Source organism: Carcharodon carcharias, chromosome 1 (assembly GCF_017639515.1).
Source record: "Carcharodon carcharias isolate sCarCar2 chromosome 1, sCarCar2.pri, whole genome shotgun sequence".
Taxonomy (NCBI): domain Eukaryota; kingdom Metazoa; phylum Chordata; class Chondrichthyes; order Lamniformes; family Lamnidae; genus Carcharodon; species Carcharodon carcharias.
The window spans coordinates 61,609,975-61,898,332 of NC_054467.1; the positions used below are offsets into that span (position 1 = coordinate 61,609,975).

The 288,358-nt window shown below is 42.2% G+C and overlaps 1 protein-coding gene across 6 annotated transcripts; it reads left to right on the forward strand.

Annotated features, from left to right (window-relative positions):
* Nucleotides 1-23,798: 23,798 nt before the first annotated feature.
* Nucleotides 23,799-180,183, forward strand: znf827 (zinc finger protein 827). Of its 6 annotated transcripts, XR_005943980.1 has the most exons (15): nt 23,799-24,161; nt 56,637-57,641; nt 59,202-59,374; nt 61,727-62,219; nt 71,917-72,153; nt 98,168-98,401; nt 131,521-131,578; nt 143,079-143,173; nt 148,096-148,233; nt 148,385-148,556; nt 148,701-148,867; nt 152,815-153,051; nt 170,417-170,594; nt 176,881-176,970; nt 178,504-178,655. XR_005943980.1 is itself a non-coding variant. In XM_041195187.1 (14 exons), exons 1-14 carry the CDS (start codon nt 24,116-24,118, stop codon nt 179,333-179,335), a joined length of 4,065 nt encoding a protein of 1,354 aa, XP_041051121.1. In that variant the 5' UTR covers nt 23,801-24,115; the 3' UTR covers nt 179,336-180,183. The 6 variants fall into 6 exon arrangements, 5 of the variants coding, with proteins under 5 accessions (XP_041051160.1, XP_041051150.1, XP_041051121.1 ...); XM_041195187.1 differs by lacking the exon at nt 176,881-176,970 and having other exon boundaries at nt 23,801-24,161; nt 178,504-180,183; XM_041195196.1 differs by lacking the exon at nt 176,881-176,970 and having other exon boundaries at nt 23,801-24,161; nt 61,730-62,219; nt 178,504-180,183.
* The last annotated feature ends 108,175 nt before the right edge of the window (nt 180,184-288,358 follow it).

Here is a 288,358-nt window from a genome sequence, read left to right on the forward strand (position 1 = left end):
ACCAGCAGGTAATGCAATGAAATGGCAGCCACAGTAATGACTACCATGGTCTGCTTAAATTGGCCCTGATCCCTTGCAGTTCCACCTCTGATCCCACCTGGCAGCCAGTCATTGGTTGCCCAACTTGCCATCTAGCAAGTTCACCCCTGTGAAAATCGAGGGCTGGGTCTGCTTTTTGGAGATGGGATTGGGACTTGGAAACAGTCCCTATCTGCTCTATCCAGGCCTCTCATGATTTTAAATACCTCCATCAAATCTCCTCTCAGCCTTCTTTTCTCTAAGGAGGTCATGATGATATGACTTGTGCATAAGTGATAGCAATCTGTAATTTTACTGGCTGACTAAACATGTACTGAACTGTTTAAAAAGGACTTTTTTAAAACAAGAAAAGACTCTAACTAAACATGGCTGCCACAAGTCATCTGACATTTGGTATTGACAGTGACCGGTTTTTGGAAAGTTCCAATGTGGAATACAATTCAGACATGCCACAACATGTCCTTCTCTGGAGTTTCACTCCTGAGGATATCAAGAACTACTTCAAAAAGGACTGAATGAAATGTACTGGACATAACATATGCATTTGTATAAGACTGCCTTTCTAGCGGAGACAGAAAGTCTGATAGAACAATGGTTATGTGGAAATATGTCTTCCTATCTCATCAAGATGGATAATGATTCATTCAGGGGGTTAATGGCTGGGACATTACAGAGTCTACTCACTCCAGCAACCTCCTTCTAAAATCATTATGGGGAAAGAGAGGTCATGTGACTGAAGTAACCATTTTGAAATCTCTTTAATACAGCTGCTAAAGACAGAAGTGGTCAGTAGTCTGGAAAAGCTGCCAATGAAGCAGTAAAGAGTTCCGTTCTCTTCTCCCTCAAGTCAAGGCCCTATCTCTGTTAGTTTAAAAATCCAGTGCAAAGATAATAAATGACCATCCAAAGGAACCTAAAGTGCAAAAATCATCGAATTTTTGGAAAATAAATTGGCTCTGGTGATTGCAGTGTTACATGGGCTTTAAATTAATGCCTGAAACTTCAAGATCACTGTGAAAAATTTCTACTGCAGTCTCAGAGACCAGCAAAGGACTCATACACGGGTGAACTCTCAATTTTTTACCTTTCAGCATTGAACTTTAATATGGCTAAGAAAGTAACTACCCAAATTATAACTTTTAACTTTTGCATGCTTGTGCGTGTGTGTTAATGTGGGTTGTAAAAGTTTGAGATGCGTGGGATTACCTTTTTACCTTTTTAAATATTTTGCTTTCTTTAGCTGGGTGGGTTTTTAAACTCAATAAAAAACTAAACCCTTTTGTTTTAAACTCAAGAAAGCCTGCCAGACTTGTCTCTTTGCAATCAACACATAAATAGTTAAGCACAGTCAGTAACTACCTTCATCCTTCTAACTTCACAACAAACCCTGTTATAGGCAGACTTGGTGTGATAGGACAGGGGAGTCATATTTTACCCCTCCTCACATGGCTGTAACAAAGGTAAACAGTCCTAACATCTCAAATCTATCTTCATCCCTGGAACCATTCTTGTGAATTATTTCTGCAGTCTCTCCAATGCCTTCACATCCTTCCTAAAGTGCGGCACCCTGGACTGGACGTAATGCTCCAGCCAAGGCCTAGCTAGTGTCTTATATAAGATTAACATAACATCCTTGCTCTTGTAATCTATGCCCCTATTAATAAAGCCTAGGATACTGTATGCTTTATTAACCACTCTTTCAACCCGTCCTATAACCTTCAATGCCTTATGCACACACTCAGGTCCCTCTGCTGTTTCACCCCCTTTCGAGTTGTACCCTTTGTCACTGATGCTTTGGAAGATGTTTTCACAAAATAACCCGTGAACAATGTATTTGTATGAGTGTGTGTACTTTCTTGCCCATGGAGTGAGAAATTCAATTGAAAATAACTCAGTTGCAAAGCCTATTTACTTAAAAAAAAGGTTAGTTTATTTCACTTTATTGCTCTGGAAGTTACTTAAGGAAAGATAATGTTACTAACACATACACACACAAAGATTTATTACAGATGAAAATGTCATGACACTTATAAAATTAAATCAGTTTAGTCCATATTTAAAGCCGGCCTGATATTTTTGAAGTCAAAATGTTGAGTTGTCTGAAGTGAAGGTTTTGAAGTTGCAGGATTGTCCTGGCAGCTGCAATAGCTTCTACTGTTGAATAGCGGGAGGTTGCTTCAACAGGTAAGCTTAGTAGGTGAAATTAGGTTTACAGGGAGGAGAGAAGGTCCCTTTCTTCCGGTTCTGCAGGCATGGCATTTTCAAACTGCCTTGTTACTTGCAGCAGAAGGCATGGCTATTTCTAGATGCCTTTCTCTGTCTCTCCCTGGGTTCAAGCTCCTTCAAGATGGTTTCCTGTGGATCTGCCAGCTTCCTGCCCTTTTCAATGATTTTTGCAGGTTAGGCAAGATGGTCACCAATATCATGTGACCTGTAGAAGAATACCAAGTCGCTTTCCATATGAGGCAATTGGTAATTCCATTACAGTTATCCAAAGTCTTCTTACCCCATGTAGTGATCAAAAGGATCAAGGTTGTTCACACCATATAGTGGCTTATCAGTGTTTGGAGAAAAAACCATCAAGTCAATGAGTTTCTGTTTCCTCTTTTGGAACATACATTGAAGTTTACATGCATATGTCTGAGGATGTCTCCACTTTGACTGAAGGGGTCCAGCCCAAATCCACAAGGAGGAAGTCAAGTGACCCTATGAGTCCATTTTGGAAACAGTCTTTAAACTCAGTCCAAGGTTTATAAAATGTGATCTTCAAAACAATTTTCCTAAAGTTTGTTATATAACTGCACAGTAACACCTTTATTTTATATTGTCTCTCCACGTTTTTTCCCACCAAAATGAATCACTTCACATTTCTTCACATTGAACACCCTCTACTCCCTGCCCACTCATCCCACCAACTTGTCTATGTCCTTTTGAAGTTCTACACTATCGTCCTCAAAATTCACAATGCCTCCAAATTTCATATCGTCTGCAAATTTTGAAATTGTATCCTCTACACCAAGGTCTAGGTCAATAATATATATCAGGAAAAGCAAGGGTCCCAATACTGACCCCTAGGGATCTCCACCATAAATCTTCCTCCAGCTGGAAAAACATTCATTAACTACTGCTCTCTGTTTTCTGTCACTCAGCTAATTTCATACTCATGTTGCTACTGTCCCTTTTATTCAATGAGCTATAACTTTGTTCACAAGTCTGTTGTGTGGCACTGTATTAAATGCTTTTTGGAAGTCCATGTACACCATATCAACAGCATTGACCTCATCAACCGTCTCTGTTACCTCTTCAAAAAACTCCAGCAAGTTAGTTAAACATGATTTTCCTTACAAATGCATGCTAGCTTTCCTTATTGAACTCTCATTTGTCCATGTGATGATTAACTTTGTCCCAGATAATTGTTTTTAGAAGTTTCCCCACCACTGAAGTTAAACTCACTGGCCTATAGTTGCTGCATTCATCTTTACACAATTTGTTTGAACAAGGGTGTAACATTTGCAATTCTTCAGTCCTCTAGCACCACCGTGAGTCGACAGAAGACTAAAAAATTATGGCTAATGCCTCCTCAATTTCCACTCTTATTTCTCTCAGCATCCCTTGAATGCATCTCATTCAGCCCTGCTGCCTTATCAACAAAATGCAGACAGCCTATCCAATACCTCCTCTTCATTAATTTTGAACCCACCTGGTGTTTGAATTACCTTTTCTTTCACCATGGCCTGGTAATCATCCTTGGTAAAAACAGAGGCAAAGTATTCATTTAATACCTCGGCTATACCCCCTGCCTCCATGCAAAAATCCCCTTTTTTGGTCCCTGATCAGCGCCACTCCTCATTTTACCACTCTTACTATTTATGTGTTTTTTATGTTGGCTGTCACTCTCTTTTCATACTCCCTTTTGCTTCTCTCCCCTCTGAACCTTCTATATCCAGCCTGATTTTTAATTATACTTTCTAACTGGCATCTGTTAAAGGCACGCTTTTTCTTCTTTATCTCAATTTTTATAGTCATTGCCATAGAGTCATAGAGGTCTACAGCACAGAAAAAGGCCCTTCGGCCTATTGAGCCTGCGCCAGTCAAACAAGTACCTAACTATTCGAATCCCATTTTCCAGCACTAGGCCCATACACTTGTATGCCATGGCATCGCAAGTGCACATCCAAATATTTCTTAAACATTATGAGGGTTTCTACCTCTACTGCCCTTCCAGGCAGTGAGTTCCAGATTCCCACCACCCTCTGGGTGAAAAATTCTTCCTCACATCCCATCTAAACCTCCTGCCTTAAATCTACGCCCCCTAGTTATTGATCCCTCCACCAAGGGGAAAAGTTCCTTCATGCCTACCCTATCTATGCCTCTCATAATTTTATACACCTCAATCATGTCCCCCCTCAATCTCCTCTGTTCCAGGGAAAGTAACCCCAGTCTATCCAATCTCTCCTCATAACTAAAACTCTCCAGCCCAGGCAACATCCTGGTAAATCTCCTTTGCACTCTCTCTAGTGCAATCACATCCTTCCTATAATGCAGATTCCAGAACTGCACACAATACTCCAGCTGTGGCCTAACCAGCAGTTTTTACAGTTCCAGCTTAACCTCCCTGCTCTTATATTCTATGGCTCAGCTAATAAAGGCAAGTATCTTTCTTAACCACCTTATCTACCTGTCCTGCTACCTTAAGAACATAAGGTCTAGGAGCAGGAGTAGGCAATTCAGCCCCTCGAGCCTGCCCCGCCATTCAATATGATCATGGCTGATCTCATTTCGGCCTCAACTCCAATTTCCCGCCCCCCTCCCCATAACCTTTCAACCCATTACTAATTAAAAATCTGTCTATCTCCTTAAATTTATTCAGCATCCCGGCATCTACTGCACTCTGAGGTGGTGAATTCCACAGATTCACGACCCTTTGAGAAAAGTAATTCCTCCTCATCTCTAATTTAAATCTACCACCCCTTAGCCTAAAACTATGGCCTCTCATTCTAAAATGCCCCACAAGGGGAAACATCCGCTCTATGTCTACTTTGTCTATCCCCTTTAGCATTTTATATACCTCAATTAGATCTCCTCTCATCCTTCTAAACTCTAGCGAGTATAGGCCTAAACTGCTCAATCTCTCCTCATAAGACAAGCCCCGCATCTCTGGAATCAATCTAGTGAACCTCCTTTGAACTGCCTCCAATGCAACTACATTGTTCCTCAAGTAAAGGGACCAAAACTGTGCACTGTACTCCAGGTGCGGTCTCACCAATGTCTTCTACTGTTGCAACAACACTTCCCTATTTTTATACTTTATTCCTTTAGCAATAAATGCCAAAATTCCATTTGCCTTCCTTATTACCTGCTGTACCTGCATACTAGCTTTCAACGATTCATGCATGATGACACCCAGATCTCTCTGCACTGAGGCATTCTGAAGTTTCTCTCCATTTAAATAATAAGTCGCCTTTTTATTCTTCCAACCAAAATGAATAACCTCACACTTATCCATGTTAAACTCCATGTGCCATTTTGGCCCATTCACCTAAACTGTCCATATCCATTTGTAAATTTCTTATTTCTTCATTGCAACTTACTTTTCCACCAATTTTGGTGTCATCTGAAAATTTAGCTAAAAGGGACCGGTGGACATGTACACCAAGGTCCCTCTGATCCTCGGTACTTCCCAGGGTCCGACCATTCATCCTGTATTCCCGCGACTTGTTTGTCCTGCCCAAGCGCATTACCTCACACTTATCCGCATTAAATTCCATTTGCCACTGATCAGCCCATCTGACCAGCCCATCTATATCCTCCTGTAATCTAAGGCTAACCTCCTCACTACTTACCACCCCACTAATTTTCATGTCATCCGCGAACTTACTGATCAGCCCTCCTACATTCAAGTCTAAATTGTTTAAAAGTACCACAAACAGCAAGTGAACCAACACCAATCCCTGTGGAACCTCACTGGACACAGGCATCCAGTCACAAAAACACCCCTCGACCATCACCCTCTGCTTCCTGCCACTTAGCCAATTCTGGATCCAATTTGCCAAATTGCCTTGGATCCCATGGGCTCTTACCTTCAATATCAGTCTCCCATGTGGGACCTTATCAAAAGCCTTGCTGAAGTCCAAGTAGACTATGTCAAATGCATTGCCCTCATCTACACACCTCTTCGAAAAATTCAATCAAATTGGTCAGACATGATGTCCCCTTAAAAAATCCATGCTGGCTGTCCTTGATTAATCCCTGCCTCTCCAAGTGTAGATTAATTCTGTCACACAGAATTGCTTCCAATAGTTTCCCCACCACTGAGGTTAGACTGAATGCCCTGTAGTTCCCTGGTTAATCCCTTCCTCTCTTCTTGAATAACGGTACCACATTGGCTGTCCTCCAGTACTCTGGCACCTCTCCTGTGGCCAAAGAGATATTGAAAATTATTGCCAGCGCCCCTGCTATCTCCTCCCTTACCTCACTTAACAGCCTGGGATACATATCGTCCGAGCCTGGAGATTTATCTATTTTTAAGCCTGCCAGACCACTTAGAACCTCGTCCCTTTCTAATTTCTTTAATTATATCACAGTCCTTCTGCCTGATTTCCATACCTACGTTGTCCCTCTCACTTGTGAACACCAACACAAAGTATTCATTACCTACGTCTTCTGGCTCCACACACAAATTACCACTATTGCCCTTAATGGGCCCTACTCTTTCCCTAGTTAGCCTCTTACTCTTAATGTCCTTGTAAAATAACTTTGGATTTTCCTTTATTTTACTTGCCAATGTTTTTTCATGCCCCCTTTTTGCTCTCCTAATTTCCTTTTTAAGTTCCCTCCTACACATTCTATACTCCTCTCAGGCTTCCACTGTTTTGAGCCCTCGGTGTCTCCCGTAAGCCTCCCTTTTTCTCTTTATCCAATCCTGTATATCCCTCGACATCCAGGGTTCCCTGGATTTGATGGTCCCACCCTTTGTCTTTACTGGAATATGTTAGCCCTGTACTCTCCCTATTTCCTTCTTGAATGAATTTCCCACTGCTCTGACACAGATTTACCTAAAAGTAGCTGTCCCGGTCCACTCTGGCCATATCATATCTGATCTTATTAAAATCGGCCTTCCCCCAATTTAGAACTCTGATTTTTGGCCCATCCTTGTCCCTTTCCATAACAACCTTGAATCTGACGGAATTATGATTACTATCTGCAAAATGCTCCCCGACTGATACCTCTACTACTTGCCCGGCTTCATTCCCTAAAATTAAGTCCAGGACTTCCCCCTCTCTTGTAGGACCTTCTACATACTGGCTTAAAAAGCTCTCCTGGATGCATTTTAAGAATTCCCTCTAAACCTACCACACTATGACTAACCCAGTTAATGTTGGGGAAGTTGAAATCCCCCACTATTATTACCCTATTATTTTTACGCTTCTCTGAAATTTCTCTCTGACTGTTTGGGAGCCTGTAGTACACATCCAGCAATGTGATTGCTCCTTTTTTGTTTTTCAGTTCTACCCATTTGGCTTCATTTGAGGAGCCTTCAAAGATGTCATCCCTCCTTACTGCTGTAATTGATTCCTTGATCAACATTGCAATACCCCCTCCCTTTTACCTTTTTCCCTGTTTCGCCTGGAGACCCTATATCCTGGAATATTGAGCTGCCAATCCTGCCCCTCCCTCAACCATGTGTCTGTGACAGCAATGACATCATACTTCCATATGTTAATTTGTGCCCTCAACACATCTGCCTTATTTGTCAGGCTCCTTGCATTAAAATAAATACCATCCAACCTTGCCAAACTCCCTTGTGCCTTAACTGGCCTATAATTTCTATGCCTTCCAGACTCACTTGTTCTTTCTTCTAACTTTGGCTGTTCATCTCCCCCTGAACCTCCTCTCAGGATCCCATCCCCCTGCCAAGATCATTTAAACCCTCCCCAACTGCACTAGCAAACCTCCCTGCAAGGATGTTGGTCCCATTCTGGTTCAGGTGCAACTGTCCACCTTGTACAGGTCCCACCATCCCCAGAAATGGTCCCAATGTCCCAGAAATCTAAAGCCCTCCCTCCTGCACCATCTGTCCAGCCACACATTCATCTAGACTAACCTCCTATTTCTATGCTCACTAGAGCATGGCGCCAGAAGTAATCCAAAGATTACAACCTTTGAGGTCCTGTTTTTTAATCTGTTTCCTAGCTCCCTAAATTTTGCTTGCAGGACCTCATCCCTCTTTCTATCTATGTCGTTGGTTCCAATATGTACCACAACCTCTGTCTGTTTGCCCTTCCCCTTTAGAATGCCCTGCAGCCATTCAATGACATCCTTGACCCTGGCACCAAGGAGGCAACATACCATCCTGGAGCCATGTCTACGGCTGCAGAAACATCTGTCTGTTCCCCTTACTATTGAGTCTCCTACCACTATTGCTCTTCCCCTACCCCCCCTCCCCTCCGCCCACCACCACCCCCCCCCCCCCCCCCCCCCCCCCCCCCCCCCGCCCCCACCCCCCATGCAGCTGAGCCACTCACAGTGCCATGAGCATGGCTGCACTCCCCAGAGGAACCGTCACTCTCACCGTTTTCAAACACAGAAAAACGGTTCTCAAGCAATATGCGTCCTGGGGATTCCCTGACTACCTGCCTGACACCTTTCTTCTGACTGATGGTCACCCATTCCCTCTCTGTCTACACTTCTGTAAGCTATGGGCTGACCACATCTAAAAATGTGCTATTCATGGAACTCTCAGCCTGGTGGATGCACCTCAGTGCCTCCAGCCACCACTCATGCTCCAAAACACAGAGCTCAAGTAGATGCAGCTGGTGACACGTCCTGCACATGTGATTGGTCAGTGCACAAGGAGCATCTAGGATTTCCAAAATGTTGCAGGCGGGACTGAGCTGCCCTGTCATGACTATAGTTGAAAAAAAAACCCTTACTTTAAAGTTAAATACAGTAAAAAAAAGTTAAATTATTTATGTACTTTAAATAAAAACTAGAACGCTTACCTTTCTTAGCTTTATCTTTCTAAACAGAAGAAAAACACTTACCTACTACTCACCAATCAGTTCTTACCTTTGCGCTGACATCACTTTTTGAAGTGACTGCTTCACCGCGATGCTGACTGCAGGACGTTCTTCCCAGACTGCTTCACCGCAATGCTGACTGCAGGATACTCTTCCCAGACTGTTTCATCGTGATGCTGACTGCAGGACACTCTTCCCAGCACTGCTTCACCACGATGCTGACTGCAGGACACTCTTCCCAGACCAAAGTCTTTTGTCATCCAGGGACCTCTGGATTTGTTTGCCCTACCTTTCCCTTTTGAAGGAATATCCCTTGACTGTGCCAAACTATTTCTTATTTGAAGGTAGCCCATTGTTTTGCTACCATTTTTCCTCCCAACATTTGACTCCAATTCATTCAACCCAGATCCGTTCTTATCCCATTGAAGTTGGCTTTCCCCCAATTAACTATTCTTACGCTGATGGTATGATGGAAACTGTCAAAAATCATGTTTTTGTCAATTGTATTTATTGGTTCTTTATTGGGTTCTTTATTGAAAATGACAACATGCACATGATTAAAATTGGCAAATGCTGCCTGTTTCTGCAGGGCTATGAGAATATGCAAGACCAACTGGCACCTGGTCAAAATTCTTCAGTGCTACCTCTTACCATCAATGGGAACCTGTCTAAATTATCAATAAAAGTTAATGCAATAGACCATTGATTCAAGCCATTTAATTCAGACAAAAGAGGGGAATTTTAATCTTCTCCTCAAGGCAGTGAGGAAGAGGAGTGATGATCTCTTCCTAGAGGGTGACAGGAGGAGGCCACCTTCCCAGTCAATAGGCTTGGATCAAGATCACCTATACTGTGAGCAGACGCAGCGTGCACACAAAAATGTTCAATGGCCTTTATTTTCTCTGGCAAGATGAGTGCAATGCTAATGGCCAATGTGGGATGTTAATTTTTTTGAAAAATCTCAAACCCTAACCCAACCCCACCTTGAACCCACTCCTTTCCAGTTTTGATGGAGCCAAGTTGGGGTGGGCATCAACCAACTCCAAGGAGTTATATTTGAGTGAGACTGCATGCCTCAGATTTTATCTTTCTTTCATGTTTACAGCTTGCCAGCCCGGTTTCCCAGGCCTTCGGAAACCAGGCAGCTAAAAGGAGGCAAGGACTGCAGCATGGAAAAGGTAAGTGCATTTCCAACACTGCTTGTCTACCAGGAGGAGCGAAATACTTTCCCCACATCCCCTAGCTAACCTGTATCTCTCCATGAGTTTAGATACTCCTGCAGTTGGATCCCTCCTGTTCATTGACCATTCCAAAGCTATCACTGAGCCCCACGATCAGAAACCTCTGTGATCCACTGATCCCCAACCTCCTACCTCTTCCCCCAGTAAGTATCGGATACCCTCTAAGTTATGCTTATTCACCCTACTTCTAACCCCACTCCCCACCAACCACCTGATCCCTATCCCAGCAGCACTAACCATTTCTGGGCTATGGTCCCTTTGCAGCATTCTCCACTCCACTGGGGGCCAACTCTGTCAATCAGCATAGCTTCCAGGCGAGGATCTTTGATGAAAAAAAGTTAGCTCTCTGGGACCCAATCAAAAAACCTCTCCCCCCACACTTGGAAATCTCTCTACAGTAAAGGTCGGGCAAGCATTCTGTGGGGTTATTTACCACGTATATTTGTTTATTTTATAGGAGAACACAGGTTTGTGGCACAGTGGATCGTGCGCCCTTTATAAAACCTGCCTCATCTTCTTTCCATTGATTTCAATGGAACGAAAATCAGGTAGATTCTGTAAGGAGTATGTAATCCACTCTCCAGATTATGCCCAGGCAGTGAAGATGAAAATTTGCTCCACAGCTTTTAATATTTTGTTCTGTGATTTCTTCAAATGGATTTGGAGCTATGTCTATCGCTGGTATTGCCTGAAGTCAACAGTCGATCTGTAACTAGCAGTTATAAAGTTAGTTGGAAGTGTCCATGATAGTAGGTAGTCACATAAAAAGTAAGCAACTGTATTTACAGGATTGATTTAATGTTGATCGTTAGGAAAGTAAAAGTACCTTTGTTCCTACTTGCATTTTGAGGAAGATAGTAACATTTAGATAACAACAAAAAAATGCGGATGCTGGAAATCCAAAAGAAAAATAGAATTACCTGGAAAAACTCAGCAGGTCTGGCAGCATCGGCAGAGAAGAAAAGAGTTGACATTTCGAGTCCTCATGACCCTTCAACAGAACTGGGTGAATCCAAGGAGAGGGGTGAAATATAAGCTGGTTTAAGGTTGCGGGGGGGGCGGGGGGAGAGAGAGAGAGAAGTAGAGGGGGGTTGTGGTTGTAGGGACAAGCAAGCAGTGATAGGAGCAGATAATCAAAAGATGTCACAGACAAAAGAACAAAAGAACACAGAGGTGTTGAAGTTGGTAATATTATCTAAACGAATGTGCTAATTAAGAATGAGTGGTAGGGCACTCAAGGTACAGCTCTAGTTGGGGTGGGGGGGGCATAAAAGATTTAAAAATAATGGAAATAGGTGGGAAAAGAAAAATCTATATAAATTATTGGAAAAAAACAAAAGGAAGGGGGAAGAAACAGAAAGGGGGTGGGGATGGAGGAGGGAGTTCAAGATCTAAAGTTGTTGAATTCAATATTCAGTCCAGAAGACTGTAAAGTGCCTAGTCGGAAGATGAGGTGCTGTTCCTTCAGTTTGCGTTGGGCTTCACTGGAACAATGCAGCAAGCCAAGGACAGACATGTGGGCAAGAGAGCAGGGCGGAGTGTTAAAATGGTAAGCGACAGGGAAGTTTGAGTCATTCTTGCGGACAGACCGCAGGTGTTCTGCAAAGCATTCGCCCAGTTTACGTTTGGTCTCTCCAAAGTAGAGGAGACTGCATTGGGAGCTACGAATGCAGTAGACTAAGTTGGGGGAAATGCAAGTGAAATGCTGCTTCACTTGAAAGGAGTGTTTGGGCCCTTGGACGGTGAGGAGAGAGGAAGTGAAGGGGCAGGTGTTGCATCTTTTGCGTGGGCATGGAGATATGCCATAGGTGGGGGTTGAGGAGTAGGGGGTAATGGAGGAGTGGACCAAGGTGTCCTGGAGGGAACGATCCCTACGGAATGCCGCCGGGGGTGAAGGGAAGATGTGTTTGGTGGTGGCATCATGCTGGAGTTGGCGGAAATGGCGGAGGATGATCCTTTGAATGCGGACGCTGGTGGGTTGATAAGTGAGGACAAGGGGCACCCTATCATGTTTCTGGGAGGGAGGAGAAGGCGTGAGGGCGGATGCGCGGGAGATGGGCCAGACACGGTTGAGGGCCCTGTCAACGACCGTGGGTGGAAAACCTCGGTTAGGGAAGAAGGAGGACATGTCAGAGGAACTGTTTTTGAAGGTAGCATCATCAGAACAGATACGACAGAGGCGAAGGAACTGAGAGAATGGGATGGAGTCCTTACAGGAAGCGGGGTGTGAGGAGCTTGGTCGAGGGCCTCAACTACAGCTCCTCACACCCCGCTTCCTGTAAGGACTCCATCCCATTCTCTCAGTTCCTTCGCCTCCGTCGTATCTGTTCTGATGATGCTACCTTCAAAAACAGTTCCTCTGACATGTCCTCCTTCTTCCTTAACCAAGGTTTTCCACCCATGGTCATTGACAGGGCCCTCAACCGTGTCTGGCCCATCTCCCGCACATCCACCCTCACGCCTTCTCCTCCCTCCCAGAAACATGATAGGGTGCCCCTTGTCCTCACTTATCATCCCACCAGCCTCCGCATTCAAAGGATCATTCTCCGCCATTTCCGCCAACTCCAGCATGATGCCACCACCAAACACATCTTCCCTTCACCCCCGGCGGCATTCCGTAGGGATCGTTCTCTCCGGGACACCCTGGTCCACTCCTCCATCACCCCCTATTCCTCAACCCCCACCTATGGCACCTCCCCATGCCCACGCAAAAGATGCAACACCTGCCCCTTCACTTCCTCTCTCCTCACCGTCCAAGGGCCCAAACACTCCTTTCAAGTGAAGCAGCATTTCACTTGCATTTCCCCCAACTTAGTCTACTACATTCGTTGCTCCCAATGCAGTCTCCTCTACATTGGAGAGACCAAACGTAAACTGGGCGAATGCTTTGCAGAACACCTGCGGTCTGTCCGCAAGAATGACCCAAACCTCACTGTCGCTTGCCATTTTAACACTCCACCCTGCTCTCTTGCCCACATGTCTGTCCTTGGCTTGCTGCATTGTTCCAGTGAAGCCCAACGCAAACTGGAGGAAGAGCGCCTCATCTTCCGACTAGGCACTTTACAGTCTTCTGGACTGAATATTGAATTCAACAACTTTAGATCTTGAACTCCCTCCTCCATCCCCACCCCCTTTCTGTTTCTTCCCCCTTCCTTTTGTTTTTTCCAATTATTTACATAGATTTTTCTTTTCCCACCTATTTCCATTATTTTTAAATCTTTTATGCCCCCCCCACCCCAACTAGAGCTGTACCTTGAGTGCCCTACCATCCATTCTTAATTAGCACATTCGTTTAGATAATATTACCAACTTCAACACCTCTGTGTTCTTTTGTTCTTTTGTCTGTGACATCTTTTGATTATCTGCTCCTATCACTGCTTGCTTGTCCCTACAACCACACCACCCCCTCCACTTCTCTCCCCCCACCCACCTTAAACCAGCTTATATTTCACCTCTCTCCTTGGGTTCACCCAGTTCTGTTGAAGGGTCATGAGGACTCGAAATGTCAACTCTTTTCTTCTCTGCCGATGCTGCCAGACCTGCTGAGTTTTTCCAGGTAATTCTGTTTTTGTTTTAGTAACATTTAGCGTTTACTGGACACTGTTCATTTACCTATTTAATGTTTACAAAATATTATGAATTGCTTTAAAGGCTGAGCATGATTTAATGGAGCATATATGTTTCTACATTCCAAAGATATGGAGATCATGGCAACATAGTATGAGTTTTCTGTTCAACCCTTAGGTCTTGCTATATTTATCCAGGTTTGAGCAGGTGAAGTTGCACTCTGCTTCACTGGGAACATGCAGTCGGCTTATTCACTTATTAGGCTGCCACTGATGATGAGCCCAAGTAATGATATAGGGTAAGAAACCAAAATCTAACAGAAGCTGACCTTCATCTTGCTGCCTATTATTAAATTGTGGTATTATATGTGTTTTTATTTTGTAACTTTAATTATATTAGGATTATGTGAATGATTTTAAATTAACTCAGCTCCTTGCAGAAACTATCTTTCTCGATGGGACCACCTGCTGAGAATTGAGCTAGACTGTCTATGAGAAGTTATACTAGATTATTTGATCAGGCAATTAATTATTTAAGAGCATGTGATGCAACATTTATCAGTTCCTGGGTAAGCGAGCCCTAGATGAGGTACAAACATTTACTCATCAGATGTATCTAACACTCCAGACACTCATTGTGTGTTTGATCAGTTTCACGCGACAGTTCTATATCCAGAGGCCCTTCAGGCTGAAATCCAAATGAAAGCATTCACCATTTATTTCAATTCAGTGAGACAAACTGTATTGCCATATACCTTTGGTGAGACACAACATTGTGACTGTAAAGGTGTACGCTTATATAAAAAGTTTACCTAAAGGACTCTGTAAAATGTGACCTTGAAATTATTCGTTATTTCGGACTCAGACACTTGGCATTATGGAAGGTTAAGTGTTGTAGTAATATTTTCTTATTTGCTCATTTTATTTGCTTCTGCACATATTCCTTACTTGCAATAAATATTCCATACTTAGTCTGCAATTTTTGGTCTACCAGCCTGCTTTGTCCCACTTCTTGGAGAGATAAGGAGTATATGGCGGACAATGAATACAAAAATCGGTATAGCTCTGCAATGAAAGAGTAATTTGCTTGCCCCAAAGCATACTAAAACCCACTAATCACATGCAGGAGGTTTAAATGTTGGGTTGTAAGAGGAGTACTTTGGAAGTTGCCATTTGCAATGAACATAAGTAAGAATTGTTGGGAAATAGCTAGAATTGTAACAACCTCTCAGTTGTATCTAAACATGTGCACCGCTTCAGTCTTTGCCTTGTACAATTGGCGTGACCTTGTAGGTGAAGCACTACAATGGTAACACGTACTTGTAAAATTGCTGCTATTTATAAACATACCTACGGAAAGTGATTCTACTATGAGCTAATTTCTCTTCATAAGCATGACTGCAAAAGAAATATAAAACGTTCAACAGTGAAACAAAATTCTGTTTATGGACAGCAGATTATGGGAGGAATCTTGATGGGGCATCAGGGATCTTGCTTGCTGGCAAGAGACCCGTGTTGCCCCTTTTCGGGAAGGTCCACCAAAACACACACCAAAAAGGCAGTGGCGAGGCTGGCGGCAGGCTTTCTCCTAGAATCAAGTCCCCTAGGGTGGAAGTCTCACCTACTGAGATTTGCCAGCCAATCAGAGGCCAGCAGCTCTTACGCTCAGCAGTGCCACTGGAGAGGATATACCTGTTGTCGGAAGGACAGGCATCAAAGTCCCAGAGTCATGGAGCTAACCAGGCTACAGGTAAGTAATGTAGGAACTGGGGGTTTACAGACTGGGGGTCGCGGGGATAGGAGTTATGGGGGGGTGGCAGCAAGGACCTGAGGGTGGCAGACCCCTTCCCAATGTCCATTCCCTCGATCAGGCGCTCAGTACCTTTGATTGAGGGTCACTCCTGGAGGTGTCAAGCTGGCTGCACATTTTTACCTGTCATGGACGTTGCATGACAACAAGACTGCCTACAGCTGGGTTAATAGCAGTGTTGGTGGGATCAGGCCCTTAATTGGCCACTTAAGGGCCTCAGTTGGTGGCAGGATGGCAAGGTCGACCATGGGCCTTCCCGCCCAGAAGGGGTTCTGGTATTACATGAGCCTGCTGAAATAAATGTCCTTCCCACCTCCAAGATTGCCATCAGCAACAGTACAAGATTCCCATCCGATGTATGTTTCAGCTTCCTGTATTGTATCATAAGATGTTGCTCAGGTTGACAGCAATACTTTTCTCAAGTCAAACAATAATTTCAAATAATAATTGTTCAACTAATAAGCCAAGCATTTTGATTTGCATAAAAATGGTTTGTTAGTAGTTTCCTGATCAGACTCAAACAGTGCTTCCTACCTAAATGCACTTAAAAGTTGAATACATATCATAAATATACAGAAGAAAAATAGGTCCATATATTTCACATTCCCAGACAACCTGATTTGTTAGCTAAATGTAAGAAGATATTCATTATAAAGAGACAACAATTTGTTTTGTTTTTTTGGGAAAACACTTGCTATTTACAATATTGCAACCCTCTGCATTTGAAATTAGCAAACCAATCTGAAATAGCATCAAAGCAAAGTGCAAAAGCTGATCCTCAAGTTTGAAAAACAAGCAAATATTTTGAATTGTTACAAGGAACGTGGCATATAAATTCTTGAGCAAAACTGAATGGGATGAACATCTTGTTCTGTTTTGTATGCCTCTAAATAACATTACTACCACACATTATGGCAATAGCACCAATTGGCAGCGACACATTCATGGAAATAGCACCATTTATTGCTGATGCAATGGGAATGAAACTCCGTCACGAATGCTTAAGCTTATTCCATCCTGGGACATAAATGTTCAATGTATTAGTTTAGGCTGACATAATTAATTTATGCGTGCTTCTAATTGTTGCAAGCAGGAACTATCTATTCCTGTCATATAACTATCAATATATCCATAAACTAGGGCATATCTCTTGATTGTTTCTATTTAGTTGATTTATCCAGTTTTGTGACTGACTTTCTGTTCCACTGTTCTGTCTTTGGAGTGGCATTGAAATAATTTTGAAATTTTCTCCAAGGCTAGAACTATTAGTCCTATAGATTTATTTTCAGCATTACAGAAGTTGGGAGATAAAGCAAATGTTTTTTCACATTTCTTAATTGATGGGTCAACTTTTAGTGCTGATGAAAGGTCACCAACCTGTAAGAGTAACTCTGTTTCTCTTCCCACAGATGGAAGATTAGAGCAAAGGCATCACATAAGTTGGAAGTCTTTCACCAGCGGTGCCTACCTAAGACCCTGGGTATCACGTGGAGAGAGAGCATCACCAGTGAAGAAGTACTACAGAGGATTGGTCAGAGGTGTCTCCAGGATATCATGATGTAGAGACGACAGAGGATAACAGGACATGTATTTCGCCTCCCATACATACACCCTGCAAGAGTGGCAATAGAATGGACACCAGCTGATGGAAGAAGATGACAGGGCTGGCCAAGGAAGACTTGGCAAAGTACATTTAAGGAAGACCTCCAAGAGGGGCACACCATCTGGGCTGGATCAAAAGAGATTGAGATGGATCAGGGCTGGTCATGGAGTCTTACTGCCCATTGTCCTGCATGGGATAGGAGGAACTAAGTCTAAGCCTAAGTAAGTTGATAAAGGAATAGAGAGCCATATATCCAAGTTTTTTGAGTGCACAGTAAGCAGCGTGGATGGGAGTAGGAAGTTGCAAAATAACATTGATTGCTTAAGTGAATGGCAAAACTGTGGCAGATGGAGTTCAATGTGGGTAATTGCAAGGCCATCCCGTTTCGGCCTGAGAAAGGTAGATTAACATATTTTCTAAATGATGAGGAATTGGAATTGTGGAGAGTAGAGAGGTTTACAAGTGCATGTACAGAAATCACTAAGAACTAGTGGACAGGCTATTGGAGGTGCCTTCACCTATGGGACCTACAAAAGGATGGGCATTATACCACATAAAGTTATGGTCAGATCCTACATAGAGTACTGATTCAATTCTGGGGACTGGATCTCAAAAGGAATATATTGGCCTTGGAGGGGGTGCAGCATGGCTTCACCAGAATAATACTCAGACTAAAAGAGTTAAATTATGAGGATATGATTGCATAAACTAGATTTGCATTCCCTTGAGTATAGAAGGTTAAGGGTGAGATAACTGAGGTGTTCAAGATGTAGGGTTTGATAGGGTAGATAGCGAGAAACTATTTCTGCTAGGGTCTCCAGAACAAGTCAATGTAACCTTAAGATTAGAGCTCAGCCATACAGGGGTGATGACAGGAACAAAGGATAGTGGAAATCTGGAATTCACTCTCCCAAAAAGCTGTTGATACTAGGTCAATTGAAAATTTCAAAACTGTGGTTGATAGATTTTTGTTTGGCAAGGATATTAAGGAATAATGAACAAAGGCATGTAAGTGGAGTTAGACATGGAGTAGTTATGATCTAACTGGATGGCAGAACAGGTTCAGGAGGCTAAGTGGCCTATTCCTGTTCCTATAATTGTTACTAATTATCTTAGGAAAACAGTACAGAAGGAGACCATTTGGGGCATCGAGTCTGCACTGGCACCCACTCTCCTGCCTTATCCCCAAAACCTTGCACATTCTCTCTTTTCAGGTAGCAATCCAATTTCCTTTTGAATACCTCGATCGAACCTGCCTCCATCACTTCTTCAGGAAGTTTGTTCCAGACTCCAACCACCCCCTGGGTGAAAACATTTTCATCACATTATATTTACTCCTTTTGCCTATTGTTTTAGATCTGTGCCCTCTAGTTCTTGACGTACTCTTGAGTGGGAACAGTTTCTCACTATTTACCCTGTCCATACCTCTCAGGACCTTGAATACCTCTTTCAAGTCTCCTCTCAACCTTCTTTTCTCCAAGGAAAACTGTCCCAACCTTCCAATCTATCCTCACAGCTACAGTTCTTCATCCCAGGAATCATTCTTGTGAATCTTCTTTGTTCTTTCTCCAATGCCTTTACATCCTTCCTCAACTATGGTGCCCAGAACTGGACACAGTGCTCCAGATGAGGCCTAACTAGTGTCTTACACAAGTTCAACATGACCTCCATACTGTTATACTCAATGGCTCTATTAATAAAGCCTAAAATACTATATGCTTTATTAACTGCTCTCTCAACATGCCCTGCCATCTTCAATGACTTATGTACATATACACCAAGGTATCTCTGTTCCTGCACCTCCTTTAGAGGCTCTCCCTTTATTTTATACTGTCTCACCATATCTTTCCTGCCAAAATGAATCACCTCACACTTCTCTGCATTGAACTTCATCTGCCGCCTGTCTGCCCAATCCACCAACATGTCTATGTCCTTTTGAAGTTCAAGACTATCCCCATCACAGTTGACAACATTTCCAATCTTCAAACCATCTGCAAATTTTGAAATCATGTCCTGCACACCACCATCTAGGTCATTAATGTATATCAGGAAGAGCAAGGGTCCCAACACTGACCCCTGGGGACCTCCACTACAAACCTTTCTCCAATCTGAAAAACAACCATTTGTCACTACTCGCTGTTTCCTGTAACTCAGCCAATTTCTCATCCAAGTGCCTACTTTCCCTTTTATTCCATGACCTAGAATTTTGATCACAAGTCTGCTGTGTGGCACTATATCAAATTCTTTTTGAAAATTCATATACACCACATCAACAGCGTTTCCTTTATTAACCTTCTCTGTTACCTCCTCAAAAAACTCCAATAAGTTAGTTAAACATGATTTTCCCTTGATGAACCCATGCTGGCAGCCTCCCCACCACCCCCCCCCCCCCCCCCCCCCCCCCCCCCCACCCCCCCCCAACCCTTAAACAGCATAGATTTCATCACATTTCTACTTCTCTTTAGCTCTGAAAAAGGGTCATATGGACTCAAAATGTTAACTCTGTTTCTCTGCTAGATCTGCTGTGTTTTTCCAGCATTTCCTGTTTTTGTTTCAGATTTCCAGCATCCGGAGTAATTTGCTTTTATCTTTGTTTTATAAAGACAGGTGCAAGGTACTTGTTCAACACCGCTGCTATTTTTCCAGCTTCCACATACATGTCTCCTTTTCTGTCCCTAATCAGCCCTACTCTTTCTTTTACCACCCTGTTAATATTTACATGTTTATAGAAGACATTGGGATTCCTTTTTATGTTCCTGCCAGCCTCTTTTCATGCTCTCTCCTTGCTTTTCTTATTAGTTTCTTCACTTCCCCTCTGGTCCTTCTATATTCAGGCTGATTCTCTATTGTATTTTCTACCTGACATCTGTTGTATGCGCATTTCTTTCTTTTCATCGTTACATTTTTCTCTCTTGTTATCCAGGGCGCCCTGGATTTTTTTATACTACTGTTCCCCTTCAAGGGAATATACCTTGACATTACAATACTTTCTCTTTGAAGGTGGCCCATTGTTCAGCCACTGTCTTTTCTGCCAACATTTGATCCCAACTCAGTTGACTCAGATACATTCTCATCCCATTGAAGTTGACTTTCCCCCAATTAATTATCCCTGCTCTGGATTGTTTTCTGTCATTTTCCATGAGTAACTGCACGTGTTCGGCCTGTCTCACTATTCCTTCAAAATAGTTTCACTGCACTGTCAGTGTGGTACTTGCATGGTTTAGAAATAATATATGGGTAAACTTTTAACACCAATGCAATATGGGGGATAAATTGGATTGCCCTTGAATTCAGGTGCAGGGATCATGATAAGAGATTATTACACAGCAGACTGAAGTGGTGCAGGCAGCATGCAAACTTCGTAATGCCTGCTCATTTTCAAGATTGTAGCATGCAGCCCAGTGCTGAACATGTTGCTGAATGGCTGAATGCATCTGCAGAGGATCCAATGTTCCTTCTAAGCACAGGCTGAAAACATGTTGACCCCCTTAATTTAGCATGTATGCATGGATGTGCAAAGAAATTTAAAGGAGTCATGGACTTAAATTAGAGGGAATGTTGCAGCGGACATAAGTCCACATGAGGCTAGCACCAACTACAGCTAGAAATACTCAGTGGGTCAAAGGTCATTTCTTTCTCCACAGATTCTGCCAGAGCTGCTGACTGTTTCCAGCAATTTCTATTTTTATATCAGATTTCCAGCACCTGCAGAATTTTTTTTTTGTACCAATTAAAGCTAGCCTGCCTACTTAAAGCTAGACTGTATCTTTTAAAGGCAAAATGCATTCTGGCTGCATCAGGAGCTGAAACTGATTCAGCAACATTGGAAAGCCTTCAGGAAGGACCCGAAATGGCGACCACATTCCCTGGTTTTTGGATATTGCATTGGAGTCAATGATGCAGGAGATAGACATGTGGAAAAGGGTTCTCTTCACATCACGACTGCTCAGAAGGCAGTAGGAGCAGGTGCCTTACGGCTCAATGCCAACAGTCTGGCATCAAGAGTATGGATATAGTCTTGAGAAAGGTTTGATGACCTCACAAAAGTGGTCAAGAATCTTTACACAGAATGTATCCTTATAGGTCAATTCCCACAAACAGCCCCACCAGCCCTAAATACTGCTCCAATCACCACTCCGTCTTCCCTTGCCTACCAACAATCTATAACGCACTAGTTAGTGTTAAATATTAACAACATGCCTACTCTGCATACATCTAGCGCATGCACAGAATGCTTATGCTATTGCCCTCAAAAACATGGTGATCAGGACAGGCTATACTGACAGTGGTCAGGAGTGGCCTTTTTCGTGGCCACAGTCTGCTCCTAATAATTCAAAATTATGTTTTGTGCAAAACAAAACTAATTATCCAACAAATTTAGTTAATCTACACAAATAACATAGTAAGTAGAAATTGTAAATAATCAAATAATTTGAATTAAACAACTTTGAATTAAGCGTAGACAGTACTTCAATTTGGTGGTGGCTGCCCTGGTATCTCAAGTTATTACAGCAAGTTGTTCGATTACTCAATAATAAGTTTTAAAAGTGTTAAATTAGTTCTCTTTTTATTTTAATACAAGGACTTCAATTCACAATTATATTGAACCTTTAACAGTAAACCGCCAAGTGCAATCTTAAAAAACCTGAGCCTCTATTGGCTAATAAAATAATCGTTGAGGTTGGTTTTCAGAATGTTAGATCTGAGACTGAAGACACATGGGACATTTGTATTCCAATCCTTTTGAGATAAAGGGCAACATTCCTTTAGCATTTTTGATCACTTTTTGTACCTGTGTACCCAACTTTTAACAACTTGTGTACATGGACACCCAAATCCTTTTGCTCTTCTGCAGCTCCTAATCTCTCACAGAATCACAGTGCAGAAGAGGCCCTTTGGCCCATCGAGTCTGCACCGACACGTGAGAAACACCTGATCTACCTACCTAATCCCATTTACCAGCACTTGGCCCATAGCCTTGAATGTTATGACGTGCCAAGTGATCATCCAGGTACTTTTTAAAGGATGTGAGGCAACCCGCCTCCACCACCCTTCCAGGCAGTGCATATCAGACCGTCACCACCCTCTGGGTAAAAAAGTTTTTCCTCACATCCCCCCTAAACCTCCTGCCCCTCACCTTGAACTTATGACCCCTTGTGACTAACCCTTCAACTCAGAGGAACAGCTGCTCCCTATCCACCCTGTCTATGTCCCTCATAATCTTGTACACCATGAAGTCTCTCAACTGACACCATTAAAACAGTAAACTGGTCATTTGCTGTTTAAAGATACTACTGTGTGTAAATATGATGTTGAATTCGTTTACCAAACAGCAGCGACTTCAGTTCAAAGATGGAGTTTTGTAAAGTGGTTTGAGACACCCTTAGGATGTGAAAATATCCACCATACAATACAAATTTCTTCTTTGCTTCCTGCTCAAAATTCATATGTATATGTATAATATATATTTAACAAAAACAAAATACTCTGGATGCAGCAAATCTAAAATAAAAACAGAAAACATTCAGCAGATCAGGCAGTATCTGTGGAATGAGAAATAAACACCTTTCATTAGTTCTGGTGAAAGATATATATTAGTTTTAGACATTTCTCACATGTTGATGGATTCATATATATTTTGAAAGAAAACCAGCAATAACCTGGGAAAAGCAGTCATCCATTTAATTAGTTCAAGTTTTATTTAGTAAATAAATAAGTAGGTAGAAAGAACTGAATATGAAAATGATTGTGCTCAGAAAAACTTTTTTGTCATTTATTTACCTTGTACATCCATATGAAACGAACAGCTATTATATATAAACAAGAAAAGTAACATGGTACTTCTTAAAAGATTGTTCTCAACAGTTATTTTGCCAGAGAGCTGGGATTAGACTACTTATTCTATTGTAAAACGGCTCTTGACCGATGAAGTAATTAATCTTCATGTATCAACATGTTTTACAATTTAAAATGAAACACTTGAATCATGTTGCGTGAAACTTGATGTTGCCGAAGAAACTCCTTTAATTACGAATTGGCGTGACTAACTTTCGTACGTTAATTGTATAATACGAAGTCTTTATATTTTTAGAAGTTGTTTGCAAACCATTCCCAAACATAAAGGAGTAATGTTTATTTTCCAGTCACCTATTTCAAAAGAATTACAATTTTTAATTCAGAATGCACAAGCCTCACAGCAGATGAGTGAGACTTGACAAATTTAGCTTTTTGAATTATAATCACGTAATAAAAATGAATAATCCCCCCATCCCCAAAAAAAGCAAATGCAAGGTGAACGTTATGTGGTAAACGGGCCGCTTTAAAACATTTGATACATTTGATGTTAGATGCAATAAGCAAACAATTAAGCGTTTTTATTTTGCCCCGGTCTGTAATTGCAAGAAACGAGGGGATCGCGCTCGTCTCGAATGTATGCCTGCGAGCCGAGCGGCACCTTTACTTGCCGTCCCTGCACTTGCCCTTTGATCTCGAGATTAGTGTTAGGGTTGGAGCAGCAGAGCCTCATACTGCCTCCCTCCCATACACAGTCACAGACAGACAGACAGGCACTCACTCACTCACCGGGGCTACGGCCGGCAGGCCGGCCAGGTGCATCCTGTGTGCGGCTCGGAGCCCCTCCAGCGGCTGACACAGCACAGAGGCACACACAGTGCGGTACATACACACATTACATGTCACACACGCACAGTTTAAAATATATATTTATTGTTGTTGGCTCGTGTGCATTTACAACAACAAAACACAAAAGCATAAAAAGAGGAGAATGTGAAGAGAAAATGGTTTAAAAAAAAGAGAGGAGTTGGGGAGGAAGGAAAATGCCCAGGAGAAAGCAGGAGCAGCCGAAGCGCCTGCCTTATTCGCGTAAGTGCCGGGGCTGAGAGTGAGAGCGGCCGCCGCGGGTCTGGGCTAGGACCGGGGCCGGGGTTGGGGCTGGGGTGAGGGTGACAGAGGTGAAGCTGACAAAGACACTCAGGGCTTCTTATTTCAAATAGGAACCGAACGGGCGGCCATGTTGGTGATGATGAGAGGAATTTAAACTGTTTAACCTTTTCATTAATGTTCTCAATAAATTAAAAAGGGACAAGTAATTTATGATTTGAATAATAATTCTGGCGGGTAGAGGAGGATATGTCTCCGGTCGGCTGTTTACGTTTTATTATTAGTATTTTTTCAGATTGATGTGTCTCGTTTCTTTACTGTTCGTGCGGGGGTTTCCCACCCCCGCCCGCTTCAGGGTTGAAGGAGGTGGCGGAGGGTAAGCAAGGAATGGCCGGGGCCGGGGAGAGGCTGTTGGGGCCGGGCGGAGGGGAGACCGTGGCCCTGGCCCGGGCCCTGGTCGCACTGAGGGGTCAGACGGAACAGGCCAGGGCCACGGTCAGGGCGGGGAGCAGCTTCCTGCTCTCCTCCTCCTTCACCGCACTCGCAGCAAAATCCCCAGGCTGTCAGTCTTATTGAAACGTGTTAACTTTTGAGTGAAAGCCCGGGTGTTGGACAAGCTCTGATATCTCCGTGTTTAGGGGGAAGGTTTGCCAACTGTTCAGGGCTGCCCCAGGATGTGTGTCTCCTCCCGGGGGGGGGCACAGGTCAGGGCTGCCCCAGGATGTGTCTGTCCTCCGGGGGGGGGGGCTCGGGTCAGGCCTGCCCCAGGATGTGTGTCTCCTCCCGGGGGCGGGGGGCGTGGGCTTGGGTCAGGGCTGTCCCAGGATGTTTGTCTCCTCCCGGGGGGGGCCTCGGGTCAGGGCTGCCCCAGGATGTGTGTATCCTCCCGGAGGGCAGTAGAGGGGGGGGGGGGGGGGGGGGGGGGTGGTGGGGACTGGGCGGCTTCGGGTCAGGGCTGCCCCAGGATATGTGTCTCCTCCCGGGTGGGCTCACCTCTTCCACTTCAGTCGGGTTAACGACTAGCGAACTGCCTTGTCAAAGCTGCGCCCGGTCACCTGAAGTTCAGGGTTTACAGCCGTGTCTGCACCGACATCTTTGTTTTATTTTAAATGTTATTCTCGCACCGAGTCTCTCGCAGAATGTAAACTTTTCCCAATCTGCACACTTTTGCACCCCCTTCCTCTCAGTTCCGCAAATGTAATCCAGCAAAAGGTTTTTGATTTGACCCCTGGGTGTGATATGTCGGCTCTTTTTTAACTGTAGCTCCCGCGACTACATGGTTCCGCTATGGAATCCAGTGTTTCGGTAATCGAGGACGGTGATAACGACAAACATGTTTTAGTTGGCAGTAAATAGTCTCGTTTCTGTTACTTGGTTTGGTAAACTATTATTTTAATTGGTGTAATTGTGAATAAAGGCGCGGCGATAGGCGTGCGTTGTAAACGTGCCTTGTGGATGACATCTGCCCGAAGATTCCTTTTATTGCTCTGGTTCCTGACTATGTAGTAAAGGTCAACACCACCATTACACCGCAGAGACAGAACACACACACAATTGTAACAACCTAAAACCACTTTTGCTTATGCAAAATCTAATATGAAAAGATTTGTTAAATTGGTGCCAATTATTTTTTTATGGAGGGGCTGGCCATAATTACTGCCAAGGGTTATGTAGTATTGGGCCCACTTTGTGTCTACGTAATTTTAATCTGTAATGGTTGTAAGTAATTAGCTTGATTATTGCAATTTACAGGCTGTTATTTATAACTTACACCTGTGCTTATAAAAGGTTTGAATGGTATTGAAAATTTTGCATGTTTGGAGCAAAAGCTGGTTAATTCTCTCAAAGGTACCATTGAGAGTTTTAAGTGTGGCAGGGCTGTTGCACTTTTGGTTTCTTGAGTTAAAAGTTCGGCAAAGAACTCAATTAGTACATTTGCCCATTGTTGATATCTATGGAGAATTGCAACCACAGAGATCCACTGTGGTACTGGTGGTCTTCACTTTAAGTGGAGACATGTATCCAGACTGAACTCCATGAATTTCCACTTGGTGTTCTTCTGATCTGCAATTTACACTGTTCTTTGTGGGTCCTGCCAGTCAACCGCCATTATGATTTTTCACAGTTGATATATTTGTATAAACACCTTGCTAGAGAAGGAGATTGGGAGAGCCCTTACATATATTTAAAGTTGTCATGTGTGTTGATGTGTTCTGTAGATGGGGACGGTTCTAGGTCTAATGCCATGTCTGGGCTGAGTTAGACAGGCAGGGCTTTGGTGAAGATATTTCAAGTGCCTTTATGCCTTTAGTGCCCCTGCACTCTGGGTAATCTGTTCCTATTCAGATGAAGTTACATTGTTTCATAGTTTGCCATTGTGAGATTTGAACTCTTGATAACTCTTTCTTTCGAGTACAAACCCGTTTTCATCTGTTTCAGATGAAGTTACATTGTTTTATAGTTTGCCATTGTGAGATTTGAACTCTTGATCCCAGGTGAATCTCTTCTGCACCCACTCTAGTGCAATCACATCCTTCCTATAATGTGGCGACCAGAACTGCATGCAGTACTCCAGCTGTGGCCTCACCAAGGTTCTATACAACTCTAACATGATCTCCTACTTTTGTAATCTATGCCTCGATTGATAAAGGCAAGTGCCCCATATGTCCTTTTCACCACCCCACTAACATGCCCCTCCACCTTCAGAGATCTATGGACACACATGCCAAGGTCCCTTTGTTCCTCAGAACTTCCTAGTGCCATGCTGTTCATTAAATATTTCCTTGTCAAATTACTCCTTCCAAAGTGTATCACCTCTCACTTTTCAGGGTTAAATCCCATCTGCCACTTATCTGCCCATTTGACCATCCAGTATATATCTTACTGTAACTCTTTCGAGTACAAACCCGTTTCCATCTGTTTCAGATGAAGTTACGTTGTTTCATAGTTTGCCATTGTGAGATTTGAACTCTTGATAATCTTTTAAATGAAAACCAAATCAACAAAATTGGGATAAATCAGGCACAGCCCCTAATTCAGGTCAGCTGTAAAACCAAGAACAAAATTTAAAGGAAACTTACAAACTTTAAATCAAAATGTGATTAAAAGGGTCAACAAAACACCCCAGTCCCCGCGGTGCCCACCGGGCACGGAAGGCCTCGAGAGTGCCAGCAGACACCGCGTGTTCCCTCTCCAGGGACATCCGGCAGCGAACGTAGCCGCGGAAGAGGGACAAACAATCGGGTGGGACTCCCCCGTCGATCGCCCGCTGCCTGGACCTGTTAGTGGCCAACCTGGCCAGGCCCAGGAGCAGGTTCATGAGGAGGTCCTCCTCCTTCCCGACCCCCTTCCGCACCGGGTGCCCATAGATCAGGAGCGTGGGGCTGAAGTGCAAACAAAACATCAATAAAAGGTTTTTCAAATAACTAAAAAGGGAGTGCAGCCTATGTATAACACCCTATGTATACATGGTCCACGGACTCCACAAGACCGCAAAAAGGGCACGTGCCCTGAGAGTCCGTGAACCTATGCATCCTCTTATTACAGGGGACCGCTGCATGCAACACCCTCCAACCCAGGTCCCCGATAGAAAGGGGGAGGACACCTCCATAGAGGGCCTCCCATCGGGGGCCTCCGCCGCCGGACGGCAACAAGGCACGCCAGGACGTGTCCGGTCGACGGACAAGGGCGAGAAAATGGAAGGTGTGCAGCAGCAGTCCGTACAAAAAGCCCCTCTTTGCCGTGCCAAAAGGCACGGAGGGCGTGTCCCCCGAGGCGGCTCATATTGCGGGGCACCAGCACCCGAGGGAGGGTTCGGGGCTTGGGGCCAATGTGGAATTCTGTCCGAACAAGGGAACGTTCAGACGGAAGACCACCGCGCACCTGGGCCACCTCAAGACCCAAAATAACGTCGGGTCCGAGCACGACCGTTCTCAGGTCTTGGATGGCATCGGCTGCGACCTGGACACTCACAGACGCACGTCGCGCCAACTCCTGCAGGAAGGTGTAACTCTTTCGAGTACAAACACATTTCCATCTGTTCCTATTCAGATGAAGTTGCATTGTTTCATAGTTTGCCATTGTGAGATTTGAACTCTTGATAATCTTTTAAATGAAAACCAAATCAACAAAATTGGGATAAATCAGGCACAGCCCCTAATTCAGGTCAGCTGTAAAACCAAGAACAAAGTTTAAAGGAAACTTACAAACTTTAAATCAAAATGTGATTAAAGGGGTCAACAAAACGCCCCAGTCCCCGCGGTGCCCACCGAGCACGGAAGGCCTCGAGAGTGCCAGCAGACACCGCGTGGTCTCTCTCCAGGGACATCCGGCAGCGAACGTAGCCGCGGAAGAGGGACAAACAATCGGGCGGGACTCCCCCGTCGATCGCCCGCTGCCTGGACCTGTTAATGGCCAACTTGGCCAGGCCCAGGAGTAGGTTTACGAGGAGGTCCTCCTCCTTCCCGACCCCCTTCCGCACTGGATGCCCATAGATCAGGAGCGTGGGGCTGAAGTGCAAACAAAACATCAATAAAAGGTTTTTCAAATAACTAAAAAGGGAGTGCAGCCTACAACACCCTATGTATACATGGTCCACGGACTCCACAAGACCGCAAAAAGGGCACGTGTCGTGAGAGTCCGTGAACCTATGCATCCTCTTATTATAGGGGACTGCTGCATGCTACACCCTCCAACCCAGGTCCCCGATAGAAAGGGGGAGGACACCTCCGTAGAGGGCCTCCCATCGGGGGCCTCCACCGCCGGACGGCAACAAGGCACGCCAGGGCGTGTCCGGTCAACGGACAGGGGCGAGAAAATGGAAGGTGTGCAGCAGCAGTCCGTACAAAAAGCCCCTCTTTGCCGTGCCAAAAGGCACGGAGGGCGTGTCCCCTGAGGCGGCTCATATTGCGGGGCACCAGCACCCGAAAACACCCAGTCCCTGCAGTGCCCACCAAGCACAGAAGGGTTAAGAAATTGTAACTCTTTCGAGTACAAACCCATTTCCATCTGTTTCAAATGAAGTTACATTGTTTCATAGTTTTGCCATTGTGAGATTTGAACTCTTGATAGTTTTTGCCATTGTGAGATTTGAACTCTTGATCTTGGGTTTACAAACCCAATACCATAACCACTTGGCTATTCAGGCCAAGCACAAACACGTTTCCATCTGTTTTTCAGATGATGTTACATTGTTTCATAGTTTGCCATTGTGAGATTTGAACTCTTGATCTTTGGGTTACAAACCCAGTACCATAACCACTTGGTTATTTAGGCCAAGCTGCACTCTGGGTAATATCAATCAGGGTTGGTGCTCCTGATAATTGATGGCCGCCTTCCTGAAAAGACATGGTTATGAATGGAGAAGATCAAAGTCTGCTATTATGCCCTTATGGTCAAATCATTTCCTGACACTCACTGTTGGATGAACAATGGTTAGACGGTTGAGCTGCCAGTGTCTGAAGGATACTATGAGCATGAGTTCTTGTTTTGAACGTAGAGGAAAAATGAAGTTGGGTAAGAGTAATTGGGAATAAATTGTGGTGAGAACAAAGCAAACTACTGAAAGAGAAAGTTTCAACTATTGAGTTGTGGTGATTAACAATTGAGAATGTAGTTCAATAACATATAACTTAGTTGAGGGAGTACAAGGGCAAGTACTGCAAATGTAGAAATCTGAAATAAGAACAGAAAATACTGGAAGTAGCAGGTCTGGTGGCATATGTAGAGAGAATAAGGGGAATCGTCCTGACATTTTAACTCAGTTTCTCTCTCCACAGATGCTGGCAGACCTGCTGGCTCTTGGTAGTGTTCTGTTTTGTGTCTCGGCCAGCTGTTGGTCTCAGCCTGTTTCGTTATGTAAGTTAGTGATTGTGATGACATTGGCTCCAGGTTTACCAAGAAATGAAAAAGAACTATTTAAAATTATGTTTGGTGTAGTTTGTGTTTAGTAAAGTTAGCAATCACCTGCAAAAACACAGCTAACTATATAAGTTGCGTCCGACAGAGAGATTGTATTCACAATGTCATTAATTATTCTTTATTTACATTGACTTTTTGCAGTTGGTATATTTAACATACATAAGCACATACATTCTGGAGTAACAAGTGATTTCAACAAGGAGTTCTGATGGTGACATAAAATGTAAGATTATTTATAATTGTCAGAAGTTCCAAAATTTAGATTCAGAGCTTTGAAATCACTTCGCAATATGTTCCCTTATTTATTAATGAAGATTTTATGTCTTGATGTTGCCGGCTTCCTTTCAGGATCTCAACCAAGTGATTGTTTGCGTTTTTACTGGATAGTAAGCGTCTGCACACTATTCGTCCACAGAAGCTTCACAGTTGAGCCTGATCCTATCCTCAACTGCCAGAAGCTGCACAGACTTCCAGTAAGTGTAAATGGCTAGCTGTCAAGAGTGTGAGCCTGCTTGGTTTTCTTCTCAGTAACCCAAGGGTGCTGAGTCTAAGATTAGCTCCATCAGCTAATTCAGGACAGAGCAGAAATCAAACCTGAGAGCCTTTGTAGCTCACTTTACACTTGCACTACCAGTTGAGCCAGTTGGGGGAGGGCAAAGATCACATTGCGTGGACTTGATGGGCTGAATGGCCTCCTGTGCAATAATGACACTGACTCTATTTTCTTTTCGCAAGTACTGTGCTTGCTGTTATGGTAGATATAGATAACTGATGAACTACTTGTCATATATTTGCTTGGAAATGTCCACACTAAAAGATTAAGAAAAGGGATGAAATTGCTGCAAATTTTGAGTCACAATCAACAGTTGCTTACTGGAAATAAGTCAGCATTTATTACCTAATGCTAACCTGTGTTTGTAATTTGTATGATAAGTGGACAAATGATTGTACTACTTGGCAGAACCTCAGACTACAATTGAGTGCATGGTTAGTTATGAACACTCCAGCTACTGCTATTATTCAGTCCTAAAATACTACACTGTGATCATCACCCAAAAAAAGAATTAATTCATAAAAATAGTATGAGATATTTAACCCTTTAATGTGTTATTGTAAATCGTTAGGATGCCTTCTAGTTACAGCAATTGCAGGTTTTTGCCCCTGATTGGGAGACAGACTTATAATTTTTTTAAGTATGTTCCGGAATTGTTTTCTGGATATATTGGGACTCTATTGGCTGTATTTTATTTTAGGAATCCAAAATCATTTTCAACATGGTCGGCTTGATCTTATTTTTCATTATTGTGCATAGTTTTTTCAAAAGTGTTTTCAGAGCAGACTTGTATTTTGTTTGTAAAATTGTACCGGATGAAAGAATTCCAAATGCACAACTTATATAGATTTCCTTCTCGTGCTCTATTGCTTATGTGTCCTTCATTGACCTATTCATTTGGTAGTTGCCATGGAATTGGAGGGTTATCGATTGTCTAGGTTCAGGTTATTTGAGAGGGTAGACTGAGAGGTGCATACTAATGAGCAGGAATTATATGTATATGGTCTTTTCCATTTATTAGTCAGATTCTGTATACTGTAACTTTGAATGATGCTGGGGCTACGTATTCCTTGTTTCTCTAATTTTCTCCCTTCACCTGAAGCTGTTGAATCTCTACTGGGGTATGGTCTTCATCTCCCTCTATTACCTTGCCAGTTTTGTTGTTGATCTTTTATGAGCCTTGGCAGGATGTGTTGTCGAATTATCCAACAATGGAGGGCATTGCAATTGAGTTGAACCTGTCCTCCCATGACATCCAGACATGTTGGTTTACAGCAGAGCTCACTCAACAGAAGTAAGGGAGTCAGAACCTTGGTATTTTTTTCCCTGCCTTAACCTAGGGTACTGATACCAATTGTAACACCCTGGCATTGGTCATAAGATTGTAAGAATAAGATCATAAGGAATAGGAGTAGGCCATTTGGCCTATTGAATAAGGTCATGGCTGATCTAATTTGGCCACAACTCCACTTTCCTGCTTGCCCCTCAACCGTTGACTCCCTTGCCTTGAATATATTCAATGACCCAGACTCCACTGCTCCCTGTGGGAAAGAATTCCAAAAACGAGTGACCCTCTGAGAGAAGAAATTCCCCTTCATCTCAATCTTAAATGGGAGATCCCTTATCTTTAAACTGTCCCTCCTAGTTCTAGAATTCCCCACAAGAGGAAACATCCCCCAGCATTTACCCTGTCAAGCATTTACCCTGAGAATTGTTATATGTTTCAATGAGATCACCACTCATTCTTCTAAACTTCAATGATTATTGACCCAACCTGCTCAACCTTTCCTCATAAGACAACCCCTTCATCTCAGGAATCAGCCTAGTGAACCTTCACTGAACTGCTTTGAATGCAAGTAATAAAAACAAAACAAAAACGAAAACAGAATTACCTGGAAAAACTCAGCAGGTCTGGCAGCATCGGCGGAGAAGAAAAGAGTTGACGTTTCGAGTCCTCATGACCCTTCGACAGAACTTGAGTTCGAGTCCAAGAAAGAGCTGAAATATAAGCTGGTTTAAGGTGTGTGTGTGGGGGGCGGAGAGAGAGAGAGAGGTGGAGTGGGGGTGTGGTTGTAGGGACAAACAAGCAGTGATAGAAGCAGATCATCAAAAGATGTCAACAACAATAATACAAAAGAACACATAGGTGTTAAATTTGGTGATATTATCTAAACGAATGTGCTAATTAAGAATGGATGGTAGGGCACTCAAGGTATAGCTCTAGTGGGGGTGGGGAGAGCATAAAAGATGTAAAAAAAAAATTATATATTTTTTTTCTCTTTTTATAATGGAAATAGGTGGGAAAAGGAAAATCTATATAATTGGAAAAAAAGAAAAGGAAGGGGGAAACAGAAAGGGGGTGGGGATGGGGGAGGGAGCTCACGACCTAAAGTTGTTGAATTCAATATTCAGTCCGGATGGCTGTAAAGTGCCTAGTTGGAAGATGAGGTGTTGTTCCTCCAGTTTGCGTTGGGCTTCACTGGAACAATGCAGCAAGTCAAGGACAGACATGTGGGCAAGAGAGCAGGGTGGAGTGTTAAAATGGCAAGCGACAGGGAGGTTTGGGTCATTCTTGCGGACAGACCGCAGGTGTTCTGCAAAGCGGTCGCCCAGTTTACGTTTGGTCTCTCCAATGTAGAGGAGACCACATTGGGAGCAGCGAATGCAGTAGACTAAGTTGGGGGAAATGCAAGTGAAATGCAAGGAAGGAGACCAAAACTCTACGCATTACTTTAGCTGTGGTCTCATCAATGTCTTGTACATTGTGGCAATAGTTTTATACTCTATCCCCCTTGCAATAAAGGCCTTCCTATTACTTGCTGTACCTAACTGTACCAAGCTAACTTTGTGTTTCATATCCAAAGAGATCCAGATCCCTCTGTAGTCCAGCATTTTACAGTCTCTCTCCATTTAAATAATACTCTGCTTTTTTATGCTTGCTGCCAACGTGGACAACCTTGCATTTTCCTACATTATACTCCCATCTGCCAAATGTGTGCCCACTCACTTAACCTATATATACCTCTTTGCAGACTCTTTGTATCCTCCTCACAACTTGCTTTCCTAGCTACCTTTGTATCATTAGCAAATTTGGCTACAAAACAATTGGTCCCTTCATCCCTGTCATTAATATCGAATGTTAAATAGTTGATAGTTGAGGCCCTAGCAATGATTCCTGTGGCAGTCCATTAGTAAAGTTTGCAAACCTGAAAATGACCCACTCATTGTGACTGGCTAACTAACAGGACACAGTCCTCTATCCATGCTAATATATCACCCCAACACCATAAGCTCTTGTTTTGTGCAGTAGCCTTTTATGTGACACCGAGTCGAACACCTTTTAGAAATCCAAATACACTACATCTACTGGTTCCCCTTTATCCACCTGCTAGTTACATCTTCAAAGAATTTGCCAAACACATTGGTCCTTTCACAAAACCATGTTGACGCTGCCTGATTTGTATTATGAATTCCTAAATGTCATGCTACTACCTCCTGAGCAAATTTTGAGCAGCCTGGTGCCTTCTGTTGGTTTGCATCTTCTATAATGGCTGAGTGAGTTTCTGTTTTTTAAACTGGTGTGCAGTTTGAATTGTTCTTGTAGATGGTATACACTGGTCTGAATTAAATTCATATTGTAACACTGCTGGGACTTCAATTTTCTGAAAATCAAGATTAGATCAGTCCTTGTTTCTCAATTGGACTGGAGCAGTGCATGGTGATCTCAGATGTTTTCATGAACAGAACATTATTTGCTTTCAAACTGGTTAACTGCTGGTTGCAAAGTCACATGGGAACTACCTACAGTTGTTGCCTAGCATTCATGTAGCATAGAAGGACATTATACGGTGGTCTCATGTCTACTGTGAGCTAACTGTTGTACTCTGTTGCAGTTAGCTCCTTTGGAGCAAATATTCCTATTGTGGTGAGCTATTTTGCTTAACAGGATTGTGCTGTGAAATAATTGACATTTTATTAATACTTCCCTGCAGACCTCACTTAAAAGATGCAATTTCTTTACTGTTACTGCATGTCAAAGATTTGCACATAGCATTCTAAAGTAGAATATCAATATTGCAGCATCTTTTTTATTTATACTGCCCATATAGAACACTTTGAAATAGTTTTGCCCTTCAAGTCTGAAGGCATCAATTCATTCTAGATAGAATTGGTCACATATATCTGCATCTAGAAAGCAATTCAAAAGCCATCTTTAATGTCCATCTGGGATGCCAACTTTTTATCATGGCAGGGAGACATGGCTAAAATCTGACCTTGTGCCATAGTATAACATTTCTAGACCTAGATGAATTTTGACGCATACAACACTGCTTTTAAAACAGTATTGGACTAGTAATCCAGAGACCCAGGGTAATGCTCTGGGGACCCAGGTTCAGATCCCACCACGGCAGATGGTGGAATTTGAATTCAACAAAAATCTGGAATTAAAAGTCTGATGATGACCATGAAACCATTGTTGATTGTTGTAAAAACCCATCTGGTTCACTAATGTCCTTTAGGGAAGGAAATCTGTCGTCCTTATCTGGTCTGGCCTACATGTCTCTCCAGGCCCACAGTGATGTGATGCCCTCTGAAAATGGACGGGCAAGCCACTCAATTGTAACAAGCCACTACAGAGTCACAAAAAACGAATGAAACTGGACAGGCCACCAGACATCGAGCTAGGCACTGAAAACGACAGTAGCAATCTCAGCCCTGTCGACCCTGAAAAGTCCTCCTTACTAACATCTGGGGGCTAGTGCAAAAATTGGGATAGCTGTCTCACAGACTAGTTAAGCATCAGCCTGACATAGTCATCCTCACAGAATCATACCTTACAGATAATGTCCCAGACACCACCACCGTCCCTGGGTATATCCTGTCCCACCGGCAGGACAGGCCCAGCAGAGGTGGCGGCACAGTGGTATATGGTCAGGAGGGAGTTACCCTGGGAGTCCTCAACATCGATTCTGTCCCCATGAAATCTCATGGTATCAGGTTAAACATGGGCAAGGAAACCTCCTGCTGATTACCATGTACCACCCTCCTTCAGCTGATGAATCAGTATTCCTCCATGTTGAGCACTACTTGGAGGAAGCACTGAGGGTGGCAAGGGCACAGAATGATCTCTGGTTGGGGGACTTCAATGCCCAAGAGTGGCTCGGTAGCACCACCACAGACCGAGCTGGCCGAATCCTGAACGACATAGCTGCTAGACTGGGTCTGCGGCAGGTGATGAGGGAACCAACAAGAGGGAAAAACATACTTGTCCTCATCCTCACCAACCTGCCTGCTACAGATGCATCTGTCCGTGACAATATTGGTAGGAGCGGCCACCGCACAGCAGTTGTGGAGATGAAGTCCTGCCTTCACATTCAGGATACCTTCCATTGTGTTGTGTGGCACTATCATGGTGCTTATTGAGATAGATTTTGAACAGATCTAGCAACTCAAGACTGGGCATCCATGAGACGATGTGGGCCATCGACAGCAGCAGAATTGTACTCCAATGCAATCTGTAACCTCAAGGCCCGCCATATCCCCCACTCTACCACCATTACCGTCAAGCCAGGGGATCAACCCTGGTTCAATGAAGAGGACAGGAGGGCATGCCAAGAACGGCAGGCATACCTAAATTGAAGTATCAATCTGGTGAAGCTATAACACAGGTCTACTTGCATGCCAAAAGGCATAAGCAGCAAGTGATAGAGCTAAGCGACCCCACAACTAACGGATTAGATCTAAGCTCTGCAGTCCTGCCACATCCAGTCATGAATGGTGGTGGACAATTAAACAACTCACTGGAGGAGGAGGCTCCACAAATATCCCCATCTTCAATGATGGTAGAGCTCAGCACAGCAGTGCAAAAATAAGGCTGAAGCATTTGCTACAACTTTCAGCCAGAAATGCCGAGTGGATGATCCATCTTGGCCTACTCCAGAGGTCCCCAGCGTCACAGATGCCAGTTTTCAGCCAATTCGATTCACTCCATGTGATATCAAGAAATGGCTGAAAGCACTGACAATATTCCAGCAATAGTACTGAAGACTTGTGCTCCAGAACTTGCCACGCTTCTAGCCAAGCTGTTCCAGTACAGCTACAACACTGGCATCTACCCGGCTATGTGGAAAATTGCCCAGGTGTGTCCTGCACACAAAAAACAGGACAAATCCAACCCGGCCAATTACCACTCCATCAGTCTACTCTCCATCACCAGTAATGGAAGGGGTCATCAACAGAGCTATCAAGTGGCATTTCCTTAGCAATAATCTGCTCACTGACGCCCAGTTCGGGTTCTGCCAGGGATACTCAGCTCCTGACCACATTACAGCCTTGGTTCAAACATAGACAAAAGAGCTGACCTTGTGAGGTGAGAGTGACTGCTCTTGACATCAAGGCAGCATTTGGTCAATGTGGCATCAAGGAGCCCTAGCAAAACTGGTGTCACTGGGAGTCAGGGAGTAAACTCTCCGCTGGTTGGAATCATACCTAGTACAAAGGAAGATGGTTGTGGTTGCTGGAGGTCAGTCATCTCAGCCCCAAGACATCACTGCAGGAATTCCTCTGGGTAGTGTCCTCGACCCAACCATCTTTAGCTGCTTCATCAATGACCTTCCTTCCATCTTTAGGTCAGAAGTGGGGATGTTCATTGATGACTGCATGATGTTCAGCACCATTCACGACTCCTCAGATACTGAAGCAGTCCATGTCTAAATGCAGCAAGATCTGGACAATATCCAGGCTTGGGCTGATATGTGGCAAGTAACGCTTGCAGCACACAAGTGTCAGGGCAATGATCATCTCCAACAACAGAGAATCCAACCACCGCCTGTTGATATTCAATGGCATTACCATCATTACTATCAACATCCTGGGGGTTACCATTGACCTGAAACTGAACTGGGCTAGCCATATAAATACTGTGGCTACAAGAGCAGTTCAGAGGTTAGGAATGGTGGGACAAGTAACCCACCTCCTCACTCCCCAAAGCCTGTCCATCATCTACAAGGCACAAGTCAGGAGTGTGATGGAGTACTTCCCAATTACCTGGATGACTGCAGCTCCCACAACACTCAAGAAGCTGGACACCGTCCAGGACAAAGCAACCCGCTTGATTGGCACCACATCCACAAACATTCACTCCCTCCACCACCAACGCACAGTGGCAGCAGTGTGTACCACCTGCAAGATGTACTGCAGGGATTCACCAAGGCTCCTGAGACAGCACCTTCCAAACCCATGACCACTACCATCTAGAAGGATAAGGGCAGCAGATAGATGGGAACACCACCACCTGGAAATTCCCCTCCAAATCACTCACCATCCTCACTTGGAAATATATCACTGTTTCTTCACTGTCTCTGTGTCAAAATCCTGGAACTCCCTTCCTAACAGCACTGTGGGTGTACCTAAACCACATGGACTGCAACAGTTCAAGAAAGCAGCTCACCACCACCTTTTCATGGGCAATAAAATGCTGGCCCAGCCAGCGAAGCCCACATTTTATGAATGAATAAAAAAAAAAGACATGTCCCTGCCATTTTCTTTTGAACAATTATCACAAACCTGCACAACCAACTTGTTGTTTAACGCATGTTTGTGATTAGGTTTGTGCATGTTTTACATGACAATTAATGAGTGTTCAATCTCTTTTAGATAATATTTATACCACAACATGCTTTAAAGTTTTTAGAATATTGAGATTTTGGGGTAAACTCCACAGTGTTAAATTAATTGTATTTGGTTAAACATGAATGATGCCGCCTCAATGCAAAGTTTTAATAACACTATTAGCTCTGTAAAGAAGCCTAACCTTTGAGTACTGTGCCTGATTATAAGGACAATTAACAATATTTGAACTAATCTACAAACTGCTATTTTATTATTCAGACTTGAGTGTCACACTTTCAACTTACCCTTTGCATTTAGTTTGTTGAGTTCCCTATGTTGTGCACCATTGCTGGCAGAGAAAGTGTGTGCAGATGAATGTTAGAGATAGGAAACAAGAGAATGAATGGGGACCCAGTTCAGAGACATTGTAGCTCCTTCGTTCTGTTAGTGTGACTTTGAGGGCAACCACAAGAAAATGAGCGTGTGTGAGAGAGTCAGTCTCATCTATCTTACTTAGTAAGAGTATAGTAACTAAGAGTGCTTACCCTTGCTCTGCTATTAACACATTCCGCTTTCTTAACTTTATGCCACTGTCAGCAACTCCTTTAGCCCTTGCCACTACCATTAACACTCCCTTTGTCTTTCTGTCCATGACATCTTTGTCAATCTCTCCTTACCCCCCACCTCTTGCTGTTCTATCCAGCTTTACCTGCTCCACCCCCCGCAAACAGTATAAATTTCATCACATTTCTACTTCTCTTTACCTCTGAAGAAGGTTCGTACGACTCGAAATGTTAACTCTGTTTCTCTTTCCACAGATGCTGTTAGACCTGCTGAGTTTTTCCAGCATTTTCTGTTTTTATTTCAGATTTCCAGCATCCACGGTATTTTGCTTTCATCTCCTCTATGTCCATCCTTTATCTTTTGCCCCATTTCTATTTCTCTGCCCAGACTTGGTGTCTGTGTCCTCCATCTCTCTCCAATTTGCAGTACACAAGACACGAGTAGTAGATTCTGCAAACACCCTTCTGTGTAACACCACAAGAGGGAAACGTTATAAGTTTTCTATAGTAAACCTTAGGGATTTTAGATAAGAACCTGGAAGGCATGTGATGCCAAACCTCTGTTTTACATCATTTGCTACATAATCAAAAGTGCTGTTTTTTGGATCAGATAATGAACTTAAATTCTTTTGGCTATTCAGGTAGATGTTAAATTATCCATGACACTATTTTAAGAGGAGTGTCCAACATTTCTCCTTCAAATCTGATCATTCATTTTGCAGTTTGTGGGAACAGTGCACAAATTGGCTACTATGCTTACGTAACAATAGTGCAAAGGTAATCCACCAGATGTATAAAGTTTTTGGGGTATCCTAAGAATGGGATGAAACACTATATGTTTAAAAGAAAAAGCAAATTAGATCACTAATTAAAAAGGCTAATTGAATATTGACCTCAAGGGCTAGAATAGAAGGGTGAAGGAAAGGTTCCAGCTGTGCAGAATTTAGATCTCATCTGGAGTATTAAGTTCTGAGCACCGCTCCTCTGGAAGGATATATTGACGTCGGAGGAGTTGCAATGCAGGTTCACCAGAATGTTACAGGGGTTAAGTGCTAAACTGAGGACAGGTTGCATCAATTAGTTTTGTGTTCCCTTGAATGTGGAAGGTGGTGGCATAATTGTATTCTAGAGACCTGGGTTCAAATCCCACCACAGCAGATGGTGAAATTTAAATTTAATAAAAATCTGGAATTAAAAGTCTGATGATGGTCATGAAACCATTGCCGATTGTTGTAAAAACCCATCTGATTCACTAATGTCCTTTAGGGAGTGAAATCTGCTGCCTACATGTGACTCCAGACCCACAGCAATGTGGTTGACTCTTAAATTAGGGTTGGGCGATAAATGCTGGCCTAGCCAGCGACGTCCACATCCCATGAATGAATAAAAAATAAATTAATTAAAGGGTGATCTAATTCAACTGTTTAAGGTTATTAAAGACTGATAATGGTAATTTAGAGGGAAACTATTTCTTCTTTTGGGGGAGCCTAGAACAAGGGGCCATAACCATAAAATTAGAACAAAGCTGTTTAGGAGCGGGCAGAGAAAGCAATTCTTCAAACAACAGTGTTGAAAATCTGGAAAGATCTCCCCCCAAAAAACTGTTGAAGGTAGGTCAACTGAAAATGTCAAAACTGGGATTGCAAGATTTTTGTTATGTAAGAGCATTAAAGATTACAGAACCAAGGCAGGCTTAGGGGGCTAGGAACAGGCTCAGGAGGCCAAATGCCGACTCTTGTTCCTCCATTCCTATTTTAATAGTTAATATATATTTGTGTGCTAGAGTATGTGTATATAGTGTCTATCAGTCTTTTGAAACTTTGTGACTAGTGGGTGCTGTGATGTGTTGATTGTTACAGCTGGATTGAAAATTACACTACTTTCAATTGAGTTTGGCTCTCTGTTCATCCAGATATGCCACTTTATCTTCGCTTGACAGCCTCTAGCCTAAATGTTTGTGGTGGTCTTGCTAAAGAGTTAATGCTTTTTTTGCTCAATGCCAGAATGTTAGAAAATTATAAATATTGTCTATTTCACTGTTCAATGAATATATAACTTACTTGGAGAGGAAGTGAACTAAAGCTAGAAAACAGAAAATGCTGGAATACTCAGATCAGCCAGCATCAATGGACAGAGAAGCAGTTTTAACATTTAAGGTTGTTGACCTTTCATCAGAACTTGCAAAGTAATGCCAGTAGTAGTAAATCTGTAATTAAAGCAAGCACAGAGGCAGGGAGGAAAAAAAAGATGGGATGAATGAACAAAAGGGAAGGTCTGTGATGGGATGGAAGGCAGGAATGATTAAATGACCAAAAGGGATGATTGGCAATGGTAATGGGAAAAGTAAAACAAACAAAAAATGGATCTGGAGGAGCAGTAAATGGCAATAGCAGAACCATTACAGACACTTGTCTAAAAAAGATGGGACCTTCTGATCTGAAATTGTTGACCTCTGTTGAGCCAGTCAAGTTGTAAGTGCTGAATCAAAATCGGATGCTATTCCTTGAACTTTATTAGAATGTTGAATGAGATGGAGAATGAAAATGAGGGGCGACTGGAAGCTTTAGGTCATGCTTACAACAGCAAGGAGGCACTCAGCAAAGCAGTCACCAATTTGCATTTGCTCTCTCCAGTGTATGCAGCTTGAGCAGTAAATACAGTTAACTAAATTGAAAGGAGTACAAGTAAATCACTCTTTCACCTGGAAGGAGAGGTTAAGGTTCTAGACCGTATGAAGGGAAGAGGTAAAAAGGCATGTTGCAACTCCTGCACTTCCACGGAAAGGTGCCATGAGAAAGGATTGGATTTTGGTGGTGATGAAAGAATGGACCAGGGTGCTTTGGGTAGAATTTCGGAATGCTGAAAGGAAAGATGGGTTTTGTGTCGTTGGCCTGGAATTGGGGGAGGATGCTCTGTTGGATGTGGAGGTTGGTGGGTTGGAAGGTGGGGATAAAGGGAACCCTGTTATGGTTCTGGAAGAGAGTGAAAGATGGTGAGAGCAGTGTGTGATAAATGGGATAAACACAGTTGAGGTCCCAGCCAGCCATGGATGGGAATACTCAATTATGGAAAAAGGAGAACATTCTAAACAAAAGCTAGAAGAATTTGAATGTTCAGCATTTGAGCTTGAAGTTCCCATTTTTGCCCAACAACTTATGTCAAATTAAGATTTCTCCTTCGATGCCTGTAAGTTACCTGGGCTGTTTTTTTCCTTAGGATTGAGATATAACATGAGCCTTACTTTGTTTGTGGAGCAGTTAATTCCACTGAGTTATTAAATTGCACTAGTGACAGAAAATAGGAGAATAAAACCATTTGATGGCATTGTTTATCTTTTAACTTAAATGTTGAAGCCTGGAGGTAAATTTTCCTAGGCTCTCCAGTGGTGTGGAACCCTTTGGAAGCAGGTACACTTGTGGTGCACCTGATCCCCACAGGTATGGTTTATTCTGAAAATGAGGCTGCACAAACAAGTATTGGTTTCATTACGGTGGAGTGTTTAAGCACAGACCCTAACATAACTAGAGGTAATGAGTTACCTAAGTGCACTATTCCCAACGTTGGAATTGGTGTATTATGCATTTTGCACCTTGACCTGCTCAATCTGGTTGCTCTCAGTCCAGTTGGTTGTTAAAGTGTCAATTTGTTTTGTGTTTCTAGGGCAGCTTTGCTGCATTCTTTCCCATGCATTAGTTATTTTTGAGGAACCCTGCTCCTCTTGAAATTTAAAACTTCACAAAGCAGAATACTGAGGTGGCGACCCCAAGTAAAATAGGAAATGCTGAAGGAAAATGACTTCAGTATTCTACTTTGGTACTGATGTTTAAGTCGTTATTGGATGCCCCTTAATTTGAGGATGATATCTACTCAGGGTTGTGAGTTTCGATCATGGGTCTTCGTGTGACTGAACCGGCTGATTCTTGACCACAGATCCTTGGGCATGTGGGCCAGGATGTTCCATGATGTAGTGGGATCTGGAGTGCAGGATTTTTTTCTTCTACTCTGCCACTGCTATGCCCTTTCATTAGGATGTTGTGACTCAAAGCATGAGACAGCTTGATCGATAGGTTATCACCATTTCGAATGATTGTTAGCAAACTCTTCCCAGTCATTCATGTCAGTGCTGCTGTGCTTTGTGGAGAGCTTCAGAGCAACTAGGCTGTGGAAACTATCGAGGTACTTCTCTCTTGACAATCGCAGGGAAAACCCTGACATGCATTCTCCTGAATTGCCTACTTCCTATGCCTGAGGAAATCCACTCAGAGACATCATGTGGCTTTAGACCTGCCAGAGCAGCTTCTGACACGATCTTTGTTGCCAGACAAACCTAAGAAAAATGTGGAGAACAATCTACATTGCATTCATAGACCTGACCTGACTTGACTCAATAAATTGAGGTTCTGTGGTTATGCTCCAAAAATTTGGATGCCCAAGAAACTTTATCACAATCCTACAGCTGCTTCATGGTGATATGACTTGAGTGAGAAATCTGAAACGGATGCCTTCAAAATCCGGACTCATGTCAAGCAAAGCTCTATGATAGCCCCCATACTATTTACAATCTACCTGACAGTGGCTATTCATCTTAAAGATCAACTGCTCTCTGGCATCAGTATTAAATACCGCCTAGATGGAAAACTCTTTAACCTCAGTTGCCTCCATGCCAAAACTAAACTGACTACCATAGACATAAATGATCTACAGTTTGTGGATGACTGCAGTGTTGCTGCCTATTTTGCAAGCCACTCTCAATCTCTTCAGTTCTGTATACAAGCAACTTGGTCTGCCCTCGAACGCTGCCAAAATAAAACTCAGATCAACCCACAACTAGTGAAACAAATATTTCACCTCCCATTTATGTTGAAGGGATTCTGGAATACCTTCAACAATTTCCCTGTAGAAAAGAGGCATAACTGCTCAAAAGGCCACCATTGATGAAAACATCCAACACCAGATTAGCTGTGCCAGCTCAACCTACAAACTACGGCAGCAAGCGTTTGACAGCAAAGACCTCCATCAGTCCACAAAAGTGCTAGTGCACAGAGGAGTTATTGTCACCACATTTCTGTACTGCTGGGAGACCTGGACTATATCTGCAACACGAGCACCAGAGAAATTCCACCTGCAATGCCTCCGCCGCATCCTCTGGATTCAATGGGAGGACCGTCGAACAAACACTAGTTGCCCTTCTCGAAGACAGCTACACAACCATTTAGGCAATACTCTTGCAAAAACATCTGTGATGGGCTGGATGACTGACTGGATGGCCAAAGATTATCTGTCCCGCCAGGTCCTGTTTTCTCAAATGGCCAATGTTCCAGAGAAGGACAAAGAAAATGTTTCAGAGATGGACTTTAAATCATTCTATGTCAAGTGGGTGTTCCTTACCAGATTCTACACGCTCTCGATGAGATAGAGGAGTAATGCCCCCCAAATGTTGGTGCAGTAACGGTTTGGATGTTCCATCTACATCTATTACTACTCTGGAATCTGCATTTATTAGATCCCTCCACACGCACACTTTGGCACTTGCACCATTTTCAACTTGCAGGAGAGGCTGCTATAATGTAACGCCTACGGGATGACTTATAGACATAATTTGGAACATGAACCGTTCTTTCTGTAGAAGGTTACCACTTATTCTACTGAATACTTCCAAACTACCCCAGGGACATTTGCCACATCAGGTTGTATCAAACAAGTAACCAACATTGTCTAAAGACAGCACCTTCAACAATTTCCCTGTAGAAAAGAGGCATCAGTTGGTCAGGATCTTAACTGTTCACAACCTTTCCTTAACTCACACCAAGTTCCACTCCCCTATTATGCCTGTGCTCATTGACCTACATTGATTCCCAGTCATGCAGCAACGTGATTTCAAATTTTTCATTATTGTTTACAAATCCCTCCACAGCCTTTCTCCTCCCTACCTCTAATCTCTTGCAGCTCTTCAACCCTTTGAGATATCTGCGCTCCTCAGATTCCTGGCTTCTTGAGGTTCCCAGATTTGAATTGCTGCACTATCGGTGCCTGTGACTTTCATGGCTTAGGCCCTAATGTCTGGAATACTCTCCCTACACCTCTATGCCTCCCCACCTCCCTTTCCATCTTCAAGACACTCCTTTAAAACCTACCCCTTTGATCAAACTTTTGGTCATCTGACCTCATCTCTCCTTGTGTGACTGGGTATCATATTTTGTTTTATAATGCATCTGTGAAGTGAATGTTTCATTAGGTTAAATGCATTATACAAATATAAGTTGCTCAAATAATACTTCCCAGAGAGTGCCAGAGCTCCTACTTTAGGTTTCTGCCATGCTGGATAGGCCCCATTGGAAATGTGCGTAAGTGTGAGAAGCATGCAGACCTTCCTTCATCTTCTTCCTGGAGCCAACAAACCTTTTCCTTGGGCGTAGGTTCAAGGGGCCAACTTGACTTTATTGATTTGGTCGGCAACCTCTGCTCATGTAGTTTGCACCTATATTTTTACTGGAGCCTCAAAAAAGTAGTACCCCTTTGGGTGCAGCTTCAGCAGAACCTCCAACTCTTCATTAAAGGGAGCAATGTTGCCCAAACACCTCCATAATGTAATTCCGATTTCTTTAATGGTTGGCTGCAAGCCTTTAGGAGCTGTTCTCTAACTTATTTCTGATTCCAACCAAGTACTACAGACCATTCTTTCCATGCAATTTTTCCTGCTGCTGTTGCCTATTCAAATTACCAGGTGGGGGTCTCTATCTAAAATTGGGACACGAAAGCCTTCTGTGCGGGCACCAGCAAGCCTGTGCATTGGTTACCTCAAGCCTGTTATTGGAAAATGAATGCTGTTTTAAAAATCTTGCATATGTGACTTAATTATTTACTTATTGAATGCTATGTGTAACATTTTATAATTTGAAAATTTGTGATAAGATTCATAAAAAATTAAGCAATGTCTAGCTGGCATCAGTGAATTCAAGGAAATGTTCCTATCATATAATATACTAAGGTAATGAGGGCCATCATTTGCAGATCTTGGTGTACAGTATCAACATTAATCCATGCTTGCCTTTTCTCGCCTTGAGGAATCTGTTTGGCTTAGTTGGTAACACCCTCTCTTTCTGAGTCATTAAGTTGGGATTCAAACTCCTCTCCAGTTCTTGAACTGGCATTTTAGTGCTGCACATATCTTTGGGCATTCAGTGGATGGATTAAGGGAATGGTCACAAATACCAGCATTTAGATGTATCCCAATCTGTTAAAGGAAGCTAGGGAAGAAGTAGCAGATGGCCTGAGGATAATTTTCCAATCCTCATTAGATACAGGCGAGGTCCCAGAGGATTGGAGGTTGACGACGATGAAAGGGTGTGAGGGATAGGCCAGATGATTATAGGCTGGTCAGCCTGACTTCCATGGTGGGCAAATTATTAGAACCAATTCTGAGACATGGATAAACTGTCATTTAGGCTTGGATTGATCAGGGATAGTGGCCATGGTTTTGTTAGGAGAAGATTGTGTTTTGCTAACTTAATCAAATATTTTGAACGTAACAAGGAGGATTGATGGTGGTCGTGCAGTGGATGCTGTCTACATGGATTTTAGTAAGGCATTTGACAAGATTCCATGTGGCAGACCGGTCAAAAGACTGAAACCCCATGGGATACAGGGGATTGCCAATCCAGAATTGGCTCAGTGACAGGAAACAAAGGGTAATAGCCGATTGATGTTTTTGCGAATGGAAAGCAGTTTCCAGTGACGTTCCACATTGCTGTTTGTTGTATATATTAACGATTTAGACTTAAATATTTGAGGCTTGATTGGGAAATTTGCAGTTGACACAAAAATTGGCGTGTATTGATAGTGAAGAGGATAGCTGTTATCTCCAGAATGATATCAAAAGTTTGCTTGGGTGAGTGGAAAAGTGGCAAATGGAATTCAATCTAGAGAAGAGTGAGGTAATGCATTTGGGGAGAGCAAACAAAACAAGGGAATACTCAATATTTGGGAGGATATTGAGGGGGGTTGAGGACGTGAGAGACCTTGGAGTACATGTCCACAGGTTTCTGAAGGTGGCAGGACAGATGGATAAGGTGGTAAAGAAAGCCTATGGAATGCTTTCCTTTATTACACAAGGTATTGAATACAAAATCAAAAATATAATGCTGGAACTGCATAAAACGCTGGTTAGAAGTTTGTGTACAGTTCTGGTCACCACATTACAGGCAGGACATAATTGCTCTGGAGAGACTACAGAGGAGATTTACAAGAATGTTTCCAGGGCTTGATGTTGTCATCATGTTGTCAGCTGTGAGGAAAGATTGGATAGGCTAGGGTTGTTTTCCTTAGAACAGAGGAGGCTGAGGGATGACTTGATTGAGGCGTACAAAATTGAGGGGTCTAGATAGGGTAGACAGGAAATACCTGTTTCTCCTAGCTGAGAGGTCAATTACCAGGGGGCATAGGTTTAAGGTGAGATTGGTAGAAGGATTAAAGGGGATATAAGGAAAAGCTCTTTCACCCAGAGGGTGGTGGGTGTCTGGAATTCACTGCCTAAATTGGTGGTTGAGACCAAAATGCTTAACTCATTTAAGGTACCTCCACGTGCTGTAACCTGCAAAACTAATGACCAGGTGCTGGAAAGTGGAATTAAAATGAGCGGCTTAATTTTTTCTCTATTTTGGCTGGCACAGATGTTATGGGCTGAATGACCACTTCCTGTGCTATAACTTTTCTATGGTTCTATGATTCTATAGAATTCTATGAACTCCCCTTTTTGAGGGAATTAAAAACATTTGTCTTGTCTAAGTTTACCTTAGGGAGGGTATTGATACCAGTTTGATTTGAGTGAAGAACCTCCTGTTTCTGGAGCTATCCCTGAAGACTTATTTCAATACCCTAGAAACCTGAAATCTTTCAACCCCATCTGAGAAGCCATCGATTTCTGTGTCTAATCTGCATCTCTCTCCTTCGTATACCAGGTTGTGCATGGTCTAATTCTAATCTTACTACCTTTTTGAGGTGCTGCTTTTAATCTAATACTGAATTCCTTTAAAAATGTTTGCAAGACCACCTTATGTGAAACATAAGTCCCTAAACTTCCCTTTCCTGAATCTTCACCACTGGCTCCACTTCTATCCTTTAACCTGATGCCTGGGAGGCGAGGCATCTTGGAACTCTGTTTTAGTTGTAGAAAAAGCTAAAGTCCACTCTAATTAATTAAAGATTTTGTTTTAAAAAGAGGTAATTTAAATTATGCAACTTAAGAGGAGCAATTAATATTTATTCTTCTAATGATCGAATATTGGAATATAAATTTCTAAAACTCCCTTCCATGTAGCATAAAATGTCTCCAACTCTTTCTTCGGGTCAGTGATTTTAAGCTTGAGTAAGTCAACTGAGAGAGGATTCTTGCATTTATGGTTTTCTGGGATGTGTTTAGCTTCCCGTAACTCTTTGTCATGGCATATTCTACATAATATTGGCCTTGCATGTCTTGTCATTCTAATTACTTACTAGTCAACAATTATTTACTTGACCTTATGGATCAGCTGAACTTCTGCTCACTACTGAATTCCCATTCAGAACCAAATACCGTTTTTATTCATCTCACTGATCCTCTCCCTATCTCATTCATGTACCTATTTCTATGTTACTTAATGTTTTGAAAAAATGTTCGTGCTCTATTTGCCTCTTTCTCAGCTTAATTTAACAGGTAACTCTGTGAGTTTCAGTATCTAACAAGGTAAAACCAATTGGCTACTGCTAGTTTTTTTTCCTTTAGCTTTTAGTTCATAAATTTATAGGTTGATCTATAATCACTTGAATTCTAGTTTAAAAGCTAGGCTTCCTTTTTAAGCCAGACTTATTGTTGCACCAGACTCGGGTCTCAGCTAAGGGCAGGAAATGTTCTTATGGCTGATGCAAATCAATTTGAAGATGTCCTGAAGCAAAATTTCAAAGTGCTTTATGTTTACTATGGCCCTTTGGGAGGTCATGAATTCTGTTGTGTGGGGTGGTGGGGGTGGGGTGCAGTGGTGGGTGGCTAGAGAAATCCATAATTGCAGTTCAGAAATTCCAGCATCAAGATAAAGCAACAACTTGTATTCATACAGCACCTTTTAACATGGTAAAACTTCCCAAGCAACATAATACGGGAAAGCACACCACAGTTCGACCATTTTGACTTGTTACTGCTGTAGTGTTTATGGTCAGACCTTTGACACGGTTTCAACCACCCATCATATCACAGATTTAAAACTCTCTTGTTAATCGTTGTTGTGAATACAACACATAATGAATGGGCTCTGGCAGCCCACTGCTATTTCACTTAACTGACCATTCCTGTGTGAACCCAACAATAACAACTCTTATTAATATAAAGCCTTTGGTGTAATGAAACGTCCCAAGGCAGCAAAGTATGACACCGAGCCACATAAAGGAGATATTGGATCAGATGACCAAATGCTTGGTTAAAGAGGTATGTTTTAAGAATTGTCTTAAAAGGAGGAAAGTGAGATAGAGAAGTGGATAGGTGTAGGGAGGGAATTTCAGAATTTGGGGCCTAGGCAACTGAAGGCATAACCGCCAAAGGTGGAGCAATTATAATTGGGAATCCACAAGAGGCCAGAATTAAAAGGGTGCAGACATCTTTGAGGGTTGCGGGGTTGGAGAAAATTACAAAGTATGAAATTCTAAAATCAAGACATTGACCTTGTCTGGGAGCCGATGTAGGTCAGCAAGCACAGTGAGTGATAGGGGAATGAGACTGCTGCATTTAAGGATGTATGTAGCAGAGATTTGAATGACCTCCTGTTTACAAAGGGTGGAATATGAGAGAGCCAGGAGTGCATTGAAATAGTCGGGCCCAAATGTAACAAAGGCATTGAGGATTTGAGCAGCAGATGAGCTGAGATGGGGGCAGTCCCAGATGAAGTGTGTTGACTGAGGTCATCATAATTGAACCCAAACTTTGTCCTAACCTGGGACCATGTGGGAGAACTTTTGTGATAGCTATCAGTTGCGTTATTTTTATATTGTTCCATCAAGAATAGCTTTCCAAAGCTAACCTTTTACATCTCGTCATTCTGCCTAACATCAGCTAATTCGATATGGACCAAGCATCGAACTGTGGGATCTTCCTGGTTTATCTAACTTGGTGCAGTTACCTACTAAGCTATTTGCAGAGCTATAGAAGTTTTTTTATAGGCTCTATGTTTACGCAGATTTTGTCAGATTTATTGGCATACACAGCTTTGAAATAAAACCCACTTAAAATAAATGCCACAAAACACACACAATGCATTGTACAAATTTGCAATGCCCATCACAGTGCTCAAAGTTTAATGGCTCTGTACACACTACAGAGGAACCAAACTGCTCTGCGAAATAACCTGTGATTAATACAACCAATCTATAGCCTGTAAAACAATAAACACACACCAATACTTTTACTGTCCAGTCTAATGTAACACATTGGTCATCCTTTCTTCAGTAACGGCAAAAACTACAGAAAAGTATCTTTTTGTAAGTTTGCCCTTTTCATGTGGTCCCAAATAGAGCAGTTTCTTTTCCCAATGCTGAAGCACCTCTTGAAGGTTCTTTAATATGTACCCCTATCTCTCGTTGCTCAGGTGCTTTCACTTTCCAATGATTTGGCAGTTTACTCGTCTCACAATGACAATCCTACTCAGTAACAGATTGTTTAGAATCTGCAATAATAATAGACAGATTGAGTGGAAATGTGCTGCTTACACCCAATTTTGAGGTTAGCTCAATTCACATAACTTCAGTTGCAGATTTGTACAAATTGAGGGAGCACCCTTGTGGAGGGAGTGGAAAACTGTGTAAATGAAATTTTGAGGAAAGGGGATAACTCAAGGCAAGGGAAGTCAAGTGAATGTTAGAATAGGAAACAAAATTCTTGGCAAAGGTCAAAGTACCTCAACTCATCAATGGCCTTTACCTCAGTTGAAGGGAGAAGGGACTGACAGGCAGATGTGAAAGGAGAGGGAATCCAAAGTGCAGGCATAAGTTTGAAGGCAAGTAGGTCAACAGGTCAGCATCAGACTCCCTGTTTGGTTGCTGAAAGTGATGTTGCATGTGAGCAGGGTGGCATTTCTGGCACTTATTGCTATCTTCATAGGGTATCACTGCCTGGAAGAAGGATCTAAGCTTCATGCCATAGCTGACCATTGCTGTCACTGGATATGCAATCCTTTTGCTACTTGGTAGATGTAACTCTTTCAAGTACAAACACATTTCCATCTGTTCCTATTCAGATGAAGTTACATTGTTTCATAATTTGCCATTGTGAGATTTGAACTCTTGATCTTGGGGTTACAAACCCAGTACCATAACCACTTGGCTATTTAGGCCAAGCAAAATGACATTGTTCAGTCCAGTTGCAGTAATTGGAGTACGCCTATTGTAACTCTTTTGAATGCAAACACATTTCCATCTGTTTCAGATGAAGTGACATTGTTTCATAGTTTGCCATTGTGAGATTTGAACTCTTGATCTTAGGGTTACAAGCCCAGTACCATAACCACTTGGCTATTTAGGCCAAGGGCTACTTGGTAGATGTAGGTGTACTTGCAATAGATGTGGGAATGTGTGGAAGAACTTATTTACACAGCATATGGTAATGGCCTGAGTTACAATGATGTTTCTATGATAATCATGTTTTAGGATTGTATCTTCTGATTTGTAAAAGGGTGAGAGTTTGGGACTGTCCATAAAATCAGGGTAAATGAGAAGGGTCATGTGACCTGTGCTGGAATTGACTTGACTGTGAAAGTTGGGTGATAGTAAGGATCCAGGGGAAGACACAAATTATATCACAAAAAGAGGTGACCAATATTTGCATTTGAGGACAGCCACAGCTGTTGCTATGTCCACAATCAAAAGACTTCAAGTTCCCTGAAACCCATAAAATTGTTACTGGTTTCAAGATTGGAAATAGCTGTGCTGAAACCTGTCCCTTTGTTCCCAAGATGAAAGGCTGTTGTGCTCTGAGATAGCGCCATCTCCAAATTGAAATGTTAATGAGCTAAGGTGTTTCCCAGTGCCATGGAGAAGGGGATAGGGAAAGACACTTTAGGAATAAACCCAGGAATATTACAGGGACAGTTGCAGCTTTGGTCTTGTGTAGCCTGCAGTTGAGGGAGCAAAATAGAAGAATGTTAACCAGGTCTGCACCTTAAGCAGAGAATATACTAATCATATCGTTCACTGTGCAGAATGCAGGTGGGAGCTCGCGCTCAGTTTGGAGACAGAGTTCGTAAGGGGGAAAAATGGCTGGAAGATTTATCTAGCTTGAAGATAGAGGAAGAAATCTACAGTACCACTCAATGAAAAGCATTTCATCTTGGGAATAGACAGACAGAGAGAGTCTACCAGGAGCTTTAAAGTGGCTATGGGAACAGACTGGGAGAAAGCAGTCTGCCCAAAGCAGGGACAAGGAGTGCAGAGGCCATTAGGAACCAGGGTGTTCCTAATTTTTAGATCATTGAGCATGAATGCAGTGAAGCCCAAGCTTGAACTGACAAGCCCACAGTCACAAGGTTTTGAAGGAAAGTTGGGGGGTCACTTAGCTAAAAGCTAATGGAAGGATCCCCATGAAACCTCATACCTCAGAGAATAGCTGGAACGCAGACTTAAACTCAATGAATTCCGGAGATCCGTGGCATACTTGTTTTGATTCCGGAAGAAGTGAATGAACCCTCAAGATTATAATGCATAAAGAAACTCTTAGGAGAAATTAGGAAGTAAAAGGGAAACTGGATTAAAATCTAGACAAACTTTAGTGTTGTTACTATTAGTTGCTTTGTTTAATTTTTTAATATATGGTCAAGTTTGTTTTTGTTAGAAACGTGAAATCTTGTGACGTAATTCTTTCATTTGATCACTGGGGTATTCGAATTTCTCTTTTTAAACGTTAATAATCTCTATGGAGATCATAACTGGAGCTCACTGTTTGTGTGGGTCTTGGAAGTGAAGGCGATCAATGAGTTCAAAAGGAAATTGGATGGGCACTATAATAAATTTGCAGGGCTATGGGAATAAAGTAGGGGAATGGGATTGAATGGGTTGCTCTATGGAGAGCTGGCATGGACTTGATGGACTGATTGGTATCCAATGCCAAATTGTGTCCAGTTCTGGGCATCACATTTTAGGAGGGACATGAAGGCATTAGAGGAGGTGCAGAAAAAATCGATGGGAATGGTTCCACGGATGAAGAAATTCACTTACGTAGATAGGGAGATTATGTAAAGGCAAAGCTGGGACTGTTCTCCTTGGAGAAGAGAAGGTTGAGAGGAGATTTGATGGAGGTATTCAAAATCATGAGGGGTTTGGACAGAGTAGATAGGGGGAAATGGTTCCTATTGGTGGAAGGATGAAGGAAATGATTCCCATTGGTGGAAGGATGAAGAAAGATCAAGAGGGAAGATGATAGTATAGTAGTAATGTCACTGGACTAATGCAGAGGTCCAGGCTTAGTGCTCTGGGGACACTGATTCAAATCCTACCACAGTGGCTGGTAGAATTTAAATTCAGTTAATAAATCTGGAATATAACACTAGCCTTAGTAATGGTGATCATGAAACTGTCATCAATTGTTGTAAAAACCCATTTGGTTCACTATTGTCCTTTGGGAAAGGAAATCTGCCATCTTTGCCTGGTCTGGCCTACATGCGACTTCAGACCTACAGCAATGTGATTGACTCTTACCTACCATCTGAAATGGCCAAGCAAGCCACTCAGTTCAATGGCCAGCAAATGCTGGTCTTGCATGCAATGCCCACATTCCATAAAGGAACATAAAAAACAAGAGGGCACAGATTTAAAGTTATTGGCGAAAGCAGCAATGGTGATATGAGGAAAAGCATTTTTATGCAGCGAGTGGTTAGGATCTGGAGTACACTGCCTGAGAGTGTGGTGGAGGAAAGTTCAATCAAGGCGCTTAAATGGGAATTGTTATCTGAAAAGAAAAAAGTGTGCACTGCCATGGAGAAAAGGTGGGGCAGTGGCAATAGGTGAATTGCTTCTGCAGAGGGCCAGCCCTGGCACAATGGTCTGAATGGCCACCTCCTGTGATGTAATCATCCTGTGATTCTATGACTTTGAGCTGACAAGGCTCTCTCTTTGGCTGTCTACTGATATGTTAAGAGTTTCCTTTTGTCCTTGCCAGAATATTTAATGGGGCCTACAGTTAGAGTTAGTGACACTTTGCAGGGCAGCCAGTCAAGATTATGCTACTGCTGTGCTTTCTTTCAGGCAGTGTTAGTGAAAGTATGACTCCTTGTGATTGGAGTGTGAGTAAACATCTAATATTAGTCAGTCAGGAGTTCATATATTTGTGGTAAGCTCCTTGTCCCAGCTGCTTTTAGGGCAAGGAGTCACTGTATTTACTAATTTTTGAACCACAGCTAAGCTTTCACCTCCTTTAGTCTAGATTTTGTTTTAGTTTGGTGGATCTCTTGTCATTTCATATTTGCTAGTCATTAATGATACAAATATTGAGAGATAATAGAGGAGTTCACTTTTTGAAGTCTGATTTTTTGGAAAAATAATAAACTTTACAAAAGAAGCACTTTATCTAATAACTGCTCTGCCAAATTTGAGTCATGGATTTTGCTCATTCCCAACCAGAGGAAGTTATGATCATTGACCTTTTAAGGCAATAGTGTAAATGACCATGTGTTTTTGATACTTGAAATGACATCAAAAGGGAAATCACAACTATAGAAACCATCTCTGCATTTAGTAACAGTTAAAATTAGATAAATTAGATATAGAGAAGAAACCATTTATGATATTTGTATTTCATTGTGCCTTCAACTCTCATGATGACAGTAAGAAGCATTGCCATAAATTTGCTTCATAATTGTTGAATTTTATTCATAGCCTTTACAAAGTCTTTACCCTCTCCAAAGGAGAGCTTCCTTGGAAATGGCTAGTGTACTCTGTTATTTGTACTCTCCTTGGTGCATCAGCGTTACCACTCTGTTGTATCCTGCTTCATCCAACAAAGGTCAATATGATGGGGCTTTTGTTAGCATTGAATTGTAAAATCTTGCGATTTGGGGCATTGTGCCAGTTCTGTTGAAAGAGCTGTCTAATTAGTCGTCCTCATCTACTCCTTGCCCATAGCCCTGCAATTTTATTTCCTCTTCAAGTAAATATTCAATTCCCTTTTGAAAAAGTTACTATTGACTCGGTTTAAACCACCTTTTCAGGCAATACATTTCAAATGGCAAAAATTCACTGTATTACATAAATTATTCATCTTGTTGCAGTAGAATGATTCCCCCCTTTTTCTACCTCTTGACTAATTGCAACAAGATAGGTTTTAAAGAAGTGTTTTACCCCTTGAGTGCTATGACTCTCAAGAAGGCATAAAACAGGCTTTCTTGTAAGTTTTTTTTTAAAATTCATATCTCAGCACCTGAAATGTAGTTGCAACAACACCCTCTCACTGTTTCACACAAGATGCTGTAAAAAAAAAATGATTGCAAAAGAGGTAGAATGCACTTAAATTTTGTAAACAGCCCAAAAAAGTCACTTTTACTCTTATTTTTTGAAATGATAGCTGGGAATGTTACAGGTCTGATGATTCTCTTTTGGTTCACTGAAAACTGTGGAGGTTGGTAGTTTCTGGTGATAAATTTACAGTGGCTTACTTCTGGCAACAGTAGACTTCTGGTTTAGTTCTGCAAATCAGTAGGTACAAGAATAGCCCCACTTTCTCTGCCTGTTAGAGGATGCTAGGCAGGGTCCTTTTGTTGGATGGGATCTCTTCTGACTTGGTCAGAAGACTGTGGTCTCTCTGCCAACCTGACTGACATGGCTGCTCCTCAAGATGTGAGTTAATAAGGTGTTTCTTAACATAAACTGGTTTCCTTCATGTAACCATAGTACGGGTGTTCCCATCATGCACACAAATGGCCCCTGATGACGTCAGCATTGACACACAATGGAAGTTTGAATCTCAGCCATATGCACTTTGTGATCCTCACGCTTATTTTGTGATATTTCAGTCTGCGGCCATCGTACATCTGTTTCGATTGATGGTTAGACAATAATAGTTATCAAGTCCTCAGGAGAGATCAGTTGCATTTTTAATTTCTGGAATGTCCAGAAAGTTGTTTACATTTTAATGACCTGACCATGCAAGCAGGCTATGTAAAGTATGCATCTTTTTCATAAATTTGCAGGCATAACTATGTGGGAAAGGCAATCTCCCCGTGGTTCCAATTATCTTAAACATGTGCCCTTGTTACCAACCTCCTGCCAGTGGAAGCCATTTTTTTATATAATCTAACAAAACTCCTCTTAATTTTGAACATCTCAGTTGATTTTCCCCTTAACTTTCTCTGCTCTAAAGAGAACAATCCCAGCTCCTCTAGTCTCTCCATATAACTGAAGTTCCTCATCCCTGAAATCATTCTAGTATATCTCCCTGCATCCTCTGAAAGGCTTTGACGTTCTTCCTAAAATGTGGTGTCCAGAATTAGGCACAATACTTCAGGTGGCGGCCTAACCAATGAATATTAGTAAACGGCAGCAGAAAGTTTGTTTGCAGGTTGGAAAAAGCTGCAAATAATGCAATAATGCAATTATTTGATAGCTGTTTTGTGGATTTAAACAAATCAAGTGGGATGGTTCTTGAATTCTGGGAATATATTTAATCTTTAATTTTCTTCTAATGTATCAGACAATAAGGGCAGATAAATTACCCCATGGGGAATGAGAACATTTAAACAGGTCATATTTGTTTCAATAACAGTGTCATGGAATATGTGACTGGTAAATTTTCCATTTCATTTCAAGATGGAAATGAAGATGAAGCAGGAGGAGAACTGGGCGAAGAGGAGAATTGGTTCGAAAATGCCTCTGAAACTCCTTCTGAAATCTCCTATTTAGAAGACCTTAATATATCACTTGAGGACAAGCTGCAAGAACAAGAAACTTCTCCAGAAAGCTCCTTGGGGAGCACAACTCCCATAAGGAACTCCTTGGAATTGATAGGTTCTGAAAACGATCGGTTCAAAGACACCCTAGAAAAACAGGATGTGTTGTCACCTGTTCCGTCACCGCTATTGCATGAAATGGGAACCCAAGTATTACATAAACCTATGAGTAGCAATTTGAGACGTCTGTTGGAGGCTGGGTCAATCCATGCCGACCCTGGTCTGGGAGCTACAGAAAAAGATGATTCTGCAGTTGGCCTTGGTTCGGCTTTGCCTTTGTCACCAACTTCTCCTCATGCTCTACAACTAAGTGCTCTTGCTAGGAAGCTAGCTGCTAAACAGGAGCAAAGTAATCATTGTAGTCCAAGTAACAATTTTATGTGGAATCAGGATATTTGGCTGCAAAATTTGTCATCTTGTAGTTTATCACCTGTTTCAGCTACACAGAAGCTTAAGGCTGCTGCAAATGCTGTTCGTCTGGACAAAAGTCTTTCAAGGGAAGAAGAGCCAGTGAGATATAGTCCATACTCATCGCCTTATAGCCCTATACAAAAGCAGTCTGCTAGTTCTGCACTGGCTGCTCTCTCCAAGAAAGTTAGTGAAAGAAGCCTGTCTTCTGCTCAAGATCATAAGCGTCCAGGAAGTACTTTCCTTTCTCTGGCCTCAATGACCTCATCAGCTGCCCTACTAAAAGAAGTTGCAGCTAGGGCTGCTGGGAATATGTTAGTTGAGAGGAAAGATCAACTTATCCCAGGAGATACCTTACAATCTTTGGAAGTGAAACAAGAAAAACTGATTGCATCAGTTCCAGTCGAAATGCTATTGCCAACATCCAAACAGAAGACTATGAAATCTACCAATAAAGGTACGTGCTGTCAAAAGTATATTATTTGAAATTCAAATGTGAAAGTGGTTTCTTTCTTGATTTATGTGTATCTTTTATAAATTGACCTTTTTTGTCTTGTGTATATGTATTTTAGTTTTACCCTGAAGCAGATCTGCTGGACTGTATGCCCTAAAGTGAGATGTTAAAGGTAGACAGGTACCTATGTTAGAGCTATCCTGAGGAACCAGGAAGTGTAGTTTGAGAGGAACCCTTGGGTATTTTATATGTATATAATAGTTCTGCATGTGAACCTAGGCAATGAATGTCAGTAGACTATTTGATATTGGAGTGCAGCACAGCCCGAGTTTTCCCACCACAGGTGCTGGAACAATATCCAATAGCTACAGGGAGATGAGAGTTAAAATGGAGCTAGCATTACTTTAAAATTATAAATCTATTATTTTTGCTCCCACCACAGGTTGTCTGTTAACAGAGAAAGTTGTCAGATTATTTGTTCAACGTCTATCTTGGATGAGCCCCTATTTCCTCCTTTGGGAAAGCTGACGATATCATCTTTGACCCTCCACCACACTCCATACCTTTGCCACCAATTCCATTCCCCATCCCAGTCATTGACTCAGGCTGCAACCCCCAGGCTGTAACTCCAACACCCATTCCACCCTTAGCTGAGCTTCCAAGCTCTAAGAAAGATTGTCTATTTCCATCTCACTGACCACTTGCCTCTACCTCTGCTCATCTGCTGTTGAAAACTCATCCATCTCTTTATCATCTCCAAACTTGACTATTCCAGTGCTCCTCTGGTTGGCCTCCCATCCTGCACTCTGTAAACTTCAGCTTATCTTAAACTCTGCTGCCTGTATTTTGTGCTGCACCAAGGCTTGCTCACCCATCACCCGTGTCCTCACTGACTTATGTTGGTTTTTGATCCTCCAGTGCCTCAGATTTTAAGTTTTCCTCCTTGTATTTAAATCCCTTCATGGCCTTTCCACTCCCTATTTCTGTAACCTCCTCTCATCCTCTCAAACCCCCCATTCCTTTGACTCTGTCCTCTTGTGCACCCCTTCCTCTATGCTCCCACCATTGACACCCTCTAGACACCCAAGGCTGCACACTCTGGAATTCCCTCCCTAAAACCCACTGCCTTGTCACCTCCCTCTCTTCCTTTGAAGTCCTCTTTCTTGACCAAGCTTTTAGTACCCATCCCAATATCACCACCTTTGACTTGGGATACATCTTTTGCTTGCATCTCTGAAGCTTCTGGCGATGCTTTATCTACATTAAAGGTGCTGGATAAATGCAGGTTGTTGTAATTAAAATTCAAACCCCGTTATTCCAAACTATTGCTCACAAATCAGAACGGGGATCATTTCTTAGCGTTGGAAAGAGTACCTTAGTTGGTCTGTAGCACAGGAGAAATTATAGCAGATGTGTACATTATGCAGAAAATGCAATCAAGAAAAGGCTTCAATAATTTTGCGTGAGGTGAAGAGGAAACCTTTGATTTCTTGCTGATCTGTGGTCTAGATCGAAGTGTACTACTTCAGTGAAAATTATTTGAAGTTTTATTTTCCACTACAGTTTCTGAGGACGAGGGAGGAAAATCTTTCCAGTGTCCAATTTGTGGCCTGATTATAAAACGCAAAAGCTACTGGAAGCGCCACATGGTGATTCACACAGGGTTAAAAAGTCACCAGTGTCCGCTCTGTCCATTCCGCTGTGCACGCAAGGACAATCTCAAATCACACATGAAGGTACAATGAAGTGATGACGTAGTTTTGTAAATCTAAATTCATTCCTTTATTAACAACGAGTTTTGCTGGTGAAAGCTGATTGAATTTGCATTCCCACTGTTCTTTCCTGTTGAATTTTGGAATGCAATGTAAATGTTTTGAATAAAGAGATGGAACTTCAGTAACTGCTGACAATTATTAAGATTTAAACTTCATTTCAATCTTAGAATGTGAATAGTCAGAAGGCTATTCTAAAGTTTCTCCAAAGCAATTCCTACACATAAGAACTAAAGAAATAGGAGCAGGAACAGGCCATTTGGGCCCAGAAGAGGCGGCTGTTTAAATGTGGTCCTAAAACTAAGATTGCACAGAATTTAAAAGAATGACAAACTGTAGGTGTATTTTATCTTAATCTGTAAAATGGAAAATTACCACTTCCATCCAAGTTTCTCCCCTGCCACTCTCCTGAAAATATTTGAGAGGTACAGGTTATCTTATGCTTCTTGTAAAACTTAATGAGTGGTCAAAAGCTATTTGATTTGGGTGAGGATTTTATTTGAGCTGGATTCTGTCTTCAAATGTACATGCTCCACTTCACCCCACCACAGCCCAACAGGGGTTGCTGCACTGTGATCAATGGTGAAAGCTCTGCCTGTTTTCCAACCCCCACTGAGCCAGGGGCATATTGCTATCCTGGTGGTGAATATTTAACAGCACAGATTGGAGAATGCAGTGTATATTTAGCTGGGTAACAAACCCGAGCATGTAACTAAAATTTGACTCTGGGAACTTGGGAGGAAAAAAATAGGTTTTTGTCTTGAAATTTAATTGAAATTTGAACTGAAAATAGAGCGTTTCTTTCTGTAAGAAAACAACTGCAAAATAGCAGATTGAAAATATTCAAATATTATTGACCAGTATTTTTAACATGCTTATCATAGTTTTTTTTCAGTATTTATAATTAATTTATGGTAGAGTGCCATGATTTTGACTAATTAATATCTAGAGTATCAAAGCAAAAATCTATGCCAGGAATAAAATGGTTGTTGTTATGCTTCATTAAATGACTCAATTTAATTTCACAAAAAAGGCCAATCTACATTAGCCACATTGGTGGTGTTTTCTGATAACCTTTGTGTGCGTGAACACTGGAAGATCTGTAAAAGTGTGCACATGTACAATATGTAGATTCTTTAACAGCTGCAGTTGACTGCACAAAGCCAATAGCTACAGAGAGCTAAGAGAAAAGATCATAAAATAGTCGGATAACTGCTTCTTCTAATAAAATACCATAGGTGTGAAGTTGCTTAAAATGCAGCATGATTTAACTTCTATGAAAATGGACATACTGTGAAAGCTCAGGACCAACCAGCTGCGTCATAGAATGGCAGGACCTGGCTATACTCCCTGAATTCTTTTTCCACTTTTTTTTTCAATCTTGGAGCTATTGTTAAAGTGAGAACATGAACAGGGGATACCTGTAGTATTGTTGGCATGGAGAATAAAAGGAAGAATTGGCTTCTCACGTTCAGTTTCGGAGCAGCTTTGGCAGATCTGCGAGTAGGTCACAAGTCTACTTTTGAACAGGGGGGTGGTCTACAGTGCAGGGCAATACAGCAAAATGGGGGAAATGCCTTAAAACAAACTTTGGCTTCACCAACCAAAATATCTTTTTACTGGTTGCACTACGAGTAAACTTTGAAATTAATAAGATGCGCGTATTTATTTAGTATAACTTGTTTTCTGTAAACTGCAATTATAATCTTCAAAACAATGCTTTTGTCTTGGATGATGAGAATAAAACTTCTGTCCCATGACACAATGATGTGCAGCTAACCTCGGTGGATGTCGTGTTTTATTTTTTTTTAAATGCGGTAAATTAGCATGAGTTGCCAATAGGAAACATTGGTTAAAATTGAAACTTGGTTTTAAATGGGAATTTTGCTCGTACCATTTCAGGCAAACTGATTTACGTGGATTTTTGGTGTTTCCCGCCCTCCCCACCACCTTGTAACACCCCCCCCCCCAACATCTGTTTTCTGTATAACAGATTTGTCTTTTCCGTTGACATTAGAAAGCCTCTTGTTCAAATTGTTTTTCAAATAGATTTTTCTATTTTCACCACTGATGCTAGGTAAAGTCACAGCTAATCAATTATATAGGGATTTGAGACTGGATTTGTTGTAGCCTTTTTTTTTGTTGATTCACCCAGCACATTTGATTCTTTGGCTTGAGTAGATTGTTTCTTTCACTAAAATGGAACTCTAAAGGGAGTGTGTCTGTGTTTTATTAGGAAGGGGCTAGGGCAAAGGTTTATATTGGAAGCTTTTATCATGTTCTCGCGTTCCCTTTTCAAACAACTTTGTCAATCAGCAGGTTCATCAGCACCAGGACAGAGGGGAAACATTCCACTGTGAGCTTTGCCCTTTCACCTCGTCTCGTCATTTCAGTTTAAAACTCCACATGCGCTGTCATCAGCACTTTCCCAGAACAGAGGTGAAGGTCAAAGAAGAGATTACTGAATCTGAGGTCAGACGGACACTTTCTAATGATGCTGCTGATAAGAAGAAAAAGGGTACAGAATTACTTGAGAATACATTAAAAATTCAGGACCATCTTTTGTATGAAACAACAGCAGAAAATTATAAGGAAACTGCTATTCCACTGAAACCAGTTAAGGAAGAACCCAGTGATGTGAATGTCACCTGTGTGCCACTACCAGATAGTCATGTGTTTGGCAAAAGACCAGGAGCAATACAGCAGGGAGCAACAAATCCATCAGAACCATCTGACCTTACAGCCACCCAAAAAGTGTTTCCCTTTAGCCAAGACATTTCTGCGACAGATTTTCTTCTGAAGTTATCAGGTATTTCAATTTTCTGTACTTAAACATTGTTTTTTCTTCTTTTCTTTGGTAATTTTTAACCCTTTGAAGACAGTTGTCTCAATTTATGATTGAAATAAAAAATCAGAACTGTTATTTGGGTATTCTTGAAATGAAAAGGAGGTAATCATGGTTTGTGTATTTCTGCCATATCTAGTAAGTGAGCCCATTTGGGAGTGAAATCAGTGAGAATTTGGAATTCTCTGCCCCAAAAGGCTGTGAATGTTGCATCACTTGAAATGTTCATGCCTGAGTGATAACTTTTTGTTAGTTCAGAGATATAGATCAAAGACCGGTTGAAAGACAGATCAACCATTTATGTAATGGAATGGTGGAATAGGCTTGAGAGGCTGAATGGCCTACTCCTACATATGAATTAGGAACAGGAGTAGGCCACTCAGCCACTTGAGCCTGCTCCACCATTTAATAAGATCATGTCTGATCTGATTGTAATCTCAACTCCACATTCCCACTACCTCTAACCTTTCAATCCCTTGCTTATTGAGAATCTATCTACCTCTGCCTTAAAAATATTCAAAGGCTCTGCTTAGACCACCTTTTGAGGAAGAGTGTTCCAAAGATGCAAGGCCCTGTGAGAAAAGAATTTCTCCTCATCTGTCTTGAATGGGCGACCCCTTAATTTTTAAACACTGGCCCCGGTTCTAGATTCTCTCGCGAGGAAACATCCTCTTCACATCCACCTTGTCAAGCCCCTTCAGGATCTTGTATGTTTCAGTCAAGTCACATATTGCTGTTCTAAACTCCAATGAATGCAAGCCTAGCTTGTCTAACCTTTCCTCATAAGGCAACCCACCCATTCCAAGTAATAGTCCAGTAAACCTTCTCTGAACTGCTTCTAAAACATTTACATCCTTCCTTAAATAAGGAGACTAATACTGTATATACTACTTCAGATGTGGTCCCACCAATGCCCTGTGTAACTGAAGCTTAACCTCCCTACTTTTGCATACTTTCAATAATTCTCACAAAAAATTATAACATTCTATCAGCTTTCCTAATTTCTGTATCTGCATACTAACCTTTTGCGATTCATGCAGTAGGATGCCTAGATCCCTCTGCATCTCCAAGCGCTCAATCTCTCATCATTTGAATAATATCCTTCTTTGTCCATTTTGGCAGAGAAAAAAAAATCATATTTTCCCACGTTATACTCCATTTGCCAGATCTTTGCCCACTCACTTAATCTATCTATATCCCTTTGTAGCCTCCTTATGTCGTCTTCACATCTTTCTTTCTTTCTTGTCTTTGTGCTATCAACAAATTTAACAACGCTACCTTCATCCAAGTCATTTATTTAAATTGTAAAAAGTTGAGGCGCCCAGTACTGATCCCTGTGGCACATCACTATTACATCCTGCCTACCAGGAAATTACACTTTTATGCCTACCCTTCATTTCCTGTTAGCTAGTTTTATAACTGATGCAGTTGGTAAAGTGGAGTTATTTAAAAATCCTAGAGGGAAACTTTAAACAACTATCATAACCTATAATTTTAAGTGTTATGTTTGAGATGCGACTCTAAATTCAGGAATCAGACCACTAGTTCTCAAGGTTTTACATTAAACTAAGTGAAGCACTTTATTAATTTACACAGGCTAAAATATACATACATATGGCTACAAATTACTACTATCATACCTTTTAACAAATTCCCAAACTAACCTCCATTAAGGCAACAGCACCCATACACTTAACCAGACACCAGACAAAGCATTTTCACCTTACGAATTCAAAAATGAGGTCCTTTTCACTTTGGTTCCAATGGAGAGAGTTAGAGGCTTACAGCTGCTTTTGACCTCTCATTGCCTCTGCCCTGCACACCCGAAAACAATTGTTTTGTTATATCTACCACCACTGATTGAATACAAATTCTCATTGTCTCACCAGCCTCTTTGAACTCCACCTTTTAACAATGAAACCCCTTTCATTGTACCAATTTTATTAGTAATATAAACATATTGCTTGGTAGCTGCTAGATTGGTATCATTTTCACCCCACTTCTTGAATGCGCTATTCAAAAAATGCAAATGCACACTACCTCTTATATATCAAAACTCGTACACATCAAAGCATTCAGACTAGCTGGCTTTAATCCAATTAAGACGCATCCACACACTAAAGCTTTATTTTAAAAGAAAAATATTTTCCAAAATATTATATATATTTGCTAGCTGTCATGAGTTATTAATCTTCTGTCCATGCCAATATCTTATCCTCTACACCATGAGCTTTTATTTTTCACAATAACCTTTGATGTGGCACCTTATCAAATGCCTTCTGGAAATCTCAGTACATCCACTGGTTCCCCTTTATCCACAACACATGTGAGTCCTTCAAAGAACTCCAATAAATTGGTTAAACATGATTTCCCATTCATAAAACCATGCTGACTCTGCTTGATTACCTTGAGTTTTTCTAAGTGCCTTGCTATAACGTCCTTAATAATAGTTTCTAACATCTTCCCTATGACAGATGTTAAGCTAATTGGCCTGTGGTTTCCTGCTTTCCGTCTCCCTCCCTCTTTGAATAAAGGAGTTACATTTGCTATTTTCCAAACTTATCCAAATCTAGGGAATTTTGGAAAATTAAAGCCAACATGTCATCTATCTCCCTAGCCGCCACTTTTGAGACCCTAGAATGAAGCCAATCAGGACCTGAGGACTTATTGGTCCGCAGCTCCAATAATTTGCTTGGTACCACTTCCCTGGTGATTGTAATTTTCTTGATATCCTCCTCCCTTCCATTTGCTGATTTCCTACTCCTGTTCCTATTGAAGTATTCAATTTTTTCTCCAAATTCAAAGTGTTATTGATATAATGGTCCTTAAGGTCACTGACGAAGTGGTGGTGTGCAGGCGCTGACTATTATAAAGTTCTTGCCTACTTTTTTCATGGGCTGCAATGGGAACTTGCTCTCCCAGCTGCAGCATAAATCCATTGGAGAGATGAGTAGGGAGCTTGGTGGCGAGGTGCAATCCAGTGATGAGGGCAGAACCTATTCAGGCAAACTGCAAGTTCCAGATTCAAGCGTTAAGACCATAAGACATAGGAGCAGAAATTAGGCCATTTGGCCTATCAAATCTGCTCCGCCATTCAATCATGGCTGATAAGTTTTTCAACCCCATTCTCCCGCCTTCTCCCTGTAACCTTTGATCCCCTTACCAATCAAGAACCTATCTATCTCGGTCTTAAATACACTCAATGACCTGGCCTCCACAGCCTTCTGTGGCAATGAATTCCATAGATTCACCACTCTCTGGCTAAAGCAGTTTCTCCTCATCTCTGTTCTAAAAGGTCTTCCCTTTACTCTGAGGCTGTGCCCTCAGGTCCTAGTCTCTCCTACTAATGAAAACATCTTCCCCATGTCTGCTCTATCCAGGCCTTTGAGTATTCTGTAAGTTTCAATCAGATCCCCCCTCATCCTTCTAAACTCCATCGAGTATAGACCCAGAGTCCTCAAACGTTCCTCATATGTTAAGCCTTTCATTCCTGGGATCATTCTCGTGAACCTCCTCTGGACCCTCTCCAGGGCCAGCACGTCCTTCCTGAGATATGGGGCCCAAAATTGCTCACAATATTCTAAATGTGGTTTGACCAGAGCCTTAATGGGCTCTCCAGAATTTGTGGTGTGGTTGTGGGCTTCAGTAGCAGTGAACATCTCGTTGTTTGCTACAGTAAGTCCTCCCTTAAAGTTGTGGTTGTGTTCCTGAAAATCACGACTCTTTAAGTAAAATGAATCATTGCTTCCTATGGGAACCTATGTCAAAGCCAGAGTTAGGTACCTTCAGACTTCTCGCGCCCAGAAAAAGCAAATACGCGTTGAAATAAAAACAAAAAGCTGAAAAAACTCCAGGTCTGGCAGCATCTGTGGAGAGAGAAACAGAGTTAACATTGAGTCTGAATGACTCTTTCTCTCTCCACAGATGCTGCCAGACCTACTGAGTCTTTCAGCATTTTTCTGTTTCTTTTTCAGATTTTCAGCATCTGCGGTATTTTACTTTTTTATTATACAAGTTGAAATTTTGTACCAGACATGTGCAGCACTGCATTTCTTGCTGAAATATTTTGCAAAATAAAATGCATTACTACAACACAATTAAATTCTTCAACAAAAATCATGGTGCAGTACTTTTAGATTGATCAGGCTTCATCTAGTGGCAGAAGTTGGTAGCAGCTGAAGCCCTGACTACTTGCACCAACCAACTTCTACCACTAGATGGAAGCCAGGATTTCTGTGCGAGTTCAGAAGCAAAGCTAGGAGCAGAGCCAGAAGTGGGGAGCCACTGAAGAACAGACCCAGAGGGCTAAGGTAAGAACAAAGGCTGGGAGTCGGCAAGGGTGGGAGCGGAAAGAAGAGGGAATGATGGAGAGGGCGGAAGCACTGCTGGAAAAGTCATGTGAGGACCCAGGAGAGGAAGTCTATGGCAAACGGTGGTCATGTGAAACTGGCAACATTAATTGAGTGTATTGACACTATTTTATTAACAATGTTAAAGTGAAACAACATTGTGAGCTGATTTTGAGCAAGAACCTGCTGTTTTGCGACCTCAAAAAAGGCCCAATATATTTTACTATTGTGTAAAAAGGCAAATAGCTCATCTAATTCCTTCACTCTGTCAGGACAACTTCACGTCAGGAGTTATTTGATATCTACTGTTGATGAAATTTTAACAAAGCTTTCTCAGAAATCTTAAGATCTTTCAGTAAGAACTTGCCATTAACCCAGATTTGTGTTCCTGTTTTATGGCCTTAGGATATACAATATTTTACAGTGTTTAAAAACTATCAACAGGAGCTTGAATCTTATTTCTGTTATAGTGCTGCTGTACCTTGATTGCCAACTGTTTGGGGTTATGAAATGTTGTGGGATATTTAGTATAATTTTTACAATGCTTAAAAAAAAACTTCCAAAACACTGACCTATATTATGTCTGACAGTATAATTAATAATGGATGGGATTAGTGCAAGTGTTGCATTTGTGGTGGGGCCAATCTAGAGGTCCTAATTTCCATTCTGTCTTCCAATTTTACAATAAAATTTGCTATGCTTATAGATGGCACCACTGATACATTTGCAATTGCGTAAAACCAAATTAAGTATACATGAAATGGTAGTTACAGAGTTTTCAAAAGCTGCCTGCCGCTGTATAGAAGTTGAATTGATGTGAGGAGTGGGATGGGGAAATAATTAGATTGTTATCAACTTTAGATATTTTGAACTTAAATTTATTTTGAATAACTATAGCTCAATTTTGGCATGTAAATTTATGAAAAAACTAGGGGACTAGAGAGATGCAGTGAATCCAATGTAGTGGGGCCTTCATCATGAGATGTAAGGCTAGGGGATGAGGGCAAGGGAAGAGCACATTTCTGATAAATAAATAATGGTAATTGGCAGATAATGAGAATCTCCAAATTTTAGCCTTGTGTATATATATATTATAACTTTCTAAATATAGTACAGCAAACCCCTAGGCATAAGAGTAAACACGCATGTAACACAAGCAGCAAACTTAATTCTTTCTTAAAAACAAAAAACTGCGGATGCTGGAAATCCAAAACAAAAACAGAATTACCTGGAAAAACTCAGCAGGTCTGGCAGCATCGGCGGAGAAGAAAAGAACTGACGTTTCGAGTCCTCATGACCCTTCGATAGAACTAGGTGAATCCAAGGAAGGGGTGAAATATAAGCTGGTTTAAGGTGGGGTGGGAGGGGGGGACGTGGGTTGGGTGGAGGGGGGTGGTGTGGTTTTAGGGACAAACAAGCAGTGATAGAAGCAGATCATTAAAAGATGTCACAGACAACAGAACAAAAGAACACATAGGTGTCAAGGTTGGTGATATTATCTAAACGAATGTGCTAATTAAGAATGGATGGTAGGGCACTCAAGGTATAGCCCTAGTGACCTCCCTCCTCCATCCTCACCCCCTTTCTGTTTCTTCCCCCTTCCTTTTGTTTTTTTCCAATAAATTATATAGATTTTTCTTTTTCCCACCTATTTCCAATATTTTTAAATACTTTTGAATGTTTTATGCTCTCCCCACCCCCACTAGAGCTATACCTTGAGTGCCGTACCATCCATTCTTAATTAGTACGTTCATTTAGATAATATCACCAACTTCGACACCTATGTGTTCTTTTGTTCTGTTGTCTGTGACATCTTTTGATGATCTGCTTCTATCACTGCTTGTTTGTCCCTACAACCACACCACCCCCCCTCCACTTCTCTCCCTCCACCCAACCCCCCCCCCCCCCCCCCCCCCCCCCCCCCCCCCCCCCCCCCCCCCACCTTAAACCAGCTTATATTTCACCCCTTCCTTGGATTCACCTAGTTCTGTTGAAGGGTCATGAGGACTCGAAATGTCAACTCTTTTCTTCTCCGCTGAAGCTGCCAGACCTGCTGAGTTTTTCCAGGTAATTCTGTTTTTGTTTTTAATTCTTTCTTTATTAGGCTGAGAGGTTGATCAGAGAGGAGAAAATTGATGCAAGTCTTGCAATGAGCAGATGTCTCATGGAAGGCTTTGTCCTGTGAAAATTTGGATAGATTGGGTTGTAGATAATGGCCCAGAACTTCCATTCCCCAGTGGGGTTGTACCCAGGAGGTACCCCAGAAGATGCAGGGGACCCACCCCACCAATAGTCCCCATGCAAGGTCTGCACAGGATTTGGCTGGGAATTTCAAACTTCCAACAGGCAATTGCCCTGCACTGGGAACCATCCGATACTTCGATTTAAATTGTAGGCTTCGGATGGTTCCAACTCTCGTAGTAAAATAGGTACCCAGGAAAAGTTAGGTCAAAAACCGCTATGGTACTCTTCCACTGACCCCCATGACAACCCCCACCCCCCTCAACCAACCAGCACCCTCTGACCATACTCTTGACTATCCTCCCCCACCCCACCATCCTATCCATTTACCTTATACATTTACTTCCTCCCTGGCTTCTTAAAGTGCATTTAAACAGAGGGACCTTTAGCTAGCATAGAAACAGAAAATAGGAGCAGGAATAGGTCATTCGGCCCTTTGAGTCTGCTCCACCCTTTAGTATGATCATGGTTGATCCCCTATCTCCATGCCATACTACCGCTCTGCCCCCATACCTTTTGACGCCTTTAGAGTCTAGAAATCTAAGTATTTCCTCAAATATATTCAGTGACTTGGCCTCCACAGCCTTCTGTGGTAGAGAATTCCACAGGTTCACCACTGAGTGAAGAAGTTTCTCCTTATCTCAGCCCTAAATGGCCTACCCTGTATCTTGAGATTGTTCTAGACCCCCCAGCCAGAGGAAACATCATCCCTGCATCCAGTCTGACCATCCTGCCAGAATTTTATACATTTCAATGAGATCCCCTCTCATTCTTCTAAACTCCAGTGAGTACAGGCCTAATCAACCCAATCTCTCCTCTACGACAATCCTGCCATCCTAGAAATCAGTCTGATGAACCTTCGTTGCACTCGCTCTATGGCAAGTATATCCTTTCTGGGGTAAGGAATCAAAAACTGAGCACAATACTTCAGGTGTGGTCTCACCAAGGCCCTGTACAGCTGCAGTAAGATATCCTTGCTCCTGTACTCAAGTCCTTTCGCAATGAAGGGCAACGTACCATTTGTCTTCTAAACTGCTTGCTGCACCTGCATGCTTGCTTTCAGTGATTGGTGTACAAGGACACCCAGGTCCCTTTGTACATCAACATTTCCCAATCTATCACCATTTAAATAATACTCTACCATCCTGTTTTTCCTACCAAAATGGATAGCTTCATGCTTATCCACGTTATACTGCATTTGCCATGTATTATCCCACTCACTCAACCTGTCTAAATCGCCTTGAAGTCTCTTTTAACACCCTCCTCATCGTTCACATTCCCACCAAGTTTCATGTCATCAGCAAACTTGGAAATATTACATTTGGTTCCCTCATCCGAATCATTGATATATATTGTGAATAGCTGAGGCACAAGCACTGATCCCTGCAGTACCCAACTAGTCACTGCCTGCCACTCCAAAGTAGACCTGCTTTCCCTACTGTTTCCTGTCTGCTAACCAATTCTCAATCCATGCCAATGTATTGCCTCCAATCCCATGTGCTTTAATTTTACACACTAACCTCTTATGTGGCACTTTATCAAAAGCTTTCTGAAAATTCAAATACACCCTATCCACTGGTTTTCCCTTATTTATTCTGTCAGTTATCGCCAGTAGGTTTGTCAAACATGATTTCCCTTTCATAAATCCATGTTGACTTTGTATAATCCCACTGATATTTTCTAAGTGTCCTGTTATCACAACCTTTATAATAGACTCTTAACATTTTTCCCTCCTACTGATGTTAGGCTAACTGTTCTATAATTCCCTGTTTTCTCCCTCCCTTTTGTAAATAGTGGAGTTACATTTGTCACCCTCCAATCTGTTGGGTCTGTTCCAGAATCTACTGAATTTTGGAAGATGACAACCAACGCATCCACTATTTCCATGGTCGTCACCTTCAGCACCCTGGATGTAGATTATCAGGCTCTAGGGATCTACCAGCTTTCAGTCCCATTAATTTCTCCACTTTTTTTTAGAAATACTAATTTCCTTCAATCCCTCCTTCTCACTATATTCTTGGTTCCTAGCAATTCTGGGAAGTTATTCATGTCTTCCTCTGTGAAGACAGAACTAAAGTAGTTGTTTAATTGCTCTTCCATTTCCTTGTTCTCTCTTAAATTCTCCCATTTTGGATTGTAAGGGACCTACATTTGCCTTCACTAATTGTTTTATTTTTCCTTACTTATAGAAGCATTTACAATCTGCTTTTATGTTCCTTGCAAGTTTACCCTCATTCTCTCTTTTTCCTCCTCTTAATCAATCTATTGGTCCTTCTTTGCTGAATTCTTAAAAAAAATGCTCCAAATCCTCAGGCTTGCTACTTTTTCTAGCAATTTTATATGAATGCTCTTTGGGTCTAATAATATCCTTAATTTCTTTTGTTGGCCATGGTTGGGCTGCTTCTCCTGTTGTGTTTTTGTGCCAGAAAAGAATGTATAACTGTTGCAATGCATACATTAGTTCCTTAAATACTAGCCATTGCTACCTACCTTTTAATGAAGTTCCCCAATCTGCTTTAGCTGACTCACGTCTCATACCTTCATAGTTTCGTTTGTTTGGATTTAGGACCCTAGCAGCCGCAGAAATGCCTATCTGTACCCCTTACGATAGAATCCCCTATTACTGTTGCTCTCCCACTATTTTTTTTTGTCTCTTCCCCACCGCCACCCCCACCCCCCACACTGTGCAGCTGAGCCATTTGTGTTGCTGCATTCCCCTGAGAAACCACCTCACCCAGCAGTATCCAAATTATGGGAGGTGCACCCCAAAATGCATTCCCGGAGGCAAGCCTGTAAATCATCCTTTCTCTGTTTAAACATGGAAAGAGAAGGCACTTTGGTGAAATACTAAAGGGCTTCTATTGACCTTGGAACTGTGCACTAGTACAAGTCACCAGCTTGAGCGTGTGTTTTTTATTGGAATCAAAAATACCCTACACAACGAGGATAACATTTGCACTAGATTAAATATCGGTAGGATAGCCCATAACATAGTAAGTGCACTGTGCCTGTAAAGGGCAACCATAACCTGTGATGCTGTACTCATGTGTTTTGATCTTTTCAATTAACAGCTGGAAACCAAAGGGGGACTTTAACTCCAAAGTTTAAAGTTAAAGATGAGCCGAAAGAGAGATCACCGACTGACCCTATTCTGCTACCACAATCAGGTTACCTATTTGGTAACGAGTCCCCAGCGAAGCAGGAGCCTCCTGAGAAATCAAAGATGTCTGAAGTTACTGCTGCTTCAGAACTGTTCAGCCAGGACATGTCTTGTAAGGTGGCATCAGAGCTGCTGTTTAAACTGTCAGGTACTTCTCTCAAATCTTCTGTTGGTTTTAAATGTATCGCTTGATCTTTGCACTGATGAATGAATAACTTGTTTATTTTTGTTTTTGAACAGATTTGTTCTGGTATGTTGTAGAACAATACCTTGAGTGTTAGACCTATCATTTAGTATCATGTAGCAGGGATGGGTGCAACTTTGTGGGCTGATTCACTGCCCACCAAGCCATGTTGAGAAGTTGAATAGCTTTGCTATCTTTCTGGGAGAAAGGGCATGAGGAGGAGGAGAAAAAATGGAAAGTCATACTTGAATAGCACCTGGTGCCTTCAAGGAAATGGTTACCAAATGGTCATTGATGGTCTGGAGCATTACCTGTCTTATAATGTATCGAGCCAAGTAGGCAAAAAAGAAAACAATTACCAAGAGAAACAGGTTAATGGAGAAAAAGTTGTTTTTTAAAAAACCTTATTTTAATACATTACTCATGTTCCCATAGTTCATTTTCTTGTTTCTTCCCATGCTCTGCCCACCAATTGGGCTCTGTTTGCAAATTTACTCTGCCACTTGAATTAGGTTTTCGAAGGTTGAACGAAATGGGCACTTCCCAAAAGGTTTGTACTGTCCGCCTATGTTAGTGAGAAGCGACAGATCACGCTGGGGCTTTTATCAAATATGGCCAGCAATCTAGCTCTCTTATCTACCTTCTGGTTTACTCTATCAAAAGATTCAGCTTGGAACTACTATTTTTGTGCTTTTGTGTCAATGCTGTAACTCCACTGGTTAGAGTAATGTCCAGCACAAAGGAAAATAGTTGTGGATGTTGGAGGTCAATCATCTCAGCTCCAGGACATAACTGCAGGAGTTCATCAGGGTAGTATCCTCAGTCCAATTATCTTCAGCTGCTTCATCAATGTCCTTCTCTCCATCATAAGGTCAGAAGTGAGGATGTTAGCTGTTAGCTGATAATTGCACAATGTTCAGCACCATTTGCAACACATTCAGATACGGAAGTAGTCCATGTCCAGATGCAGCAAGACCTGGACAACATTCAGGCTTGGGCTGATAAGTGGCAAGTAACATTCACGCCACACAAGTACCAGGCAATGATCATCTCCAACAAGAGAATCCACCCATTTCCCCTCAGCATTCAGCGACATTACCATTGCTGAATTCCCCAATATCAACATCCTGGGGTTACCATTGACCAGCACCTGAACTGGACCAACCATATAAATACTGTGGCTACAGGAGCAGGTGAGAGCATCTCTCCTCCTAACTCCCCAAAGCTTGTATGCCCAAATACATGGCGTTGCCTTGGGATCACCTCCAGGTCCAGCTGTCACAAGCATCTTTGTTGGGTTCCATGGAAAACATGCCTTCGATGGAATGACACCTAACCTCCTACCCATTTCATATTGCCGGTATGTGGATGATATTTTCACTTTTTTAAATCTGCAGCTGAATGTAATAATTTCCTTGCATGTCTTAATGGGCTCCGTCCTGCTCTCAAATTCACCTTCGAATTGGAGCAGTCAAATAAACTGCCCTTCCTTGACATACTAGTTGAGAAATCTACCACGGTCTACCGCAAGCCTATCTTCACTGGTCCATACACGCGTTGGGATACTTGCAGTTCCACATGCCATACGATTGACCTTATCGGCAATGTTGTAAATAGGGCCCAAGCCATTTGCTCACTGTGCAAGCTTGATGCTGAAATAGGGTGCATCAAAGGCATCCTGCAGGATAATGGCTACCCTGATCAGATCATTTTGTGCCATATATCATGCAAATTCATGAATGGACACAAGGCCATCGCTTTTGGCCCTGAAGAGTGCCCATTCTACATCGCCTTACCCTTCCAGGGTAATCCATCTCAAAAATGTGAGCAACAGGTGAAGCTAACTGTTTCACGCAGCTACTATGCAGTTGCGCCACGAGTGGTATTCACCACTAACAGGATACTGCCTTCAAGCCAATAAGACATTTTGCCTATCACACAAATGAGTAATGTGGTACATGAATTTCAGCGCCAGTGTGACGCTAGTTTTGTAAACCATACATCCCAAAGACAGTCGGATCATATCAAACAGCATGCCCCTGCCGCTGTTTGCAACACACTAAGTACTATAGACCATACTCAACCAGCCTGTGCTTGCACAGCTCAAAACACTATCCAACATTAGATGATTCCACAATTGGACGACGTTTGCGAAATAATCTTCAATGTGCAATGTGCTTTATGGGGAGGCAGTGGCATAGTGGTATTGTCACTGGACCAGTGTTAAAGAGATCCAGAGTGATGCTCTGGGGACCTGGGTTCGAATTCCACCATGGCAGATGGTGAAATTTGATTCAATAAAAATCTGGAATTAAAAGTCTAATGATGACCATGAAACCATTGCCGATTGTCATAAAAACCCATCTGGTTCACTAATGAAGGAAACCTGCTGTCCTTACCTGGTCTGGCCTACATGTGGCTCCAGACCCACCAGCAATGTAGTTGACTGCTAAATGCTCTCCGAACAAGAGCAGTTAGGGATGGGCAATAAATGCTGGCCTAGCCAGCGACGCCCAAATCCCATGAATGAATGAATAAAAAAATGAATTACACTGACAACCAATATAAGATTCAGTTGGGCACTCAATGTGGCGCATTTGCGTGTACTGGAAGCTGCATATATTAATACACAAGGCCCTGTTCTTTGCAGGCAGACAAAATATGTTGTGCCTGGTTGCCCCTGTTTCAGCTAAACAAAATATTTGACCAACCATTTGCTGACTCAATATGTTGACCAATCGGGGTCAAGCTGCCTGGTTTAAATTTCAGACAATGCTTGTTTTTCTTTGTTGATTGAAAAAAAAAACTTGCCTGTGTTTGCTAAAGTAGAGGGCACATTTCCTGCACATACGTAGTGGTAGCGCCTGTGACATCGAAGCCAATAACATCCTAGGCAATGGTGGAGATCTTTGCAGAGTCCTCTCTGGCCAGCGCAAAGGCGCATCAAGGACTGAGGAGAGGACTCCTCTTGATGGATGCACCTTTGTTAGCAATGCTGCTGGTAAGAGGTGGGCATGCTACTTTTGCAGAAGCGATGGTCCATCAGTTCAGTTTTCTGCCAACTTGAGATGACCATAAAAGATGGCCGCTGATATCTGTCTGCGTGTGTACATTTGGCTGTGCATGCACAGAATCCTTTGCCATCATTTGCAGGCTACACGGTGCTGGTTGGAAGCCATTTACCCAGTTTCTGAGCCCCCTGGCAAATGAGGTGCATACTCCCTGCAGGGGAGGCTTCTGATTCCAGGGATCAGGATGGGGAGGGAAAGGAGCCTTCTGATCCACCTGGTGAGAGCTGCAATACCATTAGCAGCTCTGGGGCTTGTTTCTCCTAGGACAGCACATTTAAGCAGGCAAATGATGGAATGCAGACTTAATTACACACCTTCCCTTCCACACCACAGAAATATGCTACTATGACAAAATGATTTATTGGAAGAAAGATGCCTTCCCAAAAGCATGAGGTAAAAAGGCAAGAAAAATGTTAGGGAAATCAATTGGGATAAAGAAAACTGTGGGACCCCTGAGAGACTCTGCTGCTGGCACTGTAATATTTGCAATTCCAAGGCCAGTGATCACCATGCATGCACCCTGCTGCACGTTGTCCCCTATAAAGATGGCAGCCACACATACAACTGCGCAGGCATGACATTGGCAGCAAATGCAGCCAAAATTACTTTGCATGCACTGTGCAAAGTTTTCAGTGTTAGTTTTGGTTGAGAATTATTTTTCGATCGCTAGTGTCTAAGCATGCGGTTTTCCTGACCTCTCTTGGGGCCTGCTCTGAGCCTTAGAGGTAGCATAAAAAAGTTTTAAACCGAAGTTCCATTCATTTGCATTGATCCAACGTTGTTGACGCTATTTAGGGGTGTGTACCATCTACAAGATGCACTGCAGCAGCTTACCCAAGACCCCTTCAGCAGCACCTTACAAAGCCGTGACCTCTACTACCTAGAAGGACAAGGGCAACAGATGCATGGGAACACCACCACCTGTAAGTTCCCCTCCAAGCCACACACTGTTCTGATTTGGAAATATATTACCGTTCTTTCACTGTAGCTGAGTCAAAATCCTGGAATTCCCTCCCGAACAGCTCTGTGGATGTACCTACACAACATGGTCTGTAGCGGTTCAAGAAAGTGGCTCACCACCACCTTATCAAGAGCAGTTTGGGTTGGGCAATAAATGCTGGTCTAGCCAGTGACGCCCACATCCCATGAAAGAATTTTTAAAAATGTTCTGATTTAGGATGTGAGGCTACGCAATCGTAGAATTGGTACGGTGCAGAAGGAGGCCATTTTATCGTGCCTGAGGATCAGCTCTCTAACCTCTCAAAATTCAAACAGGACTAAGAAACAATAGAACGGTGATTTTAAGAGACAATACAAGGGCTTGGGCATTAATTTGGACACCTCTACCCTTCTAATGTCAAATGCCACTACCACTTTTCTGCATTCCTTGCAATATTGTGTCAGCATTTCAAATATTGAGGGTTAAACTTTCAGCAGGCGTTAGATGACGAGATGGAGAAGTGGGTTTCGGGTCATGGGGAAAGTTGGATCTGTACCTTTGGGATGGTCTGCAGCTGAACTGTGCTGCGGCTGATGTCCTCGTGAGCTGCATAACTAGGGAAGTAGAAGGGGTTTTAAACTGAATAGTGAGGCAAGGGATCAAATTCAAGATGGTGTGGTAAACCAAAGAGTAGAGACAAGGCAAGAGAGAAAGTTATTAATATGGGAAATGATAAACTGTGACAGGAAGGGACAGAGATCACAAATCTAAGAGTAAATCAGATAAGGCTAGATGCTACAAAAAAAAGGACTAAACTAAAGGCCCTGTATCTAAGCACACATTACATTCGAAACAAAACAGGTGAACTGATGGTGCAAATAGAAATAAATAAGTATGATCGATTAGCCATTATAGAGACATGGCTACAGGGTGACATAGGTTGGGACCTGAACACTAATCAGTACATGACAGTTAGGAAGGACAGGAGGTTAGGAAAAAGTGGAGGGGTGGCTCTTAATTAATTAACAGTATTAGCACATTGGAGAGGGATGACCTAAGTTCAGGAAACCAGAATGTAGAAGTGGTTTGGGCTGAGATGAGAAATGATAAAGGCAAGAAGTCACTTGTGGGAGTGGTGTACAGGCCCCTAATTGTAACTACATGGTAGGACAGAGTATAAAAGAAGAGATAATGGGAGCTTGTCAGAAAGATACAGCAGTAATCTGGGGGATTTTAATCTACATATTGACTGGAAAAATCAGATGGACAAAAGTAGTGTAGTTGAGTTCATAGAATGTTTTGGGAAAGCTGCTTAGAGCAACACGTTCTGGAGCAGGCAATTCTAGCCTGGTATTGAGTAACAAGATAAGATTAATTGATAACCTCATAGTGAAGGCACCCCTAGGTAGCAGCGTTCATAATATGGATGAATTTTACATTAATTTTGAGGGAGAAATGAGTGCGTCCAAGACTAGTGTTTTAAACTTAAATAATGGTAATTATGAGGACATGAAAGTGGAGCTAGCTAAAGTGAACTGGCAAATGAGATTAAGAGATAATCAATAGAGCTTCAGCGGCAGACATTTAAAGGGATATTTCAGAATACACAGACTCATTCTCTGTCCTACCATGTAGTTACAATTAGGGGCTTGTACTCCACTCCCACAAGTAACTTCTTGCCTTTATCATTTCTCATCTCAGCCCAAACCACTTCTACATTCTGGTTTCCTGAACTTAGGTCATCCCTCTCCAATGTGTTAACATACTCTAACATAATGAAATGCCCAAGGTGTTTTACAGGAGCATTAGAATATGAAGTATGACACTAAGCCACATAAGGAGATATAAAGTCAGATAACCAAAAGCTTGGTTACAGAGATATGTTTTAAGGAGTGTCCTAAAGGAGGAAAGATGCGGAGAGCTGTAGGGAGAGAATTCTACAGCTTGGTGTCTAGGCAACTTGAAGGCACAGCCACCAATAGTGGAGCAATTATAATTCGGAATGCCCAAGAGGCCAGAATTAGGGGAGCGCAGATATTGGAGGGCTGTGGGGCTGGAAGAGATTACAGATAGGAATGAGCAAAGGCCATGGAGGGATTTGAAAATAAGAATGAGAATTTTAAAATTCAGGTGTTGCTTAACTGGGAGCCAAAGTAGGTCAGTGGCCGCCATCTCTATAATCTCAGTTGTTTCGAACTCCTTCAAGAAGACAACCCACTACCACATTCTCTTAATAGGGATGAGCAATAAATGCTGGCCTTGTCAGTGATGCCCACATCCTGAAAATGAACATCTAACAAAAGTTGGGTTGTGATTATCTCAATATTATTCCATTTAGGAGTCACAAGTATTAGAGTGACCATGGGTGGAAAGTGAGGACAAGCAGAACTCTTGTTGTGGTTCTGGGAGGGGAAGGGTGAGGGCAGAGGTGTGGGAAATGGGATGGATAAGGTCAAGTATGCCTTCAATCCAAGAGAAGAATCCTTGGCTGAGAGAAAAGGAAGACCTATCAGTAGCACTGATGTGAGAAATGACATAGAACAAATGTGGTGACAAACTGAGAATGGGACTTTGGAAGAGTCACTGATCTAGTTGGAAAAGACAGGACAAGGGGAGAATATTGAGATGCGAAGAAATGATGGCATCAGTGACAGTATGGGAAACAATGGCTTGATGTTTGTTTGTGGGGTCATGACCCAGAGTGATGGAGGTGTCAGCCAATTGGGTTTCTGTCTGTGCAAGACAGAGTCCTGCTTCTGAAACAACACTGTTCATCCAGCCTTATGAGTACACTGGGTAGCTCACATGGATGGAGAGTTCAAGGGAAGATAAAAGGGTAGTGAAATCAGAGGAAGGGGAGCATGATGATTTAAGCTGGAGGTTGACATTACTGCAGATGAGAAATTATTTGGTGCAGAATTTGAGGGAGGAAAGTGGTGAAATTCAGTGACAATAAGTGTGGAAGGCCTTGATATTCAGCCCAACAACCTTTGGACACGAGAGTGGGGTTAAAAGTAAGGTACCTGAGTGACGCACATCATTCTCTATTCTACTCCTTGGGTCACAGTACGGTGGAATGGGGCTGCGTGTCATGGGAGAAAACTATCTATTGTTAGCAGAGTGAAAATCAGTGACACTTTTAGAATCAAAATGAAGTTATGTTTACTATCTTTCACACACAGCTAAATTCAAAAGCAACATTTCTTTCCAACAACAACAAAGCAGTTTATATTTATGTAGCTCTGGTATCAGGACATGGTTATGTGAAAGATGGTACAAAGTGACACACAGCCTGCTCTTGGTCATATTGAATTTCATTGCCATGATGGCGTCACAGTCCATGGCAAGGTACCTGGAAAATGAAGTGCAAGGTCAATGAACAATCCAAAAATTGAAATCATTAAAACTTGGGGTTCTGAATTTGAGTTTAGACCCAAATTCTTTGAACTCTCAGCAGAGCCTCATCCCTAGTTTTGCATATGCCAATGATTTTTATGTAGAGCAGGACAAGTTTCCCCCGCCCCAACTTGCTGCTTTCCCCGTGATTACAGATTCTTCCCTAGTTATGAGGAGACTAACCCTATTACTGGACAGGAAATATAACTTCAGAACCCCATGGGCATCTCACAGTGTCTACAGCTAAGACTCCAGCTCAATAGCTGGAGATGCAGACATTCAGTGCAGATGTGATTGTCTAGGATCACAATACTTTTCACAAATCCCTATGTGCTGCTGTTGTGGCACATCACCTTTGCTGTCATTCATACAAACTGCTGATTTATTTCATTATATGACAAAAATCAATTTAGTGTTTGGGGCTCTCTTTCAATTGCACTGTCTCCTGATCATTTATTCTGCTTTTTGTATATTAGCTCCTTTATTTCACTGTTTACTCAACCAATCAGGAGGCACCATGCCAAAAATGCCCAAGTTGGTGTGTGTTGTGAAATTGGGCAATTGGCAAGGTGGGGATGCTACAGGCTTAATCTCCCACTGCACCAAAATCCCAGCTCCAGCTTTTTTATATATGGATGGCAGATGTATACATAGTGGAAGGGAGAAAAAATTATATACAACCTTGTGACAAGCTAAGAGTGGCTCTGATGATGGGCTGGGAGTAAGTAATTTAGTTACCTGTTCTCTTCACTGGGGAAGTATATTGGAGCACCCAAGGACTGATGAAGCCTGCTTATTCTCCATGTTGGTTTCCTCCCCTTTGGCAATAGATTTCTATCAACATGCAAAATGGAACATCTAATGGCATTCAAATCTAAGAAACTTGAACCTTTTGTCAGTATAACAACTCCAATCTGGGATTTGAATGTTCACCAGCATTTCACAATTGTTCCATGCTTTTAGTACCATCTGAAGTTAGAATTAAGTAATAATTACTTCAGCATACAGGTTAAATGAGTTGACCCACTGTATGAGTAAAAGAGCAACAGCTCATTCTTTGACGCACCATGCTTTTTGCTACTCCAAGCCAAAACTTTCTAAATTTTGCTTTGTTTCATGAAATTGCACTGCTAAAGTTTTGTATGTGTGCATAACTACACTTAATTCAATGTGCCAGAAAGAAAAAATTGGGAAACCCAAGCAAGTTTTTGGCTGGTGTGCACAAGAAGCAGTGACAGCTCTGATAGTTTTATGTTTTTATCACCCTCATGTCCCCTCCTCTCTGAGAAGACTGCCAAGTGTCTGTTCAGTCTGCCTACAAAGCAGTGCGGTGTTCTTTAAATTCACTCTCTGTGGATGTTGCTTGCAAGGCTGGTATTTATTGCCTACCCCTGGTTGCCTTTGAAAAGATGGTTGTGGGCTTTCTTGTTGAATTGCTGCAATCCTTTGTCTCAATTTGTTACAACTGAGGGCAGTTAAGAGTTAACCATGTTAGTGTGGGCCTGGAGTCATACACACTTAAAACTGGTTGAGGACAGCAGGTTTCCTTCCATAGAAGGCATTAATAAACCATTTGTCTTTTGCATGGTCATTTTTGCTGACAGCTTATTTCCAAATATTTTGAAATTCGAAAACACACAAATCAAGGCTAACACTGCAGTGCAGTACTGAGGGAGCACAGCACCATCTTTCAGATGCTGTTAAACCAAGGCCCCATCTACCTGCCCAAGTAGATGTAGAAGGTCCCATGGCAATATTTTGAAGGTGAGCAGGGGAGCATAGTGTCCTGGCCAATGTTTATCCCTCAACATCGCAGAAAACAGATTATCTGAATGTTGTTACATTGCTGTTTGTGGGAGCTTGTTGTATGTAAATTGGCTGTCACCTTTCTTACATCACAACAGCAACTACAGTTCATTGGCTTAAAGCACTTTGAGATGTCCAGTGGCTATGGATTGCACCACAAAAATGCAGGCCTTGTTTTTTTCAAAGTTCCCAAACTGTGGCCGGAATTAAACATGGCTCTATGAATTATTATTCCAATAACATAAGCATTGTGCTATTATACTTGTGGCCATCAGAGTGGAGAATTTAACCTATTTTAACTCTATATACAAGTGGGTGGGTTTTAAATGAGTTAAAATCTCTCACTCATTCTGTGGCACCACATATTAAATCACTTAATGCTCTAATAAAATTCAATTTTACTCATATTTTCAAAGTTTCAGCTTTTCTCATTCACCTAAGAATGTTTGGTCGTAAATAAAGATTGGGAAATATGTAGATAAATGTGTTGTGGGACATTTTTTTCTGTTACTTTCAGTTGGCTAGGCAAGGTGAATACTCGTTTTACTTTGGCCTGTGAAGTGTCCATAGCACATGTGCCAAGGGTTTTTTAGGTTCTGACTGCAAGGTGTGCTTTCATAAACTTTAGTCTTTATATGACAATTTAAGAAGACAAGTGCTTTCATTTGACCACAAGTTGACCTTGAAATCAAGTTGCAGTTACTCTGATTTTGTTTTTATTCGGAGCATGAACAAAAATGGCAGGAAGGGGATTTCTGTAAAAGTGTTAGGTTGCCTACATTTAGTGTGGTTTTCGTCATTCGTGCTTCATGTTAAAAGTTGTATTAATCGACCTCATCATTTACCCACTTTGTTGGCATTTGCCTCAGTGGGTTAGCTTAATAGGCAGGTTTCCATAGTTATTGTATGTCTTAAATATTCACTTATGATCCTGCTGCGAATGCTGATTGGAAGAAATGTTTCCCCTTGATAATCCTGTAGTTTCCAACAAAAAAGGAAGAAGTTTTTTTATAACACTTCTTAGAAACATCTCAAAGTGCTGCATATACATTGAACTTTATTGTAATGCACCAGCTATTATTTAGGCAGACTTGGCTGCCATTTAAAGACAGCAAGATCCCACAAACGGTGAGGTTAAGGACCAGTTAATCTATTCTTCATAATGGTTGAGGGAAAATTTCCAGCTCTTCAACCTTTTCCTTGAATAGAGCCTTGGGATCTTTAACATCCATCTGAATTACCATTTGCAAGAAAGAATTCAAAGTGCTGCTAAGAATAATTTAAAAACTAGTGCTTGCAATACTTCTGTCTCTTCTGTGCTTAATTATTTTCATTCAGATTTACTCTCTCTTTACGCAGTGCCCAATTTCTTTTCAACGTTAAGTGTTATTTGAACTAGGAATCTGCTTTATCTGATCCAGGTATATTCTTGAAAAGCAAATACTTCAACATTAAATCAGTTGGATCAGCAAGATGAAATGTTTTTTCAAACAATGTTTAACAGCAGGATTTTATGGTCTGGGGGCTGGGTGATGGGGAAAGAGAGTGTTCCCTTGATGACAACCTTCTGAGTATAAGTTCTACATGGAGAAAGGAATCTTTTATTGTCCTACTGCATTTCTCACTTTCCCATTTCTGAAGGCTCTCATTGCTTTTATGCAATATTCTTGTTGTAAGGGTGGCAGAGTTGCTACTATTGTTGATAGAATTGATCTGCAGACACTTCTTGGCCAGAAACATTAAGTTTATTTACAAAGTACTCAGCAACAACTACACGTGTGCTTTCAATTCCAACTCTATCTCTACATTGACTGCTGAGGTAGTTCGCGCTACTCTCCTATTGGTTACTATAGATCATGTGATCTTCCTTAATGAGTATTATTCTTAAAGGTACATTACACACTAAATAAAACAATAATTACTACATTCTTCCCCCTTTAACTCGACTATATATATTTACAAGTACATATTTTTCAAGACAACATAATATTTACACTGGGTAAGGAATTTACAAGTTTCAGTCTTTCAGGCGGTTTCCTGGCATGTGTGGAATGTCGCAGCTCCACAACTTCAGATTCTTTGTCAGGATTCTCCTTTTTCCAGAGCTGTCTGAACATAAGGTGCTTCGGTGGGCACTTGCAGTTCTGTATCTCAACTCTTACAGGAATATCAATCCTGGGTTGAGTATCCTCAACAGGAAATGCAGACCTGGTCATGATCACTGGTGGAACCAAATCTTGGTGACTTATTTCTCTCTTCCTTAATTGGTCCACATGTTTATGGATGATCCGGCCTTCCGCCTCCACGTGGTAAGATAGAGGTCCTTACCGCACTTATTTCACTCAGTAACCACATGGGTCCTTCCCCGAAGTTCTTCACATATAACGTCTCTCCCATGATAAATTTCCTCTTGTGACTATGCCAGTTGTGTCTAGTTTTCTGGTTTCCCTGACTCCTTTCCACCTTCTCCTCTAAATTCAACATTATTAAGCTCAAACTCGTCCTGAGACGGCGTTTCAACAATAACTCTGCAGGTGTGACACCTGTTGTTGTGTGATGGGTAGTCCTTTAATGAAAAAGAAAGTGTGCTAGCTTGGTTGCCAAGGAATTGCCAGTTAGCTTTTTCATGCCCGCTTTGAACATTTGGACTGCCTTTTTAGCCGGTTCATTTGAGGAAGGGTGGTACGGTACAGTTTTGAATGAGTGATACAGTTGAGGCTGATAAAGCATTGAAACTTAGCACTCAAATGCTGTGCCGTTATCGGAAATGACTACTTGGTAGTCCGTGAATGGCAATACTTCGACCTAGTTTCTCAATTTTAGCGCCCGAAGGTGACTTCACCTCATATACGTCCAGCCGTTTTGAATGGGCATTGACAATGAGCAATATGTAACTGCGCACAAGGTCTACCCGGTCACTCCAATATGTGTAATGGAGCTGTTACTGGCAACCTTTGCAGTTGCTGACGTTGCACGCAGTGCTTCACTAAACTCTCTTCGCCATCCATTCCAGGCCACCATAGATAGCTGGGTGCAATGGTCTTCATTTGCGAAATTCCTGGATGCGCACTGTGTAGTTCAATTAAAAGTGACTTCCTTCCCTTTGGAGGAACAATCACTCGTGCTCCCCACAATAAGATGCCATCCTGGCTGGTTATGTCATGTCTTCTATTGAAGCACAGTTTCATTTAATCAGATACTGGTTCCTGTGACCAACCATGTAGCACTTGCTCTCGTACTTGAGATAGGAACGGGTCCCGACTTGTCCAGTCTCTGATCTATCGAGCACATAACGGCGAGGAATCTAAGAAATTTAACAAGTAAAACACGTTCCTGTGGAACTGGGACTTTCTCATCATTTTCTTGTAAAGGCAAATGACTAAGGCCATTGACGTTGTGATTGGATTGCCAGGCCTATGTATGAAAGTGTTTTCATATACTGCCAGAATTAAAGCTCATCGTTTTATTCTTGTGGAGGCTTTGGGTGGTATAGCCTTGTCCTCACCAAACAATCCTAGCAATGGTTTGTGGTCTGAAACGATTGTAAAATGGCAGCCGTATACATACTGGCACAATTTTTTGACACCCAAGATGATGGCCAGGCTGCTTTTTTCTATCTGCAAGTATCCTTTTTCCTCTGTGGTGAGCGCTCTTAAGAGATAACCTATTGGCCGTTCTGTGCTGTCATCAATCTGACGAGAGAGCACTGCTCCCACTCCGTAGGGAGATGCGTCACATGTCAGCACCAATTCTTTTGTCTGGTCATAATGCGTTAATAGATTGGACGAGTGCAACAATTGTTTGACCTTTATGAAAGCTTTCTGGGGCCCCTCCCAAGACTATCGTTGGTTCTTTCTAAGTAGAGAATGCAGTGGAACCAGCACTGTAAACAAATTGGGTAAGAACCACCCATAATGGTTGATCATTCCTAGGAATGGTTTGAGCTCTGAGGCGTTCTTTGGCGCAGGTGCCTCTCCTACGGCTCCCACTTTCTTCTCAACTGGGTGGAGGCTCTGTAAGCCTAGCCAGTGACCCAAATAGATTACTTCCCTCACTTGGAACATACACTTTTCCTTTTTTAGACACACTCCAGCTCGCAAGAAATTTTTTAAGATTTCTAAATTTGCCAGATGCTCTTTTTTAGTGAATCTTGTCACCAATATATCATCTACATAGACTATAAGCTGGGGCAATCCCTGCAGTAAGCTTTCCATTGTTCTCTGAAAGATGGTGCAAGTTGAGGAGACACCAAAAGGCAGTCGTGTATATTGGTACAACCCTTTGTGGGTATTAATTGTGGCATATTCCCGGGAGGCATTATCTACTCTAGTTATTGACAAGCATGACTTGTGTCAAGCTTTTTGTACGTTGTTCCTCCTGCCAGCTTGGCATACAGGTCTTCGATTTTTGGAATGGGGTTCCTGCCTAGCATAGCTACTTTATTAATCATCAGTTTGTAATCCTCTCAAATTCAGACACTTTGGTCAGATTTAAGGACAGGGACTATGGGGGGCTGCCCATTCTAAGAACTGCACAGGTTGTATAACGCCTAGTCTGTTCAGTTCGGTGTCAACTTTTTCTCGCAGAGCGTATGGCACCAGTCTCGCCTTCATGAAGCGAGGGGTTGCTTCTGGATCCACATGAATCTTTGCCCGCAGGCCCTGGATTTCCCAAGTTCGTCCTTGAAGACTGTGGTGTACTTTTGAAGTTGCTCTGTTAGCCCAATTGCTCTTAACTGGAAAATTTCAGCCCATTCTAACTTAATCTCCTTTAACCAATTTTGCTGCAGGAGGCTTGGCCCTTCACATAGAAACTAGGAGCAGGAGTAGGCCATTCGGCCCTTCAAGCCTGCTCTGCCATTCATTATGATCATGGCTGATCATCCAACTCAATAGCCTGCTCCCGCTTTCTCCCAATACCCTTTGATCCCCTTTCGTCCCAAGAGCTATATCTAACTCCTTCTTCTTGAAAATATACAATGTTTTGGTCTTAACTACTTTTTCTGTGGTAGCAAATTCCAAAGGCTCACCACTCTCTGGGTGAAGAAATTTCTCCTCATCTCTGTCCTAAATGGTCTACCCCATATCCTCAGACTGTGACCCCTGGTTCTGGACTCCCCCACCATCGGGAACATCCTTCCTACATCTACCCTGTCTAGTGCTGTTGGAATTTTATAGGTTTCTATGAGATCCCCCCTCATTCTTCTGAACTCCAGCGAATATAATCCTAACTGACTCAATCACTCCTCATATGTCAGTCCCACCATCCCAGGAATCAGTCGGGTAAACCTTCACTACACACCCTCTACAGCAAGTACATCCTTCCTCAGATAAGGAGACCAAAACTGCACACAATATTCCAGGTGTGGTCTCACCAAGGCCCTGTACAATTGCAGCAAGACATCTCTGTTCCTGTACTCGAATCTTCTGGCAATAAAGGCCAACATACAATTTGCCTTTTTTACCTCCTGCTGCACCTGCATGCTTACCTTCAGTGACTGGTGTACAAGGACACCCAGGTCTCATTGCACATTCCCTTCTCTCAATTTATAGACATTCAGATAATCTCCCTTCCTGTTTTTGCTACCAAAATGGATGACCTCACATTTATCCACATTATACTGTATCTGCCATGCATTTGCCCACTCAGCTTGTTCAAATCAACCTGAAGCATCTCTGCGTCCTCCTCACAGCTCACCCTCCCACCCAGCTTTGTGTCATCTGCAAATTTGGAGATATTACATTTAATTCCCTCATCTAAATCATTAATATATATTGTGAATAACTGGGGTCCCAGGATTAATCCCTGCTGTACCCCACTAGTCACTGCCTGCCATTCAGAAAAAGACCCATTTATTCCTACTCTTTGTTTCCTGTCTGCCAACCAGTTTTCTATCCATCTCAATACACTACTCCCAATCCCATGTGCTTTAATTTTACACGCCAATCTCTTAAGTGGGACTTTGTCGAAAGCTTTCTGAAAGTACAAATGAGACACATCCACTGGCTCCCCTCCTCAACTTGTACTAGTTACATCCTCGAAAAGTTCCAGTAGATTTGTCAAGCATGATTTCCCTTTCATAAATCCATGCTGACTCTGTCCAATTCTACGACTGTTTTCCACGTGCTCAGCTTTTTTAATGGACTCCAGAATTTTCCCCACTACTAACATCAGGCTGACTGGTCTATAGTTCCCTGTTTTCTCTCTGCCTCCCTTGTTAAATAGTGGGGTTACATTAGCTACCCTCCAATCTGTAGAAACTTCCAGAGTCTATAGAATCTCAGAAGATGACCACCAATGCATTCACTATTTCTAGGGCCACTTCCTTAAGTACTCTGGGATGTAGATTATCAGTCCCATCAATTTCCCTAACACCATTTTCCTACTGATTTCTTTCAGTTCCACCCTCTCACTAAACCCTGTGTTCCCTAACGTTTCTGGTATGTTATTTGTGTCCTTCTTTGTGAAGATGGAACCAAAGTATGTATTTAGTTGGTCAGCCATTTCTTTGTTCCCCATTATAAATTCCCCTGTTTCTGACTGTAAGGGGACCTACATTTGTCTTCACCAATCTTTTTCTCTTCACAAACCTATAGAAACTTTTACAGTCAGTTTTTATGTTCCCTGCAAGCTTACTCTCGTATTCTATTTTCCCCTTCTTAATCAATCCCTTGGTCCTCCTTTGGTGAATTCTAAACTGCCCCCAATCCTCAGATCTGTTGTTTTTCCTGGCCAATTTGTATGCTTCTTCCTTGCATCTAATACTATCTCTAGTTTCCCTTGTAAGCCATGGTTTGGCCACCTTTCCTGTTTTACTTTACGCCAGACAGGAATAAACAATTGTTGCAGTTCACCCATGCGCCCTTTGAATGTTTGCCATTGCCTATCCACCGTCATCCCTTTAAATAACATTTCCCAATCCATCATAGCCAACTCGCGCCTCATAGCATCATAGTTTCCTTTATTAAGATTCAGGACCCAAGTCTCAGAATCAACTACGTCATTCTCCATCTTGATGAAGAATTCTATCATATTATGGTCAGTCATCCCCAAGGGGCACAACTAGGTTGCCAATTATTCCTTTCTCATTACACAATACCCAGTCGAGAATGGCTTGTTCTCTCATTGGTTCCTCAATGTATTGGTCCAGAAAAACATCCCGTATACACTCCAGGAATTCCTTCTCTATGGTATAGTTACTAATTTGATTTGCCCAATCTATATGCATATTAAAGTCACCCATAATTACAGATGTTCCTTTATGACATGCGTCTCTAATTTCCTGTTTAATGCCATTCCCAACATCACCACTACAATTTAGGGGTCTATATACAACCCCCACTAACGTTTTTTGGCACTTAGTGTTTCTCAGCTCATCCCATACAGATTTCACGTCGTCGGAGCTAATATCTTTCCTCACTATTGCGTTAATTTCCTCTTTAACCAGCAATGCAACTCCACCATCTTTTCCTTTTTGTCTATCCTTCCTAAATACTGAATACCCCTGGATGTTCAGTTCCCATTCCTGGTTACCCTGCAGCCATGTCTCCATAATCCCAACTATATCACACCTGTTTACATCTATTTGCATGTTTAATTCATCCACTTTATTGCGAATGCTCCTCGCGTTAAGGCACAAAGCCTTAAGGCTTGTCTTTTTAACAAGACTTGTCCAGTTCCTACTATTTTTCACTGAGGCCCTATTTGATTCTTGCCCTTGATTTCTCTGCCCATCACTTTTCTTATTCCCCTTTCTGTCTTTTGTTCTTGTCTTTAATTCCCCTTCCTCTGACTCCTCGCATAGGTTCTCACCCCCCTGCCATTTTAATTTAAACCCTCCCCAACCATTCTAGCAAATATTCCCCCCAAGGACATCAGTCCCGGTCCTGCCCGGGTGTAACCCGTCCAGTTTGTACTGGTACCACCTCCCCCAGAACTGGTCCCAATGCCCCAGGAATCTGAAACCCCCCCATTCACACCATCTCTTCAGCCACAAATTCATCCAATATATCCTGCTATTTCTATCCTGACTGGCACTGGTAGTTATCCTGAGATCACTACCTTTGAGGTCCTACTTTTCAACTTACTTCCTAACTCCCTATATTCTGCTTCTAGGACCTCATCCCTTTTTTTTATCTATGTTGTTTGTACCAGTGTGTACCACGACCACTGGCTGTTCACCCTCCCCCTTCAGAATGCCCTGTAGTCGCTCTGAGACATCCTTGACCCTAGCACCAGGGAGGCAACATACCGTCCTGGAGTCTCATTTGCGGCCACAGAAACGCCTATCTATTCCCCTTACAATTGAATCCCCTATAACTATTGCATTCCCACACTTTTTACTCCTCTCCTGTGCAGCAGAGCCAACCGCAGTGCAACAAATTTGGCTGTTGCTGCTTTCGCCTGAGAGGCCATCCACCGCCCCCCCCAACAGTATCCAAAGCGGTTTTGCAGGAGAATAGCCATAGGAGATCTCTGCACTGCCTGCCTAGTCCTCTTGCTTTGCTTGGTGGTCACCCATTCTCTTCCTGCCTTTTGACTCTTAGCCTGTGGTGTGACCACCTCTCTATACGTGCTATCCACAATATTCTCTGTCTCGCGGATGCTTCATAGTGTCCCCAGCTGCCGCTCCAGCTCCAAAACCCGGGCTTCCAGGAGCTGTAGCTAGAGACACTTCCCGCACACATGCTGGCCCCAGGCAATGGAAATGTGCCCGGCTTCCCACATAGAGCAGGAGGAGCACACCACGGCTTTGAGCTCTCCTGCCATGACTTACCCTTTAAATTAAATTAAACCTTTTGGAAGATACTTAATATCAATTACTCTCGGGCCCTTCTTCCCTGCTCCTCATTGTTACAGAATATAGCCCCTTCAAACGATGTACCACAAAATAAGACCTTTAAAAACTATTAGCAAAAAAAGTAGTGAATTCTTACCTGGCCGTATTCACGGTACTCAAAGGATCACCTTGTTCCCTCCTCACTGAACTCCCTCGGTCACCCCTGCTCTCCCAGCTCCTCTTCAACTCCCGGCTCCTCTCGCACTCCCGTGTCCACTTCCATTCTAACAGGTTTGCCATTTACTTTCACCGTAACAAATATTGGTTCTGTCTGAATTTGTTGTTTCAGGCTCTTCTACATTGTAGATTTCATTGGGCTTCTTCCTTTGTTTACAAGCCTGCTTGAATCTTTCCTTGCACTGCCTCAGCATATGTCCATTTCTATGACAATAGTAACATTCAATTTTTTATTAACTGCCAGTCACTAAAAGACTGCTTGTTTTCACCTCTATTAAAATTACCCTTTAATCTCACTGCTAAGTTATTTTTCTTTATTCTTTAGCTACTGGGGACTGTTTTCCGCTTCTCAGCAGAGTCTTGCATTTTCGTGCCCTTTTCAGCTGGGGTTTTCCACTTGATGTGGAGGACGGTGCCATTTTGCACACCCTGCATTGCTTTTGAATCTCTTAATGTGCTTTCCGTGGCCAGTGCTATCCCTAGTGCTGTCTTGAAATCCAGATTTTACCTTGGACAATAATCTCTGAATAGTATCCTCATTCACACCACACACGAAACAATCTCTGAGCACATCATTTATTGTTGTACTGAACTCACAATGTGGCATTAGCTGCATTATTTGCCATGTAGCATGCAATTGTCTCACCCGGGGTTCTGTTTCGTGAATTAAACCTGAACCTCTATCGGAGGGTTTTGGTTGAAAAGGACCATTCGAGGTCCACCAATTCACTGAAATTTTTTGAATCTGAAGCACTGGGTGCTGTCAAACTTTGAATCTGACTGTAGGTTTTGCTCCCACAAGTACTCAAGAGGATCGCTCACCTCTTCTTTTCCCCTGTAATCTCGTTGCTTGAAAGAAAGAACGTGAGGTATTCTGTGTAAGGAGACCAATTGTCTGTGGCTGGTTCAAAAGGATCAATTCTCCCAAATTGTGGTATTTTGAGAGGGGATTACTTTTCAATTCTAATGGAGCTTGCTACTAGGCGAGGTACAGTGCCAGTTTCTTTCTAACTTGATTTCTTCTCTTCAATCTTTATCCTCGTCGCCAGTTTGTTATAAGGGTGGCCGAGTTGCTACTGTTGTTAACAGGGTTGATCTGCAGACAATTCTTGGGTGGAAACATTAAGTTTCTTTACAATGCACTCAGCAGCAACTACACATGTGCTTTCAACTCCAACCCTATCTCTACACTGACTGCTGAGGTAGCCCCCACTTGTCTCTTATTGGTTACTACAGATCATGTGATCTTCCTTGACCAGTATTATTCTTAAAGGTACATTACACACTAAATAAAACCATCATTCCTACAATTTTGAGCTGAATAAAATTAACTTAGGTTGCATTTTATTTTTGTATTTAAGTTAATTTAACTTGTACACGCCTTGTTTTTTAAAAACAGCATATTTTGGCACAGAAATAATTTAAAAACTGATACTTCAGAAGCTGTCTGCCGAAACAATTCCCAAATTGACCATAAAATATGATAGAATTCAAGAGTATAGAGCCTCAAAGGGACACTGTTTTGTTCTAGTTAGATTATAGCTTGTTGGAATGTGCTTTATCTTCCACATAAAAGGAATGGAAACACCAAACAGAAGTTTGCCATTTAGCTGTATAAATGTTCATGTGACCTCTAGTGGCTGAACCTGGCTATTGTAGCACTATGTGGATTTTCTGTAATTGTCATTTTGCTTCTGAAAAGTCTAGGCTGGAACAAATATGAAGCTTAAACCGAATGAGACAGCTGTACTGTTCTTCTCCTAAAGTTATATGATTCAATCATGGCGTTTTTCTCCTTATGGCAAGAATATAACTTTCCAACTTCTCAATTGCTTAGTTGCTAAAGGCATAATGTAGAGTAACACTGAGCCATCCTGAAATAGTTCCAGTATCCCTGATATCTGTAATCTTTGCAATGATTAGACAATAGATTACATAAAGAATATTCGGAAAAATTAATAAATAACCCCACCACAGAATGAAATGGCTGGCTACTTTCTCTGTGATACACGGAAGCCCCCAAAACGTTTCTCATTAGTGTCTACCCTCGACTTCAAAAATGTGAAACTTAGTTGCCACTGCCATAGTTATTAACCCAACAATATTTGTATAATGGATAGGTTTTCTGTCACACAACAACAATGCCATAAGTTTTATGTTGCTCCTGCAACCTACAGTGAAATAAGCCTGAAAAGTTCCCTTCTGAGATTACATAACCCATCACATAAACTGTTTCAGCCTCAACTGGAGAATTGCGTCCAGTTTTGACACCACACTTTAAGAAGGATGTGAAAGCATTCGGGAGAGTGCAGAAAAGACTTACAAGAATGGTTCCAGTGATGAACATGGAAAGATTAGAGAAGAGGTTTGAGAAAAGAGAAGAGATTTGATAGAGGCACTCACACAATCATTGGTGGAAGGATCGAGAACCAGAGGGCACAGATTTAAGATAATTGTTTCTTTTACCAATGATGCAATGAGGAAAACCTTTTTCACACAACGAGGGGTTAGGATCTGAAATGCACTGCCTGAGGGGTCGTGGAGGCGGGATCAATTGAGGCTTCAAAAGGGAATTGAACCATTCTGAAAAGGAAGAACGTGAAGAGCCACAAAGAGTGGCACCAGGTGAATTGATCCTTGAGGGCCAGCACAGCTATGACAGGCTGAATGGCATCCTTCTGTGCTGTAACCATTCTTATGATTCCATGATATGATGTAATTTTGGGACCTTAATCTTTCTGGTATTCCAAAAATTAGTTGAACTATCTGAAGACCTAGTTGCTAAATATAGCACCCATTGTAGTACCAAGCCATCCAGGATCCAGGTTTGGCCTGCAGTCTGTGCTATCTAAGGATAATGTTTTATTATTATTAATTTATAGGATATAGGTGCTGCTGGCAAGTCAACAAGTACATCCCTAATTGCTTTTGAGGAAATGGTGGCGAGCTGCCTTCTTAAATTACTCCAGTCCATGGGTGTAGGTACACCCACAGCATTGTTTGGGAGGTGGTTCCAGGATTTTGACCCAGAGACAGTGAAGGAACAGCAATATATTTCCAAATCAAGATAGTGTGAAACTTGAATCTGGTGGATTTCCATTGCACTTGCAGCCTTGTTCTGGGTGGTAGAGATCATGGGTTAGAGGATACTGTTGAAGAAGCCTTTGTAAATTACTGCAATTCATCTTAGATTTACATGCAACAGCCATGGCGCAGGGAGTGAATGTTGAAGGTGGCGCGTGTGGTGCCAATCAGAGCAGGCTGCTTTGTCCTGTATGGTGTCAAGGTTCCTTGAGTGTTGTTGGAACTGCACTCATCCAAACAGATGGAGAGCATTCACACATGTGACTTGTATGCAATGTAAATGCTTTCAGCTGTCAGGTGAGTTGCTTGCCTCAGAATTTCTAGTCTCTGACCTGATCTTGTTGCCACTGTATTTATGTGGCTAATCTTGCTAAGTTTCTGATCGATGGTAACCCTCCAGGATATTGATGATGTGGGATTCGGTAATGGTAACGCTGTTGAATGTCAAGGCTGGTGGTTAAACTCCCTCTCTGTTAGTGATGGTCATTGCCTGACACTTATGTGGCATAAATATTACTTGCCACTTAGCCCATTGCTGAATGTGATCCATGTCATGCTGCATGTGGCACAGACTGCTTCATTATCTGTGTAGTTGTGAATGGAACTGGACATGAAGCAATCATCAGTGTTACGACCAGTTCCTAGACGAGGTCCCCAGTTTGTTACGACTGGGGTGGGACCCCAATTTTGTTACGATCCTGAGTGAGGAGATCCTGGTTGGTCGCAACAAGGCAAATTTAAAAATTCTTTCCCTGTGGATACCTTATCCCAGTCAGAATGCATTGACTTTTATTAAGGAGCCAATTTAACCTGGCTTTCTTGAGTCAAAGAAAGAGTAAGTTTATTGGTTACGAAAACCCGTGAAGAACAATAAAATGCCGCACGTGCGCGCGCACACACATTTTAAAAATATATACAAATCAGCCCTCTGCTTGTCCGTGTAGATGGCGGTACGTTGCGGCTGTTAATTTGGGCGATTCCAGTAGAGCTGACCTTGGCAGATTTGCAGTGAGTTGGAGACACTTAGTTCTGCAGAGTAGTTGAAGAGGTGTCATGAAGCTATTATTGCATATAATATTATTGGAAAATATTTTTCTTTTAAAATAGAGGTTTAGTCTATGGATGTGTCTTAATTGGATTAAAGCCAGCTTGTCTGGGTGCTTTGATGTGTACTAGTTTTGAGATGTAAGAGAGGTAGCATGCATTTGCATTTTCTGAATGGAGCATTCAAGAAGTGAGACCCCAAGCCATATGTTTATATTACTAATAAAATTGGTACTATGAAAGGGGTTTTATTATTAGAAGAGGTGGAGTTCAAAGAAGCTAGTGATACAATGAGGACTTACATTCATTGAGATATGCTGGATATAACCGAGGGCAGTTGTGTGTGTGGCGGGCAGAGGCAATGGAAGATCCAAGTAGCTGTGAGCTTACAACCATCTCCACAGGAAGCAAAATGAAAGGAACCTCATTTTGAATTCGTTAGGTGAAAATGCTTTGCTTGGTGTTTGGTTAAGTCTATGGGATGCTGTTGCCTTAATGGAGATTAGTTTGTGAATTCGTTAAAAAGTTATGATAGTAATTTGTAGCCATGTGTATATATTTAACTTGTGTAAATTAATAAAAAGTTTAATTTAGTTAAATAGAAAACCTCAAGAACTGGTAGTCTGATTCCTGAATTGCATCTCAAACATACCACTTAAAAATATAGGTTATGACAGTTGTTTAAAGTTTCTCTCTGGGATTTTTAAATAACTCGGCTTTACCGAAAGGCTGTCTCATAACGAGGCTGTTCTATTTCCTATTTATTGCAAGGCTCAGCAAGGAAGAGGGAGAGAGCAAAGTCACCTGCAAAACTGCAGGGGTGACTGATTCTTGTTTCTGTCACTCACACAGCACCAGCACAATTTGCATTGCTCCGCAGCAAGCTTTTTAACCCATTTTTTTCCCTGTGTATTCTAGGAAAGGAAATAGTCATGGCTTGCATTCATCTCAGAACTATTTACATATTCTGACATAAAAATCAACAGGAGTTGGAATTTTGGGTGACTGCTGAGATGTGCAAATCACTGCACATCAGGAGATTAGAGTTCAGTCTTTTGTTTCTTTCCTAGCTCCTTTTCAAGTATCTGCTTGAAGAAGGCCATTTCAGGTGCGACATTCCATTTTCTCTTGGGACCAGCCGGTCAACTATAATTCAGAGGTATTTTCCACAAAGTAGACCTTTTACATTATCAGCTGTCTTTTGCTCAGTGTGTATACTTATATTTCTTTAAAAAAAACACATCTTCCTTAAAAAGCTCAGTACGCCCTAAGTAAGCCATGACTGTAATCTGCTTTTTATGACAGCAGCAAAAATCCCTACTTCTAACCTTTTGATGAAAGGAGGGCCATTGATGAAGCAGCCAAAGATGGTTAGCTTTTAGACACTGGAGGATCTCCTGCACTGATGTCCTCAGCTGAGATGATAGGTTTTCAAAAACCACAATGATTTTCCTTTTGTGCTAAGTATGACTCTAGCCAGATGGAATTTTACCCCCCTGATTTGTATTGGCTTCAATTTTAGTAGGACTCCCTAATGCCAAAGTCGGTCAAATGCTGCCTTTTGTTAAGGGCGGTCACTCGCTTCACCCCTGGAATTTAGCTGTTTTGACCATGTTTCGGTCAAGGTTGTAATGAGACCTAGAGCTGAGTGGCTGTGATGGAACCAGATTTAGCATCAGTGATCAGGTTATTGGTGCGCAAGTGCCATTTGTTAACACTTTCAAAGACACCTTCCATTACTTTGCTGATTGAGAGTAGACTCTCATGGGGTGATATTCAGCTAGATTGGGTTTGCTTTTTGAGGATAGGACAAAATGGGCAATATTCCACATTGTTGGCTAGATAACCATGTTGTAATTTTATTGTAACACCTCGGCTAGAGCTGCATTAAGTTCTGGAACACAAATCTTCAGCACTAAAGCTGGGATGTTGTCAGGGGCCATAATGTTTGCTATATCCAGTGCGCTCAACCATTTCTTGACATGTAGAGTAATTGAATTGACTGAAGACTGAATCTCAGCAGTAGGTTGACATTTATTATTTACTCAGAATTTTTGGCTGGAACTGCTTAGCATTGTCTCTTTTGTATTCATACACTTGACTCCACCATCCTGGAAGATGGTGACATTCATGGCACCTTGACCTCTGATTAGTTGTTTAATTGTTCAACACAATTCACGCCTGGAGGTGACAGGACTGCAGGGCTTTGATTTGATCCATTGATCATTGGATCTCTTAGTTCTGCCTATTGCATGCATGTTGCCGTTTCACAGGGTTGGTAGCTTATTTTTGGGTATCCCTGCTGCTATTCCTGGCCTACTCTCCTACACTCCTCGATGAGCCAGGGTTAATCCCCTGGTTTGATGGTCACGCTAGATTGAAGAGAAGTTAGTGTGGTGGAATACAATTTGCTGCTGCTGATGGCCCACACCTAAAGTTCACGCTAAGCTGTGCAGAAATTGGCAATGTGCCATGCAGGGGACAAACAGGCTGCAACCAGCAGTGTACCCTTTTAAGATGTGCACATACATGGACTGGGCAGTGCAAAAAAGGGCCCATGCACACTGAAGGGTAATAAGAGGGCATGCTGCACATAATGCCTTATCTGGCATCAAAACTGGCCATCCATCTGTTCAAAATCTTTCCCATATGGCATGGTGGTAGTGCCACACATCACAATGGAGCGTGTGCTCAGTGTGAAATGGGATTTGCCTCCACAAGTATTCACTGTATTGCTCATTCCTGCAAATACTATTACGAATAGATGAATCTGCAACAAGCAGATTGAGGTTGAGGTCAGTTAGGCTTTCCCCTCGTGTTGGTTCTCTCACCACCTGTCTTCAGAACTTGCCCATCTCAGTATTAGTGCTACTGAGTCATATTTGATGGTAGGCATTGAAGTCCTCCACCCAAAGTACAGCCTGTGCTCTTACCCCCACTCAGTGCTTCTTCCAAATGGTTTTAACATGGAGTGCAGGTTCCCTGTGGAATACTGGGTTAACTGCCATTTGTTGTTAAGTACTGTGTTCTGATATAGATACTATATTTAATTGAATATTCTACATCGTGTAGTTAAATGAAATAGTGGATTATATTGGTTTCAAAAAACATAGAATGCTGTGAGGGTTTCAGTTATGGGGGCAGACTATGGAAACTCTGACTTTTTTCCCCGAGATCAGAGAAGATAATGGAAGTTTAACTAGAGGCGGGTCTCCATCCAAGGAATTTTGCTAAATAAGGAGAAACTTTCCACTGGCAGGAAGGTAAATAACCAGACCAGTCAGCACCAAAATAAATGGCGAAAGGACCAGCGAGTTAAGATGCTCTGCCTAAAAGGTGGAAGCAGATTAATAGTTACTTTCATAAGGATATGTAATTGAAAATGGGGAAAAAAAAATACAGGGCTGTGGGCAAAGAGCTAGGGAATGTGACTAATTGGATAACTCTTTCAAAGAGCCGGCATAGGTACGATGAACTGAATGGTTTCTTTTGATTCTGTGATTTGACAATGTTCTTCAAACCTGTTGAAATTCAGGATGAAGTGTTGCTGAAAGTTATGTTGCTTGTACAGGATCCTCTTTATGCTCACAGCTATATTTTTCTTTCTCCATCTAACCACAGCTGAAAATAAAAAGCAATTAGGAACACGAATAGTTACAATTAAAGAGGAGCCAATGGAGCTGAAAATACCTGAACCTGCAGCCTCACCATTTCCTAGTCGGGTGTTCAATTGCAAGGCAGTGAAAAGCGAAAGTTCACGGAATTCCCCTGAAATTATACCTCTCACAGAAATTAAGCTTTTCACTCAAGATATATCTGTGAAAATGGCATCAGAACTTCTTTATCAACTCTCAGGTATTTGTGTTGCTGTTCCACAAATATGTATATTCTGTGTCAGAGTAACAATGCATTCACAGAGAGTAATTTCAAAGAGTAATCATAAGAAACATGCTTTTTCAGCATACTCTTCAGCGTGACATTGTATTGCGGTTTCATCAGCAACAGTACAATAATTTCTGATGCAGTTATGGCTGAAAAAGAAAACCTGTTACAAAAGAAATTGGAGCATTCACTAAACTTAGTACCAATTAAAACTGAGTGCCTACTTCTGAGGTTTTTTTCATGTCAATCAAACTGTGCTTAAATGCTTAACTGGGCTGAAGGTTTTCTCACGTTATATAAACCTAATAGCATCCACCTTTTAGGATACACATTTTAACACCTGTTCCCTACTTCATGTAGCTCTATAGACCCTGTTATTTATTCAGGCTCTCCTAGGATCTGCGGCTTGATGTAAAATACCTTCTCTAATAAGTAATATGTATTTTTCATTTTCCTTTTCTTTGCTGGTTGTTGTATCATGTGAATGATTCTGTGTACTGACCATACACCACCACCTTTCGTTTTTTAAGGGATACAGGTTGCAGGTTGAAACAAATATGAGCCACACCTGAGCAGGTTTTGGCACCTTTAGGAGAGGGAAGGAGAAAGTTTTTGGCAAATGAGAAGCTTGTGTTATTCTCAGAACCTCCTAAATGCTGAGTTTTTTTATGGTACAAAATTAATTCTAGTCCATTGATGGTCAAAATGGTTAATTATAGAATTAAAATATAATCAGTTTAAGATGGATAAACTGTTGGAAATTCCAACTATTCATTGAAAGTCATGTTACTAATGACTTGTAATGCTTGGGGATAATATTGCCAAAACTTTTATTTTAAGAAAGCAAGGTGTGTAAATGTCGTCTTCCAGAGAAACAGTTGGACCATGGTATGACATCTTTTTCTTGTGGCCTGCCTGCCACCAAATCATACTGTCGTTAGTCTTTACCCCTTCTGATTGTACTTTCACTGAGCAGTGACCAATACACTTACTACTGTCGCGCACACAATTTCTTTTCAGAAATAGTTGATAACTTAACTGCCAAAAAAATGAAAAACATGATCCTTAGTTCCTGCTCTATGTGCCTTCTTGGGCAGTCTGGCGTAAGTCGGGGTGGTGGGGAGAAGGCAGGACAGATGGCAACTTGTACCAGTCAGAGACTTTAGCAGTTGGAAGGGGAGCTGAATGGAAGAAATTATTTTCCTGTTGTCAGTAAGCTCTATGCTGTGGTAAGCATGGTGGCAGAGAGTGGGGAAACATACCCTCTAACATCCCCTTTCCCTTCCCTCTTCCTCTTCCATTGAAGTAGAATTGATTGGATGTTTATTTTTTAAAAGAATAGATTTGTTGGGTCCTTTTTAGTGATGTTTATGTTTTTCTGATCAAAGTTTTTGAATTTGTGTGTATATTATGAGCGCATTAAGGATTGGTTTGCTCCCAACGCCATGCATGCACAGTCTGACTGTTTTACTCAGTTACGTCATTGAGAGGGATGGTGTATGCAGCAGCCAGGACCAAAGATGGCACTGCTCAAATCATCACAGCTGGGCAGCTGAGTCCCACAGTAAGCAGTTAATTAGAATTTCTTCCCTGTTGACTTTGCTGGGCTTAAACTGTAATGTTAACACCTTCACATTTTCAAATTCAAAGTTTCAGGTCACCAATGAGCTGCAAAGATTAGTATAGAAAAAGAACAGTCTAAGTTTTTCAGTGTTCTGATAGTTTGCCCCTTTATCTCATTGGATGAGAGCACTGCTGGCGAATGACCATATATTGCCCACCCATAATTGACTTTGAAAAGGCGTTTGGATTTTAAAGAGAGAAAGCACCTAAAGCACTGAGGGGAAAGAATTGGTGCTTTATTTCAGTGAGTTCAAGTGAAGCTCACAGGAAAAAAATGCCAATAATGGAGTAAGATAGTCACAGTAAGGCAAGCTCAAGACCCATGATTCAGCTTTTTAGTCCTGGTCTACAGAAGAACAAGCCTTAGTTGTGCATGCGGAGAGGTATGTGCATGCATAGAGTGAATCTGGCAGGCTAGGCGCAGCAGAGTGACATCACTAGATTTCCACGAATGTGCGGGCCAATGTGCTTATGCAGCCTGCCATCTTGCATTGGCAGGACACAAAGTGTTAATTTAAAACATGAACCCACTTTGCTCATTTAGATGCTTCTCAAGGTTTTCCATCTTAATTACAGAACATCTCCAAGAAATCATTCCACCCCCGAAATGTTTCCTGACCCTGGCTACATTTCCAGCTCAGGGTTGTTAATGTATCTCTGCTATGTGTTTTCACCTGTCTGAGGGGAGAAATAGGGCCTACAACAGTCAGTGCAATGCTGTAGGATGCATTTTTTCTTACTAAGACCTGCACATGCCAGAGCTCAGGAGGTACTTGCTTAAGGTCCTCTTATCAGTTTGGCCTGAAGTCCCCTAAAATTTGAATGCCAGGCCTAATGGGTGGCCCAACATCCAACATTGGAACAGTGCAGATTGCAAGGAACACTGCAGATTTGCATGCTCTCACCCATACACACACTGGCAGATGTATTTGATATCAGGATTGCCTTCCTGAAACTGTGGGGATTGGGAGGGGAAGAGGTAGGAACATTGACAGAATGTATCAGCGAGCATGTTTCCATTTGCATCTGTCCCAGGAAAACCATAGGATGAGACTTGAACACTCAAGCTTTTGTTTACACAGCATTTTCTGTTTTATTTTTGTGGCTCCTCTTGCTCGTGTTTGAGAGATTTGCTAGCAGTCTTTATGGGAAGGAGGAGAGATGGGAGGAGGAGAATGTTGGGAGTGTATTATGCAGTGGGTCAATGTCAAAGAGTTAACAGTTACAAAGTCCTGGAAATTGAGTTGTTGACTATAACACTTAAGTGTCTGCTAAATGTGTCTATTATGGTTAAAGGTGGCTAGGATGTTGAGTAGTTTTATATTACTGTGGCACTGCATCTGATTGCTATCTGACTTGTAACTGACCTCAGTCCCCTATGTAACTTGGTTCTGAAAAAAATACATTTATCTTTTGCATAACCTCGGGCCATGTTTTATAAGTTGTGCACCATTCTTTCTCACTGTTGCTGCTGCTGCTCAATAATTTATGTTCCTGGAATACTGTCAAGGCAACAAATTGCCTCAGTCCTTGTAGAACTGGAAACATCATTATTTGAAATATGACAGGGCCAAATGCTCCAATGGGAAATTTATTGTAATAGCTCACCTATGTATGTGCATTAGGTTATTCGAGCTGTTAGTCATGGATTAGGCCTATCTTTGATGAACTCTGTTTAAACTGTAGGCTTGACAAACAAATCTTGTGACTACAGAACTGGATACTGCTCCACTTCTGTAATTAACATTAATTCTTAGCCTAAGACCTAATGTTTCTCTGCTTGCCCCTCCTACTTAAGGCTTCCTTTTTATTTCAGCTTGGACCTTTAGAGAGCAATGTAAGTACACCATTCTCCCAAATTTACATTTCAGTAATGCACCCAGTTTCTGGTGGAACTTGATATACTGTATATTTGCAAACTAGTTGCAACATTTAGAACCAACATGCATACATCAAGTCTCATTGCATTATTGCATGGATTTGCAGCACTGTTGGACAGTTGTTCATTGGACCCAGGAAGATGGAAGTGTGCACCACAGTTAGGATGCAGCCCTCCAAAAGTTTTTTCATTCAAAGCAGAAATGCTGTTGTTGCATCACTGTCAGCCATGGCTGCTGACCTAGATAAAAAACAACAGTTCCTCATCTTGATTGAACAAACGGTCTCCAGCATTCCCACGCAAGAGGACAGAAATGAAATAGAACATACTTCAAGACACTATTTACAATATTGCACTCTCAACTTAAGGGAAGTAAGAGTGGAAAAATGCAGACTAGTTTGAGCTAAATCACTGCAATGGAACCTGTCATTGAAGCCCAGTGGTTTGCTCTCGTTAATTACAAGTGAGAAGACTGAATGCATTGAGAGCTTTTGAAGTAAAACCCAACGGACTGCTGGGTAGTGTGGCAATGATTACTGGTTACAGCTTTGCCAAAATATTCAAATGTCCTTCGGATGTATGAAGGAATCAAAAGGGCAATAGGACCATCAGCAAAGAAAACAGATCTCTTGAAAACAAAGACAGCAGACGTCATCGCCGACTGCAATAAGCAGTTAGAGAAATGGGTGAAACACTACCTTGAGTTGTACTTTAAGGAGAAAACTGCCACCGGGAAGCTCCAGACACCATAGAAAGTCTGCTTGTCATGGAATAATCCACAGAATAATCCACAGTGAAGGATTTTAGCTAAGCTCGTGACTCACTTGCCCTGGGCAAAGCTTCAGGCGCTGATGCTATACCGCCTGAACTCATCAAGCATGGGAAATTGACATTCCTGCAGCCCCAGCACAAACTTTCTTGTCTGTGCTAGAAGGAGGGGGCAGTGGCCTATGGTAAGTTTGATGCACAGATATTTGATTTATTTTCCTTTCTCTGCAATAATGGGAATTTTAGAAAAAAGTGGACCAAAGGATTGTTGTTCAAGTCTACGGCAGCCTCCTGTCTCATAAAATGATGGTTTGCGCTGTGGTGGACAACTCTTTTGAACATTGCCTGCTGTGGCCCAGGAGCCCCACTCTAACATGGCAATTTCTGCTGCATTTGCTGTAGAGCAGGACAGTAGGCTGAGAAGGTTCGTGATTTGCTAACCTCTTCTCTGGGCCCTCTTGTGTTAATTTCAGCATCACGTGACAGCTTGTTGGTAATTATGTAGCCTATATATATGGAGCTATCAATAACCTCCAGTGTCACGTTGTAAATGCTGATAGAATGCATTTTGGCAATATCCTGGACCATGATATTTCTCTCCCTGATGCTGATGATCAAACCAAACTCTTTACAGGCTTCAGAGTGTCTGTCCATTTGCCACTGAAGGCGTCCCTAGATTAGGAATGCTCGCGTGGCATTGTAGGCATAGAGCAATTCTCTGAGAACTTGGCACACCTTTGTCTCGGAGGCATCACCCCGCTGAACATCATGGGGAAAGCATTTACTCGTGTTGCCCTTATCAGACTACAGATCCTGGCTAAAGACATCTACCCCGAATACCAGTGTAGTTTCAGAACTGGAAGATCTACAATTCACATAATCTTCTCAGTATAGCAGCTACAAGAGAAATGTTGTGAACAAAGGAGACCACTATATGTTGCTTTCATTGATTTCACCAAAGCATTCGACCATGTGAGTTGAGAAAATAGATTGACCACCAAAGCTGCTCATTGTGAACAACGCTTTCCATAAGAACACAATGGGTAAGATCAGCTATGATGGGCAACATCGGAATCCTTAGATCCTCAGTGGGGCCAAACAGGGTTGTGTTCTAGCACTGACATTCTTAGGCATATGACAGCAACAAAAATAATATGCCATTAGGTCATCTACAGAAGGTGTCTACTTACATACCAGAACTGATGTAAAGCTGTTCAAACTTGTTCGCCTGAATTCCAATTTAAAGGTGCAGCCAGTCCTCATGAAAGATTTGTTTTATGCATACGATACTTCGCTAGCATTCCATACTGAAGGACACCTTCAGCGGCAAATGTTCTGAGTAAGAGTATGTGGAACAACAGCAACCTGACTGAGAACACCAAGCCTGCATCCTCAGCACACTCCTCTGCAGTGGTGAGATCTGGACAAGATATGCTAAGCAGGAGAAAAGGCTGAACAGTTTCCACCTTCACTGTCTCAGACATATCCTCGGCATTTCTTGGAAGGACAAAGTCACCAACGTAGATGTCCTGGAGTATGCTAATTCCAACAGCATTCACTCTTTGCTAAGCCAATGATGTCTGCACTGGCTTGGCCATGTTCGTTGGATGGATGATGGCTGTATACCCAAAGACCTTCTATATGGTGAACTGGTCACTGAGCCATGATCTCTTGAGTCTCCTTTCCTCCACTACAAGTACACTTGCAAGGGAGGTATGAAGATGGTGCATGTTGACACAGACAACTGGGAGGTGGTCATAACCTTTGGAGGTTGACAGTTTGGAAGGGTATTGGAAAAGGCGAGCAGAAACTAAGAGGTCAACTGGTTGAGAAGAGGTTCCAAAGAAAACATATGCCAGCAAATTGCACAACTTAACTCAGGAAGCCAAAAATTGGTCCCTCCTTAACAGCAAATTGTACTAGCTGCAGGGAAGTTTAGCATTTTTCTTCCTCATTAACCCCCACTTCCACAACCAGACATTGCCACTAACAATTTCTTAAGGGTCATCATACCCCTCAAATACTGACTTCCTAGTTTAATTGGAGGGATTAATTTTTTTTGTGTATCTTTTATTTGTCTTTTGGAAGAAATAATGAACCAAGGCCTTGCTGCCCCCTCAGGTAAAAGATCCTGAGGTGCTAATTATTTTTTAATTAATTAGTAACAATTTAATTATTTCTAATTTATTTTGAATTAAATTAATAGTTAACTTAATTATTTTTTGCTAATGTTTCCAAATTCGCGGATGACCCAAAGCTAGGTAGAAATGAGTGTTGTGAGGAAGGTGCAAAATGGCTTCAAGAGGGTTTGACAGACTTAGTAAGTGGGCAAATGGAATATAACGTGGAAAAATGTAAGGTGGTCCACTTTGGTAGGGAGAACAGATGGACAGAATATTTCTTGAATGATAAGAGATTAGAAAGTGTAGATGTACAAAAGAGTGTCCTTGTCACTAAAGGCTAACATGCAGGTGCAGTAGGCAATTAGGAAGACTAATTGGATGTTGGCATTTATTGCAAGAGGGTATGAGTACAGGAGTAGTGAAGTCTTGCTTCAATTATATAGAAGCTTGGTTAGACTGCACCTGGAGTAGTGTGTGCAGCTTTGGTTCCCTTCTCTTAGGAAGGATATTATTACCAGAGAGGGAGTGCAACATAGATTCACCAGACTTGTTCCTGGTATGGCAGGACTGTCCTATGAAGAGAGATTGAAGAAACTGGGCCCGTTTGAAAGAATGAGAGGCGATCTCATTGAAACCTCCAAAATACTTAAAGGGATAGACAGAGTAGAGGCAAGTAAGATGTTTCCCCTGGATTGAGTCTAGAATCAGGAACACAATTTCAAAATAATGGAGAAGCCACTAAGACTGAGACGAGGAGAAATTTTTTTACTCAGAGGGTTGTGAATCTTTGGAATTCTCTACCCCAGAGGACTGTGGAAGTTCAGTCATTGAGTATGTTTAAAGTAGAGAATGACAGATTTCTAAATGCCAGCAACGTAAAGGGATATGGGAATAGTGTGTTTTGGGGGGGGAGGCATTAAAGTGGATGATCAGGCATGGTGATATTGAATGGTAGAGCAGGCTCGATGGGCTGAATGGCCTACTCCTGCTATATTCCCATCTAACTCAAAGAAGAGCAGGGAAATTCTTCCGGTGCCCTGCCCAATAGCATAAGAATATAAGAAATAGGAACAGGAGTAGACTATATGGTCCATCAAGCCTGCTTTGCCATTCTGTAAGATCATTGCTAATTTGCCTGAACTCCACTTCCACCTGATTACCATATCCTTTGATTCTCTGAGTTACCAAAATCTGGCAATGTCAGCCTTAAATATACTCAATGATGGAGAATGTGCATAGATCTTTGAAGGTAGCAGGTTATATTGAGAGAGTCATTCGTAAAGCATATGGGATCTGAGGCTTCATAAATAGAGGTATTGAGTAAAAAAGCACAGGAGTTTTGCTGAACCTTTATAAAGCTGGTAGGTGTTACAGAAGAAGGGAGATGGTGGGATAACTTATCCCCTTTCTCCTCGCCTTGCTGTTATCCACAACAAGAAATGTTTTATAAGGACTCTTTTAAACCTTTTTATGTTAAGATTTTCAGTAATAAGCATGAAGCAAGCTTTCAGGTAAGTTTAAATCAAAAGAAAGGATAATGTTTAGTCACGAAACACCCCAAAATGTAAATGCAATGAAGCACATTTACAAGGCATACATAGAAATGAAGGTGGACTCTAGAGACAAAGCTTGAGTTTAAGTTACTAACAGAGTACAAAAAAAGCAAATCATGTTTACAGGGAGGTGGCGGCATAGCGGTATTGTCACTGGACTCGTAATGCATACTCAACCCAGGGTAATTCTGGCCTGGCCAGCGACGCCCACATCTCATGAATTTTTAAAAACAGTCTTTTTAGGATGGGAGGCATCTTTGTTCTCCCAAGATAAATGGAGGTTGAAAGTCTCTGTGGCCAAACTTCTATAGAGACGAATCTTGCAGATGATGACATCCTGCCTAGGATGGCTGTTTTTGTGTTGGGCCGCGTTCCTTTCTTCTAGCTTAAGGATGGTCCCACTTGCCCTGATATTTTCCAGACTGACTTGTCCCCCCCGGTTCTAGGAGTAAAAGGGTTTGTGAACTGAGGTCAGTCATATGCATCCCCATCATCAATACCTCTATTGTCCACATAACTGCTTGAAGTTAGAAAGCAGTGCTACACAATGGGGTTTTAATGGTGGTTGTTCACGCCTGCATGTGATATACTGGCCTTGCTTCACCTTTGTCAAATTTGAGCTCACAGACACGGTGTCGGGAAGGGCTATTGATTTGGAGTTGATAAATAGCCAGTCAATAGGAGGTGTAACTTCACAAGTGGCTTCACATTGTGAATGTCTACTGAACGGAGGGCATTACACCCACGGTCATTTACATTTTAAGAACTTTCCAGAAGCATGTTCAGACGCGGGTTAATCTTTTGTCTGTGAGGAGATCATAGGTCACCTGATCCTTGTTGGCCATTTGCTGATGGTTCTCACGCCTCCTTGTATCCTCTCTCCCCCCCCCCCCCCCAAAAAAAAAGCAAGATGTGGCAGCTCTGACAGCCCAAATTGGTGTGCAGTTGCGGCCCTGCAGACATTTTAAATAGCCTCAAAGAAGATAAAATGCCCAGAGGCCAAGATATGAGTTAGGAAACTGCAGGGCGCAATCTTAGAAGAGGGGAACTTGTGACCCCAATTTGCTGTTTCTGCAATCCCAGTTTGGGAACAAGTGTCTTACATATGAAAGCAAGTGGCTTGGACTGATTGTGCCGAATAGCTTGTATCTATATGACATACCCTTTGTAATGCTTTTTTGTATGAGAACCAGTAACTCAACACAGTCTGTGGGAATCAAACTTGGAACCTTTCTAGACACTGATGTTTCAACTACGCAATGGCTGAACCAGCTGAATCATCAGAGAAGCTACTATCGCCTTGATCTTGAATCCCTTTCTAAGCGGTTCACTTGGATAAATAGTCACAATCTAGACCGTGGCTATCCCTCAGCTACTTTGTTGACTCAGGACAAGTGGGTGTACTTTATCTGTGGATAAATAAGTCGTCTTGAGGTTTGTTGTAGCAACTGAACTGCAGCCCTGCTGAAACAAGTGAACGTAACTCTGCCTAGAAATTGAACTGTAGCACTCCTTATCCTTATTGCAATGCTCTTTTTCAATTGGGCTACATGGCAAAGTCCTGCTGAATCTTTGACCTATATGATTGCTCTGCTATCATGGCATTTCCAAGGAAAAGGATAATGGAAATGTGTTATGGACAGAGATTGGTTATCTTTAAAGCAAAAGCTGCATTTATATTGCCGAATAACTTAAGCTGGGAACTCTGCAATACCAACTGAGGTTCTGCTTTCCATAATGTATTGCCCAGTGTTATGGTCAGGAGGGGGGTTAATTTAAGCAGCACTAATTTTTCCTCTTCCCACCTATCCATAAACAGGTGTTTTGATTTGTTTCCCTCTTTATAAGCGGTGGCATATTTCGCCAACCTCTGTTTTTGTGCAACCCAATTTTCAGTTACTAACCCCAGAGCAAACTCGCAATAGGATGAACTCAGTTTATTTGCGCACACTTAAAATGCGGGAAGGAGGGTTTGCAATGGCACTTTCACACTCTCAGTAAAGAGAGGGATAGAGAAAAGAAGGTTTCACAGTAGAGAGACAATAAATATTGGTTCACCTGAGTTCGAGTCCAGAAACAAAGTCCAAAAGCGGCATGCCTTCATGGAGGAGGGTGGGTAGAATTCACTTCCCAGTGGTGTTGACTTCACAAGATGAGATGAATCAGTCTTGTAGGGGTGATGGCACAGAACTCCCAACAGAAGCAGTGTAGATGGGGCCAGGTGTTCAAACTGGGCAGAGCTCCTTTGTGTGGCTCCTAGTCAGATGTTGAAGAGCAGACTGAGCTATTCAGCTCAGCAAGGCAATATTACTTGTTCAACAAGCCAGAGGCTTATGTCACATGACCCCCACCTCTCCTCCAAGTCTTCAATAAAGAATATGTATCCATCGCCTGGAATTCGGCTGGGTCTCAGAGACTGCTAAACATCCCAGCCATTGAGTTGAAAGGAATGCTTGAGGGGCATTTTATCTTAGCAGACCCTCTGCCTCCTGCTGGCAAGCCTGGGTTATCAAATGCAAATTGCCTCTGTATAGCCTCTTTGAATTTGGGCTGTGTAGTCCCCAGATGATCATCAGTGGCTCCTCAGAGGTAACAAGGTGTGAGTATTCCCGAAACTGCAGGGATAGTTTCTATGGCATCCAAGGAAGCTGGCAGTATTACAGACTGCAATTTCAAATTGAAAAGCTGGTAACAGCAGAATGGTTTATACCATAATGAGTATTCCTCTGAGAAGGGGCGATGAAAATATAAGCAGTAATAACTGCCCTTGTATGGGGATTTGAATTGACCACAAATGGGATTTTCTAAGCAGCAAAGCTATTTGTATGTAAGCAGTGTCATAGGGGTGATGGCTTTATGTTTATTGAGTTTATTAGGGGAAAACATAATAACAGGAAATAGAAGTAGGAGTAGACCATACCTTACCTTTTGAGTCTGTCCCTCCAATTCAGTACAGTCATGGCTGACCTCCAGCTTCAAAATCACTTTCTCACCCACTCCCCATATCTCTCGAGTTCCTGAGACACCAAAAATCTATCTTATCTCCACTTTAAACATATTCAATGATGGAGCATTCGCAACTCGCTGGGTAGAGAATTCCAAAGATTCACAATCCTTTGAGTGAGGAAATTTCTCCTTATCTCCTCATCTCAGTTCTAAATGATCAGCTATTATCCTGAGACTCAGCCCCTCTGTTCTAGATTCCCCAGCCAGAGGAAGCAACTTCTCGATGTCAGGCCCCTTCAGAATCTTGTATGTTGCAATGAGATGACCTCTCATTCTTCTAAACTGCAGAGACTATAGATGCAATTTACTCAGCCTCACATCATAGGACAGCCGTCTTATCCCAGGAACCAATCTAGTGAACCCTTGCTATACCACCTTCAATGCAAGTATACCCTTAAATATGGAGACCAAGACTGCACACAGTACTCGAGGTATGGTCTCACCAAAGCCCTGTACAACTGTAGCAAAATTTCTTTGTTCTTGTATTCCAATACAGTCAATAAAGACCAACGTGCCATTTGCCTTGCTAATAGTTTGCATTACTTGCGTTCTGACTTTGGGTTCATTGTACGAGTACAGCCAAGTCCCTCTGAACATCAACATTTACAAGTTTCATGCCTTTTAAAGAATATTCTGCTTTCCTATTCCTGCTACCAAACACTTCCCCACATCATCTCCATCAACATCCTGTGGGTTATCATTGACCAGAAACTGAACTGGACTAGCCATATAAATACTGTGACTATAAGAGCTGGCCAGAGGTTAGGAATCCTGCGGTGAGTAACTCGCCTTCTGACTCCACAAAGCCTGGCCACCATCTACAAGGCACAAGCCAGAAGTGTGATGAAATACTCTCTACTTGCCTGGATGAGTACAGCTTCAACAACAGTGAAGAAGCTTGACACCATCCAGAACAAAGCAGCCCGTTTGATTGGCACCCCTTCCACAAACATTCACCTCTTTCATCACCGACACACGGTGGCAGCAGGTGTGTACCATGTACAAGATGCACTGCAGGAATTCACCAAGGCTCCTTGGACAGCACCTTGCAAACCCACAAACACTACCATCTAGAAGGACAAAGGCAGCAGATAGATGGGAACACCACCACCTAGAAGTTCCCCTCCAAGCTATTTACCATTCTGACTTTGAAATATATCGCTGTTCCTTCACTGTTGCTGGTCAAAATCCTGGAGCTCCTTCCCTAGCAACACTGTGGGTGTACCTACACCACATGGACTGCAGCAGTTTAAGAAGGCAGCTCACCACCACCACCTCAAGGACAGTTAGGGATGGGCAATAAATGCTGGCCTAGCCAACAATGCCCACATCCCAGAAATTAATTTTTAAAAATCTACCACCTTGTTGCCTGCACACTTAACCTGTCTGTATCTCTTCACAATTTTATTGTGTCATCATCATAGCTTGCATTCCCACCTACTTTGTATCGTCAGCAAACATAGGTACATTACTCTCTAATAATGACTTGACGAAGAGATTTAGATTGTAAATAGGTAAGTTCTTGCGGCATTCCATTAATCACAGCCTGTCAACTTGAAAATTCCCCTTCTCTCTGCTTCCTGTTTGTTAACCAATCCTTTGCCATGCTGATATATCATCCCCACATCCATGAATCCTTATCTTGCATATTAATATTTTGTGTGGCATCTTAGTATTGCGCTTTGGAATTCCAAACATACTACTTCTACTGGTTCCCCTTTATCTGACCTACCAGTTACATCTTCCCCTTTGTAAAACTATGTTGACTTTGATCTCACTGATTTTGTGCACTGCATCACTAAGTGCATTGTTGACACTTTCTTGATAATAGAAGAGTGCACAGAGTACTGAACTTGGGTGTTTTGTGCTGAAGGATTTTAAAGTGGTTGGACTGCAAGATGGCTTTGGCAATTGCTAAGACTTTTCTGGGATTGGAAGATGTAACTGTGAAGCATTTGAAATCTTTGACTAAAACTCAGCTGAGAGAGTTAACAGATAAAGTGCAGGTAGAAATAAAAGCAGAATTTCATAAGGCTGATATGGTTAAAGTATTTACTCAGCATTTAAAGTTAGAGGAGGAGACGCCCGAGACTAGTGTGTCACAGCTGGAGGTAGTAAGACTTCAGTTGCAGATGAAGCAGCTTGATATAGAAAGAGATGGGGATAGGCAGAAACTTGAATTGGAAGGAAAAGAAAGAGAAATGAAAAAAAACTTGAAAGGGCAGATTAAAGGAAATAGAAATAAAAAAGCTTTAATGCTTTAATGGGGAAAGGAAAAATAAAAGTTTGTGAGAAATAGAAATGTGAAAGTTTGAACTCCAACTTCAGAGAGAGAAGTTAGCAAGTGAGGAAAGAGATAGGGACCTTCAGAGAGAAAAAAGTTAATCAGTATGAATTGTCTAAAGTGAAACTTAGAATAAAGGAGGGATAGTGTTTCAGGTGATAACTTTGATTCCTTTGTGGAATTTGATTCAACTAAAAATCTTCGGTTAGTGACAAATTTACGGAGGATGGAGTTGAGGTATTTCAGCTCATTTGAAAAGAAAACTTTAAAACTGAATTGGCCGAGAGATGCTTTGATCATAATGTTGGGGTTTTTTGTCAGGTAAAGCAATGAATGTGTATGCTAGTTTATCAGAGGCACAATCTGCAGACTATGAGGTAGTTAAAAGAGCAATACTAAATGCTGATGAGCTTGTCCCTGAAGCTTATCAAATGAAGTTTAGGACTATAAGAAAGAGACCCAATCAGACCTTTGTAGAGTTTGCAAGAGAATAAGAAAATCTCTAAGATCAATGGTTTAGGGCATTGAAGTTAGAAAAGACTTCTGAAAATGTAAGCGAAATTATGATTATGAAGAATTTAGAAATAGTATTCCAGTAACTATCAAGACATGTTTAGCTGAAAGGCAAAGTAAAACCTTGAGGGAAGCTGCTGCTTTAGCCATTACTTAGGATCATATAAGGATCATATGGGAGTCAGCAAGGGATTTGGAGGTGTAGGAAACTGAGTGATGGTAAAAGTGTTAGTAACAAGGAGCTAGTTGAAGGGTGCCAATCTATTAAAGATGGAAAGGTAGAAGGCAATGGTGAAGGAAGAAAAGTAGAATGTTACCATTGTAACAAAGCTGGGCATACGAGGTCAAATTGTTGGAGGTTAAACGGGAGACCGATCATAGTGACAGGAACTCAGAAAAGTTCTGTAAATAAAAGTGCTGTGGGTGCTGAGACCCAAGTGCAAGACAGAGCAGTAGCCTTTGTACAGGTGAAAAAGGAAGAGTCAGTATGAGCCAGAGAGGTGGGAATGTGTTCACAAGCTAGAGATGTTTAAAGATTTTATATGCGAATGGGAAGCACATCCGTATGTTCCAGGAAGAGCAAGAAAGACGGTTAAGATCCTTAGATACAGGGGCTAGCCAGTCATTAATGTTATGGGGTGGTGCCATCTGCTGTCCAGAAGCAAAATTGCAGGAGGAAATATTAGTTAGTGGAATCCATCCAGGGTTTAGGTCTATTTCGTTATATAAAGTAAACTTAGAGTGATTTGAAAACAGGAGGGGTGATTGTTGGAGTGCTGTAGAAATTGCCTGTTTCAGGGGTTCATTTTATTCTAGGGAATTATGTAGCTTGATCACAAATATTGGCTGCACCTACTGTAGTAGAAGAACCTGTTGAGAAGCAATCAACAGAGGATTTACAGAGTATTGTGGATTGTTTCCAGATTGTGTGGTGACGAGCTCACAGACACAAACTTAAACAGAAAGAGGAAGAATCTAAAAGACAGAGGTGCTGAACTTCAGTTGGCTGGTACAATGTTTGAAAAGGTTACTCAGGAACAGAAAATTAGAGAGGATGAGGTTGAGTTGTTTAGTTCATTGAAGTTAGTGGGGTTACAGCTGAAGGAGCCAGAATTAAAACAGTTATACTTTGACAGAGAGGATAAACAGGAGATGACATTCGTAGCTGTAGGTAAGGAGGAGGAAACAAATTAAAGATTCTGAAATTGACCTTCCTCACAATGAGGTAGCACTTAAGAATCTAAATGTGATATTGTTACCTTCTAGAAAACTGTCAAAGTGACTTACAAGAGCTGTTGCAGTCACAAAAAATAATGTGTGGAAATAGACCAGGGAAGACAGATTTTGCTTTGCATGATGTTGATGTAGTGGGATTCAGTTTCAATAAGGCAACACCCATACAGATTAAATCCAGTAAAATTGGCTGAAGTACGTAAAAAAATTTAATTTATGCTTGAAAATGACATCATAGAGTCCAGTCACGGTAATTGGAGTTCACACATTGTAATAGTGCCAAAACTGGGTGGATCACAAAGATGTATTGATTACCACAAAGTAAATGCAGTGATAAAGGCGGATTCATATTGTATTCCATGATTGGAGGATTGTATTGAGAGAGTGGGACAGTCAGCATTTATTACAAAAATTGACTTGAAAAAGATACTGACAAATATCTTTATCAGAAAGGTAAAAATGAATTGGGTTTTTGTGACGCTGGATCATTTTATATCAATGCGAAGTAATGCCCCTTAGTATGAAAAATGCGCCAGCAGCATTTCCGAGACTAACAAACAAAGTGATTGAAGGACTAAGCAATTGTGTTGTCTATATTGATGATTTAGTGGTTTTCAGCCAAACCTGGGAGGAACATTACAACATTTAAAGGAATTGTTTGACCAACTACAGGAAGACAGTTTGGTTGTAAATTTGTCTAAAAGTGAAATTGCGAAAGCAGAAGTTACATATTTAGGCTACACTGTTGGACATGACCAAGTGGCCCCAAAAGATGCAAAAGTAATAGTTATTGTAGAGTTCCCAGTTTTTTTTTTGTTCATGGGATGTGGGTGTTGCTGGTTAGGCCAACATTTATTGCCCATCCCTAATTGTGCTTGTTCAGAGGGCACTTAAAAGTCAACACATTGATGAGGGTCTGGAGTCACATATAGGCCAGACAGGGTAAGGACGGCAGATTTCCTTCCCTAAAGGACATAAGTGAACCAGATGGGTTTTTACAACAATCAACAATGATTTTGCGGTCATCATCAGACTCTTAATTCCAGATTTTTATTGAATTCAAATCTCACCGCCAGTCGTGGTGGGATTGGAACCCAGGTCCCCGGAGCATTAACCTGGGTCTCGGGAATACTGGTCCAGTGACAATAATACTGTGCCACAGCCTCCCCTACGAAATGGAGAATTTTGAGACCCCTGGGCGTGCCAAATTTCAACAGCGTAGCTGCTCCACTGACTGGATTATTGAAAAAGAGCAGGAGATTCCAATGGACACAGGAGTGTCAGGGACTGCATTCGACAGCTTAAAAGCTGCACTAACCACTACACCTGTTCTAACAGCACCTGATTATACAAAACAGTTTAAAATTGCTGTTGATGCCAGTGATGTGGGTGTTGTGTTGCTGCAGGAAGAATAATTGGGACTTGAAAAGCCAGTGTGGTATTTTTCACAGAAGTTGAATATGCATCAGAAGTATTCAAATATAGAAAGAGAGACGTTAAGTTTGGTTTTAGCTTTGCAGCATTTTGAAGTGTATGCTGCAAACAACTCTTCAGAGCCAGTTGTATATACGGACCACAATCCTTTGAAGTTTCTGGAAAACTTTCAAGATAAAAACGCCAGACTATTCTGGTAGAGTTTGTTATTGCAACTGTTCAATTTAAAAATTAGACATGTGGCTGGACTAGAGAATTTAATTGCAGATGCATTGTCAAGAGCTTAAATTCAAAATGACTTGGATGTTGCTAAATTGAGAATGGACTGGAATGAACTTTATTCTTACAAAAGAATTGTATATGTATTCATGGTTTCTGCATTGTGCCACAGTGTAATAGCTTTTTGTATATAGATAAGTATAGTAAGTAATACAAAGTGGGTTGAGAAAATGAAAACATCGTCTTGAAATACGACATTTCATTTTTTTCCATTGAGGAAGGTGGATTTTTTAAAAATATTTTTTGGGAATATGGTGGTATTCTGTAAAGAAGGCCCATGAGTGGGCCAATGGGTAATTAAACTGGGGGAATGGTCATAGAGACACATTGTCTATAGGAACTGAGAGATGAAAGGTAACGGTGATAGATGCATGCAGGCTATGGTGAAATTGAATGTACGAGTAAATAGGCTGGGTTTTGAAATTTGCATCAGGTGATAGGTAGGGATTTGACTTTTCAGCTGTTAAATTTCAAAGGGTAGTTTGGAAGCATCAAATGACTATTACAACTTACAAAGGTTTCATAAGTAAACAAGGGAAGGTTATTATATTTTATTTGACTTGAAAGTGGAGGCAATTGGAAGAAATGAAAGATTTTTATATTTTGGAAAAGTTCAGTTCAAAGAGATGCTTAGGACAATGGAGTCTAAAATGAAAGGGAAAAAAAGAAATTTAAGATATTTAGTTGAGTTGTGTTGGCTGTGTAGGGCAGATGTCCTGAGACCAGCTCTGTGCTGAGAAATGTTGTGAATTTGAAGCAGCCATCCAGTTTCAAGCGAGAAAAGTCCTGTCTTCAGAAAACAACCAGTTTCTGAACTTTTCTTGGATTTCCACAGCAGAGCGGAAGAAAAGTGAGAAATTGTGGTATATCTTTTCACTGTGACAGCCTCCTGTTCCTGACAGAGTTCTGCTTAACCTAAGGGGTCTGACTGCCCCCTAGAACAATATGTCCATGTAACTTCTCCCCTTCCTCTTGCAGATGTAGGGCAACTGGAACTCTAGCTCAGCAATTCTGAGCTGAAGTTGCTCAAGTTGCCGATGCTTACCGTAGATATGGTTGTCTGGGACTGCCATGCATTCCATAGATTCCTACATGTTGCAGTCTTGGCACATCTTCATCCATGCCTAGTCTGTCTAATCTTATTTATTTATTTGATCAGTTAATTAGTTACCTGGTTCGACAGGTTTTAATTATTTCATGGGATGTGGGTGTTGCTCGCAAGGTCAGCATATGTTGCCCAGCCCTAATTGTCCTTGAGGTGATGATGAGTCACTGCAGTCCATCTGGTGCAGGTACACCCAAAGTGTTATTAGGGAAGGCGTCCAGGATTTTGATCTGGTGCTATTGAGGTTACAGTGATGTATTCCCAAGTCAAGATAGTTTGTGGATTTGAGGGGAAATGAAGGTGGTGGTATTCCCATGGGTTTGCTGCTCTTGTTTTACTAGCTAACACAGTAGCAAGCTACAGTGTCCTAGGTTTGAGGCAAAAGAAGACCACTCACCAGCTATTGGGGTAAAACAAATGGAACATGTGAAGAGGACAATCAGTAGACCACATATCACTGCCATGCTGTGTTAAGTCAACATTATTACAATCACGCAACTTTTCCATGAGGCTTTTCCCTTCCTGGTTGATGCTCTCTAACTACAAAAAGAAAGCTGAACTTTTTTTTGTCTTTTATTAAGAGCCCCCACCTCAATCACTGCAGCGCTACATGATTCAAACTTCTAAAGAACAGTAGCTGCACTACTGCTGTGGCCGTGGAACTGTTGCGGCATTCAACTGGTTGGAGTTGAATAAAATATAGGTTATACTGTTAAATTGATTTGCTGGAGTTTTGTTGGATCACATTTAGGGTCAGGGAGAAACTTGGCAAAGCTTTTTGCAAGTTTTGTCTATGGTTATTCATCTCCCGCAAAGCTAATTCAGAAGGGGTAGTGCTTCTCAGCTGGCAGCTTGTACATAGTTTTCGGAAGGAATGGGCTTGATAGCTTGAACAGAATTTGAATAGCATATCTTTGGTATTTATTTGAGTATATGCAAATGAAAATCTACCTACAGCTGCAAACCTTTTACGTTTTATCATTGCTACAGCAAAACTCCAGTGTAACACATAGAATTACTTAAAATTTTAGAACACAGAAACAGACGAGTTGGCCCAACAAATTGTGTTGATGTTTGGACTCCATATAAGCCTCTTCCTGCTAATACAAGTTTTTGTTCCTCTCACTCCTGTATCTATATATCTTTACTGCCTCCACATCTTTCCTAAAGTGTGCCACCCAGAACTGGACACAATACTCCAGTTGAGGCTGAAGCAGTGTTCTAACAAGTTTGACATAACCTCCTTGCTTTTGTGCTCTATGCCCCTATTAATAAAACCAAGGATACTATATGCTTTATAAACTACTTCCAACCTGTTCTGCCACCTTCAATAACTTATGTACATATACACACAATATACAATGTAGAAGGTTCTTTCAGGAAGGCATCAAACATATCGAGAGACTTTGTTGAGAACACAAAAGTGAAGTTGAGGCTTCGGAGAGAGTGTACAAACCTCTTTTTTTTAAACAAAAAACTCATCTACCTGACCCTTCAAGCACCACCTGCCCCACATGTGCACAATCATACATATCAGCCACCTCAACCAATCGAACTGAAGTGGAAGCAAGACATCCGTGATCCCGAGGGACTGCTTAAGAAGATTTTTTCGTACCTTTTCTAGTGCTTGTATTTACTTTTTGTAAAATGGAAACCAGAACTTTGCATAGTACTAGAAATGTGGCCTAAACATAGTTCTACACAAATTTAACATGATTTCTGTGCCTTTGAATTCTATCCTCCAAAAATAAACCCCAGTGCCTTCTTTGCACTTTTTGTGGCTCTGTGTATCTGCATTGCAAGTAGGATTGCCAACTATGATTAAATATATTCCTGAAAGTTCCATCACATTTCTTGCCCCATGTTCCAGCCATGAGTCAACCAACTCATCCATCCTTGTGACACACTATGCCAATTCAAAAGAAAAAAGACTTGTGACCCAATTGGATGATACTTGACTATCAGCCAAACAGCCTCTCCTAACGTCCCCCTCAATTTCAATATGTTTATATCTGATAAAGAAAAATGTTCAAATAAATGTTTTTAAGAATGGTCATCTTTAATACCCCTATAATTTTTCTCCAGGTTTGCTGAGTGCAACCCTGGAGAAAACCCTGGGTGTATTGATCTGCAATTCCTAGAGATTCCAGGCCAATTCTAGGGGCTGGCAGCCCTAATTGCAAGTCACTTTTAATGATTTGTGAATCTGTATCCTGAGATCAATTTTTTTTAACCCATGTATCTCATTTTTTTCCTAGTGCAGGTATAGAACTTGTTTGAAAATGTAGTATTCTGACTGGCTATATATTACGATTTTAATTGAGATTGTGCTCACAGGATCAGTAACATGCTAAAATGTCATTCCCAATGGAAAGCTGCATGTTTGAATTCTGTAAAGCTTTTTAAAAATGAGGAGGACCACCAAAATAGTGACTCAAATAACAGCTTAAATTTTGATAGAATAGATCGACTGTAAATTATATAATTCCTTTTGTGACCTCTGGAGGTCTCAAAGTCCTGTACAGTGAAGTGGAATCACAGTTCTAATGTGAGAAATACCTGTACAGTACTGAGGATTGAATATTTGTCAAGCAGTTGAAAGACTGGATTTTTAAATAACTCTAACTCATCCATTGGCCAATTGTTAGATAAATAATATTACCCAACTTTACATTGAAGATGAGAAATTGTTTCAGTAATATTCATCACCAAAGAAGTGTAAGCTGTGGCTGCCTACAGTAAGCATACCTGCGAATGTAACGTGGCCTATGGTGAATGGAAAGCCTCATTACTGTAGGTATCTCACTGAATTGATATAAACTCTTACGTATTCTTCAGATAGTCGAAGAATAAATACTTATCAAATAATGCACCTAATGCCTGATTTACAGTTTATAACCCATTAAAAGTGGACAGGTGCAGAAAACCAATGCAGTGGATTTTACTTGAATATAACCCATTTAACTTGTACCTTGGGTACCAAAGAAGAATAGCAGGCAAAACATTAAATGAGTAATAAAAACAAAAAAACTGCGGATGCTGGAAATCCAAAACAAAAACAAAAACAGAATTACCTGGAAAAACTCAGCAGGTCTGGCAGCATCGGTGGAGAAGAAAAGAGTTGACGTTTCGAGTCCTCATGACCCTTTCGTAGAACTTGAGTTCGAGTCCAAGAAAGAGTTGAAATATAAGCTGGTTTAAGGTGTGTGTGTGGGGGCCGGAGAGAGAGAGAGAGAGAGGTGGAGGGGGGTGTGGTTGTAGGGACAAACAAGCAGTGATAGAAGCAGATCATCAAAAGATGTCAACAACAATAGTACAAAAGAACACATAGGTGTTAAAGTTAAAGTTGGTGATATTATCTAAAAGAATGTGCTAATTAAGAATGGATGGTAGGGCACTCAAGGTATAGCTCTAGTGGGGGTGTTTTTTTTTAAAAAAATAATGGAAATAGGTGGGAAAAGGAAAATCTTTATAATTTATTGGAAAAAAAGGAAGGGGGAAACAGAAAGGGGGTGGGGATGGGGGAGGGAGCTCACGACCTAAAGTTGTTGAATTCAGTATTCAGTCCGGAAGGCTGTAAAGTGCCTAGTCGGAAGATGAGGTGTTGTTCCTCCAGTTTGCGTTGGGCTTCACTGGAACAATGCAGCAAGCCAAGGACAGACATGTGGGCAAGAGAGCAGGGTGGAGTGTTAAAATGGCAAGCGACAGGGAGGTTTGGGTCATTCTTGCGGACAGACCGCAGGTGTTCTGCAAAGCGGTCGCCCAGTTTACGTTTGGTCTCTCCGATGTAGAGGAGACCACATTGGGAGCAACGAATGCAGTAGACTAAGTTGGGGAAATGCAAGTGAAATGCTGCTTCACTTGAAAGGAGTGTTTGGGTCCTTGGACGGTGAGGAGAGAGGAAGTGAAGGGGCAGATGTTGCATCTTTTGCGTGGGCATGGGGTGGTGCCATAGGAGGGGGTTGAGGAGTAGGGGTTGATGGAGGAGTGGACCAGGGTGTCCCGGAGGGAGCGATCCCTACGGAATGCCGATAAGGGGGGTGAAGGGAAGATGTGTTTGGTGGTGGCATCATGCTGGAGTTGGCGGAAATGGTGGAGGATGATCCTTTGAATGCGGAGGCTGGTGGGGTGATAAGTGAGGACAAGGGGGACCCTATCATGTTTCTGGGAGGGAGGAGAAGGCGTGAGGGTGGATGCGCGGGAGATGGGCCGGACACGGTTGAGGGCCCTGTCAACGACCGTGGGTGGAAAACCTCGGTTAAGGAAGAAGGAGGACATGTCGGAGGAACTGTTTTTGAAGGTATCATCATCGGAACAGATGCGACGGAGGCGAAGGAACTAAGAGAATGGGATGGAGTCCTTACAGGAAGCAGGGTGTGAGGAGCTGTAGTCGAGATAGCTGTGGGCGTCGGTGGGTTTGTAATGGATATTGGTGGACAGTCTATCACCAGAGATTGAGACAGAGAGGTCAAGGTAGGGAAGGGAAGTGTCAGAGATGGACCACGTGAAAATGATGGAGGGGTGGAGATTGGAAGCAAAATTAATAAATTTTTCCAAGTCCCAATGAGAGCATGAAGCGGCACCGAAGTAATCATCGATGTACCGGAGAAAGAGTTGTGGAAGGGGGCCGGAGTAGGACTGGAACAAGGAATGTTCCACATACCACATAAAGTGACAGGCATAGCTGGGGCCCATGCGGGTACCCATAGCCACACCTTTTATTTGGAGGAAGTGAGAGGAGTTGAAGGAGAAATTGTTCAGTGTGAGAACAAGTTCAGCCAGACGGAGGAGAGTAGTGGTGGATGGGGATTGTTCGGGCCTCTGTTCGAGGAAGAAGCTAAGGGCCCTCAGACCATCCTGGTGGGGGATGGAGGTATAGAGGGATTGGACGTCCATGGTGAAGAGGAAGCGGTTGGGGCCAGGGAACTGGAAATTGTTGATGTGACGTAAGATGTCAGAGGAATCACGGATGTAGTTGGGAAGGGACTGGACAAGGGGAGAGAGAAGGGAGTCAAGATAACGAGAAATGAGTTCTGTGGGGCAGGAGCAAGCTGAGACGATCGGTCTACCGGGGCAGTTCTGTTTGTGGATTTTGGGTAGGAGATAGAAGCGGGCCGTCCGAGGTTGGGCGACTATCAGGTTGGAAGCTGTGGGAGGGAGATCCCCAGAGGAGATGAGGTCAGTGACAGTCCTGGAAACAATGGCTTGATGTTCAGTGGTGGGGTCATGGTCCAGGGAGAGGTAGGAGGAAGTGTCTGCGAGTTGACACTCAGCCTCCGCGAGGTAGAGGTCAGTGCGCCAGACAACGACAGCATCCGCAGTTTTTTTGTTTTTATCTCTGTGTTTAATTGACTGCCACTGCTCTTCAAGAAATGCCTACCTCCTTGAAGAAGTTCTGTTCTTTTCTGCGACAAGATTTCCGTTCCTCTCTTTTGCCCTGCTCAACTTCCTTGCTTTCCATTTCCCTGCTGGTGTTTGACAAGGTGTTTACTGAAACCCGCTTTCACAGCCATATCTCCTTTCTCAGTGACTGTCTCCATCTCCGATTTACCCCGCGTGGATTTCAACTGAAATTCCACCCCTGATGTTTCGAACCCACCCAGGATTACAGGTATCTCCAGGACATAAAACATTTCTCGGACTGCTGTTCCCATCACATTCTGAAATCCACACTCAGTGCCATGCACCGCCATATGAACATACTCGACCTCGACCTCCAGCAGCACCGCCGTACCCTTTTTCAAAGCTGCGCGTGTCCCCAGTTTCATTTTATCCTTCGGCTCATCCGACGCCTCAACAAGAAACTTTTTCTCTTTCTCTCAAGTGCTAAGGAACACAAGCTCCAACAACTCATCGACACCAACACCCATCTAGGACCCTCCACCCCTGCCTGTCCCTCCGTCCCCACCCTTTCTTCCAATCCCAACCCCAGCCGTGTATTCACTATACCCCCTGACCTTCCCCTCTCCGACGCTGAACGTTCAGTGCTCAGCAAAGGACTTAGTTTCATACCCTTACGCCCTCACCTCAATGAATTTCGGGCTCGGCATGATGCTGAACTTTTCTTCCGCCGTCTTCGTCTCCGGGCTCACTTCTTTGGGCAGGAGTCCTCTCCCCGTTCAACGGATCCTTTTACCCATCTCCAATATTCTCCCTCCACCTGGACCCCTCCCTCTGGATTCTTACCTTCTCTTGATCTTTTCATTGAGAACTGTCGACGCGACATTAGTCGTCTCAATTTCTGTGCTCCTCTCACCCATTCTAACCTGTCTCTCTCTGAACTTACTGCACTCCATTCTCTCAGGTTCAACCCTGACATTGTCATCAAACCCGCTGACAAGGGTGTTGCTGTTGTTGTCTGGCGCACTGACCTCTACCTCGCGGAGGCTGAGCGTCAACTCGCAGACACTTCCTCCTACCTCTCCCTGGACCATGACCCCACCACTGAACATCAAGCCATTGTTTCCAGGACTGTCACTGACCTCATCTCCTCTGGGGATCTCCCTCCCACAGCTTCCAACCTGATAGTCGCCCAACCTCGGACGGCCCGCTTCTATCTCCTACCCAAAATCCACAAACAGAACTGCCCCGGTAGACCGATCGTCTCAGCTTGCTCCTGCCCCACAGAACTCATTTCTCGTTATCTTGACTCCCTTCTCTCTCCCCTTGTCCAGTCCCTTCCCACCTACATCTGTGATTCCTCTGACATCTTACGTCACATCAACAATTTCCTGTTCCCTGGCCCCTAGCGCTTCCTCTTCACCATGGACGTCCAATCCCTCTATACCTCCATCCCCCACCAGGATGGTCTGAGGGCCCTTAGCTTCTTCCTCGAACAGAGGCCCGAACAATCCCCATCCACCACTACTCTCCTCCGTCTGGCTGAACTTGTTCTCACGCTGAACAATTTCTCCTTCAACTCCTCTCACTTCCTCCAAATAAAAGGTGTGGCTATGGGTACCCGCATGGGCCCCAGCTATGCCTGTCTCTTTATGTGGTATGTGGAACATTCCTTGTTGCAGTCCTACTCCGGCCCCCTTCCACAACTCTTTCTCCGGCACTTCGATGATTACTTCGGTGCCGCTTCATGCTCTCGTCAGGACTTGGAAAAATTTATTAATTTTGCTTCCAATCTCCACCCCTCCATCGTTTTCACGTGGTCCATCTCTGACACTTCCCTTCCCTTCCTTGACCTCTCTGTCTCAATCTCTGGTGATAGACTGTCCACCAATATCCATTACAAACCCACCGACGCCCACAGCTATCTCGACTACAGCTCCTCACACCCCGCTTCCTGTAAGGACTCCATCCCATTCTCTCAGTTCCTTCGCCTCCGTCGCATCTGTTCTGATGATGCTACCTTCAAAAGCAGTTCTTCTGACATGTCCTCCTTCTTCCTTAACCGAGGTTTTCCACCCACGGTCATTGACAGGGCCCTCAACCGTGTCCGGCCCATCTCCCGCGCATCCGCCCTCACGCCTTCTCCTCCCTCCCAGAAACATGATAGGGTCCCCCTTGTCCTCACTTATCACCCCACCAGCCTCCGCATTCAAAGGATCATCCTCCGCCATTTCCACCAACTCCAACATGATGCCACCACCAAACACATCTTCCCTTCACCCCCCCTATGGGCATTCCGTAGGGATCGCTCCCTCCGGGACACCCTGGTCCACTCCTCCATCACCCCCTACTCCTCAACCCCCTCCTATGGCACCACCCCATGCCCACGCAAAAGATGCAACACCTGCCCCTTCACTTCCTCTCTCCTCACCGTCCAAGGACCCAAACACTCCTTTCAAGTGAAGCAGCATTTCACTTGCATTTCCCCCAACTTAGTCTACTGCATTCGTTGCTCCCAATGAGGTCTCCTCTACATTGGAGAGACCAAACGTAAACTGGGCGACCGCTTTGCAGAACACCTGCAGTCTGTCCGCAAGAATGACCCAAACCTCCCTGTCGCTTGCCATTTTAACACTCCACCCTGCTCTCTTGCCCACATGTCTGTCCTTGGCTTGCTGCATTGTTCCAGTGAAGCCCAACGCAAACTGGAGGAACAACACCTCATCTTCCGACTAGGCACTTTACAGCCTTCCGGACTGAATATTGAATTCAACAACTTTAGGTCGTGAGCTCCCTCCCCCATCCCCACCCCCTTTCTGTTTCCCCCTTCCTTTTTTTCCAATAACTTATAAAGATTTTCCTTTTCCCACCTATTTCCATTATTTTTAAAAAAAACACCCCCACTAGAGCTATACCTTGAGTGCCCTACCATCCATTCTTAATTAGCACATTCTTTTAGATAATATCACCAACTTTAACTTTAACACCTATGTGTTCTTTTGTACTATTGTTGTTGACATCTTTTGATGATCTGCTTCTATCACTGCTTGTTTGTCCCTACAACCACACAGCCCCCCCTCCACCTCTCTCTCTCTTTCTCTCTCTCTCTCTCTCTCCGGCCCCCACACACATACCTTAAACCAGCTTATATTTCAACTCTTTCTTGGACTCGAACTCAAGTTCTGTCAAAGGGTCATGAGGACTCGAAACGTCAACTCTTTTCTTCTCCACCGATGCTGCCAGACCTGCTGAGTTTTTCCAGGTAATTCTGTTATTAAATGAGTAATATTGATCTTGAGCCAGCATCCACAGTGTGAAAGTTTCCTCTTAGCGACCAAACGAATCCCCTGCCACACCTGTTGCAGTATAGTTGTGTGAGCATCTCTCCTTGAATAAGGAGACCACGCAAACTGTATATAGTACCCTAGGTGTGGTCTCACCAGTGCTCTGAACAATTGTAGCAAGACTTCCCTATCTTTGCTCCATTCCTTTTGCAATAAAGGGCAACATTCGATTTGCCTCCCTAATTACTTGCTACACTTGTGTGCCAACATTTTGTGATGATGGCCAGATCCCTCTGTATCACAGCATTCTGCAGTCACTCTCCATTTTAGATAACCTGATTTTCTTTTCATCCCACCAAGGCAGATGCCCTTGCATTTTCCCACATTATATTCCATCTGTAAAATCTTTGCCCACTCACAACTTATCTATCCTTTTGCAAACTCTTTGGGATGGGTTTCCATGAAGGAGATAGATATCAGAAGTTGGGAGAGTGTTCTCCTCCGCAAACTTGTGTCCGTTAAGGAGATCTGCACCCACTTTACTTGGTAGAGAAGTGGATTCGGGCCCACTGCCTCCAGAGGTAGGCCCAAGGAGACAACACAAGTGGGCAGATGGCGAGGCTGGCAGGCTAGAAGGCCCACCTCCATTTACTGGGACATCTGCCCAGATCTAATCATGACTTTTAGGCCCTCACGCTTTCTCCCCTATATATAGGGATTGAAAAAGCTCTTCAACTAAAGATCAGGTTATTACAAGGTAATAAAGATGTCAATCAAGCAAAGCTGTCAGTCCCTCCAAGCTGTGTCAATATTGCTTACAGGGCTGAGTGCATTAGCCATTCTTGGAGCTCAGCCAAGTATTCATAATGTGGCCATCTGGAAAAACAAATGTCTGACCATTTGTTCTAACTGCTACTGTTGATACAGTTGCCAGGTGTTTATTTACACAAGATTAAGAGGTGTGAAGTGGATGCAAGCCTTTCATGATTGGTACTATGAATGGCTGTGGTTGATTGACAGCTTTATGTGAAGGTAAGGGAAGAAACTAATTTCCAAGGAAATGTTGAATGGCTGTTTTTTATTTGGTTCCCAACTTTGGACTCAAGTTCCCTCATGGTTCACTGCTAGATGCTACGAACTGTGTCTGCTGACAGAAAGGGCCCGGCTCCATCAAAATTGCAGAGATCTTGAAATGCCCACCACTGCAATACAGCTGGCAAGGGGAAGAGTGCTGCATGTTGGCTACCTGTACCCTTATGAACCCTGTGAAAATCCAGAAACAGGAATGGGGGCAGGAATCCTGGAATCTGGTCCAGATCGCCATTTTTAAAGATCTCTCAACTTGGCCTGACTCCATGAAAAACTAGGCCTCTGTGTCCTCCACACGAGTTGCTTTCTTACCTTTCTTTGTATTGTCGGCAAATTTGGCTACAATACACTCAACCCCTCATCCAAGTCATTGATATAAATTGTAAATAGTTGACACCCCAGAACTGATTCCACTGGTTGTAGTTTGCCACCCTGAAAATGACTTATTTATCCTGACTCTGTTTCTTGTTAGTCAGCCAATCCTCTATCCGTGCTAATGTAGTACTCTGATACCTTGAGCTCTTATGTAGTAACCTTTTATGTGGCACCTTATTAACTGTCTTTTGAAATCCAGATGCAGTACACCTTCTGGTTCCTTTTATATACCATGCTTGTTACATTCTCAAGCAGCTCTAATAAATTTGTCAAACTCTATTTGCCTTTCACAAAAGAATGCTGACTTTGCTTTATTGTATTATGATTCTCTAAATGTCCTGCTACTACTTCATTTTCCCAATTACAGTTATTAGGCTAACTGGCCTGCTTTCTGCCTCCCTCCTTCCTTGAACAGAGGTGTTACCTCTGCGGTTTTCAAATCTGCTGGGACCTTCCAAGAATCTAGGGAATTTTGGAAGATTATCAACAATGCATCCCTTATCTCTGCAGCCACTTCTTTTAATACCCTAGGCTGCAGGCTGTTATGTCCAGGAGATTTGTCAGCTTTATTCCCATTAGTTTTCCTAATATTTTTTCTCCAGTGATAGTGGATGTTTTAAGGTACCCCCCTCCCTTTTAGCTCTTGATTTTCTAATATCATTGGAATTCTTTTGGTGTCTTCCACTGTGAAGGCTGATACAAAGTACTTGTTCAAAGCCTTTACTATTTCTTTGTTCCCCGTTATTAATTCCTCAGTCTCATCCTCTAAGGGGGCAATTGTTTAGTTTCTCTCTTTTTATGTGCTCATGGACGCTCTTACTGTCTGTTTTTATATTTCTTGCTAGTTTACCCTTGTACCACACACTCTGGCAATGCATTGCAGACCCTAACTATTCACTGTGTGAAAAAATTTTCCTCGCGTCGCCATTGCTTCTTTTGACAATTACCTTAAATCTGTGCCCTGTTCGGGAACATTTTTTCCCTATTTATTCTTTTGAGACCCCTTATGATTTTAAATACGTCTCAGCCTTCTCTTCTCCAAGGACTTCTCCACTCTATCTTCGCTAATACATTTCCTCATCCCTGGAACCATTTTTGTGGATCATTCCTGCACACTCTCTAATGCTTTCACATCTTTCCTAAAATGCAGCTCCCAGAACACGGTGCTCCAGTTGAGGCCGAGCTAGTATCCTATGCAAGCTCTTGTACTCTGTCCTCATTAAAACAGCCTAGAATACTGTATACTTTATTACCCATGTCGCAAACTGTCCTACCACTTTCGAAGTCTTATGGATATATACACCCAGGTCCCTCTTCCCTTGCACCTCTCATGAGTTCTGCCCTTCATTTTATATTGTCTGTCTGTGTTCTTCCTACCAAAATGAATTACTTCACACTACTCTGCATTGAACTTCATCTGCCACTTGTCTACCCATTCCACTGACTTGCCTATGTCCTTTTGCAGTTCTGTGCTATCCCCTTCACAGTTCACAATGTTTCCAAGTTCCATATCACCTGCAAGTTTTGAAATTGTTCCCTGCATACCAAGGTCCTAGGTCATTAATATATGGCAGGAGAAACAAAGGCCTCATCACTTGCCCATGGGGAACCCCCACTAAAAATTTTCCTCCTGTCCTGTCCTTTCACTCAGCTAATTCATATCCATGTTGCTACTGTCCCTTTTTATTCCATGAGTTTTAACTTTACTGGCAAGCCTGTTGTGCGACACGGCATCAAATGAGGCATTGAAAAGGGAATTTGATCGTTATCTGAAAATGAAAAATGTGTAGGGTTACGGGATGAATTCAGGGAAGGGCACTAAATGAATTGCTCATTTGGAGAGCCGGTGTAGACACAATGGGCCACAAGGCTTCCTGTGCTGTAACAGTTCGGTGATTTTGATTTCTCTTATGACGTGGCAGATGATGTGTGCCCGGCAGATCAAATCCACAAGGGAAACTTGATCATGCGGCCACAATGATTATGCAATTTGTATTTTATTTTGAGATACGTACCCTGAATTCAGCAGTAGAGTCCACCAAGATGCTAGAGATTTTTTTACAACACTAAATTAAACACTTGTTAACAAAGAAAAGATTTTAAGCATATAAGTCTACAAATTACTGTTAAAATAACTCCTAAAACCCCTAATTAATCTGGCTTCCAGTTACACCCCCGTTAATGCAACGGTAAAAAAATAGATTTGAACAGATCTAGGCAAATCAACATAACACATTAGACAGTAGAATTCAAAGTGGCTTTTCCCAACTTCAGTTTCTGTAGACAGTGGCTTAATGCACAAATACTGGAGGTATTAAATACTAATGGTAGATCTTACAATGCCTTCCAACATATAGCCTCCTTCCCCTTTTATACTTGTTTCTCCCTTTTGATGCAAATTCCATTGTTTCCACGTTTCTTTGGAACATTACTTTTTTCATAATGTAGATCATTGCATGGTACTAATATTGTCAATAACCTTTGGAAAAAATAAACACACTGCTTGACCTAACTTCTCTGGCTAGCTGTAACATCCTACCATCTCTTTGAAATTCAAACTACCCTGATTTATCTAAAAATGTAAATTTTCCTCACTTCGCATTCTAAAACTTCAGCCATGTTTACGTATTTAGCATTTCAAACCTAGCCTCTTTTGATGAGTCAAAGCCTCCGGACCAGCTGTCCGCAATTCAATTAAATCCCACACACATGCACACAAACTATCCAAACCCCACTATTAACCTACTTTAACAATAAATCACAAAATGATGAGCATTATTATACTTGTGTTACATTTCTCCCTTTTTTCATTATACTTTGATTTTTTTTCCCAATCTTCTGGCTTATCACAAACCTTTGCCGCATTGTATGCCCTTCTTTTCAATATGGTACTATTGTTAATTTTCTTACTTGGCCACGGATGCACATCCTTCTTGTAGAATCTTTCTTTCTCACTGGAATATATCATCTATTTTGCCAATAATGGCCATCTCACTTTTTAAGTGACGTATTCAACATGTAGAAATCAAGTAAGCAGAGAGGCATAGCCAACTGGGTGATTCTCTCAGCGTGTGGTAATCAAATTTAATGTGACCATTAAATCAAAATTGGGAGTTGTACAGTTAGAACAAGACGTTACAAAGGGATGTAAGCGGTCTAAGTGAGCAAAATGATAGCAGATGGTGTTCAGTCTGGAGAACCATGAGATCATTCATTTTGGATCTGAGAATGACAAATTGGAACGTTTTCATAATGGTGAGCAGCTCGGAACTGTTGAAGACCAAAGGAATTTAGGTGTCCAGTGCACAGAAACAAAAAGTAATCAAAAAGATTAATGAAATGTTGATCTTAACCTCAAGGAGCTTGAGTACAAAAGTGAGGCTGTGATGGTTCAGTTATTCAGAGTCTTGGTCAGACCCCATCTGGAGTTTTGCCTTCAGCTTTAGGTACCATCCCTAAAGAGATTTATATGCCCCTTGGAGGGGTTAAAGTGCAGTTCCACCAGAATTGTACCAAGGCTTAAAAAATTAAGTTATCAGGGAGCGAAACTTGCATAAACTTGGCTTGTAATTCCTTGAGTTTAGATGGTTGAAGGGCAATCTAATCAAAGCATTTAAAATTAGATTTTGGCATTTGATAGGTGAATAGCAGGAAAATATTCCCTTTAAGGAAATCCAGAACAAGAAGGATTAATCATAAAGTAAAATCTAGATCAGTTAGAATTGAAATTAGGAAGCACTTTTTCATGCAAAGGGTAATGGAAATGAAATCCCGAACTCTCACCCCAAACATTTTTTGAACGCTGTGTCAATTAAAATTTTCAAGTCTGAGATTGATAGATTTTTGTTGGGTAATGATCAGAGAGGAATGGACTGTCACGATCTTGAGGATCTGAATGATGTCCTTCTGTTCTTGTGTTCCTAAATAGATCGTAAAAATTGTGACAAATCCTATCTGTTGCTGCAGGTTAGCACAAATCAGTGATTTCCTCACATCTTTCATTTAAATAAAACTTATTTCAAATAAAGTTGAACAGCAGTAAGAAAGGCTTGGATTTACATAGTGCTTTTCACAACCACCAGACATCTCAAAGTCTTTTACAATCAATTAAGTACTTCTTGAAATGTAGTCACTATGGTCATGTAAGAAATGCAGAAGCTAATTTGTGCTCATAAACCCCCACAAAAGCAATGTGATGATGACCAGGTACAAAAATCCCTCACTTAATGCTGTAGTTGCATTTCGGAAAAGTATATCTTTAAACAAAACAACATTAAGCACATCAGATTTTCCCAAAAGAACTATTGAATAAATAAAAGTTAGGATTTTTTGGGCATTTGTCATCGGGGAAAAAGAAGGTTGAAATACTGTACATGTACAGTACATTCCTTGAAATAAATTTCTAAATATCAAATATATTTTAAACTACTCACAGAAGTTTCACCATCGTAAAAACTGACAGTGAGAGAGAGAGACCATGCGTTGAAGTTATGTTGTCATCAATTTGGTGAGGTTTATTATTGGATTCACTGCTTGTGTATTTATCCCTGTCAGGTCCTTGGTTTACTTCAGGGAAAGTTCCTTTGTTTTATTACAGACTGAATAAATAAACATAACAGAATCAATTATTCATTAATGGCAATTTATTTTTTAAATACTACACTTTAAAATCTCTGTGACCACTGAATTCAATAAAAAGTGAGGCTGAGTTCATCAATACGTTAAGTTCTCATTTTGGCCTGCTGGCAAATGACACAACATTCACTATTATATCAGTGAAGGTGTATACGTTCCTTACTTTATCACTGGCATCATAACAAAAAATGTTGTCCAAATCAACGTTAAGTGAGGAATCTCTGTAATTTTTTTTGTGATGTTGATTGAAGGATAATTATTGCCTAGGACATCGAGAATAAATCCCTTGCTCCTCTTCAAAATAGTGCCATGGGATTTTTTACATCCGCCCAAGCAAACAGATGGAGCTTCATCCAAATTATGCACCTCCCACAGTGCAATGCTCCCTTAGTACTGCATTGGAGCATCAGCCTCGATTTTTGTGCTCAAGTTCCTGGAGTGGGGCTTGAACCTGAAACCTTGTGATTCAGAGGTGGGAGTACTATCAACTGAGCCACAGCTGATAAACATGTTAAGTGAAATATTAAAGCTGTATTTTAATGTTTTGGCTCTGCTTTCTTCTCTTGTAGCAAAAGTAAGCAAGGCACAAGAAGAAGGAAAAGAAACGTCAAAGTTGGGTAGTAACAGGTGAGTATTTTGTTTTAGGTGTACATAATCTGGAAGGTAAAAGGGACCTTAGATTTGGATACATGCCTGTTTTGTACCTGTATCAGTAGTGTAGAAATAGTCTCACTAAAATGGTTGCAAATGAGTTTGAGTGTGATTTAAAGAAGTTGACTGTGGCTCACTGGTTTACTCTTGAGAAAAATAAAATACAGCAGGGGCATGGTTTTTGGAGATGGTTTGGATGGCTCAGGTTTACTGATATAAGTTATTGTACATGAGCTTGTTGCAATCTGTATTATCCTTAAGTGTAAAGACCAAGTGAAAGTGGGATGTATTTTCTGTATTTTTGCTTGGTGCTGACTCTTGGACAGAACTGTGACCATGAGGCAGGCAGTAGTATTTCCAAAGATAATGTGCAAAGAAAATCTGTTTTGTGGAAGGATGGCAATCAATTTATCATATGGTATTTTCTTAAGGATTCATTCGAACAAATTCAAAGAGCAGAGTCAAAAACATTAAGCCAGGAATGGTATTCTTCACTAGATGTTGAAAAGAATTGAATAAGCTGGGATGATATTATTCACTGAAGCTTGGAAGGTTTAGTATCAGGATCCTTCAGAATGATTCAGATGTTCTAATTCCAATGCAATCATAATTTTTGCCTTCATTCTTAGTTAGGGACAGAAGCTAGGGAGACAATTCTTTGTCACCTTTGATCTTTCTTGAACTTATGGAAACCTTTGTCAGTAGTTGTTGAAGTGGATCCCAGCATCCTGAGTTGTCTGGCAAAGCATAAGCTCAAACTAAACTTGTATGTCAATGATTCATAACTCATCTTTCAAAAACCTTAAACCTCTTTACCATAATTTGGAAAATGTCAGCACACATAGATACTCCTGGGCTTGTATTGGAATTAAACTCCAGTTCAATAGTTTATTAGGGTTAAGCAAAAATGGCTTAAGTTGCAAAACATTCCTCTGTAGCAAGCTGGATGCTATAAAGGTGACCTTGTTAATATTCAACTAGAATCTATGGGTTTGCTATGCTGCTACTGCACATCCAATGCAGCATTTCTTCAAAATTGACTAGAGAGAGAGAGAGAAGGGAGGAAAGCTGAGGACTTTAAACCTTGGGCTGCATAATTCAGCATTTAAATTGAGCTGCATGGCAAGAATTGTGCAATGTCCAATCCTCACCTAGGAGAGAGGTGATACTGAGTGTTTCACAATTAGAAAAGTGCTTCAGGATCACAATTGTAAAGCCCAATGATTCTAGTAAATGAACCTCTGTTGCAGAAATTTGAATAAGTAATGCCAAAAGATTAATTATTAGAATAATTTGGTGCAACGATTGGGATTGGAACCTTTGTGTCAGACAATTTTGTTGGGGGTCTTTGAGTTAGGTATGCCATCAGTCCAGGTACCTTTTTGTTGTGTTCCTGAGTTATTCACACAAATTTTACCAATCACACATGAGTAGTAACAAATATTTGGAATTCTTTTTATTGAAGACTTACAATACTATATACAAGTTACAGGAGAGCTCTACATGCACTTTCCAAAACAGCACTTCAGACATGTTTTCCTTTTTCCTTAACCAAGGGTTCCCTCCTCCCCCACCACTGTGGTTGACAGGACCCTCAACCACATCCAACCTCTCTCCCGCATCTCTGCCCTCACCCCTTCTCCTCCCTCCCAGAACTATGATAGGGTCCCCTTTGTTTTCACCCCACCAGCCTCCGCATTCAAAGGGTCATCCTGCACCATTTCTGCTAACTCCAGCATGACGCCACCATCAAGCATGTCTTTCCCTCAACCCCCAACCCTGTCAGCATTCCATAGGGATCGTTCAGGTGACATCCTGGTCAACTCCTCCATCACTCCAACTCCTCATGCCCTTCTCACGGCACCTTCCCATGCAACTTTAACAGAAGTTAAAGGAGCAGTTGTTGCACCACCATCTCCCTGCCAAGGCCCCAAACACTCCTTTCAGGTGAAGGAGTGCTTCACTTGCACCTCCTTCAAGTTGGTCTACTGTATTCGCTGCTCCCAATGCGGCCTCCTCTACACTGGGGAGACTGAACGCAGACTGGGTGTCTGCTTTGCGGAACACCTTCACTCAGTCCGCAAGCATGACCCAGACCTTCCTTTTGCTTGCCATTTCAACTCATCATCCTGCTGTCATGCCCACATGACCATCCTTGGCCTGCTGCAATGTACCAGTGAAGCTCAACGCAAACTGGAGGAACAGCACCTCTTCTTCCGATTAGGCACTTTACAGCCTTGTGGACTTCACCAACTTCAGATCATCAACTGTCTCCTCTATCTTGACCCCTTTTTTAATGCATTTTTTTTTCCTTCCTAACCGTGCCCCGCCCCCCCCAACCCCCACAAACAGGGTCATCTGTCACTTGTTCTCATGTTTTGCTTTCACAGAGCACTGACCCTTGTCCTGCTATTCACACATTCTACTAACTTACCTTTATGCCACTACCAGTACCTCCTTTAGTCTTTAACACTTCCGTTGATGCTCCCTTTGTTGAGTGTCCATGATTTTTTTTGTCAAATGTCTCCGGAGCTCCCACCTCTCCTTGACCTTCTATTTTGCTTAAACAGTATTAAGTCCATCACATTTCCACCTCTCTTTAGCTCTGAAGAAGAGTCATATAGACTGAAAATGTTAACTCTGTTTCGCTCTCCACAGATGCTGCCAGGCCTGAGTTTTTCCAGCATTTTCTATTTTTATTTAAGATTTCCATCAACTGCAATATTTTGCTTTTATTTTAGCGCTGCATTGGTTGTCTTTCGCTCTGAATTTCACTCTAATCTTACCGCAAACATGTTCTCGATGTCATTGGATTATTGGATAAAAAGCAGTTGGACAATTCCCTTAGTTGACATCAGTTCCCACTCAATGTCATTCCATTAGATGTTGTGACTTCGTATGATCGTAGCTTGCTGTGAACCTTGGATACCTCTTCAGGGAACCAGGTTCCTTCTTTTGGGTGAATAATTCAAACATTTTGCCCCTCGTATAAGGTAGGCAATTCCGCACCTGCATTCTGATCTTGTGTAGAATTCATCTTCGCTTGCTTCTCCAGTAGTCTTTCCTGCACTGATGCAAGCCTGGTCAGATGATGACTTGGAAGTGTCATTCCGATCTGCCCCTGAGCATGATTTCGGCTGATGATGGTAATCCCAGGTCTAATGTTGTTGTACGTAAATGCAACATAGCAACCTGGAAATCTTCCTCTGTTTCTCTGTACTTCACAATTACCGATATAACTGTGCGAACCATTCTCTTTGCCAGACTGTTGGATCTAGAATAATGTGGAGACTGTTACATGGTTTAGAGGTGCACATATCCTGAAATGATTTACCTGTGTATTGTGGACCAATATCTGATATAATCTCCTCTGGTGTACCAAAAATATAGCACTCATTGTATTTGCTACAGTTGCACTCAGTGTACCCCATTACAGCCTTGTGATTTGGAATTCTGAAAAATAACCTCATTAAGAGGAAATTAGGTGATTGGTGAACAGATCCATTACAGTCCTTGACCAGGAGTGTGATAGGACCTCATGAGGATGTGTTAGTTCCCTGTGCTGGTTTGGCTGATGTGCTTGGCACCTCTCCCTCATGCTTATGGCTGTCTTGATATCACAGTTAATCCCAGGCTAATACACAGTCTCCCTCACCAGGCATCTAGTTTACTCACTGCACATGTGGCCCTGGTGCCATTGTGCTTTTCTCTGATGAAGAGGTTCAGGAATCATTGCCTGTTTTCCTTTAAATATTACACCTCTTGAAATGTCTAACTCATCCCTGTATGGCCAAAAGGATCTTAGGTTGCCTTGAACCTCCTATATCGTATCAGGCCAACCTTCTACAATAACTTGCCACAGTGCCTTCAGAGGTGGATCTTTGGCTATTTCTTCTCTTAAGCTGGTTGCAATTGTGCTATTTAAAGCTCACCAAATCAACATTAAGTATGTCTTTGACCTCTATACCATATTGTGAACTTGTAGGTCTAATGAAATATCCGCTATTTTTGCAGGTTTAGCAGTTGGCTCAGTGCATCCTATGTAACCGTCCTGTTCTCTGGTTTATAACACACTTCACATTTTTGACTAGTAACCTTTGTAATCTAGGTGGCGTGCTTGTAAGAGGCTTACCCCATATCATTTCTAATGGCTTATGATCCATTTCCACAATGACCCACTTGCCAAAAAGGAATGTGTGTAACTTTGTCATGCCGAACACCAGAGCAGGCATCTCATGCTCTATGTTTGAGTAAATGGCTTGCGTCGGTTTTGCCTCCCACATAAGGCAAGCTCCTAGCCCTTTCTGTAACACAACAACTTCCGAGACTGTTTCCTTTCTTGGGTTGTAATGTTGAAAAAGACTTGTCTCCTGTGACAATGACTGCTTAAGTGATTCAAGTACGTGTTGTTGGCCATCTTGCCACACAAACAGAATCCCTTTTCCTAGAAACCCTCAATGACGATGATCTCTTGGCCAAGTTGGGAAAAAGGATACTAAGAAATTGAATGGGGTGTAGGCATAGATTGTACATATTCTACTTTGCCTGGATCAGGACATATCCTAAGACTTTCTCTTCTAGTTGCTTCCATTAACGCATGAAGATTTCTATCATGTTCTTAGTGGTACTCGTGACTGCAATGTCATCCACTGTGCATATGTAACCTGGAACATTTTCAGTGATCCTATCCATATGTTGCTGGAATAAATCTTGATTTGCAGATAATCCAAATGTTAATCTCTGAAAACAATACCTTCCAAAATGGTGTTCTAAACATGGTTAGTTCCCCTAATCTTTCTGATAAATACGCAGGCAAACAACCATGTTTTGTGTCTAACTTGGCGGAAAACTTTGCTCAGGTTTAATTCTTCCAGTGTTGGAATTTTCTGTAGATACCTCTTGAGTGCATTATTCAGATGTCTTGGATTCACCACACCTGAATTGTACCATCTTTCTTCCGTGCATAAGTAAGAGAACTACACCAGTCATTGTGATATTGCAGACGATCAATATTGCCATTTCATTCCATTTCCTCTAATTCACTCTTCAGCTTTTCCTGGATGTGTACACTCCACTTCCTAGGTGGGTATATTGAAGGAATTGCATCTTCTCTTAAATGCAAACAGCATCACATTTGAAATTCCCCACAGCGTCAAACCTGCCGGAGTACTTCAGCTGTAAATCATGGACTGACTCGATAGGGTCATTTTTAACATTTTTTTTTTCTACCATTGGTGCATCGTTTTGAGCTCCCTACATGCTACAGTGAACTGTTCATGCCTACCAAGTAGAAAATTTGAGATACTCCTGCAGACTTGCCATTGCTGCATTTTAAAGCCAGTATACTGAAGTATTGGATTAGTGATCTGTTGTAAGCTGTCAGCCTGGCTATTGCAGGCTGTACCGTTGAGTCCTATTGGTCAAGATAATTGTCTTTTAAGATTCTGAATGGCAGAATGTTGGCACTAGCTCCAGTACCTTTCTTGGCTTTGAGTTAGTGTTTGCCACTCTTATTCAGACACACAATGTTGATTGTAGCAAAAGCCTCTAGCTGTGCAATCGCATCCACACATCATGCCACATTTACAGTATGGAAAACCTGCCGACTTTAAAGTTGAAGAACTTTCTTCTCAGCATCCTCCACCTAGTCTGCCCTGTTGCCAGCTGCGAACGTGTCTGTATTGCATTGACTTCTGGCAAACTCCTTGGTGCTGCTGCCATTACACTGCACACTTTTTATTTGACAGTGTCACATTGTTGTCTCTGACCACACTGCTATAGCCAGATTTCCTGCACTGACGTGCCTAATCATCTTTCAAGTTGCACGCTTTTGAGTGGCCTGGAAATGTTGGGCAGTTCCGTGGCTGCTGTAGAAGACCACACTGCCCACAGGATTTATTCTGTTTTGGTGCCGAGGCCACTTCACCAATGATCATAGCCACACCCAACTCTTGCAAGCATGCCTTCACTGCCTCAATGGCTTCACACTGTCTTTCAACAAGGTGTCGATATCATGCCTTTTTTTTCCTAATAGGTCTCTCTGGAAGGCTTTGATTGATGTTGAGGAATTGATGAGTCCCATGATTCTGTTCAACAGCTGTGCTTCAGAGAAATCATAGTCTCTGCCCTTATCACGGCATTAGCTCAGAAACTGATCAATTGACTCCTTGGGCTGTTGTCTGAATGCCATTAATTCTGTGAAGATTGACCTGAAATTCACCTTTACACGGAGTTGATCTTTCATTGTATTTCAGAACTTCATTGGGTCTTTTTGATCTCCATTGAATAGATCTGATGTATTAATTCAATGCAATTCCTAGCTTCCAATGGTTATTTTAATCTTCACTGCCTGTCTGTCAGGTTCAGTGATGGATAAGCCCAAGCAACATGATTCCATTCTCTGGTGAAAAAATTTAAACTTTCATAGGACATATGTGGCCTTCTGGTTCGTGATGGGAAATTTAGTAGCTGTCTTTTCAATGCTTCTTGAAGATTTTTCTGGTTTACTGTGGGTTGGGTTTGCTTCGATGGAAATACTAAAGAGTAATGCAGAGTTGTTGTGCCTGCAGCTCGAGTCTTTGTGCCCAGCCCTGGGCTCTGTGGAGCTGTAGCCTATATATTGCACTATTTATTTGGCCTTGCCCACAATGCTGTTTTCGCTGGAACCACACCACAAAGCTAAATGGCTATACAAGCAAAAACACAATTACCTGGAAAAACTCAACAGGTCTGGCAGCATCGGCAGAGAAGAAAAGAGTTGACATTTCGAGTCCTCATGACCCTTCAACAGAACTGAGTGAATATTAGGAGAGGGGTGAAATATAAGCTGGTTTAAGGTGGGGGAGAGAAGTGGGGGTGGTGCGGTTATGGTTGTAGGGACAAGCAAGCAGTGAAAGGAGCAGATAATCAAAAGATGTCACAGACAGAAGGACAAAGAGGTGTTGAATGTGGTGATAAATGGCTATACACCCTGTTAGCCCACTTCCAAACCAACTTTCGCAACCTGATTCTGAACCAAAGACAAGTTACAGTGCAGAATGAGGCCATTCAGCCTATTGTGTCTTTGCTGGCCAAAAAAGAGAAAAAAATAAACTAGCTGCTCATTTTAATCCCACTTTCCAGCAACTGGTCTGTAGCCTTGCAGGTTACAGCATTTCGGGTGCAGATCCAGGTGGTACTTACATGCATTGAGCATTTCAGCCTTAACCACCAATTTAGGCAGTGAATTCCAGGTGCCCGGCACCTCTGGGTGAAAAGTTTTTCTTCATGTCCCCACTAATCCTTCTATCAATCACCTTAAATCTATGCCCCCTGTAATTCACCCCTCAGCCAGGGGAAACAAGCCTTTACTCTCTCCCCTATCTAGGCCCCTCATAATTTTGCACACCTCAATTAGGTCACCCCTCAGTCTTCTCTATTCTAAGGAAAACAACCCTAACCTATCCAATCTTTCTTCATTGCTGTAATTTTCAAGCTCTGGCAACATTCTTGTAAATCTCGTCTGTACATTCTCCAGGACAATTATGCCCTTCCTGTAATGTGGTGACCAGACTGCGTACACTATTCCAGCTGTGGCTTAACCAGTGTTTTATACAGTTCCATGATTAAATCCCTGCTTTTATATTCAGTATCTCATCTGATAAAGGAAAGCATTCCATATACCGCCTTTATCACCTTCTCCACCTGTCCTGCCATATTAAGGGACCTGTGGACATGCACTCCAAAGTGTCTCACTTCCTCACCCCTCTCAATACTGTTTATTGAGTAATCCCTTGTTTTGTTGGCCCTCCCCAAATGCATTACCACTCACTTTTCCAGATTGAATTTCATTTGCCACTCTTCCGCTCACTCTACTAAACTATTGATGTCATTTTGGAGACAACAGCTATCCTCTTTACTATCAACTACAGTGCCAATTTTTGTGTCATCTACAAATTTCTCAATCATGCCTCCCACATTTAAATCCAGATCATTAATATATACAACAAACAACAAGGGACCTAACACTGAGCCCTGTGAAACACCACTGGAAGCCACTTTCCATTCGCAAAAACATCCATCGACCATTGTCTTTTGTTTCCTGTCGCTGAGCCAATTTTGGATCCAACCCGCCACCTTCCTCTGTATGCTATGGGATCTCACTTTCCTGACCAGTCTGCCATGTGGGACCTTCTCAAATGCCTTACTAAAATCCATGTAGACAACATCCACTGCACTACCTTCTTCAATCCTGCTTGTTTTTTCCTCAAAAAATTCTATTAAGTTAGTAAGACATGATCTTCCCCTAGTAAAACCATGCTGAGTGTCCCTGATCAACCCATGACTTTCTAAGTGACAGTTTATCCTGTCTTTCAGAATTGATTCCAATAATTTGCCCGCCACTGAAGTCAGACTGACCGGCCTATAATTTTCTGGTCTATACCTCACACCCTTTTTAAATAATGGTACAACATTCGCAGAACTCCAGTTCTCTGGTGCTTCACCTGTATCTAGTGAAGATTGGAAAATGATCTTCCGAGCATCTGCTATTTCTTCCCTGAACCAACTTAATATTTTTACTAACCACCGATCCGGTTATCCTCCTGGTCAGTTACTTACTGGTATTTTTGGGCGTTGCTCTCCGAAGGCCCTTCCACCTCCTGGTGTTTCACTCTATCGCTTCTGGTTTTTCAGCAGACTACTTGAGTTGTCCCAATTTCTTTTTCCTGGCTTCTCCCAATCTTGGCACTGGCTCCACTCCATGATCTCTGCGCTGAAACAAATCATCACGATTCAAATCTTTACTGTATTTCAACTTTACTTCTTCAACATGGTCTTCAAAAATGCACCACTGCCACAATGTTGTGTTACTGGGTTCATACACAAACCTACCTACTACACACTGATGAATGATAGCACGTACTTTGGGTTCCTTTTATTGAAGACACTCAATACTGTATACAAGTTACAGGAGAGCTCTACATGCACATTTTCAGCACAACTCCTGCTGTATTACATGCTATAATGACATTTCCTATAGTAGTGATGCACACTAGTGATAATGTATACTTCATTAAAGCAATATCACATCAGTTATTATAAATCTTTACAAATTACAAAACTTGTAGAGAAATTGATGCTTATCCTTGAAATAAAGCAGACAATTGAGAACTGGAGCCCTTGTAAAGTAGATGAATGCAGTGCACCAAACTTCAAAGTACTATGCATTCCATATTTTATAAGTGGACATCTACATCATTCCAAGAATTTGAGAATTAAATAGCATGAGAGAGACTGCATTGACAGTGTTGTGCTTGAGGATAGTAGTATCCATCTGGTTTCTGTTTAGATTAATGTTATTAGGAGGATGTGACTGAGTGTATGAGGTAATCCTTTATGTCAGGGGAGTTAAAGGAGTTTTGGTCACTAGTAGCACACTATAGCAGTGGTGCAATATATTGGAGTTCAATGAAGTATGCCATGAGTTGATAGGTGGGCAATATTTAAAGCAGAGTTTCTTATCTCATTTGTTCTGGGCAGATATTTCCATAAAGGGGAGAAAACTTAAATAATCACCCAGTCACTCTTATGCACTTCCTCATACTATGTTTCAGAATGGTTGTTATGACACAGCAGTTGGTGAAGGCTGAATTATTCAAAATCCCAGAGGGAAACTTTAAACAACTGTCATAACCTATATTTTTAATTGGTATGTTTGAGATGCAGCTCTGAATTCAGAAATGAAACCCACCAAGCCTGCAGAGGTTTTTACATAAATTAAACTTTTATTAATTTAACAACAAATTTGAGCATATACACATGCCTACAAATTACTACCATAATAACTTTTAAATAAATCCCCAAATTAATCACTCCCAAGTAATCTTCCCCAAGGCAACAATAATCCATAGTCTCAAACAGACACCAGGCAAAGCACATTTTATCTTACAAATTCAAAATGAGGTTCCTTTCAATTTGTTCCTTTGCAGACACAGTGGTAGGGCTTACAGGTAGCTTAGATCTCACATGTCTCTAACTTCCACACAACTCTTTTCTGTGTATACCTAGTCTTCCGTTTGAATGCAAATTCTCATTGTATCACCAGGCCCTTTGAACTCCACCCCTTCTAACAATAAAACCCCTTTCATAGTACCAACTTTATAAGTAATATGAACGTATTGCTTGGTGTTTCCTAGCTTGGTGCAAGATTTCACCCCCAGTCTTTGAATGGTTTATTCAACAAAATGCAAATGTACCCTTTACCTTACTATTTAACATCTCAAAACTACTATACATCAAAACACCCAGATTAGCTGGCTTTAATCCAGTAAAGACGTGCACAATCACGACCGCAGACACAGACCAAACTATAAGTCCAATTTAAAATAATTTCCAATAACATTATATACATTATCTTCATGACAATGGTACTGGTAGAAGCCTCAAGAGTACATCAGCTATCAAAATTCTCAGCTAGAGTTGATGCATAACCCAGAGAATCAGGAAGAGAAACAAGTGATCAGATGTGACTTCACCTCAACCAAGCACTATTTGAATCCATTTATGTTCTTCAGAAAACATCCAAGTCTATAAACAAATCAAATTTGATAAATTGCTCTGTGGTATGCAACTTATCTGCATTTGATTGGCAATTTAGTAAAATAGTAAAGTAGATTGAGTATTTGATGGTTTGAAACACAACGAAGTTTATGTTGTGTTTCAATGGTTTCCCAGATGTGGCTTTCACTTTCACTTAAGTTTGATCAAGAAAATGCTTGACTATGGCCATAAAGGGTGGCTTGGGTTTTTTTGGGGGTGGTTCAATTAATAGGCAAAAGTGCTAGCTGAGCCACATGGACCAGACGTGCCAAGTTCAACCCTTGACAATTTCATGACCCTGTATGGGGAATGGAAAATTGTCTGTATGTTCTACTTTGATTGCTATCCAGGAGCTCCACTTATAAAGTGTGTGGAGATGACTGGTGGGGATAGGACAGCTGGTAAAGACAGGATAAGGCTCAGTTTCTATGCATCAAATAGCCAACTGACAGAGCTTATGCACGAAGGATGGTGACTTGACTAAGGTACAGAGGACTGAAGGGGGCTGTGAAATCTACCCCAGCAGGTGTCATTGCCATCAAAAGAAGAGGTCAAGAGTAAATCTATTTTTTTTTTTGAAGAGGTGGGATTAATGCAAAGATTAATGTGAGAATCTCTGTTGGACAGTCTTGTGGTAATTCATTAATTCATGGCATTGAGCTGCAGGTGAAATAAATTCATAATTGTGGTCACGGCTAGAGCCATACCCTGGTCCTAGAGATAAAAGAATAATCTTCTAAGTTGCTGGACAACCCAGTTTCCCTGAACTTGTTACTAATAATTTAATTGCTGTTTCATGAGTAACATTTTGTTTTTAGCATCAGTCTGAGCACACATTTGACGATGTTTGAAACTTCAGAAATACTTAGCGAGTTATTTTCCTTTTGCTTTGGTCCAGCTCTTCTCTTTGTGAAGATGCGTTTAGACAATCACCGTTCACTTCAAATATGAGAGATCCTTTATCAGATCTCCATGGGGGATCTCTATCACAAGGTATGTGATGTTTATATTCTGGCTGTAGCTTTAAAAATTTGGAAATTTTAAGTGTCTATTTACCTATTTGTAAATTAATTTTTGTGAAATATCTTCTTTTGGAAAAATACCTTTTCAAAATTGCATGTTTTGATTATAATCATTTTCAAAAAATGCAAATCATAACTAATCGCAGGACCAAGTGTAAGTGTGAATTCACCAATCCCGAGCTTGAAGGCAGTGTATTTGGTGAAATGGCTACAACACTTAACGCTTTTCTATGATCCAATCTCTCTTCAAATGCAGCTCTTGGCTCCTAACCCACAAAAACAATGTCCCACCCCCACTTAAACCAGCTTATATTTTACCTCTTTTCTATTTTTCTTTAGTTCTGATGAAGAGTCATTCAGACTCGAAACGTTAACTGTATTCCTCTCCGCAGATGCTGTCAGACCTGCTGAGTTTTTCCAGGTATTATTGTTTTTGTTTTGGATTTCCAGCATCCGCAGTTTTTTGCTTTTAACGTGTATTCTTTGTTTTTAAGCATTTAAGTGTCCATCTATAATATCCACAAGGATGGGTCTATCCTGTCACCTGTGAAGATGGTGGCAGTGCATCCTTTCAGTAGAATGCGGTGGGCATTAGAAAGGTGAACTTCAGTGGACTGAATGGACAATGGCCTTTTCTTGACTTTTAAAATAATTCTTGTTTAATGCTGATAATTTTAAAGAACTAACAGTAGTCTCATGTTAGATACTATGACATCCATTGAAATTGAACATCCAGTAAAAAGCTAAAATAATTTAAGCTTGAAGCATAAGGTAATGAGTGGAAAAAAGGCCATTGATCCTATAGGCTATCCTGCAGAGGTTCTTCATTATGCCTCCCACCTGCCCTGTGTTAATTCTGTAAATCCCCATGTCAATCAAGATACTGATCTTAGTGGTTACTTTATGTAAGTGAAGTTTTTTGGCATGAACGCAAGAAGCACCATGTTTCCTGAGAGTATTTTGTCATCTATGAATGCACTTTTCTTTTATTTGTTTCCATTTCTAACCAAAAACTTACATAGGTCTTTTTGAAACAATTAACCAACACAGCTTTCGGAATACCAGCTGCTGATCAAATTGCCAATATAGCCACTTTTTTTTTTTAAATTGCTTTATGATTAAGAGAACAGACATTTAAAAAATCTTGAGCTAAGACAGAAAGGCAGAAGCAATACTTTGCAGTAGTTGAGCCTGATCCCACATTGCAATCAGCATCTATAGAGCTGTATCCAGTAAGTGTCAGCACCTTCAGAAGCGGAGGGAGAAACCATCATGCTTGGTAAAACTTTTTAAATTTACAAGGACTTAACAGTTTTATGCCATCAGAATATTAAAATTACTGTTTTTGTTCCATCATATCATGCTGTGGTATTTAATTTTTTATGAAAGCTTTTTCACTTGTTATATGTTCTGTATGTTTTGCTTATTTCCTACCATATGACCTAATATGTGAAATACAATTTGCATTTATTACCTGTGGATGGTAGTGTCTGCAGGCTGCTGAGAACCACATTCCCATAAATCTGTAGCACAGGAAGCCTAATAGCGCTGTGAGTGTACCTACACCACAGGGACTGCAGTGGTTCAAGAAGGCAGTTCACCACCACATTCTCAAGGTCAATAAAAATGCTGGCCTAGCCAGCGATGCTGAAAGAATAAAAAAAATGGGCAAGCACAAAATATCCGAAGGGTTGTAAAACTGGAGGAGATTACAAGGGGGTGTGAAGTTGAGAGGGTGTTGGGGTGAGGCCATGGAAGGATTTAAAACAAAGGTGTGAATTTTAAAATTGAGACATTGGCTCCAGGTCTGGCAATGTAAATCAACAAGCACAGTGGTGATGGATAAATGGAACTCGGTGCTTCCATTCAGGCAATGGATTGAAGCTGAACCAAACTGTTGGTGATTTTGATGCCACATTTGACCCTGAGATGAGCTTCCAATGACAAATCCGCCCCATCATCATGACTGTTTACTTCTACCTCCAGGACATCATCCGACTTCACCCCTGCCTCAACTCATCTGCTGCTGAAACCCTCATTGATGCTTTTGTTACCTCTAGGTTGGACTATCCAGTACTCCCCTGGCTGGCCCCTCACCTCCCTCCCTCCATAAACTCGAGCTCATCCATAACTCTGCTGCTCGTACATTAACTCGCACTGAGTCCCATTTATCCATCACCACTGTGCTTGTCGATTTACATTGGCTCCGGGCCTAGCAATGTCTCAATTTTAAAATTCACAACTTTGTTTAAATCCTTCCATGGCCTCACCCCCTCCCCCGACTTCGCAGCCCCTTGTAATCTCCTTCAGTTTTACAACCCCTCGGGTATTTGTGCTCGTCCATTTTTTTTTATTCTTTCAGTATCACTGGCTAGGCCAACATTTTTATTGACCATGAGAAGGTGGTGGTGAGCTTCCTTCTTGAACCACTGCAGTCCCTGTGGTGTGGTTACACTCACAACGCTGTTACGGAGGGAGTTCAGGGATTTTGACCCATTGACAGTGAAGGAACCGTGATATATTTCCAAGTCATGACGGTGTGTGACTTGGAGGGGTACTTCCAGGTGGTGGTGTACACATGCATCTGCAGCCCTTATCCTCCTAGATGGTAGAGGTCTCAGGTTTGGAAGGTGCTGCCTAAGGAGCCTTAGTGAGTTTCTGCAGTGTATCTTGTAGATGGTACACAGTGCTGCCAGTGTTAGTCAGCGCTGGAGAGTGTATATGTTGGAAGTGGTGGATGGAGTGCCAATAAAGGGGCTGCTTTGTCCTGGATGATGTTAAGCTTCTCGAGTGTTTTTGGAGCTGCACTCATCCAGGCAAATGGAGGGTATTCAATCACACTCTTGACTTGTGCCTTGTAGATGGTGGACAGGTTTTGGGGAGTCAGGAGGTGAGTTACTCGCCGCAGAGTTCCAAACCTCTGACCTGCTCTTGTAGCCACGGTATTTATGTGGCTAGTCCAGTTCAGTTTCTGATGAATGGTAATCCTCAGGATGTTGATAGTGGGGAATTCATCGACGGTAATGCCATTGAATGTCAAGGATTGGGTTCTCTCTTGTTGGAGATGGTCATTGCCTGGCACTAAGTGTGTTGCGAATGTTACTTGCCACTTGTATGCCCAAGCCTGAATATTGCTCAGGTCTTGCTGCATTTGGACATGGACTGCTTCAGTATCTGAGGAGTTGTGAATGGTGCTGAATATTGTGCAATCATCAGCAGACATCCCACTTCTGACCTTGTGATTGAGGGAGGATCAAAGATGAAACAGCTGAAGATGGTTGGGCCTAGGACACTAGCCTGAGGAACTCATGCAGTGATGTCCTGAGACTGAGATGATTGACCTCTAACAACCACAACCATGCTAGGCATGGAGTCAACCAGTGAAAAGTTTTCCCCCGATTCCTATTGACTCCTGTTTTTCTAGGGCTCCTTGATGCCGCACTAATCAAATGCTGACTTGATGTCGAGGGCAGTCACTCTCACCTCACCCCTGGAGTTCATCTGTGTTGTCCATACTTGGACTAAGGCTATAGTGAGGTCAGAAACTGAGGCCCTGGCTGAACCCAAACTGATAATCAGTGAGCAGGTTATTGCTAAGTAAGTGTCACTTGTTGGCACTGTTGGTGACCCCTTCCACACTTTTGCTGATGATTGACAGTAGACTGATGGGGCAGTTATTGGCTGGGTTGGATTTGTCCTTTTTGTGGACAGGATATATGTGGACAATTTTCCACATTGCTGGCTGGATGCCAGTGTTGTAGCTCTACTGGAACAGCTTGGCTAGGGGCACAGCTGGTTCTGGAGCACAAGTCTATGCCAGAATGTTGTCAGGGCCCATAGCCTTTTCAATATCCAGTGCCTTCAGCCCTTTCTTGATATCACATAGAGTGAGTCGAAGTGGCAGAGGACTGGCATCTGTGATGCTGGGAACCTCAGGAGGAGGCCAAAATGGATCATCCATTCGGCACTTCTGGCTCAAGATTGTTGCAATTACTTCAGCTTTATCTTTTGTACTGATGTGTTGGGCTCCTCCATCATTGAGGATGGGCATATTTGTGGAGGCGCCAGTTGTTTAACTGTTCACCACAGTTTATGACTGAATGGGGAATTCCTATTTTAATCCTATTCCCATTTTATTAAAAATATTAAAATCCCTATTTCGTTTGCTGCACCGTTGGTGGCTGTGCCTTAATTTTTGTAAACTTCTCTGCCTCTCTACCTCACTCTCCTCCTTTAAGATGCTCCTTTAAAACCTAACTTTTTGACCTAACTTTTGGCCTCCATATTTCCTTATGTGGCTTGGTGCCAAATTTTGTCGATTAGTGCTTCTATTGAAATACCTCGAGATATTTTATTACATTAAAGGTGCTGTTTGCAAGTTGTTGTTGTTAATCTAGTAGAAATGTACATTAATACATCCTGAATCGACAATCCAAATCTACCCAACATCGCAAAAGCATTAAATATTAAATGTTAAGGTTTATTTGATTTTAAAATGTAACCCCGATGGAAAAGCAGAACATAGTATAATCTTTGAAAGAAAATGTATACATAAAATACATATAAGGTTTTGCCCATTTTGAAACTTATCGAGATGCAAAAGGCCTATTGTGAATAGAACTGTTGCTGGTTCTATCACATCATGCTTTCCAATTTGTGGAATAATACTGGCAGCCATCTTAGTAAAACTTCCAGTTTGCCCACTCAGTTTCCTAACTAAAAGTATAATGTGACTGTTCAGAGGAGAGGGTGTAAATAAAATTATTAGGGAATTAATTTGGCAATGATCTTTACACTAATTCTCTGATGAGCCAGGTATCACTCTAAACATAATTGAAAACACTGTTATGCCTATGAAGTAAAGACTACATAAGAACTATTGTCCATTTGCAGAAGCAGGAAAATTAACTGTCGAGTCAGGGACTATAACCACACCGTGGAAATTTTGTGAGCAGCTTTTTCCATGTAAGGTTTGTGGGAAAGTTTTTGGCCGGCAGCAGACACTGTCTCGACACCTTTCTTTGCACACAGGTAAGGAGATGATATGAATACAGTGCAGTGTTTGTAAGTTTTTAACTAAAAATTATAAGCTGTATTTGGAACATCATTCCTGTAGAGGAGTTGAAAGGTTATCTTCTAAGAGTGTTTGAAAGCTAACCATTGTAAACTGTTATTTTTGTAGAAGAAAGAAGATACAAGTGTCACTTGTGTCCATATGCTGCCAAATGTCGAGCGAACTTAAACCAGCATTTGACAATCCATTCAGTGAAGTTAGTGAGTGGCGATTCTGAGAACATAGCTACTGCCGTAACTGCAAAGAGTTGTGATCGTAAGAGCAGTCCATATTACTATAGGTAATTTCTGTTCCTTTTTTCCAGGATATTAATTCACCTCAGTTCAAGGTCATGCTGAACCAATGTTACTTTACTTAAAATACTGCACACATAAGAAACAAAATGAAAATAAATGATTTTAATATTGCCTAATTTTCTATCCAGCTGCCATGTTTGTGGATTTGAGACGGAGGTAAACCTGCAGTTTGTCAGCCACATGTCATTACATGTAGATAAGGAGCAGTGGATGTTTTCATTATGCTGCAGTACCTGTAACTTTTCCTGCATGGACGAAACAGAAATGAAAACACATGTGGATGCAGCACATGCAGGTAACCAAGGCTAACTTTAATATTGGGTAAGAGCTTGTTTTGGTTCTGAGCGTTTTTAATTTTCTCTTGTGACCACGTTTAAATGGCATTTAACTCCAGTAACACCATAGCCTGGTAAGTAAAATAAATTTTTAAAAAATCATTCCTTAAGGTTAGCTCACCGAAACATACCTTACAGTCAATGCCCCAGACTTCTCCATCACCATCCTTGGATATGTCCCGGGCCACCAGCAGGACAGATACAGCAGAGGTGCTGGCACTGTGGTATACGGTCCAGAGGGAGTGCTGCTGGAAGTCCTCAACATCAACTCCAGACCCCAGGAAGTCTTAGCATCAGGCCAAAAATGGTCAAGGAAATGTCCTCCTGATTACCACCTAGCCCCCTTCCTCAGCTGATGAATCCCTACTCTTTCGTGGTGAAGAGCATATGGAAGAAACATTAAGGAGGTGGCAAAGGAACACAATGTATTCTGGCTGGGGGACTAAAAAGCCCATCAACAACAGTAGTTTATTACTACCACGACTGACCTGAGCTGGCAGAGTCCTGAAGGACATATCTGCCAGACTGGGCCTGTAGCAGGTGGTGAGAGAACTGACGAGAGAAAAACCTAATTGAGCTTGCCCACCCAGTCTGCCTGCTGCTGATGCGTCTGTCCACAAAGGTAGTATTGGTAGGAGCAACCACCACACAGTTCTTGTGGAGACTAAGTCCTACCTCCACACTGAGGATACCATCCATCATGTGTGGAGCTATCACTGTGCTAAATGGAATACATGCAGAACATATCTGTCAGCTCAAAACTGGGCATCCATGAGATGCTGTGGGCCATCAGCAGCAGAATTGTAAACAACCACAATCTAACTTCATGGCCTGGCATATCTTTCACTCTATCATCACCATCAAGCCAGGCGATCAACCCTGGTTCGCTGAAGGGTTAGGTATGGGATCTAGGAGCAGCATCAGGCATACCTAAAAATGAGGTTAAAAACTTGGGTGAAACTGCAACAAAGGACTACGTCCATGTGCTACACGGAGCTATGCAAACGCATTTGATCAAAGCTTACAAACTTGCCACATCCAGTTATGAAAAACTTCCTCACCTCAATGGTGGGTGAGCCCAGCATGTTGGTGCAAAAGACCAGGCTGAATCATTTGCAGTCATCTTCAGCCGGAAGTGCCAAGTGGATGATTCAACTCAACCTCCTGCTGAGGTCCAGCATCACAGATGTCAGCCTTCGGCAAATTTGATTCACTCCATGTGTGGAGAGACAGTGATGTAGACGTAATGTCGCTGGATAGTAATCCAGAGGCCCAGGCCCCAGCTCTGGGTTCATATTCCATGGCAGTCAGTGGAGTTTAAATCCAATTAATAGAATCTGGAATTGAAAGCTAATCTCATTAATGGTGACTATGAAACTATCATCGATTGTTGTAAAAGCCCACCTGCTTCGCTAATGTCCTTTAGGGAAGGAAATCTGCCATCCTTACCTAGTCTGGCCTACATGTGATTCCAGATCCAGAATAATGTGGTTGACTCTTAACTGCCCCTTGAAATGGCCTAGCAAGCTACTCTGTTCAAGAACAATTGGGGTTGGCAATAAATGTTGGCTTTGCCAACAATGCCCACATCCCATGAAAGAATTTAAAAGAACAGTTGAACACACTGAATACAACATAAGTTATGGATCTGGATGAGTGCAGCTCCACTAACACACAAGAAGCTAAAAACCATTCAGGACAAAGAAGCCCGTTTGATCGGTACCCTCTCCATCACTGGCGCATGGTGGCAGCCATGTGCAGGACCTGGGAGATAAATCATGGGCCGTTGTGCTTCTCCTGTTTCCAGGCCCCCTTATCCTCCCTCGCTCCCCTCTCACACGCCACCCCCCCCTCCAACCTTTAACCCTTTCCCTCAAGCATGCATGTTATTTTTTCCCCCTAAGATTCATCAGTCAATTCACCAAACAATCAGAGATCCTAGTAAAATAATAACACCTGTTTTTGGCATCCGGTTACAAATATCACCTGATATATGCATCGTGGGTCGTTAATATTGATAGCAATGATATAAAGCAGCGTTAGTTTGTGCACACCTTAGAGGTGACCCCAGCGCAACTAATAAAGAAACCAGAGAGTACAAATTTTATCTTAACAGCATTGTGTATTATTAATTTGTTAGGAAAATATTCCATTAGCTATTCATAACACTGCAGATGATAACACTGAATTTGGTGACTGCCTCATTAACGTGTTCTGCACATTGCACCATATGTACATGGATGTAACAAATTCATATCTAGGGGAAAGATTCAATACTTGCAACCTAGATTGCAAGAAAACTTTTTGGGTTATGTTTTATATATTTGGATTAGCTGCTCTGTGCAGAAAAGAAGGACCATCTCCATGCTGCAACTTGCATTGTTTCATTGTTGGAGAAATGTAGAAGGGAGAGGGGACGGTCCCATTCATTTGCTGTGCTGAGTTCCCAGCTTCCTCCTTGGAGAGGTGCAGCCAACGAGGCAGGTTGCTGCTTCACCTATTCCTGCCATTTGTGGCTGATGGCATGGAGCTGCATTGCTCAAAGAAAGAGAGGGACCCAGCCAGCCAGAGCCGTAGCCTGCTTCTGGCTGGGTTTGGGGGGAGGGAAGGAAGAGTTGCTGAGGATATATAATATGTATTATACAGAAACACTCCTCAGCAAATTGGCTCTGGGTTCTTACTCTACAGCCATGCTGCCCTTCCCACTGGGACCAGAAGACGAAGGCATTGTGGGGGGGGGACACAGCCCTAGGAGCCGGCCATTGCTTCAGGTTCAAAGAGAGCCTCACCTGTGTGGCTTTGATCCCAATCCAGCTTTTCATCTCTTGAATCTTTCCTGCCTCACCCTCCAACCCTCCTCCTTCTCCCCCCCCCCCATCCCCTTCTCTCTCCCTATACTCTCCCCTCCTGTGTTTGCCTTTGTCTGATTCCTTCTTGCTTCTCTCGGGATCAGCCTCTCCCCTCTTCTCTCCCCCCACCCCACCAACTCCAGCTCTCTCTCCCCTTTAATAATATGTCAAGCTTGCTCTTCACTGACATGAAGCAGAACCCTGGCAGCAGCAGTAAAATAAGAACCCAGGAGGAGGAGAGATGTTGGATGAACAGAGAATGCTGGAGATAGACCTGGATCAGATTTCGCATTTGGTCTGGACAATAACAAGAACTCCATTTACGACAACAAGCCCGGAGCCCAGCCCCGCTGTTTTGCACCTTGTGCACACCCCCTTCTCCCAGGCTCTAGTTGTGTGTACCATCTACAAGATGCACTGCAGCAATTCAGGAAATCTCCTTTGACGGCACTTTCCAAACCTGTGACCTCTACCAAGTAGAAGAATAAGAGCAACAGGTGCATGGGAACACTGCAAGCTACAAGTTCCCTACAAGTTACACTCATCCTGACTTAGAACTATGTCACTGTTTCTTTGATGTAACTTGGTCAAAATCCTGAAACTACCTCTAATTGCACTGTGGGTGTACCTACACCACATGGGCTGCAGCAGTTCAAGGAGGCAACTCACCTTCTCAAGAGTAATTAGGATAGATTGGTCTTGCTGATGACACATTCCATTTTAACGTAATGAAAGGCAAGTTTTGTGTCTTTTTCTAACAATATTAAGTTAATAAAGAAAATTGCTGGGAAATTCGGCAGGAGTTCTTCCAAACTTCCGATGTAATTTAGGTGGGTGTCCAGTGAAACTATATAAACAGCTGTTTTCAGACATTTCTTTTATGGTTCACCTTCTCTCTTGCCAAAGTAACAAGTCAGAGATCAGGCAAATTCTCATATTGTTTTATTTTGTCAGCGAGGTTATTAATTTTGCTTAGAGTTACACTTATGATAAAATATATGGCTAGGCTAATGGCAGAGCTTTTTCCTGAGTCTTAACTGTATTTGACATTTCTATAGGTGAAAGAGTTCAAATGCCCTCTTGTCTTAGTCCCACCATTGATTCCAAGACAGCTCCAACATTCTCCACTTCATCATCATCATCCTCGTTATCTTCTTCTTCAGCACTTTGTGATTCTGTTACTGAATCTGAAATCCCCAATTCTGACTTCACCAAAGAGGAGCAAACCACTTCCTTCAATTCTCCAATGGCATTCAGTGGGTCATCTACATCTTCTGACGAAAAACCTGAGAAAGGTGAGGGTGTGTTTGTTGGCTCAAGAATCCAGTTGAAGATTTTTGTCTCAATTATAATTGTACCCGGGTGGTTATATTCTTTTTCCCTTTCTTGTGTCAAGCAACTTTAAACTGGAATCCAAGTTGATTGGGAAGTACTTCTTCATAGGCCTGAGACCCTCATGCCATGAAACCAAATATTAAAATGTGATATTGTGCCCATGTATGACAATTGTAGAAGTAGCTAGGATTTAATTTGATGCTGTCTTTCAGTAAGTTTCTGAAGAAAATACAGGAAACCATAATCTTCAAGAAAGCTGTGCAGTTACCTTTAGTTGAAAAATAAATAAGAAAATGTGCATACAGCATATTGTTCAGCATAGAACTGTAACTTCCATTTACTGCAGGTGTCAAAATAAGCAAGTTTTTCTGAGTGTCAGGAACCCACTAGTCTAAAGAATTATTTTATTTTTTTGATCTACTAAGATATTAAAACTTGGAATTTTAATTGCTGCAAAGAAATGGTTTCAAATTCTATGGAAAGAAACAGGGTTTGGGCTTTATATCAACATTCTTGTGTCCATAGTCCTGGACAGCATTTTCCATAAACAGACCGAATCTCCCATGACCCAAAATCTTCATTCATATACGTGCTGTGCATGGAATAAAGTACCCATGTTTGATAGTTATTTGAGTCATTTGTCCATTTTGTTTTCCTGTTATTCCCAAAGATGGATCAATCTGCTTTCAGACCAAACGTCGAGGTGAAAAGTACTTGGCTATATTTATTTACAGTTTAAATAACAAGTCAAAAGATACAGCAAGGTGTCCAGGTGCTTAGTAAAATAAATAAGCTACAACTTGTCCACAAGGGGTTGAGAAACCCTGTTCTGAAATTGTATTGCTTGCACAATGCAGCAAAACATTTTGATTAAACGATGAGGTTTGTTTCTTGATAAACCTTCATGATGAGATGAAATCTAGTTTGCCCACAGGATTTGGATCTCATTGACAAAAATAGCTTAACACTTTATCCTGAAATGTGTGCAATGGGACTTATTTCATGTTATATGTTTCAGGGCACAGAATGTGCTCTAGGTGGGGGACTTCAATGTCCATCACCAAGAGTGGCTCGGTAACAACACTACTGACAAAACTGGCCAAGTCCTAAAAGGCATAGCTGCTAGACTGGGTCGGCGGCAGGTGGTGAGAGAACTGACGAGGGGAAAACCTATTTGACCTTGTCTTCACCAGTCTACCTGTTGTAGATGCATCTGTCCATGACAGTATTGGTAGGAGTGATAACTGCACAGTCCTTGTAGAGTCCAAGTCCCATGTTCATATTGAGGATACCTTCCATCGTGCTGTGTGGCAATACCACTGTGCTAAATGGGATAGATTTCAAACAGATCGAGCAATTGAAAACTGGACATTCATGAGCCACTGTGGGCCATCAGCAGAATTTTATTCAACCACAGCCTGTAGCCTCACGGCCTGGCATATCCCTCACTCTACCATTACCATCAAGCCAGGAGATCAACCTGGTTCAATGAAGAGTTCAGGAGGGCATGCCAAGAGCAACACCAGTAATACCTAAAAATGCGATGTCAACCTGGTGAAGCTATAACACAGGACTGCCTGCAGTGAAAGCAGCTTGCGACAGACAGAGCTAGGTGATCCTACAACCAACCAATTAGATCTGAGCTCTGCAGTCCTGCCGCATTCAGTTGTGAATTGTGGTGGACAGTTAAACAACTAACAGGAGGAGGAAGCTCCACAAATATCCCCATCCTCAATGATGGGTGAGCCCAGCACATCAGTGCAAAAGATAAAGCTGAAGCATTTTCAACCATCAACCAGAAGTGCCAAGTGAATGATCCATCTCTGCCGCTTCCTTAGGTCCCCAGCATCTCAGATGCCAGCCTTCAGCCGATTTGATTCACTCCACATGATATCAAGAAACAGTTGAAGGCACTGGATACTGCAAAGGCTATGGGCCCTGACAACATTAAGACAATAGTACCTAAACATATGTGCTCCAGAGTTAGCCACGCTTCTAACCAAGCTGCTCCAGTACAGCGACAACACTGGCATCTACCCAACAATGTGGAAAATTGTCCAGATATGTTCTGTCCACAAAAAGCAGGACAAATCCAACCTGGCCAATTACTGCCCTACTCTTTGTCTACTCTTGACCATCAGCAAAGTGATAGAAGGGGTTGTCAGCAGTGCTATCAAACGGCGTTTAGCAATAAACAGCTCACTAACACTCAGTTTGGGTTCTACCAGGGCTACTTAGCTCCTGAGCTCACTACAGCTTTTGCATGGACAAGTTGAATGTTGGGAGTGTCCTTAAAATGCAGGTACTTTCCTGTATTGTTTGTTTGGTTTTCTATCTGATTCACATTTATTCATGATTGGGCAATTGGAATGAATTGAATAAATTCTAGTGTATGACTAAGACTAGTGTTAGTTGGTCATGCCTAAGTCCTTGAAAATGGTGTTGAGTGGCCTTCTTGAACCACTACAGTCCATCTGGTGTAGGTGCACTCCGTGCTGTAAGGAAGGGAGTTCCAGGGTATTGACCCAGTGATAGTGAGGGAATGACGATATCGTTCCAAGTCAGGATGGTGTGTGGCTTGGAGGGGAGCTTGCAGGTGGCGGTGCTCCCATGCATCTGTCTTTGTCCTTCTGGGTGGTAGAGATTGTGGCTTATGAGGTTGCCAGAAAAAGTTGTAAGCCTGAGGATTAGGAGCAATTTAGAATCCAGCGAAGGTAGACCAAGAAAATTATAAAGGTGGATTGTAAAAGCTTCTTTAAGTATGTCAAAAGGACAAATGTGGGTCTGAGGCAGAGACTGGAGCATTTATAATGGAGAATAGGGAAATGGTGGACAAACTAAACAATTACTTTGTGCCTGCCTTCACAGAGGAAGGTACAGAAAATCTCCCAGAAATACTAGGGGACCAAGCGACTTGGAGAAAATGAGGAACTGAAAGAAATTAGTATTAATACAGAGGTAGTATTTGGGAAATTAATTATCCAGAAGTTGATAAATCCCCGGAACCAGATGAGCTGTATCCCAGACTGTTGAAAGAGATGGCTGTAGAGGTAGTGGATGCATCGGTGGTTATCTTTCAAAACTCTATGGATTCTGGAAAGGTTCTTGCAGACTGGAAAGTAGCAAATGTAAACCCAATATTTATGAAGGCATTGAGAGCAAAAATGGAGAACTACAAATCTATTAGTTTGATGTCAGTAGTAGGGAAAATGTTAGAATCTATTATAAAGAATATGATAACTGGACGCTTAGAAAATAATGACATGATTGGGCAAAGTCAGTATGTATTTGTGAAAGGGAAATAATGTTTGACAAGCCTTTTGGATTTTTTTGAGGATATTACTTGAAGCATAGGTAAAGGAGAACCAGTGGATGTGGTGTATTTGGATTTTTAGAAGGCTTTTGATAAGGTCCCACACAGGAGGTTAGTAAACAACGTGGGATTTGGGGTAATTCACTGGTATGAATTGAGAATTGGTTAACAGACAGAAAACTGAGTAGGAATAAATGGGTCATTCTCAGAATGGCAGCTGTTACTATTCGGGTACCGCAATGATCAGTGCTGAGCCCGCAGCTGTTCAGAATCTATATAAAGGATTTGGATGTGGGGACCAATTGCAATATTTCCAAATTTGCTTATGACACTAAACTAGGTAGGAATGTAAGTTGTAAGGAGGCTTCAAGGGGATTTGGACAGTCTAAGTGAGTGGACAAGATCATGGCAGATGGAATATAATGTGAATAAGTGTGAAGTTATCCACTTTGGTAGAAAAAACAGAAAGGCAGAATATTTCTTAAATGATGAGAGTTTGGGAAGTATTGATGCCCAAAGGGACTTGGGTGTCCTTGTTCATGTGTCTGTTATGGACAGGAGGGGTTTAAATTAAACAGTACTAATTTCTCCTCCTGCGACCCATCCATAAACAAAGGTATTTTGATCTGTTACCCTCTTTATAGGCAGTGTTGTATTTCCCAACTTCTCGGTTTTGGTGTGATCCAATTTTCTATGAATAACCCTTCAGCAAACTCACGATAGATTTAACTCAAAAGGTTTATTCATTTGCACACACTCAAAACACGAAAAGAGGTTTCACAATATCCTCCTCTCATTCAGACAGTAAAGAGAGGGATAGAGAATAGAAAAGTATACAGTGCAGAGACCACAGAGAAAAGAAGTATTGTTTTTATGTGGGTTCCAGAATCCATAATCAACATCTATTGAGGTATTCGTTCATGGAGGTCAGTGGGCTAAAAATCGATGCAGGATAATTAATTTTTCCAGTGGTGTTAATATTGCACCATGAGAGAGGCATGCAGAGATCAATCAGTCCTGTAGGTGGTGGTACAGCATTTCCAGTAGAAGCAGTGTGGATGAGGGCCAGGCATTCCACCTGGGCAGAGCTTCTTGTCTGTGAGGCTGCTAGTTAGATGGTGAACAGCAGACCGAGCTGTGCGGTTCAACAAGGCAATATGATTTGTTCCACAAGTCAGAGGCCCATGTTATATGACTCCCACCTCTCCACCAGTCCTTTGACAAAGGATGTGTATCAATCGCCTGGATTCCAAAGATTGTTAAATGTCTCAGCCATTAGGAATTGAAAGGAAGGTTGCAGGGCCTTTGTCTTAGCAGATGATCCATCTCCTTCTGGCCAGCCTGGGTTATTAAACGCAGATGGCCTTTGTATAGCTGTCCTTGAAGTTGGGCTGTACAGTCCACAGGTGATCGTTTGTGGCTTCTCAGCGATAGAGAGATGTGAGTTTTCCTGAAACTGTCAAGTAGCTTCTTTTGTTCAGGGGTCACAGACAGACATATGTTCAGCCTTTTTAAAGGTCAGGTTCAGTTTTTAAATTTTAGAAACAGCAGTGAGCATATCTATATATAATTTATAAAAATATACAGTGTGAGGTCTTAGTCCTTCACAAGTCACGAAGCTAGCATGTAAGTGCAGTAAGCAATTAGGAAGGCAAATGGTATGTTGGCCTTCATCGCAAGGTGATTTGAGTGCAGGAATAAAGATGTCTTGTTGCAATTGTTGGTGAGACTGCACCTGCAGTATTATGTACAGTTTTGGTCTCCCTATCTAAGGAAGGATATCCTTGCCATAGAGGGAGTGCAATGTTGATGGGATTGTCTTATGAGAAGAGATTAAGAAAACTGGGCCTGTATTCTCCAGAATTTTGAGGAATGAGAGGTGATCTCATTGAAACGTACAAAATTCTCACAGGATATGACAGGTGTTAGGAAATAGAAATAGTTTAACTAAGTTATATTGGTATTTGTGGCTATTAGGAATGAGTTTTAGTTTTAAAGTTTAAGTTTGATTTGTATTTCTGTGTCCGTGTGTTAAGAAAACTCAAATGGAGTTTTAGTATCACTTTTTAAAAAAGGCGCTTGCATTTCTAATGAGAAGTTTTAAGATGCCGAAGAAGTTAAACAAACATAACAGTAGAAAACTAGCTGTTGCCTAGCAACAGTGGGCCAGAGAGGCAGGCCCCTCCAACAGAGAGAGACACAAGAAAAACAGTTATTTTGGAAGCTGTTTGAATGCAATTGGTACTGAAAGTAGCTGCCAGGAGAGACTGGAGCAAACGGGACAGATAGTCAGTCCCAAGCTAAAGGACAACCCCAAGAATCCAGGGGAGTGGAAGAAGAGAGAGTCCAAAGCAGACCTTCTAGCCAAAGGAAGGACAGGAACCTGGAAAAGGTCCTGTTAAGTGAAGTTAAGAGTGAGGGACAGATACAAAGGCTCCAAGCTTCAGATTTAAAGAGACAAAAGTGACAGAAAGCAGATTTAAAGCGAGAGCAGCTTGCAAGAGGCAAGAAGGTCCAAAGAGACAACTGAAGATTTGTAACCCTTTGCTGTGGACATGTGAAGCAGTGATACTGTTGACGGCTGAGTCGATGAGAGAGCCTGTGTGGAAGAAAGCTTGAATGCATGTGGTGACCCAGGGAAGAGGAACATCAGAAGGAGAGTTTGAGACCCTGGAGGTGAACCACAGGAAAGCATCTGTGAGAAAGTGTTGGTTTGGGAGAAGATTACAAGGCGAGGTCTTGGAGAGCGGAGATTGGAAACCTCCGTATGGGGGACGAAATTTGGTGAGACAGGTTGGTTCATGGTGTGACAAACATCTGCGGGGAGTTGAGAGATCCAGAGCATCTGTCACTTGGTTTCAGAGTGTGGTGTATCTGACCACAGGGTTTACATGGAATGTGTACTGATTGTGGACATTAGCGTATAAGAGCTTTTGTAACTTGTGTTATCCTTACAAATCTGTATACATCTGTTAAGATATAGTTGTGGGTGAAGGAGCATTGTAATATAGTTCATATTTTCTAGTTTAATAAATGTTTTGTTCTTTTAACAGTTCATCAGCTGACCACTGTGCCTCTGTTCAGTAGCCACTCTCCACATATTTAAACAAACAAATAAAAGTTAGGATCTATCAAGCTGGGTTCCACTCTGGGTTCAGGCTTGTCCAGGGGTGACCTCAGCTGAGGATTATAACACAGGGTAAATGTAGAAAGGATGTTTACCCTGGCTGGTGAGTCTAAAACCTGAGGATACAGTGTCAGAATAAGAGGCAGGCCGTTTAAGAGTGAGATGAGGAGGAATTTATTCACTTGGAGGGTGGTGAATCTTTGGAATTTTCTACCCCAGAGGGTTCTGGGTGCTAAAGACAGAAATCTATGGATTTCCGGATACTAATGATATCAAGGGATATGGAGATAGTGGGGGAAAATGGCGTAGAGGTAGATGATCAGCCATGGTCTGTTTGAATGGTGGAGCAGCCTCGATGGACCAAATGGCCTACTCCTATGCTGTTGAGCAAGTCTTGGTGAGATGCTGCAGTGCATCTTGTATATGGTCCACACTGCTGCCACTGTGCGTCATGATGGTTGAAGCACTGATCAGATAGGCTGTATGAAATTACACCAAGATTGTGGCAGGAGTGCACATCAAAGGCCGCAGATTTTTGTCCTTATGTCTATTGTTCTTGTATCTCCTCAGTATTTTCTTAGAAACATTTGATCTATGATGACATAAATGGAGGATACAGACCATCTAATAGTGGAAGGGAGATGAAGGGGGAAAGATGCAGATAAATAGGGAATTGATTTTAAATCACCAGAATTTCAACCACTGTGATAAAAGTTGGACAGAAGAGGCACGTAATGCAGATAAAGGAATGGAGTTTCTACAAATATGTACAGGACTCCTTTCTAACCCAATAAGCAAAAAGCACAACAAGATTTCCTAATAATCTAGCAATCAAGAATGACCCAAAGCAAATAAGAGAAGTAAAAGTAGGGGAACGTCTAGGCAATAATATACACTTAAAGATGATAATAGAGAAGGACATAAGTAAGACAGTGAAGTGAAAAGATTGGAGTAAAGCTGATTTTGAGAGGCCGAGAATAGGATTGAGAAAAACAAAATGGGCATCAATATTGGTAAACAACAATGTTCAACAGAATGCAGGAAAAATGTATTCTACTTAAAGGTAAAAACAAACCAAACACTCATGGTACCCCATAGATGAATAAAGGCATTAGGGAACAATTGAGGGTTAGGAAAGGGGCATACATTAAGTACATAGACAGCAAAGTAGTACAGGATAAGTGAGAATACCAAGAGATTAAGAGAGATGTCAAAAAAAACCCAATTAGGATGGCAAAGAAAAACCATGAAATTAAATTATCAAGGAACATAGAACAAAATAGTCACATCCATTAAAAACAGGAGGAAGGCTTGATGAGGATAAAACCATTAACGAACAGACAGAATAATACCACAGAAACGAGAGAGAGAGGGAGGTGGGAGAAATATTAAATAATTTTGGTTCAGTATTTACCAGGGAGGTGGAACAGGTAGACATCACATTGAATGATGAGATGAGATAAGAACATAAGAAATAGGAGCAGGAGTAGGCCATTCAGCCCTTCAAGCCTGCCCCACCATTCAATAATATCATGGCTGATCTGCCCCAGGCCTCAACTCTTCTTTCGTGGCAGCTCCTCATAGCCCTCAACTCCCTGATATTTCAAAAATGTATCTACCTCCTCTTTAAATACTTTGTGATCTAGCCTCCACAACTCTCTGGGGTAGAGAATTCCAGACATTCACTGCCCTCTGAGAGAAGAAATTCCTTCGCATTTCAGTTTTAAATGAGTGTCCCCTTATTCTGTGACTTTGTCCCCTAGTTCAAGATTCTACCAAAGTGGAAACATTTTTTCAACATCTCCCCTGTCACGCCCCCTCCGAATCTTGTATGTTTCAATAAGATCACCCTCATTCTTCTAAACTCCAATGAATAAAGGCCTAACCTGTTTAGCCGTTCTTGATAAATCAATCCCTTCATCCCAGGAATCTGCCTCGTGAATCTCTTTTGAACTGCCTCCAATACCAGGACCAAACCTGTACACCGTACTCCAGGTATGGCCTCACCAACACCCTGTACAGTTGTAACAAGACTTCCCTATTTTTAAACTCCAAACCCCCAACAATACAGGCCAAAATTCCCTTTGCCTTCTTAATTACTTGCTGCACCTGCATGCTAACTTTTTGTGTTTCATGCACAAGAACACCCAGATCCCTCTGTGCTGCACTTTTTTTGGAGCCACTCTCCATTTAAATAATAGTCTGCCTTTTGATTCTTCCTAACAAAGTGCATGACCTCACACTTTCCTATATTAAACTCCATCTGCCAAGTTTTTGCCCACTTACTCAACCTATCGATATCTCCTTGCAGATTCCTTATGTCCTCATCACAACATGCCCTCACATCTACTTTTGTATTGTCAGCAAATTTGGGTGCATTACACTCTGCCCCCTCCAAGTCGTTAATATCGATAATAAATAATGGAGGCCCTAGGACTGATCCTTGTGGCACTCCATTAGTTACATCTTTCCAACCTGAAAAAGACCTGACTCTCTGTGTTAACGAATGCTCATTCCATACTGATACATTACCCCATATTCCGTGAGCTCCTATCTTGTGTAATAACCTTTTATGTGGCACCTTATTGAATGCCTTCTGGAAATCCAAATACACTACATCTACCAGTTTCTCTTGCTTGTTATATCCTCAAAGAACTCTAGCAAATTTACCAAATATGATTTCCTTTTCACAAAACCATGTTGACTCTGTTTGATTGCATTAATATTTTCTAAATGTCCTGCTATTTCTTCCTTAATAATGGACTCTAGCATTTTCCCAATGATAGATGATCGGTTGACTGCCCATAGTTTTTCTGCTTTTTGCCCCTCTCTTCTTGAGCAGGGGTGTCACATTAGCAGTTTTCCAATCCACTGGGACCCTCCTGGAATCCAGTGAGTTCTGGAATATTTTGACTAATGCTTCCACTATCTCTGCAGCCACTTCCTTTAAAACCTTTGGATGCAGGCAATCAGGTCCTGGTGACTTGGTCTGTCTTTAGTTCCATTAGCTTGTCAAATACTTTGTTCCTCGTGATAGAGATTGTTACAAGATCTTTCTTCCCATTAGCTCCTTGCTTACCTGATATCTTTGGAATGTTTATAGTGTCCTCCACCATGAAGATTGATGCAAAATATTGGTTTAAATTGTCTGCCATTTCCCTTTTACCCGTTATCCATTCTCCAGTCGCATCCTCCAAGGGTTCCACACACACATTAGCTAATTTTTGTTTTTACATACCTACAGAAGCTCTTGCTATTTGTTTTTATATTTCTTGCCAATTTACTTTCATAAAAAATTTCTCCCTCTTTATTAGCTTTTTAGTCATCCATTGCTGGTTCCTAAAAAAAATTCCCAATCTTCCAGCCTACCACTAGTTTTTGCTTCCTTGAATGCCTTTTTTGTTAGATACTGATCTTGACCACCTTCGTTAACCACAGTTGGTTCATCCCTCTCATCGGGTCCTCCTTTTTGACTAGGATAAATTTTTGCTGAGCGTTGTGAAATATCTGCTTAAATGTTGCCACTGCTCATCTACTGACCTTCCTCTTAGTCTATTTTCCCAGCCTGCTTTAGACAACTCTCTCTTCATACCTCTGTAATTGCCCTTATTTAAGTTGAGGATACTGGTTTGAGACTCCGCGTTGCTCGCCCTCAAACTGATTTTGAAATTCTATCACGTTGTGATTGCTACCCCCTAGAGGATCCTTAACTATGAGATCTCTTATTAATACTTCCTCATTACACATTACTAGATCTAAAATAGCCTGTCCCCGTTCTGCAACGTATTGCTCTAAGAAACAATCCCTGATGCACTCTACAAACTCGTCTTCCATGTTACCCCTGCTGATCTGATTTGCCCAGTCAATATGCAGATTAGAATCACCCACGACAATTGTAGTGCCCTTCTTACACACCTCTGTTATTTCCCAATTTATACCTCCTCCTACAGTGAGGCAACTCTTCGAGGGCCGATAGACAACTCCCACCTGGGACTTCTTCCCCTTGCTATTCTTTATTTCCACCCAAACTGATTCCATGTCACGATTTATTGCACCTATACCACTACTCACTTCCGCACTGATACCTTCCTTTATTCACAAAGCTATCCCACCTCCTTTTCCTTTTTGCCTATTTTTCTGGAACATCAAATACCCTTGAATATTGAGTTCCCAGTCTTGGTCACCCTGCAACCACGTCTCTGTAATAGCTATCAAGTCATATTCATTTATTTCTATTTGTGCCACCAACTAATCTACCTTGTTACAAATGCTGCATGCATTCAGATAAAGAGCCTTAAGCTTTGACTTTTATCATTATTACTCATTCTGGTTCTAATTTCTGGTGCATTCTCCTGCTCGTATTTTCTGCCCTTTCCTGTCACACTTTGATTAGCTTTCGCCTCTTCACTACCCTGCACATCCTGTGTTCTTGCTTCTTTTTGATTTTTTAAACTTCCCTTCAATTGAACCCTCCCCCCACTAATTAAAGTCCTATCTACAACCCTAGTCATACAATTCGCCAGGACACTGGTCCCAGCATGGTTCAAATGAAGCCTGCCCCAATGGAATGGCTCTCTCCTTCCCCAGTACTGGGGCCAGTGCCCCATGAATCCGAACCATTTCTCCTACACCAATCTCTGATCCACATATATATACCCCTCTAATCTTAATTACTCTAAACCAATTTGCACATGGCTCAGGTAGTAATAATTTTTGGTTGTAGTTTTTAATTTAGCCCTGAGTTGCTCGTAGTCCCTCAGCAGAATCTCTTTCCTAGTCCTACCTATGTCATTGGTACCTACGTGGACCATGACAACTGGATCCTCCCCCTCCCACTCCAAGTTCCTCTCTAGCCCAGAAGAGATGTCCTTAACCTTGCCACCAGGTAGACGATACAGCCTTTGGGACTCTCTGCCTTTGCTGAGAGAATAGAACCTATTCCCCCTAACTATGCTATCCCCTATTACTACTACATTTCCCTTTTCTCGCCCCACTTGAATTGCGCTCTGTACCACAGTGCTGTGGTCAGTTCATTCACCCTTCCTGCAGTCTGCCCTCACCGCATTGGGAGCAAGAACCTTTTATCTATTGGACAAGGGCACCAGCTGAGGCTCCTCTGTAGCTAAATTCTGGATCTCCATACCTGCCTCACTCACAATCACACCCTCTTGTCCCTGATCATGGACCAAATTTGATGTAATTAATCTAAGGGGTGTGACTGCTTCCTGAAACAGTGTCCAGGTAATTCTCCCTCTCCTTGATGTGGTGCAGTGTCCGCAGTTCGGACACTAGCTCATCAACTCTGAGCCGAAGTTCCTCAAGCAGCCAACACTTGTTACATATGTGAGTACCGTGAATCGCACTGGCATCCACCAGCTCCCACATACTACAGCTGCAACACATCACAGGCCCAGCCATCTCTATTAATTAATTAATTACTTTGGATGTTAAGTATTTTAAAAATGAATTTCTAACTGTACTCTTTAGCTGTAATGTCGTATGATTTAAACCGCTTGGCCAATCAAAAGAGATACCCACCAATCACCTACCTGTTTTCCTGTGATATCACACTTCGGCTCTGACAAGTAGAAGCAGCTTGAAGAGGCTCTCTGCCGCCGGTTTTTATTTCCCGCCACCCTTCTAACACAGGTCCGCTCTCCGTGTGCTCCCAGCTCCCTCCTTGCTGTTTTAAACTATAAAAATCCCGGCTCCTCTCTCGCTGTTTTAAACTGTGAAACTCCAGGCTCCCTTCCCTCAGTTTTAAACTGTAAAAATCCCGGCTCCTCTCTCGCTGTTTTAAACTGTGAAACTCCAGGCTCCCTTCCCTCAGTTTTAAACTGTAAAAATCCCGGCTCTCCTCTCGTTGTTTTAAATTGATAAGTGTATTTAAAATAAAATAGAGATAGATGCATTGAATAAACTAAACAAACTCAGAGGATAAGGCCCTTGGGTGGGATGTATTGCTTTACATATTTTAAGGTCAGGATTTTTATCTCGTCAGGTGGCGTGGCGGGCAGGCCTGGGAGCGCCGCCCACAATCAGGCCCCGACCGCGATTTCACGCTGGCTGGCCAATTAGCGGCCAGCCAGTGTGAATCGCGCGCTGCAACGCTGAGCACTGCGGGGTAGGGGCGGGAGGAGGGCAAGTGCGGATGTTTGTGCATGCGTGGGGGAGCACGCAGTGAAATCTCCCTAAAGGCACAGAGCTGTCACAGGGAGCTGAAGAATTTAAAAAACATAAATAATTTTAAAATGTTAAAAATGCCCCCTCATGTGACAGAGTCACATGAGCAGGGACATGTTATAAATGAGATTTCATCATTCTTATTTCATTTTTAATTAACCTCATCCCACCCGTGGATGAGGTTTCATAAAAAATCCCAAAGACTGCCTAGCCGATTCACTTGCCAACCGTAAGGTTGGACAGGGCAGTGAAAAATTGCATTTAATTATTACTTTAATGGCCTTAAGCCTGTTGATTGTCAGCGGGCGTGCTGCTGACTCCCACACTGACCAAAATATCATGTGTGTACAATGATGTCGGGACCCTCACCCAACGCCATCACATGTCATTTTACACTCAGAATCTCAGTGCAGAAGAGGCCCTTCGGCCCATCGAGTCTGCACTGACACGTGAGAAACACCTGACCTACCTACCTAATCCCATTTACCAGCACTTGGCCCATAGCCTTGAATGCTATGACGTGCCAAGTGCTCATCCAGGTACTTTTTAAAGGATGTGAGGCAACCTGCCTCCACCACCCTCCAGACCATCACCACCCTCTGGGTAAAATTTTTGTTCACACTCCCCCCTAAACCTCCTGCCCTCACCTTGAACTTATGTCCCCTTGAGACTGACCCTTCAACCAAGGGGAACAGCTGCTCCCTTTCCACCCTGTCCATGCCCCTCATAATCTTGTACACCTTGATCAGGTCGCCCCTCAGTCTTCTCTGCGCCGACGAAAATAACCCAAGTCTATCCAACCTCTCTTCATAACTTAAATGTTTCATCCCAGGCAACATCCTGGTGAATCTCCTCTGCACCCCCTCCAATGCAATCACATCCTTCCTATAATGTGGTGACCAGAACTGCACACAGTACTCCAGCTGTGGCCTCACTAAAGTTCTATACAACTCCAATATGACCTCCCTACTTTCGTAATCTATGCCTCGATTGATAAAGGCAAGTGTCCCATATGCCTTTTTCACCACCCCACTAACATGTACACTCGAGTGTGTCAGGCACACGCCCGCATGCCGAGGAAAAAATTCTGGACTAAAAGAATCTAGGAAAGAGAGGCATTACTATTTATATTAATTTGTCAGAAAGAAGTGTAGCGCCAGAGGAAGATAGCTAATATAATTCCCTATTTTAGAAGGGGGACAAAATATGTCCAGGGAAATCAGGGAAAAATAATGGAATCCTTACTAAAGGAGAGAACAGAACCAGAAGTTAAAATTTTAATGATGAGTAGTCAGCATGGATTTTGAAAGATAAAATCTTGCTTGACCAACCTTTATTGAATTTTTTGAGGAGATAGCATGAAGAGTAGACAGTCGTAATGCAGTAGATGCAATTTATTTGGATTTTCAAAAACCTTAGAATAGGTGCTCCATTATAAACTAATGAGTAAGGTCGAGAATGTGAAGTCGGAGAATAAAGGGAAGAATGGATTGCTAGTTGACTTCAAAAAAGAAGGCAGAAAGTGGGAGTACAGTGTAGTTATTTCAGAGTGGAGAAGGTGGGAAGTGCTGGGACCACTGTTGTTCACAGTTTACATTAATGATTTGGACTTTGGAATCAAAAACACAATTACCAAATTTGAGGATGACATCAAATTTGCAGGCAGTGGGGTAACCAACAGTGAGGAGGACATTAATAAACTTGCAGAACAGGCAGCTAATTGGCAAATGAAGTTCAACACCACTAAATGAGATAATACATTTTGATAGGAAGAATAGGAATGCCACATATTGCTTGGCAGATGGTGTAGAGGAACAAGGGGATCTCTGAGTACAAATACATCAGTCACGAAATATTGCACCACGGGTTAGCAAGGCCATAAAAAGCAGACTAAGCACTAGGCTTTATTTCTGGAGGGATAGAATAGAAAAGTAGGGAAGTTTATGCAAAACTTATACCAAACCTTGGTTAGACCATACATTGTGCAATGCATGTGCATGCAGTTCTGGTTGCTATATTATCGAAAGGACATAGAGAATGTCTACCCTTGATGGGAAAATCATAACTAGAGACCATCAACATAAGATGGTGTCCAGAAGTCAGGAAGGTATATATATCTACGTCAACCTGGCTACTTTAAAATTATTTTATTTTTAACTTGGACAAAGGCTTTACCCTGATATGCCCGATTAGCAATGATTCATACCAGAGGAATTTCTAACCTTCAGAACCAGCAGACACCTTGTTACCTTTAAAGAGGTGCTAATGCCCCCTGGGACTGCAGAAAATCAAATTCCAAAGAAATGCACCCACTCCCATTACGTTTCTAAGGCAGAGCTGTGGCCAACGGAGATGATACGTCTGCAAGGACAAAAGGGACCCTGACTCCTCTGTTAAACATCTCAAGATTCCAGACTTGGAAAAATACATCCTTTGTCCAAAGCCCAGGAGAAGTTGGAGGTATGCTACATGACTTCCCCCAAGCTGCTAGCAGCTAGATATTACTATGTGGAACTAAACCCAGGCAGTCTACTATTTCGCCACCTAACAAGGTAGCAGCAGAAAGAGCTCTGCCCAGGTGAATTGCTTGGCCCTCATCTACACTCTGATCTACTGGAACATTGGAACTCTTGTATCTGGGCCTATAAAACTAATTAATCTCTACGTGTCCTCTTCCATCGGGTAAGTCGTTGCCTCTGGAAAGACACATCACTCTGCTAAACTCTGAAGGAATACACCACTGGACTTTTGATTCTGGACTCACATGAAACCATAACTCTTGTCCTTATGGTCTTGCCCTGTATCCCTTTCTTTCCTTTATCCCTCTTTTATTGTATTAGTGCAAAAAGGGGTGGACATTGCGAAATCCCTTCCCACCGTTTTTGTTTGTGTAAACTAAGCCAACCCTTTTATTTTACCTTTATCTTGAGTTTGTTGCAGAGCAAAGTGATTGGATCACTTCAAACTGAAGGGTTAGGGAAAATACGTCATCGCTTATAAAGATCAGATATCAAAAACACCTTTCTGTTTACAGACAGGTAGTGAGAGGAGATATGAGGGCTGTTTAAATTAATCCTCCTCCTGTCCGTAAAAATAGTCCCAAGAAATCCAATTGGGAATTCAGAAGAAACTTACCTAAAGCATGTTGAGAAAGTGGAACTCGCTACCTCAGGGAGTGGTTGAAGTGAATGGTATGGATGCATCTGAAGGACAAGGGAATTGATGGTTACGATGGTAGATTTAGGTGGGAGGAGGCTCAAGTGGAGCCTAAACACAGGCATGGACTGATTGGGCCAAATGACCTGTTTCTGTGCCGTATATCCAATGTAACCCCTGGCAGGAATCTGGTCGGAAGGGTCAAAAATTAGATAAGGACTTAAATACCCAATATCCTAGGCCCCCAATCTTTCCCTGGAGTTACAATGGAGCCCTGTAAGCTGCAGAGTAGCCACTTTTCTCCAAACAAGATCAGCATTGAGGTTCCCTAACAGAGGGCAAAGGCTCACAAACTAGGGGCTTCCACATGCCTGGCCTGGCATAAGATTGGTGGACAGGTACGTTGAATAAGACACAGTAACAGACCCATCCAATGACAGGTATGGGGCTCACATTGGCATCCAGGCCTGAATCCCCCAAAAAACAAGACTTTGTGATGATAAAGGGGAGAAATAAAAGTACTAATTATGTTTCATAAAGAGACCATGATGTAACGTAATGTTACCCTGCCCCTCCAACCCAGCAGTCTCTTGGGGAAGTCGAGCATTTGATCCACTAATGTCATGGACCCAAACTTGGGTATTTAAATTAAGGAATTGCCTTCTGCTCCAGTGAACTTTGGCAGGGTCAGTAACAGAGATCCCAGATGGATATATGACGGAACTTACCCTTGGATATGGTGACTGTGGATTTTCAGTCCCACTGCCTTTTTGAACAGCCTGGGTCCTGTGTGTTTGTTAACAGTGCTGTTTATTAACTCACCAATCTTTCTACTTGTGCACATTATTTGTAAATAAACAGGTACTTGTATATGCAGTGATTCAACAGTATGACATCCACTTTGGGAGGTGACAGGAGAAAGTGATGACCATCCCATTCTGAATGAAGCAATCACCACATTTCTGGGTTAATTACCAGACATGGATTGCACTAACAAATACACAGCAGAGTATATAGGTGTAGGTTTCAGCTTTCAGGAGATTCGGTCTGCTTACTGAAACTGTTCTTGAACGATAAAAGATGTTTGAGCAAGGGTGGAGTTGGGATGGCAGGAAAGAGCCCAAAATGTCACTCCATGGTTCCTTAAGTGGTGAATCCAGGCGTTGGTGTTTTTCTACTGTTGGGATTTGCATCAGTAACATAGACGTATGGTGTTAGCCTTGGCAAATCTGGCAAGTTTATTTTGGAATTGCTGCCTGCTGCATGAGATCTGCATGTCTGGGCCAACAACACTAAGTCTATATAAAACAGCTAAAGCTGTTGGAGGACATAGTGCTCATACCTTTCCCACCCTCTATCCTAGCATGGCTGATCATAACTCAACTAACTTAATTACTGTTTCTTATCAAAACTTGCCAGTAAAACCTAATACCATTTATTATGTACTATGCTATATGCCCAGCATTATATAGATATTTTCAAATCCACCCTGTCCTAATGTATTCACTTTTAGATTTATAATTATGGTGCTTGTGTTAATCCTTAGGTTTTGAGTGCATCTTCTGTAACTTTGTGTGTAAAACAAAGATGATGTATGAACGACATCTACAGATCCACCTCATCACCAGGATGTATGAGTGTGACATCTGTCACAAATTTTTGAAAACGCCAGAGCAACTTGTGGAGCACAAAAAATGCCATAACGTATCTACTGGAGGACTCAAGTAAGGAAAGCTGGGATGTAGTCTGCCATTTTCAGGGTCTGACATTAGGAAACTATCAGCAGAAATAATTTTTCTACTTTTGGGTTTGATGCAAGCTAAATTTATACTGGCTTTCAGAAACTTATTCTGGTATTTTTTTTTGAAATAGGAATGAGAAGATCGTCCAGGGTTCAATATCACAAAAAAGCAAAATGCAAGAAATCTGAAATAGACAAAATATTGAAAATGCTCATCATGTCAGACATCATTCTTAATGAAAGTCAAAATGTTAGGTTAGCGTTTCAGATCTAAGGCCTTTCATCAGCGTCGGGTGCTGACCAAAGTACCTTTAGACCTGAAAAAAATAACCTAATCTTTTTCCTTTATGCACAGATTTTGCCTGCTTTGCTGAAGCTTTCCAGAATTTTCTGTTTCACTTCGTTCCGTATCAAATTCTCCTGTTAGTGTTGAAAATTGCTTGTTTGCCACCAAATCTGTCAAAATACTAAAAACAATTAGTTTCCTTAAATTGGAGTTGAAACTGAAGATTAAAAGTAATTGCAATTTTGTACATGACGAATGGCCACTTGCATGAAGTCCTGCAGGACTAACAAAGGAATGAAGAGGTATTGCAGCTGAGTCCAATTCTGACCTCACCACAATGCAAATACATGCAAATTCCTGGACGATTCACTAGTTAAAGAAGAGTAAGAACGGGTTCTGATTTTCTTTTTCATTTTCCAAAGGGCAGTTGTAGCACCCCCATTGCTGTAGCAACTGAAGTTGTCTAAACTTAGACCAAGGTTTGAAGTGTAGAATTTCTATATGTGCAGTGAACTTTCAAGTGGAGGTATGGATGAATTTTAAATGGCATTTGTCATTGAGACATCCTTTGCTCTAGAGAAACTAAGCCCATTTTTATTTTAAAAAAATAATTGTGACCACTGCTAGGTGCTTTGAACCATACTTTGCTGTGTCATTGGTAACTAATACAGTCTAGGTTCTACTGCTATTGCTGAGAATTTATTGCAAAGGATAAGCAATAATAACAGCACTAACAATAACTGACATTTATATAGCCCCTCTAACTTAGAAAAAAGTATCTCAAGACACCTTCTGGATGCATAACCAGACAAAAATAGACATCAAGCAGCAAAGGCGATACTAAAAGGGGTTACTTAAAGCTTGGTCAAACAGGTGGGTTTTAAAGAGGGCTTTAAGGGAAGAGTGGTGGAGAAATTTAGGGAAGGAATTCCAAAGCAATTAGTGTAGGCAGCTGAAGGTGTGGCTGCCAAAGGCACCATAGGCCAGAGTAAGAGGAACAGAGTTTGGGGAGGACTGAGTAGTTGTAAAGCTGAGTTACAGAGGTTGAGAGGGATGAGGCCTGAAACAAGTTAAATACTAGGAGTTTAAAATGGAGGATTTGGAAACCAGGTAGGTCAGCAAGGAGAGCATGATGGATGAGCAGGAATTGGTGTGAAGTCAGGATTTTGCAACAGAGATTTGGAGGAGCTGAAGTTTCTGGAAGATGGGAGACCAGTCAGGGAGCATTGGAATAAGCAAGACTGAGGTGACAGAGGCATGAATGAGAATTTCAGCATCAGTTGGGCTGAGGCACGAGCAGTCCCATTGAAATGAACAGTGGAGGTGAGGCAAAAACAAAAATAGATGGAAAAACTCAGCAGGTCTGACAGCATCTGCGGACAGGAATACAATTAATGTTTCGAGTCCGTATGACTCTTCTTCAGAACAGTGGAGGTGAGGCATTAAGAGTAGAATGGAGTGGCTGACTGCATCAAATGCTGTTGAGGGATACTTCACAGTCACAGGATGTCATTTGTTGCTTTGTTTGGGACTGTTTCTGTGATGTGCAAGGCCACAGATACATGATTGGAGAGAGTCAAACCTGGAATTGTGGGTAAGGTAGGCAAGGATTTTGAAATCAACAGCAGTGTTAACAACTTTAGACCGGAAAGGATTGCTGGAAGGACGCAATACCTACATGAACAGAAGGGTCAAGGGTGGGTTTGTTGAGAAGTTTGGGAGATGATGGTCATTCTGAAAGGAAAGGGAACAATATTTGAGGAAGAGGAACCATTTACAATCTCAGCTAGCATAAAGACCAGGATGGGAAGTTGGGTGGTCAGAGAGGTGGGTCTCATGGAAACATAAGAAATAGGAGAAGGAATCCAGTGCATCCCAAATGTTTTCGCGATGACCCTTCATGTGACCACAGAGTGAAAATTTGGTGAGGGGGTGGGTGGTGGTACAAGAGTTGTTGAGCTGGGGAGGGATGCGGGGAGTGCTTCAGCTGTTGAGCAGGGTGGTGGGGGTGTGGTTAATGCATTTTTGATACACTAATAATCAGAGTCCAAATGTAATAGCATCCTGATCATTAATCTTACAGGATCATGATTATTGACACAATTGACAAATGACTCTAATGTAATCAGATCCTAATTATTGATGCAATAGGACTCTGATTATTAATTAAAAATATAGCGATCTGATTTTTAATGTAATAGGAACTGTAATTATTGTAATAGAATCCCGAGGAATGTAATAGGATGCTTATTATATTTGGAATAAGATTGTTGAGGCAATAGGCACCATACTATTAATGTAATGAAACCCTAATTATTAATGTAGCAGTAACCTTAATCTTAAATTAATAGGATTCTGATTATGCATTAATAACACTCTGATCATTGATATAATAGGATCCTCTTTGACGCAATATGATTCCAATTATTAATATTCTAGAATCATGATTTATTAATGCATTATGATCCTGATTATTGAGGACATAGACATTCTACTAAAAAAACCCAAAGGCCTACTTTTTCACAGGCTATTTTTTCAGCAGCAGTTGGCCATGTAAAACACAAGGATTATTAGGGGCCTCGTAGCTGTCAGAAATCAGTCTGAGCTGCACGACAGCCATTGCTACCTTGGAGCTCGCAACTTCAATTTCGTCTCGCTACCCCACTGGGGGTCATGACCCACAGTTTGGGAAGCCCTGGAATAGGCTATTCAGCCTGTTGCGCCTGCTCTGCCATTCAGTAAGATCATGGCCGATCTTCTACTCAGCTATACCTTCCTGCACCATCCCCATATACAGTGTTTTCCTTAGTCACCAAAATTCTGTCAATCTATAGCTTGAATATACTCAACAACTGATCATCTAGAGGTCTCTAGTGTAGAAAATTCCAAATGTTTGCAACCCTTTGAGTGACGAAATTTCTCCTCATCTCAACCTTAAATGGCCAACCTCTTATTCTGATACTATGATCCCTAATTTTAGACACTCCAGACTGGTAAAACATCCTCCCAGAATCTATGCTATCAAGGCCCTGAATAATTTTGTGTTTCAATGAGATCACCTCTCATTCTTCTAAACTCAAATGAGTATAGTCCAGATCCCTCAGTACCACAGCATTCTGCTGTCTCTCTCCATTTAAGTAATAGTATGTTTTTCTATTCTTCCTGCCAAAGTGGGTAACCTCATGTTTTCCCACATTATATTCCGTTTGCCAAATTTTTGCCCGCTCACTTAACCTATCTGTATCCCTTTCCAGACCCTTTGTGCCCTGCTTGTTCTGGGAACCATGATTCCATAGTGGCCAATAGGTCAAACCCATTAATTTCTAAATTTGCTATTAATTCATTGTTTTGTTGAGAATACTTCAAGCATTCAAATATAGTGCCTTTGGATGTTATTTTTTTCTCGTGTCATTAATGCCTCATTACTTTTGTTAAGCTCTCCATTCCTTCCAGTCCTACTCTGCTTTTTTATCAAATCACTGCTGTGAAAAGATAAGATTGTGAGAGGGGATATGGGGAAATGGGAGAGAAACTGGAAAAAGATGGCAGTTAAGAACAGAGGGCACCCTGGGGAGAGGTGTGGCTTGGTGGCATGGGAAAAAGAGAAAGCAGCAGAGGCAGCTGAATGTATAGTCTCAATTTTGAAGACAAAACTCCATGAGCTCCTTACAATTGTTGGAGGTGAGGAAGGAAGGCACAGAGAAAAAGGGTTTAAGGAAATAATTGGCAGTGGAAAAAATAAGCTGGGGTTTTGCTCTCCATGATCTGGAAATAAGCGAAATGAGTAGAGGAGAGCAATGCCTGTTCGCATTTGATGTGGTTCCCCCAAGATCAGTTGCTGGATGACTAATCTAGTTGTGCTCCAGAAATGCTCAAGTAGATGGCCCTATAATTTGAAGAAGCAAAGATGGCCATAGCAAGAAAAACTATTAGAAAGGGAGCTAAATAATGGTTTTCTTGAGAATAGGTGTATCAGAGGTCATGGTGTTGTAGTCTGGAGCTTTTGATTAGCCAGCCATCACATGCTTACTGGGAATCTCTCTTGCTCTTACCACCTTCAATTGGCCTATGTTGGAAGGATTCGCAAGTTGATGATCAACTTGTTCGGCCGCATTACGAATCCACCTTTCTTGACCATCATGTCGTAGTGTGGGATTCAAATCCAGAGCTTCTGGCTCAGAGGCAGGGACGCTACCCGCTGCACCACAAGACCTCCATGTATCAAAGGTACAGGATAACAAGTAGTTAAGCAGATTGACAGCTGCAGAAGCATTTTGGCAAACGTAGCACCAAAGATGAGGAATTTAATAACTTGAAAGCACATTTTTTAGTTACTTTGGCGATTAAGAATGGTCGCTTGGGACTGTACAAGGAGGGCATCTTCAGAATTTTACCGACTGAGGAGCCAGCAATTTCAGGAAAGGTGAAACAAAGAGAGAAAACTGATAAAGGGGTAAAAAGGAAAGCAAATAAAATATTAAATAATGGCTTAACTTTTCCCTTTCTTATCCCTTTCCCAATCTCAGTTGGAACATTACAGTCTGGGTTTATATGCACTTTACAGCAAGCAGTTGAAATCTTTAGAGAATTTATTTCCTGAAGTAATTTGATTTTAGTTAAGAGAGTGTGCATTGAAAAGTAACTTCTATGAAACTGAACAACACTCTTCTCTTTTGGTTCAGCCAGCCAGTGCATTGAGTGGCTGACTGATCTATATAAAAAAAAGTCCCAGCTTCTACCCCAGCCTCGATCTATTGAGTAAGCTGATCTCAGCCTACATACTTCAATTATCCTCCATACTTTTTGGTTTAGAGGGGGAAATTAGAATTCCCTCTCTTGGTCTTTATCCAGTGCCCCTTACTAAATATGGGTATATGTCGATTACTTTAAGAGCAGGATCAGACTACTGTGATGTACCGAATAATCACGAAAATGCACAGTCAATATTCACATCATTAATGGCCATGTCAGGCAGCATCTGCAGAGAGAGAAACAGAGTTAACATTTCAGGTTAATGACCTTTCATCAGATTTGATCTCTCCTCAGATGCTGCCAAACCTGAAGAGTGTTTCCAGCATTTTCTGTTTTGATTTCAGATTTCCAGCATTCATGGTATTTTGCTTTTGCATAATTAATGGCCAGTTGAATCATTATGGAGTTGACATCTTCAGGAAAGGAGGAATAAAGGAGAGAAAATAGTTTTTAAAAAATGAAAATATATGAAAGTATTATTGTAAATTGTGTATTTTAGAAACAATGGGGCAAGTCTGTTCAACGTTTTGATGGCAAGTTCTTAAACATAGTGTATTAGTTTCTATAGTCTGTTCAATTGAATTGAATCTGCCCCTCTTCTCTCCACTTCACTTGAGTAGTTGGTTATTCCTGACACGAGCTGATAAATGAATCACTTATGCTTATTAAGATGAGGAATATAATTGGAAATTGAAATGTTTTTCTATTTTTAGTATCCGGTGTCAACACCTATCTTGCCCACTACACTTTTAGTTTACCCCGATGAACGATCAGTTTCTCACTTTACTCCTGGACATTGAAGTGTTAACATTGAGAATGTCTGACAAACAATTTTATAAAATTTCTCATTTTTAAACTTCGTAACACAAAAGTACTTTCTGCTTTTCTAATCCTAAATCTCTCACCTTTGTCTTGCTGAGTGGGTCCAGATTTCACCACATCCCAACTCTAGTTGCATTCCCTGACAAGCCTGTCTGTTTTCTGTCCAGTTTGTCTCACCAACCTGCTGCCTCCTTACAGTTTTTCATCACTTGCTCTCCAGCCAGTCCCTTTGGTGTCTGCATCTTGAGCTTTGCTGCACATTTTCAATACCCGTCTGCACCAGCTATCTTTTGTGCTGGAATATCCTTGACAAGGCTAGTTTTATGCAACTGTCTTTCCCTCTTACCATCTCCAAAATTAATAAATCCTTGTTCTCCTTATTTATTTCTCTAAATATTTATTTGAACAGATTCATTGAACCATGAAGTTACAATTTCTGTAAAGTGATGTGGTATAAATCGGATGCACAACTTTGACTTGATGGTTTACTGTGGCATTGGTGAGTTGTAAAGACTTTTTTTGGTAAACCACTAAGCCTCGTTGTATATCCTTTATTTACATAAATTCCTATATGAAATGTAGAAACCACATGAAATCCCAGTTTGGGATTATACCAAATTAATCATTGATCATTACATGCTGAGTTATCAACAATTTATGCTTGAATAGAGCTTCTTACGTAGCAGAATTTCCAACAGCACTTTAAGGGATTAATCTCACACCAGGCAGGAGTGGAGGAGGTAACTAAAGATATGGATGTAGGATTAGCTTTTGAGAAGCTTTTGAAGGTGAAGAGAAATATGGCAACACACATAATGGGTTTTAGGGAAGGAATTACAGAATATTGGGCCATGATGCCTAAGCAGTTTGTCAGCTTTGGAGTGGAGGAAATGTTTCACAGTCTCAAATCAGAAGAGCAAAGGTAAAAGCTGAGAAATTGGGCAGGAAGAGGTTACAGAGGGTGGAGTAAGAACTTGGAGGTATTTGTAAATAAGGACAAACATTTTTTTGAAATCCTTGCATTGCAATTTGAAAGAAAGATAAGGGAATCCCTTCATAAAAAGATGAGATGGTAATACTTTTTGATATAAATACTTTTTGATATAAATAATTGTTATAGATATTAGAATACAGAATAGAACTTCAAAATTTGCCAATGATATGAAACTTGGAGGTGTGACAAACAGTGGTGGTGGTACCAATTGATTGCAAAAGGGCATAGATAGCCTATCAGAATCAGCAGACAAGTGGCAGATAGGATTTAATACAGAGAAGTGTGAAGTGATGCATTTTAGCAGAAGGGGGAAAGGCAAAATAGATTTAATGTCCATAGTTCTATAGAATGCTGGGCAGAGGGACCTGGGTTCATGTGCATAGATCTTTGAAGGTGCCGAACATATTGAGAGAGCAAGAGCTCTACAAAGAAATGGCATGGACCCATTGGGCTCAATGATTACCTGTGTCATAATAATTCTATAGCTATTTAGTGAAAATAGTTAGAGATTAGGTAGCATTTGAAATGCATCATTTTAAAACTTCCTAAATAAAATTGATTCCAGACCTGTTCTCTCCATTGGTGATTAAAAGCTTTTGATTAGAGGTGCAAGTACTTGAAGTAGCACCCTCTCTATGGATGTCTCTCATTTCTATAGGAACATAAGCATACTCTAATTCCCAATAAGTTGGCGGTTATCACTGCATGTTTCAGTCAGCTGGAGGAATGGATGTTACCAACCTTTGCTAATAAGAGTCTCTGCCTTTATTACTGAAACATGCTGTATTAGAGGATGCTTTTTTCTATCCTCTAGGTTAAAATCTATTTTGAAATTTTACTAATGATCTAATTTATGGATGTTGAAACTAATTCAGCAGTGTTTCATTGGATGTATTGTCTCGCCTCGTACTTTTGAAATGCTTGATGCATTGTTTCACAATAATCATACTGCATTATCGTATCTGGTAGAATAATGCAGTGGTTAGTAATTTTAACGCTTGGTTTTAAATTTCATCTTTGCTTTTAATTGTACCACAGGTGCCCATTCTGCATTTATGCCACAAACCGTCCTTCAGCCATGGAATGCCATTTAAGGACACACTACAAAATGGAATTCAAGTGTCGAATCTGTCAAGTGGTGAAAGTGAATCAACTGGAGCTAGAAATGCACATTCGTGAACATCGCCTTGGCAACCACTACAAGTGCGATCAGTGTGGCTATCTTTCCAAGACAGCCAATAAGCTGATAGAACATGTTCGTGTTCACACAGGGGAGCGTCCTTTCCATTGCGACCAGTGCAGTTACAGCTGCAAGCGCAAAGACAATCTAAACCTACACAAAAAGCTGAAGCACTCTCCTCGACAGACTCTGTGTTGTGACGAATGCTTCTTCACTACCACACACCCATTTGTCTTCAGCCGCCATGTGAAGAAACATCAGAATGGTGAATATCTGGAAGAGGAGAAGAAAGGGAGAATGCAGCCTGTGACTTTGAAAGAAAGTAACTCCATCTTAAACAGCAGAAATCCCAGAAACCTCCTTTCACCACTTTCAGTGATGTCAGCATCGCAGGCTTTGCAGACTGTTGCACTGTCAGTGACTGGCAACAATGGAATTTCAGCTGGATCAGCACTTGGCTTATTTGGCTTGAATGGTATTTCTGCACACCTCAGTAAATACAGGAACTGTGATCTCACACACCTTATTCCACTGACTACACTTTTTCCACAAAATAAATGTGAAGCTACATTCCATTCGTCTCAGCAGCAATCTGCACCTCCAGATTCTGTTTCCCCCAAACACTCATTCTTGGCCTATCTTGGCCTAACTGAACAGGCAAACACAGTTTATGTTTCGACCACGGATTGAATAGTGGTTATTGCTGCAATACGAGAATTTTTTTCAGAAATGTTTATTATTGTAGAAGAATAGAATGTGTAGAAGTGGCTGTAAATGCTTCTTGTATTCATATAAGTGCTGCTTGAATTATATATAAAGTACTTAAATGTCCATAATTGTATGGAAACCCAAGTATTGAAAAGAGGTAGTTGAACTCTGGGCTGAAAAAAATGCCCAGGCTAAAAAAAAAAATGTGATGAGGCAGAATTTTGCACAATGCTTAGTCTTGCACATTTTTGTGTTACTTAAAGTAGTATCATTTTCTATCTCGTGTTCCTAATTTCAAAGCAGCAGTATGTTGACTAAACCTGATCAATGCGATAGTGATCAGTCACATTTATTTTGGCACCAACCATTAGCACTTTGAAAGATGCATGACATTGCTGACTTTTGTTTTCAGCATTTCTCATCTCCAAGCTTTAGGCTGGCACATTGATGTTTTTGCATTCAATGCAGTATAAATGATCTCTGCACTATATTTGGAGTTCATCTTCAGCCACACAATTGTGTTCCAGTATTTTTTTTTAAAAATGCAGCATTGTTTTCAGTATTTTGGGCTTCTTGTAGATGCTGTGCGTGTGTGCGTGCACTAATATATATAATAATATATTTATATGTTAGTGTTTATATATATATTATCATATATATTTATATATTTTGCTTTATTATGCTTTGCTGCATTTAAAAGAAAAGCTGTTAAAAGGCTGTTTGTGACAGTGATTGGCACTTAGATTTTTTTTGCTCTCTTTCATGTTCAGTTGCATTACTGATGCCTAGTGTAACCTGCAGTATATTCAAAATAAATCTGCATTATTTTGGTTTCGTAGTTCTTTATCTATTCTTAGTTATATTTCTCCCAAGGGAGCACTTGTATGTTTATATTTTCAACATTTGTTTTTATTTCATTCCTTGCACTGTGTACTTGATGAATCAAAACTGAAGTTGGTGTACTAGCTGAGTCCAGCCCATTTCACAGCAAACATGATCCTGTAATGGTGAGACTGATTGGTTTCCAAATTCAACATGTACATGTGACATTCTTGCATCAAAATAATGTCCAAGATTTTTACAAAAATCAACTTTTAACAAGCATCACTTTATCATGTATTCATTTTTAGCTTCCATTCTTGTATCTTTTCAAAGTGAATGTTGTCATTTGCAAACTACTTATGCTCTCTAATAGTTTTGCTACATAATTCAGAGTCCTGCATTGTGTAATGATTGTGCTATATTGAATATAGTGGGAATCGGAAACCTTGGCTCATCCCAGAGAAACAATATCTAATGTAAAAATACTGTTGCATTCTGAGTAGAAATGCTTTGTGCAGTCCATGCTGTTAGAAGGCAAGAACAATTTTTAAATTGCTTTCTACTTCAATCAGTAGTATCACACAAAGCAGCCAGAACAGCTTTCTTAACTTAAAACTATTTTTGATTTTAAACTTCTGCACTTTGATCTATTATTTCAGATTTAGTTGCTCCCACCCCCATTTATAAACTATAATTCAGATGATTGCAGAGACTATGGCACCAAAATGTAATTGTGCATCAGAAGTTAAATAATGCAGTGACTATTTCAAATATTCCTTTGAAATAAATACCTATTCTGTAGATCTTAATTATGGGTTAATTGGCTTGTGACTTATTTGTATCTAAAATCCAGCTCAGGCAATCCTCTCTCACATTTCGGAGGCTGCAATGAAGCAGTTCAGCAGGGACGGTTGGGATATTTTCTGATCCTGTAATTGCCTATGCCAACCATACAAAAACTAACTAGGCACATCAAAGTATTTGTACTGTGAGCAATGGCTTTCTCTCACTCCTGTATCAAAGTTGCCTAGCATCCTTCCATAATATTGCATATTGTCAAATCAACACCCTGTGCTTTTCCTAACAGACTCCAGATTCTTGAATGTTTGTTTTGTTTCCTTTGATGGCTGCAACTTACTGTAGACCTGTAGAGGTTTCCCTGCAATGGCTTCCATCCTGCTATACAACAAACTAAGGCAGTAATTCTCTATACCTGCTGCCATTTTGACAGTATTAATATAACTAAAGTGGTGCCCTCACATAATTTATATAAACTGATGTTTTTTAATATATAGTATAAATGTTGGGAAGACTGAAGCCATTGTTTTCAGTCCCTGTTCCAAACTCCATTCCCTAGCTACGGAATCTATTCGCCTCTCTGGCAACTGTCTGAGATTAAGTCTGTTCATAACCTCGGTGTCACATTTGTTTGCTGATTTACGTTGGCTCCTGGTCAAACAATGTCTTGATTTTAAAATTCCCATCTTAGTTTTCAAATCCCTCAATGTCCTCGCTCCTCCCAAACTTCGTAATCTCCTCCAGTCCCAGAACTCTCAGATATCTGTGCTCCTCTAATCCTGGCCTCCTGTGCATCTTCGATTTTAATTAATCCACCATTGGTGGCTACGGTTTCAGTTGTCTAGGCCAAGCTCTGGAATACCCTTCTCTACATGTCCCTGCTTCTCTACCTTACTTTCCCCCTGTAAAACGCTCCTTAAAACCTATCTCTGACCAAGCTTTTGGATCTAATTCTTCTTAGGTGACGCTGTGTCAGACTTTGTTTTATAATGCTCCTGTGAAGTGCCTTGGGACATAAGTTATCGTTGCGGCACAATCCTGGTCTCCACTATAAAAAGGATATAGAGGCACTGGGGAGGGTACAAAAAAGGATTTGAGGATTATACCAAAACTGAGGGGGATATATTTGTCAGGAAAGGTTGAATAGGCTGAAGTTCATTAGAAATGAGAAGGCAGAGGGGTGACCTACATAGAAAGCATTGTATATTCTATTCCTTTCTCCCTCGTTTGTTTATCTAGCTTCCCCTGAACTGCATCTATTTTATTCATCTAGTGGTAGCAAGTTCCACATTCTCACCACCCACTGAATAAATAAGTTTTTTTTCTGAATTCCCTATTTGATTTTGTGGTGACTCTGGTTAATGGTGTTGGGTTTTGCTCTTCCCCACATGTGGGAAGCACTCTACTGTTATCAAAATCTTTCATAAATTTAAAGACTTCTATTACATTACCTCTCAGCCCCTCTCTTCAGGAGAAAAGTGACCCAGTCTGTTCCTGATATGCATCTATTCTGTCATTGTTCTGATGTCCTTGTAAATCTTTGCATCCTTTTCAGTGCCTCTATGTTCTTTTTATAAGGTGGTGGCAGAACCGTGCATAGCATTTCATGTGACCTAACCAAGGTTTGATGCAAGTTTAACATGATTCTGCTACTTCTCAATCATATTTCTCTGTGAATAAACCTTAGTGCTTGGCTTGCAATTTTTATGGCCTTGCTAACCTGTGTTGCTATTTAATAGAGGTCCTTAAAATTATGATCAGTGTCTTGGTGGGGGGACCGAAATTAAGGACCATATCTAAGATGATAATGAATAAATCCAATAGGGAATTCAGAAGAAACTTAATTTTCCAAAAAGTAATTAAAATGTTGAACACGATCACATGGTGTAGTTGAAGCATTTAAGAATAGCATTTAAGTGGAAGCTAGATAAACATGAGAAAGAAAAGGACATGCTGATAGGGTGAAATGTGTACAGGTGGCTGGTTGGAACATAAATGTCGGCTTGAACTAGTTGGGCTGAATGGCCTGCTCCTGTGCTCCACATTCAATTTTAATATATAATGAGGGTTGCCTCAGACCTGGTCAAACTGAATTGGTTGTATCTTTTTTGTTGAAGTAAATTGAAAATTCATTTTAGTTCTCTACAGCATATAAAAGTTCCAGACTATTGAGTCTCTGGGCCAAATTTTCACAAAGCCGGTAGAGCTCCACGCCTTAGCCAAAATGGTGCTGGAATCCGGAGGTCCTGCATCTGTATCCAACACCCACCGTTTTCATTAAAGTTAGGGGTGGGGGAGGGGGTGCAGTAAGAGGAAGAACCTATAGCTGCCTTCAAACACAAGCAAGTTTGGTCACCTCAGGTTTCTGAAACAAGATTTGGGGGGCTTTATTGAAAGGACTAAGCCTACCTGTACACTTTCAGAGAGATCCGGCACCCTTTGGAGTTATTAGTAGACATGAATTTGTACAAGAAGGCTTGTGAAACTGTCAAGCAGTCAATCACCTGCTCTTTAAAGTTTGGAGAAAAAACAGCCAAACCGCAGTTGAGAAAAATCAGTGCTTACAATTTCAATAGATGTTTGTTGACTGAAGTCTAAGGGCTACCAGTATAGGATTATTTCTGCTTGACTGCTTCCACAACCAATTATCACAGTGAGAGCCCAATAAATTCACAGCATGACAGCTCCAAGTGCTTATGAAGCGATTAGCTGTCTTTGATGTGGGGCTAAGAATACAAATATTTGTTTTATATTGGATTAAGTACTTGAAGGGATTTAAAAGTATTGAATGGTCATTTATCAATGACTTTAATATAGTAAAGTTTGTAAAAGATACTTAATACTTTGTTTTATTTCATCTCACCATGGCTCCTGAGGTCTGCCCATGCTAGATATGGAGTTGAGTTGGCATGGAGGGTATAAGAGCAAAGGATGGTGGGTGGGAGCTTGAGTTGGAACTAAGTTGGCATAGGGGCTATAACAGGTCCTTAGGGATGGGCAATAAATGCTCGGTCTAGCCAGCAATGTCCACATCCCATGAATGATTTTTTAAAAAGGCCATGGGGATGAGTAAACTGGTCTTGGGTTGGCATAGAGGGTATGAGGGTTTAGGGGGGTAAATAGACGGACATTGGTTAGCATGGAGGGTATGCGTGCAGCAGGGCATAGGTTGGCATGGAGGGTATAAGGGACCATGGGGTGAGTAGAGGGACATGGGTTAGCATGAAATGTATGAGGGGTTCATGGTGGTGAGTAGATAGGCATGAGTTGGCATGGATGGGATATGGGATTACGTGTGGTTGAAGGCTAGAGGGCTGCTTTTTGTTGTACTGTTATTATATCTGAGACAAAGTTCCTGAGCACCTATGCCACCCTTTTAAACAGCCCACTTCCTCACTTGGCAGCTCCTGTGCACTGTTTCGGGGGGTGGCGAGCCCAACTCCAGTTAGGGTCCTTCCCCACTCACCCATTCAACCCACCCCGCCAACTCCCATAAAGAGAATCCAGTGGGTTGGGGCAGTTTCACCCAAGACAGTTTTATTGAGTTGGGAAATTCCCCGACACAGCATACCCAACTCTCGAGCAGAATTTTGGGCCTTCCTCAATCTAATTTAACCTTGCTTATCCATTGCTATTTTGTAATATAGTATCAAACTGTTATTTTAATACTGTAATCTTAATGGCGCACCATTAGATTAACGGCAGCTCCAAGAAATTATAGGTTACTTGGCTCGGATTTTTAAAATTTAAACATTTCAGCTCACACTGATGCTGAAACAACCCAACAATGCAGTAAAAAAGCTGTGTAGATATTATAGGTAGTTTTATTCCTGCAATTTTAACCCTGTACATTAACAGTTGTGCAAGTAGGTGAACTATTGACCTGATTTACATACCAGAATGAAAGTATTGCTACTCAAGTCTATAGCTCCAAGAACTGGCTTGCACCTCAGATAATTCATTAGGACCAGACAAAAGGCTTTAAAGTTATAAATTTAGTCTTTGTGAGAAAGCCGCCATGCAGACATTTTTATCTGTTTGACATTGATTGACTGACAAAAGGGGTACCAACGAAATAAACCGGTCTTTATAAAACTTGAAAATATCTATTTCTAAAGTGGCTAATGGCTAACATTTATGCAGCAATGCAACATGTCTGAATGTACATCTAGGGTGCTAAGCAGAGATAAGATGAGAGTTTGTTGAGGTGCTGTGTCCTGCTATGAGGAGATATTAAGCTTCCCCCTGAGGAATGGAAAAAGCTAAAGGTGTGTCAGAGGCGCTCTGTTTGATTGCACAGCAGCAACACGAACCAAGCTGATGCAATGTAAAAGTTGCCTTTGAAAGAAAGACTATTGCGATAGTTCTCGTAGGGTGTTGGATACCACTCGGTAGGTCTTAATGAAGTTTTAGTAGTCTTTAAGTAAGTTAACCGTATGTATTTATTAACTACAAGAAATATGTACATATATACAGTAATGGGTTCAAGCTAGGAGCTGTCTCCATGCTTGCTTGTGCACATGTCTCTCAAACACTAACAGACCCTTCAGTATGGGTCATGTGTTCCCTTACATCATTGGCTGGTACTGTACTCAGTCCCACATAAATCTTATGTGCCAGACCCTTGTACAATAATGACCAGATGAACTGTTGTTGGTCAAGGGCTAAATATTGGTTGGTCACAGGAGAGAATACTTTCACAAAGTAGTGCCATGGGATTTTTTTGTGTCTGCCTAAGAGGGCAAACGCTGCATTGGTTTAAAGTCTCAACCAAAATGCATCACCTCCAACAGTGCAGCACTCTCTCAGTACTGTGCTGAACTGTTACCCTGCATTTTGTGTTCAAGGATAGAATCTTGTCGAGGTGACAGTTGTCTTGGCTGCCAGCTGGCGAGCTGGTGAAACCCCCACATTGCCTCTTTTCGAGAAGATTCAGCACATTTTGTGCCACTCAAGCACTTAACAAGCCAGTGGTGGGCCTTCCCTGGGTTCAAGAACACTGAGGGGTGGGGGGTGGTGAAAGCCCCACCCACCAAGAACTACAGGTCTATCAGGCCAGCAATTTTTTGTACTCAGCAGTAACACAAGGGAGCTGGTGGCTGCTGGCAGTACTGTACCCGCCTGAGTCCTGATTGAGGCAGAACCCAGGCAGAAGTGTGTGATGGTGGGAGGAGGGGGTTGTGGAGGAAGGGGAGGTGAGGGGTGTTGGCAGCAAGGCAGGGGGTGGCTTTCAGTGGGACCCCTCCTTCCTGTTGCCAGGTTCTTTCATCAGGCACTTACCCTGGGATCTTGCAAGCAAACATGCCGGGATGAGTCCCCCAACTCCACTGGGTTGATACCAGGGACAACAGGATGAAACCCTTAAGTGGGCATTAATTGGCCACTGAAAGGCTTCAATTAGCATTAGGGCAGGAAGGTTATCCAAGGCCTTCCCGTCCCAAACTTAATCAGGGTGGAGGCAGGAAGGTGGTGGGGCCCCCACCAGTCACTCTCCCAACCAATTAAATGCCCAATACCACCAAACTCAACACAGGGGTGCACAAGATTTTGTCCAAGTCTCTGAAATGGTGCCTGAACCCACAACTTCCGATTCATGAGACTTCGATCAGCTGAGCAAGAGCTGACACCTTATATATACTTCAGTTACCGTGGGCTCCATGTTCAAATTACAATAAAGTGCTTCACTTGTGCTATTTTATTACACTACCTGAAGCCCCCAATTACAATATTTAATTTGTAAATTCTTCGTCAACTTTAGTCCATTTTGTGTAATGTGTCTCTTTAGATCGCAGAGGATAAAACAAATTTTAGGATAAAAAATCAGGTTGAATCTCAAGAATTCAGGTGCAGTATGCTGAGAGGTCATTTAAATGATAGAGCACTTTTAATCAATAGGATGATTCCAGACCCTATAAATAATGGATCATTTATGTGGCCAGTGTGTTGAGATGTAACTGATCCTTAGATACTGAATATGGAACTGATTGCGCAAATTAGACATTTGTACTTTCTCCCAATCCTCTCTCTCAGTTTTGTATATCCTTCCCTTTGTGATGGTTGCAACAAATCCCAACTGTCAGATACCCTAAGTGGGATGTACATGTCTGCCTTCATAACATTTTTTTAATGTATGAAACAGCTTGTATTATACAGTTTATCTAATGTACTTGGGTTTAAAATCTCTTCCAATTATCAGTTTATGAAACATTTTAATTTTTAGTACAGAAATTTAAGCAGAAGGCGATTGAATCCTTTCAATGTCCTTTGTAATACTTTGCGCTATACATTTAGATTACATTAAATTATTAGCAATATCTCTGTGAACACTTAAAGACACTAAAACAATTATTTTAATCTTTATTCTAGCAAAATGACGGGCAGCTTTTCAAGAAATATATTGTTGATTTTAGTCAGTAGGAGTGACTATAACCAGCATCAGCACCCCTGAATTCGAAAGTGGAAAATGGCTCAAGGTCAAATTGGGGTCAATTATTTTCAATCAAGAGGCCTCTTAAGGTCTTGCTCCTGCACCAACTGGAATTTCCGACATCAGCCAGGATCACATCCAGGCCAATGTGGTGGGCTCGGTTGAGGGCGGGGATGTGGATCCCAACCCTTTTTAAAAATCCAGCCCCTTATGTGGAACTTGTACAAACATTCTTTTGACTCTGAGATGAAAGTGCTGCCAACTGAGCCATGGCTGACACCCCTAAGAAGCTGCTAGCACTCATTGGGCTGCAAAAGCATGATAATCATTTGGACAAGGTACAAAAGGGCAACCAGCTAAGGAACTGTAATCCCAACTCCAGTCTTCAAAAATGAAGTGGAGAAATAATTAATAATGTAATTGGCTTAGTATTGTGTGGGTTTTATAACTGTTCAAGTGCATTTGCCAAGCTGGGCTGTTCTTGCATGATGCTGAATGTTATGGAGGTCATCTTTTGGTCAGTTTGATACTTCACATGCACAGTGAACCCATCACCATGGTTAATAGTCACCAAACTAAGTTACTGAGAAATCTACATGAAGAATTTCTCGTTTGCCAATACTGAACTTGCACAGGTCCTGATTTTCATGCGGTGCTGTGCAAGAATACATGTAGACATACCTGAAAGTTTGGACATGATCAGTAGAGTAGGGGGAGCCTGGGACAAATCAGTTCCAAGGATTCCATATGCAGACAGGGGGGAGTATTTCTTGTCCTCCTGACATACAAGGAAACCTAAAAATAAATATTTTAAACTCACCTGTTTGGACTTGTGCATTCTGAAATATTCCCATAAATATTAGCCACAACAACTCTATTGACCTATCCCTTAACCTAATTTGCCAATTCACTTTAGCCAGTTCAGCTTTCATGCCCTCATAATCGCCCTTATTTAAGTTTAAAAACACAGTCTCGGACCCACTCCTCTCTCCCCCAAACTGAATGTAAAATCCAATCATATTGTTGTCACTGCTACCTAGGGGCGCCTTCACTATTAGATCATTTAATTATTTCCATCTCATTGCATTACCCAAGCTAGTGAATGAGGAAAATCTTTTTGACATCAGCTACCTGGACTTTCAAGAAGTCTTAGATAAGCTAGATTGCTTCACAAAATAGAATATTGTGGTGTTAGTGGGAAATTGATACATTGGATTACGAAATAGTCCCAATCCTGCAACTAAAAATTTATTGTCAATGGTTGTGGATCAATCTGGAAACATATTACTAGTGGTGCCCCCAGAGATCAGTCTTCAGCCCACTTATTTTCACCACTTTTTATAAATGACCCGACCATAGTCTTGGGGGCTATACAAGTTTGCAGATGACACCAAAATCTGTGCAAGGGTTAAGACCAAGCTTGTCTAAACTTTTGACGTGAGAGCGGGGTGGGGGGGCCACATTTAAAATTTTTTTCACTCAAGGTGAGCAAATTTTGGAAAGATAAAGTTTGGCACAACATTGTTAAACGTGAATTTCAAAAAAAGCGCTGAGGTGTGAAAAGAAACAACTTGCTGAGCAAAAAAAATTGAGTAATAAATAAAGATGAGCATTAGAGTATGATAGGGTGCATGTGTGTGTGCCCGGCACACACTCAGGCTCATGGTGCTCACTCACTCACCCTTTCACACTGAGGGGAGAAGTTTCTCCCCGTACAGGAGCGGGAGTGGGAAGGTGCCGAGCCGATCACCACCATTTTACATGGGCGGACCAATTAAAGCCGGCCCAGTGTGAAACATGGCTCCCAAGGGTAGCGGGAGTGAGCAGGCGGCGGCGAGACTGCAATGACCACCGGGTCCAATGGTAACCTGGCGGCCTGTTAAAATAGCGCGCATGCTGCCTTGCAAAGGCTATAAATCAGAAGGGCTACCAGTGAGCAAGCCAGGCAGGAGGGTAGGGCAGCGGCGCACTGTGCCCCTCGCTTTTCTGACGAGTGCCTAGCTGCCCTCCTAGAGGAGGTGGCAGCATAGTGGGAGGTCCTTGTTCCTAGGGACAGGAGGAGGAGCACCCCCTCCCCCCCACCTGACCAAACGTGCCTGGGAGGAGGTGGAAGACATAATTAGCTCCCATGACGTGGTGCGATGCACATGGATCCAGTGCCGCAAGCGTTTCAACGATCTCTTGCACTCGGGAAGGGTGAATACCATGTTGGTAGAGGTCACAACACACCAGGTAGGCTTTCCCCCCCAGCGCCTGGCCCCCCCCAACTCTGAGTGCAGTTACAGCTTTGAATCATTCAAGGCATATGTCCCTCATTGGGTGGGCCAGCAGATATTGCCCATGCCTAGTTCACCCTTGAGAGGGTAGTGCTGAGATGGGTTCTGCACCCGCAGCATGTAGTAGACTGACACCTAGAGTACTGTTTTGGGGCCTACCTCAAGGATCTGCACCTAGGCGTAGTGCTGGAACTGCAAAACATGTCAAAGCCAGGCTGCTGACATACTGGGAGGGGAGCCTCCAGGTGGTGGAGCACCCATCCATCAGCTGCCCTTGGCGTTCCACGTGCTTGTGTGTCCTTGCTTTGCAAGGTTAGACCATGTGGTGGCAAATGTGATGGAGGCAGCATGTGGGCAAGTGGGGTCAGCCCTGGCTTCTTGGAGTGAGTGTGCGACAGCTGCAGGATGACAATTCATTGGAGCCCTGCAATGTCCCAATCAGGTGGAGGTGGCAGGGATGCGATGGCAATCCAGGTACAGGGTGAACTAATCAATGCTCCTCTCCTTTTCAGGAGAAGACCACACACAATGCCGCTGAGCAGATGCAGACTGGCGGAGGCCAGGCCAAGTTGGCCATAATCACCAGATACGAGCAGGAGGCAATGGAGCTGGAGATGCGCCATGCACCCAGGTCTATCGGTGGTAGTGAGGCTGGGGTGCCATGGGCAGGTAAAATTACCATGCACTGAGATCGCCATGTGTGTCCCAGCAGCCAGCCCACTGTTGAATGTTCAGTGATTGAAGCTTCCAACATGGGTTGACCATTGATTATGGAAGGATGCGCGCATACTGATCCGGGGGCCAGGCACGTACATTGACATTGTCTCCACTTGAACTAATCAAATGTCCTTGTTCTTCCTTTCAGCATCACCGGGGCAGGGCTCGGAGGAGGAGGCAGAGGGGCCACCTCTCACACCTGAGGGCCCAGAACAAATGGAATCACCAGCGTCACACTATCTCTGCGGGCCAGGCACCAGCGCAGATACTAGCACCTCGGTAGGAATTAGATCTTCGGCTAGTGTCCCAGGGCACAGCAATGAGGGTACTTCACACTCGCTTGAGGTGTGGGTGGAGACAGAGAGTGCCCATGGCACCGACAGTCGGAGGACTGCAAGGGACCAGGCACATGCTCAGTCGATGGCTGATGATGTGCCTCTGGTGTCATCTGTGAGGCAGCAGGTGCTGGAAGTCCAGCAGGGTGTGCAGGAGGATCTGGCGGGGACACATGAGGCAATGCGTGGCATGCTGCTAGTGCTGGAGGAGTCCACGTGGAGCATCACTGAATCAATGAGCCTCATGGCCAAGCGCCATGCTTCCTCCAGGGAGACAGTGGTGACTATCGTTGAGAGGCTCCTCCAGGAGAACAACCAAGGCCTCCTGGGGTTGTGCTCGGACCTGCAAGCCCTCACAGCAGCGTTGACCTCAGCTGGTCAGTGCCATTGTGGGAGATGGATTGGGCATCAAGTATCCCAGCTAGGTGCCCATCCATCAATGGTGAGCAGGGAGGTCCGAAGCGACCTCACATTGGTGCAGGAACTGCCTGTCGTCTCTGCGGGCTCCTCACAGGATGCTCCAGGTGAGGGTAACAGCTTCTTCGCCCTTCTGCCAGTGACCAATCAGGATCCAATGAGGCTGCAGCGACCGGGGAGATGCCAGCCATGGCACAGGCCGCTCCCTCCCAGGCGGGGCCATCAAAGGCTCCACAGGCCAGAAGATGCCCACCAAGGTCATCAAGGTCAACAGGACAGCAGAGTCAGCAGGCTGTCTCCAATGCCAGTGCCAGCAATGGGGGAGCACCTAGACTTAGCACCCGGAAAGGTAAACTTTAGGCACCTTAGGGACACCACAGCTTCTCACTGGTGGTTTTATGTTGTCCCACTGTGAGTTGATGACAAGTTGGCGTGATGCTAAACACTTTTGCATTCTGTTTCTTTTCTGTTTTATTTTGTTAATTCATTAAATGTTTATATGTGAGCATGGCTCAGGGTGATTCCTTACTTCTGCAGGTGGACGGGAACCCCTGATGTTATGAGTGACTTGTTTGCCATTGAGCTTTATTGACAAGGCACATAATTAATGTTCCTAACCAGGCAGATGTTGCTGTCAGGTATCGAATATGGAGCCTGCAGTCCTGGCTTGCGTTGGAGGTCCATCTGTGGTGGGCTAGCTGAAGGTTCATTGGATTAAAGTCTCCCGGGTGTCCCTGCCTCTCTGGAGCTTGCCCGGGTCAGTGTCTACCGCCTCAGTGTTCTCCTGTGCGTGCTCAGCCTCGGACTCACTACTGGACTCATTGTGTGCAGCTGGAGCATCTGTATCTACATCTTCTTCCTCCATTGCATCCCCCCTTTCCAGCGCCAGATTGTGGAGAGCGCAGCATGCAACCACCGTCAGTGACACACGATCTGGGGGGTACTGGAGTGCACCCCCTGAACGGTCCAGGCATCGGAAGCACATCTTGAGAAGACCAATTGTATTGTACCGCTCCTATTGTACCGCTGCTCAGCTTCTGTTCTTGGATGGCGAAGAGGCGTCATGAGCCACCTTCTGAGGGGATAGCCCTTGTCACCCAGCAGCCAACCATCCAGCCGAGCTGGAGCACTGAAGAGCCCCGGCACCTAGGAGTATTTGAGGATGTGGGCATCATGGGAGCTGCCTGGGTACCTTGCACAGACTTGTAGAATCAGCATCCTGTGGTCACACACTATCTGCACGTTCATGGAGTGGAAACCCTTCCTGTTGACAAAGGCACCGGGCTCACCTGCTGGCACTTTGATGGCCACATGTGTGCAGTCTATTGCACTCTGGACATGGGGGAGCCCAGCAATCGCCATGAAGCCTCTGGCTCGCTTTGTCTGACTTGCCTGGTCCCAGTGGAAGTGGATGAAGGTCAATGCATGCCTGAGCAGAGTGTCTGTAACCTGCTTGACACAAGTGTGGACAGCTGATTGGGAGACACCACAAAGGTCACCCACCAGCCCCTGGAAGGAGCCAGAGGCATAGAAGTTGAGGGCAGCCGTGACCTTCAATGCCACTGGCATAGGGTGCCCACCCACACAGTTGACACAGATCACAGGGCCCATCATCTGCCAGATGGAGGTCACTGACTCCCTTGAGACAGAGCCTCCTTTGGCATTGCACCTCAGACATGTTGAGGTAGCTGCATCGCTGCCTTTATACACTGGCAGCAGGATAGTAGCATCTTCTGTGGCCTCTTCTGTCTTCGACTTCCTATTAGCCCTGCACCCCTTGTGCCAGCGCCTCTCCTCCCAAGGGCGGCACTCCCTGGAAGCTGAATGTGGACTCCTGGCCTCCTCCCCCTTCTGGTCCTCCCTTCCTCCTCAGAGGAGGTCCCTCCAGTGGAGAGCACAACTCCCAATCCCAGACTAAGGGAAGGCTTCCTGAAAGCTGCAAAGCCCCAAGAATGACGTTTACTCCAGAGTCCGTTACTCCTGTCCAAGCAGCTGTGTAGAGATTTGAAATTTTCCTGCTCACACAGGCAAGAAGCAGCAAGTTTAAACATTAAATGTCTACCAAAGACCACTCACGACCCCACTCACCCCTCTTATCCCGCTCGTGGATGAGGTTTGTAAAAATGTGGCCTACCAGCCTGCCCATTGCGCCCATGTGACGCACTGAAGATTGGACGGGCCTCAAAAAATCAGCGTCAATTATACTGGTTCAAGGGGCGTAAGTGACCCGTTAATTAATGGTGGGCCCACCCCCGCCCACCAATGTGAAAATTCTGCCCCGAGAGTTCATGTTTGAGGCTGAAATGCTCAACTTATTTAAAAGGTACCTGGATGACCAATGCAGTTGGTAAAGCTGAGTTATTTAAAAATCCCAAAGGGAAACTTTAACCAACTGTCATAACCTATAATTTTAAGTGTTATGTTTGAGATGTGGCTCTAAATTCAGGAATTAGACCATTGGTTCTTGAGGTATTACATTAACTAAATGAAAGGTTTCATTAATTTACACAGGCTAAAATATCGTACACGTGGCTACATATTACTACTAACTTTTAACAAACTCCCAAACTAATCTCCATTAAGGCAATAGCAACCCATAGACTTAATCAAACACCAGGCAAAGCATTTTCACCTAACAAATTCAAAATGAGGTTCCTTTCACCGTGGAACCAGTTGGAAGCTTGCAGCTGCCTTTTGATTTTACATTGCCTCTTCCTGCTCACCCGAAAACTACTGAAGTTATACCGACTACCGCTGATTGAATTCAAATTTTCATTATCTTACCAGCCTCTGAACTTTACCTTTTAATAATGAAACCCCTTTCATAGTACCAATTTTATTAATAATATAAACATATGGCTTAGTATCTGCTAGAAAGGTGTCAAGTTTTTACCCCACTTCTTGAATGCTCTGTTCAATAATGTAAATGCACACTATCACTCTCCCATATCAAAACTAGTACCTTTCAAAGCACCCAAACTAGCTGGCTTTAATCCAATTAAAACATGCCTATAGAATAACATCTATTTTAAAGGAAAAATATTTTCCAAAATATTATATACATTAATAGCTTCATGACACCCCCCTCCTTATCGAAAAATGAACTGTCATAATTCTAAAAGACGGCTTCATTTTAATAACCCATTTCACACTATGTCCTATGCTCATTACGCTGTTACATTATGAGATACATATATTAACATAAGTATATATACAAGTCCTTGGTATCAATAGAAATCACTCCAGTTCAGTGTCCAGGTTTTTTTTTTAAATGTCCCCTTTTCCTTTAAGCTTCAAACTCTTGATAATGCATCTGCGAACAGATTTTCTCTTCCAGCAGTATGTATAATACGTAAATTAAAAGGTTGTAACAATAGACTCCATCTGAAAAGCCTTGCACTTTTGTCTCGAAATTTGTCCAAAAACTTCAAAGGATTACGGTCTGTATAAACGATTGTTTATGATTAATTGTTTGCAACATAAATTTCAAAATGCTATAATGCGAACAACAAACTGAAAGTCTCTTTTCTGATCGTTGAATATCACGGAAACATTGTTTCCGTGAAAAATACCCTATGGTTTTTCAATTCCAATGTCATCATCTTGTAACAGTACAGCCCAATGCCTATATCACTTGCATCAATGGCCAACTTGAATTGCTTGGCATAATGGGTACTGCCAACACCGGTGTCATAGTTAATGCAGTTTTCAAACTATCAAATGATTTCTGACACTCCAGTGTCCATTGAAACCTTTTGTTCTTTTGTAATAGTTCAGTCAGTGGAGCAACCACTTGGTTAAAATTTGGTACAAATTTCCGGTAAAACTCACTCATGCCCAGAAATCTCAGTACTTCTCGTTTTGTTGTAGGCACTGGGAAATCCATGATAGCCTTGACTTTCGCATCTCTCGGAGCCACCTTACCATGTCCAATAGTATGGCCTAGATACGTAACTTGCGCTTTTGTAAATTCACTTTTAGCCAAATTAGCTTCTTGTAGTCGATTAAATAATTCTTCCAGATGCTGTAAATGCTCCTCCCATGTCTGACTGAAAACTATTAGATCATCAATATAAACAGCACAATTTCTCAGAGCCACAATTACTTTGCTTGTCAGTCTTGTGCATTCTTCATACCAAATGGCATGACTTTAACTTGGTATAGCCCACTTGGTGTTATGAAAGCTGATATCTCCTTTTCTTTCTCCAACAATGGTACCTGCCAATATCCTTTTAGCAAGTCAATCTTTGTGATAAGTTTCGATTGTCCCACTTTCTCAATGCAATCCTCCAACCGTGTTGTGGGATATGAATCCACTTTTGTCACCCCATTCACCTTTCGATACTCCATACACAGTCTTTGTGTTCCATCTGATTTCGGTACCAGTAAAACAGGTGAACTCCAGTTACTGCAACTAGGCTCAATTATATCATTTTGAAGCATGAAATCAATTTCTTTTTGTACTTGTGATAACTTTGCCAGATTTAATCTATAAGGTTGTTGCCTCACTGAAGATGATATTTCTATACATACATCATGTAAAGCTAAATGTATCTTTCCCAACTTATTTCCACAAATAGCTTTGTGTGACTGCAATGGTTTCTCCAAATCACTTTGACACTTCTTTGGAAGGTAACTCAATATTGCACTAAATTTTCAAGCACCCCCCTCATTATCCAATTTGATTAGAGGAAAATCAATTTCAGAGTCCTGCACTTCTACCTCTTTCTCATCACCCACCATCACCAACCCCTCTTTTTGTTCCTCTTCCCTGTCAAAGCACTTTTTAAGCATATTTACATGACACACCCTCTGCTTCTTTCTTCTATTTGGGGTACTTATTAAATAATTTGCTTCACTCAATTTCTTTTCAATCCTGTAAGGTCCACTAAATCTTGCATTTAATAAATCTCCTAGTACTGCTAACAAAACTAATACTTGCTCTCCAGAAACAAAGCTGCGACTTTTAGCTGCCTTATCTGCTTTCGCTTTTATCACTTGCTGTGAGATCTTTAAATGTTCCCTAGCCAACTCACATGCTCTGTTCAATCTTTCCCAACAATTTGATACATAATCCAGAAGTAGTTTCTGAATGAGCTTTCTGATATTGATTGCAAATCATTTTTCTGTAACTCTGCTAAACTCTTTGAGTTAAACACTTCAACTGAACTGACCTGCATTCCTTCCTCCTGAACAACGTTATCAACTACAGGACTTTTCCAGGACTGTCACTGACCTCATCTCCTCTGGAGATCTTCCTCCCACAGCTTCCAACCTGACAGTTGCCCAACCTCAGACTGTCCGCTTCTACCTCCTACCCAAAATCCACAAACAGGACTGTCCTGGCAGACTGATTTTGTCAGCCTGTTCCTACCCCACGGAATTCATTTCTCGTTAACCTGACTCCCTTCTCTCTCCCCTTGTCCAGTCCCTTCCCACCTACATCCGTGATTCCTCTGACACTTTACGTCACATCAACAATTTCCAGTTCCCTGGCTCCAACCACTTCCTCTTCACCATGGACGTCCAATCCCTCTACACCTCCATCCCCCACCAGGATGGTCTGAGGGCCCTTAGCTTCTTCCTCGAACAGAGGCTTGAACAATCCCCATCCACTACTACTCTCCTCCGTCTGGCTGAACTTGTTCTCACACTGAACAATTTCTCCTTCAACTCCTCTCACTTCCTCCAAATAAAAGGTGTGGCTATGGGTACCTGCATGGGCCCCAGCTATGCCTGTCTCTTTATGGGGTATGTGGAACATTCCTTGTTCCAGTCCTACTCAGGCCCCCTTCCACAACTCTTTCTCCGGTACATCGACAATTACTTCGGTGCTGCTTCGTGCTCTCGTCGGGACTTGGAAAAACTCATTAATTTTGCTTCCAATCTCCACCCCTCCATCATTTTCACGTGGTCCATCTCTGACACTTCCCTTCCCTTCCTTGACCTCGCTGTCTCAATCTCTGGTGATAGACTGTCCACCAATATCCATTACAAGCCTACTGACTCCCACAGCTACCTCAACTACAGCTCCTCACACCCTGCTTCCTGTATGGACTCCATCCCATTCTCTCAGTTCCTTCGCCTCCGTCACATCTGTTCTGATGATGCTACCTTCAAAAACAGTTCCTCTGACATGTCCTCCTTCTTCCTTAACCGAGGTTTTCCACCCACGGTCGTTGACAGGGCCTTCAACCATGTCCGACCCATCTCCCGCGCATCCGCCCTCACGCCTTCTCCTCCCTCCCAGAAACATGATAGGGTCCCCCTTGTCCTCATTTATCAACCCACCAGCCTCCACATTCAAAGGATCATCCTCCGCCATTTCCGCCAACTCCAGCATGATGCCACCACAAAACACATCTTCCCTTCGCCCACCGGCAGCATTCCGTAGGGATTGTTCCCTCCGGGACACCCTGGTCCACTCCTCCATCACCCCCTACTCCTCAACCCCCTCCTATGGCACCTCCCCATGTCCACACAAAAGATGCAACACCTGCCCCTTCACTTCCTCTCTCCTCATCATCCAAAGGCCCAAACACTCCTTTCAAGTGAAGCAGCATTTCACTTGCATTTCCCCCAACTTAGTCTACTGCATTCATTGCCCCCAATGTGGTCTCCTCTACATTGGAGAGACCAAACGTAAACTGGGTGACCGCTTTGCAGAACACCTGCGGTCTGTCCGCAAGAAAGACCTGAACCTCCCTGTCGCTTGCCATCTTAACACTCCACCCTGCTCTCTTGCCCATTTGTCTGTCCTTGGCTTGCTGCATTGTTCCAGTGAAGCCCAACGCAAACTGGAGGAACAGCATCTCATCTTCCGACTAGGCAATTTACAGCCTTCCGGACTGAATATTGAATTCAACAACTTTAGATCTTGAAATCCCTCCTCCATCCCCACCCCCTTTCTGTTTCATCCCCCTTCCTTTTGTTTTTTCCAATAATTTATATAGATTTTTCTTTTCCCACCTATTTCCATTATTTTTAAATCTATATCTTTTATGCCCTGTTAGCCTTTCCACCCCACCCCCACTAGAACTGTACCTTGAGTGTCCTGCCATCCATTCTTAATTAGCACATTCGTTTAGATAATATCACCACCTTCAACACCTCTTTGTTCTTCTGTCTGTGACATCTTTTGATGATCTGCTTCTATCACTGCTTGCTTGTCCCTACAATCACATCCCACCCCCACTTCTCTCCCCCTACCCCAACCCCACCCCCACCCCCCACCCCCCCACCTTAAACCAGCTTATATTTCACCCCCTCCTAATATTCACTCAGTTCTGTTGAAGGGTCATGAGGACTCGAAATGTCAACTCTTTTCTTCTCCGCCGATGCGGCCAGACCTGCTGAGTTTTTCCAGGTAATTCTGTTTTTGTTATCAACTACAGTGCCAGCTAATTGGATTTCGACACTTTCTTCTTGTTTTTGAACTACCTGCTTTTCTTGTTTATTTTGTTCTTCCAGATGGGTCTTTGATCTTGTTATAACACAATCAGGAAACAATCAAGACTGTTGAAAACACTTGTACAGGTTGCTCAACTACCACAGGCATCACCCATATTTGTGATCCAGCTATATCATTACCCAGAATAAATTGAACCCCTGCAATGGGCAATTTTTCCACCATTCCAACTGTAACTTCACCACAATTCCATTTGCTCTTTAAATTCACCTTCCACAACGGAAAAGATTTAGTATCACCATGAGCCCCACTTCTCCTGCAACACTCCCTCTGAACAACAAATATCACTATCCCACATCATTAAAGATTGACAAGCCCCTGTGTCTCTTAATATTTTAACATCTTTACCTACTCCACCCTGTACTCATGGAAAGACTTTCCCTTCACATACAAAGTCTTTAAATATTTCTGCAACCTGCTCCTCAGAATTCTCTTGAGTAAACTGTGAACACTTCTTCACCTTTCACTGATTCTCCCTGTTTCACCTTTACACAAACCATTCGTTTCTCCTGTGCCTGAACCTCAGAACCCACTTTAAGCTTTTCTATACCCCAATAAGTCCTACAGATTTTTCCTGAAACCTCCAACACACTGACTTTGTATGCCCCACTTTATTACAATGAAAACACCTCAATTTTTGAATATCAATTCTACCTTCAGCACCTTCCTTTTTATTCTGAGAAAAAAACTCCCTCGGAACTTCTACCTGCTCCTTCTATTTTCTGACAAAATGCCTACTTTTCACTTTCCCACTTTTTATCCTTTTCCAATTTGAAAGGTTGATGGAAAAAAGGTTCAGTTCTATTAAGTAACTCATAATCATGAGCTATCTCTGCTGCTTGTCTTATAGAATCAACCCTCTGTTCCTCCACATGAGTTCTCATTACTGGGGGAATTGAATCTTTAAATTCTTCCAAAAGAATGACTTCCCTAAGAGCTGCATATGTTATCTGTATTTTTAACGTCTGCATGCACTGGTCTAAATTACTTTGTTTTACTCTTTCAAACTCAATATAAGTTTGCCCAGACTATTTTCTCATATTCCTACATTTTTGCATGTATGATTCAGGAACGAACTCATACGCACCCAAAATAACTTTTTTCACCACATTATAATTCACCAACATTTCTTCTGAAAGTGAAGTATATACCTCAAGCCCCCTACTTAATAACTTAGACTGTAATAATAATGTCCAGTTTTCCTGTGGCCAATTCATCTCTTTAGCTAGCTTCTCAAATGAAATAAAGAATGCTTCAATATCTGTTTCCTCAAACTTTGGAAGAACTTGTACAAATTTAAACATATCCCCCACTGGATTCTACTCTAGAGATAAATCCTTTCTCACCTACTGTCAACTCTTTTTTAACTGCCAACATTTTCAGTTGGAATTTTCTTTCTCTCTCTCTTTCTCTTTCCTCCTTCTCCATCTTTGTAATTTCTAATTCCTTTTTAAAAGACATTTCTCTGTCCTTTCCTTCTAATTCAAGCTTTTTCATTTGCAACTGAAATCCAGCTGTGACTCACTAGTGTCAGGTTTCACTTACAACTGTTAATGCCATGCTATACTTTTAACTATATCAGATTTCCTAGCTCCTGCAGGTAACCTCAATTGTAACTTATCCACCAACTCTATTAACTTGCTTTTAGTTAATTTCTCCAACCCACTCAAAGTTATCTCTTCTACGCCCAGACAAGTCTTAGCAATTGTCAAAGCTATCTTGTAGTCTCACCACTTCTAAAATACCCCCCAACTCCTAAATTCAAAGCACCTCTCATACTTGTAAGCCTAACATTCACCAATTCCTAACCAATCAAGGAATTGGAAATATAATTTATCCCCACACAGCCCCCAATTGTTATGACAGATGCAGTTGGTAAAGCTGAATTATTTAAAAATCCCAGAGAGAAACGTTAAACAACTGTCATAACTTTTAATTTTAAGTTATAAAAACAAAAAACTGCAGATACTGGAAATCCAAAACAAAAACAGAATTACCTGGAAAAACTCAGCAGGTCTGGCAGCATCGGCGGAGAAGAAAAGAGTTGACGTTTTGTGTGCTCATGACCCTTCAGCAGAACTGAGTAATGTTAGGAGAGGGGTGAAATATAAGCTGGTTAAGCTGGTTTAAGGTGGGGGGAGAAAAGTGGCGGTGGGGGGTGGGGGCCGGTTGTAGGGACAACCAAGCATTGATAGGAGCAGATAATCAAAAGCTGTCACAGACAAAAGAACAAAGAAGTGTTGAAGGTGGTGATATTATCTAAACTAATGTGCTAATTAAGAATGGATGGCAGCACACCCAAGGTACACCTCTAGTGGGGGTGGGGTGGAAAGACTAACAGGGCATAAAAGGTATAGATTTAAAAATAATAGAAATAGGTGGGAAAAGAAAAAGGTGGGAAAAGAGGCCCAACGCAAACTGAAGGAATAGTACCTCATCTTCCGACTAGGCACTTTATATCCTTCCGGACTGAATATTGAATTCAACAACTTTAGATCTTGAACTCCCTGCTCCATCCCCATCCCCTTTCCGTTTCTTCCCCCTTCCTTTTGTTTTTTCCAACAATTTATATAGATTTTTCTTTTCCCACCTATTTCCATTATTTTTAAATCTATACCTTTTATGCCCTGTTAGTATTTCCACCCAACCCCCACTAGAGCTGTACCTTGAGTGTCCTGCCATCCATTCTTAATTAGCACATTCGTTTAGATAATATCACCACCTTCAACACCTCTTTGTTCTTCTGTCTGTGACATCTTTTGATTATCTGCTCCTATCACTGCTTGCTTGTCCCTACAACGCCCCCCCCCCCACTTCTCTCCCCCCCCCCAACCTTAAACCAGCTTATATTTCAGCCCTCTCCTAATATTACTCAGTTCTGCTGAAGGGTCATGATGGCTCGAAATGGCAACTCTTTTCTTCTCTGCCAATGCTGCCAGACCTGCTGAGTTTTTCCAGGTAATTCTGTTTTTGTTTATAATTTTAAGTGTTATATTTGAGGTACAACTCTAAATTCAGGAATCAGGCTGCTAGTTCCCAACATTTTACATTAACTAAATGAAACATTTTATTAATTTACACAGGTTAAAATATACGTACACATAGCTACAAATTACTACTAACTTTTAACAAGTTCCTAAACTAATCTCCATTAAGGCAACAGCAACCCATAGACTTAATCAAACACCAGGTAAAGTATTTTTACCTTACAAATTCAAAATGCGGTTCCTTTCACTGTGGAGCCAGCTGGATGTTTGTGGCTGTCTTTCGATCTTACATTGCCTCTGCCTGCACACCCGAAAACTATTGAAGTTATACCTACCACCACTGATAGAAGTCAAATTTTCATTGTCTCACCAGCCTCTTTGAACTTTAACTTTTCACAATTAAACCCCTTCCATAGTACCAATTTTATCAGTAATATAAACATATGGCTTGGTATCTGCTAGAAAGGTGTCAAGTTTTTACCCCACTTCTTGAATGCTCTATTCAAATAAAGCAAATACACACTATCTCTCTCCCATATCAAAACTAGTAGATATCAAAGCACCCAGACTAGCTGGCTTTAATCCAGTTAAGACATGCCTATAGAATAATCTCTATTTTAAAAGAAAAATATTTTCCAAAATATTATATACACGAATAGCTTAATGACACCCCCTTACACTCTGTCTCTGTTCCCCCGCACACACTCTGTCTCCCAAACCCCTGCCTCACACTCACTCACTGTCTCACATGCAGTCTCCAATCATTCACTCACTCAGTACCAGTGGGCCCTGCTCTGGCCGCCTCAAGTCCTCTCCAGTCCACCAGGGCCCCACTTCCTGAACCTCCCTGCTCCTGGGCAGCCAATCCCTCACTGTCCTGCTCCTTAGCTACCCAGACCTCCTTCCCATTCCACGGGACTCCTCCCGCCACACCTCAGACCCCGCTCGTTGGCCCTTGGCTGACCCCCACCCCTGCCCCTGCTACATGTCTGCCAAACCTCACCTTCCCGCTCCTCGACTGCCCAAACCCTACTCCTTGGCTACCCAGGCTCTGACCTCACTGCCACTGGTGTCCGCTGCTCCTCTAATCACATTGTTTCTCTCACACATTGGCTGCTGATAGATTTTTGAGTGATTTGAGGAGCAGCTCCATGCCGAATCTTCCATTCAAACTTACCTGTTTGACAGGATTTTGAAAACTGGCTCCGGGCGCCACATGGAGGTGCTTCGCAGGCTGCATCTGGCCCGTGGGCAGTACATTGAACAAGCCTGGTTAAGGCAGTAGCAGAGTACAATCCAATACAAAGAGATTTAGATGCACTAGAGTTTTTGCGCTAAATAGTGACAAACAGCATTTAATTTAGCTAAATGCAGTGTCACACATGTAGGTAAGACAACATAGAGTACATTTTTCATTTACAGGAACAGAGAGAGAAAAGGATCTTGAGTGATTTGTGCACATTAACACCAAGGTTCATGACTAATGCAGTAACTGAACAGGATATTGGGTTGTATTAAAGGAACCATTCAGTATAAATTAAAGGAGACCATTCTGTCATTATGTATGTCCACATCTGTGCCCAGTTTGGTTCCCTCAATAGTAACCTCAGAAAAGGTTCAGATGAGAGCTGAGAGTGATGCCAACTTAAAGAACCTAGTTACTCAGATGGATCTTGGTCTGTTAATATAAAGCAGAGTAGGCTTACAGGTGTCTTGATAGAAGTCTACAAAATAATTAAAGGGCTGGATTGTGTGTGTGTGTGTGTGTGTTGATTGGTTAATTCAATTGTGACAGACTGGGGAGGATTGGGGCACGCATTTAAACTATACAAAAGTAGCAATGAGTGAGCTGTTAGGTGATTCAATTTGAAACGTTAATTTTGTTTCAGTGAAGTTTTTCCAGCACTTGCTGTTTTTATTTCTGTGGGATGGGGTGGGGTGGGGAGAGGCGGGGGGTTCATCTTTTCCCAATGAGTAGAGAGCCTCTAGAATGCATTGTGGCTGGTGTGGGGGTTGCTGTTTTCCTACATGCCTTTAAGAAGGAGCTGGACCAGCTCTTGGCTGGGACAGAAATTGCATCTTAAAAAGGTAATTGGATTGACAGCTACTGTACACACGGTCATTGTGATCTCTTAGACTGGTTTGGATCTAATTTGGCTTCAGCTAGAGTACTATGTACAATTCTGGTCGCCACACTTTAGGAAGGATGTGAAGGCATTGAAGAGGGTGCAGAAAAGATTTATGAGAATGGCTTCATGGATGAGAGACTTCAGCTATGGGGATGGATTGCAAAGCTGAGGTTGTCCTTGGAGAAGAGCGGGTTGAGAGGAAATTTGATAGTGGTGTTCTAAATTACAAGGGATCTAGACAGAATAGGTAGAAATTGTTCCCATTGGCAGAAGGGTCAAGAACCAGAGGACACAGATTGAAGGTGATTGGTAAAAGAAGCAACGGCAACAAACATTTTTGTGCAGCAAGTGATTAGGATCTGGAATGCACTGTCTGAATGCGGCTGTCGAACCATTAAACTTTGAGTAGCCTCATGATGTGTTTACTTATAGCATTCGACTTTCTGGCCTTAAATGAACAGGCCACATGAACACAGCTCAGTCTCAGAAGCAAAATAGTACTTTTTGTTTTACACAATAAAATAGTCCTAACATTATAAAACTACACATTACCCGATAGGCTGTTTTATAATGTTATAGAGTCATTAACAGCATGGAAGAGGCCTTTTGGCCCATTGAGTCCATGCCAACTCTGTGTAGAGCAATCCAATCAGTCCCGTTCCCCCGCTCTATCCCTGTAGCCCTGAAACTTTATTTCCCTCAGGGACTCATCAATTTCCTTTTAAAATCATTCATCGTCTCCACTTTCACCACCCTTGTAGGTCAGTACTGCCCAGTGTAAACATGTTCTTCCTCACAAACCTCCTACATCTCTTGTCCAAAACCTTAAATCTGCGTCCCTAGACCTTATACCATCAGCTCATGTGAACAACTTTGTCTATTTTTCCTAAACTTGGCATAATCTTGTAGACCTCTGTCAAATCTCCCCGCAATCTCCTCTGCTCCGAGGAGAACCCAGATTCTCCAAACTAACCCTGCAGCTAAAATCCATCATTCCTAGAACCATTCTAGTAAATCTTCTCTACACCCTTTCAAGGATCCTCACATCCATCCTAAAGTGTGGTGATGATGCCAGACCTGTGGAGTATTTTTAGCACTTACTGTTTTTATTTCTTTTGGGCTTTAAACTATCACAGCAAGAGTGGTCCTCACTAAACAGGTTCAGGACAGGCCATAGTCCCTGGGCAACCACTGCTGGGTCCTTATGTACTTATGAAAAGACACAAATAATGCTGCACATTACTGAGGAGTGTGCTTTTACAGACTAAGTGGCAGACTAATCACCTTAAACTCTGCAAATAAGGTGGCTATCACATGGCTTTAGGGATTTGCATTCACTAAGTAAAATAAAATATCCAAGTCTACCATAAATGTCTACTGTACTCCAGTCTGAAAAACCACCATTTACCATGACTCGCTGTTTTCTGTCCTTAAGCTATTTTTAAAAATCTTTTGCTGACACTGACCTTCCTATTCCATGAGCCTCAATTTTCTTAACCAGCCTTTTGTGTCAAATGCTTTCTTAAAATCAATGTAAACAAAATCTATTGCATTCCTTTCATCAAACTTCTCTGTTCCTTCATCAAAAGATTAAATTAGTCAAGCATTTTTAGAAATCAGTGCTGGCCCTCTTTGATTAACTAAAACCTCTAACCACCTCCGATCCCCCCTTTTTTCCAATAATTTATATAGATTTTTCTTTTCCCACCTATTTCCATTTTTTAAAATGTATTTCCATCCATTATTTTATCTCTGCCTTTTAGCCTTTTTCGATCCCTTCCCCCCACCCCATCCCCACTAGGGCTATCTGTACCTTGCTCATCCTGCTTTATACCCTTAATGTCACCTATTTTCACATTCCTTAGAAAATATCACCACCTTTAACACCTCTTTGTCCTTTTGTCTGTGACATCGTTTGGTTATCTCCATCTATCACTGGCCCTCTATCCAGTTCTACCTCTCCCACCCCCCTTTAACCAGTTTATATTTCACCTCTTTTCTCTTTTTCCTTAGTTCTGTTGAAGAGTCATACGGACTCGAAACGTTAATTGTGTCCCTCTCCACAGATGCTGTCAGACCTGCTGAGTTCTTCATGCTATTTCTGCCTTTGTTTTGGATTTCCAGCATCCGCAGTTTTTTTGCTTTTATCAATGAAAGATTGGAAGGTTATGGCAAGCCCTACCGCCCATCTCCACTCCCACTTCCTTTAGCAACCTGCAATGCAAGTCATCCAGACAAGGTGACTTATCTACTTTAAGCATAGCCAGCCTTTCAATAACATACTTCCTACCACTTTTCACCCCATCCATTACCTCTATCATCCACAATATTTTATTAGTATCCTCTTCGTTAGTAAACATCAATACACAGCGCCCAGTGAGTATTCTAGCCTTGTCCTGTGGTCTAAGCAAATAACACTCTCTTTGACCCTACTATCTACATTGGGAGACATGAAGGATGGCAAAAATTAAGATTTTCTATGAACAATATAAATATTAGAAATAAAATGAAAGAACTGCAGGCTGTTGGGGCAGAAGGAAGTGAGGTGACGGGGATATCAGAAACATGGTTTTGAATGAATTTAATATTCAGAAGTAAGATTACCCACAAAGGCAGGAGGTGCAGGCCATGCATGTCGGGGCAGCTGGGAGGTAAATGAAATTGATTCAGAGGAAAGATGGAAGCTACTGCTTTAGCTACAAATCTCTAAAGTGGAAAAGATCAAAACTAACACCAGGTCAGTACAAAGAGGGCAGTTGGCTCAATGAACCAACAAGAAGCATATATGCGAACAGGAATATGATTTCATTCAATCAAATATAAATGGGAAAACCCAAATAGTTTAAGGTCAGAGTTCATCAATGTAATGTGTGACTGTTTGATGGCTCATTGCATCAGGGAAACTATGAGGCAGTTCTTTCCACAACCTGCTTTTCGTAAATGACCCGGACAGTGTAAAGGAAGTGGAAGTCATAGCAGCTGTGGGGATAGAGTGATCAAGTTCAACATGAATTAGGACTTAATCCTTGCTCATGGTCTTAGGTTTTAACCTCAAAAGGGAAAATTCAAAGGAATGTGGGACAAATTGATACAAATCAATTGGAGGACAATATTTAACAACACTTCAGTAGAAGACAGACTGAACATTTTTAAAGAATAATGCTGACCTAACAAGACAGGCACATATGCAAGATCAGCGAGCTCAGATTGAATAACATGACCTAACACATTAAAAGTCAAACTAGGATGTCATCTACAAAATCATGCAGAGAGAAAGAGAAAGAACTCACTTGGATGAATGTAGAATCATACGAAAACATATTACTAAGGTGATTAAGGGGCTAAGAGACAGCAGAGCTGCAGAAAGAGAACATGACAAAAAAGGTTTATTTCAGTGCAACAATAGCAGAGGACTGTCAAAAAAGAGGTTTTCACGACGTTATGAAACCAGTTTGCAATTGTCTGCTCAGCCTGCTGATGGCGGACTGCCATCGGACATCAGGAACCTCATTGTAATACATCAGCATACCATTATAAGTCCTGACTGCCTGACTCACCCCCCCGCCCTCCACCACCACCACCACAACCCCCTCCCCCTGCACTGGATCGTCTGCCCATGTCAGCAGGAAAACAGGCTGACATATTTCAATACAGCATATATAAAGAACAAAAACAAAAATACCTGGAAAAACTCAGCAGGTCTGACAGCATCTGTGGAGAGGGATACAGTTGACGTTTTGAGTCCGCATGACCCTTCACCAGAACTAAAAACTATAGAAATGAGATGAAATATAAGCTGGTAGAGGCGGTTGGAACAGGAGGTGCTCGATAGAGGGCCAGTGATAGGCGGAGGCCAAGAAGACACTGCTAAAGATGTCATAGACAAAAGGACAAAGGGGTGTTGATATTATCTAAAGGATGTGCTAATGGGGACATTAAGGGTAACAAGCAGGACAAGCTAGTGGCAGATGGCCCTAATGGGGGTGGGGTGGAGGGAAGGGATCGAAATGGGCTAAAAGGTGGAGATAAAACAATAGATCGAAATAAATTTAAAAATAGGTGGGAAAAGAAAAATATATTTGTAAAAAAATTATAAATTATTAGAAAAAAGGGGATCGGAAAGGGGGCGGGGATGGAGGACAGAGCTCATGATCTAAAATTGTTAAACTCAATATTCAGTCTGGAAGGCTGTAAAGTGCCTAGTCAGAAGATGAGGTGCTGTTCCTCCTGTTTGCATTGAGCTTCACTGGAACATTGCAGCAGGCCAAGGATGGACATGTGGGCATGAGAGACGGGTGGTGTGCTGAAATGGCAAGTGACAGGGAGGTTTGGGTCATGCTTGTGGACAGACCGCAGGTGTTCCGCAAAGTGGTCACCCAGTCTGCGTTTGGTCTCTCCAATGTAGAGGAGACCACATTGGGAGCAGCGAATGCAGTTGACTAAATTGAGGGAAGTGCAAGTTAAGCAGCATTTGGGCTGTGTTTGGGTCCTTGGATGTGAGGAGGAGGGGAGTAAAGGAGCAGGTGTTGCACCTTCTGCGGTTGCATGGGAAGGTGCCATGGGAGGAGGTTGAGGTGTAGGGGGTGATGGAGGAGTGGACCAGGGTGTCCCGGAGGGAACGATCCCTGCGGAAAGTCGCCGGGGGGGTTGAAGGGAAGATATGTTTGGTGGTGACATCATGCTGGAGTTGGCGGAAATGGCGGAGGATGATCCTTTGAACGCAGAGGCTGGTGGGGTGATAAGTGAGGACAAGGGGGACCCTTGTTCAAAGGATCATCCTCCGCCATTTCTGCCAACTGCAGCATGATGCCACAACCAAACACATCTTCCCTTCAGTGGCAGGCTTCACAGACAGCACCACATCACTTTTAGCGGGGCTCATTTGTAGGTCTCAACCTATCAGATCAGCCATATGTGGGGGGCTTTTCAATGGCTGCAGGGCTAGAGCTTGCTTGATGAAGGGGGAGAAGTGGCTTCAGGCAAGGGAAGAGGCTGCAGGACCAGACCTGTATTGGGGAAGGAGGGTATCCCAAGGTGTGTGTAGGGGCACTTGTTGATCTTTGCAAGTGGCCTCAAGATGGTGAGGGCTGAGGAAGCAGACTCCAGGAGAGATGAGACCAAATGGAGATGTGAGAATGTGTGTGTGAGAGAATGGTTGGTGATGTCTCTTGAGCTGGCAGTGAGTGAGATGTCAGTGAATGTGTGACGGGGTGGAGTATGTACGTTTAGAGTGATGAGATAGTTGCTGTACCCTGGCTGCATGAATGGGATCATTCATCCTTTACCTGCATTGGATGGCCAACCTCATCTGTGCAGCATTGGCACTGATCCATACTGCCATCGCCTACCAAGCTGGTGTGGTAATGTAGCTGCCCATCCTGCAGGCAGAGCGGGGGCAGAGGACATCACAGCGGGCCTCCACGGCTTCAAGAAGACGCTTGAGGGCTGCAATCTTCTCGCCTTTCAGGGCTATGCCTTCTTTGCTGCAGTCCTGGGCTGGAAGCACTGAGCACGGCTGTACTTTAAATGTGGTGCCTGGCATGAGGTGACAGCATGGCAGGTGAATCGAAGCCCACCCACCATGGAAACAACGAATGCATAATTAATGCAGTGGGTTTGGCATGATACGGCATGAAAAGCCACCATTGCCCACTACTGCACTTAGTGCAAATCTGGAACAATTCCACCCTTTAAGCCTTTCAGCATGGAGAGGAAGCAGTGCACAAGGTGAGTTTATAGATATATAAAAGAGTAAAAGGGAATCTGAACTGCTTTAAAATAATCAATAGAAATAGGACAAGAGGACACTGGCCCAAACTAATAAAATGTAACTTTCAGGCAGCTATCAGGAGGATCTTCACACTGAGAGTGATCAGCACTTGGATTAGATTTCTGGGTAGAGCAGTGGAGGCAAAAACCCTGAAATAATCTAAGAAATAACTAGATGTAACAATGAGTCGCATATAGGATTACTCTAAATGGATGCATTCATCCATAAGTACTTGTGATCCTATTAGCTTTGTTGATAATAGCTTCACACTGATTGTAAGTGCTCAATAAAGGAGCAATAATGGCATGCAAATTTTTTTACGACTGCATTGTGATTCTTTCTGTAGTACAGACTATAAATCTTGTCCCATTATAATGTGCTTATGGTATAGCTATGAAAAACTGCACCATCCTGCTTGTGACTGGGCTGTTCGGTCATGTGGCCGATATGTTTTTATTCTACAGAATATTAATTAATCATATCTGGTATTTTAATCCCTTTTCAATTTGCTTTAGCTCTTAATTTACGAAGGGAGTCTCATTAACAGGTCTTTTGAAAAATCGCTTTTGAAGAACCATGATTAACACTAACAGACTTTTGTTCTCAGTTTCAGTTGATTTCTATTTAAAAAGTGTTCATTGATAATGACACTGGGCATTGTCTTAGAAGGCTAATTGAAACCACAGGAGCTAAATTCAGCCAATGCTGAAGGAAAGCAAAATAAATAACTGTGTGTCTACTAATGTTTATTCAATTTACTCACACATTCTGATTCAGTAATCCAACTCAATGATATTATTGTCACACAGCAGTTAATTATAAATTAAGTGGCCTGGACAGGAGATGATAACTGTTTCCTTAAAACTGATTCTGATGGCAAGACACCCTCTTTAGAATTCACAGAACAAAAATAAATAAATGAGCATTTGGAGTAACTGTTACTGTTTGTAACTTCTTTGTAACAGACTGATGCTAAGAATTTCCATTCTAAATCCTTCAAGCAAGAGCTGGACATGTTTCTAGCAAAGTAAGAGATCACTTTGTATTAGAGGTAAGTACTGAATTCAACTATCAGTGGCAGAGTGATCTCCTAGACTAGTATTCATTTGAAAGGTTTTTTTTCCCCCCTCTGGTTTCTCATTTCCCAGGAGATCTCATGGTTTTGGTGGGGTAGGCTGTCTATATTGTGATGCATAAGGTATCACAATTGTGTAGGACAAGATGGGTGTACCAGAGGATATTTCACTGTCTGTAATTGTTCATAGGCTTGTATGTCAAACAGGCAGCTACACTTGTGGAAAGTGGCTAGTAAACACTTGTTCATCGATTGTAAGCATGCACATAATGATATAACTTCCATCATGATAACTTCAATCACGTCAGAAAAAATGATGTTGCTTCATCTTCATCTATGATTGTTCCAGGCTTTTTGTTTCCCCAAACACAGTGACAATTACCTTTAACATATCTTTTAATACATCTTTTTAATCCCAATGGTTTTAAATAGTCATTTGGTGGTACAGAACTTGAGGATTGCTGAAAAAAGAGACATACTATCAAAGCTTTTTGTCTTGCACTCATCAGGACAGCTACGTAAGATAAACCAACAGTAAAGAGAACAACAATATATACTAAGATATATTGCAGATGCTGGAAATCTGAAACAAAAACAGAAAATGCTGGAAAAACTCAGCAGACCTAACAGCATCTGTAGAGACAAATAAAAAAGAGTTAATGTTTTGAGTCCTTATGGGCTCTGGAGAAGTCATACGGACTCGAAACGTTAACTCTTTTTTTTCTCTCCACGGATGCTGTTAGACCTGCTGAGTTTTTCCAGCATTTTCTGTTTTTGTTAACAATTTATACCGCATGAGAAGAGAGTGCTGATAGGTTACCAAGTGGACTAATGATTTTATATTATTGTTTTTAACCCTCTGAACACTCCCTGACATTAAGGGAAAGAATGACCTGAATTACTGAAATGCACTGGCTTGATGGTTATATCTGTAATCATAGGAACATAGGTACAGAGGTAATCCATTAAGCCCATCTAACCTGTTCTGCCATTCAACAAGATCTTGACTGATCTGCAACCTAACTCCATATACCCACCTTTGCCCCATATCCCTTAATACCTATGGATAGCAAATATCTATCAATATGTTTTAAAATTAACAACTGATCTAGTATCAATTGCCATTTTTTAGACAATTCCCCCTCGTCCTAGACTCCAGCTTTTGTGGAAATAGTTTCTCCCAATCCTTCCCCTATTTTGAAAATTTCAATCAAATCACTCCTTAGCCTTCTAAATTCCAGGAAATACAACCCTAATTTGTGCAATGTCTCCTTGTAGCTTAACCCTTGGAGTCCAGGTATCATTCTTGTAAATCAATATTCAACTCTCTCCAGGGCTAATATATCCTTCCTAAGGTGTAGTGCCCAGAACTGGTCCCAGTACACTAGGTGTGGTTTAACATAGGCTTTGTATAGCTGAAGCATACTTCCACTCTCTTGCATTCTAGTCCTCCAGATATAAACACCTGCATTTCATTACCTTTTTTGATTATTGTCAGTACCTGTTCATGAAATTTTAATTTAGACGAAGCTGTTTTCCCTATTTAGTATGTATCCTGTTCTATCATTTCAAGTCCAAAGTTGATGATCTCACATTTTCCTACATTGCAATACATTTACTACAGTTTTGCCCATTCACTTAATCTATTTATATCTCTTCGTAATTTTACACATTCATCTACACTACTTTCAATTCTGCCTATCTATGTGTCATTGGCAAGTTTGCATTTGTGGCTTTTTATCCCATTATCTAAGTTGTTAATGAATACAGTAGATACTTGAGGCACCACACAGAACCTGAGGAACACCACTAGTCACATCCTGCTAATTAGAGTAACTGCCATTTATCCCTACTCTCTGCCTCCTCCAGTTATGGTCTATAAACTAATGTTAACTCATCTTCCTTCATACTGCTTAGCTCTGTAATAATCTCAAACTAGTATATTGTGTGCCATCACTGTGAAACAAAAAGGTTTGTAAAAAATCATTAAAATAGTAAACATAAGATTTTTAAATCTAATTTATTATCGGTAATTTTTTCCCCCAAAATATTTTGACCATAACCTCAGTTCCCTACTGCGTCAAATTTTATACTAAGGTGCAAGGTTCATGTTTTACTTTGTCTGTATTGTGTATGCCAGGGCTGGGTCACCCACTCTGGGTGAATTTGATAATCATAGGTATATGGTTTTGGGGTCACTCCTCTCACACAGGCACTTTTAATAAACTGGAAACCAGAACTTTTAATTTGCACATATCCCAGATTATTAGAGAGTGTTCTCAGTAGTCGTTCCACTGCCATGGATTCTGAAAATGAAAAAAAAAAGTTTTTGATAAGATATCCACTACATTAACCTAAGATTCATTTAGTAAAACACAAAACTCAAAAGGGTAACACTTAAAATATCAATTTTTGAGTCTGGTAAAGTTATTGCACCATTTTGAACAAGTTGGTCCTAGTACATAGTGGTACCTGACATTAAACTGATGATATTATAATATGTATTCTTATTTTCTAAGCCACCATAAAAATATCTGTCTCCTATATTACTTCAAACTCTTGGGTGTCTTTACTTTCTAAAAGCGCAACTACAACACATTGACTGGATTAAGAAATATAAAAACACTTTGGTTGGTAATGCAAAATGGATGATAGCCAATCAACAATTCATTTTGCGCCGCCCAATTTTCTTTTAAATGGAAAACAATATCAAGCTGAGTGAACAGGTTGTATTTATGTAGTGTTATAGAATGCCTTTAATATAGTAAAATGTCCCATGGCTGATCTAAATGTAACTCAACCCCACATTCCTGCCTACCCTCGATGACCTTTTACACCCCGCCCCCCTTGTAAATCAAGAATTTATCTAGATAAAAACAAAAAACTGCGGATGCTGGAAATCCAAAACAAAAACAGAATTACCTGGAAAAACTCAGCAGATCTGGCAGCATCGGCGGAGAAGAAAAGAGTTGACGTTTCGAGTCCTCATGACCCTTCGACAAAACTAGAATTTATCTAGCCCTGCCTTAAAAATATTCAAAAACTCTGCTTCCACTGCCTTTTGAGGAAGAGAGTTCCAAAGACTCACAACACTCAGAAAAAAATTTCTCCTCATCTCTGTCTTAAATGAGCGACCCCTTATTTTTAAACAGAGACCCTTAGTTCTGGATTCTCCCACAGAAGATCCTCTCCACCTTGGCAAGACCCCTCAGGATCTTAAAGGTTTGAATTAAGTCGCCTCTTACTCTAAATTCCAGTGGATACATGCCTATCCTGTCCAGTCTTTCCTCGTAAGACAAAACACCCTTTCTTGGTACTAGTCTAATAAACCTTGTCCGAACTATTTCTAATGTATTTACATCTTTCCTTAAATAAGGAGACCAGGACTGTACCTAGTACTCCAGATGCAGTCTCGCCAATACCCCGTACAACTGAAGCATAACCTCCCTACTTGTATAATCAATGCCCTTCACAATAAATGATAACATTCTATTACCTTTCCTAATTACTTGCTGCACATACATACTACATTCCTTTTGTGATTCATGCACTAGGATACCCATTTAGATAAGTTTCTTTTTTATTCTTCCTGCCAAAATGAACAATTTCACATTTGCCTACATTATACTCCATTTGCTAGATCTTTGCTCACTCAGTTAGCCTATCTATGTCACTTTGTAGCCTCCTTATGTCCTCCTCACAATTTACTTCCCTACCCATCTTTATGTGTGAGGTGATGCATTTTGGTAGGAAGAATATGGACGGACAATATAAATAAGGGGTGAAATTTTTAAGGGGGTGCAGGAACAGAAAGATCTGAGAATATATGTGCATAGATCATTGAAGGTGGCAGGACAGGTGGAGACAGCAGTTAATAAAGCACATAGCTTTATAAAGCACTATGCTTTATTAATTGGGCCATTGAGTACAAGAGCAGGGAAGTTATGCTGAATTTATATGATACTCGTTAGACCTCAGCTGGAGTATTGTATACAGTTCTGGGTGCCACACTATAGGAGGATGTGAACACATTAGAAAGAGTGCAGGAGAAGTTTTCAAGAATGGTTCCAGTGATGAGAAATTTCAGCTATGAGGATAAATTGGAGAGGCTGGGACTATTCTCCTTGGAGAGAATTAGGCTAAGAGGAGATTTGATAGAGTTGTTCAAAATCATGAGGGGGCTCTACAGAGTAGATAGGGAGAAGCTGTTCTCACTCATAAAAGGGTCAAGAGTGAGAAGGCACAGATTTAAAGTGATTTGCAAAAGAAGCAAATATGACATGAGAAAAAGCTTTTTCGCACAAGTGAGTCGAGTCCAGAATGTGCTGCCTGGAAGTGTGGCGGAGGCAAGTTTGATCCAGTCATTCAAGAGGGCATTAGACGATTATTTGAAAAGAAACAATGTGCAGAGGTACGGGAAAAAGGCAGGGTAATGGCACTAGGTCATAATGCTCATTTGGAGAACCGATGCCCCGCCCCTGCTCGCCGACCAAAAAATGCTGCCCCATGAGCTTTTATTTTCCACAATAACCTTTGATGTGGCATTTTAACAATGCCTTCTGGAAATTTAAGTACAGTACATTCACCAGTTTCCCTTTATCCACAGCACATGTGACTCCTTCAAAGAACTCCAATAAATTGGGTAAACATGATTCCCCTTTCACAAAACCATGTTGATTCAGCCTGATTGCCTTGAATTTTTCTAAGTGCCTTGCTATAACATCTTTAATAATAGCTTCTACCATTTTCCCTGTAACAGATGTTAGGCTAACTGGCCTGTAGATTCCTGCTTTCTGTCTCTCTCCATTTCTGAATAAAGGAGTTACATTTGCTATTTTCCAATCTTTTGGAATTTTTCCCAAATATAGGGAATTTTGGAAAATTGAAACCAATGCATCAACTATCTCACTAGCCATTTCATTCAAGAGCTTAGGGTGAAGTCCATCCAAACCTGGGGATTTGTCAGCCCACAGCCCCAACAATTTGCTCAATACCACTTCCCTGGTGATTGCAATTTTCCTGAGTTCCTCCCTCCCTTCCATTTCCTGATTTACAGCTATTTCCGGGATGTTACTTGTGTCCTCTATAGTGAAGATCGAAGCAAAATACCTGTTGAATTCATCCGCCATCTCCTTACCTTCCATTATCATTATTCATTAGCTTTTTCTTGTACTCTAATTTTTCCCTCCTAATTAATCTTTTTGTCATTCTTTGCTGCTCTTTATATTCTTTCCAATCTTTTGATCTGCCACCTGTCTTTGTGTAGTTATATGCTTTATCTTTAAGTTTGATACAGTCTTTAACTTTTTTAATTAACCACAGATGGTGGACCCTCCCCTTGGAATTTGTTTTTCTTTTTGGAATGTATATATTCTGTGCATTCTGAAATATCCCTTTAAATGTCCGCCACTGAACTTCTATTGACATCCCTTAACCTCATTTGCCAGTTCACTTTAGCTAGCTCCGCTTTCCTGTCCTCATAATTGCCTTTATTTAAGTTTAAAATACTAGCCTTGGACGCACTTGTTTCTCCCTCAAAATGAATGTAAAATTCAATCATATTATGATCACTGTTATCTAGGGGTGCCTTCACTATGATGTTATCAATTAATCCTATCCCTTCACTCAATGCCAGTTCTAGTGTAGCCTGCTCTCTGAATGTGCTGTTCTAAGAAACTACCCCCAAAACATCCAAAAACTTCTCATCTGCGCTACCTTTGTCCATCTGATTTTTCCAGTCTACATGTAGATTAATGCCCATGATTACTGCTGTATCTTTCTGACAAGCTCCCATTACCTATGCTTTTATATTCTGTCCTACCGTGTAGTTACATTTAGGGGGCCTGTACACCACTCCCAGAAGCGATTTCTTGCCTTTATCATTTCTTATCTCAACCCAAATTGCTTCTACAGTTCTGTGGAAGGGTCATGAAGACTCGGAACGTCAACTCTTTTCTTCTCCGCCGATGCTGCCAGACCTGCTGAGTTTTTCCAGGTAATTCTGTTTTTGCTTTTACGTCCTGGTTTCCTGAACTTAGGTCATCTCTTTATAATGTGCTAATACCATCATTGGTTAATAGAGCCACTCCTCCACCTAATTTCCCGTCCTTCCCAAATGTCACATACCTTTCAATATTCAGGTCCCAATCTATGTCATCCTATCCACATCCGATATGTCTCTGCAATAGCTTTCAGCTTATATTTATTTATTTGCATTTGCGCCCTCAGTTTGTCCGTTTTGTTTCATGTTACATGTTTTAGATGCAGAGTCGTTAGTTTTGTCCTTTTATTATTTTGGTAGCGTCTAGCCTTATCAGCTGGTTTACTATTAGATTTGTACTCTTTGTCCCTTCCTGTCATGGTCTGTTTATCATTTTTCAGGTTAAGACCTTTCTCTCTATCTTGTCTTTACTCTTTGGCTTGCCACATCTTCCCAAATTTGATCCCTTGCCCCTGCTATTTAGTTTAAAACCCTCTCTACTTCCTTAGTTATTCGGCTCACGAGGACATAGCCCCAGCAGTTCAGGTGTAGACCGTCCCAACAATACAGATGCCACTTTCCCCAATACTGGTGCCAGTGCCCCACAAACCAGAACCCACTTCTCCCACACCAGTCTTTGAGCCACGCATTCATTTCTAATCTTTTTTTTCCTATGCTAATTTGCACTTGGCTCAAGTAATAATCCAGAAATTAATAGCTTTGAGGTTCTGCTTCTTAATTTGCTGCCTAGCTCCTCATACTGACTATGTAGAGCCTCCTTCCTCATCCTGCCCATGTTGTTGGTACCTACATGGGCCACGACCACTGGATCCTCCCCCTCCCACTGCAAGCTCCTCCCCAGCCTTGAGAAGATGTCCCAAACTCTAGCACCGGGCAGGCAACACAGCTGTCTGGACTCTTGCTCTTTGCTAAGAGAACAGTGTCAATCCTCCTCACTATACTGTCCTTACTACCACAATATTCCTTTTTACTCCTCCCATTTCAATGGCTTCCTGTATCACTGTGCCATGGTCAGCTTGCTCATCCACCCTGCAGCTCCTGCTCTCATCCAGATAAGCTGAGAGAACCTCAAACCTATTGGACAATTGTAGAGGCTCACACTCCTGCACTCCAGGTCGCTTTACCTGCCTCACTCGCAGTCACACCCTCCTATCTCTGACCACTGACCAAATCAGAAGACCCTATCCTAAGACATGTGACTGCCTCCTGGTATGAAACATCCAGGTAACTTTCCCCCTCCCTGATGTATCACAGTATCTGCAGCTCAGCCTCCAACTCAATGACTCTGAGCTGAAGTTCCTCAAGACGCAAACACATACTGTAGACGTGTTTACCCTGCATCACAATGTTATCCAGGAGCTCCCATATGCTGCAGCCTTGACACATCACCTGTCCTGCCTTCCTTAATGTGTTTTAAATAATTACTTAATTATATTAATCACTTATTTATGTTGCTTTCTCATATATTTTATTAACTTTACCACTAATTTAATTGCTATTTTAAACCTTAGTGATAGAATAGAACTTACCCACTTACCAGATACTCACCAAACAGCTAGCTCCTTTCCCTGTAAGCAATTCCTATGGGGTGATAAAAATAGAAAATGAATCAAACACCTCCTTTTTCCCCTTCACCAAATTCCCCTCACCAAACTCCAAGTCTTCATTCAGTTAACTCAACAGCACTCCATTTATCAAGCCTACATTAATGAACCCTGAATTTATACTAAACTGAGCTGCCGCTAGAGTAACCAGATCCAATCAGTTAGCTAATTAACTAATTATCGAGTGTCCTAAAGGAGGAAAGAGAGGTACAAAAGTGGAGAGGTTTAGGGAGAGAGTGCCACAGCTTCAGACTTCAGCAGCTGAAGGCACAGCCGTCAACAATGTAGCAATTAAAATCAGATGCCAGAATTAGAGGAGTGCAGGGATCTCAGAGGGTTGGAGGTTGGAGAAAATTAGAGATAAGGGAAGGACAAGGCCGTGGAGAGAATTGAAAACATAGGCAGAGATGAGAAATTTTTCTCTCAGAGGGTTGTGCGACTTTGGAATTGTCTGCCTACAAAGGCAGTGGAGGTGGGAGTCATTGAATATTTTTAAGGCAGAGGTAGATAGATTATTGTTAGGCAAGGGTATCAAAGGTTATCGGGGTAGACGGGAATATGGAATTCAAAACAAAATAGATCAGCAGAGCAGGCTCGAGGGGCTGAATGGTCTACTTCTGCTCCTATTTCATATGTTCATATGGATGAGAATTTTAAAATTGAGGAGTTGCCTACAGACTGAGAGCCAGTGGGTGAAAGTGACTTGGTGCAAGTTAGGATGTGGGTGGCAGAGTTTGGGTGAGTTCAAGGTTATGGAGGGTGTGAGCTGGGAGGCTGGTCAGGAGAGTATTAGAATAGTCTAATCCAGAGGTAACAAAGGCATTGATGAGGGTTGCTGCAGCAGATCAGCTGAGCTTGGGACAGAGATGGGTAATATTATGCAGCAGCAGAATTGAATCCTACCACTGATCCTTGTGGCAAACCACTGGTTACGGCCTGGCAACTTGAAAATGCTCCATTTTTCTCCACTCTGTTTTCTTTCTGTTAACCGATCCTCTATCCATGTTAATATATTACACCCAACTGCAAGAGCTCTTATCTTGCCTAATAACCTTTATATGGTACCTTGTCAAATTGCCTTTTGGAAATCCATATACACTACATCTGTTAGTTATATCCTCAAGAAGTTCTAATAAATTTGTCAGTCATGATTTCCCTTTCATAAAACTGTGTTGACTCTGCGTAATCATATATTATGATTTTCTAATTGCTTTGTTAATACCTACTTAATAATAAATTTCAACATTTTCCTAATGACTATTGTCAGGCTAACAGGTGTGTAGTTCCCTGTTTTGTCTCACCCTTCCTTCTTGAATAGCGGTGTTACTTTGACTACATTCCTGTCCTCTAAGGCTGTTATAGGATCCAGGGAATTTTGGAAGATCGAAACCAATGCATCCACTATCTCTGCAGCCACCTCTTTTAGAACCCTAGGATTTAGGCTTTCAGGTCAGGGGGATTTGTTGGCTTTTATCCCCATTGGTTTACTTTAATTGGCTTTGGCTTGTGTGTCAACTATGGCTCAGTTGGTAGCATTCTTGCCTCTGAGTTAGAAGGTTGCAGGTTCAAGTCCTGAATTATCTGATTATCACATTGGTTTTTGTTGAAAAGACAGGCATGCAAAGCTGATAACTAGTTGGTGCATCCCAAGCTGATGCAGCACCTAGTTGAACAAGCCAATAAGTTATTTTACTCATCTAAAAATAAGTAAAATTCATGCATGGTAGCATAAAAAAATGACTGGTTTACAGATATCTCCAGTTTTTGGATAGCCAAATTTGACATTAGTTAACCCATTTCCCTGTCTTAGAGAGTAAAACAACTATAATACTTACCAAATAATCACTTATCTGTTGTGTGATATCACTTCTTGATAGTTGTTTGATTCTGAAATTACTGTTGCTGTGATCTGACTCCCACTGCTTTATCCCAGACCTCACTCCCATTGTTTTATTCCAGGTCTGATCTCGCTGCTTCATCCAGCTCCCACTCTTACTGCTTTAGCCCAGCTCCCACTCCCACAGCTTCAGCCCAGCTCCCATTCCCACTGCATAATTATCCCAGCTCCCACTCTCCCTGCTTTGTCCCAATTCTCACAGTGAATTTTATCCCAGCTCCCACTCCCACAGCTTCACCGCAGCCCCTACTCTGTTTCATCAAGGTCCCATCTCGCTGCTTTATCCCAGGTCCTGTCTCGCTGCTTTATACCTCTCGTTCCTTTATCTCAGGTCTGCTTTCTGTTGCTTTACTATTACCATCAAGCCGGGCGTTTACCTGGTTCAATGAGGAGTGTAGGAGAACATGTCAGGAGCAGCGATAGACATTCCTAAATACGAGATGCCAACATGTTGAAGCCACAACACTGGAATACATGCATGCTAAACACTGGAAGCAACATGTTATACACAGGGTGCTAAGCAATCCCACAACCAACAGGTTACATCAAACCTCTGTAGTCCTACCACATCCAGCCCTGAATGGTAGTGGACAATTAAACAACTAATGGGAGGGGGAGGGCCCATGTGGATCCCTATCCTCAATGATGGCAGAGACCAGCATGTGAGTGCAAAAGGAAATGCAGAGGCATTTGCAACCATCTTCAGCCAGAAGTGACAAGCGGATGATCTGCGTTGGCCTCCTCTTCAGATCCTCAATATCTTAGAAGCTGGATACAGCAAAGGCAATGGACCCTGACAACATCCCGGTTGCATTGCAAAAGACGTGCATTCCGTAACTAACTGTGCCTTGAACCAAGTTGTTCAAGTACAGCGACAACACTGCCATCTACATGATAGAGTGAAAAATTGCCCAGATATGCCCTGTCCTCAAAAAGCAGGGCAGATTCAAATTGGCCAATTACTGCCCCATCAGTTTCCAATCAGTCATCAGCAAAATGATGAGAGAAGTCACCAACAGTGTTCTCAAACAGCACCTAATTACCAATAACTTACTCACTGATATACAATTTTGGTTCCACGAGGACACATAAGCTCTCAACCTCCTTATAAAAGAGCTGAATTCCAGAGGTGAGGTGAGGTGAGAATAACTGCCCTTGACATCAAGGCAGCAATTGATCAAGTGTGGCATAAAGAAGCCCTAGAAAAATTGAAGTCAAGTGGAATCAGGGGGACAAACTCTGTACTGGTTGGAGTCATACATAGCACAAAGGAAGATGGTGATGATTGTTGGAAATCAATCATCTCAGCCCTAGGACATCACTGCAGAAATTTCTCAGGGTAGTGTCATAGGCCCCAACCACCTTCAGCTGCTTCGTCAATGACCTTGCCTCCATCATAAGGTCAGAAGTGAGGATGTTCGCTGATGACTGCATATTGTTCAGTTCCATTCGCAATTCCTCAGATAATAGCAATCCTTGCCTACATGCAGTAAGACTTGGACCGTACCATGCAATGACCATCTCCAAGAAGAGAGGATCTAACCATTTCCCCTTGACATTAAACGGCATTACCATTTTGGAATCCCCCTTCATAACATCCTAGGGATTACCATTAACCAGAAACTTAACTGGACAAGTCAAATAAATAGTCTGGCTCCAAGAACAGGTAAGAAACTGGTTCTGCAGTGACTTATCTCACCTCCTAACTCATCAAAGCCTGTCCACCGTCTACAAGGCATAAATCAGGAATATGATTGAATATTGTTCACCTGCCTGGATGAGTCCAGCTCCATCTACAGTATGAACTGCAGAAACTCACCAAGGCTCCTTCAACTGTACCTTCCAAACCCACAACCTCTATCACCTAGAAGGACAAGTGCAATAGGTGCCTGGAAACACAATTACCTGCAAGTTTCCCTCCAAGCCATTCATCTTCCTGATTTGGAAACATATTGCTGTTCCTTCATTTTACCTGCGTCAAAATCCTGGAGCTCCCAACCTAACAGCATTGTGAGTGCATCGACTAGCAGTTCAAGTAGAGGTTGCTCACATCGCCTTTTCAAGGGCAATTAGGGATGGCTAATAAATGCTGACATTGCCAACAATGCCCACACTCCATCAATGAATTTTTTTTAAATGTGCGGGTGGGCAGTTTTGAAGATGGAACAGATATGGGTCGGAGGCTCATCTCAAGGTCAAATGGGATGCCAAGATTGAGAATGTTCTGGTTTGGCCTCAGTCAGTGGCCAGGGAGAGGGATGAAGTTGCTCGCTTGGGAATGGAGTTTCTAGCTCAGACCAAAGACGATGGCTTTGGAGTCTTCACTCTGGATTTTGACCAAGCAACATGGCAAATTAGGGACAGTGCTGTGTTCAACAGAGAACAAAGAACATAAGAGGTAGGAGCAGGAGTAGGCCATTCAGCCCTTTGAGCCTGCTCCACCATTCAATGAGATCATGGCTGATCTTCTACCTCAACACCATTTTCCTGCACTATTCCCGTATCCCTTGATGTTTTTAATATGTAGCAATCCATAGATCTCAGTCTTGAACATACTCAATGACTGAGTCTTCACTGCCCTCTGGCGCAGAGAATTAAAAAGATTCACCATCCTCTGAGTGAAGAAATTCTTCCTCATCTCAGTACTAAATGGCCTATCCCTTATTCTGAGACTGTGACCCCTGGTTCTAGATGCCGCCCCCAGCCAAGGAAAACATCCTTCCTGCATCTACACTGTCGAACCCTGTAAGAATATTCTATGATTGCATGATATCACCTCTCATTCTTCTAAACTCCAGAGAATAAAGGCCCAGTCTATTTAATCTTTCTGCAAAGAACAATCCCTCCATGCCAGGAATTAATTAGTGAACTTTTGTTTTACGCCCTCTATGACAAGTATATCTTTCCTTAGACAAGGAGACTAAAACTGCACACAATACTCCAGGTGCAGCCTCAGCAAGACTATATGAAATTGCAATAAGACATGTCTACTCAAGTCTTCTTGTGATAAAGGCCAACATACCATTTGCCTTCTTAATTACTTGCTGTACTTGCATGTTAACTTTCAGAGGTGGTAATGAGGTAGAGCTAGGTGTCAATAGTGTACATGTGGAACCTGTTCTGGCTTCAGATGGTGCCAATGAGGGGCAGCATGCAGATGAGAAATGGGGGGAAGTCAAGGATAGATCATTAAGGGACTCCAGAGCTAACAGTACAGGAGCGAGTAAAGAAACCATTGGAGGTGATTCTCTGGCTTTGACTGGATAGATAAGAATTGAACCAGGCAATAGCAGTCCCACCCAGCTAGTTGATGGAAGAGAGGCATTGGAGGAGGATGGAATGGTCAACCATGTCAAAGTCTGCAGACTGAAGGTTGAGAAGGAATTATTACCAAAGACAAGGTCGCATAGAATTTTATTTGTGACTTAGATAGAGGTAGCTTCGGTGCTGTGGCTGGGGTTAAAAGGAGTTGCAGGAAAGTTGAGCACAGATTTGGGAGGTGACAGCAGGTTCAAGGATTTTGGAGAGGAAAGGGAAGTTAGAGATCGGGTGGTAGTTTGCAAGGGCAGAGGGGTAAAGGGTGTGTAATTTTGAGGAAGAGAGGGAAGATGGATGATTTGAAGGAAAGGGGGTCAGCACCTGAGGAAATATAACTTTTAACAATACCAACTAACATGGGAACCTGGAAAAAGTTGAATGGTCAGCAGTTTGATAGTAATAGGTTTTAGGGAAATGCAAGTGGGTCTCATGGACAAGATGGACTTGGGGACCGTATTAGGGGAGGTAGGAATGAAACTAAAGAAATATACAAATTCAGGGCTAGGGCAGAGGGGAACTTTAGAAGAGCTTTGACTTGGTGGAAAGAAGGGAAGCAGCAGCGGCAGCTGAATGGATGATTTTAATCTTCGTGACAAAAAAGTCCATGAGGTACTTGCATTCGTTATTGGAGCCAAGGATGAAGGGAACAGAAGAACAGGGTTTTAGAAGATAGTTTGTAGTGAAGGAGAGAAGCCTAAGGTTACCTTTGCATCCTGATCTGGAATAGTCAGCAATTTCACTGTTGCCCGTTTTAAAGTAGCACACAAGAAAAATGCCACAAAGTAAGACAAGCCCACTGACTCATCTTGTTCCTTTAGCAACAGAGACCCACTTTTTTGATGCATGAACTGCCACCAGGTTCCCTGGCTCTGTTTCTGATAATAAATGATTCTGGGTGGAAATTTAAATGGAGAGGTTAGTGGCAAGACAGCAGATCTGTCCCATAATTGTTTTTTACTCAGTTAGTGTCTGTCAATGTGAAATGAATCAGGCCGTTCCACAGAGGGATTCAATAATGCTCTTCAAAAGTACAGATTTTTCTTGTCATTATTATTGTCATCTTGTAAGCACAAAAATACTTAAATAGTTAAAATTCCAAACTTTATTGGTTCTTTGGTGAAAAATTGCTTCAATCCAAATATTATATATGTGCAGGATTGAAAAATGACAGTTCTTGCATGTGCCTGGAGTAAAACATGGACAGCTGCTTTTCTATTGTTCTTGCTGCTGTGGAATCCATCCCACAAAGTGAACAGGATAATTTCCATGGCATCAGGAATTTGAAGATTCTTGAAGTGGTTATGCATCATAAGCCTCATGAAATTAATGGACTGAAAACTGGATTGACAATTGGAAGCAGAAAGTGATAGAGATAAGTAGAAAAGCCTGTCTCGTGGCATTATCTGGTGGGAGAATCCACAGGAATGGTTCCAGGTTTTTTGTTGTTCACACTATTCACAAAGAATATGAGAGTACTTACTGTAATAATAATATTATAATATTTGCTAATGACAACAAGTTATGTGATCAGGTAATGAATATAAAGGATGCTGACAGTATTGAAAGATCTGCGGCCAATTACTGCAAACACATTAGTTTAAACAACAGGAGATAAAATCAAACACAATATTGTAAATGCAATTGGAACAAGAAAATGAAGTGTTCCCACAATGAACGAGTGTCCATTAGCAAAGGATTGTAAAGAATCCTGGGGTGATTATTGACCATTCATTGAAATGGTTCTTTTTAAAAATACAGGAAGTGTGCTGCTAAGTGCTACTAAGTGGTTTATGCCATGAGCACAAATGAGTTATTGCCACCAATGGCAAACCACCTAATGCATTGCCAGTGATGATGTAATATTTTAATATTCCATGGTTAATTGTGTTCCCTGTTAAATGTGTTCAGAAACACATATGAGAGAGTTAAGCACTAATTTGCTACAGTGAATTAGCGTTTCAGTTCTCCTGTGCTGAATTATCACCTCTCTGAGCACTAAAGTTAGCACAAATCCCCATGAAATCAATTTGAGTTATGTTAAGCATTTAGTTTACTGTATTAATGACTCATCCATTGCTTCACATTACTGTCAGAGGTGGTTTAACAAATAGCACAAGGAATTTTCTATCAACAGGAATTGTTTTATTGGAACTTTGCTTATCCCTTGTTTTGGTGGCATTGCATTTTGGTGGGAAGAATGAGGAAGGATAATATAAACATGTTTTTTATTCCTTCTTGGGGTATGAATATTGCTGGCAAGGCCAGCATTTATTGCCCATCCCTAAATGCCCTTGAGAAGGTGGTGATGAGCTGCCTTCTTGAACTACTACAATCCATGTGGTGTAGGTACATCCACAGTGCTGTTAAAAAGGGAGTTCCAGGATTTTGACCCAGTGACAGTGAAGGAACGGTGATATATTTCCAAGTCAGGATGGTGTGTCACTTAAGAACATAAGAAATAAGAGCAGGAGGAGACCATATAGCCCCTCAAGCCTATATCGCCATTCAATGAGATCATAGCTGATCATCAGCCTCAATCCACTTTTCTGCCCACTCCCCATATCTATTGTAAAGTATCAGTGATCTATTTCCACGTCAGGATGGTAAGTGACTGGAGGGAAACTTGCAAGCGGCGGTGGTCCCATGTGCCTGTTTCTCATGTTCTTCCAGCTTTGGAATGAGCCTTGGCAAGCTATTATGACCATGGCAGATGTTATTGCTGCACAAACCAAATCCCAGACGGAAACTTGGCTTACAGGCCATGCTCGTTTTTTTTTTTTGTATTCTGAAAATGAGAAGAAAAAGTACTGATCTCAGCAGCAAGAAGTCCGGTAACACTTCTTGGATTTTAAAATTTAAAAGTAAAAGTTTTATTAACAAGAATAAAAGAAAACTTAACCACACAAGCTTACAGTTGCACAGTTAAAATTAGTCTTACAACACATTCCCCCAAAAGGCTCTCTACTCGGTCAGACCCAGCAGTAAACACTTTCCAGGCAACACTCCCTTATAGATGTTTAACTATAAAAATCCAATAATATTGCCCAAGGAAAACTACTATAGCTTTAACAAACAGCGCATGACCTCTGAACCTCCCTCCCATTCTGCTGTGGAAATCCAAAACTTCAGAACATGACTAATTTTTGCAGCTCAAGACTTTCCTGGCTTTACTGGGGATGGCTGATTCAAACTGCATCTTCTCCCAGCCCAGAGCTGTTTCCAGGAGATCTTCCTCACACAGCCAATAGTCTACAGCTACAGCTAACAGCTCAACAGCTAACCTTAAGTTTTCCACAGTAACTCTAAAATACATTTTTCCCCTCTTTCATCCCAGGTTCCATTGTTCTCACACCTCTTTGAACCTCAAATCCTTCCAAACATAAAATCTTTCATGTTTCTATTTTGTCTCTGTGTTCGGGTCAATAAAATATAATAGACCCTCTTCTATTTACCTATGGAACTCCTGCAAGATGCAAACATGTTTCTTGTTTCCTCTGATTTCCCTTTGATATTCAATCAAACTCTCAACTTATCTAAAAATACAAATGTTAGATCCAACCGATTCACTTGCACCTCAAACCTAATCCCTCTATCCTTTCATGTTTTAAAGCACCCAATTTGTCTCCTAGTAACCTTACCCAGTTTAATTAAAGCATTTACACACACACACATGCACACACACACACACACACACACACACACACACTCAAACACAATTTGTAACCTCATGGCCCAGCATATCCCCCACTCTACCATTACCATCAAGCCAGGGGATCAACCCTGGTTCAATGAAAAATGCAGGGGGGGCATGCCAGGAGCAGCACTAGGCATACCTAAAAATGAGGTGTCAACCTGGTGAAGCTATAACACAGCGTGCCAAACAGTGTACGCAGCAAGTGATAGAGTTAAGCGATCCCACAATTAACGGATCAAATCTAAGCTCTGCAGTCCTGCCACATCTGGTTATGAATGGTAGTGGACAACTAAACAACTCACTGAAGGAGGAGGCTCCACAAATATCCTTATCCTCAATGATGGAGAAGCCCAGCATATCAGTGCAAAAGATTAGACTGAAACATTTGGTACAATCTTCAGTCAGAAGTGCCAAATGGATTATCCACCTTGGCTTCCTCCAGAGGTCCCCAGCATCGCAGATGCCAGTCTTGAGCCAATTCCATTCACTCCGTGTGATATCAAGAAACGGCTGAAGGCAATGGATACTGCAAAGGCTATAGGCCCTGACAATATTCTGACAATAGTACTGAAGGCTTGCTGCACCCATAGTCAAGCTGTTCCAGTAAGCTGCAACACTGGCATCTTCTCAGCTATGTGGAAAATTACCCAGGTATGTCCTGTACACAAAAAAGCAGGGCAAATCCAACCCTGCCAATTAGCGCCCCATCTACTCTTGGTCATCAGTAAAGTAATGGAAGGGGTCATCAACAGTGCTATCAAGTGGCACTTGCTTAGCAATAACCTGCTCACTGATGTCCAGTTTGAGTTCCGCCAGAGCCACTCAGCTCCTGACTTCATTACAGCCTTGGTTCAAACATGGACAAAAGAGCTGAACTCCCGAGGTAAGGTGAGAGTGACAGCCCTTGACATCAAGGCAGCATTTGACAGAGTGTGGCATCAAGGAGCCCTAGCAAAACTGGAATCAATGGAAATTAGGGGGAAAACTCTCCGCTGGTTGGAATCATACCTAACACAAAGGATTGTGGTTGTTGGAGGTCAGTCATATCAGGTCCAGGACATCACCACAGGAGTTCCTCAGGGTGGTGTCCTTGACCTAACCATCTTCAGCTGCTTCATCAATGACTTTCCTTGCATCATAAGGTCAGGAGTGGGGATGTTCACTGATGATTGCACAATGTTCAGCACCATTCGCAACTCCTCAGAAATTGAAGCAGTCCATGTCTAAATGCAGCAAGACCTAGACTATATTCAGGCTTGGGCTGACAAATGGCAAGTAACATTTGCACCACACAAGTGTCAGGCAATGACCATCTCCAACAAGAGAGAATCCACCCATTGCCCCTAGATATTCAATGGCATTACCATCACTGAATCCCCCACTATCAGCTTCCGGTGGGGTGGTGGGGGGGGCGGTGTGGAGTTACCATTGACCAGAGACTGAACTGGGCTAGCCATATAAATGCTGTGACTACAAGGGCAGGTCAGAGGCTGGGAATCATGCAACAAGTAACTCACCTCCTGACGCCTCAAAGCCTGTCCATCAACTACAAGGCACAAGTCAGGATTGTGATGGAATACACCGCACTTGCCTGGATGACTGCAGCTCCCACAACACTCAAGAAGTTTGACACCATCCAGAACAAAGCAGCCCGCTTGATTGGCACCACATCCACAAACATTCACTCTCTCCACCACTGATGCACAGTAGCAGCTGTGTGTATCATCTACAAAATGCACTGCTGGAATTCACCAAGGCTCCTTAAACAGCACCTTCCAAACCCACAACCACTACCATCTAGATGGGCAAGGGCAGCAGACAGATGGGAACACCACCACCTGAAAGTTCACCTTCAAGTCACTCACCATCCTGGCTTGGAAATATATCGCCGTTCCTTCACTGTCATTGGGTCAAAATCTTGGAACTCCCTTCCTAAAAGCTCTGTGGGTGTACCTACACCACATGGACTGCAGAGCTTCAAGAAGGCAGCTCACCACCACCTTCTCAAGGACAACTAGGGATGGGCAATAAATACTGACCCAGTCAGCGAAGCCCACATCCTGTGAACGAATAACATATAAAACAAAAACAGTGCTGCCATGGTGTGCCGATGCTGATGCTGGAGGGAGTGAATGTTTAAGGTGGTGGGTGGGGTGCCAATCAAGTGAACGGCTTTGCCCTGGATGGTGCTGAGCAGTTTGAGTGTTTTTGGAGCTATGCATCCAAGCAAGTCAAGTGTATTCCATGACATTCTTGACTTGTGCCTTGTAGATAGTGACAGGCAATGGAGAGTGAGGAGATAAGACACTGCTGAATTTCCAACTTCTAATGAGCTCATGCCAGCACAGTGTTTATGTCGCTGGTCCAGTTAAGTTTCTAGTCAACGGTGGCTCCCAGGCTATTTTCTGTCAATGGTAACCTCCAGGATATTGATGGTGGGCGATTCAGCAATGGTTCCCAATTGAACGTTACTGGCAGAACTTACAAACATACAAAATAGGAGCAGAAATAAGCCATTTGGCCCCTAGAGCCTGTTCTGCCATTTAACAAGATTATGATTGATCTGTTTGTGTTTAAAATTCCACTTTCCTATCTACCCATGATAACCTACTTCTAAGAAGAATCTATCTACCTCTGCCTTAAAAATATTCAGTGACCCCGCCTCCACAACCTTCTGAGGTAGAGAGTTCCAAAGTTTCACAATTCTCTGAGAGAAAAAAATTCTTCCATCTCTGTCCTAAAGGGTGACCCCTAATTTTAGTTAGTGCCCCCTAGTTCTGGACTCACCCAAAAGAGCAAGCATCCTTTCCATGTCCACCTGTCGAGACTTCGATCAAATCACCCCTCACTCTTCTAAACTCCAGTGGAAGCAAGCCCAGTCCGTCCAACCTTTCCTCATAAGACAACCCATTCATTTCAGGTATTAATCTAGTGAACCTCCTCTGGAACGCCTCCAACATATTTACATCCTTCCTTAAATAATGAGACCAAATCTGCACATAATATTCAAGGTGTGGTCTCACCAATGCCCTTGATAACTGAAGCATAACATCCTTACTTTTATGTTCAATTCCTCTTGTAATAAAGGATAGCATTCCATTAGCCTTCTTAATTACTTGCTGTACCTGCATCCTAACTTTTTGTGACTCATCCACTAGAACACCTAGATCCCTCTGCAGCTCGGAATTTTGCAGTCACTCTCTGTTTAAGTAATACTCTGCTTTTTTAATCTTCCTACTAAAGTGAACAACTTCACATTTTCCCACATTATATTTCATCTGCCAGATTTTTTCCCACTCACTCAACTTATCTATGTCCATCTACAACCTCCTTATGTCCTCTTCACAACATTTTTTTACTATCTATCTTTGTGTCATCTGCAAATTTAGCTACCATGCATTTGTTCCCCTCATCTAAGTCATTAATATAAATTGTAAAAAGCTCAGAACCCAGCACAGACCCCTGCGGACTCCACTCATCACATCCTGCCAGTCAGAAAAAGACCGATTTATGCATACACTCTGTTCTCTGCCAGCCAGCCATTCTTCTGTCCATGCAATTATGTTACCCCCTACACTTTTACTTTTAGCTTTTATTTTTTGCAATAACTATTGGTGTGGCTCCTTATCAAATGCCTTCTGGAAATTCAAATACAGTACGTCTACAGGTTCCCCTTTATCCATAGCGCATGTTGCTCCTTCAAAGAACTCCAGTAAATTGGTTAAACATGATTTCCCTTTCACAAAACTGTGCTGACTCTTCCTAATTATCTTGGGGAGAATTTTGTCCCTGTCAGACGGGCCGGCTGGGAGTGGGCCAGTTACACGCTGGGCAGGAGTGGGGGGTGGGGGCAGGGTGGGGGGGGGGGGGGGGGGGGGCGGGGCAAGAGGGATGGGGGGCAAGAGGGAGAGCTGGAGCCTGCACTCTTTCGCGTGCACAAGCTGCCTCAGGGAGATTAAGCACGTATTGAGATTTTTCAATAAAGAGACATAAAAATGATTTACACGTCCCGTCATGTGATAGTGTCACATGAGCTGGGACATGTTTATGAAATGTGAAAAAAATATTTATTTATTTATTTAATAAAATCTTCAGGAAACCTCAACCTGCCTGTGAATGAGGTTTCCCGAGAAACGTGAAGGTTGCTCAGGCTCTTTGCTTGCCCGGCAACCTTAAGATTGGACAGGCAGCATTGATAATTGCTGTAATTGGTTTCTTAATGGCCTCCCCAGGCCTTTGACAGTTCAGCGGGCAAGCAGCTGCCTCTGGCATGTGCCCGCCGAATGAAAGGTCTGAATGACGCCAGGACGCACGCCCGCCCCCACCCCCACACGCCGATGTGAAAATTCTCCCCCTTGAGTTTTTCTAAGTGCTCAGCTATAACCTCCTTAATGATTGATTCCAACATCTTCCCCACAATGGACTTCAAGCTAACTGGCCTATAGTTTCTGTTTTCTATCCCCTCCCTTCTTGAATAGAGGATATTTGCTACTTTCCAATCTGATGGAACCTTTCCAGAATCTAGCAAATTACCTACTACCTCATCTACTACCTCATTTTCCACCTCTTTTAAGACCCTAGGATGAAATCTATCAGCACCCATAGTATTGTCAGCCCGCAGCTCCATCAACTTGCTCAGTACTAGTTCTCTAGTGATTGTAATTTCACTAAGTTCCTCTCTCCCTTCCACCTCCTGATTTACAGCTATTACTGGAATGTTTTTGTATCTTCTATAGTGAAGACAGAAGCAAAATATTTGTTCATCCACCATTTCCTTATTATCTACTATTAACTCCAACTCTCTAGAGGACCAACACTCCCTTTACTTACTCTTTTCCTTTTTAAATACCTGTAGAAACTCTTGCTATCCATTTTTACATTTCTAGCTGACTTCCTCTCATACTCTAATTTCTTTCTCCTGCTTAATCTTTCAGTCATTCTCAGCCATTATTTATATTCTGACCAGTCATCTGACCTGCCACTCACCTTAGGGCAGTTATTTGCTTTTTCCTTAAGTTTGATGCTTTCCTTAACTTCTTTAGTTAACCACGCTTAGTGGGTCCTCGCCTTAGAATTTTTTTATAGTAGGAATATATTTATTCTGTGTATTCTGAAATATCCCCTTAAATGTCTGCCATTGCTTTCCTATTGATCTATCATCTAGCCCAGTATGCCAGTTCACTTCAGCTATCTCAGCTTTCATGCCCACATAGTTGCCCTTATTTAAGTTTAAAATACTAATCTTTGACCCACTCTTTCTTCCTTTCAAACTGAATGTGAAATTCAATCACATTGTTGTCTTTGCTTCCTGGGGGGTGCCTTTACTCTGAGGCCATTAATTAATCCTGTCACATTACACAATTCCAAGTCTAATATAACCTGCTCTCTGGTTGGTTCCAGAACATGCTGCTCTAAGAAACTATCTTGAAAGAATTCTATGAACTCCTCATACAGGATATTACTGCCAGTCTGATTTTTCCAGTTTATATGTAAACTAAAGTCACCCATGATTATTGCTGTCCCTTTATCACATGCATACAATATTTCTTCTTATATACTTTGTCCTACATTGTGGTTACTGTTAGGGGCCCGTAGACCATTCTCACTCGTGACTTCTTTCCTCTACTATTCCTCATCCCTACCCAAACTGATTCAACATCCTGATTTTCTAACTCAAGGCCATCTCTAATTATTGCACCAATGTCATCCTTGATTAACAGTGCTACCCCTTTACCTTTACCTAGCTTCCTATTCTTCTTAAATGTCATATACCCCTCAATATTCAGGATCCAATCCTTGTCATCCTGCAACTACATCTCTGTAATGGCTATCAATCATATTTATTTACTTCAGTGTGTGCTATCAATTCATTTACTTTGTTATGAATGTTACACGTATTCAGATTTAGAGCCTTTAGTTTTGTCTTTTTGTTATCTTTGTAATATCTAATCTTGACTTTTGGTGTATTCTTAGACTTTTTCTCTCCGTCTCTTCCTACCAATCTCTGACCTTCATTTCCCATATTGCTATTTTGTTCTCCTACCTTGACTATGGCCCTTGATTTGCTACATCTACCCAAGCTTGATTCCTCACTCCCATTTTTAGTTCAAAGCCCTATTTACTTCCCTGGTTATGCGGCTTGCTAGAGCACTGGTCCCAGCACAGTTCAGGTGTGGACCGTCCCAATGGTACAGTCCCCACTTTACCCAGTACTGATGCTAGTGCCCCACAAACCAGAACCCACTTCTCCCACGCAAGTCTTTGAGCCATCCATTCATTTCAGCAATCTTATTTGCTCTATGCCAATTTGCACATGGCTCAGAGATTATTACCTTTGAGGTTCTGCTTCTTAATTTGGTGCTTAGCTCTTCATACTGACTATATAGAACTTCTTTCTTTGTCCTGCTTATGTCATTGGTATCTACAAGTACCACGACAACTGGATCCTCCCCCTCCCACTGTAAGTTCCTCTCCAGCCCTGAGCAAATGTCCTGAACCCTAGCATTGGGCAGGCAACACAGCCGTCTAGATTCTCATTCTTTGCTGCAGAGAACAGTGTCAATCCCCCTCACTTTACTGTCCTCTATGACCACTATATAGCTTTTTGCTCCTCCTACTTGAATGGCTTCCTGTATCATGGTGCCATGATCTGTCTGCTCATCCAACCTGCAGACCTCGCTTTAGTCCACACAGGTAGCAAGGACCTCGTACCTGTTTGAAAATTGCAACATCTTAGGCTCCTCCACAACTGTCTGCTTAGTCCCTTTAACTGTCTCACTCACAGTCACATCCTCCTGTTCCTCACCACTGTCCAAAACAGATGACCCTATTCTAAGATGTGTGACCATATTCTGGAACAAAGTGTCCAGGTATTTTCCCCCTCCCTTAAGTTGCGCAGTGTCAGCAGTTCAGCTTCCATATCAATAATCCTGATCTGGAATTCCTCTAGCTGCTTACACTTTCTGCAGACGTGTTTGTCCTGAATCGCCTTGGCGTCCAGAAGCTCCAACATTCCACAGCTGCAACATAACACCTGGCCTGCCATTGATTTTTATGTCATATAGTTAATTTAATTACTTTCTTAATTAACTTAGAATAGTTCCTAAGTGTACTACAATTTACTGTGTTGATTAAAAGCTAGTACCACCGACAACCACAAATTATATGTTGCTTAATTACACAGGTTTGTGTTTTGGGTATTTATTTTAATTATTTTATTTTAAAGTTTTAGTTATTTTTATTTATGTTTTTACTTTTTATTTTTATTTATTTTAATTAATAACCCTACTACTCCCAATAAACTTTACTACTGTTAATATAAAAGCCTTATTATGAAGAAAATCCTACAGTTACCAATAAATTGTACCAGTATTTAAAAGGTAAATGAGCAAAACAAATAAAGTACTCACCAACCAATCACTTACCTAGTTCCCTATGACATCACATTTGATTTTCTCCAAATCTGGTCTTTGGGATGTACCTCCCAAAGACTGGTGGATCGTATCAAACAGCATGTCCCTTCCCTGTTCACAGTGGGCAAGATACAGACCACACCCAAACAGCCCATGCTTGCAAAACTCAAAACACAGTGTCCAATATTAGATGTGATTCTGCAATTGGACAACATTTGCTAAGTAATCCTTAGTGTGCTAAGAATTATGCTGACAACCTATTTAAGATTATCAATCCAGCTCGCAGTGGGCACATTTACATGTACTGGAAGCTATATATATTAATTTACAGGGCCCTGTTCTTTGCAGACAGAAAGAACATGTACACACATTGTGCCTGTTTCAGTGAAACAAAATATGTGACAATCATTCTCTGGTTCATTCCTCAGGGCAATGCCTTGACCAATCTGAGTCAAGCTGCCTGGTTTAAATTTCAAACAATGCTCGGCAGTCAACTGTCAGTCATTATCAACTGGTGCATTCTTCATGGCACCACCTCTACCAATCGGAGTCCACTTGCCAACCAATCAGCATTCTCTTTTCATACAGTATAAGTTGTTGTTCCCTTTAAATTTTGTATTCTTGCAAATTGTCCTGATGAGTGCAAGACAAAAAGCTCGACAAAAAAGGTCTCTTTTTTCAGCAATGCTCAAGTTCTGCACTAACAAACAGCTAACCCATAGATTAGAACTCTTGAGATTCAGTCCTTTAATTTAGCTCCAAGATCCAATACTCGCCAAACAGGATCTCTTGCCTACTTTTTCTATGTTCTTCCTTCCAATATAGACCACAACAATTGGATCTTTCACCTCTATCTCCAATGTCCTTTCAATCTAGTTATAGATGTCTGTCATTTTGCACTGGGTAAGCAACACACCATGTGGGATTCTTGATCGTTGTTTATAAATAATGCTATCTGTCCCTCTAATTATTGAATGTCCTAGAACTACCAAATTATGCTTCCTCTCCTCTCTATGGCCACTCCCACATTCCAATGTGACATGGTCAGTATTACGGCTCTCCTATCTTCATAGGTAGCAAGTATATTGTACCTGTGGGATAGGATCAATTTCTGTGGATCCATGTTCTCTGTCTCATCTGGGTTCTGTTGAATCTGTGTACAATAGGTCACACCAACCCCATTCTGAAATCTACTATAAGCCCATCACACTTCCACAGCTACCTTGATTATACTTCCTTCCACCCTCACTTCCTGTAAAGACTCTATTCCAGTCTCCCAATTTGTCCATCTCTCGCACCGTTCTGGTGATGTAATCATCTACATCAGCACTTCAGTCTATTTTCATTTTTCCTCAATCAAGGATTCCCCTTCACTGTGCTTGACAGGCTCCTTCATCTTGTCCATCCCATTCCCCACATTTCTGTCCTTACCTCTTCCCCTCCCATCCAGAAACACAATAGGATTCCATTTGTCCTCACCTTCCACCCCACCAGCCTCCGTACTCAATGGATCATCCTCTACCATTTCTGCCACCTCCAGCATCATTCCACCAAGCATATTTTCCCTTTTCATTTCAGTATTCCAGAAGGACTGTTCCCTCCATGACACCCTGATTCACTCTTCACTCACACCTAGTACCCAGTCTCCTTCCCATACAAATGCAGAAAATGCAATACCTGCCTTTTCACCTCCTCCCTACCCACTGTCCAGGAACCCAAACACTACTTCTAGATTAACCAGTGATTTGCTTGCACTTTTTTCAATTTAGTGTACCATATCTGCTGTTCATGATGCAGTCTCCTCTACATTTGGGAGACCAAAGGTAAATTGAGTGGCTGCTATTTTGAACACCTCCATTCAGTCCACAAACATGACCCTCAGTTTCCAGTCATTCCCATTTTAGTTTTCCATCCCACTCCTACTCTGATCTCTCTGTTCTGAGCTGTCTACACTGTTCCAATGTAATCACGAGGAATAGTACCTCATCTTCCGATTGGGCACTTCTGGACTCAACACTGAGTTCAACAATTTCAGATCAGAACCACTACTCCCTTTCTTTTGGACAGCAATTGCTGGTAATGATTTTGCTGTCACCATCTACACTTCCTGGAGACCCATCTTACTTTTCTTTACTTATCCCGTTACCACCCCCTATTGCCTTGCATTATCATCCCTTTTGCCATTTAATCTCCTCTGCCTTCTATCCCAGCACAAATCTTTCCTTTGTTTTTTCCCCTTTCCTCCCTTTCCCAGGCTTCATACTTGGTTAAAAACTGTTACATCTCTAACATTTTCCACTTCTGATGAAAGGTCATCAACCTGAACCATTAACTCTGGTTTCTTTCTCCAGAGATGTTGCCTGGCCTGCTGAGTGTTTCCATCATTTTCTGTCTTTAGTTATGTTCTATCAATTGGGCTCGGAATTGCTGGGTGGGAGAGATCGATTAATCAGTATCCCAGATCCCTATCACACTGTTGTCATCCTTGCTAAATTTTGGATGAGGGCAATGGTAGACTTGCTATAATGACTCACTACTTAAAGCCAAGCAAAACTAACTGCCTAGGCTCATACACAAGGTTGGTCACTTGACTGGGGCGCATGAAGACTGTTTCCCTTTTTATCGTAGCCATCTTGTAGATTTTCTGAGTGAGGGTGCAATGTTAGTGCTAATACATAACATGTTAATGGCAGTTTTATGCTGTATTCCCAACCCAGCTAGGAAATGGAGTTGGGAATCCCCAAACTGACTTTGTACATGTACCTTACAATCAAAGGAAGTCCTCATCCCTCAGGGTGGGCTTCATTTGAAGCTGGACCCAGCTTAATAACGGTATCACCAATCTCTCACTTTTTTGCAATATTATTGAGATTATGAAAATGTAAACAAGACTGTACTTTAGTCTTTAGAGATGTATATACGGGCCTATTGTGTTTTCAATTTTTTATATGAATAGCCACAAAATATAACTAATCCAATGATGATACTTTCAAATTGATTATGGATTTACCTTCCCTTCCAGCCTTCTGCAACCAGTGATTCATTGATGTAATGTTTTGAGGTTTGACATATCTGGACAGTGCCTAGTAATAAAAACAGACATGGACTGAGCCTAATGACAAACAATATTCATTAAAGCTGAATTTTAACTATGAGGTAAATACATTTGCATATTGTTCCACATCACACTGAAATGTCTCAAAGCACTTTACACCATGTTTTTAAGTATAATTGCTGCTGTTATATAGAGAAATATGTCAGTTATTCTTCAGCAGCCATATTCCACAAACAGCCATGAGGGATCAGTAAATCTGTTTTGTCAATGGGATTCATTAAAGGAGGAATATATATACCATCGATGCTGAATTCCTTGCCCTTCTTCACAATTCTTTGGGATCTTTAACTTGAATCATCAGAACAGGCAGACTCAGCTTAACATCTCATCTAAAGGATTGCACTTACAACAATGTGCTACTCCCCCAGTATTGCGCTGCAATGTCATCTGAGATTATAAATTCAAGGCATGGTGTGGGACTCAGACCATTTTCTTTTACTCCAGAGACAAAAGCATTACCAATTGAGAAAGGCTGACACAAGGTAGGAACTTCTAACAATAATTACAAAAGGCAATATTTTCCAAGGCTCGATCTGGGGACTTAAACAGGAAATCCATTCAGTAGAAATCCCATGGACCTGTGGTTTCCAACAAACCACCCGCTGCAGTTGAGGCTCCACTTGGAGGCATGTGCGTCTGAACATTCCACCATCCGTTTCTCAGAATGTGGCTGCCTAATACTGTAAAACTGAAGGACTGATCAAGTCTTCTGGGGACTTATGATAAACACTCTTTGAACTGCCACAAATATCACAGTTTCTGAAGTTTTCAAAATATTTTCTCTGATGAGGAGTGAAGCCAAAAACAAAAATACCTGGAAAAACTCAGCAGGTCTGGCAGCATCTGCGGAGAGGAGCACAGTTAACGTTTCGAGTCTGAATGACCCTTCAACAGAACTAAGTAAAAATAGAAGAGAAGTGAGCTGTGTTGGGGCACAGGCAGAATGAAGAAAGCTGGATGTGGAGGCAGAGGAGGTGAGCAGTGCTAGAGGTGCAGCAGAAAATGAAGAGAGTTGGGGTGGTGCAGGCAGGGGGATAAGCAGTGCTGCGGGTAGAGAGAGCTGGGTTTGTGGGAAGGGTGTGCGAACAGTGTCAGGGCAACCCCACAACGGGCAGGGGGGGTAAATGCAGTGCTGGGGGTGTGGGTGGGGCAGGTGAGCAGGCCAGGGTTGCGGGGTTGATGGGGTGTGGGACCTAATATTAAAAATAGATGAAAGATACTGCAAGTCACTACACTGAAAGCAAACCTCAAGAGGCGCGTCTTCAGTTTGTGACATGAAGGGGGCGTGGCACTAGTGCAATTGCGTCTCTCATTATGCTGAACTATTCCCCTCACTGGAGAGGAAATTCCTAAAACTCCAGCGCAAAAAGGGAAGGCCACAGTTTTGAACGCTGTTTTCGACGTGCACTTCCGCTCCATCGCTGACCGGGAGATCCGGACCTACATGTATAAACACAATATAGTATTTCAGATAAATGTAATGATAATTAGTGCGCTAGAGGGCGCTCCAAGACAAGAATTTCTTTTGTGTTCACTTGTTTCTTTACAATGATGAGTTGTGTGGACTGTTCTTTATAGCAATCACACTTTAACCGGTGATTATGACAGTTTCTGCCAATTACATTGTGACAAACTTTTCCATTCTGGTTAAAGAGTTTGATTCTTGCTTGTTCATCTGTGCAATATGTTGGTGTATTGGCACACTGAGCAGTGGATTACCACGACACAGGTTCTCACTCCTGCTGCCCATATATATTGAACCCATGATTTTAACCTGTCCTGTTCAGAGACCAAATAAAAATAAAGGATTCGTACAGAAAAGGGGAGGGAGTCTGAGGGTGAGAGCCAGACGGAGGAAGTCAGAAAGAAAGGTTAATTTAGGTTATCTTGCACACCATCTCAACTGTCTAACAAATCTTCTTCCCTTCAAAATCAATATAACAAACCTCAAGAGACAAGAATGAACTATTTTAAATGAAGTGGGTGCTCAAATTCATCAGCCACTTTTATACTGAATCTGGTAATTTCTCATCCAGGTCATTAGAGGAAGGGAAGCTTCTGTGGAAAGAAAGCTGACTACTTGTCAATTTAACCTTATGGCAAATAACTGAGCTGTTGAACTGCATTAGCATCACTGGTCACTAAATAAGCTATTGTCTTCCCCAACCCTTCCCTTTTTGTTTGACTCTAAACACTAAGAAAGTACACAGCTTTAAATGTCCCTTGACATTCAATGGCATTACCATTGCTGAATCCCCCACTATCAACATCCTGGGGGTTACCATTGACCAGAAACTGAACTGGACTAGCCATATAAATACTGTGGCTACAAGAGCAGGTCAGAAGCTAGGAATTCTGCAGTGATTAACTCCTCCTGACTCTCCAAAGCCTATCCGCCATCTACATGGCAAAGTCAGGAGTGTGATATAATGCTCTTCACTTGGAACCGCAAATGACACTGGAAATATTGACCCTACACAGTTCTCCTTACTAACATCTGGGGGCTGTCTCACAGACAAGTCAAGCAATAGTCTACCAAAATACTCTTGGAATCATAGTTTACAGATAATGTCCCAGACACCACCATCTCCATTTTTGGGTATGTCGTGTTCCAACAGCAGGAGAGAGGTGCTGGTACAATGGTACAGGGTGTTGCCCTGGGAGTCCTCAACATCGACTGCGGATCCCATGAAGTCTCATGGCACCAGGTCAAACATGGGCTGATTACCACATACTGCCCCCGTCAGTTGTTGAATCAGTATTCTTCAATGTTGAACACCTCCATGTTAAGCACTGAAGGTGGCAAGGGTGCAGAATGTACTCTGGGTGGGCTGATTTCAATGTTTACCACCAAGAGTGGCTCGGAAGTACCACTACTGACCAAGCTGGCCAAGTCCTAAAGGACATTGCTGCTAGATTGGATCTGCAGCAAATGGTGAGGGAACCATCAAGAGGGGAAAACATTCTTGACCCCATGCTCACCAACCTGCCCGCCGCAGATGCACCTGTCCATGACAGTATCAGTAGGAGTGACCACCGCACAGTCCTTGTGGAGACGAAGTGCTGTCTTCACATTGAGGATACCCTCCATCATGTCGTGTGGCACTATCACTGTGCTAAATGGGATAGATTTTGAATAGATCTAGCAACTCAAAACTGGGCATCCATGAGGCACTGTGGGCCATCAGTAGCAGCAGAATTGTACTTCTCCACAATCTGTAACCTCATGGCTGGCATGTCCCTCACTCTACCATTACCACCAAGCTAGGGGATCAACCCTGGTTCAATGAAGAGTGCAGGAAGGCATGTCAGGAGCAGCACCAGGAGTACCTAAAAATGAGGTGCCAACCTGGTGAAGCTCTAACACAGGACTGGTTTTGTGCAAAACAGCATAAGCAGCAAGAAGTAGACAGAGCTAAGTGATCCCACAGAGGTGAGGATGTTCACTGATGATTACACAATGTTCAGCACCATTCATGACTCCTCAGATACTGAAGCAGTCCATGTCTAAATGCAGCAAGACCTGGACAATATCCAGGCTTGGGCTGACAAGTGGTAAGTAGCATTCATGCCACACAAGTGCCAGGCAATGACCATCTCCAATAAGAGAGAATCTAATCATCGGCCCTTGATGGCATTACCATCACTGAATTCCCCACTATCAACATCCTGGGGTTACCATTGACCAGAAACTGAACTGGACTAGTCATATAAATGCTACAAGAGCAGATCAGAGGCTAGGAATCCTGTGGTGACTAAGTCACCTTGTGACCACATCAAAGCCTGTGCACCATCTACAAGGCACAAGCCAGGAGTGTGATGGAATACCCTCCACTTGCCTGGATGAGTGCAGCTCCCACAACACTCAAGAAGCTTGGCACCATCCAGGACCAAGCAGCCAGCTTGATTGGCAACCCTTCCACAAACATTCACTCACTCCAGCATCAACACACAGTAGCAGCAGTGTGTACATTCTACAAGATGCACTTCAGGAATTCATCAAGCCTCCTTAGATAGCACCTTCCAAACCTATAACAAAAGCAAAAATACCTGGAAAAACTCTGGCAGGTCTGGCAGCATCTGTGGAGAGGAACACAGTTAACATTTTGAGTCCGAATGACCCTTCAACAGAACTAAGTAAAAATGGAAAGGTGAAATATAAGCTGGTTTAAGGGGGGGGGGGACAAGTAGAGCTGGATAGAGGGCCAGTGATAGGTGGAAATAACTAAAAGATGTCACAGACAAAAGGACAAAGAGGTGTTGAAGGTTATTATCTAAGGAATGTGCTAATTAAGGGTAGAATGCAGGATAAGCAAGGTACAGATAGCCCTAGTGGGGGTGGGGTGGGGTGAAGAAATCGAAAAAGGCTAAAAGGTAGAGATAAAACAATAGATGGAAATACATTTAAAAATAATGGAAATAGGTGGGAAAAGAAAAATCTATATAAATTATTGGAAAAAAACTGGGGGGAGCGGGGTGGGAATTAGAAAGGGGGTGGGGATGGAGGAGAGAGTTCATGATCTAAAATTGTTGAACTCAATATTCAGTCCGGAAGGCTGTAAAATGCCTAGTCAGAAGATGAGGTGCTGTTCCTTCAGTTTGCGTTGAGCTTCACTGGAACAATGAGGCAGGCCAAGGATGGATATGTGGGCATGAGAGCAGGGTGGAGTGTTGAAATGGCAAGCGACAGGGAGGTCTGGGTAATGCTTGCGGACAGACCGAAGGTGTTCTGCAAAGCGGTCACCCAGTCTGCATTTGGTCTCTCTAATGTAGAGGAAACCGCATTGGGAACAACAAATGCAGTAGACTAAATTGAGGGAAGTGCAAGTGAAATGCTGCTTCACTTGAAAGGAGTGTTTGGGCCCTTGGACAGTGAGGAGAGGGGAAGTGAAGGGACAGGTGTTACACCTTCAGTGGGTGCATGGGAAGGTGCCGTGGGAGGGGGTTGAGGAGCAGGGGGTAATGGAGGAGTGGACCAGGGTGTCCCGGAGGGAACGATCCCTGCAGAATGCCGCCGAGGAGGGGTGAAGGGAAGATGCGTTTGGTGGTGGCATCATGCTGGAGTTGGCAGAAATGGTGGAGGATGATCCATTGAATGCGGAGGCTGGTGGGGTGATAAGTGAGGACAAGGGGGACCCTATCATGTTTCTGGGAGGAAGAGGAAGGTGTGAGGGCGGATGCCAAACCTATGACCACTACCACCTAGAAGGACAAGGGCAGCAGATACATGGGAGCATAGCCATCTCAAAGTTCCCCTCCAAGCCACTTGCCATCCTGACTTGGAACCATATTGTCGTTCCTTCACTGTTGCTGGGTCAAAATCCTGGAACTCCCTTCCCAACAGCACTGTGGGTGTACCTACACCACATGGACTGCAGCCATTCAAGAAGGCAGCTCACCACCACCTTCTCAGGGGCAATTAGGGGATGGGCAATAAATGCTGGCCTAGCCAGCGATGCCTACATCACATGAACAAATAAAAAAAAACAGAAATGAGTGGGTTTCTGGAAGGTTGGGTTTGGGTTTGAGATTTTTAACATTTTTTAATTAAATGGGGGATTTAAATTCCCCTGTATCTCCTTTGTGTCTCGATGGCAAAAACTAGGCACAGTTCTCCAGGAATGATATGAGCAGAGCTTTTCATGGGAATACATTTGACAAATCCTTTTCACTTGTATGAACAAACACCTAATAAATTAAGTTGGACATTGCAACATCTGAGCATATCCATAGAATAGCAAACTCTCCTGAATCATCCCAAAATTAAAACAATAGCTTGCCAAATATACTTTTAAGAAAAACAGACTCCCTTTAACTTGGTGATTAATTATCTATTTTCCTTCAATAGTATCACACTGTTTAATTGCTAGGTAACAGTAACATTGATTTGCTATATCACATGGTGAATCAGCCTGGCTACTCCAGCTCATTGTCCACAGCCAGTTACAAAGCATCAATGGGAGAGCACAAGGTCAGCTGCCTGTTCCCTAGGTCAGATGTGTGATTTAGAGGAAATTAAAGAAGTCTAGAAAATATAAACAAAGGTTGAATTTTGAGGTCAAACATGAAAATTTTAAGAAGAAGTAAGTTACAGGTGCGCTAGATGTTTCTTGACTGAGCGCAGATTAATAATTTCACCTTCAGGATAAGCAAACCAGAAACAATGATTACAATGGCTAGTCAGGCACAAATCACCCTTCTGCTTTTAGAATAATAAAATTACAGCATCCACTTGATCTATTAATAAAGCAACCAGGTTTGTGCTTTTAACAAAATGAACTGCAGCACTCTGACAGCACTGAATGTCCAGGGTAGAGAATTAGACACCACAAGATAGATATCGCTGTAAAAAGGAATCAGCTAATGATCAAACACATTCAACTAAACAGAGTATTGCTGCAGTCGGCAACCTGATAAGTCTTTAGAAGAAAAAACACTTCCCATTCTTCTCTATCTTGTCAACATCATTAAGAAGATACGATCCTGTGTGAGAGAGAGAGAGATGTATGAAGTCTGGCCAATGTTTGGTAATGAAACAGAAAATGTTGGAAGCATTCATCAAGACTAAAGATAAAAATGTCCAATGAAAGGTCATTGGCCTGAAATGCTCACTCTATTTCTCTGCATAGCTGCTATCTGACCTGCTGAGTATTTCCAGCATTTTCTGTCTTTATTTCAGATTTCCAGCATCTGCAATATTTTGCTTTTGTATCAATGCTTGGTAATATTGTTTTTGGCCCCTGGGCTTGACTGCACATAACACATGGTTTGTTGCTTAAAAGGCTAAACATTTATGTTTCAGTCTTAATGTTGTGAAATTCTAGAATTAGATTTAGAATTAACACTTGGTGCAAAGTCTGATGATGTTTTGAAGTTAATTGTTTAAACTGCTTATACATTTAAAAGGATAGTTTAATTTGTGGCTGGAGACCACATCCAATTCTAGTTAACATATACTCAACATCACTGCCTTCATATAAATAGGCACAATGAGAAAATAAGCCTAGAAACATTAGTATGACTGTCTAGCATAACTGGGATATAATTTTGAGAAGCATTGAGAGGAACTTAAACATGAGTGAGCAGATTTATACAACAATAAACCTGTTCACTGATGCTCAGTTTGGGTTCTGCCAGGACCACTCAGCTCCTGATCTCATTACAGCTTTGGTCCAAACATGGACAAAGGAGCTGAACTCAAGAGGTGAGGTGAGAGTGACTGTTTTTGACATCAAGGCTGTGTTTCACTGTGTGGCATAAAGGAGCCCTAGCAAAACTGGAGTCAATGGGAATCGGGGGGAAAACTCTCCACTGGTTGGAGTCATACCTAGCACAAAGGAAGATGGCTGTGGTTGTTGGAGGTCAATTATCTTGGCCTCAGGGCATCACTGCAGGAGGTCCTCAGGGTAGTGTCCACGGCCCAACCATCTTCAGCTGCTTCATCCATCACCTTTCTTCTATCATAAGGTTAGAATCAGGATGTTCGCTGATGATTGCACAATTTTCTGTACCATTTGCAACTCCTCAGATACTGAAGCAGTCCGTGTCCTTATGCAGCAAGATCTGGACAACATACAGGCTTGGGCTGCTAAGTGGCAAGTAACATTCATGCCACACAAGTGCTAGGCAATGGCCATCTCCAGCAAGAGAGAATCTAACCATCTCCCCTTGATATTCATTGGCATCATCACTACTGAGTTCCCCACTATCAACATCCTGGGCCGTTACCATTGACCAGAAACTGAACTGGACTAGCCAAATAAATATTGTGGCTATAAGAGCAGGTCAGAGGCTGGGAAATCTGCAGCGAGTAATTCATCTCCTGACTGCCAAAGCCAACTACAAGCCACAAGTCAGAAGTGTGATGGAACACTCTCCATGTGCCTGGATGTGTGTAGCTCCAGCAATACTCAAGAAGCTCAATACCAAAGCAGCCCATGAGACCGGCATCCCATCCACCAACCTAAATATTCAATCCCTCCACCACTGATGCACAGAGGCATCAGTGTGTACTATATCCAAGAGGCACTGCAGCAACTCACCAAGTCTCCTTCGACAGTACCTTCCAAGTCTGCACAACATCTACCACCTGAAAGGACAAGGGCAGCAGATGCAAGGGAACACCACCACCTGCAAGTTCCCCTCCAAGTCACACACAACATCTTAATGTAAAACTATATTGCTGTTCCTTCACAATCATTGGGTCAAAACCCTGGAACACCCTCCCCAGTAGCACAGTGTGTGTACCTACACCACATGGACTGCAGCAGTTCAAGAAGGTGGCTCACCACCACCTTCTCAAGGGCAATTATGCCATGAAAGAATAAAGAAAATATCCAATCCTCTTCCTAGTAGTTCTGGAGTTACCCTGTGGTGTCAGCAGAGGTAGAGGTAGGCTGCACAGATCACTGTTCTGACAGCTCAGACACTCTTGGCTGATGTTCCCTCTGTTTTGGGGTCATAAAAACCATGAAAAGTTACGGCACAGAAAGAGGCCATTCAACCCCTTGTGTCTACGCTAACTGTACAAACAAGCCGTTCATTTTAATCCCACTTTCCAGCACCTGGTCTGTAGCCTTGCAGGTTACAGCGCTTCAGGTGGAGATTCAGGTACCTTTTAAATGAGTTGAGAGTTTCTACCTCAACCACCAATCCAGACAGTGAATTCTAGATGTTCAGCACCCTCTGGGTAAAAAAGTTTTCCTAATATCCCCTCAAATCCTTCTACCTTAAATCTGTGTCCCATGGTAATTGACCTCTCCGCTATAGGAAACAGATCTTTCCTGTCTACTCTATCTAAGCCCCTCATAATCTTATACATCTCAATAAAGTCATCCCTCAGCCTCCTCTGTTCTAAGGAAAACAACCCTAGCCTATCCAATCTTTCCTCATAGCTGCAATTTTCAAGCCTTGACAACATTCTCATAAATCTCTTCTGTACTCTCTCAGAGTAATTATGTCCTTCCTGTAATGTGGTGACCAGAACTGTACGTAAAGATCCAGCTGTGGCCTAATCAGCATTTTATACAGCTCCATGATTACATCCCTGTTTTTGTATTCTATACCTCATCCAATAAAGGAAAGCATTCCATATGCTTTCTTTACCGCCTTATCAACCAATCCTGCCACCTTCAGGGACTTGTGGACATAAGAACATAAGGTCTAGGAGCAAGAGTAGGCAATTCAGCCCCTCAAGCCTGCCCCGCCTTTCATTACGATCATGGCTGATCTCATTTCAGCCTCAACTCCAATTTCCTGCCCTCTCCCCATAACCTTTCAACCCATTACTAATTAAAAATCTGTCTATTTCCTCCTTAAATTTATTCAGTGTCCTGGCATCCACCACTGTGAGGTAGTGAATTCCACAGATTTACGACCCTTTGAGAAAAGTAATTCCTCTTCATCTCTGATTTAAATCTACTACCCCTTAGCCTAAAACTATAGCCTCTCGTTCTAGTATGCCCCAGATGGGGAAACATCCGCTCCACGTCTACTTTGTCTATCTCCTTTAACATCTTATATACCTCAATTAGATCTTCTCTCATCCTTCTAAACTCTAGCGAGTATAGGCCTAAACGGCTCAATCTCTCTTCATAAGACAAGCCCCGCATCTCTGGAATCAATCTAGTGAACCTCCTCCAGTGCAACTACATTGTTCCTCAAGTAAGGGGACCAAAACTGTGCACAGCACTCCAGGTGCGGTCTCACCAATGCCTTGTACAGTTGCAACAACACTTTCCTATTTTTATACTCTATTCCTTTAGCAAAAAATGTCAAAATTCCATTTGCCTTCCTTATTACCTGCTGTATCTGCATACTAGCTTTCAGCGATTCATGCACAAGGACACCCAGATCCCTCTGCACTGAAGCATTCTGAAGTTAATCTCCATTTAAATATTAAGTTGCCTTTTTAATCTTCTGACCAAAATGGATAACCTCACACTTATCCATGTTAAACTCCATCTGCCAAATTTTGGTCCATTCACCTAAACTGTCCATATCTATTTGTAAATTTCTTATTTCTTCATTGCAACTTACTTTCCCACCTATTTTGGTGTCATCTGCAAATTTAGCTTTAGTACCTTCTATCCCTGAATACAAGTCATTAATATAGATTGTAAGTGTTTGGGGCCCAAGGACCGAACACTGTGGCACCCCACTTGTTACAGCTTGCCATCCAGAAAAAGACCCATTTATCCCAACTCTCTGCTTTCTGTTGGTTAGCCAATCCTCTATGCAAGCTAATATATTACCCCTAACTTTGTGTGATCCTATCTTGTGTATTAACCTTTTGTGCGGCACCTTATCAAAGGCCTTCTGGAAGTCCAGATATACTACATCTACAGGATCCCCATTATCCACTTTGCTTGTCACATCTTCAAAGAACTTTAGCAAATTATCAAACATGATTTACTCTTCATAAAACCATGTTGACTCTGATGGATTGCATTCTGACTTTCCAAATGCCCCATTACTACTTCCTTACTAATAGATTCCAACAATTTCCCAATGACAGACGTTAAGCTAACTGGTCTATAGTTTCCTACTTTCTGCCTCCCCCCTTTTTGAATAAGAACGTTATATTAGCATTTTTCCAATCCACTGGAACCTTTCCAGAATCCAGGGAATTTTGGAATATTATAGCCAATGCATCCACTATCTCCGCTGCCACTTCCTTTAAGACCCTGGGACGTAGGCCAACAGGTCCTGGGGACTTGTCACCCTTTAATCCCAATAGTTTGCTCAGTGATTTTTTCTCTAGTGATGGTGATTGTTCTAAGTTCCTCCTCCTCTATATCGTCTGCACTACCTGTTACTATTGGGGTGGTACTAGTGTCCTCCACTGTGAAAAGTGAGGCAAAATATTGATTAAGCATCACTGCCATTTCTGTGTTTCCCACTATTAACTCCCCAGTCTCGTCCTCCAAGGGACCAACATTTACTTTAGCCACTCTCTTTCCTTTTATATACTTGCAGAAGCTTTTGCTATCAGTTTTTACATTTTGCGCTAATTTTCTTTCATAATTTACCTTTGCTCTTTTTATTATTTTTTTAGTAACCCTTTGTTGATCTTTAAAAGTTTCCCAATCTTCCAGCCTGCCACTGACTTTTGCAATTTGGTATGCCTTAGTTTTTGACTTTAAGTTATCTTTAACTTCCTTGCCTAGCCATGGATGCTTTTTCTCCCTCTTACCATCTTTCTTCCTCATTGGGATATATTTTACTTGGGAGGTATTGAATATCTCCTTAAATATCTCCCACTGTTCATCAACTGTCCTACTTTGTAGTCTACCTGCCCAGTCCACTAGGGCCCTCATACTTATGTAGTTTCCTTTGTTTAACTCCAGAACACTAGTATGGGACTCAAGTTTCTTGGTCTCAAACTGAGCTTGAAATTTTATTATGCTATGATCACTCTTCCCTAGAGGATCCTTCACATGCACTCTGAGGTCTCTCACTTCCTCTACTCCTCTCAATATCCTCCTGTTTACTGAGTATTTCTTTGCTTTGTTTGCCCTCCCAAAATGCATAACCTCATATTTCTCCAGATTGAATTCCATTTGCCACTTTTCTGCCCACTCAACCAAACCATTGATACAATTCTGGAGACATCAGCTATCCTCTTTACCATCAATTGCACAGCTAATTTTTTTGTCATCTGCAAATATCCCAATCATGCCTCCCACATTTATGTCCAAATCATTAATAAATACCACAAATAGCAAGGGCCCCAATACTGAGCCCTGTGGAATGCCACTGGAAATCACCTTCCATTCACAACAACATCAATCAATCATTAACTTTTGTTTCCTGTCGCTGAGCCAATTTTGGATCCAATTTGCCAGACTCCCCTGTATCCCATGGGCTTTTACTTTTCTGACCAGTCAGCCATGTGGGACCTTGTCAAATGCCTTACTAAAATCCATGTAGGCTACATCCACTACACTACCCTCATCAATCCTCCTTGTTACTTCCTCAAAAAATTCTATTAAGTTAATAAGACACGACTTTCCCTTCACAAAACCATGCTGACCATCCCTGATTAATCTGTGCCTTTCTATGTGACAGTTTATCCTGGCTCTCAGAATTGATTCTAATAATTTGCCCACTGCTATAGTCAGGCTGAAGCAAATTGCCCTATCCCTCGCACCCTTTTTAAACAATGGTACAACATTCACAGCCCTCCAATAACCCGGCACTTCGCTTGTGTCTAGTGAGGATTGAAAAATGATCCTCGGGCCATCAGCTATTTCCTCCCTGGCTTCCTTTAACAGCCTGGGATATAATCCATCTGGCCCTGGTAATTAATCCACCTTCAAGAATGCCAGTCCCTCCTGTACTTCCACTCTCATTCTGCTTATTGTATCTAATGTTTCACAATCCTCCTCATCCCTTTCCTTTGTGAAGACAGAGACAAAATACTCATCAAAAACCCTGCCCACATCTTCAGAATCAATGCATAAGTTACCTTGTATATCTTTGATAGGCCGTACCCTTTCCTTAGTTATCCTCTTTCTCTTAGTGAACCGATAAAACATCTTTGAGCTTTCCTTAATTTTACCTGCCAATATTTTTTCATATCCTCTCACTGCTTTCCTGATTTCATTTTTTACTTCACCCCTATATTTCCTAAAGTCCTCTAAGGTTTCTAACGTATTAACTTTCTTGCAACATAAGCTGTCTTTTTCTGCTTCTGCTACCCTGTATGCTTCTAGATAACCAGGGGGCTCAAGATTTTTCTTTTTCTTTGTGGGGACATGTCTACACCGTGCCTGTAGAATCTCGCCTTTGAATGCCCCCCATTGGTTTGTCACTGATTTCCCTTCAAGTAGCTGTAAACAGTCCACTTTCGCCAGATCACCTTTCAGCTTCGGAAAATTTGCCTGTCCCCAATTTAGAACTTTTACTCCTTTTCTATCTTTATCCTTTTCTATAATTCCTGGCTCAAACTCCTGGAACTCCCTCTCTAACAGCACTTTGGGTGTACATACACCACAGGGACTGCAGCAGTTCAAGAAGGCAGCTCACCACCTCCTTTTCAAGGGCAACTTGGGCAGTAAGTGCTGGCACAGCCAGCGAAACCCACGTCCTGTGAATGAATACCAAAACAATGATGCTAAGTCTAACTATATTATGGTCACTATCTTCAAAATGGTCTCTCACTGCTACTTCATCCACTTGTCCAGCTTCATTTCCTAAGACTAAATCTAGAATTGCACTCCCTCGCATTGGGCTTGTTACGTGCTGGCTAAAAAAGTGCTCTTGAATGCAGTTTAAGCATTCTGTGCCCTTCACACTGTTCGCATCCAAATTGATATTAGGGTAGTTGAAATCCCCAACTATTATAGCCCTATTGTTTTTGCACTCAGAAATTTGCCTACACATTTGCACTTCTACTTCCCTCATTCTATTTGGGGGTCCATAGTCTAGGAGTGTGGCTGCCCCTTTTTTATTTCAGAGCTCAACTAATATGGTCTAATTTAATGATTCATTTATTATATCATCCCTCCTCACACCTCTAATTCATACTTTAACTTATAATGTGATAACCCCAACTTCTTAGCCCCCTCTTTATCCTGTTTCTTTTTATTCATTCATGCAATGAACATGGGCTTCACTAGCTTGCCCATTCCTAATTGTCCTTGCTCAGAGGTCAATCACATTACTGTGGGTCTGGAGTCATATGTAGACCAGACCAGGTAAGGACAGCAAATTTCATTCATGAACCAGATGGATTTTTGTAACAATTGGCTTACACTCATAGATTTTTTATTGAATTCAAATTTTACCATCTGCTGGGGTGGGATTTGAATCCAGGTCCCCAGAGCATTACCATAGTGGTATTGTCACTAGTACAGTGACAATGCCACTATGCCACTGCCTCTCCTTACACATCAGCTGTATTCTCCTATTTCTATATACACTAGCACGTAGCCTTGGGAGTAATCTAGAGATTACTACCTTTGAGGTCCTGCTCAAAATTTCTTTCCTATTTTCCTGTGCTCAGCCTGCATTTCCCTATCTGCAGCTGTCAAGGTCACCGTGATGCTGAATTTTTATACATCTGGATTGTTCCAAGATCAGCTGTGAATCAGGGTGGCATCTTGCAGTTGACAGCTCATCACCCCCATCAAGCAGGTCAGGGATGCACAATTCCAGAGGGAGGACTAATCCATTTTGAGTCAGATGGGTACAGAGGACATTGGGATTTGCTGCCATTGATGGATTCCCACAGGTGCGGAGGGGGCTTCATCGATTGCATCCATGTAGTAATCAAGGCACAGAGGATCCAGCCAGCCAAATTCCTAGTGCATCTTGCAGCTCTGCTCTCAGTTCTGGGGCAGCTGTCACGATTCCTTCATTCTGAAAGACTTTCAGGTGTCACACCTCTTCAGGCCAACATCCAGAATCCGTGGCTGCTGGGGGAAAAAGATAATCCCCTGTGGATTTGGCTCCTGATGCCTGTCCAGTACCCAGACATGGAAGTGGAGGCTCGTTACAACCAGAGCCATCTACTAACACAAACCTGCAGTGAACAAATCATTGGCATCTTGAAGATGTGCTTCCATTGCTTTAGCCGGTCGGGTGGTGCCCTCCAATTCAAGCCTGGCAGGGTGTCTTGTATTGTGGTCATTTGTGGTGCACTGCACAACATACAGAGGGGCCTGGAGCTGGATGAAGAGGAGAATCTAAAATACTACTCTTCCTCAGAGAAGGACAGGGAGGAGGAAGAAGAGGAGGTTGAAAGGGGAGCTGCCAAGAAGCTCCATGCTTATTCATTGAAGGAAGATCGCCGAGGGCGTCCCAGGCCTCATGGAGAGTGGCAGGCTGACATGACTGCAAAGACCATGCTAATTCAGAAACGCTTCCCTTGAACTTTATGACAGATGATTCTAACTTACTTTTGAACAGAGAGAAAGATAAAACGGCAAGCACATATATCTGAATAATCCCACTGCCAGCCAAAAACATTGAGAATGGGACCTCCATCACTACCATCACTCCACATCACAGACCATGGAACCGAATAAAGCCACACCCTGCCCCCTGTCCCCCCACCCCTTAACTTTCATTTCTTCATTTCACTTCTGACACCTGGTTTTTTAATAACAGACAAATCTGATCAAAATCATAATCAATTGTTATTACTATAGGAGAAATCAATGACCAAACAAATAGAGAAAACCTCACCCAGGCAACCCATAAAGTGCACCTAACAGCATGGCACTTTGTGTTCTTGTCCACTCTTACTGTATGCTCCCCCTATGGCTGAGGATGAGGTGAAGACAGCCTACTCCATTGTACCTGCATCCAGCTGAGGTGCCAATGGGGGCTCGTGCACTGTGCTGCATCCATGTCATTGCAGGGGCAACCTCTGTCACAGGGTTTTGCGGCATGAATAAATCCTAAGTCAAGGGCCTGAGGAGGCAAGAGATGAAGCTGATCCCTCCTGAGGGGCGGCCCCCTCATCGGCCTTTACAACTGCCTCAGCCTTTTCGTGGTGCTGGTAATAAATGAGACCACTGGCATGTAGGCAGCTGGCATGCACTTTTGCATCTCTGTGCCATCAACCACACAGAGCAGTCAATATCACAAAGAATCTAATTTTTCTGGTGCACAGCTCCTGTATCCACTCAGAATAGTGCTGCATATGGCTCTCCAAGAGGTTGGCCACTCTCTCAAAGGGGGAGCTGATGCTCTCAAAATCCATGCACTGCATGGTTTCCTCCATTATTGGATCCACAATGCCTCAGGGATCTTCATCAATTGGGAACTCAGCTGCCTCTGATGCTGCAGAAAAATCCTCCACCCAAGGCCCAGCATCTTCACCCTATGGAGCAAAGCTCTGTCTGTCCCCTCTCCTCTGAGGGTGACTGCCCTCAGCTGACTGCCTCACTCTTCCCCTCCTGCTCCCTTGTGAGGTGCTGCTTACCCAGTACTCGCTATTCTAACCTTGATTTGGTCCCAGCCCAAAGTGTGGCTACATTAGTGAATGGTGAAGAGGTATGACGTGATGTTGAAGGCTGTGTGGAGCCTCACGCACCGGGGAGGCCGTGATGACTGTGCAGGACCACTCTGCTCACCTTCCGCTGCAGGACCTGTGGGAAACACAAGGTGGTAGTGATGAGAACTCGGGCAACACAGCAGGAGTTTCCTCCAATACCCTTCACCTAAGGATAGAGCAACCTCTACTCTTCAAGGCCTCCAAGCCTCACCATCGCCAATGGCCTGCTGCAATTGCACCAGTGGTGCCGCCTCCTCCATTGGTGTAAAGTTGTGCTGGTCCATCACACCACCGCCCATTTGAGAATCTCACAAGTTTTGTGAGCTCTCTTTTCCTGCAGGATGAAGAGACAATGATGTATGAGTATCCTTGCCTCCCTCACCTAATCCAGCATGACATTGACATCCTTAGTGATGTCCCTTGCTCAATTTTGCCCCACATGTGAGGGTGGCTGACGCCTCAATGATAGAACTGGGCACTCGCTCTGACAATATTAGGGAGCACTATGGGCATTCGTTCTGCTCCGCTTGTGTGCATGCTGCTATGTACAGAGTTAGAGGCCTGTCATCCAGATGTCATTGCCATCCGGTCATTGAATCTTTTATGCCACTGAACCTCCTGGTTATTCCTCTACCACCAACCTCACAATGTTAGAAATGCCAGTCCCTTTAGGAGTAAACCAGGATAAGCTTCAGAGTGAATTGAGAGCAAGTGATGCTCATTGAAGCCTGTACTTAGGAGCTGGGACTTTCCTCAGTAAGGGGGATTTTGTTTCTGGACAGGGAAAGGATCCAGAAGGAAAGAGTAGAAACTGGTATTTATACTGAACTATAGTTTAACAATAAAACAGTTGTGATTCATGAAATGTCTTCTGCTACCTGATTAGGTTAATGGACATCCACCTATTAAACATGACCATTGTATCCACCTCCATCCAGGCCCTCTGGTGTCTTTTGGGCAAGTTTCTTTTTTGGATGCTGAGAACAATATCTCTTGCCTCTTGGTACCTGCCTATGCTAATGCTTCAAGAGAGGCACCAGAGAACCCTGGGGCCACCTTTGGACACCTGCCCGTGCCAACACTGGTGCTTTGTGAACCCTGCTGCTCCACCTCTTCAGTGAATACTAAACCCATCAGTCATGGCTGCTGCTAGACTCTTCAAAGGGCCATCCATTTCTATTCCCTGCTCCTATTGGATACTACTGTTAATTTCTGAATATATAGCAACAGGGGAAGAATGTATTAAAACTCTGAAACTGTGATTATTGAATTGATTGTGAAGGGCTGTCAGTTCTCAAACAGACTCACTTCCTGTTTCTTGTAGCATTTTCTAATTTGGAACAAATGACCATGTTCTAAATCTTCGGACATTTTTTGTTACTGAAGCATTGGCTATAAACTGTTTACATATTTTTTTATAAAGCGTTGTTTTACACATGAAAATGCTTGACAAATAAATGGTACATTAGCTTTGTAGTGCGTTTGTTACTGGGTAACTGAACCTCTTCCTTGGTTTGTTTAATGGTGGCAACATATGCATGTTTTTGTACAAAACTTTGGGTGTACATTTCCAGGCTGCTTCTGGAGCCTCTAATTTGGCACCAAACTTGCCCCGAGCCAACTAAGCCCAGCCTATTTCAAAATTGTGTTGTGAAATGCTGACACGACATGGAGTTGGGGCCCAGAAATGTTCTGGGCGCTAGGTTCCTGACCCTGGATTGATAATCCATCTCCTCGTGTCCCCAGCCTGCTTCTTCTTCCCATTGCTAGGGAACAGTATCTTCCTCTGGGTCCTCACATACCCCCAACAGTACATTTAGGGAGGCATCACTGAAACAAGGCACAGCCTTTGATATCTGGATTTCATTCTGGAACCTCCTTTACTTTGGCTCCCAAATCCAAATTCTTTCAAATTGCATGTATGGAGTGTCCCTTTTAATAGGCAGCTGAAACTGTCATGTGGATCATCGTCACACCCGTTGATGCTAATTGGTCAGGAAATCTGGAAACTATATGGTAATGCAAAGGCTGGTTTAAAAAGCCACTCCCAGATGCACTTCATATACTTCTGGGTTTTCTGCGTGCCACCAGACCCCCTCTCACCCCAGCCCCAACATTCCCAGCATGTTGTGATTTTAAAATCCAGCCCAATTCTCTTTAAATACCTCGCGGAGGCTGAGCGTCAACTCGCAGACACTTCCTCCTACCTCTCCCTGGACCATGACCCCACCACTGAACATCAAGCCATTGTTTCCAGGACTGTCACTGACCTCATCTCCTCTGGGGATCTTCCTCCCACAGCTTCCAACCTGATAGTCACCCAACCTCGGATGGCCCGCTTCTATCTCCTACCCAAAATCCACAAACAGAACTGCCCCGGTAGACCGATCGTCTCAGCTTGCTCCTGCCCCACAGAACTCATTTCTCGTTATCTTGACTCCCTTCTCTCTCACCTTGTCCAGTCCCTTCCCACCTACATCCATGATTCCTCTGACACCTTACGTCACATCAACAATTTTCAGTTCCCTGGCCCCAACCGCTTCCTTTTCACCATGGACATCCAATGCCTCTACACCTCCATCCCCCACTAGGATGGTCTGAGGGCCCTTAGCTTCTTCCTCGAACAGAGGCCCGAACAATCCCCATCCACCACTACTCTCCTTCGTCTGGCTGAACTTGTTCTCACACTGCACAATTTCTCCTTCGGCTCCTCTCACTTCCTCCAAATAAAAGGTGTGGCTATGGGTACCCGCATGGGCCCCAGCTATGCCTGTCTCTTTATGGGGTATGTGGAACATTCCTTGTTCCAGTCCTACTCAGGCCCCCTTCCACAACTCTTTCTCCGGTACATTGATGATTACTTCGGTGCTGCTTCATGCTCTCGTCGGGACTTGGAAAAATTTATTAATTTTGCTTCCAATCTCCAACCCTCCATCATTTTCATGAGGTCCATCTCTGACACTTCCCTTCCCTTCCTTGACCTCTCTATCTCAATTTCTGGTGAGACACTGTCCACCAATATCCATTACAAACCTACCGACTCCCACAGCTACCTCGACTACAGCTCCTCACACCCTGCTTCCTGTAAGAACTCCATCCCATTCTCTCAGTTCCTTCGCCTCCGTCGCATCTGTTCCAATGATGCTACCTTCAAAAACAGTTCCTCTGACATGTCCTCCTTCTTCCTTAACTGAGGTTTTCCACCCACGGTCGTTGACAGGACCCTCAACCGTGTCCGGCCCATCTCGCGTGCATCCGCCCTCATGCCTTCTCCTCCCTCCCAGAAACATGATAGGGTCTCCCTTGTCCTCAATTATCAACCCACCAGCCTCCACATTCAAAGGATCATCCTCCGCCATTTCCGCCAACTCCAGCATGATGCCACCACCAAACACATCCTCCCTTCACCCCCCCTATCGGCATTCCGTAGGGATTGTTCTCTCCGGGACACCCTGGTCCACTCCTCCATCACCCCCTACTCCTCAACCCCCTCCTATTTCACCACCCCATGCCCATGCAAAAGATGCAACACCTGCCCCTTCACTTCCTCTCTCCTCACCATCCAAGGGCCCAAACACTCCTTTCAAGTGAAGCAGCATTTCACTTGCATTTCCCCCAACTTAGTCTACTGCATTCGTTGCTCCCAATGTGGTCTCTACATTGGAGAGACCAAACGTAAACTGGGCGACCGCTTTGCAGAACACCTGCGGTCTGTCCGCAAGAATGACACAAACCTCCCTGTAGCTTGCCATTTTAACACTCCACCCTGCTCTCTTGCCCATATGTCTGTCCTTGGCTTGCTGCATTGTTCCAGTGAAGCCCAATGCAAACTGGAGGAACAACACCTCATCTTGCGACTAGGCACTTTACAGCCTTCCGGACTGAATATTGAATTCAACAACTTTAGGTCTTGACCTCCCTCTTCCATCCCCACCCACTTTCTGTTTCCCCCTTCCTTTTGTTTTTTCCAATAAATTATATCGATTTTTCTTTTCCCACCTTTTTCCATTATTTTTAAATATTTTTAAATCTTTTATGCTCTCCCCACCCCCACTAGAGCTATACCTGAGTGCCCTACCATCCATTCTTAATTAGCACATTCGTTTAGATAATATCACCAACTTCGACACCTATGTGTTCTTTTGTTCTGTTGTTTGTGACATCTTTTGATGATCTGCTTCTATTACTGCTTGTTTGTCCCTACAACCACACCAACCCCCTCCACTTCTCTCTCTCCCCCACCCAAAACCGCTCCCCCCCCCGCCCCCCACACACACACACCTTATACCAGCTTATATTTCACCCCTTTCTTGGACTCACTCAAGTTCTGTCGAAGGGTCATGAGGACTCGAAACGTCAACTCTTTTCTTCTCCGCTGATGCTGCCAGACCTGCTGAGTTTTTCCAGATAATTCTGTTTTTGTTTTGGATTTCCAGCATCCACAGTTTTTTTGTTTTTATATATTTTTTTTTGTTTTTATCTCTTTAAATATATTCATGTTCTGAATATATTCAGATCTGAATATACTCATTTCCAATGGTCTCAATGTACTTACAATTTAATGGTTCACAATGTCTTCTAAGAAATTAATTTGTAGGCTACTTCTTCCCTGTATTTTTGTATCAGCAATCCATTTTGCATTGATATACCTTAATATTTTGGCTTAAATAGATTGTTATGAACAGGTGAGAAGAAGTGAATAGGTTCTCCTCTACTCAGCCTCCTCACTTGGGGGGGGTTTAAGTTTTTTTTCACGAGGATATGCCTTTTCTGAATCTAAATGTATTTAACTATTTAAGCTGTGTGCAATAAGGAGCCAATTAAACAAGGTTTACTTGATTCAAAGAAAGAGCAAATTTATTAACCACTAAACCCAAAGAAGAGAAAAAATAAAAAAGTGACATCTCAAACAGGAATCAGAAATAAGTGAAGTTAGAGTCCAATAGAAAGAAATTAAAAGGATATGCAACTCAGTGTCCTTTGATTGTCCTTGAGGCATAGATTTTTAAACATTGCGGCTGATTTGGATTAGCTGGTTTAAAGAACGCAGTCAGATGTAGAATTATTGCGTTGCAATTATTGCGAGATCTCAGTTCACTGATAGATTTCTGTTGGCTTCTGACCTGGGTAATACACTTCTTCCAAAAGAGAGAGAGACAGCTGTCAGCCTGTCTCTTTTGCTGTAAACTTTCTTGCAATCTCCCTGCAGTGACTGCAACATGGCCAGTTATACTTCACCCATTGCATATTTCCAAGGGGTTTTGGGTGGGTCTGTCAGTGGCAGCCATTTTTTTAATATCCAGCATTTTGCATTTTAATGTCTTTTCCTTAGACCGTTATGAATTTCAATGGGTCTTTGAATTATAGGAAATGTCTCTCTCTTCACATTCCCCTGGAGGTGATTTGTTTGTTTTTCACCTTCACCTTGGAAGGTAGCCTTGTATTTTTAAGTAGTTTGTTCTGTCTTATTTCAAATTGCAAAATTTCCAATTAGTTGAATGTTGAAAAATCATTCTTTCAAAACTGAAGGGGCTTGGCCTCAAGACAGGATATTAATTCACATTGCTGAATATCTTATTGTATTTTAAAGAAATATTATTTATAAATGATAACATAAATAATGCTTAGCCAAATATGTTTTCCAAAATGCTCAGAATTTTTTTCCCAATTACTTTAGATCTCCGCAGACCATTATGATATCTAGTGATAAATGTTACGCTGTAAGTCAGAATGAGAGAATTTAGCAGAACATTTCTTAATTCAATGCTTTTAGAATCAACTGCAACTTTTATGCGCACAGAATTCATTGTGCAATAATGGCTTTACCATTTTTAATCCTTGTGTGTACATCATTACCTGGAGAGTATCAAAGAAGTCATCTTCCCTCTGAGACTTCCCTTCACAGTCACAACTACCCTCCATCCTGACAGTTGCTTTCTGCACCAAAACTCCCCTCCTCTTTGACAATCACAATCTTGACCAACAGCTGCATTCATGGTCACTGTATTGTTGACAAAAACTAACCATACATACAAAATAACTCAGCTTTCTTTTTTAATCTGTGGCTTTTGTTCATGCAATTGGATCAAACCATAGTAAAAACGTTTGACAAAAATGATAAAGGCACATTCAAGAAATAATTGAAAGGTATTAAATAGTGCAAGATAGGGCAGCATCATGTCAGGCAGTGTGAAGAGCAAAGAATTGTACTGATCTGTGCTGAATTCCATGGTGACTTTTGCTTTGAAACTCATCTCTTTGAAAAACAGCAGACAAAGGAATTTCAGACACACACGTAAAACATGAAAATACATAACAGGTTGTTATCAAATTCCTTTGTTATATTATCAGAAATGTTGAATTGTAAAATCCCTCCATTTAAATAGTAGGCAAACAGTGCACTCATTAAGCATCAACATGCTAATATTTTGAAAGCCAAATTTCAAAGCACTAATAGTGAAATTCCGGATGTAATTTTGTTACAATTTTCTGCTATTTTTCACATCTTATTACAACAATAACATGATTTATCACAATCTAACAATGCCAACAAAAGTTGGAGAAATTGCCAATTGTAGTCTGTACATGGCTTTCTAGCAAATTTACTGGCAATTACAAATTACTTTCAACCTGCTGTGCCAGTTACTTACTTGATTGATGTAGCTTTGTCTTGCAGCATCTTTCTTTGTTATATCCAGTGATGTACTGATGATGCAGTCTTATCATCCTTTTCACAGTTTGGCGATCTAAGGAACCAAAATAATTCACGCTGTCACAATTTCTGTCAAACTTTCGATCTGAAAATGTCAGAAAGCATTTTTCAAAACAGTAGATAACAGTGGTTATTAGTTAGCTAGTGTCAGCATTACAATTGTTTACTTATTTCACTGGTAAGCTTCATCCAAGCCTCTGCTGCCCTGGTTACATTTGAGTCATGGAGCACTGCCTGAAGTAACTAGAGCAGAATGGGATTATAGCAGTCACTTTTAGTTATTTCTTATGGGAATAAGAAAGTGCTGAACTAAGATGTAACCATGTTTAGTAGAACAATTCCAATCTGCGTTAATAGCGTGCTGATTATTATCTCGGTACATACACATATGTCCCAATGCATTATGCGCAATATATGAAACTTTACCCACATGTCCTGAATAATTACACAAATCTAACTAGTAACACACTCTTCATCATGCTGTTACATGAGAGAAGAGCAACCGGATCCTACAACATGCCATTGTTTGATAGTGATGAGTGCACAAACACACTTAATTATTGGGAAATGGGACCATTCCCACAACTCCCCATATGGTATCTTCTTGACCTCAACTTCTGTGAATGTCAGAAGATGCTAATTTTTGTTTGGTCAACTGCATGTTTGACACAGAAAGAAATCTATCAAACAGAAAGAAATCTATCATCAGGCTTAACAGCAATCAAAACAGATTACCGAGAAAGTCACAGTTGTGCTCATGTTGGCCCAATACAAAGTGGTCACTTTCCCCTCTGCAGTAGGCACCCCACTTACTTAAGTCCAGGGAGCTTAGGTACAGGTTAATAAAGTTTACTAAGCCCCAAGTGAGCACAAGAGTACTGTGGCAATTTAGCCAGCTAAAACCACCTTAACATATTGGTAAGCTCCTGGCTTCTTCCAGCTAGCCTATCCATCCTTGTTCACAGGGTTATCTGGAGCCTACTAGAATGGCAGCTAGCTCCCCTTGATGGGTGTATTCCTTCAAGTCCGATCAGTGACTCCATTACCAACAAGGCCCTGGAACAGGCCAAACCTGCCTGTCTCAGGCATCAGAGTCGCCACAGAGGGTTTACTCATTTCTAATCTTTAATTTTCAGGCATGCCATCTTGAAAACAGCTCAGTATAATAGGCTACACTATAGAAGATAGTGATCAAGAATCTGCTGGCTCATGTCATGGGTAATGAGCCAGAACAGATGGGGGAGGTAAGATAGGAGAGCATCTGAGTTGTAGTGGTCAAAACATAGTAAGATTCAAGATTAGGATTGAGAGTGACATAAGTAGGACAAAGGCTAAGGTAAGAGACTGAATATGAGCAAATTCTGAGAAAACGAAGAAGGAACTAAAGGTAAATTGGGAGAAAATCTTGAAGAACAAAGTCATGGGCAACAATGCTGGCCTTGGCAGTGCTCACATTCCATAAAATCATTTTAAAAAGGCAGAAAAGGGAAATCTTTAAAGGGGTAATGCATAGAGTTCAAGAGAAATGTAAAGCAGTAAAAGCCAATGCAAACAAGCTAATTTTGGGCACCATGGATGACAAAAGAACTAAAGTGAAAATTGAATCTAAAGAAAAAATGTAAGTACTTAGATGCTAACAGGAAGTAGGACAAAGGGGAATACACAAAATTTAAGAGAGAAGTTTAAAAAAGATTATCAGGAAGGCAAAGAGAAATTGTTAAATCAAATTATCAAGGAATATTAAAATGTGTTCTGCTAACACATAAATAACAAAAGGAAAATTAAAGTAGGCATATGGCCACTAAAAGATTAACAAGAAAAACTCACTGGTAATGAGAAAGAAATGGCAGAAAATAGAAGCTTCTTTTTACTAAAGATGATGATCTTAAAAAGAATATTAATATAGTTGGGATAGAAAGGGAGAAAATAGTTGGCAAACTAGTAAAACTAAACAAGGATAAAACCCCATGCGCATGTGGTATGTACCCACACATATTCAAGTAAAGGGGAGGAGATCGCAGAGGCACCAGTTTAAACACACAAAGTTCTATAAAAGGCAGCAGTGTCAGAGGCCTGAGAACTATAAACCAATCAGTATAAAATCATTGATAGTAAAGTTACTGGAATCAATACTCAAAGTAATAATAGAAGAGCATCTAGAGACAGAAATTATAATAAAAAGTAGTCAACATAGGTTTAGAATGTATGAGACATGGGCCAGGATTTTCCAGTCATTGGGCGGGCTTGGCAGGGGTGAGCAGGAGCGGCCTTCAAATGGATCGGCGCTGCGATCGGGCCTCGCCCGGCTGCGATTGGCTGGCTGGCTAATTAATGGCCAGCTAGCGTGAACCGTGCGCTGCAGCGCTCACTGCTGCCGGAACGGTGGGGGGAGGGGGGGATGCAGGAGGAGCACGAGCGCTGAAGTTCACGCATGCACGTGGGTTCGTGCAAGCGTGCAGATGTGTGCAGTAAAAGCTACCTGAGTCAGGGAGCTGAAGGTTTTTAAAATAAAAAAAGAATTTAAAAACATTAAAAACATTACTCTGTCACATGAGCAGGGACATGTTAGAAATTAATTTGAAAATTTTTTATTTTTTCTAGTCACTGATCGAAACCTCATCATGCCCATGGATGAGGTTTTGTAAAAAATCCAAAGACCGCCTAACCGATTCGCCTGCTGGCCAACCTTACGTCATCGTGCATCATTTTACACATGTTCGGGTTGGGCACATGCCTGCCCGACAAGCAAAGTATTCTCCCCACAGTTAACTAACATAATAGATGGAGCAGGAACAGAAACAGGCTCAAGCCTGGTTCATCATTCACTATGATCATGGCTACCTCAACTTTCCTGCCCTATTCTCATATTCATTGATTCCGTGAGTGTCCAAAATCTTTGGACCTGAGTCTTGAATATAATTAACAACTGAGCATCAACAACCCTGTAGGTAGCAGATTAGCCAAAAACATAGAAAGCAGAGCGTATGGGTAAATGATAGTTCATCAAATTGGAGGAAGGTAGATTTGATGCTCTACAAAGGTCAGTGCTTGGATCACTGTTATTGATCATTTATATTAATGATTTGGACTTAGGAATAAGTAACACAAAACCAAAATTTTCAGATGAAAGCAAATTTAGATTGTAGCTAATACTGAGGAAGAATGCCATATCGTACGAGAAGACATTAGCAAATTTTCAAACTCAAAATTTCAGTGGCAAATGAACTTCACTGTAGATAAATGTGAAATGATACACTTTAGTAGGAAAATCATAAATATCACCTACACCTTAGAAAACAAGGAACTAAATGGGGTAGACCTGTAATGGACCCGTAAGGCTGTACTTTTGTAAGAACTTGCACTGTCTGGTACTAAGAATAGAAACACTGGAGAAAGTGCAAAAAAGATTTCTAAGAATAGTATCAGAACTGAGATATTATAGTTATTGGAGAAGATTGAACAGATTGGGGCTTTTTCTTTAGGAAAGAGAACTTGGAAATGACCAAATGGAAGTCTTTAAAATTATTAAAATTGGAAGGGTAAATGGAAAGAAAATATTCCCACTTGTAAGAGAATCCAAAAGCGGGGGCCATAAATACAATGTGCTCAAATTCACCTTTGAAATGAAGCAGTCTAACAAGCTCCCTTTCCTTGACTTGCTAGTTGAGAAATCTACTAATGGGTTCTCTACTACTGTCTACCACAAGTCTGCCTTCACTGGTTAATATATGCATTGGGACTCTTACAGCCCCATGTGCTACAAAATTGGCTTTATTGGCAATCTTGTAAATAGGGCCGAGCCATTTGCTCACTGTGCAAACTTGATGCCGATCAGATTATTACTCGCTGTTTATTGTGCATAGTCACAAATTAGATGAAAGATGCCACTTTCAGACCTGAAAAGTGCTCAATCTACCTTAAAATACACCATAAGGGTAAAGTATCTCAAAAATTTGAGCAACAGATGAAGCCCGCCATTTCATGCTGCTACTATACAGTAGCAACACAAGTGGTGTTTTCCACTAACAGGATGCTGCTGTCAAGCCAAAAAGATGTTCTGCCTATCACACAAATGAGTAATGCGGTATATGAATTTCAGTGCCAGTGCAATTATAGGTTTGTAAGCCATACACCTCAATGGCTGGCGGAGTGTATCAAACACCATACTCCTTCACAACAAAAACAGAATTACCTTGAAAAACTCAGCAGGTCTCGCAGCATCAGCGGAGAAGAAAAGAGTTGACGTTTCGAGTCCTCATGACCCTTCAACAGAACTGAGTGAATATTAGGAGAGGGGTGAAATATAAACTGGTTTAAGGTGGGGGGGGAGAGAAGTCGGGGGGGGGGGTTGGTTGTGGTTGTTGGGACAAGCAAGCAGTGATAGGAGCAGATAATCAAAAGATGTCACAGACAGAAGAACAAAGAGGTGTTGAAGGTGGTGATATTATCTAAACGAATGTGCTAATTAAGAATAGATGACAGGACACTCAAGGTACATCTCTAGTGGGGGTGGGGTGGAAAGGCTAACAGGGCATAAAAGATATAGATTTAAAAATAATGGAAATAGGTGGGGAAAGAAAAATCTATATAAATTATTGGAAAAAACAAAAGGAAGGGGGAAGAAACGGAAATGGGGTGGTGATGGAGGAGGGAGTTCAAGATCTAAAGTTGTTGAATTCAATATTTAGTCCGGAAGGCTGTAAATTGCCTAGTCGGAAGATGAGGTGCTGTTCCTCCAGTTTGCATTGGGCTTCACTAGAACAATGCAGCAAGCCAAGGACAGACATGTGGGCAAGAGAGCAGTGTGGAGTGTTAAAATGGCAAATGACGGGGAGGTTTGGGTCTTTCTTGCAGACAGACCACAGGTCCATTTTCCTTCAGCTGTTTGCAATAGGCAGGGTACTGACCATACTCAACCAACCCATGCTTACAAAACTCAAAACATAATGTCTAACATTAGATGTGACTCTGTGATTGGGCAGCACTTGCTGAACAATCCTAAGTGCTCTAAGAATTACACTAACAACCAATTTACGATAATCAGTCAGATTTGCTATGTAGCTCACTTAAGCTTGCTAGAAACTACCTATATTCATATGTATGGACCGGTTCTCTGCAGGCAAAAGGAATATGTCCAGACGTAGAAGCTTCTTTAATTAAACAAGAGCATGGGGGACAATAGCTCCCTTGTGCATTCGCCATGGCAATGTCTTGTCCAATCAGAGCATACTTGCCAACCAATCAGCATCCCTTTTCTCATGTAGTATAAATTGTTGTTCCCCTTGAAATTTGGCAATCTTGCATCTGTTCTGATGAGCGATAATGAAAAGCTTCAGCAGCATGTCTCATTTTTCAGCAATGTAATATAGTTATCAATAAATCTAATAGGAAAATAAGGAGAAACTTCTCTATCAGAGAGTGGTTAGAATGTAGAGTACGCTGACACAGAAAGTGGTTAAGGTAAGTAGCCTAGATGTTTTCACAGGAAACTAGATGAGCATATGAGAGAACAGGAAATAGAAAGATAAGCTGAAAGGCTGAGATGAGACAAATGGAATTAGAGGAGACACGTGGAGAATAAAAATTAACACAGACGAATTGGGTCAAGTGTCCTGTTTCCATGCTGTATATTCTATATAGTTCTATGCACTTGTCCACATCGAGAGAGGAATATCAAAAATCTGGTTACCTATGTGCTGCTCTTGTGTACTTCCTATTTTTCAGCAATATATATCAACATTGGTGAACTCCTTGGAGTAAGTGTCAAGCCTTTCCTCTCAGCTGAGAAAATTGTGTGACATGGGAAGATTTTAGAAGGCAAAAAATGGGAAAGAAGACCATTTTTTCTGTCATTAATTTTCTTCCATTCCATCCTGTCCTGAAGATTGATTTCTTGTTAGGGTACAATTCCACAAGGTGCAGGCATACTCCTGTACATGGCCATTATTTATCTGTGAAACTTGATAAGTGTTGATGTCATCATAGTCCAGCCCAATTCTATCCACATTCACCACTGAACACTGAAAGGGTGTAATTTTCCGCCCCGAGACTAAATGTGGTGGCGGGCAAGGCAGGTTGCCGCACCAGATCATCCGCTTATCAGCTCATTATGCATGCATAAATGAACAGCTCATCGATTCTTGTGGCAGGGCGGGCTAGGAGATGTGAACCCCGCCGTTATCTCATAGGGTCAAAGTTCCAGGCACCATATTTAAACGGCACCCACACACACATTCATTCTCTGCAGCCCAGAACTTGTGAGTGATGGCCCTCAAAAGAGACAACCGCTCTGCACTGAAGTTTAGAAACAAGCACCTGGGGGGCCTCCTCTAGGCAATCGAAGACTAGCAAGAGGTCTTCTACCCCGTGATGGGAACTGGAAGTCCACCAACCTCACCACCCAGGCTTGGCAGGGAGTTGCCACTGAGGTCAGTGCCTGCTGACCTCAGAAGTGGATCTCCCTCCAGTGCTGGAAAAGGATGAGTGATCTCATCCATTCCGCCAGAGTAGGTTAACCTTCTCCTCACTCAACGCACTCACTCATAAGGCCATTAGGCATTCACAGGGCTACAGTCCACAGGGATCTCACACGCTACCAGCACAGGGGGCATTATCATTGATTCTCTCACACACACTTTAACATCTTCATCTCTTATCACATCCTGCACAAGTCACGTCTTCAGCCCTTGCATAGGTCCACTCAGCACTGACAGCAGGAAGGCAAGCTTATCATCTGCTTTTGCATCTGTCCTGCTCACAATCTGTCCATCTGTTTTTATACAGGAGAAGATCGCCCACAACAATAGGGAAAGATCCCTGATAGGAGCTCAGGCCACTTACCACCTTTGAAAAGCAAGCGACAGAGCTGGCCAGCGAGAACAGAGATCACTCATGCACTAAAGGCGAGATCGGTGTCTCCCAACAAGACAGGGAGGGCCCATTTAGTAGTCTGTGCCCACCCGCTAAAACTGAGTTCTATTTAATGTAGGTGACTCTCCAGCCAATCACTAATTATCTCTTCTTTCTATTACAGCCACCAGTAAGAAAAGGCAGAGGGATACAAGCAGCCAGCCCATCAGCCTCAGCCCCCAGAGTACCTTGGATTATTATGCTGAGGACCCATGAGATGTAGAGCCATCACTGTGTTCACCTGCACCCTCCACCAGCTTGGAGACACACATCTCTGGTGGGACCTAGTTTTAGAGCAGGCTCAGGGTCACCATCTGGTTAGCACAGCACAGACTGTGGTCCACAGCAAGGGGGAGGCAGTGACAGGCAAGGTCACCAACACTCGGAGGATGGCTGGAGGCCAGGCTCCTGCTGAGTCCAAGTCCGATGATGAGCCTCTGGAATTGGCTGTTAGAGAGAATTTGGAGGTGCAAAGACAGGCAGGGGTACAGTAGGCAAGGTTGTCAGAGGCCATCAGCAGATTAGAACAGAGGATGGAGGAGTCCATCCACATTCTGTCAGGTGTAGTGGCATCAACATGTGCCGCATCAAGGTCACCACTGGAAAGGAAGCATCCACCATGGAGACCCTGGTCCAGCAATTTTTAGAGTCATAGTCATAATCATAGAGGTCTACAGCATAGAAAAAGGCCCTTCAGCCCAGCGATTCTGTGATGGTCAAACAAATACCTAACTATTCTAATCCCATTTTCCAGCACTAGCCTTATATACCATGGCATCGCAAGTGCACATCCAAACACTTTTTAAATGTTATGAGGGTTTCTGCCTCTACCACCCTTTCAGGCAGTGAGTTCCAAATTCCCACCAACCTCTGGGTGAAAAAATTCTTCCTCACATCCCCTCTAAACCTCCAGCCCTTTGCCGTAAATCAAGTGGTATTGATCCCTCCACTAAGGGGAAAAGTACCTTCCTGTCTACCATATCCATGCCCCTCCACAATTTTATACACCTCAATCATGTCCCCCCACAATCTCCTCTGCTCCAGGGAAAATAACCCCAGTCTACCCAATCTCCCCTCATAACTAAAACTCTCCAGCCCAGGCAACATCCTGGTAAATCTCCCCTGCATTCTCTCTGGTACAATCACATTCTTCCTATAATGCAGATTCCAGAACTGCACGCAATACTCTAGGTGTGGCCTAACCAGCATTTTATACAGTTCCAGCATAACCTCCTTGCTCTTATATTCTATGCCTCGGCTAATAAAGGCAAGTATCCCATATGCCATCTTGACCACCTTATCTACCTGTCCCGCTACCTTAAGGGACCGGTGGACATGCACACCAAGGTCCTCTGATCTTCGGTACTTCCCACTCATCATGTATTCCTGTGCCTTGTTTGTCCTGCCCAAGTGCATCACCTCACACTTATCCAGATTAAATTCCATTTGCCACTGATCAGCCCATCTGACCAGCCCGTCTATATCCTTCTGTAATCTAAGGCTGTCCTCCTCACTATGTACCCACCCCACCAATTTTCATGTCATCCTCGAACTTACTGATCAGCCCTCCTACTTTCAAGTCTAAATTGTTTATATATACTACAAACAACAAAGGACCCAACGTCGATCCCTGTGGAACCCCACTGGACACAGGCATCCAATCACAAAAACAGTTTCTACCAGATGTGCGCTCAGACCTGCATACCATTATGGGGAGGTGGTGGCATAGCGGTATTGTCACTGGACTCATAATACAACGACCCAGGGTAATGCAGATGTTGAAATTTGAATTCAATAATAAATCTGGAATTAAAAGTCTAATGATGACCATGAAACCATTGTCGATTGTCATAAAAACCCATCTGGTGCAAAAATGTCCTTAAGGGAAGGAAATCTGCCATCCTTACCTGGTCTGGCCTACTTGTGACTCCAGACCCACAGCAGTGTGGCTAACTCTTAAATGCCCTCTGAACAAGGGCAATTCGGAATGGGCAATAAATGCTGGCCCAGCCAGTGACATCCATATCCCATGAATGAAAAAAAACATTGCTATAGCCATGAGTGGGATCTATCAGTGGCTAGGTGAGAGGAGGACGGGGCAGCTCGATTTCCTCCAGGAGCCCCATCTCCTCAAGGTATCAGGGAGGGACCCTCAGGCACCCACAGGGAGGGGGAATGTCAGCCGGACACCCTGGGGCCATCCACCCAGGACTCTCTTAGGCTGTCCAGCTGTTCCAAATCCCCGCTGCCTGTGACCCCAGCAACTCCAGCTGCTCAGGCTGAGGAGGGTGCACCTGCCCCACAGCAAGAAACTCAAAGCAAGCCAGGCAGCCCTCAAAGTCATCACAGGTAACGGCATAGCAGTCAGCAGGCTGCTGCGGATGTCGGGGATGCACCCAGACGTAGTGGTAGGGTAAGAAAAATTCAGAAGTACTGAGGTCACAAAAGTGGTATGGGTGTTCTCTCACTGTGTATACTTTGCACATCTGTAAATATATTTTGCTTTTCTGAAAGTGAATCTGGTGAATGGCTCTTCTGTCCATACAAGTTTAACAGATGCTCCCCCTCCTCACTTATATCCCATTGTATCCTTCAGGTCTATGGTGTTCACCCAATCTCAGTTCAGTAAGTTGTCTTTATGTCCACATAAACGACATGAATAAAGCCAGTTGCTCTATCAACATGGTGGTTGGGCGATTGCTAAGTTAGACTATCATATCATGTGGCCTCATGAGTAAAGATTTTGCAGTTTTGTTTGTTATTCTGATGTTGATGCACTGAAGTCTGTTCTCTGTGGATGTTATAGGTTTTAATGGCAACTCTCATCGGAGGATTTCTAACCTACTGCATTTTTCATTGGCCTCCATGTAATGTCTGTTAGGTTTGGGTGTGGTTGACATTTCGATTAATAGTTGGGGAGCTCAGCCATTCATGATGGCCTGCAGCATAACCTCGTAACCATGTTAACGGCTAAAGATTACCCGTATAATAGTTCCTACTCTCCATCTGTATGAAGCAGAGCTATGGACAGTTAGTGACAGCCATAACTATGTGAGGTTATAGGTATGTGTCTAGCTTTATGATGCCAGCCGAGAGAGGATGCTGGCATAAAGGCAAAATACTGCGGATGCTGGAAATCTGAAACAAAAACAAAAAACGCTGGAAAAACTCAGCAGGTCTGACAGCATCTGTGGAGAGAAAGACAGAGTTAACGTTTCGAGTCCATATGACTCTTCTTCAGAGCTCTGTGTCTGCTGTGTTTGGCCTGCTATGGCATCTGTGGGATGTCAAGAACCTCACCTTCTTCGAAGTCATGCCTTTCAACATCCTTCTCATTGGCGGAGACGTGCAGTTCCTCCATCTCTCCATCTGGCAACTGATTCCCACCTGTAGCACCAGGTTGTATGCAGTGCAGCAGACCACAATGATGCGGGATACCCTCTGGGGAAAGTGCTGGAGAGCCCTGCCTGACGGATTCAGACATCTGAAACGTATCTTCAATATGCCACTGGTCTGTTTAATCAAGGAGTGTGTCGCAGAATGAGCCACATTGTGCCTCTCCTCTGAAGCACTTTATGGACACCAAATGGGTGACATTCGCCATGTTTTTTGACTGTAGCCTTTATCATCGATAAGCCAACCCTGAATGCACTGAGGGCCTTCTGAGATCTGTGGCACCTGTGAGTGACTCAAGATGTACGAGTCATGCAAGCTCCCAGGGTACCTCAAACAGACCTGCATAATCTGCCTCTGGTGGTTACAGATCAGCTGAACATTGAGAGAGTGGAAGCCTTTTCTGTTGCTGAAATGTAGTAGTTGCTGCCAGAAAGCTGTTAAAGCCACATGTGTGCAATTGATGGCACCCTGCTGGAGATTGCTGCAAATCCTATTGCTCTGGCAGCCTCGCTGGCTTCATCCAGAGAGAACTAGATATAATTGTGCTCTTTGCTGAATAGGACATCGGTAACACCTTGGATGCATGTATGAGCAGAGGATTATGATATTCCATAGAGGTCCCCAATGGAGCCCTGGATCGAGCCACTCGCAAAAACATTGAGCACAGCGGTCACCTTTAGGGCCAGTGGCAATGGATGGCCTCCCAATCTGTGTGACAACAGATCCTCCCGAATAACGTGGCAGACGTGAGTCACCACTGCATCCCATGACAAGTGAAAGCATCTTCGGCTCTGTCCTTCACTCATCTGTAAGTATGAGAGTTACCTTTGGTACACCCTGGGTCAAGCCAAACACCTCTGTGGAACTGGTCTCTCCTCCTCAGCTTCTCGGTCTTCATGGGGCTGCACTGGCCCATATTCCTCTGGGTGAAGCTCTCCCCTTAGCCCTTCCAAACAGCGATGGGCCCTTCTTCTCTTTTTCAGTTGCATGAGAGCCATGAAAAAAGCAGCATTGTCTGCTGTCTGCGTCTTGCACTCCTCCTCGTCTCTGTGGAAAAATTGTTCAGAGACATAATTGAACATTACTCTGCAATGATCACCTTCCATCGTCAAGCTAGCAAGTCACTGTGAAGCCCTTGGGCTGCCTTCATTCCAGGCATTCCATCCCCAGATCCTCCTTTGCAGCTGTATCATAGCCTTAGGGATCACCAGACTCCCCCTCCCCCGATCAATGCTCCAGGCATGATTTTAAAAAAAAATATATATACTTTATTCATAAAATATCTGAAAGAACATTACAAAACATTTCTAAATCGCCATCACAAAAAGTGCAATCAGATTCAACTTTTACACATGGATCACGAAGTGTTTCAATACAATCAATGAATATTACAATCATTTCAATATGGTCATTACAGTCACACAGTGCAATGGTATTGGAGTTATCAACATACATCATGTTGCATTCTAAGGTGCTTCAATACAATTATAATACAATTAGTATTTAATGCATACATTTATTGTGAGCCATATAGCCTGAGGGGTCTATACATTTCCCAGCCCCTCAGTGCACTATGGCAGAAAGGTCTTAGCCAGTGACCTTTGCCCGTTGGGCCTTTGCGGCTTTAGTGCGTCCCTCAGCATGTAGTCCTGGACCTTGCCAGTCTGCAACGCTCGGTTGGCGACAACTCTTTGCGCTGGAAGACCAACAAGTTTCGGGCAGACCAAAGAGTATCTTTCACCGAGTTGATGATCCTCCAGCTGCAGTTGATGTTTGTCTCGGTGTGTATCCCTGGGAATAGCCCGTACATGACAGTGCTTTCACAAAATGGGTTGAACTTGGATGAGTACAGCCAGGCGCTATCTGCCTCAGGCAGGGCACTGTCAGGATGCCTCCCGGGACCTGGAAAATTTTTATTAATTTTGCTTTCAATCTCCACCCCTCCATCACTTTCACATGGTCCATCTCTGACACCTCCCTTCCCTTCCTTGACCTCTGTCTCAATTTCTGGTGATAGACTGTCCACCAATATCCATTACAAACCTACTGACTCCCACAGCTACCTTGACTACAGCTCCTCATACCCCGCTTCCTGTAAGGACTCCATCCCATTCTCTCAGTTCCTTCGCCTCTGTCGCATCTGTTCTGATGATGCTACCTTCAAAAACAGTTCCTCTGACATGTCCTCCTTCTTCCTTAACCAAGGTTTTCCACTCACTGTCGTTGACAGGGCCCTCAACCGTGTCCGGCCCATCTCCCACGCATCCGCCCTCATGCCTTCTCCTCCCTCCCAGAAACATGATAGGGTCCCCCTTGTCCTCACTTATCACCCCACCAGCCTCCGCATTCAAAGGATCATCCTCTGCCATTTCCGCCAACTCCAGCATGATGCCACCACCAAACACATCTTCCCTTCACCCCCCCTGGCAGCATTCCGTAGGGATCGTTCCCTCCGGGACACCCTGGTCCACTCCTCCATCACCCCCTACTCCTCAACCTCCACCTACGGCACCTCCCCATGCATACGCAAAAGGTGCAATACCTGCCCCTTCACTTCCTCTCTCCTCACCGTCCAAGGGCCCAAACAGTCCTTTCAAATGAAGCAGCATTTCACTTGCATTTCCCCCAACTTAGTCTACTGCATTAGTTGCTCCCAATGCGGTCTCCTCTACATTGGAGAGACCAAACGCAAACTGGACGACCGCTTTGCAGAACACCTGCGGTCTGTCCGCAAGAATGACCCAAACCTCCCTTCGCTTGCCATTTTAACACTCCACCTTGCTCTCTTGCCCATATGTCTGCCCTTGTTTTGCTGCATTGTTCCAGTGAAGCTCAACGCAAACTGGAGGAACAGCACCTCATCTTCCGACTAGGCAATTTACAGCCTTCCAGACTGAATATTGAATTCAACAACTTTAGATCTTGAACTTGCTACTCCATCCCCACCCCCTTTCCGTTTCTTCCCCCTTCCTTTTGTTTTTTCCAATAATTTATATAGATTTTTTTTCCCACCTATTTCCATTTTTAAATCTATACCTTTTATGCCCTGTTAGTCTTATTCCATTCCACCCCCACTAGAGCTGTATCTTGTGTGTCCTGCCATCCATTCTTAATTAGCACATTCGTTTAGATAATATCACCACCTTCAACACCTCTTTGTTCTTTTGTCTGTGACATCTTTTGATTATCTGTTCCTATCACTGCTTGCTTGTCCCTACAACCACACCGCCCCCCCATTTCTCTTCCCCCACCCCACCACCCCCCACACCTTAAACCAGCTTATATTTCACTCCTCTCCTAATTTCACTCAGTTCTGTTGAAGGGTCATGAGGACTCGAAACGTCAATGTTTTTCTTCTCCGCCGATGCTGCCAGACCTGCTGAGTTTTTCCAGGTAATTCTGTTTTTGTTTTGGATTTCCAGCATCCGTAGTTTTTTGTTTGTAGCTCACCGGAAATTAGTTCTGACAATTAGAATAAAAACAAGATTAAGTTGGAAACATTAAGTAAGCCAATGAACATTTGTCATAGTATGGGTAAGTTAAGGTTTCGGTTGTTTTCTCTCATATGTATGTTCTCTTTTCCCTCTCCTGTTTTGTTCTTATTTAAATGCTTTGTATTTATTTTTTACCCAGTTCTGACGAAGGGTTACACCTAACAAGTCAATTTGTTTTTGTCTCTACAGATGTCAATTGACTTGCTGTGTGTTTCCAGCATTTTCTGCTTTTGGTTCAGATTTCTAGCATTTGCTGATACATCTTGCTGAGTATCCTCAGCTTTGAAATTAAATATATATATAAAATTCAGTCACATAATTCAGTGACCCTGCTGGTTACCCAACATGGCATAAACACATCCCATTATATAAAACAGTATCCTCTGACTCACAATGAGTAATGCAATGGGAGATTTGCTGGTATGTGAATTAAAGCTATGGGTATAGTTGTTCCTGCACATACTTTAACATAATTAAATGAACTAAATGTTTGTATTATACTAATCTCAGTAAAGCTAGATAAATATACATACATTTAATTTTAAAAGGACAATGCTGAAAGTTGATATAGTCACAGCATAAGATATTTTATCAATAATAATTTCCGAACGTTTGCCATTATCAACTATTTGATTGTTTCCTTTGTTGTCTGTTTAGTCCAAAATTCTATTTATCCCTACTTCTGTGACAGGGATAAGCCTAAACAATTAAAATTTAAAACGTACCAATCACCAAGTTTAAGTTTTTAAATACCTCTTTGGTTCTGTCAGTATTCATTGTTGACTGTGAAAATGAATTAGATTTATACCATCCAGATGTTCGTTTGGGAACTTTTTCACATTTGTCTGTCAAAGGAATAACAGTCATAAGAAAAACCTCCGACTTCCACTGAATTCGTCAATGCACAGAATTTTACACACAATTGACTATTTCTTAAAAAAAAACCCAGGCCTAGAAATTTGAAATGGGGACACAGAGAACAATCCCTGTGTCTGAAAAGATTAGTTCAAGGCATATAATATTAGGCATCAGGCCTCTTTATCATCAAACTGGTGAGCTGTGGACACTAAATAGACATCGCCAGGTAGCTCACCATTGAGGGGGCCTTGAAAATTGTGCCACAGCAACACCAGTAGTGGTATTCACCTAAGCCTTAAAGTGGAACAACCATAAGGGTAAAAATCAAAAGGGGTGTCCTGGTGATCTGAACAACTAGGGCTGTAGAGAGGACTTTAAACTAATTAGGTAGGGGAGGGTTCTAGAAAGGGGATACGTAAGCTTACTAAGCAAAAGGAATGGCAGCCTTGCAGGGCAGCTACTTAGGTAATGATACCCAAAGTGTGACAGGAAGGGACAGAGTGTACAAACATAAAAAAACAACAGCAAATAGAGTTAAAAGGGGAAAAAAATGATAAAAAGGCAAAATTAATGGCTCTTTTCTTAAATGCACGTAGTATTCAGAACAAAATAAATGAATTAATGGCACAAATAGAGGTTAATGGGGATGATCTTATAGCCATTATGGAGACATGGTTACAAGGAGATCAAAGCTGGGAACTAAATATTCAGGGGTGTGTGACTTTTCAAAAGGATAGGCAGGAAGGAAAGGGTGGTGGGGTAGCTTTGTTAGTACGAGATGGAATAAGTATGATAGCAAGAAAGGATCTTGGATCGTAACATGTGGAATCCATATGGGTGGAGGTAAGAAATAACAAGGGGAAGAAGACACTAGTGGAAGTAGTCTATAGGACCCCAGACAGTAGCTGTATTGTACGAACAAGAATAAATCAAGAGATAATGAAGGCATGTAAAAAAAAAAGTCAGTACATTAATCATGGGTGACTTTCATCTTCATGTAGATTGGGAAAATCAAATTGGCAGAGGTAGACACAAGCAAGAATTCATACGCCAGAATTTTTCCATCAGTGAGTTGGGGGCGTGGCCCGCTCACCGATGTGAAAATGATGTGGGATGATGTTGAGGGGAACCCCTGACGTCATCCCATCCCATTTAAATATTCAGGAAGGCGGGCAGACAGCGAAATCAGCTGTCCGCCCGCTGACCTGTCAATGACCAATTGAGGCCATTGACAGGGTAGTTAACCCAATTAAAGGCCCTGCTCATCCAACCTTAAGGCTGACGGGCAGGCCAGGAGCCCCAGCGGGCTTCTGAAAAAACATGAAACCTCATCCACTGGCGGGATGAGGTTTCATGTCTGTTTTTAAAAAGTTTAATAAAGTTTTAGTCATATTTATTAACATGTCCCATCTCGTGTGACATTGTTACATGAGGGGGACATTTTAATAATTTCTTTATTTTTCTATTTTTGATGTTTATAAAGCTTTCACCAATCTCCCTGAGACAGCACTTAGTCTCAGGGAGATGTGTGCTCTTTTGCGCGCATGCACGAAAGAGCGCACTTTGATAGTTGGGGAATCCCCCATCCCACTGCACAGGAAGTGCATAGCACTTCCCATTGGACAGCCCGCTGAGGGGTCCTTAATTGGCCCGCCCACTCAAAATTCTGCCCATAGAGTGTATTCGGGAAAGTTTCTTAGAACAATATGTTATGAATCCAACCAGGGATCAGGCTATTTTGGGTCTGGTGATATTAAATGAGGCAGGTTTAATAAATAATCTCAGAGTAAAGGATCCCCTAGGAAACAGTGACCATAATATGGTAGAATATAGCATTCAGTTTGAGAGTGAGAAACCTGGGTCGGAAACAACTGTGCTAAACTTAAATAAGGGTAATTACAATGGATTGAGGGCAGAGTTGGCTGGAGTGGACTGGGAAAGAGTTTAGCAGAAAAGACAGTTGATGAACAATGGCAAACATTTAAGAAAATAGTTCATGACTCTCAGCAAAGATATCCCAGTGAGGAAGAAGGATTCAAGGAAGGGGATACAGTAACCCATGGTTAACCAAGGAGGTTAAGGACAGTACCAAATTGAAAGAAAAAAAGTACAATGTGGCAAAGATTAGTGGTAAGCCTGAGGATTGGGGAAGTTTTAAAAACCGACAAAAGATGGCCAAAAAAATAATGAAGAGGGAGAAAATAAACTTTGAGGGTAAACTAGCAAATAATATAAAAGCAGACAGTAAGAGCTTCTTTAAATATATAAAAAGGAAGAGAGAGGCCAAAGTGAACATAGGCCCCTTAGAGAATGAGGCTGGGAAAATAATAATGGGGAACCAGGAAATGGCAGAGGAGTTGAATAAATTCTTTGCTTCGGTCTTCATGGTAGAAGATACTAACAGCATTCCAAAAATACTAATCAAGGGGCAAAAGTGGGAGAGGAAATAAATACAATAACTATCACTAGAGAAAATGTACTAGGGAAACAAATGGGGCTAAAGGCCAATAAGTTCCCTAGACCTGATGGGTTGCACCTCAGGATATTAAAGGAATTAGCAACAGAGATAGTGATGCACTGGTAGTAATCTTCCAAGAATCCTTAGATTCTGGAAAAGTCCCAGTGGATTGGAGAACGGCCAATATAACACTCTTATTCAAAAAGGAAGGGAGACAAAAAACAGGTAACTATCGGCCAGTTAGCTTAACATCTGTCATTGGGAAACTGTTGGAGTCTATTATGAAGGATGTAATAGCAGAGCATTTAGAAATACATAATCTAATCAAGCAGAATCAGCATAGTTTCATGAAGGGGAAATATGACTAACAAATTTATTAGAATTCTTTGAGGAGGTAACAAGCAGGATAGATAAAGGAGAACCAGTAGATGTAATATATTTGGAATTCCAAAAGGCGTTCGATAAGGTATCACACATAAAGCTACTTAATAAGATAGAGCCCATGGTGTTGGGGGTAATATATTAGAATGGATAGAGGATTGGCTAACTAATAGAAGACAGAGAGTTGGGATAAGGGAGGCATTTTCGGGATGGCAACCTGGGACATGAGGAAGAACTTTTTAACGCAGAGGGTAGCGGGTGTCTGGAATTTGCTGCCCAAGTTGGTGGTAGAGGCAGAAACTCTAAGCTCTTTTAAAAAGTACCTGGATTTGCACCTTAAGTGCTGCAAGCTGCAGGGCCTTGGGCCAGGTGCAGGAAGATGGGATTAGAAAGGGCACCTGGGTGTTCTTGGGCTGGCATGGACAAGATGGGCCGAATGGCCTCCTTCTGTGCTGTAACTTTTCAATGGTTCTAACTAGTGGAGTGCCACAGGAATCAGTGCTGGGGCCTCAATTACTTACAATAATATTAATGACTTAGATGAGGAAAGTAAATGTATTATCGCCAACTTTGCGGATGATACAAAAATAGGTGGGAAGGCAAATAATGAGGATAACACAAGGAGTTTACAGAGGGACATAGACAGGTTAAGTGAGTGGGCAAAAACTTAGCAGATGGAATATAATGTGGGAAAATGTGAGGTTATGCACTTTGGCAGGAAGAATAGAGGAGCTGAATATTATTTAAATGGAGAAAGACAGCAGAAGGCTGCAGCACAGAGAGATTTGGGAGTCCTTGTGCATGAATCCCAAAGAACTAACATACAAGTTCAGCAGGTAATAGGGAAGGCAAATGAAATGTTAGTTTTTATTTCAAAGGGAATGGAATGTAAAAGTAGGGAAGTTTTGCTAAAATTATACAAAGCACTAGTTAGACCACACCTAGAATACTGTGAACAATTTGGTCCCCTTATCTAAGGAAAGATATACTAGCATTGGAAGCAGTCCAGATAAGGCTCACTAGGTTGATCCCGGGTACAGAGGGATTTTCTTATGAGGAGAGGTTGAGTAAGTTGGGCCTGTACTCATTGGAGCTTGGAAAAATGAGAGGCAAACTTATTGAAACATATAAGATTCTTAGGGGGCTTGACAGGGTAGATGCTGAGAGGTTGTTTCCCCTTCTGGGAGAGCCTAGGACTAGAGGGCATAATCTCAGAGTAAGAGGACGCCCATTTAAAACAGAGCTAAGGAGGAATTTCTTCTCTCAGGGGGTAGTCAATCTGTGGAATTCTTTACTGCAAAAGGCTGTAGAGACTGGGTCATTAAGTATATTCAAGGCTGAGATAGACAGATTTTTAATCAGTAAGGGAATCAAGGGTTACGGGGAAAAGGCAGGAAAGTGGAGTTGAGGATTATCAGATCAGCCATGATCTCATTAAATGGTGGAGTAGACTTGATGGGCCGAATGGCCTACTCCTGCTCCTACGTCTTATGTTCTTATGGCAATCAGGAGGGAATGATCTGGAGAAGGGTGGCAATCAGTAAATGCGGCTAATCAGGAAGTGGGGAGAACAGGAGGAAAGGTAGTGGTGGTCATGGTGAAGGGTTGACATGATCAGGCCACTCAGCTCCTGACCTCATTAAAGGCTTGGTTCAAACATGGACAAAAGAGCTGAATTCCAGATGTGAGATGAAAGTGGTTCTGAAGAAGATCATATTCAATTTAAAATGCTAACTCTGTCTCTCTCTCCAAAGAAACTCCCAGACCTGCTGAGTATTTCCAGCACTTCCTGTTTTTATTTCAGATTTCCTGCATTCATAGTATTTTGCTTTCATCTTAGTGAGGTGAGAGTGACTGCCCTTGACATCAAGGCAGCATTTGACTGAGGTGGCATCAAGGAGCCCTGGAAAAGTTGAAGTCAATGGTTGGAGTCATACTAGCACAAAGGTGGTAGATTGTGGTTGTTGGGGACCAATCATCTCAGCCTCAGAACATCACTGCAGGAATTCCGTAGGGCGATGTCCTGGGCTCAACCATCTTCAGGTGCTTCATAAATGATCTTCCCTCTATTAAAAGGGCAGAAGTGGGGATGTTTGCTAATGACTGCACAATTTTCAGCACCATTCGTAACTCCTCAGATACAGAGGCAGTCCATGACCATATGCAGCAAGACCTGGACAACATTCAAACTTGGACTCATAATTGCAAGTAACATTTACACCACACAAGTGCCATCTCCAACAAGAGATAATCTAACCATCTTCCCTTGACATTCAACAGCATTACCATTGATGAATCCCCCACCGCCAACATCCTGGAGGCTATGGGGATTAGTAACAACTGGACCAGCCCTATAAATACTATAGCTATATGGGCAACTTAGAGATGGGAATTCTGAAGCAAGTAACTCACCTCTTGACTTTCCAAAGCCTGTCTATCATCACCAAGGCACAAGTCAGGAGCTTGATGGAATACTCCCCACTTGCCTGGATGAGTACAGTTCCAACAACACTTAAGAAGCTCAACACAATCCAGGAATAAGCAGTCCACTTGATAGGCACTCCATCCGCCACTTTAAACATTCATTCCCTTCACCACCGATGCAAAGTGGATACAGTGTGTACCATATACAAGGTGCATTGCAGCAACTCACAAAGATTCCTTCAAGAGCGCATTCCAAACACATGACCTCTACTGCCTAGAAGGACAAGGGGACACCACCACCTGCAAGTTCCCCTCCAAGCCACATATCATCCTGACTTGGACCTATAATTACCATTTCTTCACTGTCGCTGGAACAAAATCCTGGAACTCCCTAACAACACTGTAGATGTACCTACATCAATGGACTGCAGCAATTCAAGAAGGTGGCTCACCATCACCTTCTTGAGGGCAATTAGGGATGAACAACAAATGCTGACCTTGCCAGCGATGCTCACATTACATGAAAGAAAAAATCAGTAGAGAGGGTGGCAGTGACTGGGATTGGGATTCAGTTGGCCTCTGGGAAGGCAGAGGCTGCAATTGGGAATGTAGTGGCTGTAATTCGGGGTGACTTAAGTTGGGTTTGGGGGTGGGGCGGGGTGGAAGAGTGGTCTGCATGATTGAATGTAGAATTGGCAGGAACATTCCTCCTCTTCCTCAGGTGCATATATTTTAAACAATTACCTTGTTGGTTGCACCCTGCAACAAACCTTTAAGGACCACTTGTTAATTTGCATGTACACTTGGTATTCCTGAATTCTACTGGTGCCAGGCCAACCCAATAATGTGAAGGCAGTTTCAAGCAGACATTAGACCTGTTATTTAAGTATGCATAGGCATGATTGCCTGTTTCAAGCATGGGCTCTGGGCACCTATTGTTTTGCCTACATCAATATAGTGGATGACACATTTCTAATTTGGAAAGAGTGTGTGCTTTATGCCCTATTGGAAGCTTGGGTGCTCATTTTAGTACCCAAGAAATGGAGTTCGATGCCTTCCAATTTCTAGAGTATATGGATACAAATTCCAATGTACCGATTCAAATCATAATAGGGTAAGATAACAGGATCTTCAGTCAATTCAGAGGTTGTCATGAATTTTCTTTTGCCAGTCAACCAAGCCCGCTGGACCTTTGGTCTATTTTCACATTGATCCATGTGTCCTGTATTTACCTCTCAGTGGCGAATTGGTTGTATTTTTGGATGCCTTGTAGTGCACTGGAATTCTATGCAGCCGTGTCACTAAAAAATTCTGAAAAATGAAAACACAGATGCCAATTACCCGTTTTTCAGCAAGTCTTGCAGCACCTATATCTACGTAAGTATTCTAACATCATACATTATCACCTGTAGTCTCTGTAATGTTCCGTTTATTGGCAATATTTCAGCAGGATGGCAGTGTAGATATCACACCTTGTCTACTATATGGGCAATATTAGAAGAAATAAAAAAATATAGTCCTGCAATACATGGAAGGCAAATAGTTTCTTGCATAAAATATTTGAAGCTTTGTTATGATATGGCAGGTGGTATTCGCCAGGCTGACCAAATCCACAAGGAAATTTGGCCACACTATCACAACAATTTTGCAATTTGTATTTATTACGAGAAGGTTTGTGCACTGAAGTCAGAAGTAATGAGTCCACTACCACCTTTAGAGATTTTAAAGCTCAAGTTAAAACGTTTATTAACAAAAGAAGAAAAAAACTTAAACACACACAAGATTATAGTTGCAGTTATAACAGTTCCCAAAATTTCTACTTAACCAGACTCCCAGCTACACATTCCCTTTAAGGCTACATCCAAGTAACTTCCACATTTATAAAGTCATCCAGAAATTTTACCACAAGCCCCCATTGGACAATGGAATTCCAAAGGCTTTTAACACAACCCTGGTTACTGGAACAGCAAACTTCTGCAGGATGGCTAGAGAATTTCTCCCCCAAGTCTGTTTCACACAGTCACCTTTCAAGATCTCACACAGTCACCCCTCACACAGCCTTCCATCCTTCTTAAATATATTTCTCCCTTTTTTATCTGTAAATCCCATTGTTTCAACTTTAGAACTTTGAAAGTTACTTTTCCCAGAATATAAAAATCTTTCACGTTATCACTATGGCTAACGCTTTTGGGAAAAATCAACGTAATAACCTTGCCTTATTTATCTTGCCAGTCGTAAACATTTCCATGTCCTTTTGAAAATCAAACACCTTTCCCACTTATTTAAAAATGTAAATTTCATTCACACCATCTCTGCTGAGACCTCACCCAGTTTACTCATCTTCATTTCAAATATCTGTTTTACACCTAACTCATTTAATAATTTAAATCTTGTAGTCTAATCATCTCTAGTTTAATTAAATTAGCCACACACATAGATCCATACACATGCACAAACAAGCCTACCTTAAAGTATTCCACAGTAATATTAGGAAAAATATGATAGTTCCTTGATAGGGTTCAGATAACAACAGAAGGAGAGAATTTCAACAGCTTTAAGCTGCATTACTCTATTAATTGTACTCTCAAAATGAGTATTTAAGAGGGAGAGAGGCAGCATGGATACAGTGTTGGTTGAGTGACAGAAAACAGAAACAAGTGGTGAACGGTTGTTTTTCAGACTAAAGGAAGGTATATATTGGGGTATCCTGGGTGTTGGTATTAGGATCCTGCTTTTCTTAATCAATATTGATGTCCAGGACTTAGGTGTACGGGGCACAATTTCAAAATTTATCGATGACACAAAACTTGGAAGTTTGTGAACTGTGAGGGGATAGATATAAATTTCAAGACGACAGGCTGGTAGAATGGGTGGATGCATGGCTGATAAAATTGAATGCATCTAAGTGTGAGGTGATACATTATGGTAAAAAGAACAAGGTGGGGCAACATAAAATAAAGGATACAATTCAAAAAGGATGCAGGAACAGAGGGACCCAAGGGTATTTGTGCACAAATCACTGAAGGTGGCAGGGCAGGTTGAGGGAACGATTAATAAGGCATACTGGATCCTGGGCTTTATAAATAAAGGCATAAGATTTCAAAAGCAAGGAAGTTATGATGAACCTTTATAAAACACTAGTTCGGCCTCAACTGGCTGTAGTGCCTACTTCTTGGCACCACACTTTAGTAAGGATGTGAAAGCATTGGATTGAATAAGAAAGGATTTACGAGATTGGTTCGAGGAATGGCAATGTCAGTTACGAGGATATATTGGAGAAGCTGGGGTTATTCTCTTTACAGAAGAGAAGGTTGAGAAGATAAAGATGTTCAGAATCATGAGGGATCTGGACATAGCAGGGAGAAACTGTTCCCATTGGCACTCTCTTCATCTACCCACTTCTTAAAACAACATGCGTATTTCTTTCCTTTATCCACATTCCAAAATAACATGGATTACTCTCTCCTTCTATCCTTTTCTCTCTAACACCTTCTTCCCCATGTGGACACGCTTCTCCTTTGGTTTACACATGCAGTCACACCTTCCCTGGCTCCCACCCCACTCACACTTGTATCCCAGGCCCTGTTGGTATCTTTCATCCCTTTGCTCCTTCATTTCTTCCTTGCAGCTTTCAATTTAACTGGTGCCACATTTTATCCTCCAATCTTTCCCTCAGACTCTCACGTCAACCCTCTACTCCCACCTCCTTAATTTTTCCAGGCACTTTTTATTCCCTATCCTTCCCTCAGTTCCCACTAGTAAATTTCATTTCTTCAGGCTTCCCCACTCAGTGCTGCTCCCGTCTCCTTTCTCTGGGTACGCCATCAATGAAATGCTGCTGTGCAAAATAATGTTCATGATGATCTTTTTGAATCTCACAAAACTATCAAGAAAACTCTTACCCATTGCAGTATTTCAGCATTTCACTGTATCAGCCAGTGTAATAGTTCCTAGAAGGGGATACAAAGGGAGTGGGTGGTGCTAATTTTGTTTGGAGAATCAATTACAGCTGTGAGGAGGGATGATGTGTTAGAAGGATAATCAATTGAGGCTATGTGGATTGAGCTTAGGAACAAAAAAGGGTAGTCACACCACTGGCAGTGGACTATAGACCCCCAAACAGTCAGAGGGAAATAGAAGAGCAAATATGGAGACAAATCTCTGAGAAGTACAAAAACAATACTGCAGTAATAGTAGGGGATTTTAACTACCCCAATATTAACTGGGATAGTTTTAATGTGGAAGGAATGGAGGGAACAGAATTCTTAAAGTGCATTCAGGAGAACTCTTTTTGGCCAATATGTAGCAAGTCCAAGAGAGTGCAGTTCTGGACTTAGTTTTAGGAAATGAAGCTGGGCAGTGGAAGGAGTGGCAGTGAGGCAGCATATTGGTGGTAGTGATTTTAATTCAGTTAGTTTTAACATAATTATGGAAAAGGACAAAGATAGAAAAAGAGTTAAAGATCTAAGTTGGGGTAAGGCCAATCTTACTAAAACTGAGAAGTGATTTAGCAAAAGTGGATTGGAGGAAACATCATCTTAGTTAAAACGTGCCATGGAAGTGCACCTGAAGTGCTGTAACCTGCAGGGCAAAGGACCAAATGCTGGCAAGTAGGATTAGGCTGGGTGGCTCGTTTTTTTGGCCTCTGCAGGCACGAGGAACCAAGTGGCCTCCTTCTGTACCGTAAACTTTCTATGGTTCTATGATTCTATTCATTCTCTGGATGTTGGCTTCATGGGCAAGGTAAGTGGGGGCCTGGCCTATTTTGACTCCTAAAAAAGTGTGTACTTTGAATATATCTGGCAATGCACAAGTAGAAAGTAAGGGGTTGAAATTCTTTGGTCCCAGCTTGCTGACAGAGCGGGTGCCGGTGAATTCAGTTCCTGACCCCACCTTAGCATCTGGGAGCAGAGGAAAGTAATTTAAATTGCATGCTTGTGACAGATGACCACACCCACCAAGTTGGATGCAAACCAGGTTGAGTGCACAGGTGAATAAAGGCACTGTCAAGCTGTTCTTTGGTAACTGGTGCCATAGTGAGATCTAGAAAGTTTTAAATGAGTTCTTTTTAAGGGGGCTAATATTACAAATGAGTCTGCTGCTCAAAAAGATCTCTTCACCAGGTTCATCCTGATGTAAAGAAGTCAGAGCCAAAAATTGCTTGCAGCATCATTCTCTTAGGCTCTGTGATCTCCAGTCAAGGACCATGTTTGGGATTGATGGAGATTTGTCCCCTGAGGTCTCTTAAGATTGGAAATTCATAGCTTATGCTGGTGCCTGTCTTATTTGGGTACTTTCATTTCCCTGTGGCTATGCTGTACCCTATCCAAATTAAATTGGGAGTGCATCACTACCCCCACAGAAATTCAGGGTCCTCGTGTTGACAGATTATTGGGCTACAGAGGCCATTACAACCAAATTTGATCCTATCCTTGTCCATCTTCCAGGAGACATCACTGAAAAGAAATCATAAGTGGGAACCCAAGGATAATTTTTTCACTTCCACTTGCTGGGGCCAACTGTTACCCCTTTATCATCACTCTGACTGAGGTCAGTTAACTCAGTACAGTGGATAATCAAGGACACAAAACGGTGTCCTGCCACTCTACTAGGGTTTAATTTTATGATTATAGAATATTTGAGCAAGATAAATTCATTATTTGTATTTTGCAAATTTGAAATGTTTTCTCATTTTCACCTCCATGTCCCTATTGTGAAAATCATGATGGTGCACAAAGTTCAGGTTTAGCATTCTTTCATAATAATTATAATGGCCTGAATTTTCATCCTCAAGGTGGGTAGTGGGATTGGGAAAATTCCCAGTTCAGCCTGCCCTCCTTGGGAGAAAGTACCCACAAAAGTGGGATCTTCATTGTTGGAAGCTGGGGGCTGGATGCAGACTGGAGTCAGCACAGCCAAGCGAGGAAAAAGTTTGGAGGCAGCCATGGGCTGCCGGGTGCTGAGGCAGACAGTTTAAAAGGCCCGCCTTGGTGCATTGGATTTCATCCCAGTTAAAATAAAAACACAAAGGCCCTCCAGCCCTCAACCTAACTCACCCTCCAAACACATCCCATGCCTCATCCATCCCACCTCATGTTCCCCCATCCAGACCCTCAGGCCTCTCATGCTTCCTATGTCAAGCTCTGCCTTTCCACCCACCGCGCCCCCCCCCCCATTGTTTTGTTGTATGGTAGGAGTATATGCTGGATTTTGGAATTGTCTAGTCTCCCAAAAGTATGCTGTTCAGTCCATAGTCTTTTTAATCAGAACTATTTATTTATAGTAAGTACTTACATATATGGGCTTGCACATAAGGTAAGAGCTTCTGATCTCTTCAAGATCTTGATTACTATTCAATCATGTGATCTGACATTATCACATCAGCATCATGAGCTTCTGATGTTAACCCTTTACTCGACATCTCCCCACAAGTCTTTATCCTCATCATATTTACATCAGCCTTCGTCTCCCCCCAAAGTCTGACTTCAGAGGGTTAGTCTCTGAGGTGCCTTGACCAATCTCCCTGTTTTTGTTCTGATCTTTTGAGGGCGAGGATATTCCAGTTTTATTTTCAATGTATTACGGTGCTGCGGTTTCTCCTTATGATACCCTCGCCTGTCTCAACCCTGTACGATCCTGGTTGTAGAGTTTTTTCAATGATTGTACGTTCTCTCTATTGGTCTCAGGCCCATACTCTCTGTCCGGGCTTCAACACTGGTAATTCAAATGCTCTGAGTCTGTAATTAAAGTTCCGAGCCTGGTTGGTTCTCTGTTCTTCCTCACACCTTTTTACCCTCTTGTGGAGACTCGTGGTGACACTGGGTTTGAATTTTGTATGTCAGAGATGGAAGCTGTGTTCTCAATCTCCTACCCATTAGTAATTCTGATGGTGTGAAGATGGATGTTGTTTTAAAAATATTTTTGGGAATATGGTGGTATTCTGTAAAGGCTGTGTGTGTCTGTGTCCATGATTAATTAAACTGGAAAGCTTCATAGAGACAGCTCATCCATGGGAACTGAGACATGAAAGGTAAAGGTGCTAGATGCATGCATTTGTAATGAGAGGCTATGATGAAGTAAATAGGTTGGGTTTTAAAATTTCCATCAGATGATAGGTAAGGACTTAACTTCTCAGCTGTTAAATTTCAAAGGGAGTTTAAGGGACTTTTGGAGCTTATAAAGGTTTCATAAGTAAATAAGAAAGATTATTCAATTTTATTTGACCAGAAAGTGGAGGCAATAGGGAAGACATGAAATATTAAAGTTGAGTTCGAAGAGGTGCTTAGGGCAATGGAGTCTAGGATGAAAAGAAAAAAAGATACTTAAAAAGATATTTAGTTGAGTTGTAGGTGGCTGTGTGGGGAGATATCCTGAAACCAGCTCTGTGCTGAGAAAAGTTGTGAATTTGAAGCAGCCATCCAGTTTCAAGCCAGAAAATTCATGTTTTCAGAAAGCAGTTTGTTTCTGAACTTTCTTCAGATTTCCACAGCAGAGTGGAAGAGAGTGAGAAGTCGAAGGGTCATGAGGACTCGAAACGTCAACTCTTTTCTTCTCCGCCGATGCTGCCAGACCTGCTGAGTTTTTCCAGGTAATTCTGTTTTTGTTGAGAAGTTGTTTGCTATACTTCATTAAAGTAGCAGCAGTTTTTGCCTTGGGTAATATTACTGGATTTTTTATGGTTAAAAATCTATAAGGGAGCTATTGCCAAGTAGTTTACTTGCTCAGATGTTCTGACCAAGTGGGTTTTTGGGGGAATGTTTTGTAAGACTGTTTCAACTTTGTGATTTTAATCTTGTGTGTTTAAGATTTTTTTTCTCTTATTAATAAATTTTTCATTTTAAAATCCTAGAAGTGTTACTGGGATTCTATGCTTCTGGGATCAGTAGTTTTCCCCTCATTTTCAAAATACAAAACAAAAAAAAGTTATGATCAGTAAGACTAGTTTCCCTCTGCAATTTGGCTTGCTCAGCAAAAAGCATCAGCTGCAGTCGTAACAGATGGTGAGAAACCATTCAGTAGTGTGGTGAGGATTAGTAACTCAGAAGAGCTAGATGAAGATCTTTGCTTTTCTTTGATAACTCCTTAATGGTTTGTATCCCTCTCTC

Bases quoted from the DNA above. Each gene is read 5' to 3' on its own strand.
- znf827 (XM_041195187.1), top strand. From the start codon at position 24,116: ATGCCCAGGAGAAAGCAGGAGCAGCCGAAGCGCCTGCCTTATTCGC. The intron at 57,642-59,201 runs GTACGTGCTGTC...TTTCCACTACAG, and splicing joins TATGAAATCTACCAATAAAG to TTTCTGAGGACGAGGGAGGA. The intron at 148,557-148,700 runs GTAATTTCTGTT...TTTTCTATCCAG, and splicing joins AGCAGTCCATATTACTATAG to CTGCCATGTTTGTGGATTTG.